The 204,738-nt window shown below is 41.3% G+C and overlaps 1 protein-coding gene and 1 non-coding gene across 3 annotated transcripts; one reads left to right on the top strand and one right to left on the bottom strand.

The window, feature by feature from the left end:
- Positions 1-27,070: 27,070 nt before the first annotated feature.
- gabra3 (gamma-aminobutyric acid type A receptor subunit alpha3) lies at positions 27,071-172,595 on the bottom strand. 2 transcript variants are annotated; one of them, XM_053846772.1, is made up of 11 exons: positions 172,292-172,595; positions 124,093-124,188; positions 94,870-94,991; positions 86,794-86,861; positions 66,195-66,415; positions 57,337-57,419; positions 56,051-56,194; positions 46,963-47,115; positions 43,656-43,861; positions 33,683-33,721; positions 27,071-33,545 (listed from the first exon to the last, which is right to left on the bottom strand). In XM_053846772.1, the coding sequence occupies exons 2-11, from the start codon at positions 124,170-124,172 to the stop codon at positions 33,222-33,224; spliced, it is 1,440 nt and encodes a 479-aa protein (XP_053702747.1). In that variant the 5' UTR covers positions 124,173-124,188; positions 172,292-172,595; the 3' UTR covers positions 27,071-33,221. The 2 variants fall into 2 exon arrangements, with proteins under 2 accessions (XP_053702747.1, XP_053702748.1); XM_053846773.1 differs by lacking the exon at positions 33,683-33,721.
- Positions 51,228-51,299, top strand: trnaa-ugc (transfer RNA alanine (anticodon UGC)). The gene has a single exon. It is a non-coding gene; the product is annotated as a tRNA-Ala (tRNA).
- Positions 172,596-204,738: the final 32,143 nt, after the last annotated feature.

The raw sequence follows: 204,738 nt of genomic DNA, 5'->3' as shown, positions 1-204,738 counted from the left end.
TATTCTAATTGACATTAATTTGTATTTAAAAGCGATGCATCTGTCTTAACCGTGAACGACAAAGAAAAAGGTTTACGCTTGTAATACCTAGCAGTCCAAACTGAGGGAAAGTTACTCAACTTAACACACACGCCACGCTTGGCAATGGTGCGTTCAATAATGTGGGACATCTGCCACATAAGTAATTTTGCTTGCACGAACGCGTCTATTGGGGTTGATTTTTATTTATTTTGCTTTGCAGGACGGCATTTAAATAAATATGGGTTGACCATATTTATTGAAAAGCTAAGTGAGTTTAAATTTTTGCCCTATATTTCAGTGTCGTCAATCAGTTTTGAACGACAACACTAAATGTTGGCAATGACGTCTCACATTTGAGTTTTTGAGTCAGTTTCGTTCTCATTAGCTTTTCTTCGTCAAAGCTTTACCCGATTGTAATCTTGTGTTAACTATCTACAAAGGATCGAACACGATATATACCGCATTCATCCTATACCAGGAAATGTGCGTGGAAAACGAATTGGATTTAAACAGAATTTGAAACAGTTTTTCCTTAGTTTTAAATGGCTATTTACACAGTCTTGAACGCCCTGACTGATGTCAATATCACGGTCTAAAAGTCAATTTCAAAGCCTCCTCGTTTTTGAGTTCCTGTTTCCATTCGGCTCTTCATTGCTTCAACGCAGTTGTCTCCGCCGATGCTTTTCACTTTATCACAAAAAGATATGGCCGTGAATGTTACTTCTTAATGGCAGATATGACATGCTTCTCAATGTTTGAAACAAATACAGTGCTCCTTTGATAAAGCCATAGTGCCACCATCAGGTCATTTGTGAGAAATGAATATGCGTGTCTGAAAATATCTCGATAATTGAAATAAAAACAGCCCACTTTCAAGATTGCTCAACATTATTTTTTTTGGCACAGCTCTGTTCTTCAAAAACGTGATGCATTTGACTTATTTTTAAATGAATTAAATCAATTAATTTTATTTTGTTAACCAATATAATCTATTGTGTTGGGGAAACGTGGATCTTTACGCCTCTTTGTTTGTATAATAATCACCGAAAACCATTTACATTCATGGAGATGATGAAGGAGGAGAAAAAGAGATTGATCTTGAAAATGTTAAACCTTCATTATTACGTCCTAGGAAATGCATATATTTTATACCTGACACTCATAAAGTCATCAGCGTTTAAGTCTTTTACAGCATCCCAGACACTGTATGCTGCTGAACAGCAAAGCAGAACAAGTTTGTTCATGTCATAAAAAAGAATGTTTCAGTGGGCAGAAAAAAACTGTCATTATCTTGACAGATTCCAAAGACACTGCCCGAGGGACTTCTGCTGTGCATCTTGAAACTCCTCCACTGACTTTGGATTAGAAAACCCACAGTGTTCTCCATCACTTTCTAAATAGAAAAATGAGAAGATCGTGTTTCTACCATCTTTAAACTGCAACGCCGGGAGTTCACTCAGTCCAGTGGGGAAAACAGTCCGACACAGTTTAGAGAGCCAATGTTGGCTGCAGGCCAGTCTCCGCTATCTGGAGCTGGAGAGATGAAAAAGAGGGCTAAAGATCAACTGGCCTCCCAGCACTTGATCCTGAGGGATGAGGAATGAGCTGCTTGCCTGAACTGCTCAAGAATAAACTGTCAAAGTGGAACAGTTTGAAAGAATGAGGTCCCTGGTGAGTTCAGCTATTAACGCAGAAAATACCATTCTTCATTTTAATATATGAACGATACTACTGTATTAGTATGTTTCTCTCAAAAAAATATTGGAAAGTGAAATTTTGTTGTGTTTATTTTATATAACAAGCAAGTGAAATAGTTCATAAATACAAAATGACAAAACATAGCATGAGGTGTGCTTTAGATGAATGTACCAAACTTGATATTCAGCCTTTGGCGCTTTTTAAACCAAATCTACACAATGCAGAAAAGCAATACATCAATTCTTTAGATCAGTAGTAGAAGAAGAGTTTTTAATCAAGACATTGATATGATTCATTCAGAAAAGCAAAATTTAATTTGTTGTGACATTCAAGTTCTTCCATGTTTGTTTGAGCAACGGTCACTTTGGTAGCTGGTTTATTTTGGTCTGGTACATTCATGGTTGATTTATAGCTGAAAAAAACACTTATGACAGTCATGAAATAATAAAATGACTATCGGCAGTTGGAAGCACTGGTCCTCTCCCTGGCAACCACTTAGGGTGCACTGACACTCACAACGCAGGTCATCATTCCAGCCAGTTTTCCATGCTTGTCATAGTGCCTGTTCCTTTCACCTTTGCACAGTCTCCATTTCCCAGTGAGCAAGTGAATGCTGGCGCCTGCACTCCCACAACAAGGCAAGATTTTTCTTCACTAGTTGCCGGCAGGAATGATCCCAATTCAGAACGTGGATTTGATACCAGCCCAGGGAATCAGCTTGCTCTTTGTTTCCGACTCTTAACTTCCATCCACTGCAGCCCTTGTCATCAGAGATGACCAATGAAACCTCCTGATCCACGCGACCTCCTTTCACCCGGTATCACCACTGACACCCAGTGTACAGGGAAGGCATAGCAGATATGTTATCTTCTCTGAATCTAATGATGAATTCTCGATGAATGTTTTTAGATCAGGAATCATACCATCAGGCATCATACCTCCAATTCAGATGCTCTATGATGAAGAACAGATCGACGATGTGCATGAAACTGTTCAGAGTGAGGTAGCATGTGCGCTTGGCGAAAAACGACGGGAGGTTTCAGGACAAGAATTGTCAAAGATTCGAGAGTATACCATGTACTGGAGTCTGAAAATGAGGACGGTTTTTGATGAAAAGTCATCACTACAGGAAAACATCTTCTTCAACATTGGTTCTCAACTGGTCTGACTTTTGACCTAAATATTTATTTATTATATTATATAGTTTATATTAAGAAACGTAAACAAAGAAATGCCAAGTTTGAGCTTCACATTTCACTGGCCTTGCAACCCTCTTTTGGGACCTCAGTCCGACCCACCAAACAGTGGTTAAAAACCACTTGTTGAATTTCCCCTCTGTGGGAAGACTATATATACTGATAGAAAAGAGAGACTGCCGACGAACTCTGTTAACTGACAACACACTGGTGAAAGATTCACGCATATATTGAGAAGCAATGCAGCTCTTCAAATGAAACTGTTCACAGGATGTCTTCTGTTGGATTAGATGTGAACTTTGGCTCAGTACAAGCTCTGACACCACGCTTCATTTGGCTTGTCCCTACTTGTTGGCACAGCAACCTTGTTGTGTTGCTCTCTTGGCTGTCTCTTCGTTGCCCCTTGTCCCAAGCCTTCCCGTTTTTTAACCTTCAGCCTCAATAAAATCGTAAGCAGTTTTATTTTATTTTTTTATTACCACACCGAGTAGCTAGAGTAACAGAGTTTGTTAAGTGCCATTTATGAAATGTTGAACTGTGTGCTAATTAAATAACACAAATTAAAAATAACACAAAATATTTGATGCATTCAAATGCAGGACTGAAAACAAAAACACATGAGATATTACAGGGGGAGAAGTGAAAAATGATATTTTTCCAACCTGCGGAGATGGGTGTTCAAGTTCAAGGAAGGCAATTCATCAGATGGGAGTATGACATGCAGAACTGCACCGATGTGTGTTGCTCATACAGATATACTTTGAATATAAATCAAAAATAGAAAGCATAAAAAGAAATTTCAAAGAATCAATTTAATCGATTGATGTCCAATTTTTGTTTGGATGTGGCCCCAACTGGCCACTCCCTTTTCTTCTAGCGTTTATGAGATGGAAAGGAAAGGTGGTTATGGAAAGGTGTGCTTCAACTCATACATTGGCAGTTCTGTTGCAGGTTGGGTGAATGTAGCTTTGCAACTGGAAAGCATCTGGAAAGTATTAACACCCTTTCACTTTTTCCATGTTATGTTTTGTAACAGACCCATTTCAAAAGGCATAAGGTTCATTTTGCCTTCATCAATCTCATAAATACTATATAATGAAGAAGTGATCACTAAACACTATCAAAGCAATATTTCCAGCAGACATAAACAACTAGGTATTGTGTAGCTCATCTTACATTCATACTTCCATGTTGCATGATTTATATAAACCTTGTTTGGCACAGGTCAAGTGTTGTGTATAAGTGAGTTGGATCAAAAGGAAGTTCTCTAAATCCTAAAGTAAAAAATCTACAGGAGCTTCCCATTTAGGTTAAAATTACCATACTAATTCACAAGAACTGCTCAAATATACCTGTCGTACACGTCTTTACCTGTGCAAAGAGCTATCAAGCTAACTCAGCGCAGCCTGTCAGAATTAAAACTTGCAGAAGCCTCATACTTCAACAGTCTGACTCACTACGTGATCAGCCATGTGTGTAGTACCTGAATAAATTACCTTCAAATCTCCAAACCAATTAGAAACAGACCAAAATCTTGTCTGACATTTCAGTTCAGTGTTAAATGTCATTTCTCTTCACTTCTGGTGTTGGAATGGACCTGGAACGGAAACTACGGCGTCTATAGAAAATGCTTTTTCATTAGGAGAAGCAATAAGTGTAAGATGGTTTTAATCTCCTTCTCAGCTTTCTCTGTGTGTTGTTGGTGTCACCAGGGTGATGGAGCCGCTTGCCTCTTTATGTGACTGTTTAAGATTCATTGCACGCTTCAGCACACGTTTAAAATAGTTACACTTCCTTACAAATCACAGCTTTCCTCGGCTCCAAGCAATTTCACCGCAGCAGCCAGCTTATAGAGCCGGTTAAATGACAGAACTGTAAACTCATTCTATTTCTTTTGAATCATTTCCATATTAATTTAAAGGCAATTCAATGGCGGATTGCAGATGCGTATACTCAGGTGCTGTCACTGTTCAGGAATTTGAGACGGCACGACTCAAAACTCCCGTTTGCATTATAACAATGGACATTATCATGATGTACTATCCATCAATTAAAGTATTTCCAACACAACTTCACATTATTCAAGAGGTTTGTTGGCCCATGCTGGCAAAAATCAAGTTCCGTGCTGGGATTTGAATGGATGCAGCCTGTCATTTTATACATTTATTTATGGTAATTTCCCAAAGTTAAATCATTTCACATCCAAGAACAAACCAAACACAGACAATTCATCATTCATTTTAACCTCTTGGCCTCACTCTTTGGTTCGATATGCCAAAAGTCCTTTTAAACCTCGCAATCTGTTTTTTCCTTTCTCAAGAAAATCTCCTTTTCAACAGTTTTCTGTTCCTTCAGTTAAATTAACAAAAGCTCTGAATGAATTCTGGGGATCAGTCATACAGAGCGATGCACAGAGATTTGATGGGGCGAAGAGTAAAGCGCAGACAGGGAAACAGGTGGAGACGACTCTCAGGTGTAATCTGTCACAGATGAGTGGCAACTAGAGTGAGAGGGAAGCGCTGCAGGACAGTAGTAAGACCTGCCATGATGTATAGGACTAGAGACAGTAGCCCTGACAAGCAGATAGGAAGCAGAGCTTTAAAAGTCCAAGTTGAAGATGCTCAGGTTTTCATTGGGAGGGAGTAACAAGGTCAGGATTAGAAAGGGAAATATCAGAGCAAAACATCATGCAGGATGGTTTGGAGGAAAAGTCAGGAAGCCGAACTCAGGGACTTTGGATACATGGAGAGGAGAGGTTCAAATGATAGTAGCAGTGAAGAGAAGAAGATGATGACAACCAGTGAGGTTTATGTATGAAAAATGAAGATGTGAAAAGGACAGGTGTGAGAAGAAAGGGTGCTCAAGATAGGAAGGTGGAGGAAACTGACTTGCTATGGCAACCTCTGCTCGGAAATGCAGAGAGCAGACGACTCCCTTCCATCTATTCAACAAAAAACAGTTCTAAATATGCAATCATAAGTTCAATATGGCCAGTCAGTCGACCCCCCCAAAAAAAATTCCAAAGGCGTCACCTTTTATAGCTTGACAGCACATCTCGCATGACCGAGCCATATTCACTGGTGGCGCGCTGCACCTCATTTATCTTGCTACAACACAAACAACCACAATTCCTTCCATTCAATTTCATGCGCAATCTTTCCATTCCACTTCTCCTCAATCAATATCTTCATTCTGACAAAATATTCATAGCTCAACACGGTCAGAAAACACCTGCATAGATGTTTGTGAGTTAAAGGACTTCCATATTTCATCTTGCGATTTAAGATCAGTTGATCCCATTCTGTATAACTGTTTCTTTTCACACTACATTTTCTGTTTTCCAAAATCCCACCCCATGTAGTTCCAGTAAAAACCATACATTTGTTTTTTTTTTGCATTTACATAAATTCCCCCTGCTCATTTTATTGTCCATTAAAAATGATTTAACTGTCTTGTGTGACATGACTGGCTTCTTTCACTCTTTCAGGGCTAGTCAGACAGGTCCATAAGTGTCTTCTATGCACTGGTCGTATGCTCCACCTCAGGCACAGAAAAGACTTGTTCCTCAACTGCTACCAGTGCTAAAACGTCAAATTACAAAGGCTTTAGTGCCATCCATACCGCAGCAATTCTCTCATTTCCATTGTATTTTTTTAACCCAATATTATTACCCAGACTGAGAAGCCACAAAGGGTTGAAGGATGTATTTAGGAGAGTGAGGCACAGAGCGACTTGGTCAAGGTTGCCTGGCGCTATAGTGATGGGTTGATGATGGTGCTGAGCTCAGAAAATTAGGACTCAGTTTCATGAAACCTCATCAACTCCTCAACTTGCAATGTTGGAGTAACTGATATAGGAGTGAGGATTATAACAGGGATCTGCTCTCAGCCCCTTCTGTTTGCACCTGCTATCATTGGACTGACCAACAGTATGGTTAGCAGTGGTAAAGACTGCTAAAGGTAAAGGTTCTCGACCACAATCCGTTCCAGGCGGCTGTTCGAGAAGCGAATTGTTCGAAATCTGAATCTATTTTTTCCCATTACAATGAATGGAAAAAGAAATAATGCGTTCCAAGCCTTAAAATAGGCTTTTGTAGGAGTGAATGTAGAGTGTCTGCTGCAGGTGCGCTGTTCCTCTATGTGTGTGGCCGCTGCATGTGGGAGGGGTTGCAGAGTGAGTGACGTCTCTCCAGAAGTGAAGAGGTGCCCGGTGCGTGTGCAGTTCTGGATTTTCGTTCGAAGCAAAAAAAATCTAGAAATTTTTGTTCGAATTCCGAGACATTTGAAAACCGAGGTAATATATTTAATAACATATACCACTGTAATATATTTTGTCACCATAGCCACAAAGAGGTTAATCGATTTTAATTCTTCAGCTGCCTGTTTTGAAAGGCAGTCAGAACAGATCTATGTTGTAAACCCAGGTATCCGTGGCATTTAAATCAATACCAATTATGTCATCGTCCAAAGTTGATATTGCCTCCTATATCTTCAGATGACAACTGGATTTCTTTTATTAAATATTGATCTTATAATCTGGATGCATGTGGAAACTGGATGCAAGCAGATTCAAGAAACACCGTTGTAATTTCAATACTAATAAATAATGTGAACTTGTAATAATGAGATGCATTTGTAAGTCAATGACCAAAACATGTCAACTGTGAAACCAGTTGTTTGTAACAAGAGGTGCCCCAAGGAGGCTGTACTCACAACAGGTTCATATTTGTCAGGATGGTGTGAAAATCAATGTGCTCCTCCAGGGGTGGAAGTATGCTGATAAGCCACTCCCCATTTTTCTGCCACAAAGGAGGAATCAGTCAAGGACATTAATCTAAACATCAGTCATGCATGTGGAACACCCCATAAGGAGAATCAGCTTGCTCCTCCATGCATTTCCTGCAGGAGGCCGGGTGCCGTAGGTTGAAACTGTAACTGAGTGTCAGGGTATCATCACAGGGGATGTGGGCAGAGGGGCTAAAATCCATGTCATTAAAACCAAATTCTCACCTGAAGTACATGCAGATGGGAACATTCATTTTGTTTCATCATATGCCACACCTCATTTTCTGTCACTACCTTTCGCATCATTTCTGCCCTGCATATCTGGTGGCATCTACAATTCTGCTCCTCAGGACAAGAGCAGCTGTTTCCTCAGTGAAGACGCCCGATGCTGACTGCAGGCTATGGGCCTTCCACTCCACAGCTAATGTAATGTGCCGCTCTGTGGAGTGTGTTAACTGCAGAATATGCCTGCCAACTTGTTCACGTTTAACCTGCTAATCAATGCCACCACCAAGACTGAGTTGCTGTGGGGCGCTCCAGGCTCAAAGCATCGGTTGGAAGTCGGCTCCTTTGAGGTGTGTGTGTGTGTTTCAAATGTGAATCAAATGATGGGCCCATACATACATTTAAACAACAAAATATTTGCATCAGTTTGACAATGACACAATAAATCACGATGGTCAAGTTTTTATATCACCTTATTTAAACTCAAGCTCATTTAATGTCTTGAAAATATTTGTATAAAAAATTCAATTTTATAAGAATTTCAAGTACATTCAGATTAGAGGAAACATTGGCCACTTTGTAGCGAAAAACACCCCTGAACAAAAGCAAACAGATGCTTTTGTTTGCTTTTGTTCAGGGATTCCACCATGTTTGTTGTTGTTGTTATCATCCTAGCTGCCACGTGTCTTGTGCATCAGTTACTGATCAGTTACAATTACTTTATTGAATTAAACTTTTGTTTTGGGGTCCAAATGAACATTAACTGTGGTTAATACTAGCTAGCATACTAATACATACTAGCACCAGGTGTTAAACACCCCCTTAATATATACCGCAACAATGGAGTATTACTATTTGGTCGGTTGGGTCTTCGTCTGATGCGTAGTCATTCTATTCACCAATATGTCAAAAAATGATTGATGACCAACAGGTGCAATGATTTATGACCACCAGGTGCACTTTATGACCCCTGCCCCTTTCAATTGTCCAAAATAAAATACAGGAAGTAATAAACTCCCCTTCTTTTATAACAGGAACGAAATCAGGCGGTGGAACAGATTCATCCCCTGTGCAGGATCAGGTGAGGGCCTTTGTGCGGGAACAGCTGTAGCTCCAATATCACCCTCAAAATATAGGCAGGTTAGGTTTCAGAAATAGTTTAAATGTGTGACACAGATATTCCTCCGTAAATGAGTGGTGCGAGTAGTGTTTTTCGAACCATGTGGGATATTTAAAAAAAACACATTTTTAACTTACTAAAGAAATACTTTCAGTTTTCAGATATGTGATTTTCTACCTTGTTGGCGTTGAAGATGATGCTTAGTCTCTGACCCATTTCATCTTCGTTCTGAGCGTGAACGTTTTGCTTCTTCATCACTAGTGATGCCAGTTATTAAGAGTTACTTAGTAACACGTTACTCTTATATCACTACCCTTTTCAGTAACAAGTAATCTAATGTGTTACTATTTAAAAACAGAGTAATCAAATTAAAGTTACTTATCTAAGTCACTGTGCGTTGTTGTGCCATTGTCGAGAAGCCAAATATTACACCTCGCTTTCTACAACTGCGTCTTTGGGCATGACGCCATGTGCGGGACAAGCCAGTCACGTTTTCATCACGCAGGCAGCTCACGTGTCAAGCTGCCGGTTACAAGGCAGTAAATAACAGAGGCTTGAGGAGAGAGATGCACGTTTCTAGCTGAAAATACAGCCTCTACTTTGAATGAGTGTCTGCTATAGATGACGGTACTAACCCTGCAGGATCCACCAACAACACGCAAAACTATGTACCAGTTTTTTTTAATCCTCTTGAAAAGCAAAAAAGTTAAATCATAACATAACAATTCCTACATTTTATTATATAAATGGCAATATATCACTTTGTTTTGTTTTTCATACTTTTTGTGTGAGATTTTCGCTCCAATGGCTTAGAGTGCGTCAAAGTAAAACATTGACTGTACATTCATATAACTGAGATTGTGCTAAAAAGATGACCCCAAACTATCTAACTTAGTTACTTTTAAATTCAAGTAATCAGTAAAGTAACTAAGTTACTTTTGCCGGAGGGAGTAATCCATAATCAGTAGTCGGATTACTTTTTCAAAGTAACTGTGGCAACACTGTTAGTTACCTTAGGTTTTTTTTTCTCCTTGCTTCTCTCTGACAGGAATCCAAAATAAACCAAACTGAAGCTTGTGCTGTGTAATTTGAAGTCCTTTTTTATTGTGAACCACAAACTCTTATCGTCTCAAGAATATCAATAATTTCCAGAATTTTACAGTCAAAACCCGTATTCATGTTTTCCTCGATATACCAACTCAAAAAACAAAAAAACAAACAAACAAACAAAAAAAAAAACTCAACCCCAAAAGACAGTAGTGAGTAGTGACAGTAGTATCACTGCATTTCTTTCTCCTTTAGTCTCACAACTTTGGTACGTGAGATGATTCAATTGCTCACAGATGGACTACGTTGTTCAATATGAAACACAGTAGCACGAAGGCATTCACTCTGACTTCATATAGTGCAGATGTACAGTAGGGCTGGGAACATGAACAATGAAAGCATTCACTAAAGTGACTGCTGATCTGGTCTGGTAGCCAGGGCACCTACCAGACGGGAGAGGAGAGAGAGAGGAGCCCATCATGATGCTCCCTGCCCTCTGTTTTGTCCTGGTCACCACCAGCAACCCACCGATGACTGGGCAACCCACGCAGCCACCTGAGTCACTGTTGCCCCGGGTTGCTCATCGCTCTCTACTCTGAGGCTGCATGTTTGAGTTCCTTTTTATTTCAGCCGCACCTGTCTACATTAGTAGCCCTGTGGTTTGAAATTGCAGTGAATGCTTCTACCAATCTTGGACTGCCCTAAAGGAAATGACTTATGACTCCCATTTGCATAGTGAGAGAGGATATGAGATGCGGTCACTTGAGAAGCCAAGAATAATTCCAAAGCCTGATGTACTCTACGCTCTCATGCTCTGAGTGAAGAAGACAATGATGAGGGCCATGATTCACTTGGAAAAGATGTTTTGATTTTCGTGTTTCTAATCTTCAGTGCACACTGCTCTATTAACTAAAGCCATCATTTTCTGTAGGGCACCATGTGGAGGATTAAAACAAGCGATGCAAGAGTGCACAAAGACGCGGCTCTCAGATTGAAAGGAACATTTCTACATTACAACCCTTCATCCATCTATCCATTCATCCACATCTTGTCTCCTGCTTATCTGTTGTAGGTGCTGGTGGAAAACACTGGAAAGAATAGATACACATGATCTTCACCCCAAATTGTATTGAATTTTGGATCTAAAAACTGAGCAGAGAAGCAGAATTTCAGTAGTTGCAGCTTTATTCTCTTGACCAGCCTTTGGTTGGACAAGACTGAATTTGACAGCTTGTAAAAGCCACTTACAGACATCATGGATTTTGATCATAGGCTCATCTGTTTTCATTGACGCCCAGGATGCTGAACTTCTCATGGAGATACAGCTCATTCATCATCTCTGAACTTTATTATTTCTGTATTCTTCTCTATTTTTCATCCAAATATGTTTATGTAGAGCGTCATGAAAAACATCAACCTTTTTCTTTTCATTTATAGCACGAGGCTGGGCAATAAAACCCTAAGGGGCCTCATGATGACTGTTTTGAGGGGCCCTCAAGCCTAAAGAAAGGAGGCGATGAGAAAAGAAAATGTTGACATCATGGAACGACTAAATGGAAAAAAAAATCAAATGAAGATTTACGTCAATTATGAAATTGCATGATAAAAATATATGTTGTTAACTTTTATTTATTTGAAAACACATTCCATTCCACATAAAAACTGGTGTGTCTCACACATTACAAAATCTATTTTCAATTCTGATGTACGGGCTCCTAAAAAAAAAAAAAAAAAAAAAAGGTGGACCAACATCATATTGAACCCTGTGGGTTAGGAATGTGATGGCACTTAATTTCATATAATATAGTGTATATTTCAGCTAACTCGAAAAGGACAAAAAATGTGCAAAATAAAAATGCATTTGGCCCTTGGGTCCCAGTTTGCCCATGTGTTGACCTTGGAGCATGCTTGAACATGCACACAACTCTTAACTACAGTAGTTCACCACGTCATGTTGACGCCTTTTTATTCATCCAATATCTCACTCATATCAAATGAACCGCTGCCAAGTTGAGGCTTCTCACAGGTGAAAGTCTCAAAGTCTGTCATTCCACTTGGTTCTGTTGTATATGCTACATTTCTTCTTGCTGATGCGTAGAGTCCAAGAGCGGATTTGCTCCACACAAATACGTCCATCTTCTACGTGAATACTTCTCTATTACATATTCATCACTTTCCCTCTCCAGATTGTGTTCAACAGTGTGGAAATTGCTGAAACACACTATGAAAAGAGAAGAATGCAATGATTAGTTTTTGCATATGCAAACAACAACAGAAATGAGCCAATACACAACGTAGACATAAAGAACCAGAATCTGCTTCAGGCAGCAAAGAGACCTGCCATGGTTGCTGAACTAATGGGGGAGTGGATGTACACGACAGGAAAACCACCGGAGAGGATTAGTCATTAACAGAGACCTTCTTTCCCATGCAAATGTGTTGAAAGGGTTTCAGCCAGCATTAGAATGGGAAGTGACTCTTTCATCAGTTGTGTGGCTTTATTTCCTAGCTGATCAACACGTACGGACAGTGCGTACATGGGATAAGCACTGCTCATTGCTGCTGGTGTTAGAAACATACATTCAAGTGAGATCTAATTCCAATTTACAAAGTAGGGAGACTGTGCACAGTTTTCCATCCTTGCATGAATCAAGAGCAGATGTTAGATTTTGGAGGGTGTTGTTTACACCTGGAAAAGACGTTGACTTAATTTGTAGTAGTTTATCACTTCCAAAAAGCATTTAATGCTCACAACCAGCGTTGGGCAAGTTACTTTAAGTTAGTAACTCAGTTACAGTTACTAGTTGACTCGTTCAAAAGTAACTTTGTTACGTCAAGTTACTCATTACTTTCAAAGTAACTAGTTACTCGCAAAAGTAACTTTTTAAAAACACAATATTATAGCGGAGCTCAAACATAATCATCTTAGAACAGTCGAATCGGGCGGATTATGGTTATTTGTGTGGTCTACTAAACTAACTAGCCAGGTAATAAAGGCTATCTATCCATCTATAAGACCGTAACCACTTAAACCCTAAACCAGTGCAATCCCATTCCAAAGTCGCCACTTAGTGACCTAAAGGTGCAATGGAATGGTGCGAGTGCAAGTGAACGAATATAATATTGACAATATAATGAGTGAATGAGTGAATAGTGCAAAACCAATGCAGATGATCATCTCAACAGCAACACATCTATAGCAACTGGAAACATGAACTGCAGTGACAACTCCACAGCTGCGATAGGCAGCATGTCTTCCTCAACATACCTCACTGCTACTAGTATGTTCTACTGCTTCTGAGATCAAGGCTGTGCAACAGGTGTCCTGAAGTCAAGCTTCTGCTGTTTGGCTGCAGTGGCTTCTCCTGTGGCGTCAGACGGGTGAACCCTGGCAGCGTCTGCTTCGGGCTCTTTTTCCACCAGCTTGGTCGACGGGCGCTTTCTGAAGATGTTACGCCATTGGTATTTGGTTATTTGGTTTTGGACATGCATAGTGTTTTCGAGCCTCCACATAGCTAGCGCCCTACTACAGTATTTCTCTGGTCTTTTACAGCTAAAAAGGAAAAATAATGAGAAATTAATTATTATTATAGTTTTAATATTATAATTAATATTTAATATTAATTATATATTATAGTTATTAATTATAGTCAACAAAAAAATGACTATTTCTGGGGAGAGCCTACTGCTCACTGACACAGCATTATACAGCATTAGTTCTAGCTCTTCAAAAGCAGCATTATGGTCATAAAAATCTGTTGTAGGAACATGACAACACATGTTGTCTGTCCAGGCTCACTGCAACGCCCGAACAAAAATCCTGCCACAGACGGATATAACATCGCTCGAAATAACATATCATTAATGTCTGTGCTTGTTGAGCATTGTTGTCTGCTGTTGTTGGAAACTCAACTTGCACAGACGGGCGCTTTCTGAAGATGTTACGCCATTGGTATTGCTCGGTATTGCTGCTTGTTTTTTTTTCACAAGCGCGGCGCTGCGTTATGTGACTCATGTCACGCGATTTTTAAACCTTTTAAAGAATTGTTCATGCGAAGTACTGTGAAGTAAATCACAGTAATGAAAACGCGGAAATTTTGGTAATTATAATTATGGCCCTTGTTATTACAAAAGATAACGTAGTTCCCAACACTGCTCACAAGTCATCATTCTCACTGGAGAACTGTGGACTGTCACTGCAAATCACCACTGCGGCTGGTGGTGACTGGTGTTACCATCGAAACAGTCAAAGTCTTCAGAAGTGCCATCCAACCTTGATCTAATTTTGCCACAAACATTTTATTTAAAGTTAGATAGATTTGGGTCTCACGCTATTGTGTTCCAAATTAAACTAGTGATATTACACTATATTAATTTTCATTGGATTATGGTATAGAACAATAAATACATGGATAATAAATGGTAATAGATGTGGAGGTCTTGACAAATAAAAGAAGAATGCGTTTAGAATTTAATATTTGAAATGATGCGCATCAATGAACGAGTGACAGCAGGTAAAGAAAAGATTATATTTAATCAATTACACATTTCATTACAAATATATCTGTATCTCTACACAAAGAGCCCAGAAGGCCCCGATACACACTAACATTGGGCTTTTTTCATTAAAATAAATATAACAAAACTGGTATTGAGGAGACTAAAATCACCAAGGATGGTCCACCAAGGATGGTAATAGAAATAAAGAAAGCAGTCTCAGAGATGAAAAATCTAAAGTTGCCTCGTACTGATAGGTTTCCACAGAAGCGTTATTTGAGAATATTTGAGAAAGGTCAGTGCCCACCAACAATTTATAAGACTGTAATACTTAGATATTATCTATATCTATTTTTTTGTTTTTGTTTAGCAGAAAAAGGTTTAACTTAGACAGTAAAATCCTGACTGCAGTGTGAGCTCAACTGCACTAAAACTGCCCTCAGCCATTATGCCAAGCAAATAGGTTGCATAACTAAGACAACAGAAAGATGAAGCACTGGGTTCTCATTCAGTTTATGCAAACATTTTCAATAACATTTCATTTTCATATACAGTCATGTAGACGCGTGCAATGATCTCTTGTAGTATCTGTCATATGTCATTTGACGTAGCCGGTCAATACGTGCGGCTGAGTGTGAAGGAAGTTGTGAGCAGTATCAGCCAAGATTTGAGCGATTGGTCAATAGTTTTTGAGGAAGAAAAGAAGGTAATTTTTAATCAAAAAGATTAGTTAACTTGAGATTAATGCCGAAATAATCAAACATCTAGCATCTGTTCTAAATGTAGAGTATAAGGATGAATGTTTCAACACAAGAGTGGCCAATAATGCTTACATTGTCATGCTATTTTCATGTGTCATGTGTCATGGACACACACTTCAGTCACAGACTGGAACGTTCACATTGGGCGAGTAATGACACTGATATCATCTTGTTGTGGCTGTTTGTTTTCATTTGAAAACTAGCTGAGAGCTGCAGCATTTGGGAATAAGTCATGTTAGTGTTGTAAAAGTCATAGATTAGTCAAAAAAAAAAAAGACTATTTCTGGGGAGAGCCTACTGCTCACTGACACAGCATTATACAGCATTAGTTCTAGCTCTTCAAAAGCAGCATTATGGTCATAAAAATCTGTTGTAGGAACATGACAACACATGTTGTCTGTCCAGGCTCACTGCAACGCCCGAACAAAAACCCTGCCACAGACGGATATAACATCGCTCGAAATAACATATCATTAATGTCTGTGCTTGTTGAGCATTGTTGTCTGCTGTTGTTGGAAACTCAACGTGCACAGACTCACAACACGTGCACAACGGGAGACTTGTCTTCCTGCCGAAGACAGATGTTGTGAATCATTGCCACTAACTTTGTCTTACTCAGGGGGCTCCAGTTCACTTGTCAGCTTTGATCCAGCTTCTTAAGGTGTCCTGCTGAGGTTCATTACCACCTGCAATTCTCTGGCCAACCAAACAGATCGAGTCAGACGTTATAATGGCTTTGTTTGTGAGCTCCCTCAAACAAGATCGGGAAAGATGGCTCTTCCTTTTGGATGGCAATTCGTTGTGGACAGACTCTTCAGGGACAGTCGAGTTGAGAGTTTCAAACACAGATCTTTGATGCCTGGAGGATGTGGCCAAGTAATTTGTAGTATTTCAATTAAAGCTAAATATTGATATAAATAAAAAATAAAAAAAGTTAAAAAGTAGAAGTAAGTCGCAGAAGTTGCACAATTGGAGGATGCTTTCACTTCACTGTAACATGTGTACAAAGGTCCGGTTCCATAATTTTCCATTTACCATTTTGTTGTGATTTTTAATCTGTTGTTCTGTTAGGATGTTCCAACCATGTTGTGCGCTCTCACACACACAGCTCACTGACACATGGCGGCTGAAGACAAATGCCCCTCAGTTTGTTTGACTTCCCCAGAATAATGATGTAGGTCAAGGCTTGAAGTCCGGGCCAAGGCCTCTGATATAAATATCGCTTTCATATACACGATATTTGATGATGCTGTCACATTCTGAATAAAAAAAATGACATTATGACCTTATCAGCTGACATTTGAGGTCAGCTTGTTTATTGAGGTTGTAAATCACGCGACTGATGCTATTGACATCGAGCTCTATGATGGTGTAGGTTTCATAACATTTTGTGGTCATTGGTTCTTCTGGAGCTGGTTAAGACTGTTTATGTGTTGCAGTATGTCTTCTATTGCTATGCTAATGCACACAGTATGTATTAAGAGGTGAGAGTCTTGTTGAGAGAACTGCTCCTGGCATGAATACAATCACGTAGAGTAAACAGAAACAATGACAAAAATGATTGAGATCCAGTTTCATTTGAATTTAGATGATGTCATATCCCCAACATCCACTTGAAGCAGCACCTCTTCGCGTGTCTGTGCAGGTTTATTTCAATCCCTATTGGACAATATCTTAATGGATAATGACAAAAAAAATAGCCTCAAATTATCCTTTGACTGTGACTCAAAAGTCAGGGCTGATAGAGTATCTGTTCTTCAAACATAATTCTTCAATCTTAATCTGTGTGATACTTAAAACCAACATGTCGACTCAGTAGATCAGAGTAAAACATAAATGAAAGCAAAGTCATCATGACAGAACATTTGCTTTGTAAAGATAATAGTAAATTAAACTTTTTTTCCATTGGAAATATATTTTTAGCTCTGGTTGCTCATTTTGCTGCCAGGGCACAGTTTTAGGACTCTTGGCAACCTGCTCCACCATTCATGAGTACGCCACACTAACATTTTATTTTGCCAATAATACAAAATCACTCTTTATTGATTTTATTTTTTAGACATTACTTGCATCTTACAGTGGTACTGCAGTTTTCCGACTTCGAACAAATCAGAGTTCGAACCAAAATTTCGAGATTTTTTTGCTTCTGATTTCAAACAAAAACCCAAAACTCGAACGCCCCCAAAAAAAGCCGGAAAAAACATAACGTGAGCGAACTGATCAGCTGGCCCACGAGGCGCTTTGTTATTGTGTATAAAGCAGCCTCTGTATGCAGACGTGTCCTGTTAGCTACATTTACCGACTGTTTTTTCTTCATATTGAGGTGTAAAACCTTTCCTGTCTCCGCACTGGACCGTGGTAGAGTGTCACAGGGGAGGTGCTTGCTCTCCACACCTCCGAGGCTGGAGCGCACTCCAGGGTTTGATGTCCTGTTGTGGGCTGGAGCTGGGACAGGGATGAGGCGAGTCTGGGACAGAGCGTTACTTGGTTTATGACTTTGTCACAGCCAAACTGCACAGAAGCGCACATTCAGAGCTGGACACGCACCGGGCACCTCTTCACTTCTGGAGAGACCTCACTCACTCGGCAACCCCTCCCACATGCAGCGGCCACACACATAGAGGAACAGCTCACCTGCAGCAGACACTCTACATTCATTCCTACAAAAGCCTATTTTAAGGCTACACATTATTTCTTTTTCCATTCATTGTAATGGGAAAAATCAATTCAGATTTTGAACAAATCGCTTCTCAAACGGCCGTCTGGAATGGATTGTGGTCGAGAATCGAGGTACCACTGTACTTGTATATATGTCCCTGTCCTCCAGGTTAAGTTCGTGCCTATTGAAAATAGTTCTGCAACAAAATGGTTAATGCAAAAAAAAAAGGTTCCAACATTTTGAAAGTGGCTACTGGTGGTTCACCCTACTTCGGCCTTGAATGTAGTGAGTGGTGTGACCTGTCCAGAATTGGCTCAACCTCCACTAGTATCAGCACTTTCTGCGAATTGGCCATGAACTCTGTTGAGAGGCCATCCGCCTCCCATTCTGGAAGAGCGATAACTTGAAAGTAATTGCGCTGTGTGTGAGCATCCAGTTCCTCACACTTCTTCTCCAGTAAGTCTTTGAAGTGAACCGAGCCATCTTGAGATAAGCCATCTTGGCACCATGCTTAACAGTTGAAGTTTCCCGTTCTAGTAAAGTTTTCACTCTGCGACTTCTTTCATTTTCATCCCTTCAAACTTCCCATTGATATCAGCTCACATCCTGTCCTTCATTTCCTTTATGCCAAGTAGCATAGCAACATTTGCCGGCAGTTGCTCTGGTGACTCTGGCTGGAGGACGGATGCAGCAAAAAAAACAGCAATGGAAAAAAAAACATGGTAGTCATTTGGAATTCAGAAGATCTTAATGTTCGCACATTTAGACACCAAAAATAATCCAATTATTATTAACAGTTTGCATCATCAACACTGTCGTAACGTTCTGTCCCCACAGCGGTTAATGTGTGTTCCCTGACCTAAACTGCTACCAAATAAGTTTATTGCTTGGCAAATGAAAATTCTGGACAATATGCAGTGGTGGAAAAGGGTTCAGACACCCTTAACATTTGAAACAATGTCAAATATCAAGCAAAATCTATATTTGTGTTTCAAAAGGTGTCGTTCCATTATACATATCTTTATTCCAGGTTCACATATTTTGCAGGATTAACTAAATACCAGGATGTAATCTCAACATCAAATGTATCAACATCAACAAATAACATAGGGTTTAAAAATGAATAAAAATAAATAAGTCATTAAATCATCAAATTAATACTTAAATTACTTAAATACTTAATACTTAAAAAGTAAAAGTAAGCAAAAGTATAAACTCAATTTCTCCTAATCCATTTTTATTAAATCTGTGTTTCTTCTTCAGTTTCCTCTGCAAATAAGGTGGTTTGTTGTTGACTTCAAAGCAGTGTGTGTGCCTTGCCCGGCTTGGTCAAATCTGCATAATAATGTGATTTTGGTGGGCTACTTGATTATTCATTCCTGCTCTGGTTTCCCCTGTAATGAACTTGTTTACTTCTGGGAAATATCAGCTATTGCACTTCTATAAATCCCTGCCTTGAGAAGTGACTGAGGTTTAAAGCAGCAGTTCAAAGGAGGAGCAAATCACGAATGCTCCCCTCACTGGCTCCAACATAATGGTGTCATCCCCTTCTGAGAGTTTCAGCTTTCTAAAGCTAATGACTCTCTGGAGGCTCTTTGTAAACCAAACTGTTACTGGGGGTGCGTATGGCCCGTAATGCGACTCATTATCTGGATTCTTCTGTGCTGTTTGTTACAGGTCAGTGGAGCTGACAGACACATGAGAAAAAAAACAACAACCTTCTTTTCTGTGGGAAACGGAAATCGAAGGACCGAAGTGAGAAGTCACAGACGTGAACTCGCAACAGATGCAGACATGAAAAGCTGGAGAGAGCGGCTGACCACAGTAGTGAGGGGCAGATGAGGCTTCGTGATACAGTGTCCTCATATTCTGAGCTCTGTACGGGTGCTTTCGGTTTAAAAATGATGTGAGGTTTCATTAAGTTGAGCAAAGCTTGCCTTCTAGTACAGTCAGACAAGCAGGACACAAACTAACAGGTTATTTTTTTTTACTCCTTTCTGGGGTTTTTCCTTGTCGGCACTGTAAATAATAGTTCTGATATTTACACTGTCCTTTTGTTTGGATCAGAGTGTTAAATGGAAAGAATCTGTACTGAACCCTTGGCCTTATTTAATTTACTTTCCTAGTTGTCCGTCACACACAACAGCATTTTTCTTGTCTCTCTCAATATTCGGTTGGGGCTCCAAATCATCGTATCTTGTTAAATTCACATTTGGTTCCGTAGAAAATTTCAAGCTAAAAGTTTACTGCATTGTTCCTTCTTCTGCTCAACCAAGTTGCATTTTACTGAGTGCTCTATCTCTGCCTGATAGATTTTACTGTTTACTTTTTCTGTAGTTCTTTTCTGTACTTCTGATCTCTCTCAACTACATGTACATGTCCCTGTTTACAGTCCCAGTCCCCCTGCAGAACATTACTCTTTGCTCTGAACACATTTGTTAATCCAGCAAGCTGAGCACAACCCATAGCTGGCACCAGTAATACCTGCCTGCTCTACTTGCTGTTATACATCATAGCAGAATTGTATACGAGTGCAAAGAAAGTGAGGGATTGACAGAATGCTTCATGAATGAGGAGTGTGGCAGGACAAAGCTGTATGAGGAATGGAGTGGCACCAATGCAAAATGTTGCGATAGCTGTCTCACTGCAATAACACTGCAATAACACATTTTATTATTCCATGTACTTCATATTCTATTCTCCTATTATATTACACTCTGTAGTTTTTTTGGTTGCAAATGAACTACTGAGTAATGGTGTGGTTAAAAATCATTGTGAGAAGAGAAGTCTGGTTTAATAAGATCTTACAGCAAACTCAGCAAAAAATATGTCAACATGGAATGGTATGATGGAATCAATGAAAACCCAAACACACAAACAGTATGTAGGTGAGATTTCTTCCCCAGATTTTTTGTATAAGTGCTTTAAGGTTTCCCATGGAAGGCAGTTAGCGACAGTGTTATGTTTCTAAGGACAGTAAATGCCAGTCGCTTTTCATGCATGACTGCAGTATAAAACCACTGTGATTTGGTTTCATACTCCTCAGCGTTGCTACATTTTTGAATGAATTAAAAAAGCAGAAGGTGGAAGGTGAAGTGAAGATGCATATTTTTGCATGTTGACTTGCATACTGAAGCACAACAGTGCTACACATGAAGTTATATGTGGAGTCGCACCACAGGGCCTTGTTTAAACAATTACTAGCTGCAACGAGAATAGATGGCTTCATTTATCATTGTGAGCGCAGGGAACTTCGCAGCCGCATATGTACAAGCAGGGATTTTAAGGGCTCATATTCCCCAGCGAGCAGAGACAAAGAAACCGTCTGGCTATATGCAAAATAAATCTGGTTCTATACAGAGCATGTAACTATACTTAAATACATAATTTCAATAATCATATATATATATATATATATATATATATATATATATTTTTTTTTTTTTTTTGTTAAAAATCTGAATCGGAGTGAATGTCGAGTGCCTGCTGCAGGTGCGCTGTTCCTCTATGTGTGTGGCCGCTGCATGTGGGAGGGGTTGCCGAGTGAGTGACGTCTCTCCAGAAGTGAAGAGGTGCCCGGTGCGTGTCCAGCTCTGAATGTGCGCTTCTGTGCAGTTTGGCTGTGACAAAGTCATAAACCAAGTAACGCTCTGTCCCAGACTCGCCTCATCCCTGTCCCAGCTCCAGCCCACAACAGGACATCAAACCCTGGAGTGAGCGCTCCAGCCTCGGAGGTGTGGAGAGCGAGCACCTCCTCTGTGACACTCTACCACGGTCCAGTGTGGAGACAGGAAAGGTTTTACACCTCAATATTTTTGTTTGAAATCAGAAGCAAAAAAATCTGAAATTTTTTGTTCGAACTCCGATTTGTTCGAAGTCCGGGAAGTTTGAAAACCAAGGTACCGAGGTATATATATATATATATATCTTCACCATGACCCATAGTTTTGGGAAGGAAGTAAATTCAACCATTTACACTCAACAAAAATATACGCTTCTCCTCTGCTCAGGAGTGGCATATCAAGATGTGGATTAGAGGGCATGGTTATTGCACCGGTGTGTGTTAGGCTGACTGCAGTAAAAGGCCACTTGGAAGTGTGCAGTTTTATCACAGAGCATGATGCCACAGATGCCGCAGGTTTGGAGGGAGTGAGCAAGTGGCTTGCTGACTGCAGGAATGTCCCCACAGCTGTTGCCTCTGTATTGAATGTTCATTTCTCTACCATAAACCGTCTCTAGAATTTTACAACTGCAGATCAACTTGCAATGATAGATCTGTTAGAGGTATAACAATGTTCACGTTAGCCTGGATGCTAGCTGACGATTGTTTGTTAAGAAGAAAACATACTGTTGTACACGTCGCTAATGTGTGATACGAGAGAAATCTTTCCACACTTCATATTCCCATTTCGTTTCAAGTATGCACCGGAGCTCCCTCGGTTTGAAGGAATCATTTCAAGTGGTGAACGGAGAGTGCCCTCGGTCTTAGGAGTATTGGGACACACTACACTCACGTGAACGAGTGTCATGGACAAAAACAAGTGCTAAGGTGAGAAATAGAACACAGCATTAGTCTTCACTGTTCGGGGAGATGGCAGACAGCTTGTTGTTGTTTCGTGGTGAGTGGTTTGCTGCTGTCAATGTTGTGCATCGAGTGACCCATGGTGGTGGCGGGGTTTGATTATGGGCAGGAATATGTTTTGGACAGATCGGCACAAATGCATTTTATTGATGTGATGCACACTGCGAGATCCTGAAGCCAATTATCCATGGCCATCACCTCATGTTGCAAGCATGATAATGCTGCAGTGAGATAATGCACGGCTCCAGGTTATGTACATAATTCACAGAGGAAAACATTCCAGTTTTCAGCCTGCGTTTTTGACAGCGTGTTCCACTTCCTGCCTGTATGCAGCGACTCCGCACAACCATTGAAGAGAAGTGGACCAATGTTCCACAGGCCACAACAACAGATATTGACTGGTTTCCTGAACCTGCCTGAGTCCCCTAAGAAAGGAAAACTGCACATTTCTGAGTGGCCTTTTACTGTAGCCAGCCTAGGGCACACGCGTGCAAAAATTGTGCTCTGTAATCCACATTGTGATATTCGACGCATGTGAGGTGAGATGGATTGTCTTATCAAAGGTGAAGTGCTCACTATCATCGATTCAGACACATTGGTGAGGTTATTACTGGTTATTTTCAGTGTATTTAGATTTTTGAAAATGTGTCAGTGGACATACAATGTAATTCATACACGTGAATGACATTACATCTATATACGAGGCGTGTCAGAGAAGTGTCAGGACTGGTGCAACATAATTTTTTTTTCAAACCCAAAACCAGAAGGCTTTTTTAAATTTGGTGATACCCTTCCTTATCTCTCAAGAAATAATGATAAGCATCATCACAGTTCATGGTGGTGGCCAAAAACCCCACCACTCCCACTCATATTTCAGCTTTTATTTTACATTTCCAAAAAGCAGTGTCTGACCATGCCGCCACCAATTCACTGGACCCAGTGATGCACCGTACAGGGTCAGTGTAGGCTTGCTTTCACTAAACAGTGACACTGTTAACTCTACAGCTTTCAGAAACAGCCGCGATGTAATGTAGTAATGTTGCTCAGATTAAAGTTATAATTTCCCCTACTCCCTTGCGTAAAGTAATAACTACATCAGACCTCATATTTGCTGCTTGGCTTATAGTTATGCCGCAATACAGCCTGTCATTGAGACACCATTGTGTCACCTTCACCATGACCTAAACGTCCTTGTGTGTGTGGGTTCTCACAAGGTTAATAAAACATCAAGTGGTCAGGACCTTTTTTACTGAGAGAGCAGAAAAAAAACCCTGCAAGCTTTGAAATGTAATTCCATGAGAGCCATATATAGTGCAGATTAACCCTTTGGAGCCAGAGCTTTTTCATTGAAATATTACACTTTGATATCACTATTTCAAAAGGCAGTAGCTTGAAAAAGGTTAGAGATGAAGGCAGACTGTAGAATAGAAGAATCTTCAGCGTGAAGTTTGGCATGGTGGTAAATGCACTCATCTAATGTATATATTATGACATAACCCAGATATATATTTTGCTAATGTTTATCTGATTCACTGGAAACACGGACTGCACTGCCTCCTCTAGTATCTGCAGTGTATTTTCTCAGCTTCTCCCGTGTTGCCTCTATTTCCCCATGATTTATTTATTTGTCTTTGTCAACATGCCTGCTACACTTAAGTAGCGGCTCCAACATGCACTGGCTGTGGACTCACAGCGAATGGACGCACTGTCACTACTAGCTGTAACCGTATATAGTCTAAATAACCCCTGTATGTTATAGACATGCCCACAAATGTTTCACAGATTGAAATTCCAGGGGTCCGCCATCTGCAAAAACTACTTCAGGCTCCATATTTGATGCTGGGCTTGTATAAATGCCACCGTACGAACAGAGGCGAAGTCGAATGGAACTGCTCCGGACCATTCTGTGGGAATTCGATTGACCACTGCTCTGTGACTCTGATTCTGTCTGAAGACACAGTGTCTATCAATTGCGCCTCAGAAGCATGTTCTCAAGCAGAAAATCGAGGCTCATGGAGGCAGGCTCGAAAATCAGATGTGATGAATCTGACACATACACAGCAGGATTCCTGTCAAGGTGACATGCATGAAGTCACCGGAACCAAATGCAATGTTTACATATCGCCAGAGCCAGCACTAAACTTTTCCACCTTGGATTCCGGGCTCAAAAATTGCCGGTTTAAGTTGGCACTGATGCCGGCAACGTACAATCACTCTATCCACATTGAAGATGCAGGATTCAGTTAGAGTCGGCGTTCTGTCAGAGAAACAAGGAGGGGGGTGATTTTGACATCTATTGAATTGAGGGCAATAATAACTCATGTTTTTAATCGTGGGAAGTAAAATTCACTCCAGTCTGCAACAGTCCTCATCTGGTCCGTTCCTTCACATGTCCAGGTGGAATGGCAAACTTTAGTTCAGCGGATGTGTTCCTGTCATTTAGTTGTTATGGTGTTTCTTCTGGATTTTTCCATTAAAAAACACCAGCATCATCTTGTCCACCTCCATCATATGTGCTATGTTTTCCTCTTCTTTCCACTTACTTTCACTGAGCTCATGGTTGCTTGCTCACTGGCTCAAGCTTTTAGGCTTGTGAAACTGTAAGTAGTTTAGAGCTAATTACTTCATGCAAATTAAAAGGAGAATGACATACAAATTCAATTCTAATATTTGGATGTATTCCAAGATTGAAAAGGTTAAGAATCCTTGCTTTATTGCCCAGACAACAGACAGACGGATGCATCCTTTCATTCAGCTCAGGCTGCCACACACCGCCACACAAGCTACATGTTTAGTTGCCTTCACCTTGTGCAAATCAAAGGTGTTTAATGTATATTTTTTCTTTCACAAACTTAAAATGTGCGACTTAAAATTATGCGCCCAAGTGAAATTTTTTTTTTTATGTCTGGTTGAAGGTCAAAATGAAATAGAAATACACCTCCTTCTTCACAATTACTGTTGTATACACACCTTTTGCACTGACATTTGAAACATTTGAAAAAGGAGACTATTTCTAAATCTTAAATTCTTGTGAAATTTGAATTACATAGCGTGCTAATATACTTTATAATGATGATGATGTAGTTCCGAAAAATAATTCGCTGACTCACTTCCTTCCTACTTAAAGTGTCAATTACAAAGAAAAGTAAAGGGTAGATTTCCCTGAAAGCATGTTCTTTCTTGCTTTAAACATTTTTACTTAAAAGCATCTTGGAACAATTGAAGTTGTTTCAGCAGAGATGAGATCAAATTCAATTTTGGAAGTGGATGTGATTCCCAGTATAGACTTGTTTCTGAGAGTGTTGCTGTGGTGGACACATGGATCGCAGTCCTGATCTTCAGTTCTGATGACATTCAACTATACTGTTTCCTGCGGGGATCTTTCATGTTTCCATTATTCAACCTTTTGAATGAAATTTTATCGCAATATTGATAAGAATTAATGATGAACAAGGCTAGTAACGCCACACCATTCATATAGATAGTTGCCACTACATTGATCTGTTCAACGCTTATGTAGTAACAGTCAATTCCTCATGAGCACATTCTCACTCTTTATTAATAATACTCAAATGGACTTTGTCCTACAGCGATGCTATATCTCAACCAAGGCAACACTGAGGGCGTCACCCCCGGTCATCCTAACCTAACCCCATCCAATTATGTTGAACGTCAAGAAATGACACAAAATTCAATATAAAGCCTTGCTGCGTCAATACTGGACTCCACTTGATGTCGATATTGTTCACCTCAGGAGTGTGAATGTCTAATGTCAGCATGTGTCTGCACTGAACAGATTGATACCCAAGGTAGAACAGTGGCACATTGATCAACATGGAGAACAAAGAGTGGCGCGGCAGGGTTCAGTAGGCTGACAGCCCGAAGACGTTAGAAGTCATTCAAGTGTTTTGTTCTAGAGATATTTGTGTGGTGATCTGCTTTCGTTTTGTTCCTGCGCTTCAGCTCTCCTATCCTCTGATCTTTCCAGCTTCACTAATGGCACACAGCTGGAACAAGTCCTGCTTGAGGCAGGGGTCTTTATATTCCACCTAAGACCCCTGCTCATATCCTCATGTACCTCAGCCTCTTGCTTTTGTATTTTCTGTCTTGGAGCTTGAGGTGTTTGTTTCACTGCTTGTTGTTCTCACATCCATGTCTCCTCCCTATTTCTGGATTTCTGCTCCCTTGGTTGCTCATTCTTTTCCCTCCAGTTTGGTGGATGTTTTCGAATTGAACAAGGGACCGTGTTTTGGGCAATCGTTGGACTCCTGTTGTATTGTTCTTTGGTTTATTGTATTCCTACCTTCCTCACCTTGTTGTTCCCTCAGCATCCGCACTTTGTAAGTTGAAGAACAAACCTGGCAAATAAAAAACTTTTGAAGACTGCATGCTCCTCGGCTGAGGTTACAGATGAACGGCAGTCGATGTACTGCAGCTTGACAGAACGATGGCGTGACTCAAAGACAAAATACAACATCCTTTAATTTCCATTTCCATTTGCTACATCTCATACAGTAAGCACATGAACGAGATAGGTCAACATACAGAGATCCAGTCACTGAGCGTATGAGAGCGTCCTCCTACAACTAAACACAGTCTGCCGTGTTCCCAGAGAGAGTGTCAAGGAAGTCCAGAGCTCTCAATGCGATGGGACATGCAGTGAAATTGCTGGAGAGAGAACACAGTGTGTACAACTCTGCTGGCAAACAGCTGCTAATTCACAGTTAGATTTGAAGTGCACACAAGGTACTGAAGTATCTCTACATTTTAAAATACCATAACACGTAGTGTTACAGAGCAGAACGTACCACAGCTGTACTTATCAAATGTAAAAATAATGGACGTGACATATCAATATTCACACAAACAAACGAAAAACAAAACAAAAACAAAATGTATCTGATATCACGATTATATACAAATTCACAAGTTGGCAACACTATTTTGAGCCTGCAGCCACTGCCATTGAGCTCTATAAGTTGTGTTTACCTAAGAAAGTACGGCTTTCTATCCGAGTTTTGCATCAATACGGCAGAGATCATAAAACATTTTTAATGCTTTATTTAATATTTATATATATATGTGTGTGTGTCTGTATTGGATGACATGTTTTTGCTGAAGTATTTCAATGACAACAAAAACATTAAACTCCAAAGACACAGAGGTTGTAGTTGTGTGGCTGTTTTTCCTTTTTTTTTTTTTTTTTTTTCCCTACTATTCCATAGGACAAACATGATGTGCATTAAGAAGGTACTGCATATTGGCTCAGTCTGAAAGAAGCGATCAATAAACAACTGCGACACCAACGGAATATCAACACATGATGTGAAAAATTGAGGAAACAAGCCTCCTGGTCGTCCTGCATGTGCTGACAAATGCCTCGTAGTTGAATAGAAGCCTTATTATATAATACCATTTATGGGCGTCTCTGAATCTTATTTATTCATGTATGGTCGCATTTGTGATGTGAAGCGAGTATATCAATATGATTATCTTGGTAAATCAAAACTATATATTTGCTTGGGAAATACTGTATTATACAATTTTACATACATTATTTCTATTTACAATTGATGTTTGGTTATGGGGGTCTCCAGTTTTGGTCGTGTCAAATGTTTTCTTTGAAGGGCTTTGAGGCTCACTTCTTAGTGTTACAGGGTCGATTTGGGGGTGGAATCAGTAAAAGGAGACGCAGGAATGACCTCAACTGGTACCTGTCTTATCAGAGACCGATCCGGAGCAAACAAGACACAAGTCACAAGTGTCCAACTACCGTCAACTGTCATCTGCCAGGGCCAGCAAATTTTGGCCTTCAGATCGGTCTTCAACACCATCATCTGGAACCAGGCCACGGATCCTTCCTTGAACTTATACCAGTGTTAAAAATGATCTTAATTTGGTGCAAGTTGGGAGGAGGACCTGTGCTCACTCTACTGCGCCCTGATCCACCCAGTCGCCCCATTATAAGATGCACCACCATGGTTTGGCAGCTCAATGACGCAGAATGCAGGACTGAGGTAGAAAATACTGTCAACATGGTACGACTTAAAAGTCTGTAAGAAAGGAATTAACTTCTGGAGGAACAGACGGAACCACAGCCCCTGCATGCAGCACAGGTGGAAACTGTCTCCATATGTATGTATATCTGGGTACCCACATCTGCCCTGACAGGAAGTGCACTGGACACAAAGCTGCTAGCCTCCGTTTTTTGGTGAAAGACGGTCTTGATCCCTATCTTGTGGTGGCAAAATTAAAAGGGTTTGCTCTTCTTTGGATCTAGAGCTCTACATGTGTTGGGCTTCGGTGGGGCTCCTTAAAGCCTTTTTTTCCAAGTGCTATTGATTCTTGCCCTCCATCGTAAAAATCACTTGTTAAATGTAGAAGCGAAGAAAACAGTTTGGAAAAAAAGGATTCTCAAACAACCTGACAATCCCGAATACACACCTGACGTCGTCCGTGTGTCTGAGTGGTCCGTAATATCAGCCCATCGCCTGCAGCAGCAACACTTACATCAGTCTTCACCCTCCTTCAAAGCATCATTATCCCACAAGTCTTTCTCAGCACAATCCCAAATAAGCGTCTCCTCTCGACAGGTATGTGTCATGAACCAATGAAACGCAGCCACAGGACAGTAAGCTGCTGAGCTATTCTTATTTTCTCATACACATTTGAGTTAATTCTTAATTTCTGAAGAAACATAAACATGATTCTGTCCCATGTTTCTGGCCGTGAGCTTAGCATGTCTGTGATTCTCTCAGTCTTTGTTTGTTTCAAGGACCAAAGCTCCACTACACATCTTGAAAAAGGAGCGTGAGGATTTCATCTATTGATCATTAACTACACACTCAGATATTAACGGGACAGTCAACTGTGTAACCAACAATTTCCTTTTTTCTCAAATTAGTCTAAACTGATTAATAGATAGATGTGATGGGAGGAGGAGAATTATGGATTGGAGTTGCTTGTGTGTTGAAATGAAGTCTGCTGCCAAATGAGTGTGAAAGCACTTATAGATCTTTGTCATTGTCGGGAATCATGAATGATGAAAAGGATTTGTGAGTGGATGGCAGAACAGGCCACAGACAAATGCAAAGCCCCACAGGATCCAAGGTTGCAGCCACACCTACAAACAAATAGGTAGTCATGCACGAACGGAAAGGTACATAGTCTGTGGCGTTTACACATCAAAGAAAGGCCACGGGAATATTGTCTCACCACCAAACACACACGGACACTTACAAAACAAGTGTACCTGGGGCTCAAACATAAACAACACATATATGGATAAAACATAAACAGTTCCAAACCTTGAAATTAAAACAGTTATAGTTGGTTCATTATTGCAGACGTCACTGTAATATTCTTCTACAAATATGGCAGCATCATGCTGTTTCACACAGAGTGCAGTGATGGAATCGAGTCCAGTGTGACTTCACATGTCCACGACAGAAGTGACAAGGCCAACTAAGAAAGGAAAAAGGACGTTCAACAGAATCATGGAGTAGCATACAAACACGAACAAAACAGCTGTCATAAAACAAAAAAATATTTGTGATGTAAAAAACTTGAACAGTGATCACGGAACATCTGATCTAAAAATGTATTTGTTTTCAACCTATAGTGATTTTTTTCTTTAAATATTCTATATAGTGACTTTTTTTTATCTAAATCTTACCTATTTGCAGTTTCTGTTTGGATGAAAGAAGCAATTATTATCTTCAAAAATATGATTTCAAAACAATTTCCCATACAAAAGTGATATCAAGTGACAGCGCAGAACACAAAGGGGAGCATATTGTCTTGAGATAAGTTGTCAGAACAGCGTTTTAACATCTTGTTATGAGTAGCTTTGAATACTAACTTTAATGTAGCACAAGCATGTGAGTGTGGCTGGGTATGTTGCCACAATGTTGCGTGCGCTGATGCCATGACTTATTTATAGTCGGTGGGTAAATTCAGTGACAGTTAAATTGACATATACTACTGAAACTACATGGGCATATTCCGTCCCTTGATAACAGTAGAACTTAAAGTAAAAATAAATCTCTCTCTGTCTTTTTTTTCCACAACATCTATGATTTTTCCTCCTTTCCGCCACAAGAACTCGCCTTTTATTGGATTTTGATTTCATCATTTTTGATGTTGTGGTAAGCTTCTGTGGCTAATGACAATGACTGTGGTTACGTTGCGGCCCAGAAAACCAAATTATTGCGTCATTGCTAAGTGCAGTTCTACTGGAGAGCAATTCTAAATTCTCTTAGTCGGACCGTAGCTATGAGCGGACTGGGTGATGTGCGGCTGAATGAGCTTCAGCTACGCAGCGGAAGGAAACAAATTCCTAGACTATTCACGGTCTAATAAGTCAAAACACCTGTTTTGTAATTCACGATGATGATCTACAGATTTGTCTTCAACTTCCTTCACCCATCTCATTTTTATCACTAGCTCCCACAAGAAGATTAGAAGATGTGATTTGTTTGCTGGTGATCAAAAGTGTGACACTTAAGATACTCCCACATCTATCACTTTTGAATACATAGACAACACAATCTGGAATATTGAGTTTTATTCAGACATCTGAGTTTAGTCCCAAATCCCAACGATGTTTACGACCATGACAGACTTTTTGCGACCTGTCAACTTCGACTGCTCTTCCTTGACGGTCATGGGACTGGAGGGACTGAAGAGCTGATAGCGCCACCCTTCGTCTCGCAGGTGAACTACTGACACTGCAGCTCGGCTGTCTGTGCACTGCATGTAAACTGGGAGAACATGATGCAATAGCTTAAATATGATTTTGCCGAAGTTGGGCAACTCTCTGCATGTAACCACAGTCAATGTCAAACACACTTTGAAAATTCTTATGTCATTGCGCTACTGTTGCTCAGTCTACTCTTTACCCATCACTAGAAGCTCTTATTTCAGTAGGAGGAGGAAAATCATAGCAGGAAAAAGGGAAACAAATTAGCTGTGTTACTGGAAATGGTCACCTATCTGAGTTCAAATTTTTACTACACTAGTTATGAATGAAGCATTATTTAGTGGTTAAGTAATAGCAGATATATTCTGGCAATCATGGCACAGTATAACACATAATAGGTTTAGTTTTCACCAACCATGCGTCAGCATCTATTAGGCGTGAAGGCTTCACTACTCGTATTAACGTATAAACGGCTCTTTATATTGTCTCTCGAGAAATAAGTCTTGTTGTTTGAAGGCAAAAACAGTGACCATAGCAGCCTCAGCCGATGAAGCGCTTTGAATAATGCAGTTACAGTTGTGTAAAATAACAGTGTGAGTGTGGATGTAGCGTGAGGTAATGGTGGTTCTTTGTCACGACAACTGTTCATGGAGAAGCTGCTTCATGAGCCAAAGCCCCAATGCAGATGATAATAACAGGGACATTTGTTGAATCGCTTTGCTTCATTTTTTTCACAGGCAGTGGTCTGTTAACCTTCCACACTAATGGGCAATTTTACACTGGGTGCCTGTTCCCATCGGCAGTTGAAGGGGTGGGGCAGGACTCTTCGCCGAGTGGTAATGCCTGTGGTCACCAGCGTGTGTTTGCACGTGATATTGGCTTAGACGTTCTATGTAAATGATTACTACGAAAGCTTTTTTTCCCTCCTCGTGATGTGTGTATACACCAAGGCACATAGCTTCTCTGTTGGTGAACACACTCAGCCAGTTAAAACAATGACAGACACTGGACTATAAAATGTACAGGCAGCCACATGGGATGTGAACGCAATTTGTGATTCAGTGAGTGAACGTCCAAACACTGGTGATTAATAATGATCTTCATATATGGAGAAATACGATGTACACAACAAAGCAGCAGATGCGTGTGTTTGTGCGTGAGTGTGCAGGTCGTTGGCTCCACATAAGTGCGTTCCACATCAGTCATAATTCAGAGTGAAAGCACTGCTGCATGCTCACTCTGACTTAGTGACAAACAATTGAAAGCAAAAACACCAATGAACAAGAAGCTATCGAGTCACAGCAGAGGAACAGTAGTTACTCACGAGGGTCAGGGCTGGAGCAAAGAGGAGGAGAGTCAACAGAAATACACACAGTCTGGCAGGAGAATGGATCTCTGCTGGGGTGCAACACATTAGGTCAATATTTGTCCGCTAAAAATAATAAAATGAACAAATAAAATACACACAAAAGCACATACAAACACTCACACACCAAAACGAAACATAGATCTGAGTGCAATTTGTTGATTCAGTATTGAGAAAATATTGAAATTCAAATTGAGGAATTAACAGGGGGAAGGAATTTCTATCTTGACTTCATATGACATGGCGCGACGCAACGTCTGAAGAGTCAGTGACTCGTTCATTAACCCTTCAATTGACATAGGAAAATATGAACGCACAAAATAGCAATGTAATGTCAAAACATCTCGAGTGAATCTGAGTCGAATGCATCATCGCATCATCAAGACATGAATCTTAACTTCTGACTTAAAGCAAATATAAGTGAATAAAGATCAAGTAATATTTGGGACCACAAATAATTTAACGCCTGAAATATTAAATCAACAAATGCAGCACAGATGTGATGGACTTTGCCTCCAACGACTTTGCCTCCCAAACCGGACGGAGATTAGCTCTCAATCGATTTCAGTTTTCTTTGTTTGCCTCCATGATTGCAGGTTTTCTGTTGACATACGTGGCCCAGTAGCCCAAGTTGAAGATGAAGAACAGAACAGGGAAAATGATGCGTGATATTTTGTCCACTTTGCTGACGCGGTTGTACGACTTCTTGGCCTCTGTGTAAGGGTCATCCATTTTGTGCAGATAGTGCGAGTGTTTGGACGCTGCTGTGGGGGCGCTCTTGGAAATGGTGGTTAAACCTTGGTCTTTAGCTGCATTCATAGCATAGGTGGTCCCAACAATGTTGAAGGTGTTGTTTGTCTTTTTGGAAAGAGTTGCAGATTCTCTCCTCTGAAAGTAAAGAAGGCAGCACATGTTGTCAAGAGTGAAACAGCAAATTCGACAACACTTCCATTTGAACTCATAAAGAGGAAATAGAAGCAACACCACGAGACACGACACACACAAGAACAAAACAAAAGCCTAACCATATCGTTAATCCTGGCCATGTTAGCCTGAAACGGTTCCTGAAAAGAAAAGTAGAAAAGAAAAAAAGTTTACCAATTATATTAAAATGACTTGCAAACTATTCATCAGTGTCTTAGCTCAAGGCACTTCAGAACACGTCACACTAGAGCTGGAGGCAACTCTGCATCAGACAGTTGTAGATTGCAGACAACACGCCATGATGGAACATTCATGACAATCCAAGTGACATACACTGGGAATTACAGTGACCACAGGATCTCTTCTGACACTGCCTGCAAATGGATGAAATCATGGGGGCTGCTCAAATATTGCAGAAAAGCTGCACTTGGGCTGAGATTGTGGTTGGATTTTCCACAATCATTAATTAAGGGTATAAATATTTTAAAGCTAGATAGATTGTTAAAGAAAAAAACAACAGCATTTTATTCAGGAGTATTTCCTGTATGTGAGGAAACACAAGATTCTATTCCATTGTGGAATAAAAGTTCATTAAAAACAAAAGTGTTCGAAACAACTGTTTTCCGGGTTTATCGATGAGCTCCACAAAATAAAACAAAACAGGGTCCTTGATGCACACCCTTGTTTCCACCACTGCTTCACGTTGCATCTCCTCTTGTTCAGAATAAAAGGTTAACTTCACCAACGCTGCAAAGTGATGCAGCGCGTCAGAGAATGGCACACATCCTGCAGTCTGTGCTTTCCACCGGGGCACCCAGCTGGCACTGTCCCAAATTTGATTCCAGCTCCAGGCCACTTTTCACCATTAATTTTTTTCAGAACAGCCAATTGTGCTGCTCAACAACGTCGCAGATCATCTGTTTTCATGGCAGCTTCCTGTATTGTGAACTAATGGATGTCCGTGGAGTTTCAAGTTTAGCCAAAAGATTCACCTATGTTGTAGCATTTATCAGTTTTAAAATCTTTAAATATGGGTCACTCTTTCAATGTCTACAATGCAATACTTTGGCATTCACAAGATATCATTGTGCACTTATAAAAAGATCTTATGACTGTCTTATAACATATAATATAGTATCATAAGGAAGAATTTCAAAGCAAAGTGTTATCTTATTTCTAATAAAATTATAGCGTGTGGTATGGTTCCAAATTCAGGTTATGGTTAAGTGCTCTAGAGTCTTTATCACTAGATTAAGTGAAATCCATTTTTTACTGATAATATTTCATGAACCTTGACAGGTGTCACCATACAGGATCATGTGCATTCACAACATGTTCTTTGAAAACGTATGAATCTACTAATAATGCATTATAGTTGAGACCTTTAAGAAAGTGTTAGGATCACCTGTGGCACTAGATTGTCACGTCCCAGGTGAAACATCTTATGAGCTGCACAATTTTAAGATGAACACCGCATGTGGTGAGAGTGAAAGAAACCCAGCATTCTAATAGTGTTTGTCAGCAATTGCCTCAGCGTCCATTACTCTTCACTAGTGATGGGTGGATGAGGTTTCATGACACAGTATTGCAGGGTTGATGAAACAGTGTACAAATTTTCAGAGGCCACTAGATGGTGCTCTTGGTTCTTGGAAATGATGTGGGGTTCCATTGAAGTAGGTGTTCAAGTCCAAACATTTTACAGCAGACCGTGCCATCTGGTGGCCTCTGAGAATCAGGACACTGTTTCATGAAACCTCACCAACCCTTCAACAATATGTAATGAAACCTCATCTACCCATCACTACTCTTCACCTGTCTTGCTCCTTCGTCTTGCACTTGAATCCCAGACACCGCTTGCATGAAAAATTGTAGAGGACCTGCATGGTATGAACGCTGAAGGTGACCAGAGAGTTATAACAGAAGCTATATATAGCGGCGTGTAAGACAAAGCAAATAAACATTGCCTTCGGACACGTACAGCTAAGTGTATCAATGGGAGCAGCTTGACATCTTCAAGCTGCCACCATCACACAAACAAAGGTTGTGAAGGTGACCGGCCCGGCTGCAGATCATCAGAGCGGAACTTCATTCGTACAGAAACTCAATTGTAGATTTTGAGAAAAACAATAAAAATAAAAATATCTTGTGGTGTGCAAGAAGGTTGAAATACGTTTCGCGTACAACTGGCAAAAAGATTGAGCACCAGAAGGTAATTTGATTTCCTGTGGAAACTCCTGAGATATTCTCTTATCATCCAGTTTCCCCGACTGAACCAGAACCCAAGTGAAACGTGTGTGTGTGTGTGTGTGTGTGTGCAGCAAAAGTGCCTCTGCTCTCCCTGTTTCACTTTTTTAGCTTTGAGCCCAGCTTTAATTTTTGCTCTACTTTTTCAGCTTCATTTAATTTTCCTTCCTTTTGCCTTCACTCCATCTTTTTAATTAGCATAACTAATGTCCCCTCTTTGCTTTTCCAAATGCGTCACGGTGGATCTACTTTTGCGCACAGCTCATCATCGAACCATTGTTTATCAGTCCATTATCAATGGTTTATACTTAACGTTCCAATACACTCCCAAATGAACGCAGAGAAGGAATAATCCACGCTGCTCTGGGTTGTCGTGAATCAAAACAAATGTGGGGCCAGTAGAAGAGTTTTAGTCCTGTGTTTGGATTAACACAGGAGTTAGACAATGCACTATTATCTGGGGCACACCTGGGTCCCATCTGTGTGTATTTTCCCTGGGTTTCTGTGGGTTTTTCTCTCCTTTCAGGTCATCTTTGGCAGATGGCCCCCAATTGGGACAACAGCTTCTGAGACCCAGGTTAGCTGGAATAATGTCTCGTCCCCCATTGAGCGTCATGCACCAAGGCGACTTGCTGGCCATAAATAGAAGCAAAGAACCAAATGGTAAAACTCATTGTTAACTTGAAACAGACATATATGCTTCTTCATAAGTTTTCAGGCCACTGAGCTTCATGGTTGGAGAAAACTTTGTTGCTTTCTTGGCAATACTTTTTAAGAAACATCTTTTTTGCATGTGTACATGCGCATACACTTGTTTGAGATGATCTAAAATACAGCTGCAAATCCAACAGTGCCAGTTTTAACTCCACAGATACAAAGAAGTTTTCAGTTATCAAATGCTGAGCAACTTGCTTTCTAGGTGAACATCGACTACCGTAATTTCTGGACTATAGAGTAGTGATGGGTGGAAGAGGTTTCATGACACAGTATTGCAGGGTTGATGAAACACTGTCCTAATTTTCAGAGGCCACTAGATGGTGCTCTTGGTTCTTGGAAATGAAGTGGGGTTCCATTGAATTAGTTGATCAACTCCAAACATTTTACAGCAGACAGTGCCATCTAGTGGCCTCTGAGAATCAGGACACTGTTTCATGAAACCTCATCAACCCTTCAGTACTGTGTCGTGAAAACTCATCTATCCATCACTAGTGCAGACACTTGGGAGGATCCAAAATACAACTTCAAATCCAACGGTGCCAGTTTTAACTCCACAGATACAAAGAAATTTTCAGTTACCAAATGCTGAACAACTTGCTTTCTGGGAGAACATCAACTACTGTAAATTCTGGACTACAGAGCGCACCGGAATATTAGCCACACCCACTAAATTTAAGAAGGAAAATAGATCTTGTCGATACATTGGCCGCACTGGACTGCCAGTGCAGTGGTGCTGTCTGAGTTGTATGAAGGATACATTGCCGCTCTACAGGGCAATGTGTGTCATGGTAGTCATTTATCACCATATAATACAGTTTAGTAGACAGTCAAATAGACATCCAGCTTATCTGTGCATACAAACTGCTCAGACAAAGATGTTTTGAACAGAAAGTGCAGACTGATATATTGTTCCTACTGTTGCTCATCAACAAAGACAGTCAACATGAGGTAACTTTCAATGTGCCACACATTAACTGTGTTTTTCCGCAGCCAGTCATTGCTGAACTTTTTAGTTAAGCAAATATGATTTTGGAAAACGTAGTATTATGGTCAGTCAAGCACAGACGTACAGGCAAGACAGAAATAAACGTTTTATGAGGTCAATGCAAATGCTGAATGTCGTAGAAATCAAATATGAATTATAACAATACATCTAATTCTGTCAAACGGAGGAAAGATGTCCGCAGGGCTCCATTTCAAGTCGATTTGTCCAGGGAGACAAAAAGTTACACAGATGCCCCGTGGAGGAGCTGATACGATCCTCTGAAAATGATTTTCCCACATCTGGCACCACCACGAGGCCTCCTCTGTCACAGCGGTGTCTTACTCAGCAGTAAAAGGAAATGACTACTCTAACATGTCATTTGACCTTCATCTTCAGTCCAAAGTCCTCTGCAGTCGCTGGCGACAGAAACATTCCTTGCTCTGTAAAAACCCACAAAAACAAGCCACAAAAATAACCAAACACGGAGCACATTCTGCAGTAATACATGTGGTCAGGCTGGGACTGGTGCGCAGTTTTGCATCCTTCTCATGCATATATGCTATTGACCCTGCCACTGAATTCAGCAAATGTTTGCAGCAGAATTAGTTTGACTATGATGGAGTGCCCTCGGGCCAAACGCTGATCTCAGATGTTTGATGTTCAGAGAGAGAGGGTGAGAGAGAGAGCAAGTGCGGGTGAGAGAGAGTCTTTTTTTACTTGAGGAGCTGAGGAGTTGGCATGTAGGGCTCAAAAGGGCATATGATTTTATATGCTATGCCAAGTGTGTTACCACATGACACTTGTGAAGCAGCATAACATGTTTGATTCAAACATGTCATGAACTCAAGATGCTGAAAAAACAAAACGGAACTAAACATTCCATTAACTCCAAATTCATTTTTGTTGAGTGACATGTACTGATCTTTGCCCTTAGCCCAGCTAAGTACCAATATGCACCATATGAAACAGCAACACACGCTTTGATCCAGATCTTGTTTATTCAAACCTTACAGTCTGAAAATGCCGTGTACACACCAACACGTATCGAGCGATGGTGTGAAAAGTAATGTTTAAGTGTCTTAAGGCGGAGCATCCTTGTTACTTTTCTTCCACTTTGGAAATGAGAACAATTGCAAAGCAACATTTTTTGAAGGCTGTTAATAACAGCATGTTTGCGTCATGATCAAAGATTAACAAACAAGCAAATGGACAGCGCATGGAGCCGGTGACAGTGCTGTAAAACAACTTTGCAGCTGACCTACTAGGCCGCAATGCGTTTTTCCACTCTGTGACATCACCCTTTCAAGCCCTATTAAGCAGTCTTGTTGTTTTTGGGGACAACATGTCCTTGCCTTTGTCTGGTCGGGCTACTTCCTACTTGTTCTACAAATAGTTTTACAAATAATTCCTTGTTTCTGAAACTGAATCAGAATCAGAATCAAATTTATTGCCATGATCAGTGGGGATCCCACCAACTAGGAAAGTGCTTTGAAATACGGTGCTATCAAAAAAAAAAAATTTTAATAAAATAAAATCAAATAACATTAGTTTAATAAAAACTGAAAGTCAAATTGATTGGTAATCTCTTTTTAACAATATTTTTACATTTGCAACGTTCCTTGGTACAGAAACATGCTCAGACTGGGAGGAAAGAGACTATACTAATTTTGTGATACTTAAAATGAGACATGAAACTGCAATTCATCTTCAGATTCTGCAATTCATTGCAAAGCCACAGCATAAATCATCATTTTGGCGTCTCTGTGCACCTTCCTCCCACCTTTAAATCTGGGAGTAAAGTAAAACTGTGGTGTGGGCTGAACTCAAACACTGCTACATGCCAAGATGCTGGGTGAATTCACCCACTGACCTGGGACTCTGACTTCTTCTTTATTTCAAATATTGAATAGGAAGTACTACATTCAAGGATTGCTGTGTTGGCACAGCCATTAGAACCAAGCAGTTCCTCTGCCCTCTCATTCCCTTTGATCCATCTGAACAGCAGAGTGAGCTCCGATATGATGTCACACATTGATTTTAAAATTTTGGTTTCATGAAAGATGACTGATTTTAAGGACACCTCTCTCAGGTCCAGTGTAACTCAGACTGTGATGCAGCAGATGCTCACATCTGGCACAGAACGGCAGATCCGTCCAAACTGGAGCAGCTGCATTTGGCTGCATTGCCGTTTACTCAGTTGAAGTTTTGCTCTACACACGTCATACTTTGTTTTTTCCATGTTTTCTCAAGATTGCCAGAGACAAACAGAACAGTATGTGACTTGGCTCCAGGAGAAACTAAACACCGAGCACACACTGAGCAATCGCCTCTGATAAAACCAGCAAACACTGTTGAACACAGTGTTGTCCAATCGAGCCACTTGAGGCATGAGACGCACACGAGCTTTCGTTCCTATCAAACTCCCCACTGTGTAATTCGGATAATAAGCGCAGTGCAAGTGCGGAGGGAAGGGATAATTAGGTGGACTACTTGTCAAACACACGGCAACAGAATATTAGACTGGCAGAGAAGCTGTTTAACTACCAAATGACAATAGAGCACAATGACTTGACTGCAGCTTGTTTCAGATCTAAAAGCCTTGAAGCCATTGTTGGGTTCCAGTGGATGACATCCAGCTGCTTATTATCAGGGACAGAACTTTCAAAAAGACTGGGCTGGAATGTGCTCTTTTGTAGGTCCCCTTCCTTCAGGTCTTCTTATTTAAGTATTCTTAAAGCCGAAAAAGTGCGCGCAGCTCGGATCTCTTTGCTTTCCAATAGCTCAGTCTCGCAGAGATGTCTCCCTCTGTGACCCTGTCCGTTTTTATCCATCATGACAAGTGCATGCTCAGCAGAGCCCCCGAGAACAGAGCGCAGGCGGGTGCCATTAAGACAAGGCTTCAAAAAAAAAAGCGAACAAAAAAAGTCCACTCTGCAATGTAACGCTGCAAATTGTTCCCAGTGACTGAAAGGATCCGCGACGGCAATATACAGTTCTGCCAATCATTAAGATCGCCAAATGTCAGCCCGCATAAAAAAATACAAGAATATGTCGTACTCATTGTGTCAGACCCTTTTTTCACTTTAGTAGCAGAAAACAAGTTTTCTCTGTTTCTCTCAGAGAAGACAAACATGTCCCTTTGTGTGTTGCACAATTTTAACTTTTTTTTTTTTTTTTTGAAAGATCAGTTGTTGGATTCATAAGGGCTTTCATCCGGTGTGAGGACGTAACGTTAATGGAGAAATCCAACTGTGAGTCCTTCATCAATGTAAATTATGAAGTTGGCACTCTCATTTTGAAACTCCAGTTTTCAGTTGTGTTTTAACTTCTCTCTGGAGTGGACTATGAGAGTGTGGATGGCTGAGAGAATCCTCGCCACAGATGGAGAGGGGACTTTTCTCTACTGCTCTTCTCAAATATCACATACACTTGTTGGTGAAAGGAATATCCTGGCTGACATGCTCTGAAGAACATCTGTCAGTGTTAGAGGTAAGTGCCTGTTTCTCTACATTCTAATTCAGGTATAGTATTATGGTATATTATTATCTCTCCAATGGATGTCAGCAGGGGGACCATCTACCGAAAAGGCAATGTTTGGGACTCTTCGCATACTTCTGACATGGGAAGGTGTAGGGTATGAGACTATTCACATACCTATTTGTTCAGAATGACAGATTAAGGCCTCACTTTCACAGAATATGAATATGAATAAATGTGACTGAATGGCCTCATCTTTGGTTTTAGCTGACAAAATGTGTGTTTTCCAACCAGCAGTCAATCTAAATGCTTTAAACAATTCAATCTATAGTCATAGAGAATGCATTGCTCGCATGGGAGCAGAATGAAGGAGCAGCAAGTTTCACTTCCAAGACATACCACTTGCACCACAAGTCAGCAGTGTTTTAAGAGGGAAGTCACAAAATTACAAAAAAATGTCTTGTTTATTGGACTAAATAATCTTAGTTGCGTCCTCAGTGTCTTTCCGGGCCCTTGCAAATGTTGAAATATCAGGTGAGGCCCCCCCTCTCCAGAAGATTGGTTCAAAAATGTTCACACTCACGTCAATGATTTGGCGATGGAGAAGACACCAGATGAGCACAGCTTTAAAAAGAGGCTGAAACATATGCTGCCATCTTAAATCAGTGCCAGTGTCTCTGGGAGTTATACACCGCTTCTCCTCTCAGCGTTCCACCCCACTGTCCCCGTTCCATTTGGCTGTTAATGAATAAATAAAAACCTGTTTTACAAAGTACTCCAGGCTTTTTACTAAGTGGGGACTTCGTAATGGTGTTCCAGAATTACACTTGTGTCTTAGTTCAAACATTATCTTCTTTCTTTTAGCATTTGACATCAGCACAATGTGGACTGCCAGCTCCAGCAGAACCAATTTTGATCATCCGACCTAGTCATGCCTTTTATCTTCATATCCTCATTTACAGCATCCATGAACCCCACTGTTTGACTGTCGTCCTATTCTTTTCACATCTCCATATCTATTCTTGGTCCAACATATCCCCTTTCTTCTTCAGTCAAGTGAGGCCTCCACAACTTTGTCGCCAAACTACGCCACATTACATTATCTAACAAAAGTGAGTACTACCCTCACATTTTCGCAAATATGTTGTCATATCTTTTCATGGGGACAGAACGGAAAATGACATTTTGACAAAATGTAAAGTGTACAGCTAACATACTGTAACCTCAAAATAACTCAACATGATGTCTACAACAACAACAAAAGTGAGAAGTGAAAATGTGAAAATTGTGCACAATAAGCCATTTCCCTCCCCCGTGTCATGCGACTCTTTAGTGTTGCAGGTGTGAATGGGCAGCCAAGGCCTCATGCACAAAGGATGCATGCGCACCTATACACACCTATCCAAGACCGAAAAGTGTGTGAAAATGTGCAGTGCTCCAGACAAAATTCAGAGCTGGCATTTGGTTCAGATGGTGTCAAGTGTGCGTGGCGTCAACCAGGTAAGGGGTACAAGAACAGGTGTCTTGCCTTCAGTCAAGGATGGTGGTACGAGCGTCATGGTCTGGGGCGGCATGAGTTCTACAGTTGGCAGGAGTAACAGTTCATTGAGATGGCAGAGCATGATAATTCAGAAACTAGGGGCAGTTTTCAAACATGACCCAACACACATCTCCAAGGTGGCCACTCCCTTGCTAGAGAAGTTGAGGGTCAAAGCTGTCTCCAGATCTAAATCCAATGGAGCATCCTTTAAGGCAGTGCTTCTCAAATAGTGGCCGGGGAAGGGCGCATGTGACCTTGGGGAACATACTTTTTTGCCAAACTAGAATAAAATGTAATGTTAATAAAGTTATTCTTTATTGTAACTTGATGTATATTACTTCCTTTTTTCTTTTCTTTAATGTTAACAAGGATACAATGTTATACAGCGGTGTGGTCATAATAATTTTATAGACAAATGATATTATTTACAGAGGTGTCGGAGACTTGGGGCGCAAAACGTTTACTTCTTCCTGGGGGGGGGCGCAACATAAAATGACTCAGAAGCACTGCTTTAAGGCAAGGTAGAGCAGCACAGGGTCCCTAACATCTACCAGGTCTGTGATGTCATCATAAAGGAGTGGAAGAAGATGTTAAGGACATTCATTTAGGGTTACACTCATTTTTGTTTTGCCATGCATTATTTTGAGGGATGGTGAATTTGCCCTGTTATACAAGTGACTGACATTTCTTCAGTGTTGTACCATGAAAAGATATGATTATATAGTCACAGAAATATGTGGGGAGGGCTCACTTTGAGAGATTCTGTAGCTGTCCCCTCTGACAGACTGACTTACTATATCTATATCAGCAACTCCACGGTCCATGGAGACTCCTCCCTACACTCACCTGCAAGTCTGTAGCACAATACTACAATACCATCAGTCCTTCAGCAAACTTCACCACTTTCTCTCTGTCCTTGCACGTCCTGCACAACCCTCCCAATCTTCTCTGACGCTTCAGACCATCGCACACAAAACCAAACTTCACCCTGCTATATCACCAATAAAACGGTTCACATTGGAAAAAAAAATCAAAAGTTCAGGTGTGTGATCGAGTCAATATTTTATTTCAATTTCCAAACCATCCCTGTACTAAGTGAAGACATACTTACCCTTATCTCCATACCCTCTTTTTTCCCATCCCATGCCCAGCTCCGCTTGGTGAAGTAGTTGACTGTAGCAAACTCAATCAAGGCAGAGAAGACAAAGGCATAGCACACAGCCATGAACCAGTCCATGGCTGTGGCGTACGCCACCTTGGGCAGTGAGTTTCTAGCACTGATGCTCAAGGTGGTCATGGTTAGGACTGTGGTTACCCCTGAGGATGAAATGACACGGTTAATCAAGTGGACAGGCAGAAGGAACCAGCTCCAGATCAATTCATGTTGAAACAGCACCAACAGCGACAAAAGCAAATTTCAATTCACTTTTACTTTATAACAGCTTGACATAACCACATTTGATCAAGACTCAGGTGTCTAGTGCATATTGGGTGGATATGCTAACCCAGCCTAGGTCCAAAAGAGACTAAGCCAACGCTCGGTTATTTATACTCATTTATACACAACATTGCCAACGTTTGATAAAAACTAATTTGTCTTCTGATGTTTTTTTTCTCCATGAGACTCATTCGGCCTGCAGCATGGGCTCTACCACTGTATGTATTTGGATTGTGGGAGGAAGCCGAAGTTTACCCGAGCAAGCCCAGAGAGATCAGCAAATTCCAACGGTTTAAGTGCCTCAGCTTGAGTCTAAGTGCCTCAAGCTGGAGCCAAACCTATGGCTTCCTGTTTGTGAGGCAGTCGCATTTACCACTACCACCCCCCAGGGTTTTATATGTAAGACGTATAGTTAAAAAAAAAAATTGGTCAGTGCCATCCTCTGAAGCCAGCTGGGTCAAAATAGTCAAATCTACCATGGGTTGAAATCACCCATTTTGCTCCAGAGCTACTCAGCGAGGAAAACAAGACAGCATTTTTAGCTGGGTTTATATATTGAATACATTGTTGTCTGCGCTATACGACTGGCATCTTTTACTCAGTTAACTTTATTATGTTCTAAAGTGGATAACTGACATGTCCCCAGGTGCACTCAGGCTATCAGCAGTCCAGTCAGACATGTCATCACCAACTGTGTACATTACTTTGTCCCTGCTAAGGGAACAATGAATGCAATTTGTAAACATAAAACTGCAGCAAAAAAAAGGGTGACGAGAAGGGTGAAAGAAAAAGGGAAACTGCAGAAGTTGGACACATATTTTGGGTGGTGGCAGCGAATCAGACCCAACAACTGAGGGTTGGTTAACAGGTACAATCGCTGCATTAGTACAGAGTGTGAGTACGTTGTGAACTATCTATATGGTTGAGATTGGAATTGCTGTTATATCGCCTTTGTGTCTTTGTGTCACGGTTGGACAGAAGCCATGGTGATGGGGACTCGTAGTCCGGGGCAGTATTACAGTGATGTAGAGCATCATTGGGTTTTCAAGAGCCTGTCAAGTTGGCATTTATGTGTTATGCCACTGGTTTAGAATGACTCCCAGGAATCTCACTTCTGACACTCTTGATGGCCTTAGGGAAATTTTGATGTCTATGTAATGACAGTTCCTCTTCATTCAATGATAAATTGTTTCTGATGTCATTAATGTACAGTAACAATTTGAAGCTGAAATACTGAGCCTTCTGGGATTCTCCACACTTTTTCTTCTTCCCCGGAATATATTTTGTTTAATTCTACTTTTTATAATGTACAGGGTTGGTATTATTATTCTTTTATTAGTTAACTAACCCTAACACTGTATTGTTTACAAAGCAAGGGTGGCACACTAATACAATAGAATATTGTGGTTAAATGTTATAGTATAACTATAACTATGTTTTATTACCTGTACTATTACTCTTTCTCCTAGTACCTTATGAATCTGGGGTAACAAAGAGTTAGACCTTGTACCATACAGCAAGGTGTCATCTTATCTAGAATGCTAGCTGTTAGTCACCTGCAATAAAGTGTGCAGTAAAATATCATGGCAACAGAAACAAACAAACAAACATACAAATAAATATATGAGGGCAGTGCTGTTTTCTAAATAGACCTTTTTAAAGAATCACTTGGAGTAGATATTTTGAGGCAAGTGCAGGAGCATGACTCTCGCATGATAGTGTGGATAATCAGATTAAAGATGTGATGCGCTGCATTTATTGATACGTGAGTGACTTGCTGTGACCAGGTTGCATCAGCATGTTCCAGTCCTCCTTTTTGCCACTGAATTCACCTGGTTTTGTTTGAGCGATATCCACCCAAAAGGAAAATGCGGCGATAGTGCTATGACATCTTACTAAATGAAATTAACAGACAAGCATCACTGAGCCAGACATACAAAACAAAACCAGGAATGGTTGTGTGAGCGCTGCTTTCAGGTGCAAAGAGAAACGACTGCTAATGATTTTTTCTGGACTAAGCCTGGATTTATAAAAGCTTAATGTGTCCCCTCAGGGTCAGAGAGCTCATAAATTTCGATGCAGCAGGAACACTTAAAACCATGGGGTTCAAACTGACTCCACTTACGGTCAAGTGCGAAAATTCACAGTCTCACACAATAGATGCTCAACCAACCACATGAGGGCAACTGCAACCCCAGACATGAGCTGAAAAATGTATTCATTATGACATATAAAATAAAGTGTTCATCAAAACGGCAAAAAAATAAACAACCCAAATGATTGATATTAGAGGGGGCAACCTGAATACTCTGATATTAAATGAAACAAATCGAAACCGGGTCTGGAATTAGAGCAGACAGTCATGTATATGAGGCAAATAAACCACTAGGAGGCTTGCTTGAATTTAAATTCTCACAGTTCCTAGGAATCTAAACTCAACTCCAGAACCCAACAAGACACTCCTCGACATCTGCCCATTTTTTGCTTTTTTCCCTGTTAAAGTACACATGCTTGTTTGATCTTATGTCTTCATTGTTCCACGTCTTGACCACTGCATTATTTTGTGTTTCATTTTCTTACATAACCTTGAACCCTCCATGAACATGTGTTAACCGCCGTGTGTAACTGTTTTTTTTTCTTTCCTCATTTGTTGTCTGTTTAAGATCTTCCTCCTTTGTTTCGTTTCAGTTCTGTTTCTGTTTTGCTTTGCAGTCTGTCCTGTACTGTCAATGATTTAGTGTATATATGGTTATTTTCACTCTTCTTGTATTGAGTCTGTCTGTTGCTGACCACCACACTCACTTGAGTCGACAGCCTGTTCCTCTCATGCAACACTGCAGCTATCTCCTTCATTAAAGTTCCCAAACCTGAATAATAATAATTATTTTCAATACGAATCAATATTAAGATAAATGCACATTGTGAGAAGCAAAAAACTGCAGACATGATGAACTCTAAAGATCTCTTTTTAGCTACTCACCAAATACAGTGCGAGCTGGCACCGACTCCCTGTTCAGCCAGAACGACACCTGAGACAGTATGACCGTCATGATGCAGGGGAGGTAGGTCTGGATCACAAAATACCCAATTTTCCTTTTCAAATGGAAATATGTAGTCATCACTACATATTCTCCTGTGAAAGACAAGAGAGGAGGGGGAAAATGCAGGAGGACAACATTAGTATAGTGACGTCGGAGTCAATGAAACAACAGAATTTAGTGTCCCATATTTTGGACTTTTCTGGTGTATTTTTTTTCTTATTTGAGGTCTGTAGTCCCTCAGCATGTATGGAAAAGACAAGGTTGTTGTGAGCCGATCAGTTTTTGCCCGGCTCCGATAGGTCTTTTGGCGCTGCGTATGTATGAACTTGCTCACAGCCACAGTTCTATCAGAGAATATTGCCAGTGACAATCTAATCCAGAGGAAGGCAAAGCACAGCCCAGGGCCACACTTCAGTGCCTACACTTCCAAAGAAACCGCCTGTATATTCAGGCAGTTTCTTTTCCCTCCTTTTCTTGTATTATTAGATTCCTTATACCATTAATGCTCATTTGACAGAACTTCCTGTCCCTCAAAATAATTGAGTAAAATATATTGGGGAAATAATAAAATGCATGAAAAAAAAATGAAATAATACACAATCAAATATATATAGACATAGTTTAAACATGTAATGTCACGGCAAGAAAAAATACTGAAAGGGGAAATGGCGGTGAATCCATTTGTAAAACCATTCATTTGGCCCTTGTGTCGTGTTGGAAACGCCCCTGCTGTATCTGGACCCTTCTCCTTCTGCAGCATATCCTGATGCCATGGGCAACCAACCCTTTTCACACAGATGGAGAAACATTTGACTCCACTGAAACACCAAAGTCAAGTTGAAAAATTGTTGCCATTTGATGGCTTGGGCCTGTGCGACTCCGCTGCACAGATCTCACAAGTTCACCTGATTTGAGCAGCATGGCTGGGAAGGCTTTCACCAGCCGCTGTGATTAAATACTATTATGTCCATGCTATTATTCCTCTCAGTTCCATTTTCTGCAGCACCGCTGTGCTCACCAAGAGCAGGGCGAAGCCTCTGACCAATCCTAACATGGTGAGGAGAATACCTAACCAGATAGAGGCTGATACAAAAGGTATATTTCCATTGTTGCGGATGTAGGGAATATTTCATTAAAGGTCATTACGCTCATTCCTTTTAAACTGACAATGGATCCCAGTGGAGAACATGCTAAGCGTTCTCTTCCCGGGATCAGGCCTGTGCAATTATGACCGGTCAGAACAGTAGAGTGGAAAGGAAACATGAAATTAAAATCATGTTTGATAGTGGAAGAATGTGGAGGCCTTTGATGCAGGTCTTTTCGCTTTAATCTGATTCCATCAGATCTTTTACTTCTCTGTTCAATGTCAGATTTGCTTTTCCATCCACTTGATGGTGGAAAAATGCAAAAACTAAACACTCTCAGTCAGACGGTTTCTGGGAAAGCCTTTCAAAAGTTCAGGGTGTCCTGACACATTCACGTAATTCAATTTAAAAAGTGTTGTTCCATGGAGGAAGAACAAAGTTGCGTAAGGAGGAGGAGACCCAAAACGCAACATGCACCTCCACCTTCAAATTACTGCTTAATACTTAAAAACACATTTCTAAAGGATGGCACATTTAACATATTATGGCCCGGAGTTCTATTGTACTGAGACATAGTGTCATAGCGTCTGTGAGTTTACAGACACACAAATGTAGTCACTCTTTCTTAGCATATAACTCTGTAAGTCTAGGACATGGTCAACAGAGTTTTGAAACATCCTATGGTCTCAAGATTCTTTTTGAAAGATTATTATTGTTATTACTATTTAGTATTTTTTTAATGTTAGTATTTTTTAGTGTTCGCAGTGATGCAGGAGGGACAGGTATATATATATATATATATATATATATATATATGTATATATATATATATATATATATATATATATATATATATATATATATATATATAGTTGTTTATTGTTGTGGCATCTCAAACAGGAGAAATCATCACAAACGTGCACGAACAGCTTGTTTTCTTAAGGGAGACCAAGGTGTACTGCGAACTGGTTGAGATAGGAACTCTGTCGTATTTCATCTGGGAATTTCATATGAAAAAAGAAACAAAAATCATCATTATCAGTATATGTATTCTGTTAGCCAGTTCACTTTCAACTCTTCAACATCAGATTTGTTTCCAGTGTGAGCATTGCCTCATGGCATCAAGTCTTATCTATCACGACCCTCAGTTGTTTTCAAACCGTCAGAGTTCTGATGGACCTGATCTCCTGGTCCTTGTCTTCTAATTGGAGAGAGGGCTGTTAGTTCTTTGACAGAAGTCAGCAGAGCAGTGTGCTCTTAGTCCATTTCTAAAGATATGCTGGATTCAGGATGAGTGGAACTGATGCCGGGTAGCAGGCTTTGGGGCAGCGGCAGTCAAGGCTTTACAGATCTACTCTGGCATCAGCAAACCCAGTGTCCTTCAGCTACAGCGCACAGACACTTTGCAGTTTCAGGCCTACATGCACCACACACAAACAGTTGTGGACATTTGGCTTTTTGGTGACATTACATGAAAATATAAAAAGTGAAATTAGGGCGTGAAAACACAAACACAGAGTGGTAATGTCCTCAGTTGTAAACAATATTGGTCCTCAATTCACCTGCTCACAATGTCACACCACCATCAAAGGCCACCACCAGTTGCTGATGCTCTCCTTGACCTCTCCAGCAGCATTGGTGATCTTCACTCGACCATCACCAAGCTGCTCAGTAGTGATGAGTCTGGAGCGCTCCTGTCCCCCACCCCTCGGCTGAAACATTTCATTCCATAGAAACACCTATACAGTAGCTCAACATGAAACGCAGAAGGCAGGAGTCCATGTCAACACTGGACACGACAGTCCACACCAACTATCTTCACTATTGCTGTAAAAAGACCATCTATTTTCAGAAGATTGAAGCTTGACTCGAATCCTGCTTTTTGATGATTCAACAGCCCATTACATTTTTTTGTCAGTAACGGAACTGAAAGTCTTTTAATACCATGATGGCAATGTAAGGTGCGCTGCATGCGATCGACAGAAATGTCCAATTATGACTATTTATTGGCAGCTTTGATCTGTTTTCCAGGTTGAGCGTTGATTCTTCACAGCTGAGTTCTTCACTAGTGGATGCAGCCACACACTATTTTCATGCAAAACATGTCTGGGAATCCACATGATGTCACTTGAAGGTTATTTACAAGTGCAAAACATCACATTATACATCACGTTTAAATACCAAAGCTTGGGTAAGAAGACAGAAACACCACACTACAGCGAGACTCAGCGAAATACACTGGTCCATCAGCAAATTACACTGATTTTTCCCAGTATACTTTCCACTCCCCCCGACACAAACATGACAATAACCCCATTAGAATAGATAGAGCCATCCTCACCACTGTTTCCAGCTCTCTGTAGCACTTTCCACAGATTCAAATAAATAAATTTGCCAACTCTACACACTGATCTGGTGCTTGATCCTTAATATTACTATTTTTTGGAATTATTTCCTTCTCAGGAGTGGTGTTTTTGTTCGACTATTTTTAATAAATTGCACAACATGAGTCAGGTTTTTCCATTTTGTTGGTTAGTTAAATCCACATCTTCACTCCAATGACTGATACATTCATTCGCCTTCTGGTGGTCCGAGCACACAGACGTTCCTCTTCTGACTTGAAGCCAAGCCTCGCAGAGCTTCTGGCCACGTTTCACTTCATCTTTGAACAGAATCTTTCTAACTTGACCTTTACCTGCAGGACCTCAAAAGAAGCCCTCACTACAAAAGCAACACAAAAATGCCAAAAGTGCAGTTTGCAAACAGACAAGGGACCAAAACCTTCAGAAATAACCTGTGTTTGCGGGGAACTACAACTGAGCGGCAAACTTCTCAAAACTGATCATGAAAAAGAGCATTATGCGGAAATGTTGAAGCAACATGTCAAGCCATCACCCAATAAGCTTTGGATGCAAACTTGTGGTTTAAGCATAAGGCAGTGGCCATCACAATACTGGGTTTATTATCATCCATCCATGCTATTATTGATACTTTGTTTGTGCAGTATATATAACTGCATACAATGATGTTGCTTCAAAGAATTATACAGACGCGTAATGTTTAGCTCATATATGATGGTCCTCTCTCTGAGTGTGTGGAGGACTTGTTGCATGTTGGCAGGGGATATAGCTCAGTGGTAGAGCGCATGCTTTGCATGTATGAGGCCCCGGGTTCGATCCCCGGTATCTCCACATTCACACAATTTCCCTTGGGATTAATAAAGTGTTCTGTTATCATAAACACTGTCTGCTCAAAGAACATCAAACAGGAGGATTTTTTAACCGAGGTCCACACTGGGATCAACACACAATGTGCATGATGGTCTCATGGGTTCAGGACATCAGTTTGATTCAGTCTATTAAATATTTTTTTATGAAATTAATTTATACTAATTGAAATTATATAGTACACAACATTGCAGGCGTCCTTGTCTGTGTCTGGTTCATTCAGAGGGCACCACTGGGCATGAAAAAGTCTTAAGGGAAGCACCTTTTAATACAGTTCATGAAAACTTCACACTCTGAAGGATGTGCACTGTCAGTGGTTGGTTTTTTTTTCCGATTCTCTCCTCCTCATCTCTTGATGTTTGTTCCTCTTTCCTCCAGCGTATTTGCCATACTTGGTTGTTGACCAAACTACCTGTCCTCTACTGCACTCAGTTGGTTTTCCTCGGCTTCTCCACTATATTTCAAGCTCGTCCGTAGATTCATGCCTCTGTTCCGGTGGCCAGTCCGACAGCCAGAACACCTCTTTCTCTGGCTGTCTATAGATTTGTGATGAACTGCATGGAAACTGAAAATGCTGCATGCATCTATTTCCACTCACTGTGGACAGTAAAATCATTGACAGGAGTTTATTGCCACTCATCCATAGGAACTTTTTTCGGTGCGCAAGCTGCATTAGGGAGTTTTCAACCTGATATTTCTGCATTGATCTGGCTAGGGACCGGTTCACTGCACTGAGACAATTATACAGCGATATGTAAATCCCACATTTTCCATTCATGCATCACTTTAAGGTAGGTCCCTTTGACCGAAGTCACTGTGTTTTTTACAGGTTTTGCTCACGGCATGTTGTCATTTTGACTTCCCATCAAAGGATATCTATTCCTGCAACTGAAGCTGTTTGACTTGCCTTCAAACAATATGCTGACATGGAAACAGAAGTCTCAGAAATCAGTTGCTGGTCTTATCTAAAGAAGTTTAAGACTTCCAACTCATTAAGAGGGGGATCATTTTGAATCCATGAAAAAGGATTGTCTGTGAAATGAGTATTGAGTCATCTTCCTGCACAGGTAATTTGGATCTGTCGGGAGAGATGAACCACTAGCTCCCTTGTTTATTCCATGTCCCTCGCCTTTTATCTGCAGCAAAGCCAAAGTAAGACCACCAGTCCTGATGTTCGCAACTCCCTATAACTCATTTTGTTCAAATGTATTATGCTGTTTGGGTTAAAAATTCCTTTGAGAAACCCTTTTGCAAAAATAGAAAAAGGACGTATGAAACTGTGATCAATAACTGACAAGTCACCCATGTGTACTTGACAAATTTCTGAGGGCTCATGTGTTTCTGCTGAGCCAACTGAGCCAACTAACTTGCATCCTTTTAGTACAATGATTTGAAGCGTCCTGTGATGATGGACAGGTTAAAGTCCTTGCCTGAAACTGCACAGTGTAATGATGCATTTTTCAGACGGACAAATTCCACAACAATATTTGCAGACAAACACGGACTCGTAATGAACCTTATTTTTGTTTTCTCTTACAGGTCTAACATATAACAGTAACCTGAAATTGTATTATTTACTATCCTCTTGAGAGTGTGTTTGTGCTAATGTATGATGGTGACTGGATCAGATGCAATTGTTTCTCAGGGTAAAGTAATGGTGGGACTCAAGATCCGAACTGTCTGGTTATCCATCTTCAGTTAGCACGCCAGTATCGGTACAGTAGTGAAGTCCTCCACAGCAATTCAGTGACTCTCACTTTTGAATTCCCATCATCCTGCAGAAACAACTTCCCTTCATTTGTCATTGTTATACATGATTCTGGAAACTCTGGTCAGACCAGATTACGTCAACAATGGCAGCGAATAAAAAATAAAAAATAAAACAAAATAAAAACTCCCTAAAGCCCCAGCTCTCATCGGCATGTCTGTAATCTGGGCTGGGAAGATATGAGAGAAAACTACCCTTCCTTCCCTGAGGTGATCTACCAAGCACTGAAAAAGCATAACTTAACTGGCTCTATTTCTGAAATTCCCTCCTTTCACTCAGTCCATTAGTTTTTAAGTCTAGTCTGAAATGAGTTTTTGACGTCACTGATGAACGATGTTTACAGCCTCTTGAATTCTGTAATTCACTTGTTTCTGCATGACACATTTGCAATTGACTTTAAATTCAAACCACTAGGCAACAGAGCAATAAACACAGGCTTAAGGAAAGAGGAGAGAGCAGCGCTATCTGTTTCCAGCAGCACAACAAAGTGGTTTCATTTGTACGTTTGGTCTCAAACCAGAAGGGGATCTCTGACTCAGGTGCTTACTTGCTGTGAGCCACAAGCAAAACATTTCAGCTGAGACTTTAATCGCCAGTGTGGTTGTGTGTATGTACCCTGCAATAATTACACGCTGCCCCTGTACAATAACCCTTTATCAGTAACTCCGGAGCAGTCAGACCACCTGCACTTCATATGTTGGTGGTGAGTGATGATAAGAATGTGTTCTGGAGTCCGGTGGAAATAATTGGTGCTCTGTATGTTGTTGGTTTAATCCTCACCTTGTGGTTATACTAAGCAACACAATGTTGATCAACAAACACACCCCGATACAATACTACACATACTATATATACATGCACATACCATACTGTACAATATGCATGCTGTATGCTGGGAGCCAACAAATGCTGTCAGCTCTCATCTTGTGTGTTCAGTTCCTTAAGGTTCGACCTCCCTTGGGTACATGGACTTGACTCCATCCTGGATGACCCAGATGGCGATAGTACCATATGCAAAGTCTCAGGCTCAGGGCGTCTAGGTTCAGTTATTTGTAGAAATAGACAAAGCTGAAGTCCACAAACAGAATATTCGTGTAGAGCTTGGGCTAGATTTTCAAGATATGACTGCGCCCCATGTGGACCCTGTAGATCAGTTGGATCTGCTTGCTCTGTGAACTGCTTGCACAGAGGGTCTGCGATGGCCTTCAGCTATTTCAACAGCGGGCTCTCAAAGGATTCATGGCCATAGAAGCTCTGTAGTCGCTTCCTCGTGTTGCCGTACACCACGGTGGCGGCTCAAGTAGGAGGGGACTCCACAAAGCTTCCAGGAGATGTTTGTCCTCAAATATTTGATGGTTGATGTAGTGAATGTAATCTAATGTTATGGTTTCTTTTACAGAACTAATGTGGTTTCAGCCACATGGTTCTTAGCCATTTTGAGTCATAAGTCAAGAGTCCAGTGACAGGGGAAGCAAACACATTCATTCAAAGTGATTTCTACTCTGACAGCAGAAGAGGAGGACTGGAAGAGAAGTGACAATATCGTGTTGCGTTTTCACAGTGGTAAGTGAAATTAAACAAGGTGATTTTAGTCTAAACCACAGTGAGCTACTGTGATATTTGCTCTTGTAGTTGTTGTCATGTTGCCATTAAAGTGAGGCAAGCAAGCAACATATGATCATTTGAGGTGCTACACATACCAAGTGACACTGTTGATCATGCAGACCAAAATGGCTTAACTCTCTAAACCTGGCCTGTCCCACCACCACACCATTTACTATGACAATGCATTATATCTTCAACTAAGTGTACAGCTGAAAGCTGTCGGTTTGGTTTGGCCCCCGCAGCATCTCTTAGCCCTCACACACCCTCAATCTGGAAACTGAACGGGGAAAAAACGGGGAGTAAAATAACACGATTGTTTCAAATATGGTTTGCAGGGCAGGAAAGTGGAGCCACAACAGTGTCATGTGAACATTCTCCGATAATCTTGTCGTGTACACACACAGTACTTCTGTTTTGCTTTATAAAACATCGGCTGAATATAGAAATATAGAGAATATATATCTATATCTATATCTGTATATTCTCAATATATATTCTCAATTTCATCACCTGACTTGTGTGTTGTCTCGGAAACCTGCACTGCAAGTCTCTCATTTTTCTCTCTCCTGTGTGGAATATGGCTACATGTATCATCCCTCCCTCCCAATTGGCTTATTGCATGCGCATATTTTGACCAACCATGAGTGAAATCAGCTGTTAAACATCAGCCAGCCCCAATAGTTCTCTTAATATTTATAGCCAGGTCTTCAAGTTGCTGTTCATTCCATTGTGTATGTCGCTGTGTCACTCGGGGGATGGCGTTCTTAAGCATTAGAATTCCTGTATTTCATGTGTGTGTGTGGAACCAGCTCCCACAACCAGTCTTGTCGCCGCTGCACTGAGTCGTGGAAAATATCGGCCTGGAGTACATATGGTTGAACAGCGCAATGAGCGGTTAACTTCATTGGTCTGATGTGACAAGGCTTAATATTTTGACAGCAAGAACCTTATAGCAGCTGCGCCATTGTTTAAGTCACAGGGTTCAAGTCATAACAAAGAAACCAGTGGCATATAGTCCGGTAAAATTGGTATTTTATTTTGAATTTAGGATGCATTTTTTTGTGTGCAGGAGAGATTTTGTGTGCAAGGTGAACCTATCAGCATTGGGCAACTGTACACGTGCGCAGCGTAGAGGGAGCAGTGTTGACTCCTACTTTGTAGAAGACATTCAAAGCGACACCCAGTGCATGTCGTATTTCAACTCATCTCATTTTGCTTGGTTGAGCATGCATTTCTGTCTTCACCACTTCACGTGGAAAGTGTGAGGACCTCCGGGTGAGTTTAGCACTTTGACAGAAGACTGCCACGTCAGGCTGCTCACCAACCATCAAAAAGCAGTTACCTGTGCTGGAGCTGATGGTTTCTTTGCCAATAACATGTCCCAGTAAGTCATACTGGTTGAGCCTGGATCCATCTTCTGCCACAGAGACGGACCTCTCGTCTCCCTGAGTCCAAAGGTAAATCACCTCATTGTTGGTGTATGCATCTGAAAGAAGAGCAGAGCATGGGCAACAGGGTTCACAAATGACTGAGACGGGATCTTGGAGAGTGAAAAACGCCACCATATTCAGGAATATTTATTGACCCAATGTACCTGAGAACTGGTAACAGTTTGAGTTTGAGTCAGTGACATCTTCATTTTGCAGGGCGGAGGCTGAGCCCAGTCAAGTGTGTTACCGCCACCTTGTTAAAACCAAGACTGTAGAAGCCAGTGCTACGTAATTAAAATATTTTACTGGAGAAGCCAAGTTCCAACAGTGAGTTTTATTTTCAACACCATCTTACACATTTCAGGTGGCGCGTTTTAACAACTGCACACTCAACGGCCCATAGAAAAGAGTCAGCACACTCTACTGTACCAGCTAGGAGACACAGCAGAAGCCGACTGACCCATGTGCTTTGAAACATTGAAAAACGGCCATTCAGTGGTCTGATGACATTCGTATATATTATTTATTTATATGGACATATACATCATCTAGATTATGTTATCTGCAGTATATAAATACTCATTTCATTTGTAAAATATGCACCATTTGGCTTTGTGTTTTATGTATGCTGTTGCTTCCTATACATCTTTATTGTTTAGGGTGGGTCTTTGATGTTTTTCCTGTCATCTTGTAACGTCTCTAATGTCTTCACAGTTCCTACATTTTTCCACTGGAAAAGTAAAGGATCTATCTAAGGACTATCTAATCTAAATCTGTGGATGGAAGAAATGTCAGTAAAAGACTTCTGAAGCAGCTCCAGAGAAGACAAAAATTCAATCGTATGTTTCAGACAAAACCAATATATTTGTGTACAAGGCATCACAACTGAACACATTTCACAAGTAGTAGAGGTACTAATAGTAGTGGGAGCAGTAGGGATGACAATGATCATAATAGTTGTAGTATTTGTATTAATAAGTCTCTTTTTGTTTTTCCAAAAAGCGCAAATCTCATGCATACAAATAGCTTCAACAAATTTATGCTCTATATTCTGTGCATTTTCTTCATCTTCTCCTTCCTGTCCTATTGCTCTTGTTTTAAAAATCAAAGTAAACAGTTCACTTGTGTTACACTTTACATTGATGCAGTTTACAGACTGCTCAGCATGTATTTGTTTTTGCCATCTGCTGCTACTTACAGCTTCCAAACTTCAAGGGACAGGCATGTGCATCCATTGGGAAATCCTCCAGGTGCATGGGGCACTCCGCGTGGATGGTCAACCTAAAAAGGAGAGCAGGGGAGAAAGAGGGAATGTGAAAAACACTGGACACCATGTTATTTATTTTGAGTTCAACCATGGTAACAACCATCCATGATTCCATGAAACAACAAATTGACAAACATCACAAACAAAAAATACACATTTCAAGTAAAATGTTGTGAGTTTGCTTTTCAATCCTAAAGAAAACTTGGAGATATTACTTGCTCAGACGGGCCTGTTCTACTCATTTTGTTTTAGTGACTCAGAAAATTGTTAACAGTGTCAGACAGTAAAAGTTGGCAGCATCTCATCACATGAGCACCAGACTGAATCCTTCTGCGGCAGCTTGGTAATTATCTTGCAGATAAACAAAACCAAGAAAAAAAAGCAATTTCATAGCCAATAGAGTGAAACTCTGCTAAATTCTGAGTGCAATAACTTTAACTGGTGACGCCTCGTGATGACTTCTGCTGTAGCTTTGAACTAAAATGAAACTTTGGCACGTCAACTTTGTAACACATTTTTGCTCGACAAAAACTCGATTTCAGGAGTGTTGTCATTGTTCTCTCCCCCCTTTGTCTACATTCTTTTCTAGAGAAAGTGAATTTCATGGAAAAGCGTCCACTAACCTGTTTTAAACCAGCGTTTTAGTACAGTGTCAGGTCGCAACATTTAACCTCACACTGACGACACTGGTGTCAGTTGTTAGACAGTGGTTGATACTATCAGCAACAACTCAAATAGTTAGATGATGATATCTTTTAAAATTCACCACTGCAAATGAAAGCCAAAGAATGGCTCTAGTTTCACTGCAGTTTAGAAAAACTAATCTGACCTCCATTTTTTCGCACTCTCGCCCTGGTACCTGGCTGAGCTACCATCGAAACCTTCTTCACCAGTCTCCCATCCTGCAAGACAAGATTTCCTGGGCTTCCTGTGAGCTTCAAGCCACCTTCTCGACACCAACCAAATGACCCACCTGGACGGTCTAGTCCCTGAAAAACCAGTTCCGATGAGAGCTCACCTACGGGTTTGGCGGCACCCTAATTCAACTGTTATTATTTTTAGTGATGCTCACATGACACCTGGTTGCTCTATGATCCACAGCAAACTCTATCAGAGCTCAAGCCATCTCATGTGAACGTGCAGATTTTTTTTGAGGTTTGGCACTTTTGAGTCTGCACGGGAAATAGCACAAACTGTCCAACCTTCCGGGCAAATTTCTTTTTTCTTCAGATGACATCAAAAGATCTTTCTCTTCAAGAGCAGAAAGCTTTGGAATATAACTCATCTTTCGATCCATTCATTAAAAAAAAAAAATCCATTTCTAATACTCATACTCACCACATAAAGGTCTCATCACTGACCAAAAAACACAGAGCAGAAAATCTTACACACTAGACACATTAGAAGCTGGTCCTCAGTGTCAAACATGATTTGATCATCTGTAATACATTACATCAAAGCCATTGAAGGCGCTTTGTCACAATTGAAATTAAAAAGCTGTCAGTGATGAAGTGAAGAAATATTTACTTTCTCTCTGTGAAGTGAATGAACTTTTTTGTTCTGACGGTTGCTTTACTTTTGCTGCTTTAACTTGACTTTCATTTCATCTACAGTAAACTCATAGATCAGCCATGTTTCCCAACAGTGAGTCCCAAATGCACTGGTATCTCCAACCAGGTCTGTGCCTCTGAGACGTGCAGCAGCCCACACAGCTCACAGCGTAAAACCCGCCAGTCCATCCTGCTACATCCTGCTAGTTTATCAATAGCAAAATCAAGTAATGGCTGCACACACAGCCCGAAATCAATGTGTGCAACCCTGTAGAGAGGCTAATGAGCCATGACAGCACTGTGGCAATGCCAAGAAAGAACTCGCCGACAGTCAAGAGGAAAGAAGTCACGTTGTATCATATCCTGTTTAGCGTGGACAAACAAGGAAATGACTAGTCATTAGTGATTTGGTTACGTCTTCCCTAATACCACAGTTGCTAATGTAGCAGATGGACAGGCTGTTAATGCGCTGGCTGTGTTTTGTGGCACGAGCCAACCAATCTCCAGGGGGCGCTGTGGCTATTTAAGTGAGGCTTTGGCACCGTCAGCTCTCTCTCTCGCTGCTTTCTGACTGCCAGTTTTGATTCTGGGTAAAGGTGTCTGTCTGCGCAGGCAAGTGGCTTGGGGTTTTGGGGCGCCACTTCAACAAATTTGATCGCAGTGATGCTGGCGCACCATGACACACCATGGTATGGATGGAAAGCTCTTGTTCTCCCCCATAATTTTGGTTTGCTCTATATATCATGATGACATTCTACCATCAACATGGTGACATCTCTGCAGTGACACTTTCTTTCTATATGTGAAAGAAAGTAAGAAATATATATATATATATGGGGACAGAGATATGTTGCTGGTAGATGCGCTGCTTCCTCTCCTGCATTTGGGCAGGTGCATTGACCTGTGCCAAAGTCTGGCAAGTGACTTGGCTTGGATTGACCATAACCCCTCTGGTTTAGATGTATCTCATCGGAGCTGTGAAGGCGCATCACCAGACAGGAAGAACCACTGCTGTTTTTGTATTGTTGTGTTTTGTTTGGTCCTGTTTTGGTTGTTCTATTTTGTTTTGTTTTGTCCACTGTACAGCTCCACTGTAGTCTTATCTCTTTTATGACAGATTGTATATTTTTAGAGTGCAATGGTATTAATAAAGGATCTATTTACATGCAATCGGAACCCTGTCTCATGTCTCTTGAGTAAGCTGGCCAGCGTGTCCTTGGTCTGATCATTCTTTGGGTGAAATTCCCAAAGTGGCGTTGTTGGACTCTTTCCATATTTGGCTGCATTTCGTATCCCTACCTACACTAGCACTCCATCACCCAGGACGCCACACTAATATACATGAATGGCACTTGCAAGTTGTTATTCCTAGAAAGTGAAGGAACCCTATTCACCAGAATGCGTGGAACCTGCCATACTAAGATGCGAATAAATTGCCATTATGTTCATCTCTTCTATGATAAACAGTCCAGTTGCAACACAGGCTGTATCTCTTTACAGCTGATCATGAAGGTATCCAAACAGACTCTTGAATTCTGCGATGTGACCCACAGAAGACCCTTGCTAATAGCTGGAGCATCTCCACGAACAATCACTCTAGTACGCGGACCCAAAATGACCCATATTTCAAGTCAGTCCCTTGTCTGTTGGCTTAGCAATTTCTCATTTCAAAATCTCAAATGTCAGCATGATAATGAGAAATGGACCAGTAAAGGCTGTCACGAGAACTTTCCCTTCAGGCGCTGTGGTTATACCGAATTTCACAGCTGTCGTGCAGTTAAACAGTATTTTAGTCCAGGCTTGTAGGGAGGATTGACTGATTATCATAATTCTTATCACATGAGTCCCTTTATAGATTATTTTAAAACGCCTTCACGCCTCAGACTGATCTGGATGTTCACAAGAAGGAGAGCATCTTAAAATTATATTCTTCCATACTGAACAGTTTATTAAATTTGTCCATGTAAGTGCATGAAAAGAAGAGTGGTCACATTTTCCCAGGACTGATATTATATGCGCGCTCTATTCTTACATTAGCAATGACGCGAGTCTGGGAATGAAATGAATCTGAGGTGCGCAGTTGTTCTCATGACCCCTCTGCCCTCTCCTTCTATATTTCATTTTGTTTCTGAGCAGTTAATGCGGTGAGCAATTGTCTTGAGTTCGGAGCAGGATTCTAGAGTAGTGTCAGCAAAATACCTGGAAAATCATTGTGCTAGCGGCTCAGATGTCTGTCCACCCCTTGAGCTACAATGGTTCGTGAAGCAGGAGAGAAAAGAGAGAGCAATGGCTTATGTTAGCGTAGCCATCAGCACTCCCGCTGGAGACTTCACTCTCAAGAGCACATTTTGATCATGATGACATTCTAGCATCAACATGGTGACATCTCTGCAGTGACACTTTCTTTCTTCACTTTCTGCCAGCAGCTTTCCACAGTGCTTGTCAAATCGGGGCAGTTTGTGGAACAGAAGCGATGATAACGGAAGACGCAGCGGCTCATGGAAGCTCACCCACCAGCACCTCTGGGAGACATGCGAGACTCCACTTTCCATCATGCCAGACTTTCGTAACACGTCAACGTGATAACATCAACTGCAGCTCTATTTGGGGACTAATTATGTCAGATGCTTTGGTGATGAAAGTGGAGAAGCCTGACTAACCAGCAGCATCTCTGAGCTGCATCTCGCTCTTGGTGGAATTGTGAAGCAAGGACGGGAGCAAGAGAGCCTGTGATGGAGACTAGTAGTGGTAATGTGGCTGTCACTCCTGACTGCACCTGCAGGTACGAAGAACTCTGTTCCCCAGCATTCCTTGTATTCCTGAGCGGTACAGAGACAGAGTTCCCCACGACTCCCCACAAAGTATTGATCTTCTGCAGTTGGTGAATGTTCTCATTTTTACCTTTGCTGGCAGGTGGCTTTAGGAGCAGGTGAGACTGTGACTACACTGACATGTGTGGTTGACTGCTGTCTGCTACATCGAGGCAAGAGAAGGCCTTCTCAAGCATCCGTCCTTAAATAGTGTAGGGGGCTTGTTGCATCCACCCTTTGTGCTCCGCCATGATGTGCCCTTTGCATTCATGTCCCCGGTGCTGGTGACCAGGCAATTTCCCTTGTCTCTGGGCTACTGCTGCACGATTATGGCAAAAATGATAATCATGACAATTTAAGATTTTGCAGTGATTGAACTTTCAAACTTTATTTTTTTAAAGAATGAACTACAATAATATAGTTATATTTGACCTTCATCATGTTGGTTAAACGTTTCTCTTTAGACACACCAATCTGTATGGTCTGAGTTTGGAGGACAGTGGAGACAGGAGACAATATTTCCAGCTCAGCGTGCACTTGGCTGCGATTCATACATTTTTCTGTGGTTCCGTTAATAAATAAGTAATAAGTATAAGTTGTGATTTCACATTCCAAGCTTGAGTCATGAGAGAAGAAGTCACTCTTCTGATTTGTGCTCTCTTCCTGCCTCTCTGCAGTGTGATGAATGACAAGGAGCGCTTGATTTTATCACCCCTGTATCATGCATTTATGCACTGCTCATTGGTTTCGAAAGATCTCCCAACAAGCAGCTATAACTGCTGTTGTAACTCAAAACGCTGGATGAGTGTCTGCTCCTTGGGGGTTCTGACGGTGAAAATCTTGCGGCCGCCGTAAAGACGACCGAGTCGGGCACTAACAGTGGCTACTATTAGCGCCCCCACTCCGTGTAAATAGAGGCTCCAGCTCTCTCGCTGACAGGCGGAGCTTAGCGCTGAGTGGCTCACTCTGTGTAGCGTGCTCACTTTGCGTTACAGAGCAACTTCCCACCGGGCAACTTTCACTGGGACGAGGCGTGGTACAGCATATGGGCGCATCAGGACAGAATGAGAGAAGCCGAGGAATGTCCGGCTATATAATCGTTTCATGACGATAAATAAAAAAAAGCCCTACTCTGGGCTGACGTAGCTCCGTCTCAGCCAGGAGTGAACTCATCCTGCCAACCTCCGCTGGGGTTTGCAGTGTAGTGTATATTGTTGACACACTCTGACCATTGGGGAAACGTAAAAATTTGACTTCAATAATGGCAGTTTCATATGTGCTGCAGTTGCTCTCCTCGCTCACTGGCCATGATACACCTTGCCTTAGCTCACTTTATGGAAACCACAGGCGGCCTTTTGGTTTTTGGCTCGGAAACATCCAGTGAATGCAGCTATGCTACAATTGCCTCCTGGCAAAGGAGGTAAAATTGCTTCACTGACACTGACACGCTGAGCTCTAAAGGGAGACGAGCAATGGAGTTTTCAGACCAAAGAATTCTCTGACACCAATAGCTAAATGGCTCATACTCATAGAACTGCTGTAACATCCATGTAACTACTGCATTCACAATGATGACTAAAGAGCAAGTGCTAGACGCTCACACCTCGCTTGGCCAGCAGCAGCTCTGTCAGACAACAGTGGCTCGCACAGTCCGGAATACTGATGCAATCATGAAGAGAGGAGGCCTTCATGGTGTTTGTCAGTTCAGCCGCTGATTATATGGATTCAAGCCGCTGTTTGGTGAGAAGTGCCAGTCAACACCGGGGTGTTCATTTGCACACATGCTGAGAAGCTCCACGTTCACCTCCAATTAAAATAGATTTATTCACCAAAGCTGAGTAACTCTGAAGCATGTGCCAGCTGCTTCTCTCCCAAAGAGTTCATTTCTTCTGTACATGACATATGTGTGAAATTAACTCTGATAGCAAATTGATAATAGTTAATAGTTCAATGTAGTTTAAACACATTTATATACACTTGAAAATACCCAACTCTCGCTTTTTGCGATTGATACTGAAGATTATCTTGATTTTATATAGAGCAGAAGTTGAAGAAGCTTTGTGATTTTTGGTTAGATTCAATACTACTTTTGTCTTTAGTGGAGCTCCACCCTGCATTTCCAACTTTTCTCACTTCGTCTGAAAAATGGTCCTCCTTTTCCACATTATCATGAGGCTGTTTTGTCTTTAACTTACCAGTACTGTCATTTCAATTTATTCTGGTTCAAAATAGTGTAACAGAAAGCAATAACTAGGGGCCGATACCAGGACAAGTACTCTAGAAGATACAACAATGCCAACACCCCTGGTAATATCGACACGTAAATTTTTAAATTTGAGAGACAGTTACATTCATTTCTGCTAAAACAGCGCAGTCACCGCAACAGACTTTAAAGTCCACGATAAAACACAAACAACTCTGCATTCACAGGCGCAGCCCTTTGCACCAGACTCTGTTTTATGTTTTTCCACTCAGCCAGGGGCAGTGTTTGCAGTATAACTGGATCATCATCCACAAAGAAGTACATCTCAGGGCTAGCCAAACATCTATTTTGCACTGGATCACGTGATCGCATGCCTCTGACAGTACAAAACACAAAGAGTCCTCCTCACTCTTGCATCTAAAGAACGTCAGTTTACAGAGAGACACTGCAACTTTAGAAGTGAAGTTATGATTCAACATATAATACTACACAGTCTTTCAGGTTAAAGTGGGAGGGTGTTTTTTTTGTTGTTTATTTTCATTGTCAACAACCAGAAAAAAAACAGATGCTGTAGATGGAATAAACAGCGGAAAACGGCAGAAAACGTTCCAATATCACGAGAGTGATAATATGAGAGCGACACAGCTATGAGAGAACATCAGAAGACAGTCAGCGTCCAACATTGTTGACATGACTGCATCCACTTATAGATAAATGAAGGCACCTAAATTAAGACATCTGGTGTGGGTACTAGCCCCTTCTGAGCAAAAACACTGCGATAGCTTTGCCCACTCTCTCAAGATGTTGATCCTTTTTAAATGACCATGATATTGGCAGCCAATGAAACTCAGATTCGGTCTTTGTGTTATTAGATTGAGGGACTCGGCTGATCAGGACCTTCAGAAAAGATTTCACTGTCACCTTTACGCAGGCTAAACCCTCACTTACATCAATCCATCGACAAATGCGTGGATTGATCTTCTAGAGTCCAACCATCAGATGATGGGGTTTGATGTCAGACGTGAACTGTTATTCCAGTCATTCATCGTGATCCGATGTGTGCGGAACAAATGTGTGGGTTTTCTGACAGGAAAATCTGATCTGTGCATGTTCACTATAATTTAAGACACAAACACAAACTAATTCAGCCATTAAACAAGTCAACACTCTTTGAAAACTAGATTCAATTAACCCATATATGTGAATTGACATTTAAATGTTGGCCATGGTGGTCTGACATTCAGAAACCATCACATTTTTGTCTCACAGCTGATATTCCATCTTCACAGTTTTCCATTCGCAGGATTGAATGTTGTTTGCTTTGCTGTTTGGTACACTCATTTTATTTTCCATTTATAGTTTGACAACATTGTTGCTACTTCCTCTTCACTGCTGTGTTCTTCTTAGCTAATGGTTTGATGCTGGTTTACAATGCACCCAACGATTTTAAATCTCCTCTCGCATGCTAGGATCTGTGCATGGGATTCTCTCTGATGATGAAATATTAGAGTATCATCAAGTCATCAAAAACGGGTCCTCAAATGCGAGAACCAAGAGAGACCTTCCAAATGAAGTGTACTTCCAAAGTCAACACAATCATTGTAATGGACATGGATCTCAGCCAGTCAGGCAACCGATCGATTTTGTGTTTGTCCCACAGCATACATTTTATTTGTAGGGTTTAAGACACTGTTGGCTGCCTGCTGATGTACAACTGACATCCGACTTACGTCCAGGATCGGTTCTGGCCAACCAGTTGTAAGTCAGTGGAATGCCATTCAAAATAGACGCGAGGGTTATAGGTTCTACTGTAGTGGTAGATCGCTGTGTGTAACAGTGAGATGCTGGGATACTGTGCTGCCGTAACTGCCGTACGCTTTGCCGGGCTGCTAAAAAAAAAGTTTCAGCTGGCCGTGGTCGTAAGTACGAGTGGACGTAAGTCGAGCAGGTCGTAAGTCAGATGTTACTTGTATATATTTTTTCAATCAGAGATCCTGCAGTTGCATCACTCAAATAAGGATTTCAATTCATCTTACTTCAACTGAATGTCCACAACAATGATTTTCACACATAAAAAAAAAACACATTTCATTTTAGCATACACTTTTTAACACAGGGAATATTAATGGCTGCAGCCGATTCAGCCTTCATTTTAGCAGGATGATAGTTAATTTCAACAACAATTTCAATATACAGACACCATTACTGATACTGAAGTTTGCTCACCTCATTGTGTAGAGAAGAGTACCATTGTCGACTAATCGCAGAAGTTTGTTGGGTGTCGTCATGTTGTGAGCCACAGATTTCTTCCCATTGTGGAAAAAGGTGTCAGGAGTCCAGATCTTACTGGCCAGGAGATTGTTGAGAGGTAAAACCTCCATTGGTCCATCAAACTTCAGCCTTTCATCTCTCCAGCTCTGACGAAAGAACACGTCTATGGTGTACTCCTGCAGGGAAAATAAAAGAGTGGAACCATCAGTGTTGAACATTATTCTGAGGAGATGTTGTGTATCTCTCACACTTGGGGACAATTGTTGGGCTTTTCCTTTTTCTGAGGTTTTAGGGGTTGGAGGATAATCCATGTCCAAGTCGATTTGTTACCAATGACACACTTGTCTGCAAATTTAACATGTAAAATATGATTGAGGTATGCATTTGCCACGAGTCCTGTGAACAGTAATTGATAATTTTTCATCAGTAGCTTTGATATTCAGCCCATCATCTGTCAACATCCAGCATCAGCATCATCTGTCAAGGGAATTCACTACAGTTGGCAGCATGGTTGCATACTGTAGGGACCTCCTCGGTCCTGGGTGCATGCCAGGATGTGTTTTCACTGTGGCAGGCAGACATGAAAATAGTTCACCCGTTTTTCCAAAGGCGTGAGAACATAAAGGATTTCATCACAGACACTTGCAACTAAATGTCATATCACATTGCAACTCAACTTCATAAACCTTAAATGGGCCGAAGTGGATTTCAGGGGGATTGTGGCAGTAGATAAAATGATCATGAAAAGCCAGAGATCCGGAATGAAACCAGGACGAACAAAAGCAAAGATCTGACATAGCTGTCAGAGAAGAGACTGTCTGAAACTCTGAAGAAAAGAATGGACTGATCAAAGAATAGTAAGTCATCTCAAGTATGCCAAAAAAGCTATGTCCCCGGACAGAGACTTGGAAGTGCGACCGGAGGAAGAAACCATCGAGGTTACAGCGGGGAAGTCAGTGATCAAGATGTTTATGACAGCGAAAATAGAGAGTTTGGTGAAAGTTTGCTGAAAGATAACAAGCTACTGATAACAGGATATGATAACAGGAACAAGAGAACAAAAATAGTGAAGGAAGTTCTTCATAGCCTGGCAACCGTAGCCGACTTTAATGAGGACAACAATGAAACCTACCTTTAAAAGCCTCTCCACCATCTCAAAAACCTTACGTTAACAGTTTGAGGAGCTTCTCCCTATCTATGATAGCAGACCTTGCTGGACCGATATGGCACATCTGCATTCAAAACAAAGTGCAGGTTTGAGGAAGCAGATTGTGTGCAAAAACAAAACTCCATTTTCGCAAACCCAGAATGTGCTAAATGAAATTTTATTGCAGCAAGCATGCTTGTTGTTTTGCCCATTTTAAAGACGCAAACCACAAAAGCTGCTTTTGATAAATTCTAGTTCTATTAATGAATAGTTTGACACGTTTTTAGAAGAAAGATTGACTAAATCTCCTTCTTTGTGTGTCCACAGCGACCTAACCCTGTCCTGTTCACATTCCTTGTTTGTTGGCTGGTGTCACAGCTTGAATTGAAAGAGTCAGACCGTTTCCTGAGTCAGCACAGTCTCTCACTCACAAGGTGGCAAAGAGCGATTTATTTTCAAGGGGGCCGTTCAATTGAAAGACATGCTCCACCTTCTGCTGCGTATCAGGGATCAGGCTTTAGTCTCGGGGTGGTGGTCCGATTGCTCTGTGAATTCAATTGTGCCACTTGATAATTGTAGAACCTCAAGACGTCGCAGTGCTGAATGAATTCAAAGGGAAAGTAGCAAAAGAGCTCCTCCATCCCTCCTGTTGGAATGTCATAGTATAGAGGATTTTACTGACATAAAATGCGGAATGCTGATTCGGGTGGTGGTTGGTGCTGGACCTGTAAGACTAAGAGAACATATATTAATATTTTCTTCGTCACATGGCAAATAATAACCTCGGACGTTTGTTTAAACTGTAGTTCCATCTTAGTTTGGTTGCCTAGCACAAGCAGAAGATGCACCCGTCAATCTTGTACAAATGGTCTGGTGAAGTCAAGAGTGGGTCGCCTGTCGTGCCGCGCTGCGTAGAGCTATCGTTTGTTTTGCTCCGGACAGAAATCCTCCTGTTAAGACAAGGACTTAACTTGAAGCTTGTCGACACTTTTCCTCATTCCTATCTCTCAATCTCCACCTGGAGCCAAACGGCGTAATCAGTTCAAATGCCAGCTGGAGTTTCCCCCGGGGAGCCGGTGATTGATTTCTCCACGATGGCCGGTCCACACCGGAGCTTCCACACTACGCCGTTTTTCAGATGGCTTTCGCAGTAAACAAGTGCAATCCAAACAACAATTAAAGGCTTATTAAAGGAGGCTGAGTGGCAGTGCAATGGCTGCACGCAGAGATGCACAACATCATTCAAAACACCATTTGGCAAACAGTCTGCTGTACACCTCGCATATCAACTTTGGCAGCATGCTTTCATTACAAGCAGAGTACAGCCAGGTGAAATGTGCACGGAGTAGAGGCTGCAGATGCTGTTGAGATGAAATCTGCTGCCTGTCATTGAGCTCTTTCCAAGCGATTACTCATACGGAACTGGAGCGGCGCTCAGGTTAAAGCAACACAGTGACTGAACAATATACTTTGTACTGCATTAATGGGTGGAACGTAATAACTTTTGGTGGTCAACAAAGCAAAGCCTTTCCTCCTCTTTTTCCCCATTTAATTGGAACGTGTTGTTTATTCACCCTGTTTGCTGTTTAAGTTTTACTTTGAAATCCCTCAGCCCTGTTTGTGTTGGAAATGTTGCTCGTGTGAGTGTGTTTGTGTGTGTGTGTGTTAAGCATATCAACCCTAATGAGGACCACTTTTGCGGAAAACATTTCTTTTGTGGGGCCCTGTGGCTGGACCCCACAAGGTCAAGCCTCAATTTGAGGATTAAGACTTCAAAACAACAAGGACCAGGTTAAGGTTTAAGCCATTTGTCTTGGACGGTCATGTTTAGGATGAGAGGCTGGGCAAAGCATTATGTCAAAGACCATCTGTGTGTGTTTGAGTGATACCTGGTTTAGCTGTACAGGTGAGAACTTCAAAAACAATTACATCATTATAATTCAGTTTAAATGTGGTTACGAGTCCTAGTTAGTCATTTGTCAATGAAATGTCAACGTGTGTATCAGACTGTGTGTTTCTCCATCGGTTTTGTCCTGTTTCCGCTGCCTTCTGCACCAGCACTTTATCTCACAGTCTCGTCTTCCAAGTTTCTGATCCTTGTCTCCTTCAACACTTCAACTTCTGCTGAATTCTGGATATCTCTGCTGCATTCTCATTTTCTTTGTAGTGACTTGTGTGATTTTGTGAATTGCCAACTGAGTCTCTGTCTGCACTTCAGCTGCCTGAGCTTGTTACCAACAGAAACACCTTTGCTGAGTTGAGTCTTAGAAGCTGTCCTGCAACAATCTTGGTTCAATGCTGGTGATGGAGCAACTTGCAAATATCAAGGAGAAGGTCTATAAATGTCTGGTCCATGTTTGGTTTTGGATTTTCATTTTTTTAAACAGTGCTGGGTTGATGAGGCTTCATGAAACACTAGGGGGCATTTTTGGTTTGAAGATGATGTGAGGTTTCATTGAAAAAAAAAACATAAAAAAAATAAATAAATAAATATATATATATATATATATATATATATATATATATATATATATATATATATATATATATATATATATATATATATATATATATATATATATATATATATATATATATATATATATATAATGATTTACATTAAATCTGTAAGGGTCTAACTTTGAACTTCAATACATGTAATTTATATTTTGAAAAGACCTGATAAAACTAACATCATGTATCATAGATCAAAATAGTATGTCATGTCACTGAGTTTAGACACATACTACTGCGCAGCTTTGTTTCTAAAAAGTAAACAAAACATGTTAAAATCATTGATTAGAATCTGTTTTTTTATATATATAAATAATACAACACCAAAACCTGCAGTAAAATCACTACACTAGTGAAGGATAGATGAGGTATCATGACACAGTTGCAGGGTTGATGTAACAGTGTACTAAATTTCTGCGGCCACTGGATGCTGCTCATGTTTCAAAATGATGTGAGGTTTCATTGAATTAGGTGTTGAAGTCTAAACATTTTGTAGCAGACACAGCCATCGTGTGGCCTCTGAAAATCATAACACTGTTTTATGAAACATCATCCAACTCTCTATCACAGTCTATCACAAAACCAAACACTCTTTCATCCATGCAAAAATTTGAAAGTAAATAAATACAATAAGATTGATAAATTCAACAACTACATGGTCACACGGTGCCCATTCTTTTGCAGTCAAATTGTTTTTGGTCAGATTCATTACCTTCGCTTTTTTTTCTTTGTTCTGAAATTTTATCGAATATTTTGTGTTGTGAGGTGACTATCTTGTCACACCCTTATACAACAGTGGAATACAGGAGGGGTGCTGTCCATGGTCCTGTGCTATGGGACGGCTTGCTGCTCTTTCGCAAGCTGCTGCAAAACAGGAAAAACATAATCACTGATTTAAGTAGGTGTCTAGCCAAATATGTTTTAACTTTCTCACTTAGATTGTACACACAAGACAAGAGCATAAGTTGCCAATTGTCATTATGCTCTATAACTCCAAAGTTCAAGTGAAGAGTGCTCATTTGAACCTTCTGTGCATTAAAACAGTTTAAGGATTTCACAGTTCACATCATTGTTGTCATATTGTTCCTCAAAGCTTAGGAGGTTTTGCTTGTGCTGCTATTCATCAAGTTGGTTAAAATGACCACTGTGATCAGCTGCTACTCCTGTGTTATGTCGGTTAGATCCTTGATATAAGTTCGGATTTCTCCAGATTAAAATTTTAAATCCCTTCCCAGCCATGAGCAGACACTGTAGCTTTGTGTAAAGCTATGAATAATTGTTTTAATATGTTGAAGATGAGCTTGCTTTATGCACTTGAATAAAGACGCTCTAAAAAAAACCCCACACATAACCATAACATATAAATGTCTGCCTTGAGTCCTCAATGTTTTTCCAAGTCTGTGCAATAAATCAGATTTCCCCATTAAAAAGGACACCTCACTTTATGATGAAGGCCTTTGTTATAGATTTGAAGTTGTTACGAACACTGAATTATTTTAGAATACGACGCAAATACTGGAGGTTATCTCTCATGATTGTAGTTTCAAACGTTTTAACACTTTGGTGCTTCATCGACGTTGTGTGTGGACTCGAAAAAACACTGTATAAATTTGGGGCAGTGGTGACATGTTTGTTCAGGAAACATGAGCTGAACAACAAAAAAATAAGATTTAAAATGCTTGGTATGGTAGTATTTATCACTCATACAGCATTCATAGTTGATCAGCAAAAAGGGGTAACAGGATAGTCATCTATCACTGTTCAGCCCACCTCCTGTTAACGTGGAGGACGGCCAGATGGAACTGATTTCTTGACTCCAACACCACCCACCACAAAGGATTGGGAGTGAAACCAAGTCAGGTGAATGGTGTAATCGCTAGAGTTTTTTTTTTTATGTGCCTCCGACACTTGAAGGGACAAAAAGTAATGGCATAAATAAACACACTCGGTTGTTTGGATTTTACTGTCCTGATATCACCAGACAACAGCTTCCAGGCCGGTTCTTGTCTTCACGTCCTACTTGTTCTTGGGGTATTTCCCCTTCAGTTTTCTCTTCTGCAAGTGAAATGTATGCTCAGTTGCTCTGAGGGTGGCTGACTGACTTGGCAATTGCACAGCTTCGCCTTAAAAAAGTGTGTTTGCAGTATGCTTCAGGTCACAGTCCATCTATCGTGTGAAATGCCATCCAATGAGTTTTGAAGCACTTAGCTGAATAAAAGTAAACTGGTTTATTGGCAGCTATACTGTACATGCCCACACCAAGTTTTATGTCTCATAAAACCACATTAATGTCTCTGAAGGTTTTATTGGATTGTATGTGGTGAATTCTCATCTGGTCCTCTTGTTTCTGGGACTCACCAACAGCATACGGCTTGTGGTGAAGACTGTGTATTCACAGACATATAGCTACTCCCTGGAGAGTGTGGCCAACTGTTCTGAACTGGATTCTCTTCACCAACAAGTAAATTATTCACTCATACACTGTAGCTGTTTTCAATGATCTTCTGAGTTGTTTGTTATAGTTGAGAGTCCTGCCATTTTCAGAATGTACCCAACGATATTTGGCCATACCGAATATATTTGCTCTCTGATGGGTGTGTCTTTATCTTTCAGTCTAATCCATGGCTTGCTTCACGGATTGTCACAGCTCTTTGGATCTCAAACTGAGAGCTGACAGCAACAGATTCCAGATGCAAGTACTTTTTATCGGCTCATTGTAGAGATGCTCCTTTCAATTCAAAACCATTGTGGTGATGTGGAGAGCAAAAGAATAAGAACAATGTCAATATACTTAAATTAGTAGTAGTAAAATTACTAATATTGATGATATGCTTATTTCCAGCATCTCTTCCTAAAGACCCACTCACGCTCTTCGCTTCGTATCGATCAGTATACCAACAGAGCCTTCTGTCCATGCTCAGCATCCATTAGTTTGTGTTTCTGCATGTCTCCACAATGCTTATAGATAAGAACCAAATGGAGCAGTACCGTCTCAAACCATGGGGGCAGTATTGCTGTTACCACCTGATACTCTAATGACACACGAAGAAGATATAACAACGGTGGAAATTCTTATTAATATATTAATGCCCTCACCGTCTCACACAATGCGGCCTCCATTTTTCTCTTTGGTGCAGGAGGTGCATTAGCAATACTGTTCCACAGACAAAATTTCAAATCATCCACTTCAGTTTCCAAACATAACTTTGGCTCAAAAAAGTTCACTACATCCATATTTTAATTCAATTAAAACAGTGGAAAAGGCTTTGTAGAAATCTTTTATTTTCTATTTCGTGCTTGAACTGTCTTTGAGTTCATACTGAGGTTAAGCTCTGATAACTTGGATTAAACACTGCACTGTCGCACAATTGGAAAAAACAATGTGAGTGAAAATGCGGGATCATAAAGCAAGAAAAGACTTAATGAGCTGAGAAGTGAGGTTCTCAGGGTTTTAATTGTCCGGCAAAGTCCCAAGTGGGCAGGGAATAAGAATGAGCACGATTAAAAGTCAGTCAGAGTGAGACACGGAGACGACCAGTCGGAGCTACCTCAGTCATGAGTTACAGGACAATACAAGGAAGTTCAATGAGACTTACACCGAAACATCATCATTCAGCTCTTTCTAGAGAAACACTTTGACTTGAGGTCTAACTGGATTCTCCTGCAACACCGGAGGACTCTTCAGTCACAACTACGACCAAATGTTCCCTGGTAAATACAAAAGTTTACTGTGCAGATTGTAGCTCATTTTAAATAACTAGTTGTGGTTTTAGAGAAAAAAAAACAAGTCCTTTGAGTTCTCTGGCAGCTCTTTGTTTTCAGACCCCCTATCATGGTAAAGCCATGGTAAAGCCACAGAGTGGGAAGAAGAAGTAAAGTCCTTATGGAAGGCGCTGGGCATAGCCTGCAAAGATGAATCTTGAGGGCGCTTCCTTGCTAGTAAACACCACTGGATGTCCGACCGGCCGACCGAGGAAACAAAGAATCCATTACCTCACAGTGACTGTCCACGGAATGAGCAGTTATTACCCCAGCTGAGCTGTCGGAGTGAGAACCAGAGAGTATATCTTCATTCCACTGCATCACATCAGGTGCTAACTTGATATTAGGAATCAGAATCTAATACCGTCTAGAGTCACATTGGCTTTCAAATGCCCTGATGTGCTCCAGCATCCAACCAAAAACCAGAACCGCACCTGCACCCTGAATAATTGATGTTTTTAGGTGGCATGTTTAACATTCACTCATCTCTCTTGGATTAAAGTTGATGTTTTTGTCTTTGGCTTGTTACAGCTGAACTTGACAAACACAGCCTGTTTGTGTTGACAACCACCATTTGTGGGCAGTGATGAAATCTTGCATCACACACGAGAATCATTCTAACAAGTTACAGTTGTTTGACACTGCATATGTTGGGAGTATCTTTTTTTTTGACGGCAGCTCTGGAATATTCTAGGCTCTTGTAATCTTAGCAGCCGCTATTTTAAAGCTTTGTCACTAGTCTGATCTTCACACTGATCAGTGAAAGCTGTTTTAATGCTTTAATTCATAATTCTGCTTGAGCTGCTGTCGACAGTCATTCTCCTTGTCTGGGCCTCTTCACCGACCGCTGCAGGGAGTGCGCTGTAAACATGGACGGGATTGCCTCCATCCCACTATAACCTGGGACAACCAGGTCTGCAGAAATGTGACGTCAGATTCCTCTGAAGGAGTTTGTGAGTTGATTACGTTTCTCTGCTGTCACATTTATCGTCCTCCAAACTTTACTGCAATGACATTTGCAAAAGTCGTAACAAGTACAGAGGCTACAACAACATTAAGTCTCAACATTAATACACAAGCCACTACATAAATGGAGGTCACAGTGGATGTTAAAAGGGGGAGGAGCCAGGACTGATGTTACCAAGGACTAAATGACTGAGGGAAAAAGTGGCGAAAGATTTCGTAAAAGTATGTTAAGTGTTTGATGTGTCTTTCTAGTTTTCAGAAATCTACTATGTTTGACTCATAAAAGTATTGCTGTGTCAACGAGTCTATGTGTGCCTACATGCTCCATACAGACCTGTGTAATATAGTTGCTCTCGCTATAAAAATGAGAAGGCTTTTTAAGATTTTTAAATAATTTAAATAATTCAAACGTATACTGGGACTTGTGAATATTTTTTCTTCTTGGAGGTTACCATGCATTGTCTTTTTTGTGGCGTTGGGTTACACTGTGGGAACCTCCTTTGTGACTTCCCTTGTGGTTTATGTCATAATGTTACAGCTTACTGTCGTTGTTTTCTGGCGTTTAAATTTTGAAGATGTGTTGTGAGTGTTTCGGTGTTTGCATTTGTAGCATCGTTTTGCAGTTGCTGTGAGCTTTCCTGGCCACCATATGTTTATGATGTTCAATGACTACAACAAATGGCATTTTCAATTTTCATATTTTGAATGCTTTCTTTGTTTGGTGTTCTTCTTCCAGATCTAGTTTCAGAGGTGAAAGTTCCTTATGCATTACGTGACTCATTGCATTCATTTTGTCCATTGTTTTTGCATTTTTGACTTACGCCACCAACACTCAAACCACATTCTTCTGGTTATCCATCATGTGGTCCATAAACTTCCATGTCACCATCTTCTGGTACATCATTGCAGTGGTTAAGTTGTTATTATTACATATTTTCATCAGAGTTTAACCCTTTGTCTTAAACACTTGTCATTTTCATTTTTTTTGAGGGAGAGATTGTATTTTGTTGCTTTTTTTTTTTTTTTTTTTTAAGGAAATTTCACAAGGATGAATTTGGATCCATGCTGCCTCATAGTCATTAACCAAACACCAGTTTAGTAATGTGTTACAAAGATAGAATAATTCTGATCAATTTTGCTCCTATGTGATTTAACTTCAGTTATGCTGTTGACTGAGAGAGCTCAGCCGCAGTTGTCAAGCCGGACTAAAACTGAAAGAGCACAAACATGACCTTAAACAAGGTGCTGGACTTCCCACAGTCGGCTGGGCAACATCTCTTTAGTTGTTTTTAAACAAGTGTTGCATTTCTTTAAGCATTTCCTGTTCTTCATTTTAATGATATGAACCTGTCGGGAAACCAAGCGGGTCTCTTTCAGATTTTATGGGTGTGAAAAATAAACCTTCGTGGAGATTTAGTCTTTTTGATGAATGGAATTTGAACAGTGCTGGGAATCTAATGAGTTTCTTAAAGTCCATGTATTCTCATGGAAAGGGATTAATCTGACTTAGAAGTGAATCCAGGGCAAGGTGATTGATGCAGCATCCTGGGGTTTCATCCAGAACTTGTTCAGCCTGCCTCACTTCTGTCCTGATCTTCGACTTGCTGTTGAATACAGCAGATTTGTTGCCTGCATTTGAAACCGTCGACGGCTGAATATCTTCCACAAACCCGCAGAGATTTGGAAACCAGGTGAGATCAGGCTTTGTCTGACATGTTTGGTGAAGCGAGCTGCAGCACTGACAGGTGAAGTCGTAGAATTGTCAAATACCACCATGAGACGATTAAATGTTCCTTGACACGAGTGAATGAGATGTCATGAATAAACCTGAGCAGTAGGGAAGAGGAAGTAAGAAGAAAGGAGCTACTTACAAGAGATCAGCATCAAGACAGTAACCCACATTCAGCTGTGACACAATGTGGAATTGTGTAGCCGGCGAAAACTCCTCCAGAGAGTTTGAGTATCATGGATTGGTGTTTGGATTAACAGTCATACTCTCATTAAACACTGATCATCCGTCTGCACTGAAGGCAGATGCTCTGTCTAGAGGTCCAGGGCAGGGCCGAACAAGTGGCCCTTAGGGTGAGCAAGAAGCCGACATTTCTGGGACACTTGATTCTATAGCAGCGAGTAATTGGAACACAGAATGCACAAGATAGCGTTAGAGAGCCTAGGGTATAGACTGTGCTCTGCCCGGAGAAAAAAATGCTCTACACACTCTACATTTCAGTCTCGTCGGTACGTGTGCCAGTCAGATCTTTTCAACGTTGTTCAATGGTCTGCAAAAGCACTATAAACAAACCTTCAAAGCCTATGAAAAACGAACAAAGCACTTCAACCAACAGTCAAAAATATGAATGTCAGTAACTCCAGTTAAAAATGTGTTTTTTTTATATTAAACAATACAATACAAACAATACAAACTACAAGTATTTCATAAGTTTTACTTGGCCTTTCAACATAATTCCAAAACTGGTTCATACTTTTGAGTCCGCAAGTAACAACACAAATGATCACTTCACAAGGCTGTGTCTAAAAATTTGACGTATATGTGAGGTAAAAACAGATAGAAGAACAGAAGACTAAGAAAAAATGACTTTGTATTTCTCCATGAATTGCTGTGGTGTGGTACGTCGTCCAGAGGTATGATGACGTTAACATTATCCTGCACGCTAGCCGACCGTTGTTTGTTAAGAAGAAATAACTACACACTCATTAATATTGTATTGTTCATTTTGTTGGACACGTCACTAACCTTTGATACGAGGAGAAAGTAAACAAACGGAAGAGCAGTCCTTGTTACTAAAAGGTCCCTGTTGTCCTCCATTGGTTTTAAGTGATTTTCAATTCACGCTTCGGAATCTTGGGAATGCACTTTATCTTCTCACTTTGCTCTGGAGCCCCTTCGGTTTGAAGGGATCATTTCAAGTTATGAACAGCGAGTGCCCTCTCGGAGTATTGGGACACACCACACTTACACGTCAATTGAATTGGGACCGGCTCTTACGCTCACCTTGAATGCCACCTTTACTCCTTCAGCACACCTCACCGCTGTCTCACTGTCCTCATACATTTCTTCACCATCCTCCCATACGTCTCTGATGCTCCTGATTTGCGACTGTTGCTTTCATTTTTTAAAATCAGCATTGGCCAAACGTTTTTAGGGCACTGTTCTATCATATATATATATATATATATATATATATATATATACAAAACAAAACAAAAACCTAAAGACTTTTATTTAAGATGTATAGGAAATTGTTTATTTTGCAGTCATTAATAATACATTATTAATAAACTTACTTAAACGTTTATGCCAGCCGTGACTGTAAAGTCTTAGGGCAGCTACATCTGTAATATGATATTCTTGTTTTTTTTGTAAGTGCACTACCATTTGAGAAATGAATATCAGCTGTGGATGAACAACAGCTTCTCTTAATGTAAATGATTTGTAGGTAGTTTGTACCCTAGTCATGACCAGTGTGCTGCCTGATGATGTTGGCTGGTTTAGCAAAATAAAAAGTACTGAGCGTACCTCATATGTCTGCAGAAACAATTCAGCACTGTCATGAGCATCAGGAAAACACAAGACATCTTGTGAGTAATCGACTGATACAAAACATCTTTCAACAGAAACACTGAATTGAGTTTTTATTTGAAACAAAAAAATCTCCCTATCAATCAAAGCATTCAGATGGCTTCAGTGTACATAAAAAAATCATTTTCCGTTTGGTTTGGTCATTTCAGCACAGAAAAACTGAGGGTTTAGACACAACTAAAGAGTGTGCAAGCATCACCAAGACCCTTCCAAACCTCATGTGTAAAGACAATTTCTCCATGTTAATGAGATGCTGCGTTTAACCTCAGGTGTGACCATAATTATGTTTTAAAGTTCACTTCATTATAAGTCAGCAGATTATGAAAAATCATAATTCTGACATTTCTCTTGCTGACCTTTAGGTTTTTACGTTTTATTTGGAGAGACACTAAACCAGCCGAGATAATTGTATTGTCTCATTTTAAAAAACGGTACAGTGAAATAGCTTGAATAATGAGGTTTTTAATGACTTATTAGATGAATCCACAGGGAAATCATTTCCTTTGGCAAAGTCATAATGGTGCTAGTTGCTCTGTTTCACTCGCATGTTCTCAGCAGCTCGCAGCAGTATTTATTTAATTGCAGTGTCTGAAACGTAATCTATTAAATCCTAGTAAAGTCCTCAAATGCCAAACTTTCTCAGGTTAAAGTTTCTTCATCCATGAGATCTCTTCAGGATTATTCTTCTCTGCTTTTATTGACCTAGAAAAGTGATATTACTTGCTTTCCCAGGATTCCCAAACTTACATAACACAGAGAATTGAACGTAAACTTGGTCTCCTGGAAACTGGTGAACTAGAAAACAGGATTACGCCGCTGTGACCAATCGCACATTTAATGTTGAGTTCAACGAGACCAAATGCAGACAGTAAAATGCTGCTACTGAAAAACTGGCAAAAAACTGTATATTATTATTATTTTTTTTCACAGCCACGGGGTCAGGGGTTTGAATCCAGCTCGTGGCAACTCTTGGCGTGGCCCTGTGTGTTTCCTCTGTGGAGCATATGCCTGTATGGTCTCCATTCACCTGTGTGGGTTCCCCCGTGGGCTCAGCCCAAACTGTACAATGGTTAACCGAAGACTTTAAGTACTCCTTTGGGTCACCCTCACCTTTGCTATCGACAACAGCCTCATTTTCAAAGAGAAAAGGGTAATTGGTCCTGAAGAGGGGCAGCAAGGAGGGACAGTCAGCGTGGCCTCACAACAACAAGGTTGTCTGTTCGCATCCAGTTAGAAGCAACCTCACTACTGCGAGGAGTGTTTTATGTTTGTATGCAAGTTTACTGTGGATTCCTCCCACGGTCCAAAAACATTACCTTAGAATATTTAGTGTACTTATACAGAGGTTGATCGCAGAGTTGTCCGTAGTTGTGAGTGTGTTTGTGAATGGTTGTTCGTCTCTGTCGGAACTGTGAGAGGCCACCTGCTCTGGGTCACTGCTTCTCACTCAAGAGTACCTGGCTCCAGGTCCCCACAACCTCGATAAGAGAATAAGCAGCAGAAGATGAAACAGTCTTGAGAGGAGAAAACGGTGTCACACACATGCCACAATCTCACACCATTTACGCACGCTTCTTAGTACAGGATTAGCATGAGCAAGCATACAAGTTTTTAAGGCCAACAAGTTGGGGGGGGGGGGGGGGGGGGGGGGGGATTCACAAATGTGGCAAATATAAGATCCTTTTATACATGTGCATCATTTTGAACGTTCTCTTCGTCACTGGAATTTGTCCGAAATCATAATGATTTGGTGTTTAACAGTGTTAAATAAAGGCAACTTCTATTCTACATGTATTTTAAGGTACAGCAGACTATGTACAACAGGATTGTTAAGCACAGATTATAAAACAATACCTGTTCTTAAGTCATTTCTGGGGTCCGGTAGACAAGGTTAAGACACCACAAAAGCCAAAACTTGAAGCATATCATTTGGGAGTTAAGATGAATTTTGTCACACAAACTAACAGTAGTTCCCCACTGATGCTATGTTTGATATGATTTGAATAGTCTCTGACATGATCAGGATCGGGGACCTTCAGAAATAAATAAAACTGGGAATTATTTGACATGTCAGCATGTCATGCGTCACATCTTATTTTCATGTTGTTCAATGATGCGTTGCAGCTCCCCCAACAAATCACTGAGCAAAAGTGCAAATATTGACACTGAGTTCAGAGTCACAACAACAACACAAACAAAACATCAGAACAGTCAACTGATGCAGGCAAAATGTAAGATTCAAAGACTTGTGAAGTGCATTAAAAGATAAGACCGACTTGTCTGTTTCAGAGTGCGATGCTTCCAGAGGGATAAAACCTTATTATCTTTTGAGGCCAGGCTGCGGAAAAAAAACTTGAAAGGGAAACACTTGAATCCTTTCTGCCGTGTTTATTTGCACATACAGAAGGGAAACACACTGTAGCCAGCAGGCAGACTGAGCCCTGGCTGGCTAATGATCAGTGATTTCCTCACAACAAATATGCAACTAAACAATGCACAGGTCTTACAACTCCATAACATATTCCGATGACACATTCCAATTGCTGCAGCAGTGAATACACTGATTCTATAGCACCTGTATGTAGCGCTGTGCTGGCCACATTTAAGTTAAAGGGATCAGCAGTTTGAGAAAATAATAAGCAAACAACATTTTGCATGTCATCCTGATGACCTCACAAGAGTCGATCTGAAACTCAACATGTGGCCCTGACCACCAAAAACACCCTGCACTCTGTCACATGACTACTCTTTGTGCTGTTGCCATTGATTCATGATGCTGCCAAGTGGAGCATGTAGGGAGATTCAAACAGCAGGGCTAAAATTGAACCCCGTGAAACCCCAAAGGCGACATGAACTAGAAGGAAGGATAAGAAGCAGCCTATTGTTTTCAACATGACTGAGAGCCAGTACAAGAATGAGGTTCATCATAGATCTTGTCAGCAGGTGTGACCCTGGCAGGAAACACACCACAGTCTGACCGTTAATATTGCTTCTAAAGAGGCTAGGATGACCACAAAGATCATAGACCTGGAAACCTATTTTTCGTTCGCACAAAGAAAGTTACAAAAAAAACAAAACTTGGGGATGTGCACACCTCCACAGCAGCTCTGACCCAGTTGTACGCAAGTGGAAGCACGGATGAAGATTTTGAGGATATACCTGATGCCAATTGTCATTGCTTAAGTCAAAAACGTTTCATGTGAATATGAGGCTTAAATGTTTTGCTGTTCTCAGTCAAGATACAGTGGTACCTCGGTTTTCGAACGTCACGGAATTTCGAACAAAAATGTAAAGATTTTTTTGCTTCGCATTTCGAATGAAAATCCAGCAATCGAACGCCCCCGAAAAAAGCCGGTAAAAACATAACGTGCGTGGACCGATCAGCTGACCCACGACGCGCTTTGTTATTGTGTATAACGCAGCCTCTGTATGCAGACGTGTCCCGTTAGCTACATTTACTGACTGTTTTTTCTTCATATTGAGGTGTAAAACCTTTCCTGTCTCTGTATTGGATCGTGGTAGAGTGTCACAGGAGAGGTGCTCGCAGATCACAGATCAGGAAAACGTTGAGAATGCTTTTGGTAAAGGACAATCCCCATGAAATGAGAGTTAAATCAATACTTAGGAGGCTAATAATGACTATTTCATAGTGAATAAATATATATTTTTCAGACATTATAAAAAAGTGGATGAGTAGTAGATTTGTTTTGGTTCTAACTTAGTTGAATACATTTACCGTCGGTCTGCTCAAATCCATCCTGTAGTGCAAAGAGCCATTAAGTTAATGCTGTTGTGCTGAAGCGTCTCTGTTTAACTCGAGGTTATATTGAACTCTGGCCGTGTTCCCTTGTATACTGCTTAAAACCATCCTATAAGCTTTCAAGCCATTTGATCAAGGGAGCAGAGTGTTTGTAAACTAGTGAAGGATAAATCTCCAGTGTGACTCTCTGTTCAATGATGACCTCAATTCATACATTTCGCCTTTAACTATGACCTTTGGTGGCCACATTTGTATACTTACATCTGAGTGTGTGAAGAGTACAAGCAGGAAGACCAGGAGTTCAAGTTTACAAAAGATTCATTTCTTAGTTCAAACACTGAGCTTAAACAATCTTAATGAATTCATCACTTGCAGCTGATGGTTAATTTCTAAGACATGAATGATTTAAAACTTCTGCGTACAATGACCTAAGACCCAACACAAACTATACCGAGGTGAAAATATTTTTTTTTCACATGGAAACCCTGTGTGTCACGCCTTCTTTATAACCAATTTATGTGTCTGCCTCAGGGTTACGCGTAACTCAACTCGGCAGTGGCGGCTGTTTTACTATCATCTTGGCCTTGCACATCTTTTTTTAAGGAAGGAGTATATTACAGAGTAATGCAACCAAGTATGCAGTTCACTGATCATTTTTATAATTCCGTGTGATCCAACAGAGGAAATGTGGTATTGCAGAAGGAGAATTTCTCGACTGTGGGACAAATAAAGGACGTCTACTCTAATCTGAAAGAGGTAAAGCGGAGAGTGCAGGCAGGTTGGAAACGCAGGAGATAAATAAGCCAGGTTTGCTGTAGCATATCCATGTTTATGGTTCTACCTAGAGCGGCTTCAGTGCTATGGTGCTCAGCACATTCAGGCCTTTTTCAAGCGCAATAGTTGCTCTCCTGCTTGGTCCTATGACGGCAGGGATTCATTGATTTATGCTGCCTCGGCGTCTGTCCTGTATGTGATAACGCGTTCAGGAGCCTGCATTTAAACACAACTTTGAGAGCCTCCACATCACCTGCAGAGAAGCTTATGAGTCTGAGTACAGCCTTGTCATAATGTGACAGGGTTCTCCGGAGAGAGCGAGGAACGTACTAATTTCACTTCATGATACAAGATGTCTAGTCAGCTCAGAGAGCCAGAAAACACTCCCTGAGCTCTGGGCAGTCAATTAGCCACACCATCGAATATTTCAACGGCTGCATAATGTCGCCGGACAAAAAGATGACCAGTCTCAAGCATCTGCCGTCGAAAGGAGGTCACTCCTCTGTCAAGTGATTCCTCATGGACTTCCTCCAGAGGAGGATGAAATCATGATATGCTGACAAGGACTGCCTTTAGATGCATAAGGCCCAGACCAAAATTAGCAAGTCAGAATTTCTTTTGTAACTTTTCTGCAGCATTTACTAGGGATTATAAGACCATTATGGCAAAAAAAAAGCTTATTTTGATACATCGCATAATGACAGTTTGTCAAACGCTGTAAAATTTTGCAGTTATTGAACTTTTAAACTTTGTGAAACAATGAACAAAAATATAATAATGCATAAAATATGGAGATTCAGGAGACAATATTTTGAGAAGAGCAGGCACTTGGCTGGGATGCAAAGATTTTTCTGTGGTTCTGATGTTGTAAGCTGGGAATTCACATGCCAAGATCTTTTTGTCATTTTTCAGGAGATCATGAGAGAAGAAGTCACTCCTTTCACTACGGAGCTTACTAATATATTTGAGCGCTCTTTCTGCGTCTCTGCAGCGTGATGAATGACAAGGAGCGCTTGATTTGATCACCCCTTCTCACGTTGAATGCAAGCGATTGTTCTTATGCATTTATCCACTTCCAAATAATCACTGGTTTTTTAAACATTGCCAACAAGGAGCTAGCATTGCTGTTGTGACTCCGTTGTAGAGGAGACCGAGTTGGTAGCTAACGGTGGATAATATTAGCGTCCCCCACTCCGTGTAAATGGAAGCTCCAGCTCTCTCGCAGCACTGAGTGGCTCACTCTGTGTAGTGCGCTCACTGTGCCTTCCACAGTAGCATCAATTTTCATAGGGACAAAGCGTGGTGCCGTGTTTGGGTGTATCAGAACATAATGAGAGAAGCTGGGGAGACCGTTGTCTGGCTAAATAATCGTTTCATGACGATTATCGCATCTTCATAATCGTACAAAGACATAATCATAATCCTGATAAAAATCCTGATAAAAACCAGCCCTAGCGTTTACCTTAAATTCCTTTAAGGAAGCATGAATTATCTGTGAATTTTGATGCAACTTATTGAGCCAAAATATACACAGTTGTGGCTTTACATACCTGCACAGTCAAATGGATCGGTGACAGCTAAGAGTTCATAGAACAAAAGCAACAGCAAAAGTTAATATAGTTTGTGGTGATGTCAGTAAAGACAGCGGATTCAAAAACAACTGTAGGTGCTAAAACAGAGAGATGATCACACATTGGTATTTTCATGACAAAGCAGTCAAGAAGCATCTTTCCTTAGAATCTGCCTTTAGTTGCAAAGTGGGGATGCGCCGAAATGAAAATTTGAAGCCAAAGCCAGATGAATTTAAAATGCTTGGCCGAATACTGAATATCAAATCTTTTTTTTTTCTTTTTTACTGTTTTTTTTTGTTTCATAAATGCTCTTGAACACATTTTCATACATATGTTTCAAAGAAATAAAATGTTTTTTTTCAGCATTAACACATAAAGTAGATAACCCCACAACAAATGAATTCTAGTCCTTTATGTACAAGTTAGATTAGCCACAGTGAACAGGCTAATAATGTAAACAGAAGATACTTGCTTGGTAGTCAATACCATAGAACGTACAGATCAAACACATGCGATAAATGGGTCAGAAGGTCCAAATCACTTCGACTTCTGTTGAACCGCTCCTGTTCTGTCACCAGCCGACTGTGCAGTGACCCGGGGAGTCGGTGTGTCACCACTGAAGTGGGGGATTGCGTTGCCAGATTCCCACCACGGGCCCTTTGAGAATGGTGCAGGGGGTGACCAGAGTTTTATCAGCGGTCTCATAGAGCTTGTTTCGTCGACGCAGCACATTTTTGTATTTGAAAAACCTATTCTATGACAGGGGTTCTTAACCTTTCTGATCTCAGGGCCGCAGAACAAATGGGCCCGGGGCCCATTCAATAGAACTGATTCATTACTCTTGATTTCCTTTGTGATCAACAACCATATTTAATGTACTTTCACGTAAACAAACCAAAAACATATTTATTTGTCATCGAAAAGTGCAACAAGCAGCAGGAGAAGGGGCAAGTCATATTCATCAAATTTACTTAAGAAAAAAAAGGAGAAAAAATACACTTGATGCAAACTGTTGAGAAAATTGTTGAAATAATTGAAATTAGGAATAAAATAAATATAATAAAACCATGTCTAAAAATCATAAAATAAAAATAATATATTTTATTTAAACTCCTAAGAGGATATAAGTAAAGTGTGAATGAAAGTATCGCCAAACAGCAGTTTAGGCTTTTGGCAGGGGGCGTTATCACTTTCTTTATCATTTTTTTTTTTTTTCAAGAACGTCTCCATAGTTGCTATCTATCACAGCTGTCAAGTCAATGCAGTGGCTCACTACTGCCACCATACGTGGCTAATGTATTAAACTGAGCGTCTCACAGCTCTCACAGCCCAAAGGTGTAGAACAAAGACACTTTTAGCGGCGCTGTGGGAGGCGCTCACGGACTGACCAGGGTCCCCGGCCCTATGGTTAAGAATCACTGTTCTATGACATCGAGTTGTAGATTTAAAGCGAAAATCATCAGGCTGGTCACAAGACTATTAAGCTTCGGTGAATGTTTTTTGCACTATTCGGCTGCAGATATTCGGCTGCTGAATATTCGGTCCATCCCTATTATCAAGTCATTAATCTGATGAATTCCCGCAGCACACATAGTGGATATGGGAAATAAACCATGGAAAGGACGTCATCCAGACAGGCAATAACAGCAGAGTAGAGATTCACTGACTGACTCGATAGGTCTCCGTCGTCCACACGGCAGAAGAAAAATATGCTGTGGTGCTGGCTGATGAGTAAAATGTATCAAGCAGAATAGAAGATGGTGTGAGGACATCCTTTCTAAAAGATATGACGGTCTTTCATTCCCATCCAAGAGTGGAGGGTGTCCAATAAAAAAAAAAGTGATCTACAGCGTGAAAAGTGAGTTTTAGATCAACGCTTTTACCCCACTATGGTGGAGGTTGTTGGTCACTATTAGTCATTTCTGAACAAGTGCTAAACTAAAGCCAGAAGGGAACTTTTTAAAAGATTTAAGAGGGCACAGCTTTGTCTAAAACTTAAGACATAATATGGAACTATAGATTCCAATAGCTGAAATATTCCCACTTATTCAGTTCTGGAAGGGGCAACAGAGTGGACTACAAATGCCAAAAACCAGTGAAATGAGAGACAAAGATGTTTATAAAAAGTGGGTGACTGTGACTGGCTTCTATCTTTCTAAGCAAAAGTATTCCGAGACAGAAGTCTTGACACTGACTGAAGCAGCGTTTCATTTACGGCCAATAAATATCTTCAGCAGAACACACACACTGCCAGCCACTGTCAGACACCCTGAGTAAGCAAAGCGAGCGCCCAAACTTGCCTACGCACATCTTCATTGCATCAACAAATGAACTTGAATGGAGAAGAGTGGTTGTAATTAATTACTCTTTCAACGCATTGTTCACAGGGCTGCGAGATCATAAATCACGTGCCCCCAGCAGGGGAATGAAAACCGTTCAATAAAGAGAACAATACTCACCATGTCTGTATCAGACACCGGCCCAAAACTTGTCACGTAGATGTTGGTCCTGACCTCGGTGACACTCTCTGAGGAGAGGGAAGAAAATGGAGGAGAAATGGTTTAATCCCTCCAGTCTGCCGCAACTCTCTCTGACATCACGCCTGTCAAGACCTTTGACATTTACTTGCACCATTTTACTCAACATTTCAGTGATTCACTGCCTACATAACGGTACAGTACAGTTATGTAGGCATATAAATATCTTTATACATAAACCATAAGTCATATTTATAAGGTGAATATGTATTCGAGGTGACTAGTAAAAATGCAGCAGAAAAAATGAGACGTTCCTATCACGTAAACATTGCTGCTGATGGCTCTGGGTATCTCTAAATCCCTTATTGTTTGACCCGAGAGAGCTTTTTCTTCCTTCCTCAGAAGAAGCTGTTGCTCTGAGCGGACACAGCTGCTTTTCAGTGCATTAGCATTTGTTCGGCTCAACCTTCTTTTGCCCACTTAAGCATAAAATTTACTTTTGGGCAGGCATTAGTCTGAATATTTGGAGAGAAGGCCTCAAATTTGACGCAAAATAATTTCACTTTTAGCCTAATCTATGACCATTAAATGGTTCCCTTGGGCATGACGGCAGAAAAAACCCTTCCACATCAGCTCACCATGCAGCTGACTTTTTCAAATGTGCCCTTTATAAACAGATTAAAACCATTTTAACAGAAATGCCTGATGTTTCGGGTTCATTTATTTTCTCAGATTGCTAGTGTTGTGTTAAAGTACTGTTATATACAGCCGAAAAGCTGTAACTACCATGACAAAGTACAACAAGGCCTCACAGGAAATACAATAAATGCGTTGCATAAACACATATTTCATGTATTTATTTAGCGGCATCACTGGATTATTTGAAAGCTATTAGCAGTATACACAATTACCTCAAATGTTTTCCTTGTGTACTATTTATTAGTGATGAGTGGGTGAGGTTTCATGACACAGTATTGCAGGGTTGATGAAACAGTGTACTAATTTTCAGAGGCCACGAGATGGTGCTCTTGGTTCTTGGAAATGATGTGGGGTTCCATTGAATTAGTTGTTCAAGTCCAAACGTTTTACAGCAGGACACTGTTTCATGAAACCTCATCAGCCCTTCACTACTGTGTCATGAAACCTCATCTGCCCATCACTACTATTTATTACCAACTATTATCTGGAATGTTTCGCATTCCATTGAATTGAAGAAAATAAATAACTATAGAGAGTCACGGTGGCAGGTGACATTTTAAATTAAGACTAAGTAAACAAATACAAACAATAATTTGATATGTTTTATGATACTTAATAATCTAAATAATATGGAACAAAAGCAACAGCAAAAGTTAATATAGTTTGTGGCGATCTCAGTAAAGACAGTGGATTCAGAAACAACTGTAGGTGCTAAAACAGAGAGATGTTGGTATTTTCATGACAAAGCAGTCAAGAAGTATCTTTCATAAGAATCTGGCTTTAGTTGCAAAGTAGGGATGCGCCAAAATCAAAATTTGAAGCCGAAGCCAAATGAATTTTAAATGCATAAATGATCTTGAATACATTTTAATATATCTTATCTCTGTTAGTTGATTTCTTTTTAAATTAAGCATTAACATGTTTAAGTAGATAACCACACGACAAATGCATTCTAGTCCTTTTTGTACAAGTTAGATTAGCCACAGAGAACAGGCTTATAATATAGGCTAATCTAAATATTTTGACTAAAAAGTACATTACATGGTAGATTTGGGAGATCAGCAACTCTGTTTTTAATGTAGTATTTATTTATTTATTTATTTAAATGCATATTCTTGAGCCATTCCAGCATGCAATTGTTTGCCCTCAGTGTAATTGTTGCGCAAGACGTGCATGTTGGCAGTGGTTATTCAATGGTTATTGTATATCAACCGTAACTGTATATGGACCACTGCACATTAGTCATGTCATCCACAATAGCAACCTGTGACATTGATAGACTACTCAATATTAGTGCCTCCTATAGAGAACAAAACACAAGTGTGACGGACTCAAAGTTTTACTCTCATCCTGCGCTGATTCATCTCCCAAGACGACAATGTGGGAATAGGCTTTTGCTCCAGCGCTGAGACAAATCGCTGCTCCCTCTGGAGCAACTACATAACACTAAGCTCCTTCTCCAAAATAGGAACGATCCCTGGTGGAGGCTAAGTCCCAGATCACAGAGACCACCTACAGGTGAGGCTTACAGCAGGATGCCCAGGAGAAACAAGGTCTCCTTTAACATTCATCATTGCTTCCACACAAATGACTTATGCGTGATCATCACAATATCAAGTCAGTTGTTAACCACTAAAAAACACTGTTAAAAACAGTGCTTATTGTATAAGCATGGAGAATAGTGTATGGCACATGCAAAGCACTTGAAAAGAATTCAACAATACAAGCGGGTGCATCTGCTGCAAGACAGCACTGCAGCTGCTGGCGACACCACTGGCCTCAATAGAAAATGCAACAGAGCAGAAAGAATCTTTACAGCTGGCTGATTGAGAAATGGCAGTGTGTTGGTGGATGTTGTTGTGCGCATGTTGTTGACCTCAGGGGAGGAATATTGGAACCAAGTGACAACAATTAGATTTTGACTGATGTGCTTGTTTGCGAATCAAGCAAAACCGACCGGACCAGGACGTGTGTAATGTGCTTTCCGGCATCCCTATGTCCGGGAGGGTGGATAATTGTTTCCCCGTCATGTTCACTTCCTTGCTGGTCCTTGATAGCTCGACTGTGCTAACAAAGCCACATGGATCTTCTCTTTCAGGAGCTCCCATCAGAATTGTGACAGAAAGTTCTCTTCCTTAATCTGTCCTGGAAACACCTTCATGATGTTGTCTGTGAACCGCAAAGGTTGACTACATCTTATTTTACCTGGCATTCACAAATAATCCATCTCCCATAATCTTCATTGAAGATGTCCATAGTCTGACATGACCTCCATAGCTTCATCTCCTGTCTCTCTTTGGTATAGATAGATTTATAGATTTCCGCACTATACTTTCACTCAGTCTGAACCCCCTCAGTTTAAACAACACTATGCCTAATGTATGCATTTTTCAAATACAGTGCCTTGGTTGTCGAACGTCCTGGACTTTGAACAAATCGGAGTTCAAACAAAACTTCCTTTTTTTGCCCCCGAAAAAAGCCGGAAAAAACATAACGTGTGCGGACCGATCAGCTGACCCATGACGCGCTTGGTTGTGTGTATAACGCAGCCTCTGTATGCAGACGTGTCCCGTTAGCTACATTTACTGACTGTTTTTTCTTCATATTGAGGTGTCAAACCTTTCCTGTCTCCACACTGGACCGTGGTAGAGTGTCACAGGGGAGCTGCTCGCTCTCCACACCTCCGAGGCTGGAGCGCACTCCAGGGTTTGATGTCCTGTTGTGGGCTGGAGCTGGGACAAGGATGAGGCGAGTCTGGGACAGAGCGTTACTTGGTTTATGACTTTGTCACAGCCAAACTGCACAGAAGCGCACATTCAGAGCTGGACACGCACCGGGCACCTCTTCACTTCTGGAGAGACGCCACTCGCTCGGCAACCCCTCCCACATGCAGCGGCCACACACATAGAGGAACAGCGCACCTGCAGCAGACACTCGACATTCACTCCTACAGAAGCCTCTTTTAAGGCTTGGAACGAATTATTTCTTTTTCCATTCATTGTAATGGGAAAAATCGATTCAGACTTCGAACAAATCGCTTCTCTCTGGAACGGCTTGTGGTCGAGAACCGAGGTATCACTGCATGCTCCTTGCCACCAAGATATACAGGCAGAGAAATGTTGGAAAATGCCAGCCAGGAATGCACACTGCTGAAAACCCTGTAGTGAGTTCTTCAATAAAATGTCTGTAATTTCATCTTGTCTGATGTGACAAGTCGAATTATACTGGCAGCATGAGGCATGATCAAACCATTCCTGAGTTTGTTTTCATCACCATCAGCCTCGACGCTGCACCCCGTTTTGAAAAATGTTCAGAAGTGATGAAGTGATGTTTCCTCGCAGATATGAGAAGGCGTACACAGTGATCGCAGCATGTCCACCAGCTACACATGTGGAGAGCATAAGCGTCACTTTGTCATGTGATCCGAAAGGTTGACTCAAACAGATGGTGTTCTAATGACGGTGCAGGACTTTCTTATGTGTGTTGTGACTCACCAAACCAGTTGAAATGAACAAGCTGGATGTCTTGACTTGTGCACACAGACGTGCATCATAGTCTGTTATTCCTCACTATTGGAGCTACACGGACATTATATGGGGACTCTCCAACAAACCAACACAAACATCTATTTGTTGCTTTGTTTCCCCCTTTTTTGTTAATGCAATTCATAAATTACTTTTAAAAAAGTAATCCGACTGCTGATGACTCCCTCAAAAAGTAACTAGTTACTTTACTGATTATTTGAATTTAAAAGTGATGATCCAAGTATGTTGTCATCGCTCCTCCCGCTGAGATTTTATTTTGTCAATTTATATCGATGTTGTTAACATTAAAGACAAGAAAAATGGAAGTAATATAGATCAACTTACAATAAAGAATAACTTTATTGACATTGTGCTATACTTCATTATACTTTATTCTAGTTTATTCTAGTTTATTCCAATAAATAAATAATAAATAATAAACCTTGTCGGTGTGATCTTCCTGCTCTTGGGTTCTCCTCAATGTCTGAAATGTCAAAGTGAGATCACAAGTTACTCATTACGCTAGAATTATCAGCCCATGACAGCCCTCATTGCCTCAACAATATTGCCATAAATAATATGTTAAATGTGTTTTTGAAACAAGGTAACAAAAGAACAAACCCGAACCCTTTGGGGTCCTGCGTTTAGATTTGTATCTTTATATCTAAGCTTAAAAACCGTTAAACCGGCTGTTTGAGGTAATTTTTCAGCAGAACCTCAGCTATATGATTGTACAGTCCATATTTTATTTTGACACACTCTGACCCAGTGGACAGTCATTTGCAAAAAGCAACACATTGGATTATGAAAAACAAATCACAGTGATATATTACATTAAAATGTCAGAAATGCCCAATCATTATTATTGTTATTTTACTTTTTGGTAATTTTTACACGACAGCCTCAGTTAACTACAAGGCCAACGTTTACCAAGTCTCAGTGTGCCACGTCTCCTGTCGGCCACCTGGAGGCCGTAGCTGCACTTAAGTGATTGCTGCAGTGACTCACATCTCAGTGCTCAGTTGCGCAGGAGTAACATTTCATTTTTGACTTTCGAAAGGAGCCAGTACTTCACATCAGTGGCGTTTCTTCTTATACCAAGGAAAAAATAATCTAGAAAAGTCTGAAAACTAATATTAAATGGTGTTTAACTTCACCAAATGTTAATATTTTGTTTCCCTACGACGGCAAAAAATACGCATGGTGACTTGAAATAAGTAACTACTCAGTAACGCGTTACTGGCATCACCGGTTTCTTTCATGTAGTCCAGCTTTGGTTGATAGATTACGCTAGTGCATTTCTTTACGATTGTTATCCTTGGATGGACAGTCCAACCATGCCAAGATGTAGTTGATGTGTTGACGGTCTGCCAAAGTGAGGAGACTGTCTGGCTCACACTCTTTAAACTATTGGAGTCCACTATACTAGCTATACGGATTTATCATGTTCGTCAGTCTTCAGTAATAGAAGTTACCATTTGGCAGCAGGGACACAATACACAAGGCATCTTCAAATTGCTGAAATAGATATAAAGATATAAAATATCAGACAAGTAAAATTAAAAGATTAAACCAAAACTATTTTTGAAAAGTTACTGCATCTGTGAGTTTTTTGCACTGCTTGGATATTTTATCACTGCAGCAAATAATATGTTCCTTCAAGTGTATTTGCGTTGTCATATTGCCCTCTGTCACTGTGACTCGCCGTAGATAAACTAGGTGATCCAAAATAGCTCCAAAATAGTTCCATATTTCTACATTACATTTTATAGATTTTCTTTTGGGGCCTTTAACTCATCCCTCGCAGAGTCATTCTCCTACTCTTTCCTCACCCGCTGCGAGAGAGCTGACGGCTTGGTGGCTGGCAATGACAAAACTCACAGGAGAAAAGAGATTTCTCAATGATACTTGCATTTAAATGTAAATTTACAGCATGAGACAAGCCTGAGTTGCATGAATCTCACACCGATTGCATGAGGTTTGGCAGCCCCGCTCATTCCAACCTTCACACGGGCTCTCTCACGATGAAAATAATAATTCCTAATTTTTTTAAACTGAAACAAAGCTTTAATAATCATGCGCAATTGTATAATCAGATATTTCATCTTTTTTTCAATCCTACCCTTTTTTGTACAAAATTGTTCCACTAAAAGAGATAACCCACATTTTTGAAATAATAATTATGAATTTATCAGTGCTGTTGCTTTATTTTTTTGTTTTATGTTCACACAGAAATGGTAGTAGTGACCCAATTAAAATTAGCATCGTGATAGAATTCAGATTTTAACAATAAAAAAAGCATTTATTCATTATAAAATCTCCATGGAGCCCACCTCTACATTGAATGAATTTTGTTTTGACGGTTGTTGGAAGTTGGGAATGGCAGTCACATGATGATGTCACATGACTCCTGTGCTCCTCCATTCCCAAGGAGCACAGAACATCAGGAGATTGATGACGTAATTAAAATCATCTTAACTAACTCCATAACTCTTGGTATTGTCAGTGATCACGACTCAGATTGCCTTGTCAAGGATGCAGGATGTTCGGGGGGAACCTTAACTGATGTTTGGTAACAATGAAGGCCATTTACATTCAGGCCCTCTAACATGAGAGCAGCAGTCTATCCAGTTGAGCTGCTGTCCTCCTCTGTCAACACTCGGCAAGTTCATCTGTCCACTGTGTTCTTTATCCTCAAATTCATTTGAAGAGAACCCTACAGCATCATTTGGCAAATCCTGCTGAAGAAAATATGCAAGCCAAGAAACTATAGACTCAGCACATGAGGTTTCCTGTCGTTCCTTCACTTGTATGTTCAGTGACGCACCGAATTATCATGATTCATGTGATTTCTTCTTTTTCCTGAAGAAAAAAAAAAACGTGTTGTGCTATCCAAGCACTACTGCAGTGGCCATAGATGTTCCTTAGATGCCTGGTTGGAGGTGGTTTAAAGAGTCACCGAAATGGTGCCGGAAAAATGCATAAATATGTAGAATGAAATGATCATAAGTCGTCCACAAAGTTAGTTGTGTTGAATTTGAATCCCAGGTTAGAGTAAAACTAATTCAAATTCAGCACAAAGCAAGAACCAGAAATGTGCCTCGATAAAGTCACTACAGAAGATGCTGATGTTGAAGCATCCATTAGGTGCAGGTAGACAAGACTTTCAGTTTCAGCATCAGAGAAGAGATGCTGAACAGTGCGTGGCAGCTGGATTGTCCATTGAATATGTTAGCCAGCAACCATCAGTGCCGTTGGTGCTTTGCAGCAATCATTTCGCCACTGAGCAGGTACCTTTTTGCCTGAAAGTTCACCTCAACCAGGACTGCAATACCCACGGTTTTCAAATGAAAAGCCAGCTGCATTGTATATTTTGTAGTGTTGACTTGTCTTAAAGAACTCAACCCCATTTGAGAACACCCATTTTTGTCTTCATCTCTGTTTTTATTGAACCATTTACTCTTGGTCGACATGGTCTGAATAAGTCCTTTGTTCACCTCAACCAGCTCTTGCTCTGCAAGGTAGCTATGGTGTTTGACCCTGTTATGAGGATTCTATTGATTTTTTTTTGTTTTGTACACAAAGAATGAAAACACAGTAGTTCCTCTTTCTAGATATGCCTTAGTTGACTGGACGTCTGTGACCCTTTAAGGAAGTGAGTGGAAACAGACATCCCAGCAATAGGTTTAGGAGTGTCAGAACCACAAGAACTCTATAGATCAAAAGAGTTAAGTCTGACAAAAATATATTTTATCCAGGTGTTTTTCATTTCATGAGTAGTGCTAGTGCAATGTAAACCATTATCACTCCTACAACTTTTCTCTGTGACACTTACCTCCCAGTCCAGGACGTAGTCGGTTGTCATATCCATCCAGAAGTCGGTCTAGAATTCGGGTGAAAATAGTAATGTTGTCTTTGCCGTCATCGGGAAGTGGTTCTCTGTGTCCAACAACTGCCCTGCAGATGAACGAGAGAGGAAGGAGTCATTTTAATGAGACCATTTGCACAGTGACGCCTGTGGCACACAGCGGGACCACATCCTGCTGTTTGTCCATAATGAGGCAGGTTGATCACAGATGATTCATGAGCACTGGCTACGTATTTTTAGTTACCACATCCATGCAAATCGTTTCTCTTACAAAAGCGCACCATCTTTTTGTTCATTTGACTATGTAGTGATAAGAACAGTTTAGACTGGGGGAACACATGAATACTTGCTTGTTCACTGTTAATAGTCATAATTAAGGTGTTGTTTCACGTGATCTTTTGGTGACCATACCAGGGCAAAAAATACACACAAAAACAAGTACTTTATAATGACTCATTTCAGGTACCTTTTTGCCTGAAAGTTCACCTCAAACAGGTTGAAATGGACTGCAATACCCACGGTTTTCATAGGAAAAGCCAGCTGCATTGTATATTTTGTAGTGTTGACTTGTTTTAAATGAGTCACAACACCCATTTCATAATATGGTCATTATTTAGTATTTAAAATGTTACTTTTTGCAACTGTGAATTTTGCTACACGTTCCCTAATCTACAGTGTAACCACAAGAACATAGATATCCAGCATGGCTTTTTGGATTGGTGTTCGCAGCGTGGGAACATCACAGTCTATTCCTCTTTGTCGATGGCTATTAATTCATATGACCCACCACCATCCCCTGCAGGACATTATTATGATAAGATGACAATACCATCATACAGTGGGCGGAGCAGCGGTGAGCTAATGGGTACTACATTTCATTAAACTGAAATCCCCCGGGATGCGATCGGTAATAACCAGGAAATCCCTGTCAACATGCTCTCTGTACCCTAATGCAGCATGACATGCTTCTTACACACTTGGACTTGCATGATGGCAAGGAAGGCACCACAACATGGTCTCTGCCTCCTTCGCACTGCTTCAACAGTGATAACTGCTAGTCCTCCCACACCATGAGGATATTATTTGCATACATCTACTGTCACATCAAGTCAAATATGATCAATGGTATTCACAGCATTTTACACTGGAAGGTCTTCTTCAAGGTTTTCACAATGCAGATGATGACATGAATAATGGCACGGATGCAGAATTAGCCGCAAGGTCGTGCGATTTTATTTATACATTTAATGGGATAAGAATATAAAATGTAAAAATTCAGGTCAGGTCAATGAAGGCTGCTCAGTCAACCACAGGACTGTATGGCGGTGGGACTTTCAAGAGATACATCGCAACTCTATTTGCTGCAACACATTTAGTCTTTGCAACAGGATGAATTCACCTTAACCTCTTAGGTCGCCCCGTCCACATACCTGGAGACTACATGTTTGCCTTTCAGCACCTTGCTACTTCTTAAAAAAATGTTCATCGACTGGCATCATGTAGAGACGCTGCGCGCACTACCTTGTCGGGATACAACATTACAACCATTACAGTGAAAAAAAGATGAAATGAAGCAAAGCGCACACAAACACATGAGACAACAACTCCTCAAATTCTAATTGTGAGAATGAATTGAGCATAGACACAGTAGCATCTCCAGCTTTATATGATATGGTTATCTGACATATTTTAGACACAATACATTATTTATATTATAGCATAATAAAGAGAACACCATAAATTATTGTCCACAAACAAGAACATTATTTATGTAAAGACAACTTTCCTGACAAGAGCAAGTTTACTTATCACTCCTTTCATGTATTTCCTATCCCAAATTGAATAAAACAAAACTGAAGAAACGCTCGGGTGTGTGCAGGGTAAACCATGGTTTCAATAATCCAAAGGGCCTTGATTTCAACAGGGTGGTAGTTGAGACCATCCAGCCAGATACCGAATCGAGGCTAAGCCCAGAGGATGCAGAGACCAAGCACAAGAACAAGTCTTTGAGAGCCCACAACTGGGGACCAAACTGACTAGTTGTATTTTTTACTGCAACAGAAGGAGACTTTCTTTTTTTTCAAAATCCATCAAGAAGTGTTGAAATGATTTCACTGGAGCATTGGACTGATTCACTGGAGCACACTGAGTATATGTTAACAGGAAGTGATCGTTGCACATACACTGTTTAAAGTGGGAGTCACATTCAACAGGTCGCCAGTCAATCGCAGTGCACAGAGACAGACAGGCTCTCCCACACACCGGACTCTCCGAATAACTACAGTCAATGTGCTCATGATAACAGATGAATAAAACAAATCACAATTTGTCTGGTCAATGTTCTGTTTATTATAATACTTGCACCATCAATGCCTTAATGAATACAGTCGCTTCTTGTCTGTCATAGAAGTATTATGCTCCCAATTCCATTTTTCTATTTTCCGATTAGGTGAATTGCTTTGGGTCGCATGAGAAGTGGCGCAATGATCACGGGTGAACGAATACTGTAGTATGTGAGAGAACTCAAGAGTGCATGTGCACGGCTGCAACGCCACTCCAGGCACCATAAATTTGAACCTTGTTTAAGGATTCTGGATCCATGCACTTGCTGAACTAAGACATTATCAGACGCGCTAAACTGAAATGAAGCCTCGTGGCTCCCTCGTGGCTCATGTTCCAGTGATCACCTCTTCTACAACATAATTGGTTTGTGATGCAGAACAAACAATGTTCTATCAAGCAGCTAGGATGGGATTTGCATTTTTAGTTTGGCAAATGGGGAAAATAAAGCAGCACGATATTTGGAAAAAAAATTTACCACTGCTGCTCACAGTCATGAAAATGGAGAGGAATGTGTATATTCAGATGAATAAAGACAAAAATGTATTTTTATGAAGTGTCACATATATAAGAATTTACTTTTAATTCATTAAACACTTTTCTTTTGAGAGAGATTTGGCATCTGCTTTGTGTTTCACAAGTCCGTAACTGTGATTTAACTATTTTAAAAAGAGTTGCGACTACTATTAGTGAGATTAACTTGCACCATGCACCTGAACTTGTGAGGTCCAGAGATTCATTTCAAAACCCTGGCGAACATGTATCCATGTATGTCTTAACAACTTCATTCCGATCTACACCAATTATTTTGGGCGGACGTCAACTGAAGTGTGAGAACATTGTGACCGAGCCAAGCAAGTTTAAGCCCCTATGTGTGTGTACCTGGCTTAGTTTTACTCCTGAGGACCCATTCTTGGAAATACACATACCTGCAGGGACATTTTGCTTTGCTATTGACCTCTGTTTGTTATGAAGATCAAGGCAAGAGAAGATAGTTTCACAGCAAGACAAAGCCTGTCAGCTTTGACTAGGAAGACGCTGAAATGGCATGTGTTGGACTTGGACTTGGACACCCGAATGAGCTTCAATTGCTCCCCACCTGCATTGCTCTTCCTTGCAGAGAAAATCACTCACGGATGGTCCTACTGCTCTCTGCTTGCTCAGACGTGATGGCTCAGTCCTCCACCCTTGAGACACCCAAGGTCAAATCATGAATGTCTGACATCCTTGTGCGCGATCCAAGGCGGATGCTTTCCAGAACCTCCAGTCACATAGGTTTCTTATGAGGTGGTTGCGAAGGCCGAACTGGAAGAAATGCATCCCTATGGACATTGCCTAGGTGTGAACCAATAGCAAAGGCTGTTATCGAGCGACTTGCAAATAGTTACGTGAACATAACTTTAGTTCTATGAATATATGCAAATGCCTTGTAACAGATGACCCAGAAGGCTGATGCAAAAAAAAAAAAAAAAAAAAAAAGATACATGGTTACAGAAAATACAGAAAATTACATGGTTAAAAAACAACAATGTAGGGAAATGAGAAACACTATCCACAAGAAAAACAGGAAATGTTCTACTTACAGAGTTGTGTTAAAAATGCTGAAAAACCTTTGTGTATACATGCATGAATTAAATCAGTAGTGTCAATCTAATTGTATGTTTTGGAGAAATTTGCAGCATATGTAGTGCTTTTTTTCTGAGCACATCTCAGTAGGAGTTTGCACAGCACACACCCCTAGTCTGAATAAAGAGCTTTACATAATAAAAGCAATGCATTGCCATGCAAACAGAAGTGCTCTATAAATATTACTCATTTAAATATTGTAAAATATTGAGCTGGCTTAAGAAAGCAAATAGAAGTGGGAGGAAAAGTAAACCATCTCTTTGTAAATATATATATATATATATTTTAATATTGTTTAGGGTTTGACCTGATTTTGCTGCAATTTAGGCAAGTTCTGTGTTTGCTCATGAAAAATTGCTTCTAATGTTTTCCCTGCTGATGTCAGAGCTTCTCTAATGTGCACCGCAGAGAATCAGCCTTCTCAAACTGCGCTTACAATTTGCAGCTCATTGAGCAAAGCACAGTTTGATATGCCCGCATCCTCAAATGAATACGTATTAACATTTGGGGGTAAAAACGTACACCAAGAATAAGAAATCAGAAAGTGGCTGAGACTGTTTGACTGTTTGCTGCCCAAAATAGCAAAAACACAAACACATCTGGGAGTTGAATCCAATGAGTAACGTGGCACTTAGCATGAATCATATATTAAAACAAAAAGCCTTTGTCGCCTCTCGGAAAGCTGCAGTGAAAATGCAAAATTAATGAGAAGGCAAGTCCCAAGAAACGATGGTAGCAAGCGCTGGAGAACTCAACTTGACAAAAACAAAGCAGTTGTGTTTTACTGAAAAAAAAAAAAATCAGGCTCTACACTGAGAAGTGACTTTTTAATTCATGCACTGAAACAGTCACAAGAAAAAAAAACAAACAAGCAGAGCAGTTGAGTGTATGTTTGTCCTGAACGCAGCACGGCACACCCAGCTCTGCCTCTCTCCCGAAGACTAATCTTCCTGTATGTCTACCTGGCTAGTATGAGTTGTCAGGATGAATCAGAGGAGACGACGCCAGAAGGTGGGTTCCTTCCCAGAAAGCTGGCCAGTGTTGTACTGAGAAATGGGGAAACATCTTTCAACCAAAAGGTGGGTGGGTATATTATTTAAATGCAGTGGCTTGTGATCATGAAAATCTGACTCTGATTTTGCTTCAGATTATTTTCGTCACAGCCTCGAGGTAAGAAATGAGGAAAGGAACCGCAGCGACTGAGGATGCAAGATGTTTGTGATTGGGGTTTCCTTCATTGCTGCACCTGCAGGAGCCTAGAGCTCCTTTTATCAGCATGACCTGCAGACCTTTAATGTGGGAGTGAACCTGGATGCTTCACAGGACTTTTATGTTTCAGCTGCTCCTGTAAGGACTTTTTTTGAAACATTTTTTTCTATTGTTGCGATCAAAATGCATAATTTACCTCATATTTTCAAAAATAAATGAGGTGAAAGTTGCAATCATTTATGGTTCTGGTAAAACATGAGGGAAATAAGGAGCTTTGTAAATAGCTTACAGAAAACTAGTTTCAGTATTTTGCCTAGAAACGCTCCAGTGTCCAAAGATTATAACAAAATATGCTTTATTTGCAAATATCTATGAGGAAACAGACTCACAAAATAAATAAATGAACGTGAACATTTTTTATTATCATATTCCTTGAGCAGTTTTCAGGCTGAGCATGTCGTGAGCGATTGTTGTTTCGTTCTGGAGCTTCTCACAAGGGCGAAAACTGATGTTTGGATGGGGAGGGTGGGGGATGTACTGGATGAACTGGTGATAAGTTCCACAGGGTTGGGATGAATAGTGTCAGAAATTCCATGGACAGAGGTGGATCAAGCGACCTGCCAAGTTTGTTTACGTGCTCCCTGTACTGTATAGTGTTTGGGTGACTAGTGAGTTCCGCTTAGCTTTTGTTCCATCTATCATACATTTAAATAACCAGAATTTGGACATTCTCAATGTGGCTCTCATACTTCAAAAATACCCTCAAAAAGTAACTTAGTTACTTTACTGATGACTTGAATTTAAAAGTAACTAACTTAGATTACAAGTTACTTCTCAAGTTACATTTGGCAGAGTTTTTGGGATGACTCCCTCCAGGAAATTTACATTTCCAGCAGCAATAGAGGCAAGAAAGGGCATGCAGTCAGGAAGAGCATCACACAGAGAATAAATAATAATAATATATATAAATAATAATATATAATAATAATAATAATAATAATAACAACAACATAAAAATAAAATAGAAAAATAAAAAAAATAAATTAAACTAGATTAAAATAGGTTATTGCGCCAGAGAGACGGTTATTGCACATTGAACAAGTGTCCATTACTATGTAGTGTAGTGTACCCTGCTACTTCCTCCCTCCAAGTGAGGAGTTGTAGAGTACGATGGCACAAGACAAAAGTATAGTAAGTCTCAGAGTGTCATGTCTCCTACCTGGAGGCAGTAGTTGCACTTAAGTGGCTGCTGTTACTCGCCTCTACGCTCCGTCGTGACAGAGGATCATTTTATTTCTGACTTTCGAGAGAAAATGCAACATCAGTACATCACATCAGTACCGTTTGTTCCTGCACTACAGAAAAAATAATCTATAAAAGTCTAAAAAATAAGTGTCGTTTAACTTGACCTATCAAAAGAATTTAAAAAAACTGATACATAGATTTTTGAGTCTGCACTTTCGATTAATACTGTCATCTGTACCAGACACTATTTCAAAGAAGAGGCTGCATTTTAAGCTAGAAACGTGCATTTCTCTCCTCACGCCTGTTATTTACTGCCGTGTAACCGGCAGCTTGAGCTGTCCGCGTGTTGAAAACGTGACTGACATGTCCCGCACATGACGTCATGCCCAAAGACGCAGTTGTAGAAAGCGAATGGTAATATTTCGCTTCTCGACAATGGCAACAATAGTAATGCAAGGTGACTTAGATAAGTGACTTCAATTTGATTACTTTGTTTGAAATAGTTACTGACAAAGGTTGTGATATAAGAGTAGCACATTACTAAGTAACGCACTACTGGCATCGCTGGTGTTACGTCAGACCAACAGTCACTTGTGTGTGCACATTGTCAGATTGTCACTGTAAATCTCGCCTGAAACCTTTGTCAATCATTTCATGGAATCTTCAATTTATGGAGTGAAATCAGCAGCAGTGGCGGTCAAAACAACTGTATAGGAAAACTCTGAATAGTTAATGACTCCCGTGCTGCCTATCATTCCTGTAGTCTCTGTGAAGTCGAAATCGTGGTTGTCAGTTAAAAGTGAATTTTGTGTATTTGATCATGAGATGAGTGATATGATCGATGCTGTCTGAAGCTGCTCTGGAAACTGTCAGCCTCGATTCTAGTAATATATTCTGGATGGATATATGAGGAAAATGAAAACACAAAACATTAAAAAACATGAAGTCTGTTGAAGACTTTAATTGTGATCACAACGATAAACGTATTGTTGTGCGAAGTGACAAACAAGGCCATTATACCACAATGTACATTATTGGTACAGTAATTCGATTGTGCTTACCAACATATTGAATGACAATGACACACGTTTTTATTTGAGCATCTAAGCCTGTCCTTTTGTTATGCCATCAAAAGTTTATTCTGTTCTTCTGATGGGTAGAGAAATCATGAACCATATCTTTGACACTGCAAAATTCAGCTTCCAATGAGCCAGTTTAAAACAGTAGTTCTAATGGACAAAAAGGTCTGAGGGGTCTGTTTCACCAGACATAGCTTTCAGCAGTGATGCTAAAAAGAGGGCCGTCACCTTTTCATTCAAAAGTAAACACGCTGTTGACTGTTGGTTCACCAAATCTCCAAAAGAATTGTGTTTGAGATTCTCTTCACCCACATTGAAATTATCAGTGGGCACTTTTCCCTGAAGGAGACACTGAATTGAATCTTCTCTCTGCAATTTTAGAAGTTAAAAATTGACCATGTTTCATATAGCTCATCTTTCTAACTACTTTGTTTGATTTCCCTCCAACACAGCGGCATTCGTTACATGGAAAAAAGCAGACTGTCTCCCTTTATATCCACCAAGAGAACTCAAACATAAGCTCGCAGGTTTGCGTGGTTAAGTGTTGTGTTCTGAGGCGTCTTTGCCTCAAGAACCAACACCGTGATCAAATGCAAATTTCACTTTCAATGTGACTTTTCCCAGCCGTGGCGAGTCTGGATGTGATCCAAGGGCGTCCTCTTATGTCGCTGCTCACAGACCTCGCAGCATCACAAATTTCTCTGTTTGTGTTGTATTATCCAGCCAGGCAAAGGGAACTAATGTGTGTGGGCCGAGCGGGCTAAGTTAGTGGAACGGGCATGGGCCGAGTGAGCGAACTGGCTCTGGTCCAAGGTTGCTGCGCTGAACTAATCTTGACAGGTGAGGGATTACAGACTTGGCCAGGGAAGAGCGGTGGGCACTTGAGAGCGCGCTGGCTGCCATGAGGAAGCTGTTTGGGTGGCAGTGTGTTAGATCCAGACACCTCATCAGCTTACAGAGCAAATCGTCTTTAATGATGATGAGTTTAAGAGCGCAGCAGAGTGTGGATGTGTGGACTGTGAATCTTTTAAAATTCAAAGGCGAAACTGAGTTAATGGACTGAAATAAAGACGGTGATGCAGTTTAAAAAAAAAAAAGGGGCAAAAGAAATGCACCAGAACTAAAAACAACAAATGATAGCAAAATGAAGCCGAGACATATGGAGGTTGTCGGACACAATAATGACATATCACACACACACAACTTGCCGATCAATGTGGAAAACAACTTGTTTGTGATGACATTTTATGAAAGAAAATGAGACTCAATGACTTCAACAATGATTTCTAAGCATTTGGTCTGAAACTTTTGCTGACTGCTGAGGTCAACTGACGGTCAATAGCGGGCATCTGTCCTTAAGGCTGCTCTAGGAGATAGATTTGACACATCAAACTGACTTCTCCCATGAAAACTGTTGAAGGATCAAGGGCTGAGGCTGAGGTTCAGTTAGTTGATCTACTGGACGGCTAATTAACTAAGCAGTCAATAACATATCTAGGCATATTTGACTTGGGCTTTGGACTTTAAATAGACAAGATGGTGGGATTGTGGGAAAATGTACATCTCACTCATTGATTTTTTTTTTTTTGGAGCTACACCCACTTGCCGCAGAGAAGCACTAAAGGATCTGATTCAACTATATATCACAGATCATTCTACATTCATGCCATTTACTTTCTTACTTTTTCATATTTTTACCATGTTTTTATGAATCCTAACTGTCTCTCTCGGTTTAGAATATTATAAAGTATTTTTTTTAATTGTCAATACATCTAAAAACACAGTCTTCCTGTTGACATGAAGAGTGGCAAAAGCATAGACTATGTACCAAATACTTTTTGCTTCAGCACAGTCTTGATTTGATAAATGCTTTCCTCCAAGCATGAATTGACAAATGAGTTAACCTTTCCAAACCAACTAATCCTCCTCCTCCAGATCCCTCCAACACATTCACTGTGACAACCAACAACATATCGATGAGCGACACACTATGCAGCACATTGTCTGGCACCATGCGTCATTCAAAGCCTTCACAGTTTGACTGATTTCTCATTCTTGGCTCCTTTTATTCGATCTTCCTCTCGTCTGTATGGAGCAGATAATAGGCACAAGAGAAAGCCTAAAGAGGAGGCTGTAATTGCTGCTATCGTTTTGTAGCTTTAGCTCCGGGGACAAGTGCCCTCCTTCATCTACCAGCGAATGCCTCACTCCTGCTCACTTCCACTCCAGTTTACGGAAGTGTTGACCTAAAAACACACCGTATTTTGATGAGCTTTAGTGGAAAGAGAATTTAGAGAGTTGAATTAAGTTTAATAAAGTGTGTGGTTAAAAAAACAATTGAATTCCTTGACTAGGAGTCGATCTTGGGGTCTGTGGGGTCAGAAACACTGAACTCCAGCCGCTGGAGCACCAGTGACATCGTGACCCGAGCAGTGAAAACTCCTCCCGATCCTTTCTTTTACAGATTCGACTGTATGCTGTGTTTTCCACGAACAGGTTGCAGGAGCGGCAGCAAGCCACACAACTGGGTGACGATGATTTCAAAACCTCTGTTAATCCATTTGGGACTCCATAACTTTACCAAAACACAATATGTGGTTATAAAATGCGAACATTACGCAGAGAAACTATGTTGTTTGTGCCTGCAAAATGGAAGTCGACAGCATGGTGCTGGTCTAAAAAAATAGAACAATCCTGCAAGAAAATCATGATGACTAAGTGGCTGGAACACAACCACCGCTTGCAGATAAAAAGTTCAAGTTGTGCATTTTGTAAGACCAGACCAGGTGAAGACAGCAGCAGACAAATGTACCCCTCGGGATTAAAAGCTAGCCTTTTCATTGTCATCAAAAACAAACCAACTAAACCAAGAGCGCCATCTAGTGGCCTCCAAAGATTAGGACACTGTTTCATCAACCTTGAAATGCTGTATCATGATACCTCATCTACTCATCACTACTCAGGAGGGCATCTGGGCGTCAGCAAAACATGAAAAAAATGGTCAGATGGCACCATATACCAGCGTAATCTGGTGGCCAAGCTACGGTCGAGAATCGGTCATCCATTTTTTCAGGTTTTGCAGACGCTTGCAAACGCCCAGACACCCTCCTTGCTAAAAGCCTGTCAAGGATTGTGTTTCTTTCGAAGCTACACGCAGCACTGCTTCAAGATTTGAGTGGAACTAACAAATTGGCAAATTTTCATGAAAAAACACAATTTTTTGATGTTATTCGTGTTTCACTGTGAGAGCCAAACGGAAATCCCAGCATGGGCTGCAGCACTGCACAATATGAAACTGGAAGCACAGCACAGCACTTGGCCTGGAGTGTAGACAACTGCAGCTCACGATCGTGGCTTCAACTGTGCTTCTGACACAAGCATCCATGCCATCAACATTCGCATGGCCTCTCAAAACGTGCGACATCTGTGTGATGCACCTGCACATTTGAGAGCAGTGTTGCGCTCTCGCCAGCCTGAGGCATCGCTGCGCAATAATCACGCGGTCTAATCAGCATCTTGATATGGCACACCTGTGAGGAGAAGCGCTCACTAACACAGAGAGATTTGGGAACAATATCCGAGAGAAAATGGATGTTTGAGCTCAGCTCATGACAAATGGGATATAAACCAGCTCCCTTGCTTAAAGCAGATCAAAATATTGAATGGTTGCTCAACAGCACCAGCGGCAGTGGCACAGCATCAGAGAAACCCTTGGGGCAGAAGAAAGCGGCGCAGGCCGATGTTTCTCTTTGGCCCACTGATCAGCATCACAAGTGGAAGACTGGAGACTGTGTTTAACAGGGCAAGGCACGGAAACAAACAGAAGACCTTAACTTCCAGCTGGTAGGAGACACTCTGTTCTGTACACTGGATTATTGCGACGAAAAACAAAACAAAGATGTTGTCGTTGGCATTTTGCAGAAGTGAACTCTGTAATTTTGACGTTTTGATGCGCACATAAAAAAAAAGAAAAGAAAACGCTCATTGCTTCAGACTCCACTCCAACACAAGGCAAATCCATGCTAGAATCAAAGAAATGTGTTCGCAGTACTTTTAAATCTCTTGTATAAATCGCCCAAAGCTTTTTTTAGCCGCTAACTCGATTTTCATTCAATACACACACCAAGCGCCTTCCTCCCACACAGTCTCAAATTCCCCAGCCAATCGCAGTGAAAGCCTCTGCCTTACTTGATCTTGATTTAACAGTTTTTGCCTCCCATGTTGTCCTTGATCTTTAAACTCGCTCTAATTCACTGTCATGCCAACCAGGGCCACAGAGGGGGCACGGAAACACAGCCTCACATCGCTTCTGACAGCAAAGAAACAGCTGACCAGTCATGAGATACAACACTGCCAAACGCTAAAAAAAAAAAAAAGATGGCAGTTGATGTAAACCGCTAGCGTGGGTTCGATTTTTCTCCAGTGGTGTTGATATGCACTGCGTTACTTACAGCAGCAGGAAATTATCAAGCACCGAGACAAGATAGTAAACCTGCTCCATCGCTACATGTGACACCAAGCAGGTCTCAGAGTAGCAGACCCTGCCCCCCGCTGTCACTGATATCCACGGAAACTGTGACAGTGTAATCACCTGCATCAGCAGCAATGAAGTGATCATTTATAACGGCGAGCAGCCGCTGCAGCTCTCCGTGCTGTGAAAGCCTGCACGCCCCGACTGCAGTGAAATATGTGCTTATTTTTCCTGGATGATAGCGAGTCGACGACGTCGTATGTAAAGTAGTTTTCTGTGAGGAGCACTAGATTAAAAATCATTTGAGCCGTAGGGAGCTTGACATTTTCCTGTTCGACTTTTCAAGGTATGGAGTATCACTGCGGCAGCAGGAGAGGGGCAAAGGCTGGTCGTAATCATTGCACACATTAATAGTGGAAACAACCAACCTGTCATGGTCTGATCTGAGTTACCCTCAGGGCAGAGAGGTGGGAGAGTGCGACAGTAAACTGTTAATTATATGAGAACAGAGATGTCAGTCTTTTTTTTTTTTTTATTCCAAGCTCTTGTGGATCACATAGAGTTGCAGGCTTCAAATATACATATTGACTGCTATACTGGTATAGTCTGTAAACTGTCTGTGGTTGTGATGGAAGATAACGTGGAGGAGGGAAGGACGACTGCTCTCCCTTTTTTCTCATTACTTTTTTCCTCGACAGAAATGGTATCCTCTCAACACTTTCCAATTCAGCAACACATGCTCTTTCTTCCCATCACTGATCTCTCTGCTTGTTTCCACTTGATTTATCACAATCTTCTATTGTCTTTGCTGACAGAAGCAGAAGTTCCTGCCTGTCTAAGAGGTACGCCTTCCACATACTGCAAGCCTCGAAAGATGCCTAAAATCTGAGCACACTGCATTTGACTTCGACTGAAGAAAATAAATTGCTTTATGAAAAGGGATGTAAATCAGTGGCGTTTCATAAACAGATACTGAATAGGTTGAGCCTTTGTTCAGGATTCACATGGATCACAAGCGACTGACTGACTGATACACACAACACAAAGGACGCAGACACAAGCTTGCACACACCTCCACATAAACAGTCTTCAGGAAACGGAATAAGTGGCTGACATTATTAGAAATTTTCTTCTCTCTGCTCCTTTTCAATCTCTGAGAAACGTAAGATGAAAATTGACTGCACTATGTGTAGTGTATCAAAAGCAATGTTGGATAATGTATAGACATGCAAATGTTAAATGTCATTAAACTGTATTAGAGAACAGGAAAAAAGTAGGGATGTCCGATCAGGATTTTTGCTGCAGATCACTTGGATTGACAATGAATTTCAAAATGATGAGACCTTGTATGTACATGCTGTGAAAACATGAACCATTAAATCATTTTAATTCAGACACGTTTTCATCTACCTTTTCAAGGAGGAAAAAAAAATAGAAAAACCTTGCAGAATGCAGCAACTATTCTGTCAAAAGGACAGCTGAAAAACATTGAATTCAATGTGAGACGTCGCAGTTTAGTGAATCTCTAGAGACTTTGCAATGTCGGTGAAATATTGACACACTGGCCGCTCGTAGCAGGACAGAGAGCAATGCTGAAGTTTCCCCTCTGGACGTTTCAGATTCAGGTGGCTAAAAAACGCTGCACCTGACTCCAAAACAGCAACGGATCCCGTCGTTTCCGTCTCCGCATAAACAACACCTGAGAAAGGCTGCTATTAATAGTTATTACTTCGGCAATTTGCTGCGCTAACAGCCTGCTGCTGAGGAACCATTGGTCTGACTTTCATGAGCCCGGAAAACTCTCGTGCTCCGTCAAGAGCTGACGTTTAAATGGTGTATTTAATTTTAATGTGCTTTGCCTGCACAGCATTTTTCCGTGCATGTGCTGCAGGATGCTAACTTTTCATGACAGATTGAAAAAACCTTCATAGCAGACATGCTTCTGCTGAGTGAGCAGCAGGTAGGGAGGAGCGGACGCATCACAACCAGCGGGGCTTCATCTGTCACACATGATCAGTTGTTGTGATCGGCTACGATAACATTCATGACCTTCCTAAAGCTATGATGAAGACAAAGGACACAAGCGTGTCACCATCCTCATGTCCACCAGACCGATTCTATCCACTGAGGACCATGTTGACGCCAGAAAATCCTTGACGTAGGCAGCCTCATCTCTCCACACGTAGTCCGATGACTTAAAAGTGGATGCAAGTGTGAAAACGATTGAGATTTCGTTTGTTTTGTTTGCTATCCTGCATCCAGTTCCCATTTGTCTCAGTGAGCTTTGCAGAGAACACAGCTGCACTCCGTCAGTTGATCGACCTGCACCTGAGCTGCTGTGGCCTTCAAAACCTCCTGTCTTCCAGCAGCATCTGCCAATCATTGACCACGGTTCCATGCAGAGAGTAGCCCGACTGAGACAACATCATGTTCTACCACTTTACATGTAGCAATGACAGAGCCATACTACAGTAATGTCAGCTCCATGACGAGAGGTGGCGCTCTGACTTCATCAGTCCTTCCAATTCTGGAGGAAGAACACACAAAGCTGACAGGTATTGAGGTACTGTCTCACACTGTTATATAAGAATAGACCGAACTCTGTTCACAGGGATCGTTCTGACTGAACATCTAGATCACCAGAATCAGATTCAGCACTTTGGCCGCACCCGTCGTCACCCAGTGTGGAGCTGTCGTCAATGTCAACGCGCATCTTTCATCAGATATCCGGAGTAAACTCACCAGTTTCTGAATGAAACTAAATATTCACTGTGCTTCCTTTGTATCACAAGAATGCCAGCTCTTCAGCTGGCATTCAGCGTTGTTGCGGGTAATAACGCGGCACATTTCAAGTTTGCTATGTGTTAACCTCAGAGACCGACCAAGACAGAGGAAGTTATAACACACAGTTACACTTCTCGATTGTATATGCTGTTATTATCTTCATGTCTGAGGAGCTGTTTGATTACTTCCGCTCTGTAGCTGTGTATCACTCCGATCAAAGTAGATCTACTCAGCTTAGTTGAGCTATTAACAGCATTATCCGGAAAAATTCAAATTCCTCTCCCTCAGTCACATTGTTTACATGCATTTTAAAAGTCAGAACTCAGCCGGACTACCACTATAACGTTGGTTTTCCGGGCAGACTTGGAACTGTGGTCATTGCTTTTCCCAGACAGTAAGACCTTCAGGTTCCTTCCTCATTCTGCGCTCATTTTCGTACATGTGTATCTTTGTGGTGTTTTCCTGTTTTCTTTCTTTGGCTATAGTGTGTGATTCATGACCACCACTTATCTTTCTTTTCAGGTTCTCCCCTTCCCATTCTCATTTCATGTTTGCTGGTTGGATTAATATAGCGTTTTGGATACTTATACTGTCTTTATCACCTTGTTTTGTGAGCGGAAACACTCTTTAAATTATCCTGTGGATTACTTGGTTTTGTGAACAGAGTTTTGGACTGTTTACATTAAACCAATTTTTTCTTTTCCATTGTGTTGCAGCTCTTAAGTATTGTTGTGTTCTGCCTCCCATGTGCCACAGCGAAAACCTCCTTTCACTTGATAAAATTCTAAATCAGTCAGCTTCAATTTTATTTCCTGACATTTGTGTCTCTCCTACACTGCCACGCTGCACCTTACGGTACTCATGGACTTGGATGTGAACAGACATGTCAAATTTGCCTATGAAGTTACAGCAACAGCTTTGAATTAGCGCTCAGAAACTAGTACCTTTGTAGCTTGTTTGGCAGCTATTCTCACTGGGAAGATATGGACGAGCATAAATCAGTACATGGATATTAGACAGAAATCTTTTTTTAAGCTACTGAACAACAAAAGCAGCTAGAAGAATCATTGGCAGCGGGAATATTTGATGTCTCCTGCAGATTGTCATGCAGTGCAAGGTCATTCCATTACCACTTCTCTGTTGTTCCCCATGGATCCTACACTATTGATGATACTAAACACACAGCTTTGGAGCACAAATGTGACGGCAGATGGAGCAGGATTGGCCTCTGCAGCGAAAGTGTGTCAGCCATGGCCGTCTGATCTGCCTGCCAACCACACTGCAGTATTAAGGACTTTCAGATGACCTTCTGTACGGAGCCACATCATCTCTCTCCGTCAAAAGGTGGCGTGACGCAATAGTGCCATGGACAGGAATTGAATTCCGAAGCCAAAAAACAATTCCATTGCAGCACAAAAACTACATATAGTTCATGGTGAAGGAGAAATGGAATTAGAGATGCAGAAAAAAAACACTGCATGACATTTTTTTCTTTTCAAGTGCAGACACTTTAGACAACATCAGTCATGCACCAGATCACAGAGAAACTAAGTCACTCTTGTTGGGAACAATCATAAAAAAATAGTTTGCTCAGGATTTAGCTGATGTGTTTGAATGTTCCCTCTTTTGTTGCTCACCCAACAAATGGCCAAGATAGACACACAGATAAATTGTGAGGATATGCTCCGATGTGTGTTCAAGATTTGTTTGCTGAGATTTATCCAGTAAGTCTTTCAAAGGGCCCTATTGAACTTTTCCCCCCAACATTACTCACATAATAATAGAGTAGCTTTGCACTTTCCCTTCCAGCTCTCAGTTTGTTGCAATGTGGCGTGTCAACTCAAAGATCCTTTGCGAGAAACTCAACAAGCTTTCGTGCTGTCAGTTCAATTACAAAATCAGAACTGTCGGCAACAGAAATCTGCAAAGCGTAACATTTTGTGTAGGTGCCATGTTTATATTTAAATGTATAATACTTGGAAATAATACTTGGAAACATCATTCATTCACACTTCAGTGTATGTTATGATGACATGTCAGCTTGCTAGAGGCGCATCAGGTTTAAAAACAGCTGGAACTTGCGCATTTCTGCTTCTTCTCTGTGAGTGGGAAGAGAAGCACAGCTCTGCCGTGACTCCTGGGGTGATGAACGAGTGAAGGCATCAACATAGATCTATAGTGCATAGACAGAATGTGACCAAATCCATTTAATCTCCTCACGTTGGTAGATCGCCAACACATTCATCACATGGCCAACCTCTACCTCCGGACAAATGAGGTGAAACTGCATCATTTACTACAGCACACTGGTTGAAAAACGCTACAGTATGCAATTCAATGTCCTGCACTTACTGCAGAACATGTGTTGTGACTCTTCATTTTATAACCATGAACCAATTAGCATGTAAAAGCAAATTTATTTTAGCATCAAGGGGCATTACTACCTCATATTGTTGCATAAAGAGAACGGATGGCTTCCTACCGCACTGACAGACAATATTTCATTCTTATTTTGTTGCTTTTTACACAGCAAAACCACTGCGTCTGACTCTGTGAATCTTCTAAACTCACTAATACGTGTCCCGTGGTAGGATTAGTATGTTCTGTTGTGGTATACTGATGAGATTCAAGTGAGCATTTAAGTTCATATCTTGAACACTCAATAGCTCACTTCACCCCACAGTTCATGTGTGTATTATTCCGGAGTAGACGCACTCCTCCCTGTCTGCCAACACAAATACCTGTTGGCCGTACATCACTGGTGAGCGACTGCTTGAATGTAGATCTGGCCTTCAATATTGCTGCCACCAATGCATAAAAAGCAGAAACAGATTACAGAGTCAGGGCATGGTGTTGCCAAGAAACTCTATTTCAGAAAATACAAATACTAAAACAGGAATAATGAGTTTGGGAGTGAGCTCAGTGAGCTGTTAAACCAGGATAAACAACATTCCCTGTGGAAGGCTTGTGATCACTCCCATGATGCCTCACAGGCAACATGCTGTTGTGTCTTCACTGCATTGCGCTTCGATTCTTAAGTTGTCTTTCTTTTTTTTGTTTGTCAACTCACATGTGCCACCAAAAAAAAGCTGGCTGCTAATTCCTGCGAAATTATGTCGCACTCCGCCGATAAAAAAAACTATGTATATATATTGGAACTAGTTCAAGACAACAATTAAATTTGTGTCAGACACTTTGCACAATCCACAGTAATAGAAGAAATGGCTAATGCTCGAGGACCATTGTGTCCCGAAATGTCAAAAATATGGGAACATTTCACAGTGTATAAAGATAAAAGGGAGGTGCATCATTTGCCAAACCCAACATTCACACCAAATTTTGAGCAACCATAATTTAATTCAAAGTTTTAAAATGATATTTAGCAGTAAGTGTTGACAACCATATACCATATTTTCCATATAATACACTTCTTTTTTCAACGTTTCACAGGTCATATGACTAATGCTGTGGTGCGACTTAAATATGATTTCACATGATAGTCTTGATTCTGTCACAGATGGTCGTGCTCCGTGCCAGAAATCTTCAGTGTCACAACTAGGAAAACACAACACAAGCCACGTAATATATTGACGTTGGAAAACCGGTGGACGAAAAAAGGCAGACTTCATCGTGGCATGTTGATGCATACACATAGGTGTTTCAATGGACTATAAGAACGTTTTGCTTCCTGTGTAGCGTTCCAGTGTGTGGATCGGGTATTGTGCAGGAGCTGCATAGAGCACCATGAGATGAAAATAAAAAACACATTATCGCTCCAGTTGCGGGTGGGCATTGCATGTCGCAGAGCAGGAAGCAGAGAGGTACAGGAATGAATGAGTCGGGGGCTCGCTGGGAGACATGCAGAAGCTCTCTTTACTGAATTGTATTGGATGTCAGGTGCTATTTATAACCCCTCACCTCCTTAGTGATGGAAGTGAAAGTCACCCTGACTAGAACGCTTTAAATAGCAACCTGTTATGTTACTATTCATGAAATGAATGGATGTCATGGCTCCGCTTCCTGGCTCAGAGTCCTGGTTTTGCTTTTTTCCCTCTGTTCCTTTGGCACACAGCTGGAGCCGATTAACCCCTGATGAACTTGAATACATAAACACCTGGGCTCCAGCAGCGTGTGCCAGATCGTTGCTTCTTGTTTGCCAGGTCGTCACCTTTACCACATTGTTTCCTGTCAGTGCTTCTAGTTGCTGTGAGTCTCTTGCTGGTTCCCATGAGTTCGCCTATTTGTCTCCCGTTTCCTGAGTTTTTTGGACTCCTTGTTTTCCCGGTGGTAACTCCCGATTCTCGTGGCTCTCCGTTGTTCGGTTTCTGGTTCTGTGAGCTAGCTAGCTCATTCAACTCCTGGTTCTCATTGTTTCAGTCTCTCATGTTAGCTAGCTCATTTAACTCCTGGTTCTCCTTGTTTCGGTCTCTCATTCTGTCAGCTAGCTTATCTTGGATTTTTCTGTGTTGAACTGTGGTGCCTGAGTTTAGTGTTTGTTTCTTTGTGCTTCCGTGTGCTCCCTGGTTTCCTTTTTAGGAAATTATCAGTACAATTACAAAGTACAATTCTCGGTTTCATTTGTGATTTAAGTTCGTTTTCTCCCGGTTCGGTGATGCTTTCGGTTTGGACTTTTTACTCGTGTTTGTGCACTTCTGTTAGTTTGGTTACTCTGTTTTTTTCATTCTGTGTTTGCTGTTTTTCCCGGTCCGGTGACGCTTTCTGTTGAGTTTCTGTTTGTTTAATTATTAAATATTTGTTACTTGCTCCTGCTTCATTTCCCTTTCCCTTGATTTGTTACAGCCATCCCATGGCTTACCTCAACACCACCAGCGCTAGCGAAAGTTTGCCCCTACAGCTGGTATAAAAGCTAGTATTTTTACTGTCAGCAGTGCAATAAATGTCAAATTCCCCCCCTTTGCTTCTCCGTATTTCACTCGTCTTGCTTCTAGGGTCTTCCATGTTATGACTTTGTGGGAGGACCTTCATGTTATAGCCACAGATTTTGTTCGTCTTCAGACGGAGAAGTAGAACAGGCTTGGCAAATGACGACCTGCTTGAGAAATTTTGCTGATGTTGATGCTCATGTTTCTCACGATCAAATCCTTCATTTGAATTTTCACTGAAAAGTTTCCCAAAATCTGATCGACTGTTGGATGAGACGCTGTCACCCAGTGGAAACCCAGACATATTTCACAAGTGGACATATTTCAGGCCTCTTCACCACTGGACCAGCTTCAAATATGCAAGGACGATCACACCCCACTAAATGAAGGCCCATCATTAGAGACAAATGACATCCACCTTCATTGGGCCTGTAGACAAAGTTGGTGCACTTTAACTAATGTTAACACTCAAGAGGTCATGAGGACAGCCATTATTATTAATGACTGCTTGGCTGAGATGTTTTTAGTGGCTCATTCGGCAGCTTCTCCAAGTTTGTCCTTTCCTCTTCATCAGCATGCAGGGTGACTCCACTTTAAGTAGCAAGTTGTCAGGAGACTTCTTGGTTTACTTCATTGTATTTTATATCTGAGAGAGAAATTCTCTAAGGTATCGCTGTTTTATTCCTTCCTGCTTCCATATTATTCATAATGCCATTTAGTCAAGCCTCTTGTTTCAGAGCGAAGCTCATAGGTGGCACTTATGGCAACACAATTCAGACTGCTGAAGAAGTACTGCACTTTTCACAAAGCAGAGGTAATATTTTCTGCCCTTTCCACACCAGAACCTCTGGGGATTCTTAATGGACCTAAATAAGCAGTGTGCTGCCGTGTGACACTCACCTGTGTCTGCCCTCGGCTCCACCTGCCCTTTCTCTCCTGCCACCGGTTTAATCGTTGCATTAACCTTAAAGTAATGTAGGACAGCCACAGAAAACACATTAAACTTTGCGTAACCAGCAGTGGGTGAAAGATAGGGGCCGGATGACGGACGCATACAGGGAAGGGGCGACAACACGACATGCTCATATTGACTTATGACTGACTGACAAAAAAGGTTTTTCGAGTTATACTCCCAACATCTCTCAACCCAGAGGAGGAAAGAGTCAAAGTGAATACAGGGCAACTTCTGTCGAAAAACAGAGTGGTGAAAACTTTAGTTGGATGTGTGTAAAAACAGTGTTCCAGACTACAGTTTCGTGTATAAGTGTATATATGTGAGATGTTCAGGTCCACGGCGCCCAGGAACACAACTGGTAAACCAGAGACACCTAATCCTCCACAGATGCCTGACACTCAGCATAGACACATGCAATCTTCCACATGAATGCAAAAAATTTCAACAGTGGCACAAGACATTGCACTGACACAGCAGACTTTCACGGGCAAGTGAACAATCTCCCTGGGACAAAAAGCAAAAGTAATGTAAGGCAAAAGAGCGAATGGCTCAAGATCCATCTAAGTAAAATTTTAATTCATTGATGAGTTATTTATACTTTTTGTCAGATGTTTTTTGCAAGTTGTTTCCATACACTATAAATTTCACACAGCTGCAAAATTGCCACTGCTAAAGGAGACCACACTTGACCACGTGGACCAGCAGAGTGAACCGTTGTACAGAGGTCAACCTGCAGTAAAGCAGTCTAAATATGGTCAGAATATAGACAACAATGGTGCCCTCAAGTGAAAAACACTGAAAGGTGTGAGAGTGGCCACTTTGTCAGATTCACCGTTCATAATCAAATAACCATTTATATGTTCAGCTCAGGGCTATGGAATCTGCTGCACAACAAAAGTGATATTGACATTGACATATGAGTTTTTTTTAAATATCAAATATTTTACCGCCACATACATGAAATCAAATCACAGCCTGCAAATATAACTGCAAGCATCGCAGCGTGAAAAAAGAAAGCAAGCCTTTGTTGACGACAACTGGAGTGGAACATCTTCAAAGGAAAACTTTGGTTCGTGGATGCTAATCTGCAGTGAGTGGTGTGAGCTCACACCATCTTTCCAGCCTTGGATTCACTTTCAAAAGAGAGTGGGTGGATGTTGCTGGTGGCAAAGACAGTGGGATAAACTGCAATGACTCTACCACTCACACGCAATGAAAAGTTAAATGTGGATCTTGATAAATCGTAAGCGTTGGGGAACATTTGAGGAAATCCATTTGCTTGATTCAAGCGCTCTGGGGAAGTCCATTAATTGGACCCTTTGAAGATCAGTGGACAGATGCCTTCCAATATCGATAGAAAACTGTGACTGTGAGTATTTAGAAGACAGCTCAGTTGTGTTGCTGGGATATTTTCGAATGCTGACGTGATGGCGTCACAGCTCAGCAGTGTTGTGTAACAAACACACACTTGTGACTTAACTGGTGTTATGACTGAAGTCTATTTACAGTACGAAGATCCAAGCATATGTAAGCAGCACGTTGCTGCCCAATGTAAAAAAATAAATAAAATTATAATAATTATGAATAAACTTATTTTATAGAGGTCTACTTGTCACATGGGTAGCTGTCACAGCTTGGTTTACACTGTTCGACCTTTACCATCAGTGCAAGGCAAATAAGAGAAATAGAAATAGATATTTTTCTGTTTGTTTTTTATTATTATTTAAAGGAATACAGTGTAACATATTGTCCGTCCTCATACGAAGCTTTCCAGATCCAGATGAAAGGCAAACTGAAAGAGCAGACTGACTAACCCTGGATAACATTTCCTCAGCTGATTCACGATGTGACATTAGTCACACCCGGTGAACATTTGACTCTCCTTTCTTTTGACTCAGAAAAGATGGTTTCCCCGGTCATTTCATCAGCAAAGTGGCTGAGCCGTGAATACATTATCCGTCTCCAGACCGGTGACTCATTAACCTTGACAATTCCGCCCAAACAGAATGTTATCTGTTGACCTGCACTCGTTTCATAGCGATGACATGCTGTGCCATAGCATGAATTATTCATGTCGCATCGGACGTGAAGGGCTAGTCGAATCACACCAACCTCTCGGCTGATCCATGGCCATGGCGTCCATATAGCGCTCGCACCCTTATAGCTATTGATTATGTGCCATGTTATCCAGCATCTGGACAACTGGATACAAATAAAAAAGACAACAAGATGACCCGACTGTCCACACTTGTTTAGTATCGACCGCGGAGGATGGAACACATCCGAGGTGGTGGTGGAGGGCAGCGATTTTCCGAGAAGCAATAAACACTCCCACTTATTTATGTTTGGGTCAGGGATTATTGGAAATTAGATGTCTTAAAGTAGCGTGAAGGAAATTAGGAAATTCGGGAATGACAGACTCCTATGTTGTGGATTTGTCTGTTGCACATGAATACATCAGGAGAGTCTCCATTCTCCGTTGTAAAGCCGATTTAGGGTCCATAGATTGCATCAGGCCACATCAGCGAGGTAGCATGTCTCAGGAATGACACTGAAACAAAGCTATTCTTTGTGAACCTCCATGTTTTGAGAAGCTTGAGGATTATCCAGTTCAAAAGCCGGAGCTTGCTTGAACAATACATGCATCAAAACACCCTTCTGTGACATCACTGCAAGTCAGTCTGGCACATGGCTGTAGTTCAGTGAAATATCAAGGCAACCCTGAGGAGGAATTCAATAGATGGAAGGCACAAACATAAATACAGGTGACCACGTTCTTGTTCAAGACAGATTTACTAAAGGCCACTAAAAGGCGATTTATTGAGAGAATTTAAGGGTTTGCCTCTTTCAAAGGTGCAACATTTCCTGTATGCTACTGTCAGTGGCCCAGTTTGCAAAAAGCATTATGGGTTGTTTACATGCAATTTGGTGTTTGCTGGCAGGACTAAATGCAAATTCATTTATTGAGCCTCACAAAGTGATTAATCAAGTCTGGAAGCACTTTTGCAGATAAAAACATCCTGCTCACCCATCAGAACAGTGCAAGAAGACTGTCAGGTATGGTTGGCTGTCAGGGACTCCCAGAACTTTAGTGATTTGTATCGAACCAGCCTGTGTTGCCCGAGTGCTGGCAGTGGAGCCAAAGTGGGATGGTGCTAAAAGTGTCAATATGAGAATAAGCAGTAGAAGAACGTATAAATGATAATGGCCAGATACTCATCTGTTTTACCCTTAAAGTCTTTATTGTGTCTTAATGTTTAAAGTCTTTAATGTTTCAGTGGTAGTTCTTACTCTGTGTTGTTGTCAAACAGAGAAGCCCATTCCACTTAGTTGGGTTGATTTTTGTTTCCTCATCCCTTGTTTCTCATCTGAAAATGTTTTCATCGAGATTTGTGACAATCCATCTGATACTGATTTGTTTTATACAGTACAGTGGTACCTCGGTTCTCGACCACAGTCCGTTCCAGATGGCCGTTCGAGAAGGGATTTGTTTGAAATCTGAATCGATTTTTCCCATTGCAATGAATGGAAAAAGAAATAATGCGTTCCAAGCCTTAAAATAGGCTTTTGTAGGAGTGAATGTAGAGTGTCTGCTGCAGGTGCGCTGTTCCTCTATGTGTGTGGCCACTGCATGTGGGAGGGGTTGCCGAGTGAGTGACGTCTCTCCAGAAGTGAAGAGGTGCCCGGTGCGTGTCCAGCTCTGAATGTGCGCCTCATCCCTGTCCCAGCTCCAGCCCACAACCGGACATCAAACCCTGGAGTGTGCGCTCCAGCCTCGGAGGTGTGGAGAGCGAGCACCTCCCCTGTGACACTCTGCCACGGTCCAGTGTGGAGACAGGAAAGGTTTTACACCTCAATATGAAGAAAAAACAGTCAGTAAATGTCGCTAACGGGACACGTCTGCATACAGAGGCTGCGTTATACACAATAACAGAGCGCATCGTGGGTCAGCTGATTGGTACACCTTATGTTTTCTTTAAATGTTTTTTCTTATGTTTTTTAGGAGGGCGTTGGAGTTCTGGATTTTCGTTCGAAATCAGAAGCAAAAAAATCTCAACATTTTAGTTCGAACTCCGATTTGTTCGAAGTCCGGGACGTTCGAAAACCAAGGTTCCACTGTATTTTCATTTATTTTGAAAATTGTAGGAGCAACATCTCAGAATCTCTGAATGAAGCAATACACGCCTAAGTCTAACCCATTAGCACTTTGTTTTGCAACTTAAAGGACCCTACTGTGCAATTTCATCAGTGAGTAATCGCATGCCATTTTGTAATAGAGTAGCTTAGCATCAAGATGAAAATGTAAGTTGTCAACGTTATATCAAGTTGAAGTGAAGGACTCTGTTCGAGTTCCGGTTTCAATTGTTCACAAATATCAATCATAGAAGCATTTAAAGCAGCTCAAACAAATCTGTCTGGCTATTAAAAAAAATAAATAAATAAATGACAAACTAACGTGTTTTGGCAAGGCATTATTGCTGCTGTATTATTTTGTGTTCTTTGTATTAAAACCATTGTTCACTCTTAATCTTGTCGTTCGAGTTTCCTGTTTACTGACAATTGGGTCAGACTCCCTGAGCGTTCATGACAAATAGCGGTAGAGCGGTTTGTCTCGGTGCTGTATTCTTTATTTTTGCAAGTAAATCGCTCAGAAATGACTGAACATTGTTTGTTCACACTGTTTGTATGTTTGCAAAAGCTATAGACAATTCTTAGAACATGGAATTTCATAAAAGGGACCTTAAACATGTGCCTTAAAACCATTGGAATTAGAAGTGTTTCAACTGTTAGTACTGCGAATAACACAGGTGGTATTGGCTATAGTATTCATCACTTATTCAACGTTTCAATTTCAAAGAAATTGGGACAGAACTTTTTGTTCTCCACACCTTACATGAGCTATCAGGTAATTGGCGTGCGAGTGGAAGAGCGAGCAGCGCCGTGTGAGGCTCATGCATAATAGATGTCTGGTGTCTTCTGGGATGGGTTTGATGACAGTCTCCCATCCCCAAATGTTTCATCTATGTCAAGTATGAACAGTCGTTCCCTGCATCACGTGATTCTGACCTTCTTGGCATCATTCTCAATCAGCTCACGGTACTAAAAGGCTTTAGCGAATAAATCATCTTTTTGAAATATAAATATAATATATGAATATTTCTGTACATGTGATATTTTGTTTTGGCAGCTTGGGCTATACATTCAATGAAGGGAATTCTGTTACAATATTCAAAGAAGTTCATTGCAATCCCACTTACTGTATTCATATAAAGCTATATTTTAATCTTAATATCTATAAATACTTGAAAGAAATTGATCTTCTTTATGACTAATGGGTCTCAAGGGTACGGGCGGAGATGAATCCAAGGCATGATGCTTCTTTTACTCTATAGCTATTTGGGAAGCATTTCAAAAAACCCATGTTCCGACCTGTGAGTCACAACAACCAAATGAATCAGAAGCAGATCCTGCACCAGGGTTATGGTTAAATGTGTATTGTTCCTGCCAAAAGACAATGGTTGACATGGTGATCAGAACTTAAAAAAGCTTTGGTGTGTTCTCTGTTCTCATTACTTCAATACCTAAGGGCACTTGTTATTTCTCCACTAAAAGTCTGCCCTGTGTGTTCATGGTTCTAACTTTCAAACAGATTAGATTAGATCACATTGGTGACGCCCTCCAGTCTCAGGCCACCAGTCTTCAAGTCCTTGATTCAACGCTGCATGTTGGGTTCGGGGAACTTCTGCCATCTTTCACTGCAACCAGTCTGACTGTGTTGCCTCCTTCTCTTCTTCACCTGCACTATCTGGGTTAGCATGAACATTTGCATGAACTTATCATTTTAATTTTCACTCACTTTCATGGACAATTTTTCAAACTTGTGTTCAGTGCTTTTTGGCAGCATCAGCACCATAGTTCGGTTCCTGTTGGTTCATGAAACATACAACTTGCATATCCAGGTTTTTTGTGAGGAAAAAACTGGTTGTGTTTTAGTGAGCTTAGTTGACAAGTTAGTTGATAGAAATATTATGTTGTCATTGATAAATAATTCTATTATAATCAATCTCAACGTCGTTGTATGTTTAATGTCAGATTAAAGTAAATGGGAGTGAGGATGTGTTTGCTCTGAATCACATACCTGTCCCTGACACCCAAGCAACTGGTAAATGCCAGTGTATGTGTAATGACATATAATGCACTAAAAAACATGGCACGCTGACAAGAGGATGCCAGGAAGAAAAGGGTGGAGGAAGGTCATCCTGGAATGTGCTGGACTGGCAGCACTTGGGGAGAAAAATCAGCAAATGAACATAGAGTAAAGGCAACTACTACTACTACAGCTACACAGCTTTATCTCAAGACATTTATATATTTTAATGGAACTAATACAATGCACAGATTAAAAATAATAGTTTATGTGTGGGGCTGAATACTTCTGTTTAAAAAAAAACACAATTAAAAAAATCTACTTTATTTAAATGATTATAAAAAATATTCCACAATATACTAAGTTGCATTGCATCTCAATTTACAGTATAATAAATACAATATGTGGCTCAGTGTCCACTGTGTGTTGAACTATTAGATATCTTTTATCTGTCTCACAGGAATTTGAGTGAGGGGCTCAATATTACCGACAATAATTTTACGTATTGACTGAAACACATTTAAGTGCATAGAACGCAAGTCATACACCAACATAGCATTCACTGCTGAACAATATATCACACACATTTTTCAAGCATTTTAAATACACACAAGTCAGAAAGACAGAAAATGCTGTGACAGTTGCCTGAGAGATTGGACTCGGTCGTAAGCCTCTGATCCGCACGGCAATAAAGACCTCCTAAAAGACAGCTTTTCTTTGGTTCATAAATCCAGTCATTGCTCGAGCGTCAGGTAGAAAGCACACACGTTTTGCAACACTTTTGGGGAAAATTGGCACTCAACTTTCTGTCTGAAAGAAAATGCTCATGATTTTCACGAGCATTTTTGTTTGCATTTTGCATTGGTCGGCAAGCACATTCTCTTGGTTACGCATTTAGATTTAATATATGTACTTAGAGAACATTGTTTGTTCCGAACCTCCATGGAGAACAAGGTGGCAAGATGACAAAGAAAACTGGGCTAATTCCCGTCACACACCTCACATCTTAGTCCCAGGTTTCCAACCCTCCCCTTTAGCGTGCAAAATCTTAAAGCGATTTACAGCAGGCCACAATCTCCAGTGAGAACAGCCATACTTATCAACAGCACTGAAATGACAACCTGCATACTGGAAATACAAAGATCATGATGAGAATGTCTCCCGAAAGCACAATGTGCCTGTGCTTTCCTGCACAATGAAAATGAATTCACAGGCAGTTGCAACAGAGCGAGCAGGGGCCCTGACCAATTCCAAGCATTAGTATGTATTAAAAGCTGCATTAATTCGGAGGAAAGGAAGGATCACAGGTTGCAGCTTCTGGGAGGACGAAGATATTTTTTAAACCAAACAATCCTGGCCAAGGACAAACAGTGGAAAACCTTAGCAAGATCTGCTTCTTATTTGACCTTGACTGCATCTTTATTTTTAATAAAAACACTATTACGGGTAAACCAGATTTCAAACAGATTACTGTGATTCTAGTACAGTGGTGCCTCGGTTCTCGACCACAATCCGTTCCAGACAGCCGTTCTAGAAGCGATTTGTTCGACATCTGAATTGATTTTTCCCATTACAATGAATGGAAAAAGAAATAATGCGTTCCAAGCCTTAAAATTGAAGTGTCTGCTGCAGGTGCGCTGCTCGTCTATGTGTGTGGCCGCTGCATGTGGGAGGGGTTTTTTCAGGGGCGTTCGAGTTCTGGATTTTCATTCGAAATCGGAAGCAAAAAAATCTCTAAATTTTAGTTCGAACTCCGATTTGTTCGAAGTCTGGGACGTTCGATAACCGAGGTACCACTGTATATTTATCAACAGTTGGATTGCTAACATGTACAAGTTTTTGGTGTCAACATTTCATAGCAAGGATAAGTGTGGTGGCAGCCACGTATCCGTCCAGGTGTAGCTTTCCACCGCTGGTCTGACTGAGCTGTAACTGGACAGCCTCAAGGGCAAAGACCCTTTTCTCTTGACCTTATGTCAGTAATATAGTTTTCTTGTGGCTTGGAGCTTTTGGATGTGTTCCATTTATGAACCGTTTAGACAGTTTTCATCATTTAAGTTTTAAAACACAGTTGACGGCCAAAAATGTTTAAGAAAGTGAAGCGATGAGCTACACTTGCCAAAACACTTAAATGACCTTCGACTCAGTTCTGTTATTTCTAGGTGTAGAACCGTCTTTGATTGAGCTTCACACTCATTAAATTGGATATACAGCTCTCTTCCATATATAATTTTTGTTTTCCTTAAAAAAGAAAGTAACGCGCATTTATAAACTGACACTCAACCAGACCTCAAACCAACTGTATACTGAAACATCTTTAACAGGTGTTCTCTCGTGTTCACGGAGCTGACCTCAGCAATATTTCAGGACGTAGACCACCAGCAGGAGGGTCCGTTTTGGCAGAATGAAAGCGATCTAATAAGCAGACTCAACAGAACATGCTGTGTTACCTGGCTGGAAGAAGGAGGCTGAGCAGCAGCGCCACGATCCACAAGCCCAGAGATTCGATCTTCATAAGCATGACCGCCATCTCAAATCGAGGATTTCTGAGAACATGAGAGCAAGAAGAGAAATAAATAACACTATACATAATAGATATAAAAAAACAAATGATATGGAAAAGAAGAAAGAGAAAAAAGACCAAACAAACCAAGAGCAGTTCTTTGCACGGGCCAGGTTTATTTTCAAATACAGAGCACAACGATAAGAAGAGGATGCTGATGTAATGTCCCCCAAATAGCATCAGAATAAAGGTAGGGGTCAGGTTTAGTCTGAACCAGGGTCAGCGACTTAGACGTGCATTATTTTCAAGGTCTACCAGGTTGTTTTTCTAGTATCTAGTGTCCCCCATTCACACTGATTCAATCACAGTTAAATCAATTTATTTGACTTGTGTCACTAAAACACTAGTTTCAAATGTAGTACAGCCATGATGTTTAAAAAGACCTCAACTCCACACATGACATACACATGTAGCAAATCAGGATGTTGAACAACCACAGCTCCCTGCGCCTCCTGAAAATCACGACCTATTAATAAACATATTCATATCACACACATCACTCCAGTTGTATTTTTTATTTATGTCCAAAAACCAGATCTCATTAGAACTGAGCCCCAAATGGGAAAATCAACTTGGGGCTTGAAGGAAATCTCATGAATGAATGAATATTTACTTCAATCCCATAATCCCAAATCCCTCGTCTTGTGATCTTGGGAAAACACAATGGTATCTCCAGACCCTGTAAAATGCTTTGCGGGATGAATATTCATATTCCATGTGTATGTGTGTCATGTCAGTGATCCAGTGATCCAAACAATGGAGAGATGTTATATCTTTACTGTATACACTTGTTGTAGCAGCCAGGTCAAAGATGCTGGAGCAACTTAACTATCTATAAACTTCAAGCTACATTACAACTGGATGTTCAACAAAGCAGCCAGCAGGACAACTTGGCACTGAACAGTGAACACACCCTACTTGTTTTACGCTTGTAAAATGCACACATACTTTATTCTTCAGTGATAAATATAGGTTGAAGCATACTTTCTACGTCGTGGCAGATCATATTTCAACTGTACTTGTATGTTACCCAACGTAACTGTAATTTTGGTACGGCATCACGTCAGTGTCATTTTTCTGTATTCTGTGCTTTTATTTTGGCATTTCCCGGTTGTGTGTTTTTCTGTTTCCTGTTCTGCTTGTCACCCCACCTTCAGCTCCACAGCAGCACAGCTGGAACCAATCCCACAGTCAAGCCTTGCTGATTTCAACACCTTGGTTCCAGACTGTGTTGCCAGATGGTTATTTTGCAAGATATTTCTCTCATGCATTTGTGATTCATAGATTTGGCCTGTGTGTGTATCTACCGCGTTCTTAGTTTATTCGTCATTTTTTTCAGCTTTTTGCTGTGTGCCGCATGGGAGTGTTTTTGCTACTCACCTTTTGCTTTCTCTTGTTGGTTTTCTTCCTCGTTTTCTCCTGAGCACTTTTTATTCTTTGGGCCTCGTGAGTTATTCTGAGTGCGTTTTTGTTGTCCCTGTTATTTAAGGCTTGATTTTGATTCACCTACTTTCTGTTTCATGTTTTTCCCCATCCCTGAGTGTTGTTTCCTCGTTCCAAGTTTTGGTGGTGATGTCCTTGTTTCCTGTTTGTGTCTTGATTTTTGTGTATTTGTATTAAAACCCTGTAAAACTGTAAAAGCCTCGTTCCGAGTCTGATTTTAGCATTTTGGCCTGGTCCCCTGAGCCACCATGGTTCAAGCCTGGGTGAGTACTGTGGTACCACCTGACCTAAGGCAGGATGGTGATGGCCTTGAGGCATCACTCTGATGCGCTGATTCTAAGTCTGCTTACCAATACAAGTCGATTGTTCTTCAAGCTCACTGTCTACCGGCTTCAACAGCTAACTCCAGCTGACTGCATTAGTCCGCCATATGCTGCATGTTTATTTGGAGACAGATTTGATGGAGACATTGTATGCTGTGCATGGAAACAGTTATGTGGCAGCAAGATAGCAGTGAGCCTCCCCCCGTGTTTATATTGTCTCTGTGTGTGTGTGTACCTGAACGTGTCTCCCTGCACAGTTGCAAAACTAAACATCCATTTATCGACTAACCAACAGCAGCACTGTTTCGGCCCCAAATTCACACACTCGCACAATATGGATTCATTTGTGTATTACTTCTGTCCCTTATTATTAACTACTTTTATGCAATCTGTGCACTTCACATTCATTTTTCCTTTAGTCAGCACACTTGTGTGTTGTGAGCACTGAGTTTCCACAGTGCCTGGTACATTTGGATGATTCACTGAAGAACAAATTCAATGTATCAATCTAGGACAGCAGGTTATTTGCTTATTAATATTTACATTTGTGTCGATTCTCGATCACACACAGCAATGCATGGGTACAGTGTCAGGCCTGCTGTTGTTAGCTCACACAGTCAACAGTCATCTACAAAGCATCTTGGTCCTGCCACCCTTATGTCATGAACTCACTCTGGCCACCCCAAGGGATCATTTGATCAACTGTCCAGTTGGGGCAGCACAATGTGGTCAAAGAAATGGTTGGACTCCTGGATGGTTTTAGCACCATTTATCATGCGGTTTTGAAGATGACAGCTGCTCTGCAGTGAAGACATAGTTCAGTACTGGTGACTACGTTACTTTCAGCTTGTTTGAAAAACATTCTTATCTTTGATCTTTTTTTTTTCCATTGGGGTGGGGGGCTTCTACATGCTTCTCTGCTTTGACCCTGTGCTCTCTTCTTGTGAGTCACTTGTGACTGCACGGCCACACTGCTCCACACCCACAGCACCTCCCCGTTGGTTCTTAATTACGGTTTCTAAGATCTAAAAATCTGGCGGACGTGCCACGATCTGACGCCTGCAGGGCCAGGTTTGAATGCCGTACAAAACCTCCCACACCGGGGCTCGCACTGGATAACAGTGGGAGACGTCATTACTTTGTTGAATCACTGCAACATGAATAGACTCTGGCGACTTTCACTCCAGTACAGAAATCATTTGAGCACATTTAACACTGCATTGAAAGGAACACATCCATCATGAACACATACATATATTCTCTATGAATGAACGGCCATATTTAAGGCTCTCTTTCATGTGCTTATTCTAGTAGTAGGTTTCATACATACTTGACTACTGCATAATTTCTAACCACGTTCATTGACAATCAATTCGTAGAAACCATTCAACCCATCAGTAAGGAACTCTGTCACATGAAATTCGACGACGTTCTGTCGCCACGACAGCACTAGAGGCATGAATAAGTGACAGGTTTCCAACTTTAAATAAAATATAAGTGAAGCTAATCCAGTTTCATTGTGTCTACTGTCTACTGCATCTGCACTGCCTGATCTACAAAATGCCATGGCAGTCTGTCAGACATGTTGCCTATCAGTCTGAACAAAACCCTGCCATAAGAAAACCATACCAGCAAAAAAACTAAACGTGTGGTTTGAGCTGAAGTGGCAGACATTTACATGAGAAGAGTCATTGTGAGAACAGTGCATCAATAATTGCGATCCTCTCAGCGCACGGCAGGAAGACATTACTGCTGCTTCCATATCGCTGTTGGTGAAAAATGTATTTCATATGTTTACTGAAAATAGCATTGGCTCGACACGAAGGCACACTTTCTTTTATGAGCTACTTTGTTGGTTTGACAGAACTTCTTTTCCCATCTCTGTGATATGATAAATATGGCACTTATTTCTACAATGGGTTTGGCGAAGGCGCTTTGTTTCTGGCAATTCACGGCGTGGATTAAATGGCCTCCTCTCAAGCATTTCCGCTCTGGATCTGGTGGGCTTGGTAATAGAGGCACCTAAAAAGACCCAGAAAATGGGGTAAAGGATGCCAGATGTCTACAAATGAGACGGCGCAGCATTTGCTTGGCCACTGAAGCACGGCGTGCAGCAGCTGTAACGCACTTAAAATGCTTTCATTGGGCTTTTGTCACACTACCGCCCACTTTTATTGCAGAGCGAAGATCAAACATTAGCCGTCTGGGAATAAGTGTCCTTTCTGTTGCTGGGGACAAGTAATCCTCCAGGGTGCCAGCAGAATTACTGATGTGGAGACGTCTTGCGGTTTGTGTTAAATCATTAACCTCCGTGTTAAAAATGAACCTCATGTTGACCGAATTATCATAATGAAGAACTTCACTTTTTATTTCCAGAAGAAAAGCACTCTTTTTTTTTTGCAGGTCAGTCGAGACAATACATGCAATACAATACAATGGTTGTTTGTTTGTTTTTTTGAGTGTGGTACAATCGGTTCTTTATGGTTCATGGGAATGCTAATGTGTGTGATATATAGATGTTGTCTGAGTATTCCTTGCGTGGAAACACGTCTGTGGCAGCAAAATGGCGGTGAGCCTCCTCCCTTATCGACAGTGTCTGAATGTGTGAACATGTGCGTACCTGCATGTGTGTCCTCCAGTTACAAAATTAATCGTCTGTTTATCATTGGCTGACCAACAGCAGCTCTGTTGCAGACCACATTCACACTCTCACACAACACGGATTCATTTGTGTTTCTCCACTGTCACTCATTATTAATCACTTTTATGCAATATTGCACACTTCACATAAATGAACAAAGAAAGGACGGTTCTGGTGAAAAGTGATGTACTTATAGACGTACATTCAGTTTGCTAAGGATTGCTGTCCGCTGTCATTAGTCTTGTTTCTCTTTCTGTTGGATTTGGATTGTTTTTTTTTCTTTTTTTAGTAGTAAATAGATGGATTTTGGTAACCACAGGCACAAGAGACGCCTGTAGAAAGCTGATGTATTGACAAGAGCAAATTGTGTATATTGGCAAAATAGATAAATAAGCCGGCTGCCTGGGCATCTAGAGGAGACCTGGGCAACAAGAGGCCCTTTGCCTATATTCTGTGGCCCTCACTATTGAATCATAAACATAACTTGCAAAGGATAAAGGACTTTTTTCTCTTTTCTCTGTTTTATTTTCACAGTCATTTCATGCATGAATTATATTATTCACATTGGACAAGTACTGGCTTTTGTCATAATATTTATTGTTTTTTTTGTAATAATATTTCATGTTTTTCACATAAGTTCAGTATGGGTATTTGCTACTTATATAGACAGTATCCATGTATTCATAGATTTATCATGAAAATGTGCAAATAAAATTCTATCTAGATTTTTGAAATCCTGCACAATTTGATCATTTTTCCTTTTTATTAATATAAATATAAATAAAAATAAAATTTTCTTTATTTATTCAATTTTTTTCTACTATATTTCACTTATTAATTTCTTCCATGTTTTGGTTTGATGACCCCCCACAGCAGGGCCACTATTGACAGCAACCCCCCCAGGAAGCGATTAGGAGTCGACCTCATCTACATGAAATTAACATGTAAATGAGGAGTGTCATGAACGCAGCACAGTGCGAACAGTTCTCTCTCTCTCTCATTGTTTGACAACTTGTCATCCACTGTCTCTGTCAGTCCATCATCTATTTTCAAGACTAAGAAGGAAATCAGTTGCGGCTCCAACTTAGCTGGTTTAAAACAAATATTTTTGTTCTTTGTCTCACGCTGAGTTGGACAAATTTTGTTTCACACACATGACCGTGGGCGGCACAGTGGAGCAATGTTTGGCACTGCTGCCACTCAGCAAGAAGGTTCCAGGTTTGACGGCAGCTCTGGAACTTTCTGGATAGAGTTTGCATGTTCTCCCTGTGCCTGTGTTCTGGTTTCCTCCCAAAGACATGCTCACTATTCGTTCTTTCTGAATAAAAAATATATCTGAAAATAATGATATCACCATGGAAAGAGTCACGTTGGCTGTCTCTGCTTGATTCACACGCTGCTTCTCCCCCTGCTGTTGCATAAAGTTATCATCATGTTTTCTGAAAAACATTCTGAATGGATCCATAAGACGCCACAGTTATTGATTTTCTCTACTGGGTTTGAGGCTTCATTGTAAAACATCAACAAACGTCTCTCCATGATACCATCGCTTGATGTACAAAGTATAGTATTGATGGTTTGTTTGCTATGTTTAGTCCCAACTGAAATTTAAAGTCCACCGCTGACACTCACAAATGTAAAGACATACCTCATTCATCTTCACTTTCCACAGACTGATGGACGAAGTTGGCAGAAAATATTGTGCAACTTAAATCGGCTGTCTGATTGAAATGGGCCACTGAAATACAGGCACTTAAAATAACTTGAAAAGCATGAATATGTATTGTGACTCCGCATCATAAACCCAGGAGCTCTGAGAAGCTATTGATGTACATATATTTACAGTCTCGGTTATTAACCTGCGACTGAGGGGACTGACTGTCATAAATAAAGCATCCATATTCTCATTATCTATTCCAGCCGCCGTCCTGTCTGCTGCCTTTTGGCAGAGAAATACTGCATGAGGGAAAAATAATGATGGTGCCAGAGAATAAATGATGGAATGTCAATATGTTTGCATCCATGTTCAGGTACTTCTTCCAAGTAAAATAGGCCATGCTCGCTGGCACACCTAAATCCGGATAAAGTTTTCCCTGAAGGATTAAACAAAAATGACATCAATTGTAGGGCAGGCAGCACAAAGACATGAAGAGTAGAACTAAATAAATAAAACGGCTTTGTACACTCAGAAAGAAAATGTGACAAAAGTAAACTTGACATCTGAAAAACATCTGCTTTAAAAAAATGTCGCTATCAAAAGTGAGGTTTCAGACTAAAAAATGTATTTTTGGAACATGCTAGCTATTGAAGCACCATGGGTTTGTTCAGTATGTGGAACATGTGGATATCAGCATTATGGCCTACGTTTTTGGAAAGCTGGCGTAGCCTGGCTAGGCTATGAGGTTTCATGAAACAGGTGATTCCGATTCCTTCCTTAATCCTCAACCTCAAAAATGCAGAGCAAAACCTGTCCTGCTTCTCAGGATTGAGGAATAACCAGACTACCGAGAATGGATGCACAGAATATACGTTGGCCGAATATACACTGTGCATATATATATATATATATATGGCCAAATAGCACAAAAAAGACATTTGGCTTTGTTGGCGAAGACTGACTGAAACCGAATAGTGGCCTGTGGCGTCACAGGCCACATCATCATGCAGTGAAACAACATGCAAAGCATGTCTGAAAAATGATTTTCGCTGCAAATCAACAGTGCGTTGTAATAGAATGTGTTTGTCAGATACAGAAATGTGCCGCAGAGTTGAAACAAGCTCTGGACTTCAGGGATGACAGCACGGACTCTCCGGCTCACTGCCTGGTCGACGAAGCCAGTTCGATTTTGACTTTCCCACCCATGTCACACGTTTTCTCTGTATTTGATCATTTGCTTGTTGTTCATGGTGTCAAGCATTAAGTGCAGCCGACTCCTCAGTGCGAAGTATGATTTGCTGAAGGCCACTTTTGTGCAATGCTGTCCCCCACAGTCTGAGGATGTCTGCATTTAGGGGGTGTCCCAAGTCCCAAGTCACACATATCCCTTAACAGTTGGTATTGAGGGCTGTGGATGAGGCCTTAGGGATAGAGGAAAAAGGGAGGAACTGGAATTCACCCTAATTTTCAGCGCTTAGAAGGTGGCGCTCACGGACCAAAAATGACGAGTTTTATTGAAAAACTTCAAACCCGAATATAGAGCAGAGTACTTTCCAATGACCTCTGAAAATGTCGATGAAACCTCATGAAAAGCTCATCAGTCCATGAGTCACTCCCTAAATAATTCAGTGAATGGCTTGATTAAGCCTGCATGTAACCAAAATCTGCGGAATTCATAGACCTCCGGGAGGAAACAACAGGACTGAACACTCATGAGATCATATGTCATACAGAAGTCATGCATTTATAAGTAGACACTAACTATGTCCTCTGGTGTTTGTCATTATCAGAGTGAACAGCCAAGTTGTAGATTGTGATGGTGCCGATTGTTTTGATGTTTGATGCTCTCTAACTAGTATTAGAAACACCGTCCTTTGCTTTTTAGTGAACATTTATATGATAAATCAATAGACTAGATCAATAAAATCGGGTCGGTATTTCGGTGTTTCCACTGCCGAAAGGAGTGGGAAAAACCCACCTGTCTAGATAACAGTAGGAGCTTTTAATAAATACAAACTCCTACTGTCTAGTGAGTCTGCTTCAACCCAGAACACATGAATGATGAGTGTGTCGACACAGGCGAGGAGTGAAAGATGCGTGAGGAAGATCATCGCAGAAAAGGTTCCGGCTCCAAGCGCAGCATGGTCGTCATTACTATATGATATATGATGAATACATGATATTGAAACAACAGAAACGTTACCTCTGTTAGCATTTGAACAAACCAGCACATACATAACCATAACCATCCTTCAATTTACGCGTGTGAACCGGTTATCATCTTCTGTCATTGGTGACATACTTGACACACATTCACATGATCACAAAAGAGATGCTACATGGAGCAGTTCTTGGTGCCCACCAAAAAGAGTTCTGAGTGGGGCCCAGGAGGAAAATGAGATTCGACCTGACCCTAACCGGACCTTCACATGTGGCATTAGAGTCCCCATTAGATAGGATTTGAATGGAACAGTATCAGAACCCGAACTGGACAAGAACAATATAAGGGATGCTCCAATTGATCGTCACCGATCATGATCGGCCAATTTCAGCATGATCTGTGAATTCCGGTCACTACCTGTCACTGCCGATCACAACAACTGTCCACAGTGACAGCCGGCGCTATGATGAAGGTTGTGATGCGTCCGCTCCTCCCTACTTGCTGCTCACTAAGCAGCGCCATGTCTGCTGTGGAGGTTCTTTCAATCTGTCATGTTAAGTTTGCATTCTGCAGCACATGCACAGGAAAATGCTGTGCAGGGAAGCGCCTTCAAATTAAACACGCCATTTATAGCTCCAGCACATGACAGAGCACAAAGAGTTTTCTGGGCTCATGAAAGTCAGAACACTTGTTCCTCAGCAGCAGGCTGTTAGCGCTGCTTATGCTTAGCAACACCGGCAAGTCTGAGCGTAACATTCAGAATGATAAGAAACAATTATTAATTTCACTGAGCTAGATGAACAGCCTTTCTTAGATCTCATTTTAGCGGAGACGGAAACGTTTTACAGTCAGGTGCAGCGTTCGTCGGCCACGTGAATCTGAAACTTTTCATAAATGCAGTGCTGTCTGTTTCAGAATCCCGCTACAAGCAGCCAGTGTGTAAATATTTCCCGGTCATAGTAAAGTCTCAAGAGATTAACCAAAGTGTGACATCTCACGTCGAATTAAATGTGTTTCAGTTGTGCTTTTGACAGAATAGTTTCTGCATGCTGCAAGGTTTTTCTATATTTTGCCTCCTTGAAGAGGTTCATCAAAACATGTCTGCATTAATATGATTTTATGATTCATTTTTTCACATGAACGCAGAAAGTTAGAAATTCATTGTCAATCCATGTGATCGGTTTCGCAGAAATCCTGATCAGTGCATCCTACACTATATGTATGTCCTTGGGGAACAGACAGCACCTTTGTTCCCAGCATTTATGTTGGACAGCATTTTTCGCTTCCTTCAGTCACGGACAAACACAGAACAAATATAATGTGACTGATTTAAACGTTAATTGTATCAGTCCTTGACTGACATACTGGATACAAAGCGAGTCAGTGCATTTGTCACCTCTCATCTTCAACTTTGGCATGCCTGACTGAGTCACAGCACAGCACAGTACCAACATCCACATTCATTAGAGGGAAGAGACTTCCAGTTCATGTTAACAAATTCCCTCACACACTCTGGTAAACTGTGAGCGCGGATCACAGCAAAAAAACAAAACTGGTTTCAAAGCAAAGATCAATATGCCCCATAAACCCCATCATTCATCAAACCTCCTGCGCTCTCCTGCTTTCATTTATGTGTCTGACAAAGGCTCCAATTAGAGCCGCACTGCAGAATCCTTCAGGAAGCTAAACCAGACAGCGTTCTGAAATTGTTGACAAACCTATCATAAGAAAAACACAAACAGGCTCTGACAGACTGCTGCCGGCCCTTATTGCAACACATACACTAATGTCTGTCATGAAACTAATCCGTCCCTCAGGCTCAGATTGTACTGAGAGTGTGAAGAAAAAGTAAGAAAACAAAGTGCACTTTTGTTGTCAAATTCAAAACAGATGACCAAAGGTGATGGCGAACGAGAGGATTTATTCAAGCAGTTTCTTTGAATTTGTCAAGTGTATTTTAATTTCATTGTAAGAAAGGATACATCCCACAATGTTCCCATTCGAGAGAGCAAAAATGCTGAAAGTAGCGGATGGAATGGCCTCAGTAACTTGCCGCAGGAGCGAGCTGATTGATTTATTGAACAATTTAGATGGTAAGTGCTGAAATAGGAAGTGGCCGCGCCGGAGATCACACTTGGGAACAATATGGTTTTTATAGTTTAATGATCAGCCGGGGCCTAAAGAAAAGTAAATTAAATTCTGACATAATAAAGTTCATGATTTCTACGCGTAGAAACCCTTGTGGCGCAGTAAACGCAGGGTGAAAAACAGCTGACGCGATGAGACGGTATGGTCTAAGGCGACGCCCCCGTTCTCATCATATTATCGATTGATCGGCTCACCCTGTCACACGTCCATTCATCAACAAGGCTCTGTCATCTGAGAATTCACACAAACTGATTCGTGTTTCACCAGAGTGGAGGACTCGGGTTACTTGTATGTGACCCCACCACTAGACAAGAAATGCACTTTATCTCTGACACACCAGCTTGTTGGATGAGTCTGAGCCCGGCGCACACCATGGGTGGACTGATTCTATTCTTGACTGTTTTAAGAGCTACGTTCAAAGTGAGCAAGGTGAAATGTCGTCTTAGCATATGGTGAATTGTGAAAGAACAAATATGCGTAGTTTGTAGTGGGTAATGTATTGTGCATTGTTGTTTGTTTGACATCATAAAGCAAACGGATCGTTCATGTGGTGGGGTTGTTGACCCATCCCACTGAATACAAGTAACATCCGACTTACGACCGGGATCGGTTCCGACCAACTGGTCATAAGTTGGATTGGACGTAAGTCGAATGCCATTCAAAATAGCTGACGCGAGGGTTATAGGTACTAGAGATGCTGGGATACTGTCCTGCCGTAACTGTTGAAAAAAAAGAAAAGAAAAAAAGCATCTATTGGCCGTGGGCTTAAGTATGGGTGTACGTAAGTCGAGCAGGTCACAAGTCGGATGTTACTTACAGTGCCAGTGGCAACATGGCTAACTATTGCGCTCAAAGATGGTGTGGAGTGTTTTCTGGCAATGGGAAGTGGAACACGTGTTTACCCTTCCCAACAACCATGTGACAACCGCTCCGTGGATGAAATTTGTTTTTTAAAGGCACAGCAGGGACTGCAGGATCCATCAGCAGCTCCCCCACCCTCCTGTCCACGCAACAGACAGCCAGTTGACAGTTTAACATGACTCGCAGGGTTTCTTCATATTAACTGGGTGGCGCACTGCAACGCCTTAATTGAGAAGCACCACGCCATCAGAAAACCATAAATTTTGTATTAAAACAAAGACTTAACATTAAAACAAATGGATAACACATAACATTATGGAGGTGGACATAACAGATTTTGCTGTGTTACTCGTGTAAAAATCCTGAAAGAAACATCATAATGACTGTAGTCATGAAAAAATGGACAGCTTGAAACTTTTACTGTCACCAATTCAGCAAATAACAAAACATTCTCCACTGTTTCTCTGTCACTTCTTGATAGGCCGTGTACCATTCTGTTGTGTGTTTATGGCAGCTCTGCCACAGTTTCAAAATTTCCTGACTCATGCACAATCACGGAGCTTTTTTGATGACCCGTCCTGGATTTGAACTTTTTTTGTCGGTCACAATCTGTGAATCACTTCGCTGGAGCTGCTGTCGCTGGGGTGGATAGATGATTGAAACACTAATAAACTCCTGTGGTGCCCACGACAAGAATGAGGACAAGCATATGGACCTAGGGAGGGAGAGAACACCAATATATATATATATATAAACCCCCCTCTTAAAACTCAGTGTAGGGGTTGTTATTGGTGGGAAACTTGGCAGAAGGGTGGAATTTACGGCCCACTCTTGTCTCTCTCCAGCATCTGAGCTTCCACTTTCTCAACAATTACCACAACTCCTCACCCTGACTTTATCATCACCTAGACTGGATGGAAGGTCAGATCATTATTCAGCTGATGAAAGAACGATTTAATGTTGACTTGTCCTCCTCTTGTCCTGATCTGTTGAGGGTAACTGCTCTGGGTGAAAGGAAATCACCAGGAAGAAAGACGTTTTCTTGGTCATCTCTGGCCTTAGTCAGTCCTAAGAAATGTGTGACTCCTTCCCCTGGTCAACTGTCATGTCGTGGCGTGTCGTTCCAAATGCATAATCTTACATCCTCTCGCTGATTGTGTTGTTGATCTGCTATTTTCCACGTGGAACAAAAACATAGTCTTTTACTGAGTTAAATTTGTTGAATTCCAAATAACAGTCTTTTGGGGTTTTTTTCAAATGCAGTAAATTTACAGTTCACTTCAGTCCTTGAAAACGATGTTCAGAGCTGACACTCATAAAAAGAATTACAATCAGAATTGAAAAAAAAAAATAACATCCAATGTCTTTACTTGGATGAAATTGTTAATTTGGTCCAAGAATCTGCTGTGCAACAGCTTCCCCTCTCCTAATTTCATGATTTCCAGTGATCCGGCTATGACAGAATGACGTGAGGTTATGGTAATGGTTGAATGACCCTCACCAACCACTAACAGCAACAACCAACTTTGACAAGAGGTTTATATGGAAACACAGCCAAGTGTCCTCTTTCTCTCCTGACAGCTCAGTTCATGACCTGAACGCACGAGAACCCTGCTCTTCCTGCTCAGTCTAGGTCTGACCAGCGTAACAGTAATGGTTTGTCCTCAAGCCACCTTCTATAAATTAATTGGACATATTTTCTGTCTGCCTGGTAGCTTTAGGTTAACCTTTGTTCTTGGCTCTTCAGGATCATCAATCTGTCTGCACTGCCAGCACTCCTACACAGCTGCCCTCGCCAGCCACCTGAGCCTTGGACCCTCTCCAGCACCTTGCCCATGGAGCCCACAGATTTTTCCTTCCACATAAAATCTATTTGTCACAACTCACCTGTCGTCCCCACTGCAGTGTGACAACAACGGTCAGAGAGGCTGCAACAGGGCAGGAAACTCACGAGTCTGAAGAAGGGGTTGACATTTGTCTACAGCAAGGGTTACAAACTGAAAAAACCAAACCAGCAAACACAGTTTAAACCAGCGCCTTTTTTCAAGTCACGGCACATTGGTTCAATGGAGAAAAATCCCGTGGCTCACCACCAAAGCACAATCGCGCTTAGCCGAAGGTCCTGTAGAAAATCCCTTTTAATTTGTGAAAGAATGTAGCTACTGACATTCAGCTATTTTGGCATGTTATTTGCTGAAGCAAATTGCAGAAAATGTATTTCTTTAAAATTGTCTCCAGAAAAGGGTGTGCAATACGGCAGAAATATATCATGATGTGTTTATTTATTTATCTACTTTAAATAACTGTTTTGATTTTGCATGAGTTTATTCCAGTCTGGAGACTTCCCAGATATATCTTTACCATTATTTGCTTCGTCTTGCAGTTTTTTGGCGTCACAGTTCCAACTCTGTCATAAAGGTGTGTGTTCAAGTTCGAGGTGCATCAGCTGGAAGTTGTGCATTTGACCAGCTTCTTTGCTCTGAGTGTGTGAGATGAGCGGTGCTGCAAGTGACGGACGAACCAGTGCATCGACATAGATCTATAGTGTATAAAAAGAACGTGGACGAATCCCTCTGATCTCCTCACGTTGGTAGCTCATCAACATGTTGTATTTGGTCATGATTTACTGTTATCATAACACCCACCTCTATCTCCAGAGAAATGAGGTGAAACTGGATCATTTCCCACGGCAAACCCGACACTCTCTCATGCCACAGGGGGTAGAAAATGCTTGTTTAATCAATAAAAAGAGGAACCTTTAAGGACCAGTTTGAGACCCCTGTTCTACAGCAATGACAAAAACAATAGCTTTACTTTCAACAACATTAACATTTGGGTCCCTTGCCAGATATTATTGACTAGTTGCGAGTTGGGAGGCCTGAGCGACTGTAGGCTAAACTCTTCCAATCATTTAAAGAAGACTGATCCAAGGGATCCAACTTTCCTGACTCATGCATGTTTCAAATGTTCTCTCCTTGATGCAGTACGTCCTCCCATCATGATGGTGCTCCATTTTGAAGTTACCGCCGTGCTAAATTGAACGAAAGGTTATGAGACTGAAACACAATGTGGCGTGACATTGCTAGGATCTGAATATAAATATTTCAAAAGTTTGAGTTTTGTGCCAAAATAAACTTGCTGCTGACTGGCAAAAGGCGCGAAATCAAGACGCACAAGTCAGACTTGTTCGTAACTACATGTCAACCAAAGGCTTTCGGTAGAACATCCAACGGAGCCGCAGCATTTAGCCAATGAACATCGCGTTTCACTTTACTGGACAGAGACTACTGTTAAGATTCTAAAAATGTTGTACAAGTCACTGTCAATTTCTGCAAGTTATTTCCGGTTTCCTTTCAGTTTTGGTGGCTGTTTCAATTGCTCCTATAGTTGATTCTTAATCCACTTTTCTGAATTGTGGAAGTACATTGAGCTTCATTCTTGCCTCACTACTCAGACGGACCGTTTATTAGCACAGAGGAAATAATTTAACAATACACTCGATGGAGATATTTTTACACAGACAGAATTGGATCGCTCTCTCGTTGTGTGCTTAAATTTACATGACAGCTACCAGGGAACAACCGAAACTCTGCTTCATGAAATCAGGCCAAACAATATGAAATGAGTCTCAACATGTACTGAGAGAATGACTCTTCTGAGGTGGTCTCTCGAGAAAGACACACGGCGATGACTTTATTCTGTTTTCTTATGCAACCATTTTAGATTTGCTTCACTACCAACTAACAGTTGTAAGGCAAAAGCTGTGATGGAAACACAAATGATGTGCTTATGTATATACATTTTTATATATGTATCTATTAAAAATATATATATTCTTTATGGACAGAATTTTTTTATGATGTTTATTTTTCGTTGTTTCTGGAGGCTACCTATAGTCTGAATCAGGCCAACTTGGTAAACACCCTGAAACAACAGTTCTGTAAGCCATCGACCTGTCTCACATGTCAAGGCGCAGATCAATAAGTCTGTCCAGCATGTTTTCACACACATGGATCGCAGCTGGATGGCTCTTTAGATAAACTGCCCATTGCACAATATATGATAACCATTTATCAAGTCCGTCCACAATATAGGGCCGAGGAGAATTGTAAACAGACCCATTTTGATCTGAGAAGACACGATTGGCTACGATGCATAATTGCTTTTCCTTGTGCAAATCCATTACATCTTGGCCATATTATTAAAATCATGTAACTAATAGTTGTGGTTATTGTGTATTTGCATTAAATTAATTTGAACTGCACACAGTGTAGAGTGTGTTCTGGAGACTGAAAGGCTGCACTGGATTTCCTTTGGTAAATTGAGGTGGGCTGCAGAATTCAGCCTTGGGTTGTAAGCTTGAAATCCTGGCTAAATTATAGAAACTATAGTCACTTTCCAAATAATTTTATTCACATTTATTCGCTGAGTAATATAAGCACTAAACATTCATACTTTTAAAAGCTGTTTTGTTTCAACCTGAGTGATCCTCTACATCAATGTTGTCATTCTAGAATAAGAGAGTTGTAATTGCATTTTCCCGTGTTTTTGAAAGCTAAAATGACTATTCCATGATCTTTATCTCACAAATGAATAAAAAAAATGCATTATTTTGTTACAGTGTTGTACTTTTTTGTAGTTCAATATTAATCAGGTACAATTTAAAGCGATGTCAACGTCCTCAGCTGTGTCTCTGATGTGAGTTCTTGTTTAAGGCCACATCATTCAAACCTGACAGAGAGATCCCAAGACAGTTACAGCGTCTGTGGCCAAAACTGATAATGAGAACTGCTGCCTTGTTGTTGATCTTTTGGAGATAAGACCAATATGTAACTGACAACCCGTCCTCACTCCCATGGCGTCATATATTGACATTGGGAAAGTTGCTTTTTGCGTCCTACACAGAGGACAACGGCAGCCTTCAGCTTCACAGGTTGACACAATGGCAGAGCAACACATGAAAGAAAGATGCAGGGTGGGTAAGATATGGGATCCCATGCCATTCATTCTACCTTTATTAAGGTGTGTTTTAGTGACGGTGACTTTCAGCATCATCTCTCAGGAGGAGAACCATACAAGGGGTTATACAGCAAATGACGTCCAGTCTCCTTCAGTGAAAAGACTTTCCCCATCTCCCCGCGATGCTCCCCACGCTTGCACATTCCCACACCTCTGCATGTGCTGCTTTGCAACGCACGATCCGCACCTGTGTCCGGAGCTACATGGAAGTAAGAACTTTTTTTTTTTTCTCTCACCCCACATATGATACACCAGTAGTCAGTATAAGATGCAAAAGTCCACTTTCCCAACGCCAATGTATTACAACATGTTATTGAGGGTAGCTTGTAACTGACATTATATGCAATGCAAAAGAAAAAAAAAGGGACACTGAAATGCTGATTACCATGTAACTTTTACAATCACTGGCTCTGACACAACAAATCTGCATCCAACTCAGAGCCACCGTTGTTTCAAAGCAGCCCGTGTAGCAGCTGGTAAACTGGGCACATGTTGCCTGCCTTGTAGGTGAAGCCTGTCGCAGTTGATCAAAGATTCCTGGTGAGCAGTAACCTTCCCTGGCACTCACCACCTGTGCACATGTTTTACCGCAGGCCGAGCGACATCGTGTACCTCGATGCCCTCAGAACTCAGATATTACGCCCACAGTTGTGTGTCTTAATTTGATCTGATGTGTATTCAGGCCTGTGGTCTTTACCACGATGAACAATTTCATGCTTAAGATCCGGAGTTTCTTCATGTTACCAAGTGCAATAAATTCTATTTCCAAGAAAGGTCACAAAATCACTTTGATGGATTCTTACGGAATATCTTTCAACTAATTCAAGGCCTTTATGATCAATGAGTAGTGCCAGGAATTAAAACCAAATTATTCTGTCACTTATAAAGCAGATGACGCTCCTAAACTCTACTTTTTATGTCGCAAAGCAGCAGCTCAACTCAAAATACATGCAGCTATATCCATCAGTAACAAAAAGGGAGAGACCTACTACACACTGAAAAAACTTCAAGGTGCTAGTTACTAGTTTAACTACTGGCCTCAAGCTGGCAAACCAAAGAGTACTTGACTTAAGACTTAGATTAGATACTGTATTGTACTATAAAAATGTAAATGTTTTATCCTGACCATGATCTTACCTTAGCTAAATATCGACTAAGGAAAAGAAAGTGTACGTATGTTGATTTAAAGCGCTGAGCAGCACATCAAGGGCATTTTTCTTTCTTTATATTTCTACCACAGTATATAAGATTGCAGTGTCAGAGTTGAAGATGCTGAGGTTTTCTGTGAGAGTCAAGAAGACAGGCAGGTCTGTCTCATATGGTATGGACATGTGGAGAGGAGAGACAGGGAACACACAGTATGGGACACAGAAGGTGGGACATAAGGGCCTGTACTGAGCCCACAGAAGGGCTGGACATAAGATGGAGAGGAATAGAACCTTCGAAGTTCGTGGATGCCATGAAGGAGGACACTAGATGGATCGATGTGACTGGAAGGAGGATGCAGAAGATGTGAGTTAATGTGGATGAGTCTGATGAGCTGTGTAGAGCATTATGTTGCCATGGAGGGATTCAATTTATGAAGTGGAATGAATTTTTTATATATATATATATATATATATATATATATATATATATATATATATATATATATATATATATATATATATATATATATACAGTTTTTGCTACATTTGTGAAATCATTAATTTATTGCATCAAATTTGTTTGGTTTCTAGGTGTTCAACAGAAAAAAATACAAAAATGTATCCCCTCAAAAAACCATGTTGCGCAACAGTAATACAGCCACACGATGATGTCCACTATTTTCACTAGCGGTTTAACTAAAGTTTTACTGACACAGCTCCATTGAAACTTCTCTCCCAGGGTTCCTCCTGCCTGCCTCAAAATGCATGGACAATTCTATTTTATCTTTCACAGGTTGATGCACCAAAGACGAAGTTTTCCATTCTATGGGATGTTTTTTTCGAAGAAAAACTGCAATCTCTCTATTTCAAAACACTGTAGCTTAAAAATGATCAACAATAAAGACACACTGTAAATGAGAGCGTTCCGTGTGTGCGTTTCCAGAATCACATTTTTGTGCCACCCCTCTGCCTATGGTCATAGTGAGTCTTAATACATACAGTATATACTGTAGATGTCTTCCCTATATACATCTGTGGCAACTTCCAGCACGTGTCCATGGTACCTCACAATGGAGTCATGCTGACCAGAGGCTGGCGCTACCTAACCTGGCTTCACACAAAGCTCAACAGTGGTAATGGCAACGATTAAACTACACCACTAAATAGTTGCTTCCCCACTGAATTATAAAGCAGTACTTTAGGACAGGACACGTTTCTCGGATTAAATGTTTGTTTATCATGATAATAGCCTTATAGCTATTTCAGATAAGTGAAAGTGTCACCTCTTTTTTCTCTGTCGCCCATATCTGCATTGACTCATGTAGAATAATGAAGAAAGCAGTTTTACCGTTAACAGCGCAGTTGTGAGCAGGCGATACTGAGGGTATTACATGGGTAGTAAAGCGAGGCCTAGGAGAGCGTAAATGAATATCTCTATTCAGACTGTGACAAGTATCCTTTATGTATAATGAATACTGAAAAAGAAACAACCTCAGCGGAATATACAACATGTCTAAGGAAGAAAGTGTGCGACAGACATGACAGCAATTTGGACAATGGTTCCACCTCCAGCGTAAACGGTTTACGACAAGCATGTGGCCCATAGCATCTACTTTGCAAAGCAAAAGAGTCTGGAAAAAAAAAGTCCCCTAGTTAGGCAGACGGTGTCTAAATGATCACATGCATTCTCAGGGAATTGAGGTGGAGGGAAGAGTACAACAGGTCACCGCTGTATTCCACCTCTCAGAGGACAACCGGGGAATACAAATGACTGGATTCATGCCATTGTTCCAGAAGTCTTTGCCGCAGAATGTGTCAGAGTGGAGAATGGAATCAAAGATTCACCGGCAAAAGTGCTATTTTTATAGGTCCACCGCTCGCTACACTCGACCGCAAAATACATCCCAAGTCAAGTCAAGTCAAATCAGGCCTGTGGCGTCTTAAGTTATCACCTGTGAAATCACATTTGAGGTAATGATGCACCTCCACTAATTGGCCCTGGGGGTCCTACATTATTCATGGGTAACAGCATGTTCCACTTGTTTGCTTGGCAGTAATTGTTTTATGATTAACCTGCTGATTGCTCACTTGACTCATTTATGAAAGCGCTTTTAGCATCACTCTGGAAGGTGATGGTGGAATTGCATATCTGAGGGGCTTGGTGGGCTGATTCAGATCCCATGATGCTCCTTGTTACAGCTGGTTTATACGTGGTGACGGGGGAAACGCACGTCTGACTTCAATGCAACACTGGCAACCTCTATGCATAAACAAGTCAAAAATACTGAGTAATAAAATACAGTTTAAAATGTCTTTCTCAGTAACTTCTAACTCAGTAACTCATCTTTTTTTTAAGATTAAATAATACACAAACCTGCTAAATAACAACACAGTACAATGAACAGATCAAACCACAATGTAAACTTGTTCAATCCCGGAATGTTGTCTTGTAACCTGACAGACTGCTCCTCTTTTCCTCGGCTACATGTCCATGGAATGCGTATCTGGGGTCCAGGTGCACCATTAGCGGCATAGCGCATTTCCGCAGATCTCGTCCAAAACTATAAACTCCATTAACATTGGTTTCACCTGCGGTTAGCTCTGGTTAGCATTCGCTCATTCGTCTCTTGGTAGTGCTTGAATTTGGTGGGGTGATGTGAGACAGTTTCTTGTTTTGATGCTGCATCTGCGTCCGTGGGTGCACATGTTGCAAATTGCCATTTGGTTGTCATTTTCCTTGACAGAGGAGCATTGCCATCATGGCTGGCTTGCTCTAAAGTCTGCTGCTGCAGGTCTACTTGTTGTTTGATTTTCCGGAGAATTGTCTGCTTTGTTTCGTCATTTTTACATCGTGATCTAAAACTTTAAAGTGTAAGATAAATAACATCTATTATGATAAATGAGAATAAATCATTTTATATTTGCCATTCGATTGGCCGATCATGGCGAAGTCAAAAATCCTCATATCGGCACCAATAAATCGGCCAGCCGCTCAATCTGTGCAACTCGAACATGCAGACCACTCGCAAAATGCCACCATTGTATGATACTTGAAGTATGATATTTTTGATTATCATTAGGCATATATATTACAGCTTAACAACAAAGTATTATGTGTGTCCTGCAACAGTCACACAGTCTGGTCCTGGCAGATGCACACCGTTCAGTTTTGTCTCCTTCGTGGTGCGCGGCAAAGACTATATCAACTATTGGGCTCATCTGTGCAACGCTGGGCAAGACTGAACTGTGTGAAGCAGCTTCCTCTCAAGCCTTTGTCAACAGGCAGGCTTGGACTGACAGTGAAGGCTGGGCCATACCAAATGCCAGAGATTCTGTGAGCTTTTGCAGAAGGGATGAGGGATAGCAAAACAATGTCCACAGCAAATGGGTCGCATAATAAGCTCAAGTCTTGGTGGGTTTTTTTTTTTGGTGCACTGTAGTCTGGTGCAATCCTTTGTACACAAGTAACATTGTGCACTGCGACACAGGCCAAATGTTTGACTGGAAACTCTCAAAGCAGAAACAGAGGGAGAGCGAGACAGTTCCTAGAAAACCTGAGGGAGAGTTTGCTGGCTTCAAGTCAAGGCCAAGTCGAAACTGAAATGAAGGTCCCAGTGAAACTCAGCAAATCATTTTCCAGCATATGGGAGCAGATGAATCCCAGTACAGGCCAGAAGAGACCTTCAGAAGGCAGTTCCTTCTCGCTTTAGAAGCCTGAACGGATGGTTCTCAGAAATGAAAGATGTCTAGATCCTGTATACAGTTTCCTGCTCTGAAAGAAAAACAGACAAAGAGTGGCAAACTTCATGCAAGTTGCAAGAACTACTGGGCACAAAACAATGTATGGAATTAAGGCAGATGGCTTGGAATTGAACATCAGATCAGAATAGATATTTTTTTCATTTTCAAATGTCCTTCTTCCCTGTTCACTCATTTTCACTAAGAAAATGATTACTGGTTATTTCTGTATGTAGCTGTTCTTTGGTGTAGAAGGCAGTGATTCAGTCCTCTGCATGGAACGGGTGTTTAAAAAATTGTAACATATTTTACTTAGACATTTGAGAGATTGACATTTAGACGTTGACATTTACTTGGTAAGACAAATCCCACCACTAAGTTGTCTGCCATGTGTCAGATCATCTGTGACCTTCCCCAGGTTGACCAGTCCATCCTAATCGAAAGGACGATGACCTTGTTAGCAGTGAAACGGCGTGTTTGTCACCACCAGGGCCCCGACATTCAAGCCTGCTGAGAGCAAATGATGATAATGGACACCACATAATTCTCCCCTCCGTACAATCACACATGCTGATAGCCACATATGCTGTTCTGGGAAAATGTCAGTTGGGCCACTAGTGCACTATTGTCAGCAATCCAACCACTGATGGACAGTGAAACAACAACCAGTCCATCCAGGATTTTAACTTTTGCGGCATAAAATTTTAACTTTTGCGGCATAAAAAAAAAATGTCATGAAAATTGCAAAATGCATGCTTCTGGAAAAATGTGACAAGAAATAAGAAATTTGTAAATTAGCTTGTAAAAAAAAAAACTAGCCTCACTTTTCTGCTTAAAACAAGCTGCAGGCTGCTATAATTTTAACAAAATATGCTCCACTGGCAATAAGTATCTTAAGTGCAGAGACCACCCACAAAATAAATAAATAAATAAATGTACATGCAGAATAAATAAAATGATAAAATCAGAATTTTTTTATTTACTTTTTTTATTATGATCTTCCGTGGGTAGTTTCCAGGCTGACAGCACGCAGTGAGCACTTGTTTTGGAAGTGAATATGATGATGCATGTGCTGCGTCGATGGCTGGTCCATAGTCGACTATAGAGATTGGAGGAATTTGTGTGTTTATATGGCAGTAGGAGAAGCTCCAAACGGAATTTTCATTGTTATGCATGATGTACTGTTACGGTATCAATGACAGTTAAGTATATTGATTGATTAACTTGTGGAAACTGCGTTCATAGTTGTGATCACAACCTCCCGGGCCACATCTGCCCTGTTGCGACTGGTCACTGCTTTCGCAGTGAAATGAAAACAGTGGAAACAAAAGTGACTGCCATAATCAATCATTGTGTTGTGAACCGTAGCTCAACACCAGCGGTTGCTCGACACCATTCCTCGCACCAGGTGCGCTATCTCCAGGGGAACTCTGCTATATCTCGTCTTAAACCCATCAGCACCTACAGTCAGACCACCTAGTTCAGATGACTTGCTAAATAAGAAACAATTTAACCCCAGAATTTTACTGACAGGTGTTATTATCTTGTTGTTGCGAACAAACAGCCTTGTGTGAATAACATTTGTTATAGCGCATATACTTTGAGAATATATTGTGTTGCAATTGGGGGAAAGAGGTACTAAATGAAGCTGAGATACAAGGTTCAATTAATCATGATGTTCATGTTTGCTGTTTGGCAATAGTCCAGTAGAGACGGCTTAGAAATGAGAATGTGTTGATAACTAATTCCTATTATAGCCGACTATAGTTACTTAATCGAAGACTGGCTCTTTTAATGTTGATTTTCGGGGCATTTATAATGTCTTCATAATGTTTATATGCCTTGATCTGACTGACTTTCTTTGTTGTTATCGGTCAGAAGCAGAGCTTGTGTGCTGTGAACAAACTAGTATCAGTGTATTTACAGTTTAAAAAACTGGAAAGGTTGTAGAATAGAGGACCTATAAACCTGGCTGTCGCGAATGTTGAATGAGATTTCATGAGAAAGGCTGGAGGCTTTGGCTGTTTATGAGATTGAGTGACTTGATTTTATAGATTCCATGGCTGTCTGTTCCAAAGGCAAGGCAACCCAGGGTGTCAAGGGAAATGCACTAATTCATCATATTATTCAAAAGGAGAGCCTGAACCATGATTCCAACTGAAACGCAAAAGGAGCTGTGCAGGACAGAGGAGTCAGCTTTTAGTAGGTGGGAAGATTCAACTGAGGTTCAGGAGAGGTACAGCTGTGTATTTTGGAGAGGATGCTGAGGTAGCGCAGCTCAAATTTGGAAAATTTCCCTTGAATTACACGGGATATCTGTAAGCTGTGACATGGATCAGAGCAATGCGTCCCTCGGCACGGCTTACAGTTGCGGTAAAATGTTTTGGGACATGCTTAGAATTTGAAAAAATCTCAAACATCATCATGAAAAATCTAATATTTGGAAAAACAAACTAAACTAAATTGTCCTGCCATCTGCAAGCACACCGTAGAATGCATGGTTTGTCCAAGAACATTTTTCCACCACTGTATTTAAGTACGTTCTCTAACTTAGTAGACACATCCTGGAGCCTTGCAATAAAAGGGAGTACTGTGAGGACATGTCAATATATGCTTCATAGTCAGAATGGATTAGCTTTAAAGACTTTCACAGTGTCTTTCTTAATGAGCTGAGCCATCCATGTCACACATAGTGTTCAGGTATCGGATCCAAATGCCCCTCAAACTACATCACGGACTAATGCGCCATAAATTTTATGTACTGTACAGGATAACTAGCCAGCATGGAAGGCCCCAGATCATTTATTTTATACACTTCCCTCTTGTGGATTTGTGAACATTCGTGTGCCGACAGTGCAGTTGGAACTAACTACAACAGTGTCAAAGGTGTTGTTGTTGTCGTGAACTACAGTGTTTTAATTAAACTGCAATTTGCCGTGTTTTATGTTTAGATCGGGGAGTGTCTTTACTGTACTCACTCACATTAAAAAGCATGGTTGGGCATGCTGGCATCACAGAGTGATCAGATCTTTTACAGTCGTATGTCATTTCTATGTCACTGAAATAAAGAGTTACGCTGAAGCACTCATGAATTCTCAGCCTTATAAAGAAAAGTGGAAGATGAGGATGTGTCTGGTAGAGTTGCGAGTATTCAGTGGAAGTAAGAACTCAGCAGCGCAGAACAGGACGATGGGATGTTTATTCTCAAATGGGACTGCCTTGGCATTTTGAAAAACAAATGTTTCATTCATCACATCCCATCGTGGCTGGGCTGTCTGTTGCTGCTGTTAGCTGTCCTTGCACTCTTAATGTCCTTTATGCTCATTATTTTGAGGCTTGTTCCTGAGGGAGTTCAGCTGACAGGGAAGAGTAGTGAGAGGACGATACACAAAGGGCCAGGTTTTGTGCATATTAAATGTGTATAAACCATTTTAAAAAGGTTAGAAGAGGAATGGTTGGAGTAATATGACAATATTAGGGTCAGAGGAAACTTTGGGCTTACTGCGCTATCATCACACGCGCATGTCGTCTTCCCACACACAGTCACAACAAACCGTCTGGTAAAAAGTGCGAGTGCGATTTTTTTTTAATCACACACCTTCATGTGGTGTTGAAGGAATGAACGCCAAAGACTGACAAAACACGACGTTTCACTTCAAGCTCTACACTTGCAGAGCATCAAATTGGAAATGGGTTAAAACTAAATGCAGAACTAAATAAATGCAAAATGCGACCACTTGATCAATTACTGACATGAAGCAAGCTGAGATAATGCATGAAAAAGATTGGTCAGGAAACTCCCCAAAACCAGATTAAAGTCAAAAAATTGAAAAAAAATTAAAAGCCAGATAAAGCTGGGAAAAATGGCAGTTTGTGATAGGAATCTGTCAAGGTGCCTACATTCACTATGAAGATACACAGTGATGTGTTCTGCTTGATTTGCATTTTTTTGTTCAAAACTGTTGATGACCTTTTTTCAAAAAAAACAGTCAGAGTCTTTTGGTGCAATTCGAGTCAGTTCAAATGACTGATGAAGATATCAGTCATATATAGGAATACTTTACATACAGGAATTGTTTGGTTACATTGATCAGAAACTCGAAAGTAGTCTGAAAAATGATTGTGGTCAAATTGAAATCATGATTTTACTTATAAAATGTGATTTTATTTTGCCATGTTTTCTGTATTAGCTACCGCTAATTTCACTGGGGACAAAACTCCACGCCAGCTTTTACTTTTGATTCGATGCATTTCAAAATTTCTGGTGACTACACTCAATTACGTGTGTGAATGAAAGTGAGACAATATGGAAAAAAAAGAAGGAAAATGTGAAGAGCAAAGGCAGCTTGAGGCCCCTTCAGTCTGTTTCTTTACTGTTATTTTAAACAGTTCCATTTTCGTCCTGTCCATGGTCAACGTTGTGCCGAATGCCTCCATGTCTCTCCAAACACATGCTGCAACATAAATACCATCAATACAATGTCTGGTTTGAATGTGTGTCTCCAGCACTTTGTGCCTGTTTTCAATTGGAGTTCGTCCCTCTAAATGTGATCGGGTATGAAGGCAAACATGGAGCTCAGTCACTAAGGCCCAGAGATGGGTCAGTAGCAGCTGTTGTGTGCATGGTCATTTATTAAAAATGAAACAGAGTTTGAAGACGCTATATCATCTATGTATAGCTAAGTGTGTATCCACCCTTCAAGAACTGACAGAGCAGCAGAATGAATAGTCACAGGCACATTTTCCCTCGCGGATGCGCCAGCATCTCGTGGGGCCCCAGAGCACTGCCAACTTTGGTGGACTATATACTGTAGTTCCTACAGCATGTTCCTGCTCTAAGCCTAACAAGTGGATAAAATGAGACATTTGAAGAACAGCTCTTTGAGTCTTGGACGGAGATTGGCAGTTTCTAACACCCTGAGCTACAATTTAATGATCAAGAAATGTATTTAATGTGATGTACAGTACATTCAACCAAATATTCTATTGAAAAATCCACATTAATGTCAAACAATGTGTGTGCCAAGACTAGCGATTCATGAAGGAGACTGATACTCAGCCTGAGCCGGTGTGTCACATAGAACATTGAATGGCTTTGTTGATTCATTTCAGTCACATTCAGCCTGAACTGTTGATATGCGCGGCCATTTGATCAGGTTGACGCAACATGCTTGAGCTGCTCTCCAGGCGTTTCAGTTCCATGACCCCATGAAGGTAATAAGCGCAGCAAACTAAATGAGGTGTGGTATCATGACGCATGCTTGAGTCAGACTCGAGTCACAGAGGGGATGCTTGCTTCTGAACAGCAATGACTCAGGATGTAAATGTACAGATGACTTTTTTAATGGGATTTTACGTTTTCTATTCTCAGCCAGAGCATACAACATCACTGATATGTGTGAAGTCAGTTAAAACATCACGCAACATCATGCACTGGCCTATACTTCTTTGGGTGCAGTAACGTGTCGCCAACTTTAGGATGGAATGGGTGGAGATGACAGAAAAATGGTAACAAGTTAATGCCTTATGGGACAGTAGTGAGACCTGCCATGATCTATGGATTGGGGACAGTAGCTCTAACACAAAGGCAAGAAGCCGAGGTAGAAGAGGCAGAGTTGAAGATGCTCAGGTTTTTATGGAGTGGTACTATGGAGGACTATCAGGAGGACAAGGTAGGGAGCAAACTTAGGAAGATGGTTTGGACACATGGAGAGGAGAAATATGCTGAAGGTGGAGGTACCATTTGAAAGAAGAAGAGGAAGGAAAATTGAAAATATAAAGAAGACAGGTGTGAAGGACAGTGAAAGTGGAATAGGCTTATTTGCATGCTGAAGGACAAAGAAGAACATGTCACCTTCCCCACTGAAGAATGAACGAACTGTCTCTTATTTTCTGTAACATAGGGAGACAGACACGTATACAAAGTGGTCAAGAGGCCCTACAGAACATCGGGAGAAACACTATGAATAAACAAGGGTTTTGAAACTGCAACGATTACTTGACAGTTACGGCCTTGACGTCACTTGACTTGAAAGTCAGGACTGCATTATGCGAGGTGCCTTTGGGTGGAGTGGCCAAGCCATTTCCATCTTTTTACTGACAAGCTTCTGAAATACAACATTAAATCGGACAAAAATATTGAAGTAAGAAATATTGCTTATCACCCAGAATTGTCGTTGACTGCTTTTAAAATGCATTAAACAAAGTATTTTTAATTGTAGTGTTTGCAAAAAACGATGACCTGAGGTTGACTCAAGAGCAGAAGGAGCAGACGTTGAGTCACTTTATGACATCAGTGGTTGAATCTGTGGCTTTCTCCTAAAAGCGAAGAGACGACACTTGTTTACTTGAGAGGCAGTCTTCATGCAAGTCAGACTTAATGTGTGAGATTACCGCTGCCGTTTATGCATTAAAAGGATGAGAGTGACTCAGAATCGAATTAAGCCCAGAATTACCGGAACTTTAATTAATGCTTTCATTACAATCTCTCTTTCAAACCCTTGAAGACTGGCTGGTGCCATCATCTCAGAGTAAACATTAATGCCGTCTTTTTCTGCTTCTTTGTGTTTATTTATCAGCCCGTGAAGGGTCTTGTTGACATCCTTGACAAAAGACACATCAGGAACTTAACCTTGGTTTGACTGAAGACTCGGTGTGAGTCACGTTTCCGTGCTACCTGAATTAAATCCATACAACTTAAATGTGCGTCTCCAAAGTGGCTGGATGAGGAACGATCGATCACACTAATAGGGAAAGCATTCATGGTCTGACTGGTGCTTCCCTTTAAAGAAGCGGCCATGGTCATTATTAACTGAAATGACAGCTATATAGCCCAACTGTAATTGGAATGCAAGGTTTCACTGGCCGGTAATAGCAGCACCAAGAGCGGAGGGGTTCTCTACACGCCATTTACTGACCCAATAGAATAATTCCAACCATAAATCAAACATCCAGCGATTCACCTTGAAGCTTTATAGGCCTGTCTTTGCCTCATAGTCCAACAATGTGTTGAAAATATGCCCTTGTTTCTTATCCAACGCAAATTGGGACACAGTGCGAGGATTCAAGGCGGAACATAATAACAAGTGCACCTTCATGATGAATGGCTCCCTTCTAAAGTAGCGAGCTTGTTTCAGGTTCACACCCAAATTCAATGACTTAGTGGTGTAAACAGCGACATGGGTCGTCAGATTTGGCTTTGACGAAAGGCGAAAGCAAAGAAACGTGCTATAAAAACACATTGAACCAATTTAGAAATGTGTTTGGTTCTGTGACGTGCACTCAGAAAAACTAAACTAAAACAGTCTTCCCGGTTAAATCTGTGGTCTAGTCTGAGCAGTGTGAAGCAGTGGGCACATACTGTAGGTAGAAGCCTTGAAAACTTTCAGCGTTGGCTGGGAATAGACCAACTTGGAACTGTTTGGATTCTGGTGGTAGGTCGTGATAAGGCTGACAAGGCTTCATGGAATAGGGCCTCATTTTTAGAGGACACCAGATTGTCCTTTCTGCTATATTATACTGCGGTACTTCCATGGAACCTCATATAATTTTAAACTAAGAGCGCCACCTGCTGAGCTCCGAACATTTGGTCGGTGTTTCATGAAACCTCATTCACCTTACTCCAATTTATAAACCTGCTTTAAAAAAACCAAAAACAAGTACTGGCACTGCCGCTCACTTGACCAGCTCTCGTAACAACCGGCAAAAATCAGAAAATGTGACTTAGTTAAAAAAAAAAAATCACTGAAATAAATCAGCTTTCATGCGATAATGGTGACCACTGAATAGTGAGACAGCAAATGGTCATAGTGGCCCGGTCATGGGAGCACAGTGCGTTTGGATGACTTACTGTGGGAAACTTTCTTCTCAAATTTCATTCATTCGACTGGATGCCAATACAATACAATAATACAATTCAGTGCTGTTCAACAATTCAGACCTACAGACCACTGCAATTGGAATCAACAGAAATCTTTAGGATGTTGATAAAAAAACCTACAAAACACCACCGAAGAAAAATAATGTATAAGTTAGTAAATTTCCAAAAACAAGATGGAACAGATGGACTGACAGGTAAGAATACAACCAATCATGACTTACGATGACATGATACATAGACAGTTTTTCACTATTGCAGTACAGGGATGTGTATTTTTATGTGTATTTTTATGTATTCTACAGACGTTCACAGTAAAAGCAGAAGTCTTGTGTCCAAAAAGCAAAACATCTTTTTATTAATAGGACGTGACTATATCTACTACAAGGACATGTTTCAAGGACAGCAAAAACTGCTCTGCATATTTGAAAAAAAAAATATATATAAGAATCATCTTCCCTGCCAGTGCTACAGCTACTGGCAGGTAAAACAGGATGACTGTGATGAGTTTTGAAACCTTTATACAACTGTCACCTGTATATTTCAAAGGCTTCAATTGCATAATGAGATTTAGTTTTAGGGCCCAAGTCATGTTTTGTGGATAAATATCTACCGTCAATGGAGTGAAATATTAAAACCAGTTCTATTTTATTATAACTTATCGTCATTCATCTTGATAAGTGTGTCCGCCCTGGGCTATTGTTGGCCACCCATTTCCCTGTTTGACAAAGGGGATATTACGAATCGTGTTCTCCTTTGAAATATGTCTTATCACAAAAGCTGGGACAAAAAAAAAGTCCCTACATGGTGTGGAGCTGTGAGTGCTACACTTTGTTTTTCACTCTGCATGGATAGAACTCGTTTTCACATCTGATCCATGCAAAAGCCATGTTTATAAATAGGCTTGCCTGGACCCTTGCTAGTCATTTATCTCTGTCCAGCCTTGATAGCAATCGGCCTCCTCTCTTGGGATCAGGTGAGTCTTATCAGCTTTGGTTCCTGCCCTGAATCAGGGCAGTTGAGCGGTTTACTGGTTTTTCTGTGTGGCCAGTTGGAGCCGCGGCAGCTGCAAGGACGCCTCCAGCTAGTGTGACAAGCGACTATGGCATGCTCTCATGTAGCATCCCAATGCAGCTGCTCAGGCGGCACAGCACTCCAGCAAGCATGACTGATCGGTAAACGCATCTCTGGTGGGCAAAATGTTGGATGCAGCAAAGTGGAGTGCAACTTCCGGCAGTGAATTGGCAGGTTATGAAAAAGTGGTCTCTTAGTGGCATTTTGCTCAGAGTTTAACTGCATGAAACAATGCTGCTTTCCAGACCTGATGGTGGACAAGAACACTTCCTCGAGTTGCAGGACTCATTTTCAACAAATAATAGTAGACTTGAGGGTACAGTTGGAAAGAATAAGCATTGTACTCGGCTTCCAATATAATAAAAAAGCAGGTACCCTCATGACTTGTATTCTGGCTCCTTCAACATTAAGGATCCATTTCTAGACTATTTTTCTTTATCTTAAATGAATGAGAGGAGGTCGGTTGAGCGAGTGGCTTCACCGTAATGAAGTTGGCAGGAGGCGGAGAGGTCACAGTCTTTGAGTGTAGCCTGGGACAAGAAACTGTGAAAGAGTGAGTACGTACTCCGGATATTGAGCTGCTGGCTGTGATTACCTGCCCAGGGAGTTCTCGACCGGTATTGCAGTTGTTGTTTACATTCCACCGAGCGCTTCACTGGTGAGTGCGTGTTGCGTAAGCCAAGCAACTGTGGCAGGTTTATGCACAACGTCCCACCGCATTTATTGTTAGCACTGATTTTAACCATGTTTCTCCCTCCAGAACCATAAGCAATTTCCATCCAGGCTATGTTCCACCGGGGAGAATACGGTCTTTGACCGGCTCTATGCCAACGTTCCATTGCACTTCTCCCACTGGACCAATGTGACGGCAACAGGCGGTTTGGGCAGAACAACATTACAGGGGGAAAAAAAGAAATGGGAGACACACTTCAACATACAGTAGGTATCCAATGGGGATGACACCCTTATGGGCCTCAATATCGGAAGAGCATACTTCAAACCTCCGTCACGCTCCGACCTCTTCATTCAGTACAGGGGGCTGTCAAAGATGAGCAGCAGTTCTACGGGTGCACATCCAAGTCCCTATTCAGATGGTCTTCCACCTCCACCAGAGGCTTTGTGGTAGTGCGTCAATACTCACAGAGGTATGAAAATATTTGAGCGGCTGGTTCCGCCACATCTTAGAGCACAGTTATATGATTTGGACATGCAAGGACGGGATCTGTTTTATCATGTCAAATTGTCCAGCATCCACAGGAGTAACTGGCCATCGTTGCTGTCCAGGAGGTGGACAACGGCATGATGACTTGGATCACAGACTGGATTAGCAACAGGTCACGCCTTGTTATGATGGAACATCAGAATCAGAATCCAATTTATTGCCATGGTCAGTGGGGATCCCACCAACTAGGAAAGTGCTTTGGAATAAAGTGCTGTCAATAAAATAAAATAAAATAAAAATAAATAAAATAAAAAATAAAACAAAAAATCTTAGGCGATGTCAAGCACTGTGGAGGCATGTTCTCTCACTCTTCCTTAGCTCTCCAAGTTGTGATTTTCACTACAAGCTCTGGAGTGTTGACACTTCCTTTATCGTTAACATGTCTTTATGTCATATACTGCCTTTTGACCTGTCTTACATTGTGCCTAAGAAGGTGTTTTCCTCACCAGCTCCTTTCTGGTGGCCAAACATGTATATTTAAAAGCATCACATGACTCTTGTATTGGTCACATGCTCTTGACCACAGACCATGACAGTGGGTTTAAGGCAGCGGAGATACTGGAGATGAGAACTTGTCTGTACACTTGGAACAGATATTCAATGACAAAATGATCTTGGAACACAGGTTTCGACAGTGCAATCGCATGAGTTGACAAATTGCTTATGTATGCATATCTGGGAGAAACATAATCCTCGATGCTCCGTGTGGGCTGCTGCTGTTCGGCCTAACACGCTGCGGTTAGAGTGATTGTGGTGATCAAAGAAGCTTTAGCTGCTGGTGCAGCAACTATCACTCTGCTGGCGTTTGCTGGTGGAGCAGAAGCAGCGGCGGCGAGGATGAGCGTGACTGACTGCAGCTCAGTTGAACATTGTTCATGCTACTCTGTGTGGAGAATGTGTGTGGCTGATAAGCTCCAGTACTTCTGCAATCTGGACTTCTCTGGTGTCTTCGGTTAGAACTGTGGCTGTTAATGGAGCTTCACAGATAACCGCGTCTGAGGCAGACTTGTCCTGGATGACAGATAGCCATATTTGGTTCTGCTATACAGTAGGTGTGTGCAGGTCATTGAGCATTACAGTCTGCTATTAAAGTGAATGCGTACACAATAAAATCTGGCTTTGTGTTTGAGAAGGATCAATCAAACACTCGCATCAATGGTGGGGTTTTATTATGCTACAATGAATTTGACTGCACTGAGCAACTGGCCAAGCTCTTTGCCGTCTTGTCACCCATTATCATAAAACTCAACTTCAATATTAGCAATGGATTTGCCAACCAGCAGCTCGCTCATTTGAAAACAGTGAGCTGTGAATTGACTTCCGCACCCTGCAGCTGGCAGCAACTCTCACCTCAAATTCACCCACTACTGTGGGTATTTCCAGTGGGGGTCAGCAGAAATCCAATTAAATAATGTTAATACGTTTTAAAAAGCGTGGGCAACCCCACAACTTTATCACCAGGTAAGGTGGATTCTCAACCCCCTCTTGGGAAGAGGGACATTTCTCTCCGGAGCACATTAGACATAGCTACACACAGTCGCCGATACCTTCCATGTCTTCCCCCATAAGCGGACGTCCGTTTTTAACACTATGCAGTGAACAACACCCACTGAATAACAAAACATTCAGCGCTCAGACAGGACCATCCATTCTGACACCTTAACCATCAGGTGTATGAACCAGTGTTAAAGAAACTTTTAAAGAAACCGCTAAATCCAAAAGCTCAGTGCATTCACTTATTGTTGCATATATTTTCAACATCATTCTGCCGTTGTAACCATTCAGAGGACCGTAATTTCTTCAAAAATGAATAATAAAATATCAATAGTTCTTCAGCATCCAAGCAAGAAGGTTGCTGGTGGAGGTTTCCTCCCACACTCCCAAAGCATGCAGAAGTTAATCGGTCAAGTGGGCGCTCTAAATTGTCTGTAGGCTGGAGAGTGTGTGCGAAGGGCTGTCTGTCTAGAAGGACTGGCAACCTGCCCACGATGTCCACTACCTCTCACCGTAAGTAGCTGGAATAGACTTCCTGAGCTTTTTCAGAGAATGAGCATGAATTAATGATTTATTGAAAGTAAAAACTAGTGAAAGCATTCAGTACTTCCTAAAAAATTGATAAAATACCAATATTGATTTCGGATATGGGTCCGATATCAGCCAAAAAACAAGTGTGGGATCTTATCTAACTGCATCTAAAGTCTCAGTTAAGCAGTCCATTTTCTGCTCGAGCACTTCTAGTCATGATCCACAAAATATCAGTGGCACTATCGACGAGCTATAAAACCACTGCTGCTGGGGTTTAGCTGCAGCTGAGGAGTAGCCAGCACAACGTCTTAGATCAGTGCCTGTGACATGACGCGCTAGTGTGGGAGAAGTGATGGTGGCTGCGTTTTACCGGTCAAAGACTGAGTTCAACACGTGCATAAGTTTCTCATGGTCGCAAAGAAGTGGCAAAGTTTAATAGGCCCAACCTCATTGCACATTTGAAGCAGCATCACAAAAACCAGCATGACGATTTTAGCGAGACCACTTCGGCAAGCCTGCGAGACTGAAAGATCAACTGTCAGTAGGTCCAAGTCGTTTTAATAGATTTTATAGGATTTATTTTTCAGAGTCTTCTAATCTATTTTGTAGATAGCACTATTTTTTTTCCCTTAAAACCTGCTGTTGCTGGCTACTGTTCTCAGTTTGAGTAGCATCACTTGACCAAGTATTTTCTGATATTCCACACTACAAAATAAGGACTAAACCTATGTATGATTCATGCTCATGTCATATCGGATCGACATCAATATCAGCCAATAATCAATGCTGCAATATCGGTACCATATTGGAAGTGGAAAAAGTTGTATCGAGACGTCTCTAGTCTCAGTGGCTTCTCTCCATTCAGCCAACACATTCACACTGTAGGCCAATATAGTAATATAATATAGTAATATACTAATATACTAAATAAAAATAACGCATTTTCAGGCACTGATTTTCTTAGCAAATTATGTATGCAATATATAAATGTAATAAATATAATTGTGCCATGTAACATTGCCCTTTGAAGCGTACGTTACTTTACTTTACACTTTACTATAAGCTAGTTTTAGCCGAGAGGTGGACACAATACCCAGGCAAGGACATTCTACAGCGTGATAAAGTGACAATACGGACATTCCCACATTGTTAGCAGCTTTAAGTGAAAGACTGTTGAACCACATAATTTAGCCCGGACGTGGTTTATCAACGTTGCTTTGACAGATTTGTCCTGGGTATATGTTGGCCGCTGTGACTGAAGGTGTTATTTATATTTCAGCGTGGCGTACATGATGTTTTCTTCCTAAGGGAGGCTGAAGGGAGGCATAAATCAAGGCCCACCGGTAGGAACACAAATGAGGGCTCGTGATTGTCAAGGTGACTCTCGCTGTGCGCATGGTGGTAGGTTGGTGAGTTCCAGTTTGAGATGAAGGATTGTGAATAATAAATGAAGATGCAATTGCAAGCACAACATTTTGGCGACCTGCCAGCAAACACGGACCAGTAATTAGACAAATCTATAAAGATGAATGAGCGGCTCATTCTTCTTCAGTGGCAGGAGAAATCCTCTCCATGGTAACCTTTGACAGTGTCCTTGCAGAGAGCCGTGCTCACTGAGCTGGCAGCAAGGCATTTCTACTCAGAAAGGCTGTTGACGTGTGACCAAGATGTCCACTTACCAGCACGTTTATGGATCGGCTCCTGGGCAACAGGAAGTTGGGCGACAACAGCAGAGCAGTGACAGCCGATCAATGCTGATTGGAGGTGAAGCCATGCTGCCAATTGTTTGACTGGAACTTGTTCCGGATGTAGCTCTGTTTGTAGGAATAAATTACAAGCCGCTCTCTGCATTCTGCAGCATGTGCTACCTGAATAAAAAGACATTAGTGCCCCTTCCACTTGCCTCAGTAGGGCTGTCTGACAGGGCATTTCTTGTCTTTGCACTGGTACAGGTACATACACCCTTTCATTCTATCCTCATAAAGATGAAATCTTAAGACAGGACAAAACAAACCGAGATCTGAAAGAAAGGAAGTCAAGTCTGGAACGGACAGGACAGAACACGAATTAAATTGACCCAACAAAATCATTGGATGTTGATACGTCTATCAAATTCAACAGCTGTTTGTCCTGCCTCATTCTTTTCAGCTCTCTTTCAGTTTTCAAAGTTTTTTTTGTTTTACAATTCTGGGCCCTGAGACGCTCAGTTTCAATACATTTGCCATATATGGTGGGAGTAGTGTCATACTTGACCGCTGTAAATTTGTGATACTTACCAAGTATGGAGCAGTTTTGAAAAAAAGAATGATAAAGACTAAAAACTGTTCATGAAAGCAGTTTTTGGAATTATTTCGAAGATTTTATGGTGATAATTTCATTTACACTTTACAGTTTCTTTAGAAAATAAAATATACTATTTTATTTTATGATGTTTTATTATATACATTTTATTCAGAATTTTATTCATGACATACAATTTTATCAATTTCTCAACTGTTTGCATCTAGTGTATTTTTCTTTTTTTTCTCTAGTAAAGTGATGAATATGTCTTGCACCTACTTCTGCTGCTGGTTGGACTTCTCGATGACAAATAAATCTTTGCCATGATCACATGGCTTCATGTCATTTCACAAGGTTTTGGTTTGTGGAGGTGTAAGTAGATTAAATGTGGGCCCAGAGATCAAAAAGGTTTAGAATCCCTGATTTAGATCACGGATCAAATTTAGTAAGATGTCCGCCTTCTACAGTGATATTTTGTTGAATATAACTTGAAATAATAAAGAAAAAAAATGTATATAGTATCTGTCCTGGGAATCCATACCACTAACAACAGTCAAAGGATGTAAAACAAACTTTTATGTCCCAGACCAGTCACTGCAGGGCTACCGACTTCATCACCATGTGCACCAGATGCCACTTCTGCTCCCCAAAGAGGGTCCTTCCTGGCTCTAGCAGGAAGACCTAATAAAATGAGGGTATGGGATGGATGAGGAAACCACTGAAACACTGCCGATGAAAGGCACATTTTATCTTTGAATTGCGTACAGTTGCATCCTGTGAATAATCCCTATATATCACAGCCAACTTTCCCCCTCCCAGAATCTTTTCCAATTACATCCCCAGCACTGACGGAAGAGGTGTTAAGCCAATACAAATGATCTGCATCCATTTCCTTCAACACATATGGCTGGACTCAAACAAACATTTTAGTCCAAGGAGGAAATTAGCTGAGATCCACACTTTCTTTGAATTTCTTGTTTAAGTCAAGCAGTTGATTTGTCCAGGATAAACACATTTAGAACCCTTTGCGGCTGGAATTGCATTTTCAACAGGCATATTTCATCACTACCAGCAATGCGTCCACGCGTCCAAGATTGGTGCGGCATAATCTTTTTTTTTTTGTTCTTCCCCCGTGTTATTATTACTAGATGGAGCCAGCATGGAAATTACTACATGCTTTACAGAGAGAAATGCCCACAAGCGCCTGGCAGGCCACGATACATCAACATATACGCTACAGTCTTTGTGAGATTACTCATGCAGTTTTTAGCCCCCTGCGTGAGCTATAAAACGGTGTGGAACCAAACCTGTTGTTTTCCAGTGTCGCCTGCCAGTATTAAGACAGTACTGTAACAAGAGTGCAGGACAGCTTCCAATTCTGTCTGACATGACAGGATTTGGGAGGCTTCCACCTTTCCTCAGAGCAAACAATACCTTTTGGAGTGATCCAATGACAAGCGCAGTTAAGTGCAAGTACCCAGAAGGTGCAATCTACGTGAGACTTTTATTATTTTTCTGCAAGATGGGACCACAAGCTGACTCAGCAGGAGCAATAACAAGAATCACAATGTTATTTCGATGTCACTTTTCACTGAAGACTGCAAAGCCAGACACCATAAATGGACAGTGATGGTATTTTGCTAGTCGGCTCCTGGCAACCCTCCCGACCAAAACTGAAGACGGTGACCTACTGGGACCCGTGTGAAATGAACGCTGCTCTGTCCTCCGGAACTTCAGCACACAATAAACCTCTCTCCATATTACAGGAGAAAAGCAGAAGGTTGCCAGGGCAACACATGGCTGCCTCATCTTTCCTTTTGGGCTGCCTGGCAGAGGCAACACCTGAGGCGCCACGTATATAATTGCTAGAGAGGTGGACCAGTGATTGAGACGGTCAGCGAGACGTGCGCAGAATAATGACGCCGTATCACACAAAGTACCATCCAGGGGTGGTGCTTGCACTAAAATGCAGATCCTGCAGTCACGCCCCGATGAGAATGTATACTTGCGCTGTTATAGTATAACACAGTGGTGATCTGTGACTACTACAGATGGTCACCGCCACCAAGAAAGGACACCATCAAAGGAAAAAAAACAACAAATGAAGAGCTCAACAATGTTCTCTACAACAGGGAATATCCTCACCCAGACACCCACAAAGGCAATCGAGAATATAACACACTGAAACACAATGTGGTCATCTGGAAGAGATCATGCTTTGTCACCATGGGTCAAACCATGACCATGGACAATGTGATCACAATGACACCTCAAGTAAAATAAATCAAATACTGTACAACGTGTACATGTGAAATACATATACAGTAGTGATGAGGCGTTTCTCTATTGTGTTTGATACTGTTGTGTGCTATGGTATGATACAAGAGGACACTGCTTGTAAGCTGTGCATCTCACCATGCATCAATTTGAGTCTCCCCAGAAGTTTGCAGACTCAATGTTGCTTGCAGGTGGGCCACAAAACTACGGCTACACCAAATGATGCCTGATGTGTGTTAAAAATGTGAACTATAAAAATGACAAAACAAAGCATTTCTCAGGAAAAACACACAACTTGTTGCAGCCCCGCATCCAGAGTAGACCTGCAGCTGCAGACATTAGAGCCACCCAGCCACGATGGCGGTTGTTTTGGCAATACTTCTCTGTCAAGAAAAAAAATAACAACTGAAACACAGTTCGCAATGTGTTCACCCACAACGTGAGATGCAGGTTTAGAACAAGACACTTGGCCTCAAATTGTCGCGCCGCATTTGAGCTTTACCAGGAGGTTAACAAACAAATGATAAACGGAGCTAACCGCAGCTGAAACCAATGTTAATGGAGTTCTGTTGTTGAAGACAGGGGGTTCATTATCAGCAGCTAGTTGCACACCTGGACCCCAGATACATGTGGTCAATGAAAAGAGGAGCGGTCGGTCCGGTTATAAAAAAATAAAAAAATCTGGCATTTTCCAAGTGAAGTTTACATTGTGGGTTTGATCTGCTCATTGTTCATTGAAAAGGGAAGAAAACATATTATTTCATATTTAGCAAGTTGCCTTTTCTATAGCAATGTTGTATATACAGTGTTGTGAAGTGTTATTGTTATTTAGTAGGTTTGTGTAATGAATCCAAAAATAGTGACTTTTGAGTTTGATTTAGTTCAGGAGGGAAAAAAATAATCGGTAAAATCGGCCAAACAAAATGGTGATTGGTGCACCCCTACACAGAACCTAGATGGTGATGGGCTCACTTTGTCAAGTCTGACAGAGAAATCTGCTGCTAGCTCAACTGGACAGTAAACAATTCCAGCCTGTAGCTAGCCATCCAAATGCAGCGACTGAGATGCCTTTTGAGTTTCATGACTTTTTAAGTTCAGCCTTGAACAGTGGTCTCACACAACAAACAAACAAGCAAAAACATATTGCAAAAGGTAACGCTTTTAAGCGAGCAAGCAAACAACACACTTAAAGCGCCGCCAACACTTGTGTCATAACAACGTGTCATATGTTTTCAGAACTGTTGTGAACTTGATAGAAACTTCATATTCAGATGTCTTTTTAAAAGTAGTATTAGTGGGCGAACACATCTGTATGAGACAATATATCACCAGATTGTATAAAATACTTGCATTGGTGCACTGACAATAGCACCAATCTCTGGTGTGTATTTCCATCTGGAAATGAATGTCAATGTGTGAATGGCAACCTTGGTGTTCAGAATTGGTCTGTTTCACTCAGCAAAATTTGCAGCAAAAATAGGATGAGACAGCCATGAACCTGGCAACAGATTATCAGTATGTGTCTTTTGGGATAGCAAAAAAAAAAACTATTTCAAGCAGATGTTGAAAGAAATATTAAAAATGATTTGAGCGTAAAAGAGTAATTGTTGAATCAACAGCACATTCAGCACATACTCAATTTTCCACTTATACAAAAACAGTGTGTCCAGACCAATAGTTATTTTTAGACCCAGAGAACATTTTTTGTTCAACAATGTTATTTTTACCTCCAGCAGTTATTTCTGCCGGACAAAGAGGAGTGGTGGCTGCAGCTGTCACTTGTTAAAACACTTGGTCAAATAAGTCGGCTTCTGTCTGACTTCAGTAGCCAGGGAGGAAAATAGGAGACAGGGTTCAGTGTAGATGAGTAAAATGAAATACATATTTTTTTTAGATTGACAACCCTGGTTCTAGCCACACTAAAGACAAATTACTAACTTCAGCGATTGATGCGAAACCATTAGTTAAATATTGATGAAGAAGGGTTGTAAATGGCCACTGAACCAAGCTTGTGTCTGTAAACTACTAACTGCTCTGGTGTGTTTGCAGCTTCTACTTAAATAACTGTATTGATTGAATTGAAGTGGCGATTGAATGACATTGATGAAGTGGCTCAGCCAACCAGAACATCAGGACAGATCTTCCAAAACTTCCTTTCATCCAAAACACGGCCACTGACAACTTTCACTGGAGCATCGATGACTCAGGCTGAAATATTAATATCTGGTGCAGCAGTGCTGGACTGAGGAGCTCATGTCACAGCACCAAGCACTGATCATCTTGACGTGAGCAGTCGCTACAAAGAGGAGGATTTTCATGCCCTTTGAGAGTTGGACTTCAATACAGGAAACGTGGCTGCACTTCAAACGGATGGACATATTATACAGGTAATGAAAACTGTAAACATTTCATTCATTTAAAACTGCATTTAGCCGTGACAAATGTCTGGCAAACAGTCTTTATTAACGCAAAATCAATATTTGCTGAAAAGAGTACGGCAAAACTACTACAGTTTATCAGCTTTTATTTATATGCTTCAGCTAACAACATCACATGTTGTGTATCAAAGGGTGTTCACCGAATCAATATGGTTCCTTTGTGGTACATTTTGACTCACACCAATCGAAAAAGCATTTTTTTTTTTTTTTAATTGCAGTTGGACAAGTTAGACTGCATGAACATTAATAACAGCGCCGATAGAAGCCAAATGCCATCCACATAGGTAAACTGGAAAGTCTGTATACAACACAGCGCTGTTCATTTGTGGAAGTCTGTCTGTTAAACTTTGATCATGACTGAAGCCAGCTGTGTTATTAACTGCCACACTTGTTCCCATCCCATCAATCCCAATGCATTTCAAGATGGAGCATGACTACGAGGAGACAAACATTAGATTCTGAGCGAACAGGCAAGGATAGATTTGTGAACAGGATTGTGAACAGAAAACGCTGGCAAATCCACTATTTGCGTTGTAATAAAATATTAATATTTGCCATCAGTGTATCGGTTATTTATTGTGACAGAGGAATAAAATATTAATATTTGTTTATTTATTTATTATTATTATTATTTATTGCAACAGAGGGCCCAACAATATATTGCAATATCGTTTTTTGGGGGGTTTTTTTATGATAAAAATGTTACATAGCATCTCCTCATGTAACGTGAAAAAATGCCCAATCCCTAAAGGACCAAACACTGGGGTTGTTACAACAGCAATTTGACTCGAATAATAGCAGAACTATAGCAGAAGGAGCACTCGTTACTCATGTGACAATAGGCTAATGAGTTTCATCTTTCCTAATGCGCTCGATAATGTTTCCACTACTTTTGGCAAGCAATTGAATTTTCAAAATGACATTACGCGACTGCTCTCTGTTCCAGAGTCCTTTGCCAAACCCCCATATTTTTTAAACCTAGTGTAACTAATGACAGTAGTTGGCTGATCTACAATGGAGGAGCTGAAGATCAGTCACAACCACAGGAAGGAGGAGGAGCAGTGGCACCATGAAGGTAGCGTTCATGTGTGAATGGAGCATCCTAATTCTTTCCTGCATATAAAAAGAGAAATGAAGGCCGCGCAGCAAGACGAAAAACTCGGTGGAAATCTTGGAGACAGACAATGTGTTGAGAGATCCTTATTTATATCAGCCCAAACGCTGCAGCACTCTCTGTCCTTCAATATTTCATTTCGCCACTTCCAACAAACTGTATTTGCTCATGCTGAATAAGTGAAATGACAACATGTCGTGGTTTGGTGCTTCACCCGAGTGCCACTTTCTCATTGTCTGGCCTTGTTCCATTTCCTGTCATCTTTCTGCATACCCCCCGCCCCAAGCTTCCTGGTCATGACTGACACGGTTATGGTCAAGGCTCCAGCGTTTGAGTGGGCTCTGGTGATTACCTCCTGTCAGCTATCATTATCCACAGCATCACTTCAGCCCGTCGCTCAGCATTGGCTCCAAATGCATATTGACAGGTTGTGAACTTTTTGTTTCTGAATTGTTTGAATCAAACCAATTGTGTCGTTTTTCTTTCATGTTGCTAGCGAAGCCCTAAACTAAAAAAAAAAAAAACGTGAAAAATTGGACTCCCTGTTTATTCAGGAGCACCCCGAAGTTTCTCATGATTAATGCCTGTATCATAGCGCCACCATACTGGTGTTTCTTCCTGGGAATTTCAAAGCGTCAAATAAAAAATTGCAGATTCTCATGCCTTCGGGGAGTTATGCCATGTTAGATTTTAAGTGAAATATCGCGGTTATCCACGTCTCGCTAGTCGCGAAACTTGCATTTGAGTGTTCGACGCAAGAAAACGCAGAAAAATCAGACACTTGAAAGGATAGTTTACAAAACTCACTGAAAGCCTTTTAATCTGAGGAGCATTTTGCCTTTGCTGAGGGCAAGAACTATCTGGTGAACTGGGAAAATGTTCAAGTCAGGTGGTCGTCTAGATTTGTACAGGTAACATCCGACATACGACCAGGATCAGTTCCAACCAACCGGTCGTAAGTCGGATTGGACCTAAGACAAATGCCATTCAAAATAGCTGACGCGAGGGTTATAGGTACCACAATCCATTCCAGACGGCCGTTCAAGAAGCGATTTATTCGAAATCTGAATCAATTTCTCCCATTACAATGAATGGAAAAAGAAATAATGCGTTCCAAGCCTTAAAATAGGCTTTTGTAGGAGTGAATGTAGAGTGTCTGCTGCAGGTGCGCTGTTCCTCTATGTGTGTGGCCGCTGCATGTGGGAGGGGTTGTCGAGTGAGTGACGTCTCTCCAGAAGTGAAGAGGTGCCCGGTGCGTGTCCAGCTCTGAATGTGCGCTTCTGTGCAGTTTGGCTGTGACAAAGTCATAAACCAAGTCATGCTCTGTCCCAGACTCGCCTCATCCCTGTCCCAGCTCCAGCTGACAACAGGACATCAAACCCTGGAGTGTGCGCTCCAGCCTCAGAGGTTTGGAGAGCGAGCACCTCCCCTGTGACACTCTACCACGGTCCAGTGTGGAGACAGGAAAGGTTTTACACCTTAATATGAAGAAAAAACAGTCAGTAAATGTAGCTAACGGGACAAGTCTGCATACAGAGGCTGCGTTATACACAATAACAAAGCGTGTCGTGGGTCAGCTGATCGGTCCACGCAAGTTATGTTTTTTCCGGCTTTTTTTGGGGGCGTTCGAGTTCTGGATTTTCGATCGAAATCAGAAGCAAAAAAATCTCAACATTTTTGTTTGAACTCCGGTTTTGTTCGAAGTCTGGGACGTTTGAAAACCGAGGTACCACTGTACTACTGTAGTGGTAGATCAATGTGTGAGAGTCAGATGCTGGGATACCGCACTGCCGTCACTGTCGTACGCGATGCCGGGCTGCTACGGTGCCAGACACTGAATAAAATTTTTTTTAAAAAAGCATCTGCTGGCTGTGGTCGTAAGTACGGTTGGACGTAAGTCGAGCAGGTTGTAAGTCGGATGTTACTTGTACTGGGATGGGGTCACAGTGTAAATGATTTCACCATAACAGTCCAAAAACCTATATCTCACCTTGGCCCAGCATGTCAGGAGTCAACAAACTTCAGCATCCTAATCCCGTAAGTAGATGTCTACGAACTGCATCATAGTGTAACTTCCAGAAACAGTCAATATCAGCTTGTTAATCTTTTGCTGTTCAAAATGTGGTCTACAGACATGAGAGGGCACATGAGAATTCAGATGAAGCCCAGGAAACCAGTGAACATGCAGGATCTAAGAGCACATGTGCTGAGTGAACCTTTGAATAGAAGTGAGCAGACAGGCTTTTAGCTAGGAAGGCGTCTGGGCGTCTGCAAAACTCGTAAAAATGGACGCCTGATTCTCGACCGTAGCTTGGTCGCCAGATTACGCTGGTGTATGGCGGCATCTGGCATCCATTTTTTCATGTTTTGCCTGTGAGCAGATGACTCATGACTTCAGTGCAAATAGCAAATGTTATCCGAACAAAATTTTAGGGGCAGTTGGGACAACAAACAAGTCATAAAACCCTGTGCACTGCTCAAGTCCAGACTTATCACAACAACAAAGCTTGTCTGTCTGGCAGGGAAGAAGTCGTTTGAACAACCCATCCTCACTCCCATGGTGTCATAAATTGAAAAAAATGTTTGACACGTTGTTACATGTAGAACGAAAGGAGCTTTCAAAGCATTGTACACAAAATTATATCTACAAAATGCTCATGGTTGGACAAATACGGATTTACTCCTCGACTGTCAATTTAATTTATTTGCTTATCGATTCAAAAATGGAAAATTCAAGTCGAAGATTCAAGTATCAAATATCATAAACGACCCATCCTGAAATAACCGGTCCAAATCATGAAGTTTTGGGAGCTGGAGTGCGTTTGTGCGCATGACATTTTTGATGTATTGCAGCGTCATCCCTCCTTCAGCAGGGCCAACGTGGCCTCGTGTGTGCGACCACAAATAAATGACTTTTCCTCGCCAGTTTCTTCATCTGTTCAGACAGACGGAGGTGAGGGGCCGCTGTGTTTCACAGTCCGGCTGAAGCAAACTCAGATTTACTGTCCAGCTGGGAACATGTTAAAGGGAGCAGATTTGGTTTGGGGTAAAAGGCGCTATCTGCTGCGGAGACTTACGGATGGATTGTTATTCTGTCACTTGGTGAAGGATCAGAGGCGCTGAATGGTTGGATTCACCAGGGAATGTGAGTACACATCCACACAAACACACAGAGTAGCTTCAAGAGTCATCATCCAATCAATATGGTGATTCATATCGTCAGTCACCGCTCAATTTCTGATTTCACTATTCATCTACATTATACAAAATCACAACTGCAAAATGTAATGCTCATGACAAGGTCAAAACCTAGTGTTGATGGCTCCAGCTTTGAAACTGAATCCAGGGTATTATTCCAATTTCTGGTTGAAACTAAAACTTACTTTAAATGCTGCAGAATACCATGTTAACTAGTTAGTTCAAAGCAGGAGTGAAGTTTGAGCTGCATGCAGCCCTAACTCTGAGGCCATGATTCCGGGGTTGGTGACGTCTTCATGTTTTCAGCAAGGAGATTTGTGTCTGTTGCTGTGGTCAGAGCAGACCATCCAGCTGGGACCTCACTGCATTTCTTGGACGTTAAAAAGGTGCTGGACAGACGTATCGTAGATGCCAGTGGCAATGGACCAAATCACCGGCATTGTCACTTCATTTTTGGTAAAAAGCAAAAATGCACTTGTAGAACAAAGTAGTACTGGGTTTCATTCTATGTATGCAAAAAAATTCAATAGAATTTCTTTTCTAGATACTACCATTAAATACAGTACAAGCACCGCCGCGTCTAGTGACGTAACTGCAGAGACGCAACACCAGGGCGCTATGCACGGAAGAGGACGAAGTCGCAGCAATACCAGTGACTAGTGAGGCATTTCAACAGTTTTGGAGGAAGAAGAGCAGGTTCGTGTAAACAATGGACGTATTGTTACTAAAATCACACGCGGTTTTTGTGTGACCTTTGTGTGTGTTTTAGTAAAGGAAAAAAAAATTAAAGAAACAATCTGTATCGGCCTATTGCAATTGGTATCCTCTAAAAAAAAAGTAAAACTCTGTTCAGAAGGGTCAGCAGCACAAAACATTTAATGCGTTTTGGTAAACAATCGGACTTATTCTGACTTTTCCTGGTGTGTATTTTGGTTAGAAGAAGAGGCTTCCTTCCACCTTCAGAACATCCAGCTGTCATGCATCAATTCAGCATTTGTCTTCTGATACTTTTGACCTGCGTTCTAAAGTGCGCCAACAGTATCGACCTCCAGTGACGTCACAAAGACTTGTTTCCGGTTCTCACTTTGATTCACTTCGAACTTGATTTTCACTTGAGTGGAGGGTGGAGAGTTAAGCCAATCAATTCTCAGGCACGAGGCCAAGCCTCGGAGTGGTTAAACCAATAGTGAAGCTCGTTAGAGGGCTCCGCACGTATTCATAGAACTGAAGTTACGTTCAGTAACTATTATTTCTCACTTTGATTCACTTCGAACTAGATTTTCACTTAGCATTGTAATTCAGAATGTTTACTTTAAATATGTGTGAGCCGGATTTATCACAGACATTTGAGCAAACATCTTCTGTTTTTGCGGAGTGATAAAACATTTCATATGTAAATCATGGTGAATATTTGTGGCATCATCATTGGTTAAGACAGGACAGGACAGGTGCTGCTGTGTGTTACTCTGTCAACACTAAGTGCCCAAGATAACTAACTTTGATATGTTCCGCAGCAGGTCCCAGGTGCGCAGGGCGTCAGAGTCAATCACAGATGAGAGATAGGGGCACCACAGAGACAATTGTCATTGGAGACCAGTGAGAACAGGCAGAGTAGAAAACTAGAACAATCATTCATGTAAATGTGCTGTGTGGATTGCAACATCAAAGCAAGCTTTTCATGCAAGTGTGTTCACTCTTTACTCTGTCGTACAATGTGTTTTTCTATCAAATCTGGCGAAGAAACAAACACAAAGTGAGAGTGGAACAGCGTGACTTTGATCAACAAGGGTGTAGCTAGCTACTAGCTCGCTAGTGTTCCTACCTAGCGTCACATTTGTGACGTTAAATCTTGCATGCATGAACGTTTCGATCCGAAAATCGTGCTTGCCAGAGTTGTTGAATGGAAATGAAACATGAACGCTCATACGTCACAAACTGAGCTTAACAGCCAACTTTCAGACGTAACAGGAAGGAAGAAACTAACAATTCTGCACACAAGGATCCGTTTTCAAAACACTTAAATTTGAAGCATTGTTATTGTTTATCACACAAAACTGTCAAACTGGGAGAAAGCGCATGACAGCTTGACAATATGAACTGCAATTTAGCCATTTAAATATTTGCATTAGACTGTTATCATCTAAGTGTTTCAAGTAATTATCCTGTCATACTGATGAATAAAACTTATACCAACCACTAATTCTAGTATTTTTCTGAACTTCAATTTGTTCAGGACAATTCTATAGCCTGAATCTGCTATAATAGAGTTCAATGAGTAGTAAAAACTGTAAAAAGAAATAATGCACACATTGATTGTTTTAGTCCGATATGACACTCCATCTTCAAGCGGTGAACATCATTCAACAACTTGTACATCTGCGGTTTTCAAAACCAAACTGTCACAACTGTGAGCCAAGGTAAGCAACGTGCAAAAGAACCATCAATTTCAGCCGAAGCACAAACATCATGCATGATAAACTCTGTTTCATGCCATGTGAGAGGGGCGTCAGACAAGGTAGACATCAAAAGCATGATATCACTTTTAAAAAAAAGAAGCAAAACTGAAGATCGTGATGAAGAGCAAGCCGATAAACAACTTTCTGGCAGTGAATGTTGACATCACCATTCTTCTACTTGCAAACACATCTAGCCCTGCCTTCCAAACATGATCCGAGTGGAGTTCCTGAATCAATTTTGGCTGAAAATAATCATAATCATAATAAAAATGAGAATCATTACAAACGAAAATGGGCATCATGTGGTTTTCAATGTAAATTCTTGACATTTGTAGGTCTCTTCTAAATGCTGCACCTATTATCTACCCAGCCAAGTGTAGCCCTGATGTCGGAGCTTTAAAGGTCAGTCATCGTCGGTGAATGTGGCTCGGTATTGGGGAAGAAAAAAACAACAAAAAAGAACAATAAATAAACAGTCAAAATGAGTACATTGGCCGAGGCGTCGGTAACGAAGAATGTTTGCCTCCGTGAACCGGTCAGTGTTCTGCGGGCGCGCAGTGATCAGCCTGTTTTGCTGCAGGTTTGGGGCTCACGTCAACTTGTCCTCAGATCAACAGTCTTATCACTGGTTGCGGTGGTTTGCTCGGGGTCACTCACAGCCAAAGGAGATGCGGGGATTCAAGCGAACGCGCTGTCATTTCTTACTGCCCTTTTCATGAGCCAAGTCACTTTTTGTCGCAGTTGAGGCGCTCATCGTCTGCTGTCACCCACAGCCTCAGCGTGAAAGCACCATTCATGTGTTGCTCTCGGACTTAAAACGCAGCGCCACAGCACCGTCTCCGCAGCCAGTCCACGAAGAAAACCTGTGCAGGCAGCGGCTCTTACCGCAGCACTTGGACGTGAATGAAACATTGCTGCTGATCACGCTCACAAGTAGCTTGTGCTGTTGAGCCAACCGAACCCGAGGCAAATAAAACAGTCACTCACCAGCGTTTCCGATCTCTCCGCCGACTGGAGTTGTTCTGGTGATTCCTCTCAGAGCCGTTAGTGTCCACCGGGCTTTCTGGTTCTGCGATATCGGCGTCCTCTCACAGAGCTCTCTTCAAACTAACCTTCCCGCCCCCTCCATGTGTCAGAATGGTGCTGGTCTGGAGGGGCCGCTGGACTGCGTGTCAGGAGGATCGATGGCCACGGAGATGTGCCGTGGACGTCTGCGGTGCGCACCGACCTGCCTGTCAGTGATGCGCTCGACAGCTGGAGGGGACTCTCCCCCCTCCTCCTCCTTTTCTCCTGCTTATTGCACAACAGTCTTTAAGACGACAGATAGCGATGAATGGGGTCCACTGACGCACTGACCCAAGGTCAACGCACGGCTGACTGACTGACAAGAGGAGGATAGAACAGTCTAATTTGAATCGTGGCTGAGTCTGATCAGCTCCAGTCTGCGACCTTGGCGCCTCTGTGCTCCGATCTGTGAGGAGCACAAATTGGACTCGATCTGTTCGTTATCACAGTCCCCAAGCGCGTCCCCGCGATTATCATACTTCAACCTTTGCGCTTTAAAAAGACGTGAAGGGTAAAAATACACTTCAGACGATGGTTCACTGAGGTTATGGTTCAAGTCAGTTCATAAGAGTGATTTCATCTAGTGGTAGCAATGATGAAGTACTACTACACAACACAGAAGTAACCATTTTTAAATATCGCTTATGTTTTGTTTCTGACTTAGTTGGCATGAAAAATGGAATTTTGTTTCTTTTTGTGCTTGTTAATATATATTCTCAATAGATATGACCAGTGATGGCGTCCAGAAAAGTCATTTTCAGAGTGGTTTACAGTGATGCCAGACTTCATTGAAATGTTTCCTCAAAGCTGAAGAATGTCACTCACCTAGTGGCCGCTGGACATGACAACGTTGTTACATGAAATCTCATCATTACTCACCTAAACTCATGATAAGGAAGTAACAGTGGAAAGAAGGTTACTCCTCAGACATCTGGCCATAAAAAATACATGTCTTCATAAAACACAGCATACAACTGAATCACTGACATTTCCCTTCTCCACCTCCGTCTTTGTTCTACGCTTCCTGTGGAACAAACAACTCTCTGCCAGGCCTCACCAGTTAAAGCACTGACTGCCTGCCAAGAGTCCGGTTCTCTTGAGGTTTCTGCCTGGTCGAGGCAGGTTTCCCTCGCCACTCCTTTGTCTAGCCTTTGCCTCAAATGAGGAATTGAATGTGTGTCATCATGCTCCTTAATAAATGACAGCATTTGGGACCGGGTCTGAGGCGCAGAAGAAAGGAGTGATGTGAGGTGGACCGACAGCGACAGAGAAAGAAAGGCAGGTAGCAGACAATTGAATGGAAATTTCCTTCGTAAATCCCTTCAGGATGAATGTATTGTCAAAACCAAAGTTTCTCATTCTTTTTCACGCTGGCCAGGTGAGGAAATGCAAAGAAAATAACAAGAGTATTGTGTATCAAAAAAACATATTCCTCAATTATTTTCGCCTTATCTACTCAAGGAAGAAGTGCATTTCTGATGCATCAGTGGTTTCAGACTACAGTAGATTCTTTAATAGATAGACAGATAGATTGATAACAGAAGATGGAAAAAGACTACAGTGATCACCACACTTTATGTCCTATATAGCAGTGGTCCCCAACCGGTCTATGCTTGACCATTTGAATGTGGCCCGGGGGGGTATGAAGTTGCCACTTTGATAAGGCCTCTGCATGTTTGCGTGCTTGGCACGTGGGAATCACCGACCATGACTAATCCATATTTCAAGTACGACTCCTGCTATTGTCTGTTAAAAACTCTTCTCCTGTCTCTTCACTGAGCCTTTTCCTCTTCACAAAGAAACTTTCCAAAGACATCTGTTTCTGACTCATTTTGCGAGCTTGTGGGTTACATTATGGCTCTCAGGTGACAGAGGCTTAACCAAGAGAATCCAGTCATTTTTCAAAATAAAACATAATTCAAACTCAGATAATGCATAAAACGGAAATCATTAATTATTTCTTGTGCGGCCCAGTACTAATTGATCCACGGTCCAGGTCCAGGTCCCTGGCCTGGGGTTGGGGATCACTGCTACATAGGACACAAATGAGGCATTCATCAACTTTTCTGATCAGTTTGAGAACAGATGCAATGGTTATAGACGTTGCTCCCGGTTCACTGATATCCAGCCCCTTCAAATGAGTTATTTGATTTTGATGCCGGCACATCCTCATTCCTGGTATAATATATTGATGCTGGGAAAATTGACTTCTGGGTCCTATAATGAAGTAGAAGTCAACCTGATGTGCGTTGTTGCCGTAGGTTTACAATTGAAGTGCATCTCCTGCTGCATATCCTGATGCTGTGGGCAGCACTGTCACGTAAAAGAAAAGCGGAGGATGGGGTTTGGTAGCCATGGGATTGGGCTCCTAACATCTGTCTCATGCCCAAAGTCAGTTTTGGACCTAAGGACCTCTTTCCCAACATCCATATATTACGCCATGGGAGTGAGGATGGTTTGGTTGGTGAAGAAGCTGAAGCTGGAACTGAGCTCTAAGACAGACTACCATGTCATTTATTCACTCTATGTCCTCCACAACGTCTGTCAAACTCTCGCTGAAGCGACTGATGCACATCTTCTCCGATAAGTTTGAGTCACAGACCACAGATTCCTACACCGGAACAAGGCTGACTTTAGAGCAAGGCAGAATGCTGCTGAGTTTCAATCCGCGGCAGTTGCATTCCACTCCTCCTGCGCCTCTTCCTTGTCCAACCAGTCGATATGATACAGATACCTTTTGGATTTCATATCAGCCAGCTACCGATCTGTCAAATAAATATTGAAATCTCTGGAGGTGAACTTTTTTAAATATTTATCATCGCCACTCTCTGGTTTAGTTATGCATCGAGGGAGCCTGGTGTGCTAATTGTGTCAGGAGCAAAAAGTGTCATGTGATTTGTCACCCTGCTGCGTCTTTTGGCCTAAATGGTCTCCATATCCGAACACTTACTTAATGGTCCAGCATCGTTGTATAATTTATAATACGTCAACCCTCATCTGGCGTCCTGAGGGACCCGGGACCCATTTTAAGAATAGCAGTCTCACAATCATCTCAAGGTGTTCTTATGTCGCCTTTGACCTCCTCTTGCAGAAACACGCAAAACATGGCCATGCATCCTCCTGGTGGACGTGCAGCTCTGCTATTGACCTATTTTTGCACTTGGCTTTAAACATTTTCTGGTGAAACTGAATTTCACGTTCATACTTAACCTTTCCCCGATCTAGTCTAATCTAAACTAACACATGAATTCAAACCAGTAAAGAGACTCTTTACTCTCCAATACGGTAACCACTTTCACTGCTTTCACTGGCAGCTTCTCAGCGAATGTCATGTATGGGACGAAACAGGCACAGCTCACGTACCAAGCCACCAGCGACACAAGTGTTTAAAAAAAAACAATGGAGGGAGATAAAAGACACATGATGTCAGGCTGGAAACACAGTCACTATTTTGAGTTTGCGTTTGATACAGATGAGACTCTATTAATTCTACTCAATTAGTGCCAGAAATCCAGATAAAAAAATATTAGATTATCTTGCCAGACCACTTTAAAGCACACTTATGATTAATTATACAACACACATTTTTGATGCAGGAAGAAACGGTACAGACGCTCTGTGTTTGTGTTCCAATTTCTCCAAATGGTTCATGTTGAATATGTTAATACAGTACAATGGTGGTAGAGTCAGCCCATGCATTTTGCTGTGTGCTAATGCCAGGAGTAGTAAATATTAATCTGATGATGTCATTTTTTTGTTGTTTTGAACACAGTCTTTCTTATTTGTTGACTTTGATACCAACAATGTCGACTGCGGTTGCATGCAGAGAGGAACTTGACTAAGACAATATCTCAGTTAAACTGCCGACTCCCGTTGCGTCATGTGGAATTACTGAGTGAGGCACCATGAGCTCTTCAGTCCTTCCAGTTCCTGTGATCGTAGAGGAAGAGCAATCGATATTAACAGGTAACAAGTAGCCTCCACTGATCTCCTTGCCGATCCGATACTGAGTAATATTCAGGCTGGTATCGCTGATACCGATACAGATATGAATGTGACTACACTTAATCATAGCTTCCTTAAGAGTACAAGGATGAGTCACTTGTTTATTGTTTATTTATTTATACACTCTGAAAAAATGAAACATTAAAATTAATTATTAACAACCACTACCACTCCACACGATATTTTAGTTTGAGAATGGATTTTAGAGACTCAAGATCTGGTATCGGAGGTATCGCTATTTCAGGATTGTTCCGCACATCACTACTTCAGAGATCCACAATATCAGCATATCGGAGCGATGGTTCAATGCTGTCACCATCATGGAGCTGTCATCAAACACACTTACATCAGCAGGTTTTGGAACTAAACTCAAAAAAGTTTCTGAATAAAATAAAAATTCAAATGAAACACTCCGGAGATTCACGTCTTCTAATCTTCTTGTGGGAACTAATGACAAAATGGCCTGGGTGAAGGAAGTGGTTGCGAGTTACAAAAGCTGATGTCAGGTTGTTATCTGTTCACCAGATAAGAGCGAAGAACACACATCAGGCAGCACACACGACTTCTCAACTGTATAGCTCAGTTATCCAGGTCGAGTAGTCTGACTAAGAGAAATTCAAATTCCCCTCCAGGAGTCGGACTAAGCTGTTTAAGTGTATTTTAAAAGTCCAATCTAACACAATAATAATAATAATCGGTTTTCTGGGCCAACATGTAACCACAGTCATTAAAAACTGACACTTTGAAACTGTCAAAAATGTACTTTTTTGCTAGTTTTTATTGTTACAGATGACCAACAAAAAAGTAATTTGCATTTGTTTGTATTGATACAATGCAGCCAGATCTTTTCAAACACATGAAGCAGTTTTTCCAAGCTTTTTCATATTTCAGACAGTGTCAAATTTTAGGGCGTCTGAAAACTTTTTTTCCGCCACCGAATGTTTTCAATCGCAATGCTCAGGTTGTGGCGACCCCCGGAGGATTCACAGGTCATGTCAGGAGATTCATAGTCATGAAAGTGAATATTTTAAAACTGGTTATCATTTTTCAATTGAGGCGAGTGTTTTGGCATGTAACACATTCACTTCCTTGCGACTTCATGAGTTTTGTGCCCAAGCATTTGACTGGTAATTAAGTGTAATTCTTTGGTTTAGTGAGGGAACCTGTGTGCAACTCTCCAGGAGAATAACAACCTCCAGGAAGTGCTGGAGCTTACAGGATAAAGCTGGTTCCAAGTCTGGTGACAAGATACTCTTGAAACATTCAGATGTCTTTCTTCTAACAGCTGTATCCGATTAGTGATGGTCTGAAGAGGTTTCATGAAACACTATCCTCGTGCTCTTGATGGCACTCTCTGCTCAGTGATGCTTTGTTTTTTTGCGTTATTTTACTAAGAGCTATTTCAATGAAACTTGGGGGATCTCCTGAATAAGACTAGCTGAATGGAAATCTGGACATTTGACAATATCATCTTCAAAAAATAGTGTCTGAAATTCTGAAGACAAGAAAGGGCTGATAGGAGAATCTTTTTACATTTTAATTGTACTACAAAGGAAAAAAAAAAAAAAAGCAGCGCTGTACTCAGACCTGCATATACGTTCACCAGGAGCAACCATCGACATGAAGTAAGGGGTGTTTTGTGATGGTGAACTTTAAGAGCCAGCTGATGGGGAAAATTGAGAGTTGGAGAAACTGATTCAATCGGAAATTAAAAATATTAAGGAAAAAATGTGAAAGGAAGAGGAGAGTCTTTATTATATTTATACAGTGTCTGGCCAAAGAAAAAGTCGCCACCTGGATCCTGGATCTGGGGTTGCTGCAGTTGGTCAAGTCTAGGTTCAGCAACATTATGAATGAGGTCAGCTGACCACCTGAATATACTGAATGACCAGGTTATTCCATCAATGGATGTTTTCTTCCCTGATGGCGCGGGCATATTCCAAGATGACAGTGCCAGGATTCATCAGGCTCAAATTGTGAAAGACTGGTTCAGGGAGCATGAGACATCACTTTAACACATGGATTGGCCACCACAGAGTCCAGACCTGAACCCCATTGAGAATCTTTGGGGTGTGCTGGAGAAGGCTTTGACAGCGGTCAGACTCTACCATCATCAATGCAAGATCTTGGTGAAAAATAAATGCAACACTGGATGGAAATAAATCTTGTGACATTGCGGAAGCTTATCGAAACAATACCACAGCGAATGTGTGCTGTAATCGAAGGCGGTCCAACGAAATATTAGAGTGTATGACCCTTTTTTTTTGTGGCAACTTTTGTTTTTTGGCCAGGCAGTGTACAATACTGGAGATCATCTCTGTGGAGATTGTTCCACTGAAACATAGAGCACCGCGGGAAAAGACTGGTTTATGGTCCAGTGTATGGCAACAAATGACACTGGTTAACAGGCATTGACCTCAACAAGACATCCACAAATAGGAGAAAGACATTAACACTCTGGTGACCAGAAGGGACTTTAATGTGAAAGTAATTGACAATATAAGGGAATCTTCAGTTGAGGCTACGGAGAGATTCACACTCTTAGAAGCCAAGGCAAGTGTGAAAAATGTTAAGTATTCTGAGCCAGACGATGTGGCCGCCCACTGAAGTGGAGGACCTTCCGCCATCTTGGTGAAATTCCAGAAGGAGTTCGTGAAGTTCTGGGGGCAGCTGGACCAGGATCATATTTGATCATGATTTCCCATAATGACAGAGCAATAAAGGCAGGAAGAAGCAAGTGGCAATGAGGCAGACATTTCTCATAATAACATTATCACCTTCTTAATCATTTACGTAATTTCAATGCATACATTCCATAATTTCAGGTGTGTTTTGTGAACAAAGACGAGGCTATTCAAAAATGAAGAGGAAAATATGTTTAGTGAGCGAATCAATGCTTCAATTGAGGACACAAGAAGACAGTTGCCATCTGTGAAACAGCTGCTTTCTTTCAGGTCCTTGCTTTGGTTTCGGAGAGATATCCTGCCAAACCGACAAAAAAAAGGGGACAATAGTGAACACAGACCTGATGGCAGATTGCCAAAGACTGAAAACCATTTTTTTAATTTCATTCTGATGTGGCATACCAGATAACCACAGCGGATGGGACATCGGGACAAGTTATCTGAGGAGCAGATGGTTTAGTGACTTCACCTTTTTAAACATGTTAATGTCATATTTTTAAGCTGCCTCTTTTTTAAAAGGTAGTCAGATGCTGTGTAAGGCCCTAGTTGTTCGACTGGGAAATTCGGAGTGAGCTGCTTGTGCCAGTACCACTCCATGAGCGAGTGGTTGATAATGCGTGAATGGAACATAACATGGTTTCTCCTCCACTTGACTCTGCTTCATTCACTGAGGCTGATCATGCTAAGTCACGTCCAACTCCTCTCACTTGAGGTCCACTCTGAGCTTTCTTGGCTTATGATTATCTTTCCAAGGAGGAGGCCGGTCCTGTTCTCGCTTTTCGTGGGAAGGTGGGGCCTGTTTCATTTGTTGCTTCATGCCTCTGAGACAGTCACTGGAATTAGTGGGTGTTAGAAACTTCATTTGCTTCATGGTCTTGAAGTGTGAGAGTCGGCGACCAATTCTGCCAGGCAAACTGTGGAGCGGGAACCAAATGAAAATAGAGAATTTCAGGTGCTAAACAGCTAAATTCCACAAGACCTAGAAGGGTCTGTGGGGACCAAAGCTGCTCCATTGCCAGAGCTTGTTTTGGGAAGAAAAGCACTTCACTTGAAGATATTGTCTTTACCCTCGAGGAATAAATAATGACATAACCGGGCAACAGGCAGAGCTTCTAAATAAATCACTCCACCCTCCCACTCTTTAAAAAAAAAAAAAATCAACGGAAACCATTACAGTTCGTTTCCTTTCATTAATTACAAGAGCCGCCATAATCATCTTCTCCAACTCATAATTATCAACTCGGGCAATGTGACACTGAATTATGAGCCGGTCATGGCTGGTTTTGTTAATTAGTTTCAGCTCATGGATGACTTGGTTTTTTTTCTGAAGCCATTCTATTATGAAAAGAAGTTTTCAATATTCATTGAATGGGAGCAGAGTTGCTGTTGCACAGTATGTGAGTCAGTACATAGGACTGAGAGTGCTACACCAATATGACAGCCAATGTGCCAGCGTGCTAAATATATATATTTTCAGCTGGTTACTTCAATTGCACTCAACACGGGAAAACGGACGATTTTTATCTGACAAACTTGCTCATGGCGAAACTCGTCATCCTAACTCATGAGCACTGACAGTGTGCAAGGGCGGGGGTGTGTGTCACTGCTGAGTTTTGCACAGTTCGTGTGCATTTTGTCTCCCTCACAAAAGAGCCAATTCCCTCTTTTTCCCCAGTTTATTATTCACAATTTCTCCATGTTTTGTCAATTTTTCAGATTTCACATTTGGAAAAATCTGCCTGTAGTTCACTGGCCTGCTATTTCTTCTGTGAGTCACACATTTTTTTAATTTATTTATTTTTTATTAATAATAGACAGGCTTCGACTTTGACTTCCTTTATTTTCATTGCACAAAAAAACACAGCCGTGAGACCTCGGCAATGTCATTGCTTGGCATCTAGTTCCAATAATAATACTTAATATGCTTTTTAAAGTTCAGAATATTTTCTTATTATTCTTATTGCTGTCAGGCGAAAGAAATTTAATTTAATCAAGGTCTGTTGTTGATCAATGTAATTCATCTCTTATTTAATCTCACCAATAAATAGCTGAGAAAACCTGTCAATTTGTGGTATTAGTTTCAAAATGCATTTGACAGATTAAAAAGGCTGATGCATATGACAATATATATATATATGTACTATTAGTTCTATTAGTATTATTTTCTAGTTGAAAATATTTTCTTATCACTCACTGGTATCTATCAAAAGTGAGTGCATCCCTCATATTTATTTTTTTTAATATATTTTCCAGGAGTCAACATTGAAGAGTGACACTTTTTATGCATTGTCGTCTTCGTCTGTGTACAGTTTTGTGGATTGACAGTCCCCACAAAATAACTCAACACACAACCATGAACAACTGCTGGGGACAAATGTTCAAATGTCCTTAAGACTCTGTCTTGGATGAGTTGTTATTTTGGGGCGTATAGTATAGTAAGGACCTGATTGAGACAGCTTTATGTAACTTACTGAGATTGTTATTTATACAATATTTTCTTGAATTTTCCAAAAATATGTGATTTCGTGTCTCTACGGGTCGGTGGAGAGTTCTTGCCCCAAGTGGTGGAGTTTAAGTATCTCGGGGTCTTGTTCTCGAGTGAGGGAAAAGGGGAGTGTGAGATTGATAGACGGGTTGGTGCAGAGGCAGCAGTGATGCAATCGCTGTATTGGACCGTCGTGGTGAAGAGGGAGCTGAGTCACAAGACGAAGCTCTCGATTTACCAATCGATCTACGTTCCCACCCTCACCGATGAGATCGCGGATACAAGCGGCTGAGATGAGTTTCCTCTGCAGGGTGGCTGGGCGCACCCTTAGAGATAGGGTGAGGAGTTCGGTCATCCGGAAGGAGCTCGGGGTGGAGCCGCTGCTCCTCCACATCGAGAGGAACCAGCTGAGGTGGCTCTGGCATCTGATCCGGATGCCCCCTGGACGCCTCCCTGGGGAGGTGTTCCGGGTATGTCCTACCGGGAGGAGACCCCGGGGAAGACCCAGGACTCGCTGGAGAGATTATGTCTCCGGTCTGGCCTGGGAACGCCTCGGGATCCCCCCGGGAAGAGCTGGAAGAGGTTTGTGCGGATCAGAAAGTTTGGGCTTCCTTGCTCCGAATGCTGCCTCCACGACCCGACTCTGGATAGGCAACATGAGAAGGAAGGAAGGAAGGTATCTAAATCAAACTTTCCTGACTCATGCATATGTTTCAAATGTTGACATGCTCCTCTCCATGATGCAATAATCCCTCATCATGATGATGCTCAGTTTCGAAGTTATTGTCTTAGAAAGTTCTCCCGTCTGTCTGAAACATTGTCCTTATTGGACCGAGCCATGGCAGTGACTCTAAGACCCTCAGTTTGTACACAAGCATACATCTTCTACAGAGATAACAAAAATCTTGACAACCTTTGATAGACCCGTCACTTGCCTCCCTCAACTCATGCACAGAAGATCCTCTCCAAAGAGTGTTGTTTTCAGTTGGCGGGGCCCATCCACACTTTCTTGTCCAATATCATCTAAAAAGACACTCAAATCAGTACATGAGTTGCTCCTCCACATAGGAGACAAATTAGTTTTCATTGTATGAATACATTCATGACTATAGGTAATAAGAATGAAGCAAAGAAAGAAGGAAGGAAGGAAGAGAATCAGAGAGGGATGCATGCTCTGTATGCATTGTAATAGAGAGTTATGGTGCAGAAAGTGTCAGGCCCACTTAGTTTAGAACCTGACGGATGAGTTTATGATTTCACTTCCATCTGCCACAGGATTCTCCCGCTTCTATCCTGTCCCTCTTCTCTGTTACGGTTCCATATCTTTTAGATCAGGTCTCACCACACCATCCTGAATACCAGATTCAGAAACTGTGAAATAAAAGGGAGGAGCTTGGACTCATCATTTCAATGGCAGCACCAATGTGGTGGGATGGTTCTTCCTTGCTCCCTCGATGGTGATGGGCACCACTGCTACAGCAGGCAACCACAGCTAAACAGATTAGGTTCTTCTTCAGGCCATTGAGCTAAGACAATTACAATGACTGAAACTCATTGTGGATCCTCATCCAAGGGCCCAGGTGCCTCACTTAAGTTGTGCAGATGCAATGATGTGGATGAATGAGAAATGTTTGATGCAAGTCAATATAAATGCAATTGATCTACAAAGATGGTGTGAGATCAGACCCCCTGAATGAGAATCATTCCACCAGTCTGATACCGTCTGCCTGAAGGGACACTAAGTTGACTCCCTGTGGAGGCACAAAACAAACCATTGCACATTTAAAGGAGACCACTTTTGGTAAGTAACACTGAAATGAAAATTCATGGCTTAAACGAAAACAAAAAATGCGGTAAGCAAGTCCGAAAACATACCAAAGTATTGTGCCCGTTGTCAGTACCGCTGCATTTACAGCAACGGCCGCATCCTTTAGTCATAAAAATAAGTGCATTGCAACAGCATAAAGCCTTATTGACAATTCAAATAATAAATCAATCAGAAAATTGTGAAAATATCCATGGAGCAATGTCACTTCAACAATGTGGAATGTCAAATTTGTAAAAAGCAAAATGGTTTTGTTGTCGAAAACAGACTAACAACTAAGTTGGTCCCCTTTAAATACACATCACATATGCAGTCTATCAATGTGCACTGACACCATCTACCATGACAGACTTGTGGGAGAACTTCTGGCATGTTTGGTGCTGTGTAACTCAGTATCGCACCAGACTTTTAGGTCCTTTAGCGGAGTCCATGGGCCAGCTGCCAATCGTGTGCTACTATTGGTGGCTGGCCCATGGACAAGCTATAATTGTCCGGTTTCAGAATGAGAATTCCTAAATGGAGGTGCTGACAGCTGCATGTGTGGCAAAAAAAAAACCAAGTTATCATGTATGATTTCACTCAGAAAAATCTATAACTTGCGGACAGAACTAGCTGCATTACAAGAGAAAGTTAGAGAAAAACAAACATTAACTCTGTCGTTCATTTCCTGGCAAAGCTAAATTCAAATCTAGAGGTGTTGAAAGGATTGAGGCAGTGAAGGGTAAAATGCAAAGCAAAGTAGAAGAGATTAAAGTCTGTCTTCATCTAAGAATATATCAAACAAGAGGCGGCAGTAGTTTGAGACAGGGAGGACTAGGAGAGGGCAAAGCCGAGCTTCGGTGACAATAAGAACAACGGTTGATGTGAATAAATTATTGTTTTTTGAGTGAAATATGATCTATAAAGGGACAAAGAATGGACTTGAGATGGTAGGATGACAAGTTGTGTTGATGATGCTTTTCATGTCAGCAGTGCGGATAGAGACACGAGGGAAATACACAAGCTGCAGCAGATAATGCCAAAGGAATGTCTCATTGCATTTGTCAGCATTAAACACGCCACTGGTATTGTCACCGTGCTCCAGAAGTTACATTGTATGCGAGAGACTCTTTGGTTGAAGGAGACTCAGCGGATGATCTGTGTGTGGTAGGTCAGTGGAGGACAGCGCGAGCCTCCTTGCACTGGAGAAGTCGGTATGGGCCAATGTTCTTCTTCAGTCTTTCTCATTGGTTTCTGGGTCAGTGGGATGTTTTGGTTGCCTGGAGGGGGATGATGAATGGACCAAAATGACGTTGCTGTTAGTAAGAATGAAGCATTCAAAATGTTCCTAAATCTGTATGAATGCGAGATCTCATTTAGGTTCGTTCTCAGCCGGATCCATGGCCTTTTCATTCATACAAGGTATCTCTGTCATCCTAATGATCCACCTCAACTGATGACAGTGAGAAGCATGACCACCCTGATCTTCTGACAGATGAGCTCCTCAGGGAGATGGCGGGCATCCATCTAAGGAAATTCATTACGGCAGCTTGTACATAATTATATTCACTTGGAAATAGGCTTAAAATACTCACCAGAGCCTCATTTTTCAGTCGCTTTTTTTGTTCTCCCGAAGGATCGAGGTGTTTGTCATTATCCCACAGCTGTGACACATAGCAGCCACTATTCCATATTGGTCTGTGGTGTGCTCTTTACACCACCTGGGGGCTCCACATTGAATTGTTTTAATAAATAATTCAACTGTACACTGCAGCTCGAGTTGAACATGAAGCTCTCGTCTATATGAGAGAACCAATATCAAGTCCTCAACTAACCTCATGTATCTGTCAACAGCAGACAACCTCTGCACCTGAGGCTCGGCTCTGAACACACACCACAACAACCATAACAGTGTCCAATTTAGAATGATGAAGGGAAGGGAAATGCCCAGGGATTTATTATCACAAAAACAAGATGTTAAAAAAAGGTCACACTCATTTGTGGCCAAGAAAATTCAACGGATTGGGTGAGACAATGAAGCGGTTCTGCAACAATGATGTTCTCACCTTTGCTTTCTGGATGACAGGCCCTTTTCAAGTGAACAAAATAGCTGTTATTAAGTGATCAAAATCTCCCATCACTTCTATAGTCAACATGCAACCAGTGAGTGTGGGTCTGAAAAAAGGCAGCTTGAAATATGCAGGACGTATGTGGATCACAACACGACGATGACTGCCAGCACAGGCAGCAAATGAAAATCAGATCCATAACTCAAAAGGAGGAATTTTAGAAAACTAAACCATTAAATGTGACTCACTGGAGAGAGAAACTAGGAAAATAAGTCTAGTATTAGAAGAGTGCAACTGCACAAGTATGAGTCAATAATATAGATATGAAATAAAGAAACACTCACATATTTGAAGTATGAGTGAGTGTGACTTTAAGCACAATGGATGTGATCATGCCGTCGAAACAGTCATGACAGCTCTGATGTTTTCAGCAGTGATGGACTGATGACATTTCATGAAACAATGTCCTAATTTCCAGAGTACAGTAGGTGGTGCTTGGTTTTGAAACGATGCAAAGTTTCACTGAAATATTTGGTCAAAGCCAAAGAATACACAGAAAAGAGTGCCGTATAGTGGCACCTGAAAATTACGGCTTGGATTTTTAAAAACTTAAAATACACAAATTGAATCCGCAGTTGATGCTTTTGTTTGTCTATGTCCTCACCACGTATCAATTGATCTTTGCAGTTCTATATCGTGTGGACATTGAGTCTTCTGACCTGCAATATCCAGATGTGAAATTGTGTCCATATTGTTCACCCCTGGCCTCAATTCTAGCCGACTATTGTTGAGGCTCACTACTGTTGAGTGTGGTTAAAGTGTGCGCTTATGCTGAACGTTGTACATGGTAAAGAACTGGAACATGGAACTGTTTAACAGTAAATGACCTTGTTATTTACTTTCATGTCGTGGATAAAATAAATGCACAAGAGACATACACCGAGCGTGAAACAGCAACCTAATGAATCATGGGGATGTGCTTTCACCACTATATGCAACAATACTACAAAGGCACGTGATCTGATGTCACATCTCAGTTTTGTCTGAGTCGATGCCATTGAGGCACATTTTGATCTATTTTAGTTCTGCATAGGACGACCAAAGCGGACATTGCTGAAGCCAGCGTGCACGTCATGCAACACCAGCGTCCAAGGTATCAGATCCAAAAGACGGTTTTGAGGACCCTAAACTGTGCCGCACCCACTCATTCTGTTAGATCGCTTCGCTTCAATGCATGTTATGTCTGAGCACAGAATCATGACGAATGGCCAGAACACTCTGTCCTTCTTCACCGATCTAGCTTGTACATCTCAACTTAAACAGGACTGTCACATTGGCTAATGCTGGTGTGAGAGAAGATGGGCCATCCGCCAGCACGTGATGCTCCATGCAGCGTCGTGTAACACACGATCCATTCAGCCAACTGGAACGCTACGGAAGGAAACCGTTCTGTCAGTCCATCTAAACACCTCTTCTTCTTCTTTTCCTTTTGGCTTCTCCCTTCAGGGGTCGCCACAGCGGATCATCCTCTTCCATCTCACCCTGTCCTCTGCTTCCTCTTTTCTCAAACCAACAAACCTCATTCATGTCCTCCTTCCTTCAACACATCCATAAATCTCCTCCCTGGCCTTCCTCTCCACCTTCTGCCTGACAGGTCCAACCTCAACATCTTCCTACCAATGTACTGGCTCTCTCTCCTCTGTACATGTCCAAACCATCTCAATCTAGCCTCTCTGACTTTGTCTCCTAAACACCTGACATGTGCTGTCCCTCTGATATACTGCTTCCTGATCCTATCCATCCTGCTCACTCCCAGAGAGAAGCTCAGCATCTGCATCTCTGCTGCCTCCAGCTCTGCCTCCTGTCTTTTCCTCAGTGCCACCGTTTCATACATTACATACAACATTGCAGGCCTGACCAGTTGTGTACACTTTCCCTTTCATCCTTGCCGACGCCCTATTGTCACACATCACACCTGACACTTTTCTTTAATTATTCCATCCTGCCTGCACCCGCTTCTTCACCGTTTTGTCGCACTCTCCATCACCCTGGACAGTTGAGCCTAAGTACTTAAAATCCTCTACCTTTTTATCTCTACATCCTGTAACTTCACCTGTCCACTTAGGTCCCTCTCATTCACACACATGTATTCCGTCTTACTGTGGCTAACCTTCATTCCTCTCCTTTCTAAGGCAAACCTCCGCCTCTCTAGTTTATGTTCCACTTGCTCCCTGCTCTCACCACAGATCACAATGTCATCTGCAAACATCATTGTCCAAGGGGCTTCTTGTCTAACCTCATCTGTCAACCTGTCCATCACCATCACAAAGAGGAAGGGGCTCAGAGCTGAGCCTTGGTGCAGTCCCACCTCCACCTTAAACTCACCTGCAGCAGTCCTCACCACTGTCTCACACCTGGCATACATGTCCTGCACCACTCGAACATACTTCTCTGCCACCCCAGACTTCCTCATACAGTACCACAACTCTTCTCTTGGCACTCAGCCGTACGCTTTCTCCAGGTCCACAAAGACACAATGGAGCTCCTTCTGACCTTCTCTGTGCTTCTCCATGAACATCCTCAAAGCAAACACTGCATCGGTGGTGCTCTATTTTGGCATGAAGCCAAACTGTTGCTCACATATACTAACTTCTGCCCTTAGTCTACTTTCCACCACTCTTTCCCACAACTTCAGCGCATGGCTCATCAGCTTTATCCCTCGATAGTTGCCCCAACACTGGACAGCTCCCTTGTTCTTGAAGGTGGGCACCAGCACACTTCTCCTCCATTAGTCCATCTAAACACCTAAGCATAACATTTTACGCTGAATGCTGCCTTATCATCAGGATAGTACGCAAAAGTACTAGTAAGTAACATCAATATATTACGGCATGGCAGTGAGGAGGGGTTGTAATTTTAACCCTCTAAACCTTGTGAGGACATGAAAATGTTCTCACAAAGGAATATCTTCTTACAAGAAGGAGGCTTGTCAAGACTTGATACTCTCAACTATGGCAAAACATGCCACACACACACACACATGCAAGCATAATCCCATAAGCAGGACATTGACAATTAATGACAAAATAAATCAGTCTAGAGCGGCTGAATTATTAAAGGGAATTAAACGGTTGATGTTGCCCTCATTTATCATGACCTCCTGAAATTGATCAGACTAAATTTGACGCAGCTATTCTGCAGTTATGTTACTGTTAATTTCTATCTTCTTATGAGACCCGATTCTCTGTTTCTTTCTTTCTCTTGCTCTCTTTATTTTTTCCTCCTGTAGTGGGTGAATTAAAGGCTCCCTGTCCTGGCCATTCAGGGATCTAAAGAAAATGACATTCCACCCTCGTGGGACACTACAGTACATTTCTTTTAAGAAATCTGGTCCACCCACACTTTTCTTATTATAATAATCTCTCTGCATATGTGTACAGATATGTAGCTCTGACTAGTTTTGCAGCTGGATGGATGCTGCTTTGCCAACAATGTCAACAATGACTATTGCGAGTTCAAACCCCACTCAAGTAACCAGTGTCCACCCTGGCATGAGGGCCACGCTGAGCCATCATAACTGGATTAAGGCAGACCTGCCAAAGTGCGGCCCGGGGGCCATATGTGTCCTGATGCCTGTACTTTCATGGCCTTTTTGATGTCAGACTAAAATGTTGTAATTTTTCTGCCTTTTTTTTTTGCTCTTTCTCTCTTAGTCATCATCACCAGTTACAGCATGTTCTAGTTTAAGACTACAATTTTATTGTTTTCATTGGCCATTTTTGTTTGTTTTTCTTCTTCCTCAAAATACATTGAAGGAATATTGCAAATATATTTTGAAATCAGTTGCCTTTTTTATCTTGAATCCCTGGTCCATAGTTATGTTGATTGATATTCAAATTGAATATAAAATGAGATATTTCAATAGATTTTATGGTATATTTACTTCTTAATATCCTTACTGACATTAAATCTTTATAGGTTCATGTTGTCCTTGTTACTTAAGTATATATTTTGGATATTTTTCCATCACGTTTTGTAGTCATCGCTGTCTTACAGTTACAGTTTCGAATGTGGATTAAAGCATCTGCTTCATTCATGTGATGAACAGTTCATGTGTTTCATCAAAGGCCTTCAGAAACATGCAGGTGGACCACAACTGACTAGTATTCAAGGTGAGTCACCAAACGATTTTGGCACTAAAAAAAAAGCTCACATTGTGCCATGATCCGCTTTTGTTTTGTGCCCTTGACTCCCCTCACGTTTTCTAAAACCCTGGTGCTCTGAATTTTTGTATTTTGATTCCCTTTCTTCTCCTGTCCCCCGTGGCTTCCTGGTTTTCTCTCTGTTACTGTTACTTTCTACTTGTGCGTTTGTTTTGACAACCTCGATAGTTTGTGTTTTATTGCTCATTTGTGTGTGTGTGTTCTCCTTTTACTTGCATTCTTTCTCCCGGTTCGGTGACGCTTTTAATTTGGACTCATTCTGTTGTGGACTCTTCCCTGTTTGGTCGTGTTTTGGATTTATTTATTTATTTTTTCTCCCGGTTTGGTGATGCCTTTTGTTGCATATATTGTATTATTTATTAAATCATTGTATTTTACCCACTGCCTGCCTCCTGTAACTCTTACATCACTGCAATTCGGTTCCGCCCTGCGTTTCGAACACATTGATTCATAGGCTAGTTCAAATATTTGGTTAAACGTGGGGAAATACTCTTTACGCTGTGTTCTGACTGCAGACCATCAACCAACCAATTCCCAGACTGATGTCCAGCATTCTGGCCCCTGGATGTGTTATTGCTCACGGCACTACAAGTGCTCATGGCCAGATGCGTCATTTCACATCAACAACTCGGCGCTGTGCTTCTTGGCACCTTGGGTCTTTCAGATTTGCCTCTGATCACCTCATTACTCGTGGCTCATTGCTTCCACCCAGTCTTCCCATCCTGAATCAGCCCCAGATTAGGCAGCTGAGGCAGAGGCCAGCAAGATATTTACATGAAACCTCTGCCAGCACCGGCCCCAGTGGATGCACACAGCTCGTCCCCGGGGACCGCACGAGCATTGCTCGTCCCCAAATTTTGCTGCAGCATATTTGGCAGGTGAGTTTGTGTATGTTCTCCAAGGCCGTACCCAGGAGACTGCTGATTTAGACCCTCCGTGTATTCAGGCTGGAAGCGCTCAAAAGCACATGGGGCCTCTGGATGAACCATTTGTCAATATAAGAAAAAGAAAATTGTCACTGCAACTCTGGCAATCCGCGTATTCGGGATATTTTTGAAGTCATGATTTAACAAAATCATATCTTGATGCTGATGCCACTTATTCCTTGCACTCCACTCATCCAAAATTAGAGGAATGTTTGGTGGTGGTCTTTGTGCTGCTCAGAATAGAGCATATTCAAATGTGTGTGTGTGTGTGCTTTGACATTTACCGTACATTGAATCCAGCATTTTCCACAATCATGCAAATCCCATTTTCTGTCAGTGGGTAGAGTTGAGAACTACGTTACCAACTTCCTTCTCAGCAGAATAACATAGCAATGGCTTGAAAATGGGTTTATGGTATTAACAGTTTGAACATGCTTCTGTGTGTGTTTGTCCCTGGATCTGTTGGACATTTGACAAGGATACTTTATGTGTGGCTCCAAAAGTTTGGGAAGAGAAAAAAAATCATAAAAAAAGTGACTCAAAATTTGGACAGCAACATCAACTTATACTCCAATTCCACTTTTGATCTGAAAGCTGAAAGTGTGCTTCCATCCAGGTGTTTTTTTAGCCTTTAATTTTCCATTCATGGGTACATTCTGGCTGTATAATGCAATGCACTTGGGATCGGTGCACTGATCATTGTTCCCTGTGACAGGTAGTCGATTCAAGATTATCGCTTATATTTGTCTGTAATAAAACAATAATAATAATAAAAAATGAATCTTGAATAATTCAGCCTTGACAAAAACAGCACTTTTGGATACCATCTCTTATGAGACAAAACCACCAAACAGTAGTATTTCTGCCAGTTTTTGATTTTTTTTTTGGGGCATGTGTGTATACTTCTTCATCCTGCCTTGAGGGGACAAACACTGTCCTTTCATGGGGACCATTTGGCCAAACCCCACAATGTTAAGCCTGAATTTGAGGATGAAAACTTTTGTTTGTGGAGTGAGAGTGATTATTGTGATAAATGTGCATTTTAATGCCAATATTGCATAAAGCTAATGTGTGTGACATGTTTTCTGCCGGCAAATAGACATAGATTTCCAGACTGACCTAAAACAAGTGAACAAATAAATAATAAAACGTACTTTTCATGCTGTAGCTCTCTTGTTACAAAGGAGGCGTCCGGATGGACCATTGAGGACATTCAACCCTGAAACCCTGTGCTGCAGTTCATTGAAGTGGCGGTTCAAAGTCCACCAACAGAGATGAATTTTTTACATTCAAGAAAAGAGAGCATCATTATACCACTTAAGCAGAAAGAAAATAAGGAATTATTAAGCAGCCACAAGTTACGTCACCTGGGAGCGGAGCTGCATATGGAGACCTATTGCCAAGGAACACAACCAGCAGCTAATCCCCCCGCCCCGCTCCCCCCACACTGCCCTCCCTTCATTCAGTATTTGCTTGTGCTTACAGGCTGTATGAAGACCCACTTAACGCTTTACATCAGGGTAGTGGGGGGAAAAAAAAAAGACAAATATAGACGCTGAGTCTGCAGCCGAGGCTCAACATTCAACTGCTTGTGTTCAGGGCTTTAATCAAAAGCCAAAGTTATCTTCAGGGCCAGATAAAGCAGGACAAACGGGGTGTGTGCGCGCGCGTGTGTGTGTATATGCACATCTGCGGCGGTTGTTTTTTCAGACGTTTGGAATGTAGGGATTCAATGAATTTTAATCATTTCTGTTTGATCAGCCCAATTGAGAATCGCAAACTACTTGGTCCTCAGACGTTGGGTTCGATCAGCAGCACAAACATAAAACACAAAATTAATTGCTTTTGATGAAAAAAAATATTGTCTCACCTTCTTCACAGGCTTGGGACCGTCAGCTGTGTTGTCACAGCCGACAGGATTATCTGTCAGAATTCATATCATGTAATGAGGAAAGCGAAAGTTTAAGAGGCGAAGGTCTGTGTAAAGGCAAAGCAGTGAACGCATCCCTGAGGTCAGTGGCGGAAACATCAAGCGCTAAATACTGTTAGGCCATGTATGCGGCAGGAATGATTATTTCTGCCTGAAATATGGCAGGTTATTTTGGTGTGGATAATGTTCGGTCAAAAGTCAAATGGTGGTGTGACACAGAAAGGTCTGATGTGATACAGTTTGACAGATCTACACCAGGGTCCAAAATATGCCCTTTGGAATGTGTGAGAGACCTGATGAAAGCTAAAGCTGTCTGTGTCAGATGTGAGGTCTTTTGCACGGTTGTTGACAGCATGGATCATGTGGTGGTTAAAATGGCCCAACAGGATTAGATTTGGTTTGAGAGAGGACATATGTTGACAATGAAAAAACATGAGAAAGGTCGTGATTAGCAGCCAGAAATGGTGGGAGTGTGAACCTCAACTTCCACAATAGTGGAATATTTTGGGTGAAGAATGTTACAAATGGAAGTGCCAGGCATAAGACAGAGAAGAAGACAACCACAGAGGGTCATGCATGTGATGACGCAGGATATGAAGTGAATGCACAGCAGCTATGGTGGAGGAAACTGACTTGCTGAGACGACTACTGACTAGAACTGGGAAATCAGATGAAGAAAGAACATAGAAGACGAAGAAAAAGAACACCATGACATATGTCTAAAAAAATATCTGTCTTTTCTTTTGCTGGTTAATATCGGGTTGCTGTGGGAGGAATTGCTTCAACTCATTTCCCCGCCAAAGTTCTCACAAATAAATGGAGAAGAAGAAGAGATTTTCCTGAATTCCAGGTTGCCATGTGACCATTGAATGGTTGTGATAGGTTGAGCTGCTGCATCGAAGGGATGATTTTTCTAGTGGCAACAAAAATCTTAACAGCTCAATTCAAGGTTCTTTGCAGGGTTCTTTGAGAAATCTCTGACATGCTGCTATGGGCCCTTAAACAGAGTGGTTGGTGAGGACCTTTCTTTTCTTCACTTTATAATGCTTGAGAAAAAAAAATGGACTCGCATGAATTCTGCCCAAATGTATTTCAGTATTGTGGTGAGGCATTTTTGTTTGTTGTCACACGCCCTCCCTCTCATTCTTACACTCGCAGTCAGTCAGGTAAACACTAGTGATGGGTAGATGAGGTATCATGACACAGTATTGCAGGGTTTATGAAACTGTGGCCTCATTTTCAGAGGCCACTAGATGGCAGTCTTGGTTTAGAAAAGATGTGGGTTTCCATTGAAGTAGTTAGTGATGCGTAGATGAGGTTTCATGAAACAGTATAGAAAGGTTGATGCGGCTTCATGAAAAAGTGTCCTGATTCTCAGAGGCCACCAGATGGCACTGTCTGCGGTAAAATTTGGACATGAACAACTAATTCAATGGAAACTCACATCATTCCTAAACCAAGAGGATTAGTATGCGGTTTCATCAACCCTGCAATACTGTGTCATGATACCTCATCTACCCATCACTAGAATTAGTTGTTGAAGTCCAAGCATTTTACAGCAGACAGTGCCCCCTGGTGGCCTCTGAGAATCAGGACACTGTGTCATGAAACCTCATCTACCCAAGTCGAGTAAACAATGTTAAGCCATGCCCTTCATCCAGAGTAATTGTGTTGTGTTTTATGAAAGCTTTTTTTTGTATAATAATATAATAATTATCATAGCATAAATAATTCTTATTCTTATTCTCTGAGACAACAATCCTTATTTCAGTGCTGCTCTTAGTTTTGGAGTGTGTGAATGACGTGACGTTACAATCGGAGATGCCAGTGAGTGAGGGAATATTTCTGGTGATGGCTGCGTGATTTCATGATTTATGGCCATGTTGAGGATGTGTGGTACTCCAGTCCAGCAGCCTCCACGAGCGCGTGCCTCTGGGAGAGCTCCCTGCTGATTTAAGATTTCAGATTAACCTTAATCACCGTTGAATCTACTTTTTCCAATAATTCCGTGAGTGACTGATCGCTTTAGAGAAAAATCAATAACGTCATTATTCTGACCGGAATTGGAATTGATGTCAACGTGTTCGGCGGTGGCTCAGAAGAATGGTCAGGACTTTAATAATCCGCTCAGTGTGAGCGGCTATTATCTAGTCAGCTGGGATTCTCTGCAGGATCAATGCGCCGCCGTGACCCAGGGACCTCTGGAGCCTGCACATTGTGAGGAGCTGTCAAGTGTGCATCGCGATAAACAACACTGAAGGACTTGACGCTCACATTTAAATGTCGGCTAACACCTGCAGAGTTCCTCCTGAAGGATGCAGCCCGTGCAACGCTGCCAGTCTCTGACTGAACATGGAAAGACCTCTTGTTTCTGGTTTAGGGAATGCACCACTGGCAGGCAGTTGAGCCACGGTCCAAGTGAAAACAAGTCAACAGGGGAGTTCCGGTGAAGCGTGTGAAATCACTCTGTGCTTGGCATTAGTCATCCAATGTCTTCATCAAAACAGAACGCCAACGCATGCAGGAGGGCAGTGCACGACTGTCACATTGTCTTTCTCCCTCCTCAACCTTTCGGCAACACTTTCCACTACTTTCCTGTTGCACTCCATTGATATATGTTGTTATTACTATTATTATGTTTACATCTAAAAACCATAGTTTTATAGTTAGGGACTTCTACCATCATCATGTTCAACCGACATACAATACACTAACTCCCTTCTATTAGAATAGATGAACAGAATTCAACATTTTATTTCCAAGCAACAACTGTTCTGTGTACTGCTAAACCATAAACTGAAAAAAAAGAATGAATGGCTCATTTGTGCAGCTGCAGTGTGTTGGTGGCCTGTGGAGAGCTGGTGTGCCGTATATGACTCCCTGGTCGAGGACATGGAGGTGTGATGTCAAGGTAAGAATACAGAGTGCAAGATAGAACACATTGACTGTAATGATCCGATTTCTTTTGAAACGAAATGTGGAGGAGGAGATGAATAACTGCACCCCTGAGGTATCGCAGTGAAAGATGATCTTGATGCGACTCCTATCTGTGGTGTAAAAATGTCTTTTTAACAAAGTCAAGCATCATTATGGATCACTATGTAAATGGTTATGGCCTCAACTGTGGCTGATCTCACCGTTTGGCACCAGCTACTCATCTACTTAGGTAGTTTTGGCTCACATTATGGATTATCAGACAGAAAAAAATACAATCTGTCACCATGGCAACTGAGGAGTGGGGAGACTATAGCAGTAGGATATGTTATCAGAGAGTTGTCATTAAACAAGTGGACAAAAAAAAATACATGTAGCAAATACAAGGGCGATGTGAGTCAGGAAATCAGTCACCTTCATGATAATAAAAGTTAAGCATGCATATTGGTCGTCACATGACAAAAGACAGGGAATTTGAAAGGTCAGAGACAATGCTTTATCCTGTTTTTAGCCTGAAGTTTAAACACTCGCCTTCTGAGGAGAGTGAGGGTGTCCCCCATGGCCAAGGTGAAAAAACGTTTTATTCAATAAACTTTTTAAAAATGTTGTTTTCATTTTAAATCATGATAGCATCCATAAAAATGCAATGTGTGGTCGTCTCAGTAGTCTGCCAAATTCACTGAAGACTGAAGAGGGTGACTGAGAGCTACCAAAATCATGATTAAAAGTGTCTGGTTTTAAAAGTTGGTACATGGCATTGAGCCCAAATATCTCTGAATCTAGCATGTGTGGGGTTAGCACGGAGCAGCAGTCACTGGCAACCATATCATGGAAGGTTCGCGGAAGCTCTCAGACCTGTCCAGAATCACTAGACCTGACAGAGGCATCGACATTAAAATGGGGATAACCATTCAGTAGAGCCACCTACTGTAAGGGGTTAGAAATAGCACCTGACCTCTGGTCTCCCCACAAGCCCCTGCCTCGCCCATTCCCGCGCCCCCACATGTGCTTCTCCTCTCACTCGCCTCAATTGGACCGTCTCACAGACTGTCCCCACCTTGTGTCAGGAGGCTGGGCAGAGAAAACCACACAACTACGCAATTGCTTATGCTGCCACCAGCCCAGACTGGATGTTGACACACTACCATTCACTACTAAGTGCAGACTTCCCTGCTTTATTCTGTTGTTAGTTCTAATTTTCAACTAGTTTATAGAGTAGTTGGTTTCCTCTCGATTACTTCCCATTATCACTCAGAGTTAGTAATGTACTCTACTTGTTATGGGTTGTTGAGGTTTCAGGATTTTCAGAGGCCAGTCATTTCTACACTAAAGAGTGCCATCTCATGGCCTATGAAAATTATTGCACTGTTTCATGAAACCTAATTCTGATACCCATGATACCTCATCAATCCATCACTACTTATGACCATGATATAACATTCCAGCTTTTCTCAGAATGACATCATCTTTGGTGGCATCAATAAATATAGCCATGTGTCCATATTTGCTATACACTCAAAGATGTCACACTGAAAAAGAACAGGTTGAACCTATAAGAGTTTATTGGCTAAATATGTCTTCTGCACCAAACTCATTCCCCAACTCTCCTGTGATCTCATCTTCATGGAGTTTTAAAGTTGTACCTATTAAACATTAATGCAGCACTGACATAAAGTTCATTCATACATTTCATTTCAGGTGCCCTTTCCCCTTCCTCAGGAGTCCAGCCATCCATTATTTGGATTTATTTGGCTGAATGGCTTTCTAACGTCCAGAGTCAAGGTCACCAGAAGTCCTTGAATGATGACATCATCAGCTCGTATTACGCGCCAGATGTCCTTGGAGCAGTACAGACGGTGCCGGGAGGAGATTTTTCATTTTATTCTAACAAGTAGCTGAGCAATAAAGAAAACAAGATGCAGAACACGAGCACTTTTCAAGTCTTCTTCTGGAAATTTAATTTTTGTCGACTAGGACCTGAAGCAATCACAGAAGTGGACTTTAAAGAACCACTCCATGTCGAATGTTTATCTATATTTTGCAAAAATATTGGAATAAAAAGATTGGACTTGCTAACACTCAAGACTTAAATAGGCCAAGCGTATCTCACTTGACTTCATACGGATGTTTTTTTTTTTTTCTGTTTCATGCAGGGGACAAAGGGAAGCTGGCAAACTTACAAAGGCAATAGGCAGCAATGAGGCAGGAAGATCGTGGATGCAGGAGAATAACACAACCTTCTTAAAGAAAAGCAAATATACCATAGGAAAGTAGAAGGACTCAGCTGTTGAGTTCTCTATAATCGATGACTGCGTGTTGGACAACATTCCTCTCTGGGGATTAATAAAGCAGGTCCATTTGAGAGCAGTGGCAGAGCTGTGTGATATTCAGCTAGTCATGTATTGATTCCCATCTCTGGCTCAACAACATCAGGAGACATGGTGGACCTACCTCCCCTAACAGCATCAAGACAGGAGGTTGGAAATCCAGACCAACCAAGAAAAGAAAAATGGGCCTCATTGCAGGATGGAAACAAACTGTGTTGAGAAGGTGACGGTAAAAAGAAGGGAGGAGAAATTGAGAGTGTCCTGGACCGCTGGGTTTACCCTCAATATAAAGCCAGAAAAGCTTCACTACAGTGAAAAATGTTTTGTTTTTTTTGGATACATTTCTGAGCAACCTATAAGCAGCATCTCCATCATTCTTCTCACTCGGAAAGAAAACAAAAAGCGCTCTCTGGGTGATAAGTCAGAAAGTATTGCCTCCTTGATTTGCTGCCATCTTGGCAATGAGAATTGATTGATCATGGAAATGGATTTTTAAGAGCAGTAATTACATTTCAGTTCAGCTCGCTGGTGTTTATTTACTGAGCCAGCTTAGATGTACTCTTCATGTGAATGAAATTCAATTTCTGCCATTCTGCTTGACTGTATTAGGTTATAGGGCGCTCAAAGCTCTTTTTGGGAGTCCAAATTACGGTGCACCTCATTCATCTCCTTCCCGCTCATTTTACTGCTTCCATCTGTTCCACTCCAGTTTCACTCAACACTTAGAGTTCTATTGACACCGCCACAAAACCAAGCTCATTTCCAGTCAAGCATACGTGTGCTGTGGTTTGTTTTTACAGCAACTATCTTGGAAAGTGTGTGTGTGATGTCATCAATTTTTTTGTAATTTGTACAAACTTCTATACATACCATCCTTTACCTTCAAGATCTTGAAGTGGAGTCTGGACCTGGTTTCACTGCAGATACACTCTGTTGTGTTGGATTTTATGTGACAGAATCAGTGCAGAAGACCTTGTCAGTGCTGGAGCAGATGGTGCACTCAAGTACAAATCTGAAAGCTTGTCAACGCTCCACAGCCAGGACCATAGAGAATTTGGCAGAATCTATAAAAAATTTGGTATATATATATATATATATATAAAGAGAGAGAGAAAGAGAGAGAGAGAGAGAGAGAGAGAGAGAGAGAAAGAGAGAGCTGGGACAGGGATGAGACGAGTCTGGGACAGAGCTAAGTTACTTGGTTTATGACTTTGTCACAGCCAAACGGCACAGAAGCGCACATTCAGAGCTGGACACGCACCGGGCACCTCTTCACTTCTGGAGAGACGTCACTCACTCGGCAACCCCTCCCACATGCAGCAGCCACACACATAGAGGAACAGCGCACCTGCAGCAGACACTCTACATTCACTCCTACAAAAGCCTGTTTTAAGGCTTGGAACGCATCATTTCTTTTTCCATTCATTGTAATGGGAAAATTTGATTCAGATTTTGAACAAAACGTTTCTCGAACGGCCGTCTGGAACGGATTATGTTCAGGAACCGAGGTACCTTTTTACTACGTCTGCATACAGAGGCCATGGGAGTGGAAAAAGTTAATCTTTTTCCACTCCCATAGTGGAAACTCCTCCAAGCCATTTTTTGCCTATAACCCTGCAGTATATAGTGGGTTTTCAATATCTGTTCTTCGTATAGGCTGGAATGCACTTCATGATAAGCGTCTTTTAAAACTGAATAAAGATACGTTTGGAGACTCTATATGAAACTGCATGTGCTGAGAGGACAAAGAAGGAGGCAGACGTGCAGCAGTGACTCCAGCATGGATTTGACTCGAGGAGATGCTTTCATGGTCCACGCTTGGTGAGCTAAGCCAGCAGGACACCCTTTTCCAATCCCTGGGTTATAATGATCATGTGAGGAAGCTGCTTAGACCATTCTCCTCGATCGCGCTATTCTCGTACAAAAAACCACGGGACTTAACATCCGTTAGCCTCGGCCCCAACCTCCAATCAAGCGGCTGTTTAATGAGCACAGGATCCTGCCGTCGAGCTCCTGAGCAAGTGAGAAGTTAAGATGTTGACACGCTCATTAAAGCAATTTCTCCAGGCTGGGAAGCATGAGACTGAAACCCTGGTTAGACAATAAAAAGTTGAAGTCAAATACAATGGTTTAATCATTCACAACAATAAAACCAAAACAGTGTCAAACAGAGCGAAGTCAAAGCGTCAAACCGGGAGATGTCCATAAACAAGAATAAGAGCCTAACAGAAAGCATCACCGAACAGGGAGAATCAAAGAAACTTAAATCTGTAAGCAGAGACAAAAAGCACAATGAACAGAAATAGTCAATCACAGAGCAAAACAGGAAACTCGAGCAAACAGAGGAAGGAACTGAACACTAACTCAGGCACCATGGTTTCAGAGAGAGTAGTCACAATAAGCTAGCAAGCGCGCAGAAAGAGAACGAATGAGGAGAGCCAATTCACCACAGGGACAAAGGAGTCGATCTGGCACACGTTGCTGGAGTCCAGGTGTTCTTTTACACGACGTGATCAGAGGATGATAGGCTCCAGCCGTGCGCCACCAAACAGGAAGGAAACACAAAACAGGGATCAAGGGACAAAATAAAAGTCAATCATGACAAAATTCATAATAGTCAGGCCCTAAAAAAACACACAACAAATATTTACTTAGGAAAAAGAAAAAAAAGAAAAGAAAGAAAAATACAATTGAGGCAAATTGTGGAAAAAACTGTAAATACTGGACACGTCATAAAAAAATATAGATAAAGCAAATGTAATAAAACAAGATCTGAATTTCATACAATAAATGTTATATATTGTTTGTTTGTTTTTAACTGTAATGAAGATGAAAGGGGCTTTGCACACAAGACAGTTTGGCTCAAAAGTCCATGAACAAAAGCAAACCGGGTTTTGCCTCCGCTCTAGATTCCGCTGCTGTGGGACACTGATACTGTGGAAGAGGAGTCAATGAACAGCGCCGCAGTCTGGGACTCGCTCTCTGTGCGGGTGAGTTCGCCTTTATTCGGCTGATAAACATCTGTCAGATTTACTGAAATGTTGTGATTTAACTGTTTGCATGAGGAGAACTGGAAGGAAAGACGCTGGTTTTCTTAAGTTCCTGAAGATTACCAGACTATTCACTGATCATTTCTGACGTCTGGATCTGTACTTCACTGACTTCACTGTACTGCAAAGTCTTCTCCATCGTCAGCATCTCTCTCACTTTGTTCAACATGTTGCGTGGACGGCATGGATAAATCAAGAAGGTCCGTATTACGCAGCGATTTCCTTGTAAAATAAATATGATAACTTGCATCTTCACATATAATTTTGACTGTGAAATACCACATTTTGTTTCAGTCGTGGTGGAAGTGTCATCAGTTTATCTGTGAGGTAATGATGACTCGTCGTGTTAAGGTGGTCAAGCCAATAGTAAATAGGTTTAGGCTCGCGACTAGTGACCCAACTGACTTCCTTGAGACTGCGTAAGGCAGGAGGCACTTGCGGCCCAACCGTGGTCTGGGGCCTATGGTAAAGAATCACTGTACTAACTTAAGTGTTGTGTTGCAAACAGTGTATATACTGTGTGTAACCCTACCAGTACCTCATTCTCACATCGACACAAATCATAGTTGTATTATTTTAACTGGTCAATTCCCAAATATAATAAAAATAAAATAAGAGGGTTTTCGCCGCCATAATTGGAATTATAATGGTACCTTTTACATCCCAAGAAAAGGTGAAATACAAATAAAAGGAAGGTTTACGAAAACTAAGTAAATCTGATGCATCACTGGGAAAAAATGTAATAAATAAAATGCAAAATCCTGTGAATGAATAGTCCAGCAGGTTCACTGGAGCAACTGCCAAATACTGTATTGCATCACAGATGATTTTTTTGTTTTTTTATCTTTACAGAACATCCTGAGTGCTTGCCAACAGCACAGCATGCTGGATCGCCTAACATAAACAGAGACAGTGTTAGCAAAGTCCACAATGTACTGTACACAAGGGACCAGCAATGATCAGGGAGGTAAAGATGTGACGCGTACATCTGTCCATGAATCAGTTTATATGTTGGCTTGTGAGGATTTAGCTCCTTTGTAGGCTGTTATCTTGTTCAAAACTGTCTGTTTATTGGCACTTGAGACCTTTTAATTTCATGTCCTGTGTTCTTTCATGTTCTGTTCATTTCGTGATTTTTTTCCTGTGATTTTGCAACTCACTACATTTGGATTCTGAGGTGACAGGAGATGATTCTTTCCCACAAAAGTACCCGAAAAAGAAAAAAATTCTCCAAAAACAAAGTGAAGTTTATCAGCCATGACACTGCTAGTTTTTCCAAACTGACCATCAACCATGTATTATATCACTGAATGAGTAAACATTGTTTTCAAACGTTGCCACTTTACTTAATCTATTAACAGACCTAGTAAAATAAATGCAGCCCATTTTCAGTTGTAGAGATTATTGATTATATATTTTAATCACTGTCTTTGCAACACTTGAGATTATTTCCAGCGAGTTACTCCGACGTTGCAACACCTCATTTTGTATAAAAGGCAACACTAGTGTTAATATAACTGACATATTTCTTGTAAGCAGAGATCTGCCAGAGTAAAAAGACGAATGCCAGTGATTAAAAAAAAATGAAATAAAAGAAAAGAATGTGAAATTCAAAGGACCTTTGCAATTTAAAGCTATTTCATTTGAGTGTGCAATTACGACAGCAACACATAATGATATGCTGAGCTGTAAATGTTAGGGATTAGCCTTGGCCTATTTTTTCCTCCGGAGCTCTGAAGCTCTGCCACTACTTCATGTCTGCATTTCCTTTATCCTTTTCTACTCTCCTGTTTATTTATTAATTTTTTTCTCTTTATTGATATTTTAATTTCATTGTTTCAGTGGAGCTCTTATGAAGGAGGTGCTGGACTCTATAGTACACACTCTATATGTGTCTTTATATGATCACTGCTTCCACCCTCAGGTGTAGCTTTTAAAAGTAACTGAGAGATGATTCGGAGAGGCAGGTTTATCGACTCGTACCGAGGCATTTTATTGTCAAATTTTAATTTGCGACGGCATCCGTGAGTCTGCCGTTATTGCTGTCTTGTTATTTGGGCTCCAGCAGCACCAGCACAGACGGTTAAACCACAGCCTTTAGGTGTGATAATTGTTGCTGCTATCAGCAGCATGACATTGGGAATGAATGAGGAGAAACAAACCCAGCCTAGTCAGTGGAATGCTTTCTGTTCTGCCTCTGCCAAAGAGGGTGCAATTTTGCTGACGTCTAGCTGTCTGTCTGCCAGCAAAATAACTCCACAAGTTATGAAATGATTACAACAACATTTTCAGGAAAGGTAGATAAAGGGACGAGGAACAGAATGTTAAATTTAGGTCGTGTTCTGGATTACTTCCTGCATCCATTAACCTTTTGAAGCACTTGAATGGGCTGCAGCTCTGCGCTGCGTTCAGGACGATGCAGGGCAAATAACAGAAAGCATAATTCAATAAATTCAACAAAATGTTCATTCAACGTTGTTATGGTGCTGAAGAAGAATGCAAGGGACTCGCCGACTGAAAATCACATTATGGGCGCAAAAGAGCTGCTTGGCAAGGTCTGCAGTACCTCAGTGCTTCTCTGGTTCCTATTCTCTGGGAGGTGTATCAGGAGCGTGTTGTGTTTAGTCAGGTCTGTGGGTGATGAAGCCACATTGTGTATCGAAACAAAAGAGTGGCTAACAAAGTAAGAGGATGGTGGTGATGTTAAGGCCCATTTATGCTCAGTGTTACATACGGACAGAGCCTTCTATCTGTCCAAATGGAGCAGCAGCACCCGAAACCCACAGTCCCACATAAAGGAAATTTGGTGCTGTTAAAAACATAAAAGACACACTAAACCAGGGGTGGCCAACCAGTCAGAGGCTAAGAGCCACATTGTTTTACTTTGTTGCTGAAAAGAGCCACATCCTACAAATATGTAAGGTTGTAACGCTCAACCTGAACAGCTGGTCACGTGACTGAGCGTCAATATGGCGGTTAAAGCACATCCCTGTGTGTCACAAGGATGATGGTTCACGTCCAGCGAATGTCTCTTGTGCATGTATTTTTAAAATTCATACTTTTTACCGTGATCCTCCTTGAAATATCAAGCGACGTAGATAGAAATGTGAGCACAATTTATTTTACTTATAAATTTTTTTACGTGGCTCATGCCACCAATAACATGACGCCCCAGTCTGTGGGTGTGAGCGACGCTGCAGACTGGAGCGTCTCATCTTCACTTCACTGAATTACACAACAATGAATAACAAGTGAAACACATGCCTTACGTTTAGTTTAGGGGATGAAAAGTTTGGTGAAGAGCCTCATGAAACTGGGAAAAGAGCCGCATGTGGCTCGGGAGCCACGGGTTGGCCAGGCCTGCACTAAACAATAAAGAACTACAGAAAACACCATACATATACAAATAAAACACAAAGCTCAATCGCATTGCATATTTAAACCAACTATCTAACTATATATATAAATATAGAAATGTTAACAATGGAGAGCAGTAGGCAGGAATGAGAAATGGAATCGCTATCATGTGCAGCGAGGGTGAATCAGCCTGCCTCTGCAGGTGGTGACCAGTGCTGTCAAGGTGTCCTGGATGGGGTTCGACAGGTTGGCCATCATGGATGACTGCTTGGCCACAGTCCTCCTGTCGCCAACCTCCTCCTTCTTGTCCCTGTTTGAGATACATCACACCCAGCAGGCAGCTCCATGGAAAATGGCTGATGCCACCACAGAGTCGTAGAAAATCCTCCGCAGTGTTCCCTGCACCCCAAAGAACCTCAGCCTCCTCAGCAGGAACAATCCTCCACGAGCTCCTTAGTTTGACCCCAGTCCACTCTTCAGCCCTCTGTACTCTCGTCTCAATTGGTATGAGACCAACGGCGGCAGAATTGACAAAGTACTTCAGCGGTGTAGAGCGTGTGGTGCCCTCATGCAAG

Source organism: Synchiropus splendidus, chromosome 17 (assembly GCF_027744825.2).
Source record: "Synchiropus splendidus isolate RoL2022-P1 chromosome 17, RoL_Sspl_1.0, whole genome shotgun sequence".
Classification (NCBI taxonomy): domain Eukaryota; kingdom Metazoa; phylum Chordata; class Actinopteri; order Syngnathiformes; family Callionymidae; genus Synchiropus; species Synchiropus splendidus.
Note: the sequence above shows the minus strand (reverse complement) of the source record. Positions and strands in the feature narration are given on the sequence as shown.

Bases quoted from the DNA above. Each gene is read 5' to 3' on its own strand.
- gabra3 (XM_053846772.1), bottom strand. From the start codon at position 124,172: ATGGCGGTCATGCTTATGAAGATCGAATCTCTGGGCTTGTGGATCGTG. The intron at 94,992-124,092 runs GTAACACAGCAT...GTTCATCTGCAG, and splicing joins AGCCTCCTTCTTCCAGCCAG to GGCAGTTGTTGGACACAGAG. The intron at 86,862-94,869 runs GTAAGTGTCACA...CCCTCTCCTCAG, and splicing joins ACTACGTCCTGGACTGGGAG to AGAGTGTCACCGAGGTCAGG.